The sequence below is a fragment of the Schistocerca gregaria genome, chromosome 6 (genome assembly GCF_023897955.1).
Source record: "Schistocerca gregaria isolate iqSchGreg1 chromosome 6, iqSchGreg1.2, whole genome shotgun sequence".
Lineage (NCBI taxonomy): Eukaryota > Metazoa > Arthropoda > Insecta > Orthoptera > Acrididae > Schistocerca > Schistocerca gregaria.
In genome coordinates, this window is record NC_064925.1 from 124,989,380 (window position 1) to 125,277,737 (window position 288,358).

The 288,358-nt window shown below is 41.5% G+C and overlaps 1 protein-coding gene across 4 annotated transcripts; it reads right to left on the bottom strand.

Moving 5' to 3' along the window:
* Positions 1 to 50,844: 50,844 nt before the first annotated feature.
* Positions 50,845 to 223,248, bottom strand: LOC126278013 (facilitated trehalose transporter Tret1-2 homolog). 4 transcript variants are annotated; one of them, XM_049977721.1, is made up of 5 exons: positions 93,292 to 93,564; positions 79,551 to 79,839; positions 72,372 to 72,651; positions 58,668 to 58,961; positions 50,845 to 52,664 (listed from the first exon to the last, which is right to left on the bottom strand). In XM_049977721.1, exons 1-5 carry the CDS (start codon positions 93,473 to 93,475, stop codon positions 52,164 to 52,166), a joined length of 1,548 nt encoding a protein of 515 aa, XP_049833678.1. In that variant the 5' UTR covers positions 93,476 to 93,564; the 3' UTR covers positions 50,845 to 52,163. The 4 variants fall into 4 exon arrangements, with proteins under 4 accessions (XP_049833678.1, XP_049833677.1, XP_049833676.1 ...); XM_049977720.1 differs by lacking the exons at positions 58,668 to 58,961; positions 72,372 to 72,651; positions 79,551 to 79,839; positions 93,292 to 93,564 and adding exons at positions 154,421 to 154,714; positions 179,896 to 180,175; positions 191,180 to 191,468; positions 223,000 to 223,186 and having other exon boundaries at positions 51,277 to 52,664; XM_049977719.1 differs by lacking the exons at positions 50,845 to 52,664; positions 58,668 to 58,961; positions 72,372 to 72,651; positions 79,551 to 79,839; positions 93,292 to 93,564 and adding exons at positions 145,258 to 145,920; positions 154,421 to 154,714; positions 179,896 to 180,175; positions 191,180 to 191,468; positions 223,000 to 223,248.
* Positions 223,249 to 288,358: the final 65,110 nt, after the last annotated feature.

Sequence of the window (288,358 nt, forward strand, 5' to 3'; positions counted from 1 at the left end):
TAGAGAGTTAATCAACTTTTCACTAGACTGATAATACACTAAAGGCGGCTGATAGGTGGCTAAACTATGTTCTTGTTGCAAACAATGGAAATAAGCACTACCTGTCTCTGGACTGTAATCAAAGCAAACGCTAGCATTACTGGCACTACAGCTGACTAAAGGGACTCTCTCTGACTGTATACAAAACAAACACGAAATCTATGGAACACTATTACTAGCACTCGAAAATTAAAGCTTCCTAAAAGCAAAAACATACGGAAGAAGAAGTGACAAGTAAGAAAAATACAGTTAATACTTAAATTAACGTAGATCGCTGCACAGCAGATGTGAAACAGACGGCCGTTACAACGACACTGGGCTCCTTGCAAGGCCCAAGAGAAATCAATATTTAAACGGAAAGACACCCTCCAAATGTCCTAATTATGTCGTGTGCTATCGAGAACTTGGTTGTATTTTAACGCGCAGAGCCCGTATATCTCGTTGGCCCGAGACGCCGACGACCAACGTCACATCATTGCTACGTCATCCCATGCGAGAAGGTGGCATGGTAATAATCTGTCGTCATTTCACGTAGTACCAGCAGCTGGCGCACCTTCCGTTGCGTGGCGGTGCTATTCACGATTGTGAAGACTGTGCAGCATGCACGTCTGTCTAGTGTGTGCTGTTTGAGGCATTACGTTGGTCAACAAATCCATGTGGGGTGGCGTAACGGCGTGAAATAAGTGCCGGTCAGGTTCTTTACAAGCAGAGTGCCCACAAATGCAGTGCATGATTAAGGTGAAATAGTGCGACGTTAAATGTTTCCACAACTGAATATTCCAAGTTCGCAGGTATTTATGTACAATCACGTATTTACAGTATATGAGTAAACTGCGTGTAAATTACCTATATCTCCTTCTCCTAGTTTATTTCTGAATTTACTGACGCTTAAAACTTATGCAATTAACTTTCAAAGATAATCCATCTTTTGTGTAAATTTTATACATGGCATGATTTCTCTTTATCATGACTACGTATATTTTGATACTGTACACAATTATAATACTGATTCGAGGATCGTTTTCCGTAAAACGTACATTCTCCTGAACATTATGACTTTTATTTCAAAAGTGAAAGAATAGGGTGGACACAACCGTCTCTGTCGTCAACCGTTGCACGCACACAGTTAATAATAACAAAGCGAAGTTCTATAAGTACATTTGGCATTCCAACTGACCATGCATAGCTGAATTGCATTGTGAGACCTAAAGACAGTCTGGTGTAGCATACATATCGATTGTTTTGAATGAAAATAAAGCGACTACATCTATGTACTGTACAATTCAATTTTCAACCTTAATGAATTTTGTTTACGAAGAAAATGAAGATTCTTTTGATGTAAAGTTTCTTAATTTTTCGAGATTTTGACGTTGTAATGCGCCAGTTTTTAAAATGTGGCGCCTTGTCACCCAGGAGCACATGCAACAGCCCTATCATTTAATGTCAAGCCGAATAACTGCTTGAATAAGGAACAAAAGTGGGCCAACGCTTTGTTGACTTTTCAGTTTGTGCTGCTACTCCTCCTGAACGAGTCAAGAATTTTTTTTCTGAAATTGTAATCATTTCTTTGTCTGTAAATGTGAATCACATCTACCGATTTCCGTCCCATACGGATATATCCTTCGTAGTGTGTGTTTTTTCCGTTCGTTCTTTTTTTTCATACAATAGAGGGGAAATCTGGAGAGGCTGAATAATCTACAGAAGGAACTAAAGCTCCGAAAGTGGTAGAGCTTTGCTAGTTCAGCAGTAAATCGACAGGTAGTGGCAGAAGTATAGGGGGTACTAGCTTAGCACTCGCTGCTTCACTCTGAGTCTGTGTCGTCTGAACAGACCCTTTTTCTGTTTTTGTTTAATCGAATTTTTACGTTGTTCATCAATTGCAACACCACAATCTTGTAACGCTAATTAAAGCCATAGAAGCTCGGTCTTTTCCGAATGTACTTCTGGCCAAAACGCAATTCTCGTAGTTGGAGTCAATGTATTTTGTTAATCATACCTTTTGCGTTTTTTGATGATATTCTCACAGAAACTTCCATTCCCGAATACTTATTTCTTTATATCAAAGAGAGAAATAAAATACCAACTTTCATAGATTTAGATTTAAAATATTTTTAATACAACGGAATACCTTCTTACATTCTTATAAATTTTTATTCCGTTTCACGCTCTTAGCTGTTGAATTCCTAAAAACAATGCAACACGTAATTTTTTTTCTAAAAAGGAAGCAATTATACAAATTTTCATAGATTTTGCTTTGAAAATGCTTTCATAATGAAATAATTTCATAAAACTTTTCATCCTCTGTTAAACTGTCACAGAGGCAGAATTCAAAAATCGTGAAACACTTACATTTTTTGTTTCAAATCAAGGAGTTAAATAAAAGTTTTCATAGATGTAGATTTAAAAATGCTTTAGTAATTCTGTAAGAATGATTTATGTTCAAAAAAACTTTCACTAACTGTTTTACTCCCTTAGTGGTTGAATTTCCGTAACTGGTGAAACATATTTTTTAAATTTAAGACTATGTAACCAAATACCAATTTTCGTAGTTCTAGCTTCAGAAATGCTTTAATAGCGACATATTTTCAAAAAAAGCTTTCATCTCCTAGTTCACTCCCTTAGGAGTGGAATTTCGAACAATCCGTTCTTAAACGATGCTTGCAGTATAAGATTCACGCTCTTTCCAAATTTGAATTTTGCATTCTATGTAGTTTCGGCTGGGCGATGATGAATCGCATAATCACTAAGGGCCTATCTCACATGCACGATGGTAGAATTTCGAAAAAAGTGAAACACGTATTTTTTTTCATTTCCAACACAGAAGCCAAATACCAGTTTTCATAAATTTAAAATGTTTTGAATGTGAAGTATTTTCATAAAACATTACACCCCCTGATAGAGGTTGATTATTCAAAAACGGTGAAATACGTATTTTTCTATTCCCATCCGAGAAAACAAATTAAAGTCTTCATGGATTTGGCTTCAAAATTGTTTCATAATGAAATATTTCATAAAAATATTCATCTCCCATTAAAACCCCGTTTTGGGCTGAATTTTAAAAAACAGTGAAACACGTATTATTTTACAAATATCCTTATAAGTTGGACAACCACAGCTACAGAACTTTTACGTAATGTGAAGGACAATCAAAGAATTAAAACCAAAGACGATAAAATAGTGAGTGATAGTCCAAATACGCTATAGCTCTTTATTGTGATTTCCCCTGCATGACAATCTGTTTTATCGTACCCTGGCGGTATACCTTCAGGTCGTATAAAACTAATGCTTCAGGTGGGACGACTTCCAAGGTGGGTGTCCGCATACAAAAGTGTGTCAATCCTAGGTAAGAGCATGGATGCACCAGCAGACGAGCATCCGATCCGTACCTTGCATGATCAGTAAAACATCTCAAACTCTGTCAGAAGACGAGTCCGGACGACGCACGACAATCCACATCTGATAGGACAGGATAAAACAATCGTCAAAATCCGCGGGGAATAAAAGAATTAAAAGCAGACAGTCCTTAGGAATCGTCAACATGCTAAAATATACACACATCAAAAAAAGTTTTCCATCGCCTCTGTTCCGAGAGTTCCGGAACCTGTACAGAAACATCTTTTCCGCCCTTTTTATTGCTCATGGATACCACACATTGCATGTTGTACCACCATAGAGCAAGACCTTTAGACGTGGTGGTCCAGATTGCTATACACACCGGTACATCTAATACCCAGTAACACTTCCTCATGCATTGATGCAAGTCGTGGCATATTATCGACAAGTTCATCGAGGCACTGTTCATCCAGATTGTCCCACTCGTCAAAGGCAATTCGGCGTAGATCCCTCAGTGTGGTTAGTGGGTCACATAAACAGCCCTTTTCAATCTATCCCAGGCATGGTCGCTAGGGTTCATGTCTGGAGCGATGTCGTTATCGTGAAGAAAGTCATTCACAAGATGTGCACGATGGCGGCGCGAATTGTCGTCCATGAAGATGATTGGCTATCTAATATGCTGCCGATATAGTTGCACTATCGGTCGGAAGATGGCATTAAAGTATCGTATAGCCGTTACGGCGCCTTCCATGACCACAGCGGTGTATATCGGCCCAACATGGATGTCACCCCAAAACAGCAGGGAACATCCACCTCGCTGCATTCGCTGGACAGTGTGTCTAAGGCGTTCAGCCTGGCCGGGTTGCTTCCAAACACGTCTCCGGAGATTGTCTGGTTGAAGGCATATGCGACACTCATGGGTGAAGAGAACGTCATGCCACTTCTGAGCGGTCTATTCGGCATGCTGTTGGGCCCATCTGTTCCGCGCTGCATGGTGTTGTGGCTGCAAAGATGGACTTCGCCATGGACGTCGGAAGGGACTGAAGTTGCGCATCATGCAGCCTATTGTGCACAGTTTGAGTCGTAGCAGGACGTCCTGTGGCTGCAGGAAAAGCATTGTTCAACATGGTGGCGTTGCTGTCAGGGTTCGTCCGAGCCATAATCCGTAGATAGCGGCCACAAACTGCAGTAGTAGCCATCGGGCGGCCTGAGAGAGGAATGTCATCGACAGTTCCTATCTCTCTGTATCACCTCCATGTCCGAACAACATCGCTTTGGCTCACTCCGAGACTCTCCTTGTTGAGAGCCCTTCCTGGCAGAATGTAACAATGTGGACGCAATCGAACAGCGGTATTGACCGTCTAGGCATGGTTGAACTACAGATAACACGGGACATGTACCCCCTTCCTGGTTGATCGACTGGAACTGATTGGCTGTCGGACCCTCTCCGTCAAATAGGCGCTGCTCGTGCATGGTTGTTTACATCTTTGGGAGGTTTTAGTGACATCTCTGAACAAGGGACTGCGTCTGTGATACAATATCCACAGTCAACGTCTTTCTTCAGGAGTTCGGGGAATCGGGATAATGGAAAACTTTTTTTGATGTGTGTATTAGCAGGCGTCAAATAGAAATGAACGTTACAGTACTCTGCTCACAATCACTCACTCACTCACTTAGTGTGGGTGGAGACCGGGGCATTACTACAATAAGCAGGTTCATATGGACGTAGATTTAGGAATTGTGGTTATCGCTTAAACAACCTGGTTTCGATTACATCAGTTTTATTTGTAACACCAGCTGGACATAGTAGTAAAACTGCTGAAAATAACGGTTTACTGAAATAAACGATTTTTGTTTCTATTATTTCTTGTCATCAACCTGGAAATCGAACAAGATTGAAAAATATTGACTCCCTCAGTTTCAAGGTACATGGAGTCAAAATATTAAATTAAATAGGAAATAAAAAAAAAATCTACTGAGTCCGTCCACCATTCGCTGCTTTTCTCGAAAAGTGATAAGTTTTTTAATAGTACAAAAAGCCACCATAATTCTGCCACTGATTCTAATTTTTAGAAACTATGCTCAAAAATCATGTTGCAGTTGAGGATCGTACCACGATTTGGGCATTACGAACAGTGTTGAAGGGTGAAAACTGTTGCTTATAAACATTAGTTTTCGTTTTAACCCACCCGGTTTCAAGGGCTACAAGTGGCTAAAGGTATGTTATGTAGCCACAGGCAACAGGTCAGCTTATTCATATCTTCATTGTAAAGTATAAATTAATTGTTAAGTTGTAAGTTTTGTCCTTTCACGACGTCGCAAGTTTTTTCTACTTCCTCGATTTTTTATCGTTTTAAAGCAAATGGAGCGCTGTAATTAATGGATACCGCCGTTCCTAAAATATTTCTAAACTACATATGGTGCCGTTCTGTAATACAACTAATTTCTGACGATGACAGCAAGAAATTACCTTATACAGCAGATGAGGCAACTCTCGCGCAGTGGATGTAGACGCGTCCCATTCAGCAGCTTATGCCACATGGTAAAATTACGATCTCAATACTGAACCAATTCTTGTTCCAGTTTTTTATAATAACGCAATATTCCAAAGCAATTGAAATTTTTCAAACAAAAATTACCCTTTTTTTTAAAATAAAGTTTACTTGCAAACCAAAAATTTTAGCACTGCTTCCATGTGTATCTCCGTTATTCGTAGAAAATAAAAATAAGCACCTGTTACAACGGCGACCAAAGTAATACAGGAAAATACTGGTTATTCAGAACTAAAATATCGGTATCGGTTTTACAGGGCCGGTTTTTCCCATCTCTATGTAGATTGGAGTAGTTGCGCATAAATTAAGAAGCTTGCACGGGATAGACTAGCATGTAGAGGTGCATTAAACCATTCTTCAGTCTATCCACCACAACACAGCCAGCATTACGACCACCATCAAAAACAGCAGTAACAATGGCTCACTTCAAAACATATAGCTGAACTATCATAAAAACTTTCAGAATCAGTTTCTGTGCAGAATGTAATGTAATATGCAGGGAAAGGTATCCTTTGATAACCCTAGTCAGCAAACTTTCAGCTAATTTTCATGTTTTCGGATGTGCTGACAACGAAAGTGTTAATGAAAATGCAAGATTAGCTCTCGTTTTGAAGTTCTGATAACTTTACGTTATTGCTCATGTAAGCTTATGAGTGTATTTACCTACCGGATGAAGGTCACTGTAAACTCAGTCGCTTCGCCCCGCGGTTGTAGATTTCTGCTAGTTATTTTCGTGACTAGTGATCAGCAGTAATCAGCTACCACTGGTGCACTCCACTTTCCATGGTTCTCACTCCCAAGCACGAAACATGCTGGTGGAAGCGTTCTCCTTGTTCGTCAGTAAGAGCACCACAGTTGTGTGGAAATAAGTTTAAATGGGAATCTAGGAGAGGTAACTTTAAGGGGATGTTGCACTCCAGTTTATTGTAGCAGTGCGGAAGGTTTGCCACAAGATCCTTATAGTTCTCTACCCTCTTATTTCCTAGAAAGTTTGTTAACACTTGAACAAAGGCATCCCAAGCTAACTTTTCATCACGTGTCAGGATGGTGTTGAAATGCTCATATTTGTACAGTTTGCTTATCTAGGGATTTGCGTATCTAGGGACCCACGAAAATCCTATCTTTTGTTTTCGCCTCACTAAGACGTTCACATGTTTCGCACAAATAGAACAATCTTTTCCCAGTTACATCGTAGCCTTAACGAAGTTTTCCATTCGACTCAATTTTATGTGGAGAAAACGCAGAATTATATTCTTGGATTCGACCAGTGCTTCGGGCACAGCATTGTGAGACCCTGGTTCAGGTGACTGGCGAATAGACCAATATTTCTTTTCGTAATAAAATACTTTGTCGCGGCTCTCTCAGAGGCACAGGAAGCAAGTGAATTTGGTGTAGCCATGTTGCAGGCCAAGTAATGTACCTATGACTTTCAGATACACGGAAATATGCCATTTAAACTTGTCACCGTTCAATCGCAATAACAGTTGTTTCGTGTCATCACATGTTTCTTTCATTTAAGGTACATACCCAATCGGAATCGATGGTAAAACTTACGCAATAGCACACAGTTGTGTCATACTTTAGGGAGTCAATGAAAACCTCCACTGATCACTTCTATCGTCACACCCATAGCTCCCATTAGCGCTTGTGTATCACTACAAAATAGCAAGTTCTTTTCACTTTAGAGAAATGGAAGGAATAGCATATGACGGTCACGGAGTGCAGCTACATTTACTGTCCTATCAAGGCAATGCCGTTGTTGTTGTATCGACACCAACAATTCAGCTTTGCCTTTCGGCAATTCGAGATTTATCACTAGGTCATTAAGTTAATTTGTGAATCTCTGTACACTCATCGTTACTGACAAAATCTGCATCATGCGAGGAATTAGGTCTTGAAGGTTATGGTGCGGTATTAGTTTCACTACCATCCTCGTCAATAACATGTAAGGTGGGACAGGAACAGGCAGTCCGTCTCCACGAGGAACTGCTTGCATGGCTGAGGTTGGTTGGTTGGTTGGTTTTGGGAAGGAGACCAGACAGCGTGGTCATCGGTCTCATCGTATTAGGGAAGCATGGGGAAGGAAGTCGGCCGTGTCCATTCAGAGGAACCATCCCGGCATTTACCTGGAGTGATTTAGGGAAATCACGGAAAACCTAAATCAGGATGGCCGGACGCAGGATTGAACCGTCGTAATCCCGAATGCGAGTCCAGTGTCTAACCACTGCGCCACCTCGCTCGGTCATGGCTGAGGGTATGTTAAGATATATACATGAAGGCTTTTTTTTGTTGTCGTACAAAAGTAATAATAATTCACATGGTTTGACGGTTCTTGCCAAATCATAGTAAACCCCATGAAAGATCTATTACGATACATCTACGAATGAAGGCTAGAGACACAAGATATGCAATATACACTACTGGCCATTAAAATTGCTACACCAAGTAGAAATGCAGATGGTACACGGGTATTCATTGCACAAATATATTACACTACAACTGACATGTGATTACATTTTCACGCAATCCAGGTGCATAGATCCTGAGAAATCAGTAGCCAGAACAACCACCTCTGGCCGTTATAACGGCCTTGATACGCCTGGGCATTGAGTCACACAGAGCTGGGATGGCGTGTACAGGTACAGCTGAACATGCAGCTTCAACACGATACCACAGTTCATCAGGAGTAGTGACTGGCGTATTGTGACGAGCCAGTTGCTCGGCCACCATTGGCCAGACGTTTCCAATTGGTGAGAGATCTGGAGAATGATCTGGCCAGGGCAGCTGACGAACATTTTCTGTATCCAGAAAGTCAGGTACAGGACCTGCAACAAGCGGTCGGGCATTATCCTGCTGAAATGTAGGGTGTCGTAGGGATCGAATGAAGGGTAGAGACACGGGTCGTAACACATCTGAAATGTAACGTCCACTGTTCAAAGTGCCGTCAATGCGAACAAGAGGTGACCGAGACGTGTAACCAATGGCACCCCATACCATCACGCCGGGTGATACGCCAGTATGGCGATGACGAGTACATGATTCCAATGTGCGTTCACCGCGATGTCGCCAAACTCGGATGGGAGCATCATGATGCTGTAAACAGAACCTGGATTCATCCGAAAAAATGACGTTTTACCATTCGTGCATCCAGGTTCGTCGTTGAGTACACAATCGCAGGCGCTCCTGTATGTGATGCAGCGTCAAGGGTAACCGCAGCCATGGTCTCCGAGCTGAGAGTCCATGCTGCTGCAAACGTCGTCGAACTGTTCGTGCAGATGGTTGTTGTCTTGCAAATCTCCCCATCTGTTCACTCAGGGATCGAGACGTGGCTGCACGATCCGTTACAGCCATACGGATAAGATGCCTGTCATCTCGACTGCTAGTGATACGAGGCCGTTGGGATCCAGCAAGGCCGTTCCGTAGTACACTCCTGAACCCACCGATTCCATATTGTGCTAACAGTCATCGGATCTCGACCAACGCGAGCAGCAACGTCGCGACACGGTAAACCGCAATCGCGATAAGCTACAATCCGACCTTTATCAAAGTCGGAAACGTGATGGTACGCATTTTCCTCCTTACACGAGGCATCACAACAACGTTTCACCAGGCAGCGCCGGTCAACTGCTGTTGGTGTATGAAAAATCGATTGGAAACTTTCCTCATGTGAGCACGTTGTAGATGTCGCCACCGGCGCCAATCTTGTTTGCATGCTCTGAAAACCTAATAATTTGGAAATCTCAGCATCTTCTTCCTGTCGGTTAAATTTCGCGTCTGTAGCACGTGATCTTCGTGGTGTAGCATTTTTAATGGCCAGTAGTGTACATGAGGAGTCCTGTGCTTGTCCTTGTCTCCGATTTCACAGCCGAAGTATAGTCTGTACTCCAACGTAATATATGGAGTTAATGGTCTCCTTTGCAATTTCAGTGTCCGAAAATGTAGCAAAAATTGGCAGCACTGTATACGCAATTGCGAAGCACATTTAACCACGAGAATTACAATAAGCACACGAACTAACTACACTCCAGTAAGACGTTCTTCCAGCACACGAACAGAACACAACTTTTAACAGTTTGAAACTTGCTCCATTCGTGCCTTCCTCTTCGCCTTCCCCTTGTTGATACAAGCCATGGGTAAAAATTGGTACAAAATATCGAAGCTATTGATGCCTGAAACTTCATTATGCTGTCTACCCTCAGCGGGATTTCTAAGCCTGTTTGGCAGTGGAGCGTAGTCGATATAATTAACAAATATTTATTTCAACCCATTTACATTTTCACTGTTGGCTAGTGTAATCAGTGATGGGATCCAACTCTTATTTCTATGCAACAAATGTAAGTTATCTGAGAAGAAAATGATGAAGCATTTAAGAACATCCAATTTTTAGGTCCTACGGAGCACCGTATTTGTTTATAACCAGGGAAATCGTTGGATTGCCACGTACGGTGGCCCGGATTCGATTCCCGGATGGGGTGGGAGATTTTCTCCTCTCAGGTACTGGATGCTGTGCTGTCATCATCATCATCATCATTTTATTCCCAGTGTCGACGCTCAGGTCGCTCAATGTGGCGTCGCACTGAGTAAGACTTGCTCTTGGCGGACGAATTTCCCGCCTGCGAACTCCCGCCCAGTGATGCCATACGCTCATTTCTTTTACCAGAGAAATATGAAAGTCTTTACATTGCTTGTTAGGCATCTATCGAAAAGTGGTTTCTCTTTACCGATGTGTGAATTTACTGTTTTAATGCTTAGTCAGTGGACACTTCAGTTGGCTCACTGAAAATTGCCATCTTCAATCATTCTAGCTCAATGAATGTCACTGTAAATTGTTGGAAAAGGATTTTCGTACCATGATAACATCAATGTTTAGGTGACTTACTATTACTTTTTATTGAAGCAAATGTCAAAATAATAGTGGAAATTGGAGAAATTGATGACGAACGGAGGAAATAGTATAAGTATTGGCCAAAGGTGCAGGAGGATCCTCGGTGCACTGATGCAAACTTTAGTAAAAGATACGCAGAGAGTTCACGGTCCCTGAATGAATGAGTCCTATAATAATACATTGACAAAAAAAGTGAATGACCCAGAAGGGAAGGAAGAATCTAAATGAAACTTAGTGGATAGTGAGGATGTATGATGTCACTGGAGTGACTACAAAATCGAGACAATTTAAGAAGAACTTGGTCGTATGAGCCCACTTGTCAATATGATTAATCGTTCTCGTCGTCCTTTTATTTTGCCTGCCTTTCATATAGGGGATACTGTCCTACATTTTAGAGACACAGTGCGGTTCCTAGGCCTAATTTTTGACTCTAGTTTGTCATGGCTGCAACACCTACGAGACTTGAAAGCCAGAACCCTGAAGGCACTGAACATCCTCAAGTACCTCAGCCACAGGGAGCGGGACAGGGCACGTCTCCTCCAGCTTCATCGGGCTTTTGTGCATTCACGGCTGGACTACGGGTGCACAGTGTATGGGTCCGCGAGGCTGTCTTATTTGCGGACCCTTGACGCTGTTCACCATGAAGGGATTCGACTGGCCACGGGTGCTTATCGGACCAGTCCCATACCCAGTCTCTGTGCTGTGGCTGGGGAACCGACACTTATCATCCAGTGGCAGCTCCTACTGGTGAGCCAGGCTTTTAAATTTCTTGCAGCTCCAATCTCGCCTGCTCACCATCTTGTTGCTCGTCCGCTTCTGGACCGCCTTTTTACCCACCGTCCCCCGGCTACGTTGTCGTTTGGGATCCGTGTGCAACGTCTGCTAGAGACCCTCGGTATGGAGTCTGTACGACCCCAAATCCAGGGTTTTAACCGCCTGCCATCCTGGTTACTGGAGAGGCCCTGAGTGAATTCAGATTTGGTGTGGTACAGGAAAGGTAGCACTCCTGCTTCCGTTTTTAATCGGGTCTTTTCCGCCGTTTTATCTGAGCACCGCGACCATGTAGCTGTTTTTACGGATGGGTCTAAGCAGGCTAACTCTGTTGGTTGCTCTGTCATCTTCCCGGTTAGTCTCCTCAAGGTCAGACTGCCTCCTGAATTTCCCATCTCTGACGCAGAATTATATGCCATCTTACGGGCACTGGAGCAGATGAGACTTTCTCCCAGCGTAAAATATCTCGTCTGTTCCGATTCTTTGAGCGCCCTTTACTCTCTCCAGCGTTTGTACTCAGCAGATAAAGGAACCCAGACTGTCTTCCTCCAACTACAGCGACTGGGGAAGCAGGTGTCTTTCTGCTGGGTACCAGGACACGCGGGAATTCTCGGGAATAAAAGGGCTGATCGAGCAGCCAAGGAGGCGTGTCGTGACCGTCAGGCTTTTCAGTGTGCAAACCCACTGCACGCCCTCACCTCACTGTTGAGGCATAAAGTCCTGTACGATGGGGACATGAGTGGCTAGAAGTGACCGACAACAACCTCCTTGTGATCAAGTCCACAACTCGGCCGTGGCGTACTTCCTTCCAGCCACGTCGACGGGCCGAGGTCATCGTTACTCGTCTTGGCATCGGCCACAGCCCTATGACGCATGGATTTTTACTCCGGCGAGAAGACCCTCCGATGTGTGGTGCTTGTGGCGTGCAGATCACGATGCACCACCTTTTATTGGACTGCATTCTATTCGCTGACCAGCGGGTTTGCCGGCGGATCTGCAGTCTATTTTATGCAATGCTCAAATGAATGTGGTTCGGGTTTTAAAGTTCTGTGAATTGTCCCACATTTTTAACAAGATTTTGGGGAGATATTTTTAATGTGTCAACGAGGTGTCTGGCTCACCCAAATTTGTTCGTAGGTGGTCAGCCAGTCTCATTTCCCTGTGCTGTTCTTTTTGCTCTTTTGGGGTTTGGTTTCCATCTTTTACTTTCTCCATTAGCCATCTTGCCTCCTCATTGGTTTTAATGCACGTGAGAGTACCTGTGCTATAGTCCTTGTGTGGTCGTTTCGTGTGCACGACAGTTTTCGTTCTTATCCACCTTTGTTTGTTTTCATCGATGTCAGGGCGCTGATAACCCCGCAGTTGGGCGCCCATACGTTCCCAAACCACACACACACACACACACACACACACACACACACACACTTGTCAATATGACGTTGCACCCCCTCTGGCCTGTATCCACGCGTTGATTCTGTTGGGAAGGGTATCATAATGCCTTTGTATCCTTTCTCAGGGAAAGCTGACCCGCAACTGGTGTAACTGCTCCTTGATTTCCTTTATACTGGGACTGGGATGGTGTTGACGTCCGAGATGACCCCATGAATGTTTTATTGGAGACAGATATGGGTATCTTGCTTGCTACTGGAGCATCTCTAACTCCCTCAGACAGGTGAATAGAGACACGTGCCATACGTGGTCGAGCCTTATCGTGCTAAAAATTAAACCTTGATACTGTCACTTAGAAGGAAACTTGAGGATATTGCATCAGAGTTCCCTCTGTCAATACCATGACTTAAAGTGATACCCAGTGGCTTCTCATGTAATGTCACCAGGAAAAACGACAGTGAGCTTATAGATGTCATTGGAAGAGTGGGACATCTCCCAAGCCAGAATACTCGCTAAGGCTACAAAATTCCGATTCATATCTGATCGCTTTGCGGTGTTATTCACGAACTGTCTATGCTATATGGTCTTAGCGCCACCTGAAACGCAGTCGTTCGTGTTGCGATAACGGCAGTTTACATAGGGAGCAGTATTTCTCTCTTCTAGAGGCTGCTAGTCTTTGATCAATCTACATTTGCATCTACATCCATAGTCTGCAAGCCACCTGACGGTGTGTGGCAAGGATACTTTGAGTACCTTTATCGGTTCTCCCCTCTATTCCAGTCTCGTATTGTCCGTTGAAAAGGAAGATTGTCGGTAACCCTCATTGTGGGCTCTAATCTCTCTGATTATATCCTCATGGTCTCTTCGCGAGATATACGTAGGAGGGAGCAATATACTGCTTGACTCCTCGGTGAAGGTATGTTATCGAAACTTCAACAAAAGCCCGTACCGAGCTACTGAGTGTCTCTCCTGCAGAATCTTCCACTGGAGTTTATCATCTCCCTAACTCTTTCGCGATTGCTAAATGATCCTGTAACGAAGCGCGCAGCTCTCCGTTGGATCTTCTCTATCTCTTCTATCAACCCTATCTGGTACGGATTCCACACTGGTGAGCAGTATTCAAGCAGTGGGCGAACAAGTGTACTGTAACCTACTTCTTTGTTTTCGGATTGCATTTCCTTAGGATTCTTCCAATGAATCTCAGTCTGGCATCCGATTTACCGACGATCAACTTCATATGATCATTCCATTTTAAATCGCTCCTAATGCCTACACCCAGATAATTCACAGAATTAGCTGCTTCCAGTTGCTGACCTGCTATATTGTAGATAAATGATAGAGGATCTTTCTTTCTATGTATTCGCAGCACATTGCACTTGTCAATATTGGGATTGAGTTGCCATTCCCTGCACAATGCGACAATTCGTTGCAGATCCTCCTGAATTTCAGTACAATTATCCATTGTTGCAACCTCTCGATATACCACAGAATCATCTGCAAAAAGCCTCAGTGAACTTCCGATGTTATACACCAAGTCATTTATGTATATTGTGAATAGGAACTGTCCTACGACACTCCCCTGCGGCACACCTGAAATCACACTTACTTCGGAAGACTTCTCTCCATTAAGAATGACATGCTGCGTTCTGTTATCTAGCAACTCTTCAATCCTATCACACAATTGGTCTGATGGTCCATACGCTCTTACTTTGTTCATTAAACGACTTTGGGTAACTGTATCGAACACCTTGCGGAAGTCAAGAAACACGGCATCTACCTGTGAACCCATGTCTATGGCCCTCTGAGTCTCGTGGACGAATAGCGCGAGCTGGGTTTCAAACGATCGTCATTTCCGAAACCCATGCTCATTCCTATAGAGTAGATTTCTAGTCTCTAGAAAAGTCATTATACTCGAACACAGTAAGCATTCGAAAATTCTACAACTGATCGACGTTAGACGTATTGGTCTATAGTTCTTCACATCTGTTCGACGTCCCTTCTTGAAAACGGGGATGACCTGTGCCCTTTTCCAATCCTTTAGAACGCTACTCTCTTCTAGAGACCTACGGTACACCGCTGCAAGAAGGGGGGCAAGTTCCGTAGCGTTTTTTTTTTTTTTTTTTTTTTTTTTTTGTCGTCCTTTCCTGTGCCAACCTCTTCATCTCAGAGTAGCACTTGCAACCTACGTCCTCAATTATTTGCTTGTTGTATTCCAATCTCTGTCTTCCTCTACAGTTTTTGCCCTCTACAGCTCCCTCTAGTACCATGGAAGTTATTCCCTCATGTCTTAGCAGATGTCCTATCATCCTGTCTCTTCTCCTTATCAGTGTAAAATCGAACTGGTATCCCATCAGGTCCAGCGGCCATTCCTCTTTTGAGCGAGTTTAATTGTTTCTCTATTCCTCTGTCGTCTATTGCGATATCTATTATTTTGTCATCTGTGCGACAATCTATAGAAGGAACTGCAGTGCATTCTTCCTCTGTGAAACAGCTTTGCAAAAAGACATTCAGTATTTCGGCCTTTAGTCTGTCATCCTCTGTTTCAGTACCATTTTGGTCACAGAGTGTCTGTACATTTTGATTTGATTCACCTACCGCTTTGACATAAGACGAAGTCCATACTCAGTATACAGTTTTTATCTGTGAAGAAGGTCCATATCAGCATACATCGGACTGCAGAATGAATATTCGTTCTGCAAACAGAATCTCTCAGGAAATCCATTACACATATCCCATGCACAGATATGAAGGCAGTACAATTCATCTGGGCACAATACGGCAATCCTCTCTTCTGGTGGTCAGACGTGGCCCAGTGGAGCCTTGACAACTACCCTCACTTTCCCATGTAGTCCACAAACTTAGACGTTGCGCGATTCTACAAGCCAGACAAATGGAGGCCCGCAATGAAGCTCCTTTCAAACTCAGAGCGAGTGCGAATAACGCTGTCTCACGCGAGTATGTATCTTCTGCGTGTCCTTCATAGTCATCATTCTACATCTGACGCTGTTCACGTCCTTTATATAACCAACATGAAAAACACTCATGCACTAAGATGTCTGTCCTAACTGTCACAGAGAAACGCAGCTATTAGCCATTCACATACCAATCGATGGTGTGTATGTGTACCAAGTTATGCTGACATTCGACCACGTCTTTCAGGAGCTTCACTTGTTTTGTCAGGCAACGTATTTAACACAGCTTTCAGAGACAGATACCAGACAAAGCGACGTAGCAGTAAGACGCAAACAGTGGAGGGGCCTTAATACCATTTTTAAACTCCCCAGAAATGCGGAGCACTTGCTTACTCAGACTTATAACACAATTCCGGTATCTTGGATTAGTACCAGCTATAACTCTCTGTGGGAAATTTCCATACCGTTGAGCTGTTCTTCCAAGTGTTAAGCCGTCTCTCTCAGAATTACGACATTAAACTTGCTGGCAGATTAAAAAAAAAGGCGTTCCGTTCCGAGAGTCTAACTTGGCACCCAAATCTTTTACAAGTAAGTGCTTTATCGAAAGGCAAAGGTTACGGATTCGAATCCTGGTCCGACACACAGTTTTCATCCGCAGGCAAGTTTCAAATCAGCTCTTCAACGCAGTTTCGTTTTTCACATCAGTACTAATCCCACAAAGATACGTTGAGTACTTCAGTGAAATATGGAATGTATGAATAGAGGTATTAGCAGAAATAGGGATGTGAGGGCAGGTGTTGAGTTATGTTTGGATAGTTAGATAGGCAGGGTGTTTGCTCACGTACGGCAAAGGCAGCAGATTAGAGTCCATGTTAAGGACACAGTTTTAATCCATCAAGAAGGTCCTTGTTAGTGCTTATCTGACTGCCGAATGAATATTCGTTCTGTAAAATTGTACTATCATTAGCAAATCTGAGAGATTCCGCTGTTTGTCATTGAATTTTAATTCCCTTTCAAAATTTCGACGTTTTCTTCCAAGAGTGGCCCAGACTATTACTAATGTCGTTATAGGCGCATCGTAGTCGGGAGATGAGGGCTAGGTCCAGGGCAGGCTGAAATATCCCATGGTCCAACCGGAATCCGATCCCACGGCCTGTCGGTGTCCTGGCACGTATTTTTCCACCAGACTCAATGTCTTCCAGGATAAGACACAGTGTATTGCCTGGCGTGTTCCTTCATTTCTCCCTAAATCAAACTGATATTCCCCGAGATTGGCTCCCACCAAAATTTCCATTCTTCTGATAAAATAGTGTTAGTATTTTCCAACCATGACTTACAAAACTGGTAAGTCGGTAATATGTATACTGTCGGCATTTGCTTTCTTTTCAATTGCAATTATCAGACTCTTCTGAATGAGGGTATTTCGCCATTCTCGTAACATGCATACTTCAGTCTCGTAGCTTGGATACCACTGTTTTGCAACCTGCATACGCGATGGAATAATTTTGCCAAAGAAGGCTTTTCCAAGGATCTCAATAATTCTGCGGTAATATCATCTACTCCAGGAACTGTGTTTCGGATTAGTTCGTACAGAGTTCTGTCAAATTATTCTTACAGTGTAAGATTTTCAAGTTTAATCTGTATCTCCTTCTTCTTTGCTTTGAATAATGTCATCTTTATTTCCTTTGTATAACACTTCTGTACATTTCTTCCGTCTTTTTTTATTAATGGCTTGCCACCTGAGCTTTTAATGAACATACAGCTGCTTATCTTTTTCGAGGATTCCTTATTTTTTCTACAGGTGTCATTTATCTTTCCCACAGTCAAGCATGCTTCTTCAGTTTTGTGTTCGTCGTCTAGTCATTTCTACTTTGCATCTTGCACTATCTGTCAGATTCTTCAGACGTTTGTGTTTTCTTTTGCTTTATTCATTTGCTACATTTTTATATTTTCTAATTTAGTCACTTAAATTCAATAACTCGTGTACTGTCCAAGGATTGCTAATGGGTTTTGTATTTCTGCCAATTTGATACTCTGCTACCGCAGTATTTCAAATCAGAAAGCTACCTTTTCGTATTATATTGTATTCCTTCCCACTGTTTTCAGCCGTTCGCTGCCTAATGTTCCGTTTCAATACTTCCAAAAACCTCTGGGAATATCAAAATCATCCAAATCTCATTCCTTAAACTCCTATATTTCTGCAATTTTTTCTGTTTTTAAACTGAACTCAGTAGCCAATAAATGACGGACACAGTCCAAATCTTACCAGTATATTTTTTAATCTTGAAAATTCTATCTCGAAATTGAAATTTATTATATTTGTACATATCCCAATTTCCAATGATTCAATTTGTGTCACGCCATTTATTCCTTAACAACCTTTGCTCTAATCTCTGAATACACTGATCGACTTAATTTACGGAGGCTGCCTCGGAGGGATACCTGCTTAGGTTCTTTGACGGATGAGTGGCCCGGCCTATGAGATGTTTAGAAGCGCAATTATTGGCCATCGTTTGCAAGTTTTGAAGGAGAATAATAACTGCGTCTGCTTCGTATTCGTTTCCTGGCTGTGGTAGAGATAAGATGTAATTTCTTAATTTCTTATTGTGTGAAATTAAGTGCTACTGAAAGTGGCTGTATCTATACATACTGAGGAAGAGAGAGAGAGGGAGAGAGAGGCTGGTGGGTTGCTGGATCAAATAACCTGATACAGTTCAGGTTGAGTATCCTCGGAGTTCCAGTTAGTTTACTTAACAATAACATGAAACATCAAAAACAACCATAAGCGATCTCTCTTAATTTTCCAGGTGGACATTTTAGGACAACAGTTTTCACGCTATTAACTTTTCGGATCTGGTAAACAGTAAGAATAATGAGGGCACAACCAATAACATAGGAATAACAACTGCAACTATTACGGTTCTAGGCTCTTAGTCCGGAACCGTGCGACTGCTACGGTCGTAGGTTCGAATCCTGCCTCGGAAATGGATGTGTGTGATGTCCTTAGGTTAGTTAGGTTTAAGTAGTTCTAAGTTCTAGGGGACTGATGACCACAGATGTTAAGTCCCATAGTGCTCAGAGCCATTTGAACCATTCTGCAACTATTATACACCTTTAAAGTCAATGGAATTAACAAACAGTAACTAAGCAGCTTCACGGGGACCAATGCGTTTAAATACAATTTTAAAAACAGTTACAGTTAGTAGCATGCCTTAGTCGACACCAAGAATAGCCTGCTTAGCTGGGTGGTAACGTGCTCGCCTCCCATGCAAGCGGGCCCGGGTTCGATTCCCGGTCGGGTTGGAAATTTTCTCCGCTCGGGGACTGGGTGTTGGTGGCGTAGACTGAAATAAGACTTGCACTCGCCGTCCGAACTTCCTCGGATGAGGCCTGCCGGACAACGATGACATACGCTCATTTCATTTCAGAGCAAAGTAAAAAAGGACCATTTGACAAATAGCAAAGTGAACGCAGCTGCCGATTAAATTACCAAAACAAAGAACATCAGAATTTGTCTATACTCGTGAGGCGTTTTAGATGAATTACCAAAGCTTACAAAGCTTTTTTTTCAATAGAAGTCTTTATGGAACAAGGCACTACAATGGGCTATCTTCTAATATTTTAAATTACTTAATGTCAAGGCCCATAAACAGTAAGAGGCTACCTCAAACACTCCGAAAGCCTTTAAGCTTTTAAATACTACAAACACGCAGCTTAAGACCTGAATTTAAAATAAACAAAATGATCAAACATGTAGTGTTCAATGAGTAAAAAAGTAAAGAGCACATCCTACCACAGTGCGAGGCCACAGAATCAAAATACCAGTTAACAGTGAAGTGGCACATGCGAAGTCGGAAGGCAGTTCTGTCAGTGCCGTCGGCCTGACGCAGTTTTATATACAATGCAAATACAAATAAAACAGATTACAGACAGACAGTGTTGAGAAGCCAATCCCTCGCAAAATTTGAGGTCGAACTTTATAAAGTTTAATGACCAAGCAACTTTATAAAGTTTAACGAGCAAACAACACGCTTCATTATTACAAGAACAAAGCACAACCAATGCGCCCACACAGGTCGGGACCACACAATACTGCAGTGCAATGAGTCTCCATAACTACGAGGTGCAGTCAAGTTCTAAGGCCTCCTCCGACATTTTTTTTCTAATTAACTACTCACTCGAAATCGATGAAACTGGCGTTAATTTTCGACGTAATCGCCATGCAGACGTACACATTTTTCACAACGCTGACGCCATGATTCCATGGCAGCGGCGAAGGCTTCTTTAGGAGTCTGTTTTGACCACTGGAAAATCGCTGAGGCAATAGCAGCACGGCTGGTGAATGTGCGGCCACAGAGAGAGTCTTTCATTGTTGGAAAAAGCCAAAAGTCACTAGGAGCCAGGTGAGTAGGGAGCATGATGAATCTCTTCAAAGTTGTTATCATGAAGAAACTGTTGCGTAGCGTTAGCTCGATGTGCGGGTGCGTTGTTTTGGTGAAACACCACACGCGCAGCCCCTCCCGGACGTTTTTGTTGCAGTGCAGGAAGCAATTTGTCCTTCAAAACATTTTCGTAGGATGCACCTGTTATCGCAGTGCCCTTTGGAACGCAGTGGGTAAGGATTACGCCCTCGCTGTCCTAGAACATGGACACCAATCTTTTTTTCAGCACTGTCGGTTACCCGAAATTTTTTTGGTGGCTGTGAATCTGTGTGCTTCCATTGAGCTGACTGGCGCTTTGTTTCTGGATTGAAAAATGGCATCCACGTCTCATCCATTGTCACAACCGACGAAAAGAAAGTTCCATTCATGCTGTCATTGCGCGTCAACATTGCTTGGCAACATGCCACACGGGCAGCCACGTGGTCGTGCGTCAGCATTCGTGGCACCCACCTGGATGAGGCTTATCGCATTTTCAAGTCGTCATGCAGGATTGTGTGCACTGAACCCACAGAAATGCCAACTCTGGGGAGGATCTGTTCAACAGTCATACGGCGATCCCCCAAAACAATTCTCTACACTTTCTCGATCATGTCATCAGACCGGCTTGTGTGAGCCCGAGGTTGTTTCGGTTTGTTGTCACACGATGTTCTGCCTTCATTAAACTGTCGCACCCACGAACTCACTTTCGACACATCCATAACTGCATCACTTCATGTCTCCTTCAACTGTCGATGAATTTCAATTGGTTTCACACCACGCAAATTCAGAAAACGAATGATTGCACGCTGTTCAAGTAAGGAAAACGTCGCCATTTAAAGTATTTAAAACAGTTCTGATGGGGCGACTCCCGCAAATATGATTCACTTGAACAGTTCAGATTCCTTATAAACTACAGTTATCTTGGAATTAGGATTAGTAAGTTGGTACTTCATCCAGCAAATACGTTTCATCTTCTATGATTATCAAAAGTTCGGTGTTAAACTGATCTTAATTTATGTCTCATGCAACTTTAATTGGAGTGGGTTATGTAAACTTCAATATGTTTGAGGCACATCAATAATCCAAAGTGATTTCTAATTTAATACCTTTACTTCAAATCCAGACCATTCATATAATTAAACGAAGTGCAACATTTGTCGTACATAGCTTTAAGTGACTATAAGGCCTTGCTCGAAAACTTTACGTAGAAGTAACTACACTAAATACTCTGCAGCTAATTAAACTAAAGTTTCAGTGTGCATCAGTTTTGATTGTAATGAATGTTCAGAGATAAGCCACTCTTTGAATTAGCAGGCTGCTTTCAGATGCAAGGTAGCTTGCGTCAAGAGTTTCAGGGCAATAGCTGTTTCATTGTCTTGTTATGTTTCGTAACAACGTTACAGTACCAGGTCGCAGTGAACTGTAGTAGAGCAATTCAGGTTGTGATGCGATAGATGTGCGTGTCTATTTCGAACCATTACTGACACTAGACAGATCTCGTCATAATGATATTTCCTCTGCAGTTTATTCACTTGTAAGGAAGGAATTTTTAATCAGGCCATTTCAAGTGAAACTTTGATCTCCAGTGCTTCTAGCGAAGTCATGTACAATTTTAATTATGCTGTATATAACCTGACTGTTCACTATAGAAGCTGTGTGTTATCAATGATTAAAGTACCGGTGCGAAATTCTACCAGGCGGCGTTCCCTTTCTTGTGTTCTCCCAATTCATAGTCTCCTACAATTTTTCTTCCCCTTTTTTTTTCCACCTAGCGAATTTTCATTCACCCACCACAGTCAAATTTTTGTCTCTCTTATCTAAGTAGTTTCTTTCACATAATGCTTTCTCTCATTCTCATCATCTAGGGAACTAGCATTCACGCAAAGTTCTGCTACTGTAGAGTGTGTTTGTTTTGTATCTGTGTTACTGTGTTAGCTACTATAAAGCGTTCACTATGTTTTCATTAAAGCTCATCCGCTTTCTTATATTCTCATTCATTGTAAGACCTACTCCTGAATTACTACTATTTCATTTTTTGTTGATCAGTCTGCACTCACCTAACAAAAAGTTGTAGTCTTACTGTCACCATACTTCACTATTCTCTCAATATCTCTCTCCAACTTATCGTTTATTTTTTTCTACTTCTGTCACACCTATACAGGATTAAAGACTCTAACATTCCATCCCACGACCCACAATATGCCATATACAATTTTGCCGACAATTTTCTGCTGAGTAGCCCCTCCTGGTTGTATGAATGGAGGACTTTTTTAATTCATCAGTCTTTTACCCAAGACATATTGTAGCACGACCGTGAAAATTCGCGTGGGAAGTTCGTTCTATCTGTAAAAGACAATAGGGTGCTATCTGTGTTGCAGTTCGACACTGGAGAACAGCGATGTTCAACACAAAATGCTTTCGACGCATCATGATATTAACTAGGCTACAGCAGAAGACGGTCCATGTGCTTGTCGGTATTGAAACAAGCTATCATCAGGTGTGACAGCAATGATCAATGGACAATAGGAACACTCCGCCAGATCAGATGACTAAAGCTCGGGTGCCACCACAACACAGTCGTGTTAGAACATACTGTCTTAAGGAGGGGTAGTGTCTTTGTTTAGCAATCAAAACGTGCTTGGTCCCGGGTTCGTTCACCGCCACAGCTTAAATTTTGACTAAAATCGCCAGGGATGGCTACCGAAGTCTTCTGGCATTAGAAATCACTCTCATGCAACCAAAGGCCTTGTCAACGAGGATGGAGGAGCTTACATAGATTCAGGACACCCTCTTGGAGTGGAAAACTGCCCGTAAAGACGAAATAATCATCAATGATCAACGGCATGACGATGCAGAAGACAGTGGAAACCACTGCGTTCAAGACACATAATGTCTGTACACGGGATATGTGCCTGTAATCGAAAAAGTGTCACGAAGATCTCTCCATTGGTAAAAGTATCCAGAATAATCCCCAATTCGTATTCCCCAAGGAGGAGGTGAATATGCCAAAAAGCTGAATAACCAACCAAGGAAAACATTCTATGAGTCGGGGCATGGAATGTCAGTAATCGGGAAGCCACAAAACCTGGAAAGGGAATTGTTAATGGTCAAACTAGATATGGCGGGGGTCAGTGAAGTGAAATGGAAAGAAGACGAGGATTTGTGATAGGGTAATATCAGCGGGAGTAGGTTTCTTTATCAGTAGGAAGGTGGGCAGAGAGTTCAGTGATAGGGTTTTTCTGAACAGAATCGACAGAAAACCAACGCAAAAAACGGTAGTTAGGTATACATGCCAACGTTGCAATCTGAAGATGAAGACATAGAGAAAGTATATGAGGATATTAAACATGTAATAAAGTACGTTAAGGGAGATGAAAAACAGTCATGGAGGACAGGAATGCGGTTGTAGTGTAAGATGTAAGGGTTACAGGAGAATACGCGTGTAGTAATAGGAATGAAACAGGAGAAAGATTAAATGAGTTCTGCAATAAATTTCAGCTGGTAACAGCAAATACTCTATTAAAGAATCACAAGAGGGGGGCGAACATTTGGAAATGGCCGGAAGATACGGGAAGATTTCAGTTAGATTACATCATGGTCAGGCAGAGATTCCGAAATCAGATACTGGATTATAAGGTGGAGCCGGGAGAAGATATAGATTCAGATCACAATTTAGTAATGAAGGGTAAATCAGGAAGAATTAATGCACAATGAAATTGGATACAGTAATAATAAGGAACGAAGAGATGCGCTTGATATTCTCTGAGGCTATGTACTCTGAGATAATTAATAGCTCAGTAAGCAGTTCAGCTGAAGAGGAAAGAACATCTCTAAAAAGGGCAGTCACAGAAATTGGAAAATACACGTCGTTACAAAGACGGTAACTGCGAAATAACCGTGGGTAACAGAAGATGAACTCCAGCTGAAGAAAGGAGAAAAATGTTTAGGGAAACTCAGGAATACATAAACAAAGTCACTTAGGATTGAAATAAATAGGAAGTGCAGGGAAGCTAAGGCGAAATGGTTGAAAAAACAGAAAAAGAAATGATTGTGGGAAGGTCGGACTCAGCATACAGAAAACACAAAACAGCCTTCGGTGAAATTAAAAGCAACGGTGGTAGCATTAAGATTGCAATGGGAATTCTACTGTCAAATGCAGACGAGAGTGGAGTACAATGAAGGCTTCTACAAGGGGGAAGACTTGTATGATGACGTGACAGAAGAAAAAGCAACCCCCACAGTAGAAGAGATAGGAGATCCAGTATTAGAATCAGGATTTAAAAGAGATTCGGAAGACTCAGGATCGAATAAGGCAGAAGGGATAGGTAATATTCCATCAGAATTTCTAAAATCGTTGGGAGGAATTTGCAAGGAAACGTCAATTCACATTGGTATGTAGAATGTATCAGACCGGCGATATACCATCCGACTTCCGGAAATACATCATGCAGTCCGTTCTGAAGATTGCAAGAGCTGATAAGAGGGAGAATTATTGCACGATCAGCTCAACATCTCATGAAGCGAAGTTGCTGACAAGAATAAAATAAGGAAGAATCGAAAAGAAAATGGAGGAAGTGTTAGACCATGATCAGTTTAGCTTGAGGAAAGGTAAGGACACCATACTCGTAGAACCAATTCTGACGTTGTGGTTAATAATGGGAGCAAGACTAAAGAAACATCAAGACAAGTTGAAGGACTTATCGACCTGGAAAAAGAGTTCGATAGTGTAAAACTGTGCAAGATTTTCGAAATTCTGAGAAAAATGGGGGTAAGCTGTAGGGAGAGGCGGATAATGTACAATATGCACAGGGGCCAAGAGGGATTAATAAGATTGGAAGAGCAAGAACGATGTGTTCAGATTAATAGGATGTAAGACGGTGATGTTATATTCCAGCCCTGCTGTTCAATCTGTGCATCGAAAAAGCAATGTCAGAAATAACACCAGGTTCAAGAGTGAAACTAAAATCCAAGGCTAAAGAATACCAACAATAAGATTCGCTAATGACGTTTCTATCCTCTGTGAAAGTGAAGAGGAATTACAGGATGTCCTGAATGGAATTAACAGTTTAATGAATACAGAATGTGGAGTGATGGTAAATCGACGAAAGACGAAAGTAATGCGAAGTAGCAGAAATGAGAACAGCGAGGAAATTAACATAAGATTGGTGATGAGGGAGCAGAGGAAGTTAAGGAATTCTGCCACCTAGGCAGCGAAATACCAATGACGGACTGAGCAAGGAGAATATAAAATGCAGACTCGCACTAGCAAAAAGAGCGTTTAAGGTCAAGAGAACTCTGCTGGTACCAAACATAGACATTAATGTGAGGAATAAATTTCTAAGAATGTACGTATGGGACACAGCGTTCTATGGTAGTGAAATATGGACTTGGGAAAACCGGAACAGAGGAGACGCGAAGCAATTGATATGTGATACTATAGGCGAATGTTGAAAATAGTTTGACTGATTAGGCAAGGAACGAGAAGATTCGGCACAAAGTGGGAGACGAAAGAAATTTATGGAAAAAATTCGTTACAACGCCAAAAATAACTTCCTCGGTTCTAGGGGGAGCTTAGAGGGTAAAAACTAAAAGGCAGATATTGACATACATCATGCACTAACTGAGGGCGTAGGTTCCAAGTGCTACGCTAAGGTAAAGAGTTTGTCACAGGAGAATAACTCATGGTAGGCCTCATCAAACTAGTCAGAGGACTGATGACTCAAAAGAAGAAGAAGAAAAAAAAAAAAAAAAGGAATGGTTACGTAAGAAATAATTGCCACAAGACGCCTGGAGTGGCGAAATTGTGCTGTGGGTTAACTCTCAATTTGGGAGAGATATGGTGACACTGCTTGCCTAGGTATGGTTTGATAAGCATGAAGATAAGTAGCAGGAGCAGGTGGGCCTTATCTTGCTGAAATGTAAACTGGCTAGCTTCCCATGAAGGGCAACAAAATGGGGCATAGAATATCGACGACGTAGCTCTGTGCTGTAATAGTTTCGTGAATGACCACCAAATGGGTCCTGCGGAGAAATGAGGCCTCGGAACATCACGCGGTACCGGCCGACCGCCGTGTCATCCTCAACAACAGATGTCACTGAATGCGGATGTCAGTTTTAGTGGCCAGAGTCGCTACTTCTTAATGTAGTAGCTCATCGACTGGCTTCGCAAGGGCTTAGTGCACTCGCCAGCAGGACTCAGTAGGTCGGACGGTCACCTATGCAAGCTTTAGTCACTTAACTTCGAAGATCTGACTGGAACAGGTGTCACTGCTGCAGCGAGGAAAGGAATATGTGGAAAACACGACAAGAAAATTGGACAGGATGACAGGAAATTGTTAAGACATCAGGAGATGAGTCCCATGGTACTAGGGAGAGCTGTAGAGGAAGATAGAAACCAGACTACATCCAGCAAACAATTGAGGACGTAGGTTGCAGGCTCTGCTCTGAAATGAAGAGTTTGGCACCGGACAGGAATTCGTGGCGCACCGCGTCGAACCAGTCAGAATGATGATGACTCAAACAAAAATCTATAATTTCTTATCACTATGCGAATAGGTCGCTCTATAAGTAATATAAATTCCCTTGGATATGCTAGTAATACTTCAGACATGCATTTCTAGTGAGCATGAATAACATTCCGTTGTATTTTTAATACATATCTTGATTATAATGCCTTTCAAACATGTTTTAAGGTTGTTCAAGACTGAAGCACATTGTTGATTTTTAACTTTAACATTCTTTATTTTGATGTTTTATACTCACAAGATTGTTAACAAGTAATGTAGTTCACATTAAAAAATGCACCCTCTGCTAGCGCAGAAGAAGAAGAACATTTTGGCGCGCGCCTCGATGTATACATCAGACTGCATTATTCTGGAAGCTTCCAGAAGCCGAAGTACATCACATAAGAACATTACAAAATTTACGATTTTTGGAACACTAATAAATTTAAACGAAATAATATTTTGTATCTGCAAAATTCTCAGAAATAAGAGGGAAACAAGTGGGATTTACACAGCTACAAAAATAAAATTAATAATTTTAAAATATGCCACATCACAAGGTTTGTTTATGTTCAGCTTTTACAAAATACTGAATTATTTATGAAACAGTTTAGTGTATTTTTGGGACATAATAATAGCTTTTTATTTCGTAAACAATAAATTTACCTGAAATATTACGTAATTAGATTTGAAAAATATTCGATATATATGGTATTTTTTATAGCTCGTATAAAGTGAAACCAAAGGATAATTCATTTTTATGACCAAAGACTTTTGCATTGAAAGACACAAATAATGTTCCTATATTTTGCGAAATTCTTTGGAAAAGTGTATAATTTTCATAAGAACTGTAGTTTTGTATGCTACTCCAGTAGACATGAATCCCATGTAAATGCAGTAAGAATGAACATTCTGAAAATAGAATAAGATCGCAATTTTTATTAAAGTGAAGATAGTGTCGAAAGCTATAGTGGCATAGGAATCTTATAATCTTGATTCGTTATAAAATACCAGCATTAAAAATGAATAGAAATGATGCTCTCATTATAAAATAGTAAGTTCCAAAGATTTTACGCAATTATCATAAATTAAGTATCATCAGACAATGCTTGGATAGCCCTATCAAAAGACAGAATCAGAGTTTTGCAATAATGTGAATGAAAAACCAGAAGGCTGGTTCGAATATCTAAGAGCTAATTGAGTTACATTAAAAAAATTAGTTACCTTGACAGCATGTGGTTGGATATCATACCAGCAACATTGAAATATCAGATTCCTCTTAGAGTTCAGTAATTAGTCATCCAAGTTGGATAAACATATGAAATTCCCATTCTGATTCTTATGTAATAATAATGTAATACAAATGATAGCAATAAGATTTAGTACAGAACACGCAATATTGGCAAGAGTTCGCAAAGAATTATTCGAGAGGAATCTCAATAAAAAGTGGTACGTTTTGTGATGACAGAGGTATCCATGCTTAAGCTGAAGGTGATGTTATTAATTATAGATGTGAGTTGCAAAAATAAAAATAAAAGCACTTTTGTAGTTGCGCACCGACACATTGTGGGATATACACTGCCTGACGAAAAAGTGAAGCATCCAGAAGGCATGGTTAGATGTCCATCATGTAACCCCATACACATGCATACCACTAGCGGGCATGTAAATGATTAGAACTGCAATTCTCTGTGACAAAACGGCCACCAGAGAACATTAGTTTACCAAAGAAAAAAATGGTGAAACAGCCTTATGTTTGCAGAAGTTATTTTATTCAGACGACTGGTTCCGGCTCTCATTAATGTTATCTTTAGGCTCCTATGATGCTGAAACTGGTATCTAAATGAAATAACTTCTGAAAACGTATTGTTGTTTTTCGAGTCGTCTTTGGTAAATATTTGGCCTGTCGCAGTTCCGTTTCCAAGATGGATCAACAAAAAACAGGGCATTAGTGTTGTTCATGTTTAGTATTGTTAGCAGGTTAGGTAGGATATGTAAGGTAGTGAACAGCGATAAATGTAGAGCAATCACTGTGAAGGATATGGAGATGTACCGTAGTCGACTGAGACAGCCATATTAGCACTCACGGACCATGAAACAGGTCTCATTGTGTGTCTCCATTTGGACTGCTGAGTGAATCGTTTTGGCGTTTCGATGAGACAGTGGCTGACGTCGTACTGGGTGGCAACGTGGGGGCACGCATACCCATCGTGGAGATTCCAGTCGCCCACGTCTGACCACAATATGAGAGGATCGCCATATTGTTCCCCAGGAATATCGTAACACCCTTACATCTGCATCTGCCATCCGAGAACAAGTACTGGACTCAATGCTAGAGTCCTTCCCATCTTCCACCATAGGCAACAGACCGACTGGAGAGTTACTGTCCCATGTGTGGGAAGCCAATTAACACCACAACACAAACAGTATTTGGACTGGTGCATGATGGCGTAGCATGGGCTGCTGATAAATGGCGTCGCATTGTGTTCAGTGTAGATTCATGGTTCTGCACTACCGTAGGTGAACATCGACATCCAGTGTTAAGGCGACCTGGGGAGAAGACCCGCCGCGCGGGTTTAGCCGAGCGGTCGTGGGCGCTGCATCATGGACTGTGCGGCTGGTTCCAGCGGAGGTTCGAGTACTCTCTCGGGCATGCGTGTGTGTGTATCTGTATGTTTGTACTTAGGATAATTTAGGTTAAGTAGTGTGTATGCTTAGGGACTGATGACCTCGGCAGTAAAGTCCCAGCCGGCCGCGGTGGTCTCCCGGTTCTAGGCGCTCAGTCCGGTACCGTGCGCCTGCTACGGTCGCAGGTTCGAATCCTGCCTCGGGCATGGATGTGTGTAATGTCCTTAGGTTAGTCAGGTTTAAGTAGTTCTAAGTTCTAGGGGACTGATGACCACAGCAGTTAAGTCCCATAGTGCTCAGAGCCATTTGAACCATTTAGTAAAGTCCCATAAGGTTTCACACACATTTGAACATTTGGAGAAGACCCATTCTTCTAAGGTTTTGGAGAGTCACAGTAGTGTTACTTCTGCCTTCATGGTGTGGGGAAGTATCGGGTATGTCATAAAGCCACTAGTATGCAGGGAACTCTTATGGCGCAACGCTAGGTAGCGGACATCCTGCTTCGTCATGTGCTATATCTTATGCATTAGTATTGTTGCGGCATTTTTCAGCATGGCAGGTGTCCCTGTGAACTGTCTGCGTTGTGGTGCTCCTGTGACTGACAATATGCCCAAATCTGTCTCTTGCAGACTATGTGTGGAAACAGCTTGGATGTAAACTCTGTTCCAATGGCAGTGTCTAGTCCGCCAAAGAGCAGTTTCTACAGTTGTGACCCGCTTCTCTCGAGAGGATACTTATCAACCGAATCCATGCATGTATCGAAGCCAGCAGGAGTGCATCGTCATATTGATAAGTGAGCTCATACTGCCATATTCTTAGTATACTTGACTCAACGTTTCAATCGTTAAAATAACTATACATACTCTCTCAGCCCATGTGGTTTCATTTAGTTTCCTCCTTCCATTTTGGGTGCATCAGTTTTATTGGCAGACAATGGAAATGGTTCCGGCCGTACCGGTCAGAGTTGTCAACGTGTAACGTCTCCTGGCAAAACACATATGTGGTAAACAAAGAGAAAAGAATAATTGGACTGGATGATTTTAATTGCGTGGATAATGACTATGTGAACTTTATTTAATAAAGAGAAACCATTGTGTGTTATGTTTTATACTTGTATAGAATTGTGTACCGATTTTTTTAAAGATAACATCTGTGTCGGCGAGTACTGAAACCACCACAGACAAACAAAGAAGAGAATATGTCACAACGAGTATAAATAGTAGTGACCTAGCATTAACTTCTCTGTCGTCTTCTTGGAGTTACGTGGGTAGGAAGAGCCTGTGACGCTATATTGTATGTTTGTGTAGCATTATTTTGTCAAGATTGGGAGAATGACGCCATTAGGTATTGATCTGTAAAGGTGTGTAAAAATTTGTTCTGTCTAAATGTTTAGTGAAAACTGGCATTATGATTTGTAATAAGCTTGCCTGGTATTTTATCCCATCCTTTTAAGACATTTATTCAAACTGCTTGAAATGAAACCAATCATGCCGCAAAGAAGCGGACAGGTAATAGTGAACTAAAATTATTTCTTTCAGCTTTTTGGATTTCAAGGCAGAGCAGCAGAGTTTATGATGTGTTTTACAGGTGACAGGGTTGACAGTGCAAATAGATAATTTACCTTCTTGACATAAAAGAAATCTTGCTGTGCGTGGTTCTGGTCTGGCAAACATTATGGTAAAAACATTTTTTTCTCTGATAATAGTCTCACGTTCTCGTGTTAGTCCCGGTACTTGCTGGTGTTTTACTGTTCACAAAAATCCATTGCATAATTTTGATGTTGAACGAACATTGCATACTGTAACATAAGTATTGATAACGAAATAATTTCCAGTAACCTTTTCAGTAACTGTAAAATAAGGAAGATATATTGAACTTTACAGCAAATTACAGCACGAAACAATGTTCCTTTTATAGGAAGCCAGAACTCGAATAATTTTTGAAAAGTAATGATCCAAAGAAAATCACAGCACAGCATCCTTAAAAAGTATTTCAGGGCTCTCTTCGTAGCAAATATATGTTATCCATTTATCAATATATTAGTTTTTACGTGAGCAATAACAAGAAAAGAGCGAAAAAATTTGTGTGTGTGAGGGGAGGAGCATGTGTGTACAGTCAGCGGAACTTTTCTTTTGCGTAGATTAACTGGCGCTTTGTGAAAGCGTATGAGAATTTTCGGATGCCGCCTCTTTGTGATATAAAAATTGTGTTGGGTACTCTAGACTTTTAGTAATACTTCGCAATAATTTGGCGGATTCTAAATATGAACTGCTGAGTGTTGCTCAAGATTTGGAAGTTTGCAAGGAGTCACATGCGTGTAGGACTAGGTTCGCAGACAGAATATTTTTCAGTGTGTATATAGCGGTCTTTGCATTTGAACCACTAAGGTCTCTGTCACTCTTAGAATTATTTTGTGGTTTACCACCAGATGTCTAATATTTGATTTATTATACAAAGTAAGGTATCATCAACTTGAGTGACTTGTTTATAAGCAGAAAGGTTGTTGACCTGCCGTCACAAGCGTGTTTAAGAAGCGGTTATGTGTAAAAAAATTTAACAATAACTTTTTTTTCGCTTTATTGAGTTTAGATTCCCGCCAAAGGCCAAAGGAATGGGCCTGCAGCAGCTTAGTGCGCCGCTCTTCAGCCTACAAAATTTGTTTTAAAAAATGATGTTAATAAATAAATAATAAAACCGGGCGATAAAATCGCTGACTGAAATGGTGAAATAGCGGAAAATTGATGAACTTATAAAACAAAGGGTTGGCGATGCTAATAAAATACACATGAGGCAGGGAGGTAAAATAATAGACAGAGAATTAAAAAACACGGCGACAGTCTGGTTTCTGTTCGCAAAGGACATAAAATTCGCACCCAGCGACAGCATGGTTTCTGTTTGCAACACGGGAAAAGATGAAATGACACTGAACATGCACGGGAACACTGAACTAAAATGTGACATACCACAGAAGAGAGCACGTGGGAGGAAACTAGACAGATGAGGGGAAGATAAAAAAGGGGGGAAGGTGAGGAAAAGCGAAGGGGGGAGGGGGGAAAGGAACCAATGGAGGATGAGGACCCATAAGAGGGATGGTGGGTGCTAGATGCGACAGGGAGTGGGGAAGGCAGAGGACGGGAATAGAAAGGGACTTGGGGTGGGGGTGGAGAAGGGAAGCAGGGAGATGTTACGCGGTGAGAAACACAGGATGGTAGGGGGGGAAGAGGGAGCCCAGGGAAAGGATGGAGGAAAGGAGGGCGGGGGTGAGGATCAGAGTTGGTAGGAGGGATAAATAGAGGGAGAGAGGGCATCGTCAGGGAGGGGGATAACGTTTCGAGGGCATAGATTTTTCTACATTCTTATTCCACGTGCAAGAACAGTCGCAAGCTTTCGGCATTGCTCTAACAGTTCCTCGTTCATAGAGATAAGAGGAATTGGTTACTTGGTGTTGGCAGAAAAATTATGACGCTTTTTACTGTTAGTTTTATAAATTTTCTCTCCGCCTGTCTTTACTTTCATTCGTTCTAACGTGATTTTTCCTTTGTTCCAGGTAAGTTCCGCACGGTGCCAAGAGATAGCGCTAGTGTGTAACCACTGCCCCTGTTGTAGAGTGGCGCAATTTATTGTGGCCTCATATCGGCGAACTGTAGACACCTTTCGCAGTGTAACAGGTCAGAGGAAGCTGACAAAAGCCGTCGCTGCAGAGACCTTGACGGAGGTGACGGCCTGTAGAGCAGGATGGCACCAACAGGTGGGTGTCCAGGCAGCCACACTTACAGAGTAAGGGGGCAGCAACGTCACTCGCCGTCTCGAGCGCGCACCACAGAGCACACAGCAGAGACAGAGCAGGGAAGTGGCAGTTTTGCATTTGTCTTGCAGCTGTTGACAGAAGCATGCTACAATGAGATAACCTCTGCTATGCGTTCATTCTTATTTCATTTATAAACTGCATTATGTGCAGTATTAATGGGTTCTGTTATGCCGTACACTAGCCGGCCCACTGCTGCGGTCGCAGGTTCGAATCCTGCCTCAGACATGGATGTGTGTGATGTCCTTAGGTTAGTTAGGCTTAAGTAGTTCTAAGTTCTAGGGGACTGATGACCACTGAAGTTAAGTCCCATAGTGCTCAGAGCCATTTGAACCATTTTTTTTTCTATGAGACATGATAATCATAGAAATCTTAGTTCACTTTATAACAGTGTAGATGTGAAGATTTACTCAAGTTCGTACAATCCATTTCCACGAGAATGTTGTGTGTATTTACAACTGTCTCTGACAATTACAGTATTGCTTGACGTTGACAAATTTACAAGACTACTCACTTGAAGTACAACAGACGTAATGTTGACAGTAATTCCTGCCTAAGATGTTACGGCGGAATGAAACATCTCCGTCGTTTCCAGGTCCCCGTTTAATACAATACAATATGTGTATGTAGAACCAATGTAAATAATGAATGCGAATCGTGGGTGTACGTGTGTTTGAGTGATTCCATATATTTTGGAGGCTGACTGAGATGTCGCAAATAAATTAAAAAATAAGGAAACCCACACATGATCTACACGATTATCTCCTGTTAAAAACACTCATTTGGTGAAGCCCAGCACACAACCTGATGCGTTGTTGAGCCTCTTTACCGCAATTCTTTGCGGTGGACTCCTCGTGGCAGATTACTTTGCCGTGCCGTGCAAATAATCGTGTCCACAACTAAGTTTAATAAAAGGAAAGCAGAAGGTGGAATTTGAGTCATATGCTGCACTGTTCAAAGACTGTCCTGTACTTAAACGAATCAGAGGCTCCAAACCACTTTTTTCGGAAATCGTTTTACTTGAAACATAAAAAATAAATCAGGACTTTTTCTGGATTCAAATGATTTTTTCCGCTATACAATTGTTATCAAACGATGGCAGAATAGTTATTGGTTAAGAATATTTGATTATTTCAGAATGTAAGTCTCAAAGTACAGCTTTATGATGAGGTGGTTATCTTTTATTTATCGCTCATTTACAATTGTCCACTGTTCGAAAAATTTGCATTTCCTGATTTCTCTGTAGACAAATCTCAAAATCTCGTCTATTTATTCATAAGGAATTTACGAATCCTATTCAATAAAAATTCGGAATAGGTATTAAAATCCATGGAGAAGAAATAAAAACTTTGAGGTTCGCCGATGACATTGTAATTCTGTCAGAGACAGCAAATGACTTGGAATAGCAGTTGGAATGGAATGGATTGCGTCTTGAAAGGAGGATATAAGATGAACATCAACAGAAGCAAAACTTGGATAATGGAATGTAGTCGAATTAAGTCGAGTTATGCTGAGGGAATTAGATTAGGAAATGAGACACTTAAAGTAGTAAAACAGTTTTGCTATTTGGGGAGCAAAATAACTGATGATGGCCGAAGTAGAGAGGATATAAAATGTAGACTGGCAATGGAAAGGAAAGCGTTTCTGAAGCAGAGAAATTTGCCAACATCGAGTATAGATTTAAGTGTCAGGAAGTCATTTCTGAAAGTGTTTGTATGGAGTGTAGCCATGTATGGAAGTGAAACATGGACGATAAGTAGTTTGGACGAGAAGAGAATAGAAACTTTCGAAATGTGGTGCTACAGAAGAATGTTGGATATTAGATGGGTAGATCACATAACTAATGAGGAAGTATTGAATAGGATTGGGGAGATGAGAAGTTTGTGGCACAACTTGACCAGAAGAAGGGATCGGTTGGTAGGACATGTACTGAGGCATCAAGGGATCACCAATTTAGTATTCGAGGGCAGTGTGGAGGGTAAAAATTGTAGAGGGAGACCAAGAAATGAATACACTAAGCAGATTCAGAAGGATGTAGGTTGCAGTAGCTACTGGGAGATGAATAATCTTGCATAAGATAGAGTGGCATGAAGAGCTGCATCAAACCAGTCTTAGAACTGAAGACCACAACAGCAACATTCAATAAGATTGTGGCCATGTTTTTATGGTCATTAAAATGCTTAAATCTCTTTCTCGCCAGTGGAAATTCATATATCAGTAGTCTGTATAATTTGAAAGTGTCCAAAAGAAATTATATATTTCACACCACCACACAGAGGATCGAATGTTTGACTCGAGAGAAGCAGAATGCTTTTTGATAGATGGCAGTGGCATCGTTTTCACATCTTAACTTTAACTCGTCGTAATTCAAACAGTTTGTATGAAATGCTTATAAATTAAATACAAAAATCTTCCTTGTAAACCAGTGTATTTATTAGTGAACACCATATCAAAGTACGTGAGACAATTTAGGAGATCTGCACGTAATCAGTAGCACCGTATCAACTAACTTAAATGTGAGTCCACGGGGTTTTCTTCCCAAGAGAATGTTATTATATGCATATAACTAACATGCTTGTTATCATGGGGGGTAGAGATACATTAACTAAGATTAGGTAAAGCTACATATTAGTTCTAAATTCTCAACATGATCATTTGTGGGCAGATGTAATATCTTACCCAGAATTTAATGTATAGGCTTGTTTCAGCTGTAAACCTTTCCGCAATGCGGAAACCTCTCTTGCAGCGACTGCCCGGAGGTCGCTGCATAGCATTTCCATTATGATAATGTGTAAGTGTGCGACGTACCTTATGGTCTTCATGCAAGTGGATATTGTCTCTTATGCACCAATGGATAATGTGTCTTTAACTGTCGTCTCAAGCCCAGGGTGGTAAACAGGCACTCCATATAGCTATAAATTTTGGCTCTGTTTCACAATTAATTAAAATACCACTGTGACATTACAAGAATACTCAGATTAATATAAATGACAAGTTTGAGATTTATCCTAAAATGATAACACAGCCCCTCCCTTTCTCATTCTATATTTTCATTTATCAAGGTTTTCAAGGTTCAAGTCATACACAACAAGAGGGTTTAATTACTTTAAACTCTCAACAAATTGATTAAAATTTACGCATTGAATTCGTGATTATTAAAACTTTATCTCTATATATGAAGTATTATGACAAATGAAACAATTAACCTGTATCAGTGATATTTACATCTATGTTGTCATAGCTGAGCAATGGGCTAAGTTGGTGGCGAATGAACTTTAACTTTTGAACTCATCAATGCAGTCATGCATTCAGTGCAGGCTATGTTAGTAATTAACTCTTGAATTTCGATATTCAAGGTGTACGCAGGTTTGAGTAAACAAAATCTCCACTCAACATTTAATTTCGCCTAACGTACGTTGGTACATTACCAACCGGGAACTGCGGCTGTGTTGTCTCCATGCTGGATCTGAAACGCTAATTCCCTACTCTGGCCTTGATTGAATTCAACGAGTCTTAACTTTCCTACATTATGTAGAGCATTAAATTTTCCCTAGTCGAAATTAATGGCTATTGCGCACTCGCTATGGGATGGAGCGACATGCACAAATCTCAGCCTCCAAACATTCCCGCAGGAATATGAACTACCGCTTTACGTGTGTGTGTTAATTTAATTCTCAAAATGCTTATATACGACGTTACTCTCCCCACCGCGATTCTACCATGTCACACACTATGCCTTCGGTCAACTGCTTCCTCGTTATACCTGAATTCCTATTTTTCTTGCCCGGGTCGTTAATGTAGTATCGCCACTTACCCATGTTCTCAGCTGTGTTTATTCTAAAAGGTATTGTACTGTACTCACCTTATTTCTTTCTGCGCTTCAGCTGGGCCTCCTATTCTTAATGTTAGTTGGGGTTTCCCAATGCTATTAGCCACATGCGCCTGTCTGCCTCCACACTGCGTTCACTTTATCTCATTTACGCATGTCGTTTACAAGGTACATATTGTTTTGTTATTCAGTACATGAGAGTGACATAATTACGTCGTGTTAACAATATAGAGTTATTTTCTGGGAATTTTATTCTCTATAGTATGTATGAAGCTTATGTAAGGTCCAAAAGATGCGGACACCTTACAAATCTGTCACTCCACATTGGATCTTATTTGTCTCTTCTGTCAATGCAACCTCGTGCAGACAGACGATGGACGCACCGCAGTTCACGACACTTAAGGGAGATCAAGACAATGTGTAGGCATTTTGTTCTCGGGTTATTACTGACAAAGGTTAGGGAATATACGTTTGTGACAGAGAAAAACAGTAGACGGCCATGAAAGCACATCTCACGTAAAGAGCTCGAAGACCTGAGAAAATTAGGACTCTTACGAAAGTATAAACTCGTTCTCTTCTCACTAAGGTGTCATCACTTGATGTCTAAGGCTATCGGTCAGAGTACTTTGTTTGTACCGAAATCCAAAAACATTAGAGGTTTACTGTCAGTTCTTCGAAAATGGGAATTACTGCTTAATACCGTGTCGGTATACAGTACAACGCCGATTTTGTGATACACAGGACGAGAATGCTGCTTATGGTATTGATATGTCTCGAATTTAACACACAAAATGCAGAAAACATTCTACCACTCAGCGTTTCACAATAAGGAGTGCAGTTTTCGAAATAAACGAACAATTCCACTGTTACTACGTAAGGTTTCGCGATCGTAATCATTATTTAGACGAGTCTGGTTAACAGAACCACAGGTCAAATTTGATGAACTGTTTGAAAGATTCTGATTTCATCTCTCTGTTCACATATAACGATGCGAGAATGCAGCACATCTACTCACTAACTCGAATCCCTAGAGAAGTGAAACAAAAATCGGACAACAGAAAGACTTCGAAGCAATGCGGAGCCAAAATAAGAGTTTGTAGTGGCGAAATAATTGCTCTGATTGGAATGAATCGCAAATGGGAGAAATCTTGTGGAAACATACGATGTTTGTTGCGTGCTTATAGATGTGTTTGCAGCAGACTGACGTAGCTAGGACTAGTGTGGAACTTTCAGCTTTCTAGTTGTGCTAGAAATGATGACACATTTATCACGATAATTCCATGCATAATACCGCCACGTGTCAGAACTGCATATGATCTGAAACCTGTATTGCTCTTTAGGAATACATGTCTTTCCACAGTCTGTAGAAGGATGGGGTAGTGGAAGAGACAGACAGTATCCAACACAGAGTGGGGGGTGGTCGTTACAGAAGCTCCCGTGGCATTCACTACAGGAGGTCTGGTGCATCATGCAGAGATTACTGTAGAAAAATCGTAGAGGTTACATTTTGGGCAAAGTATTACATCCTCCCACATATATCCCTCTAAATGATCATAATCAGAAATTAGAGCTAATATATAGGTTTACCTGGACCTAGGTTAATTACCCTCTATCACACACAGTAAGGTAGTAAGCTGATGTTATGCAAAGAAGATGTTATGCACCTAATTGTACTGTATGGAAAACTATATTCCACGTAAACGCATTTCAGTTCTTATGGTGGTCCTGATTATCTAACCAACAGCTTAAAGTGTACTTGTTACCATAAAATCTACACTGCCGGAGAAAATTAGTACACCCTTTTAGAGGTTTCCACTTCACTCAAAGTTTGTTCTTGCATTAGTGCATGCATATTGAGTACATGAAATAAAGTACTGGCCATTAAAATTGCTACACCAGCAAGAAATGCAGATGATATACGGGTATTCATTGGACAAATATATTATATTAAACTGACATGTGATTAAATTTTGACGCAATTTGGGTGCATAGTTCCTGAGATATCAGTACCCAGAACAACCACCTCTGGCCATAATAACGGCCTTGAAACGCCTGGGCATTGAGTCAAACAGAGCTTGGATGGCGTGTACAGGTACAGCTGCCCATACAGCTTCAACACGATACCACAGTTCATCAAGAGTAGTGACTGGCGAACTGTGACGAGCCAGCTGCTCGGCCACCATTGACCAGATGTTTTCAGTTGGTGAGAGATCTGGAGAATGTGCTGGCCAGGGCAGCAGTCGAACATTTTCTGTATCCAGAAAGGTCTGTACAGGACCTTCAACATGCGGTCGTGCATTATCCTGCTGAAATGTAGGGTTTCGCAGGAATTGAATGAAGGGTGGAGCCACGGGTCGTAACACAACTGAAGTGTAACGTCCAGTGTTAAAAGTGCCACCAATGCGAACAAGAAGTGACCGAGACGTGTATCCAATGGCACCCCATACCATCACTCCAGATGATACGCCAGTATGGCGATGACGAATACACGCTTCCAATGTGCGTTCACCTCGATGTCGCCAAACACGGATGAGACCATCATTATGCTGGATCCATCCGAAAAAATGGCGTTTTGTTATTCGTGCACCCAGGTTCGTCGGTGAGTATACCATCGCAGGCGTTCCTGTCTGTGATGCAGCATCCCCATCTGTTGACTCAGGGATCGAGACGTAGCTGCACGATCGTGTAGAGTCATGCGGATAAGATGCCTGTCATCTCTACTGCTAGTGATACGAGGCCGTGGGGATCCAGTATGGCGTTCCGTAGTACCCTCCTGAACCCAACGATTCCATATTCTGCTGACAGTCATTGGGTCTCGACCCCCGCGAGCAGCAATGTCGCGATACGATAAACCGCAGTCGCGGTAGGCTAGAATCCGATCTTTATCTAAGTCGGAAACGTGATGGTACGCATTCCTCCTCCTTAAACGAGGCATCAGAACAACGTTTCACCAGGAAACTCTGGTAAACTGCTGTTTGTGTCTGAGAAGTCGGTTGGAAACGTTCCCATGTCAGCACGTTGTAAGTGTCGCAACCGGCGCCAACATTGTGTGAATGTTCTGAAAAGCTAATCATTTGCATATCACAGCATCTTCTTCCTGTCGGTTAAATTTCGCGTCCTTAGCACGTCATCTTCTTGGTGTAGCAATTTTTATGGCCAGTAGTGTAATTACATTTGCAGATCAATAGCACAAGCGGTTCTGAGTTCGATCATACAGACGGCGAATGCTGTCGTGAGATATGTTATGCCACGCCAGGTCGACCTGTTCCCATAGTTGTGTAAGAGTTTTTGGTTGATGAACAGCACGAGTCACTTTTCCTCCCATCATATCCCACACTTGGTTGATTGCAGACAAGTCCGGAGAGTGTGCTGGCCAGAGAATCTGCTGCACGACTTGCAGAACACGTTGAGTTTCACGGGCAGTTTGTGGGTGATCGGTATTCTGTTGGAGCATCTTCTTGTATCATAAATGGCGAAAGAACAGGTCTAACAACATTTTGCACGTTCAGAGCGCTAGGTAGCGTCCCGTCCAGACACACCAAAGATGAGAGACTGTTGCAACTTATCGCACCCCAGACCAGTGTGTCTTGGACGAATGCATTCTCCGAGACAGCGCCAACATCGTACGTGCAAACGACCATGTGCAGGCAGAATCTGTTTTTATCGCTGAGCGTCACTCTATCAACCCATTGATTCTCTGACTGCACCAGTCGAGGCGTTCCCGTCGGTGCTGTGTAAAGAGTGGAAGACGGGCTAGAGGTCTGCGCGCGACTGTGAGGCCACTGCAGTTAACCGGTTCCTGCTGACGCGTGTCTGGGTTCATACGCAGTGGTAGCTTACGATCTGCCACTGCTGCCCTTACAATACGAAACTCCTGGCGACCGTCTGAGCTGCTTAGATGTCCTGAACCCCCTCTAAAGGTGTAACATGGTTCACATGATCACGTTGCACAACTGACACAGCACGTCCAACTTGCGCACAGTTCTGCAAAAGAACCACGCCCACCATGACGAACGCAACGATATCACACCTTTCAGACTCGTTCATTTGGCTGTAGGGAGTACGAGTGTGTTTCCGTTTCATGGTTGCCTGCTTACTTCACACGTTTCCACCACACTGAGCCTTCGGTCCGTGAACATTCCCTATTAAAGGGAAACGCTATCTGTTTGCGGGTGACGTTGAAACGTTACCAGCACGGTTACAAACCGCAGGTGGTATGTGCCGTCATCGATTCAGAATTGACGTATTTCCAGGTGTACTATTTTTTGCCGGTAGTGTGTGTAATGCAATCGACTGATTAGGAGACTGAAGTAATGAACATACGTGTAAAATTCGGGTTTAAGAATCACGTTGTTCTTAATGGGGAAGCAAACTAATGTTTTCTGTAAACACTGGATATCGTGCGAAAGACATGACGAGCAGTATATAAAGGGTGGTCTATTCATCGTGACAGGGCCAAGTATCTCACAAAATAACCTCAAACGAAAAAACTACAAAGAAAGAAACTCGTCTAGCTTGAAGGAGCAAACCAGATGGCGCTATGGTTGGCGACCTAGATGACGCTGCTATAGATCAAACGGATATCTACTGCACTTACAAAAATAAGGAACCCCCATTTTTTATTGCATGCTCGTGTAGTACATAAAGAAATATGAATGTTTTAGTTGGACCACTTTTTTCGCTTTGTGATAGATGGCGCTGTAATAGTCACAAACATATGGCTCACAGTTTTAGACAAACAATTGCTAACAGGTAGTTTTTTTAAATCAAAATACAGAACGCAGGTACGTTTGAACATTTTATTTCGGCTGCTCTAATGTGATACATGTACCTTTGCGAACTTGTCAATTCTGTGAACGCATGCTGTTACAGCGTGATTATCTGTAAATACCACATTAGTGCAATAAATGCTCAAAATGATGTCCGTCAACCTCAGTGCATATGCCAATACAGATAACGACATTCCTCTCAACAGCGAGTAATGTTCGCACATGCATTGACAATGCGCTGACGCACGTTGTCAGGCATTGTCGGTGGATCACGATAGCAAATATCCTTCAACTTTCCCCACAGAAAGAAATCTGGGGACGTCATATCCGGTGAACGTGCGGGCTTCGACGCCCAATCCACCTGTCACGAAATATGCTATTCAATACCGCTTCAACCTCACGCGAGATATGTGCCGGACATCCATCATGTTGCAAGTACATCGCCATTCTGTCATGCCGTGTAACATCTTGTAGTAACATCGGTAGAACATTACGTAGGAAATCAGCAAACATTGCACCATTTAAATTGCCATCGATAAAATGGGGGCCCATTATCCTTCCTCCTATAATGCCGCGCCATACATTAACCCGCCAAGGTTGCTGATGTTCTACTTGTCCCAGCCATCGTGGATTTTTCGTTGCCCAATAGTGCATATTATGTCGGTTTGCGTTACCGCTGTTGGTGAGTGACGGTTCGTCGCTAAATAGAACGCAGTGCAATAAATCTGTCATCGTCCCGTAATTTCTCTTGTGCCCAGTTTCAGAAATGTACACGACGTTCAAAGTCGTCGCCATGTAATTCCGGGTGCATAGAAATATGGTACGGGTGCAATAGATGTTGATGTAGCATTCTCAACACCGACGTTTTTGAGATTCCCGATTCTCGTGATATTTGTCTGCTACTGATGTGCGGATTACCCACAAAAGCAGCTAAAACACCTATTTGGGCATCATTATTTGTTGCAGGTCATGGTTGACGTTTCACATGTGGCTGAACACTTCCTGTTTCCTTAAATAAGGTAACTATCCGGCGAACGGTCCGGACACTTGGATGATGTCCAGGATACCGAGCAGCATGCACACCACACGCCCGTTGGGCATTTTGATCACAATAGCCATACATCAACACGATACCGACCATTTCCGCAATTGGAACACGGTCCATTTTAACACGGGTAATGTATCACGAAGCAAATACCATCCGCACTGGCGGAGTGTTACGTGAGACAACGTACTTACAAGTTTGTGACTATTACAGCGTCATCTATCACAAAGCGTAAAAAGTAGCCCAACTAAAACATTCATATTTCTTTACGTGCTACACGAATGGGGGTTCCTATTTTAAAAAACGCAGTTGATATCCATTAGACCTAAGGCAGCGCCATCTAGCGGGCCAACCATACCGCCCTCTGGTTTCTCCCTTCAAGCTACACACGTTTCATTCTTTGTAGTTTTCGTTTTATGCTTATTTCGTGAGATATATGGCCCGGTCAATATCAATGGGCCACCGTGTATTTGGGTCGACACCAACTATACAATTCTGAGAATTCTAAGTGTTGTGGTAATAAAATACCGTTTGATGGTGTCCGTATCTCTAAGGTACTATCAGCCCTGTGTGATAGGGATTCAGCACAATAGTAGCGGCTGGATGGTAATGCTCTGGTAATAAAATGTAGGACAGAAACGTGTGTAACAAGTGATCATGTTCCTACAGGGGCGTTTGCCGTGGCCAATGTGACGGCTGTGGCTATGTGGCATCCGGCATGTAGTGTGTTTGGCTCCGCGAGTTTGGAAGGAGTGTTTACGAGGCTGGTTTGGGTGGTAGGCTGGTCAGAGACTGTTTGATGACCTTATCAAAGTGACTGTATATTAAGGAGACAGTCATAACAGTCTTCAAAAGTGAAAAATTATGAAACCTTCACATATTATAGAGATAGTGTCATGTTTCTTCTCGGAAAACCATGGACGTGCCAGCATTTAAATGTCAGAGTGAAACATCTTGAGCTGTTTGTATGGCCTTCACACATATTGCTCCACGGTAGTGGCCGTGCGGTTCTAGGCGCTTCAGTCTGAAACCGCGCTACCGCAGGTTCGAATCCTACCTCTGCCAAGGAAGTGTGTGATGTTCTTAGGTTAGTTAGGTTTAAGTAGTTCTAAGTTCTAGGAGACTGAAGACCTCAGATGTTGCATTGCTGTTTTCAACGGATACTGATATGTACATAATGTGATTGTTCAGTCGAAAGAATATACTTCATATATAGTATGTGGATCTATACAACTTCCTGATTTTTTAAAAATGTCATTCTGTTATAAAATATGATTGTTCCGTGGGATTAGTGAGTAGTCTTGTCAATGGAATCACTACACTTTTACATTGGACGAATGTCCACTGTGATGCTATTTCAGCAGTAACTGGTTTATGTTGTTGTAATGTAGACTGACTCCTACGTAGCTGCAGAATATTTTATTTCACTTCTGCTGGTCGTATTTCATGCTTGTTGCGGCTGGTACGCCATTGTCAACAGTACTTATTGACGCAGCCTATCTGTTTCTCAGTACAGTTGTTCCCGCATGAAGTTTTTTGTAAACAATCCATTACACTTAAACGGGAAAAATAATGTACAAAATTAAAATACCATTAGCAAAAAATGGCATTCATTGCACCACAATAACGTTGTCTGTGGCACAAGCACCGTTCACAATGCTGCAGCCAAAGCTTTTGATCACTTACCCAGCGATAAATGCCTGACAGTCAGAAAAATAAAATTTGAAACCATATTAAAATCATTTCTCTTTAAGAACTTCTCCTATTCCTAGTCTGTCTGTTCCTAGTATATCTATTATTGTAATGTGTAAATGGTGATGGGTAGGAATTACTGACTAACGTCCTTCTGTCTTTAATTGAAAAACAATGGAAAACTAATAAATGGTCAGCATTGGGCCATGTTTACAAAAAAAAAGGTTGATATAAAATGACTCGTTTCACATCACTACGATTTATCTTGCAAATGATGCAAGGAGCATGAAACTAACAATTGTTATGTCATGAAGCACTTATACACTTTGGAAACCTCAAAATGAAATTCAAATGATCAAAGTAGACGTTAATTTCAGTTGTGATATAATTGGTTTTTGCTGAAAAACTGATAGTTACTGGCGACAAATATTGCGAGAGAAGAAGCAAAGAGGCTGCTGTTGGGAAGGTAGGCCTGCATGTTGCATAGGGAAGGCTATCATCGTTAAAAATGACAAGGGTACATGTTAAAGTAAAATATCCATTTTGTAGGGTCTAAGCGTTTGATATCGTTCCTTTGATCACATTTGTAATATTGCAAAATGCTGGAACATGTTTAAACATTTTGTCGTTGTTTTACCCTGTAGATTGCTATTGTTAGTCACACACTTAATGACACATCATACGTAAGATTTCAAAGTGATAATATGTGTAAACTACGAAACTAATTCACTGAAAATATTCATTATTCTTTTCCTTTTGGAGGCATACCTCTATGTAGTTCTCTTTCCTTTACATTTCAGTAATCGTTCACTTCGTTGACATGCACAAAATATGAGAGCGTGCCTTGCTTCTTTCCTCATTGCACATATTATGGGCTAGCAACGAACGCTTAGGTACGCTTTTTTTGCAAACTTCAACATCAGAAATGTTATTCAGATGACATGAAAGCCGAATATGTTACGAACAAGAAGCAGTACCAGTAAACAAACATATTGACAGCGGACTTCCACCTTCGTTTGCTTTCGATACAAATACAGTAAAAATGGAATGAAATTGATTACGAAAGCACGCTTTTCACATCACTTCCTTCTCTTCTTTGTTATTCGAAATATAGAACTTTGTACCGAAAATTTTTTCTACGCTTACCTTTTCCTTACTGTGCATTGTCTCCTACTAAATACTCTCCCCCACAACTGATACACCGCTCCCAACGCCGTTTTCACTTCCGGGAGCCGTCTTGATTCGCCCCTTGCCGGATCGAGCGAAGCGCCATCTTCGAATTTTCTTTTGTCTCACCACATTTCAGATTATTTCGTTATCAAATTTTCTCGCAGGCATCGCAACACATCCCGATAGTGCCATCCGTTAACAGTTTGTCCGTGTGGCACGAATTCATGATGAACTAATTCTTCAGAGTCAGAGAAAACTATCAGCATGGCTTTCACATTTGACCTGACCTGACCTGACCTGACGTGACGAGTAGTTTTTGGAGAACCTTTCCCGACCCATTTCGAAGATTGAACCCTGGTCTCAACACCATAATCGTAGACCCACGCAGCGTCACTCGTTATTATTCTCTTAAGGAACATCTAGTTCTCATTTGCACGTTCCAAAATCTGTTCAAAGACTGCGAGGCGACGGTCTTTCTGGTCTGGAGTCATAAGCCGTAGGACGAACTTGGCGGCAGCATGATGCATTCCAAGATGCTTTGTCAGGACTTCATACCGAGCGAGGTGGCACAGTGGTTAGCATACTGAACTCGCTTTAGAGGGGACGACGATTCAGACCGGTGCCCGGTCATCCTGATTTCGGTTTCCTGTGATTTCCCTAAATCGCTTCAGGAAAATGACTGGGTGGTTCCATTGAAAGGACACTGCCGACTTCGCTCTCCATCCTTCCCTAATCCGATAGGACCGACAACTTCGCTGTTTGGTCCCCTCACCCCGCATCAGCCAACCAACAAGGATTTTATGACAGGGTGGAACTGAAATGTTACATTGTTCTGCAGTTTCTCGGACAGTCAGTCTTCGATTGGAACTCTCAGTTTCGGCAGACGTCGATGGTTGTCCTGAACGAGGATCACTTTCACTTCCGTCCGGCCGTTTCGCAACCGTGTGAACCATTCGTAGCACCAAATATGGTTTAAGTCCTCATCACCGTAGGCTTCCTGCATCGACTGGTGTGCCTATGTGAAGGTTTTCTTGAGTTTCATGCAAAATTTAATGCAGACGCATTGCTACTCTAGCTTTTTATCTCGAAATTCGAAAACTGTGTAATACAACGTTCTATTCAATACAGCACTGAAAATTAACTAATAGTCATATAACAATGAAACTTTCGGCAGTTAACACATTAAACACAGCGTGTGGAGGGATGCCATCTGCATTTACTCGAAAACAACATTGGCGTGAAATTACGAATGTCCCGGAAATTTTTGAACAGATGAAAAACAAGATACGTTGACGAGATCGACTATGTCGTATTACTAAAGCAAATAGGCATTAAAGAACAAAAAAACGTTCGAAATTGCGTTCTGATAATATGTTGTTCATGTAAGCATTGTAAGTTTTAGAGTTTGAAATTGTTTTTGCGGCACACGACAGAAATTATGAACAAGAAACAAACGTAAACAGTAACCTGCTAATATTTTGATTTGTTTAAGATATCAGCAGGCCCCGCCCACTCTGGCTTCAAAACATTGTACAGCATCACTATATAGTGCCATCTCCTTTTTTTACCCCCATAAGTGAAAGGTTGTCTATTGTACTTCTGTGTCATGTGATTTTTGTTCGTTTTCTTTTTTTGACATTTGAATTAAGCATTCTAATTACTTTCTATGTTTCAAGTTAGTTTGCTCGTTGAGGAATTCATTGGTAAATCTATTCGTATGTGTGTAAGTTTCCATTTCTTCCAAAATGTTCCTACTAGGGCCGTTAGGTATTGTTTATAAAATTTTTAAACAATTTTTTATGTGCTTTGCAGTGTGGTTTGGCTCTTCTGGTATATGTAGAGGCCTGAGTGGTTGATTTTACTGTTTCTCGTATATTCTTTAAATCGAATTGTGAAGCTTCTTCCCAGTTGTCCAATATAAAACTTAGTGAAAACATTACATGAAATTTTGTAGTTGTCTGGCACAAAAAGTAAAAACGCTGTGCGCCACATTAACCTTTAAGACAATCGTTTGATTATTGTTATTCTAGAATTTAAGCACGAGAAATTTCCTATATTTGTATTCAACACTCTTTTAATCAAATTCTGAAGAATGACTCTTCGTATCACAAGTTGAAAATTTTGTTACTAAAATGAGGCATGTCTTTCGAATATTTCAACAGCCCTAAATGTCCTAAATCTGGTTATTCGCATCGAGAAGGACTATTAACAACTTAATTAAGTGATACAGTATTTTATACAGTACACAGTGTTATATAAAACAGCTGCAGATAATTGAGAAACTTTTTCACTCGTCCCCCCCCCCCCCCTCCCCTTTCCCAGCATCCGCGCCACCCAAATGAGTCTATCCTCGATCTCCCTGCATGTGTATATGGCCTAAGCGTATAGCTCTTTCTCTTGTAACATGCTGGAACAATTGGCCAACAGGAGAAGAGCTAATACACACATAAAGAGACGTTGATAACAGCGTAGGTAATCACTCAGTGTATGATGGCTATAAATTCAATTAAAATGTTGATACACGCGACTAAAATTCTGGGAACAATTTGTTTATGGTGTATGGTGGCCGCATGATCAGTGACTTCAGATATTACTCCACATTCTTATTAATGCACAGCTCATGACAATTCTTTATTTACGAATGTGTATCTAAATTTTCCACCAAACTTACTGTCCCTTCGATGTAGCTGGTCGATTATAAAAGTTCCATAAAAAAAAGGAACTGATCAGAAGAGTATTAACCTCTTCTGACGATAGCATGAAAGCCTCATGACTCGTCGCTTTGTTGCAGCCAACTCCTGCAAGCTGTTCACGCAGTTAACACTTGGGACGCAGGTCGACGCTCCTGAGGGAAGTAGCCACATCTGAGTGTGGATTGGACAGTAGAAGCGAAGGTGTCCACAATGAATGACGTACATTGCTGAAATTAACATCTGGGATGGAATGTCGACGATGCAAGAAGACGAAAGTACCACAAGTAAAATAATGAAGCAGTGTATTTGACAATCTCTCTGACAATGAATCAATCTGGTGAAACTGGTAGTAGTTTTATGTATTAACTATGGCGGGCCAACAACGTGAAAAATTATAATTACGCCTCGAAACAAGTGGCTGTAGGATTCTTCTTCCTACAAAATGTCATCCCACAACGAGCGACGCTCTCAACCAGAGCTCGCCTCCAACTGGAGGTGAAGGAAGACAATATTATTGACATGAGCCAAAAAGTATCCTTTCCAGCGTAGAAAATGGTGTAAGACACGATTTTAACATTAGAATTATGGGAATCAGTTATGAAGTGTAAATACTCTTTCACCAACATTTTGTTTTGCAGTGAACATATCATAAATAGTGTAATTAATTAACGGTACTGTGAGTGGCAGTTGCATGTGCATGAGATTCATACAGTAACACGATACATATCTCACAATGCTAACTATACCACAGTTGAATACAGTGGACAGAGCAATTATCTACGTATATACTGTAAGCTTCCTAAAAAAATTATCCAGGAACGAAATACCTATTATTCTTTATTCAAAAGTTTTCTCCTCCTGTATCGTCTGCTCTACGTAGATATCGTAATCAACTGCTGAACAATACCTGCTGTTTGTTGACACTCTGTTGTGCATATGAACAGTACCATGAAACAAAACTTTAAACTTTGTTGTATACTAAGTTTGAAATAACGAAAATTAATACATTTAAATTCCAAAAGTAAGTAATTGTGTACTCAGTGAAAACAATTTAACTGATACACAGTAGTGAAGTATATTATGAAAGTTACATGACATGACGTGCAGTTTCTGACTTGAAATGCCCACAAAACTAAAATATTGCTCTACTCAGAAGAAAACTAACTTCTGAGATTACCCACAGTGTTTACTGTAAATTAATCTGCTTGCACAGCACAATACTCGATGACTACAACTGCTTCCTCATAAGAATACAAAGTGAGATCTGCCCTTATGTAACTTACTTTGTGCTCACAAGAAAACCTCCCCATCGCACCCCCCTAAGAGATCTCGGTGGACAGCCCATCAAAAACTAAATACAAATTGAGTATGAAAACAGGAAGAAGCTGTACTGAACTATAACAAAAAAAGCAAAATAGGAACAGTGAACGGTCCAAGCTTAAGAAGTGCAGAAGAGAAGCGACGGTGTCAAGGTAAAGTAGTTGTGGTGTTGGACTGCAACGCTGGCGAGCCGTTTTCAAAGCTACCCTCTGCCTTTTCTTTCTTCTTTATTTAATTCCTTTTTCGCTGTTCGCTGTATTCAAATTTGCGTCTTTGTCGTGGTGCAACGTCCGTTTGCAACAGCGAGGTGTAAGGAAGAGACCGATAACGAAAGCTGATTCTGCACAACTACTCTATTACCAGCCAAAAGGAGGTGGAATGGAAACCGCAAACCTTTGATGACAAGACGACAAGTCAACCGAATCCTCCGACGGAGAACACGTCTGCTGTGTCACACACGTGTGTCACATGACATGACCTATCTTGTACGCCTGGTTGGTGAGTGAGATGTACCTCTTTGTCGGTTTTAGGTGTTCGTATGAATGTGATCTCTCCCAAGGAAATGATGAAAACATAATAGTTCGTCACATAAGCTGCAACTAACGAACGCAAAAGTTTCGCAATCACACAATTTCTCTGTGCTCTGTCAAAACATATGTTTTTAATGTTTTTGAAGTTGCATTCAGTTTTGGAAGTTTTGACTCTTGAATTCCTTTGTTGTGACATAGTTTTCGTCTGTTTATGTGTTGTTTTCATTTCTGTGAGACGTCTATGTGGCATCTCGCCTGCTCCCACAGTTCATCACCTTTACTTGTGAAGGTAATGCATTCTTACCATATGATTTATATTCCATAACCAATATATGGTATGAGAACTACCAAGACTTGAGAAACAAACATTTCAGTGACTTAACGGACTGAAAAAAAGATAAAAATAAAAATAAATGGCATTGGGTATTTACAACCCTGTTCCACCCCCTTTGCCTATGAACACCATGACCGTGACCACTTAACTATGAAATCATGGCTCTTACACACTTCTCCATTTTTTACTTCTTAAGCTTGGATCGTTTACTGTTTCTATTTTGCTTTTTTTTAATAATTCAGTACAACTTCCTCCTGTTTTCATGCTTCATCTGTGTACAGTTTCTGACGGGCTATCCATTGAGCCATCTTATCGCTTAATCTGAGGGGGGGGGGTGTTCCCTTGTCAGCATAGTGTTTTGTGTCTGGGGTACTGACGTTCTTGAAAGCAGATAGAAATCACCAGATGCAGCAGGTAAAGGAGAATAATCAGCTGACTACAAAATTTGTTTATACCTGTCAGAAACAATCTGTGGCTGCGTTAGGCGTAAGGTGCAATGCACACAAAACAAAATATTAAAACTTAAGTAAGAAAGATGGAGGAGGGTTTTCCTTTAAACAAAGTCGTTCTTTAAAATTAAACTCTAATTATTGTCAAAAATATTCTACAGCATTAGGAAACGCTAAGAATTATAAAATTCTCTTATTACTAAAAAATTATAGACATTTAAATTAATTCCACTACTTGTGACTTAATGTTAACAAAAGGCTCAAACAATACTAGTCATCAATATTAGCAGTTAGCTAAGGGACAAAAATTTCCTTCAATTCTTCTGACCAACATTTCATTCTTGCAGATGCATTGATTTCTTGAAAAATTCCTTCAAGGAATCTTCTTTATCAGCAGAATCAATAACAAATATTTAGAAACAAGATTTAATCTCCGCAGATAAGTATTACAGGTAGCCTTTCTCAAATATAAAGATATCAATTCTCCTTCTGTAAAAACTCACCTGCTCTTTACTATGTTCCAGTAAAGAATGCCCCAGCGTTGCACAACTGAGAGGCGAGCAAGAGAACGACATATAAACTTGGACACAGAGTCAAGGACCTTAATCACTACTTGTACAGCTTGGTCATTTATGTTTGTCCCAGAACACTCAAGGTGAATTATGTACAATGACAGAAAACATATGAAAATGTTGCGATAATAAAGCTTTTTCAGGTATGAAACATTCTGAGTATGCATACTGGAGTTCTCTACTTACCATAAGTCTTAAGTATATTTTCAGGTTTTCACTGGTGGGCAGTTAAATACAGACTTTGAAGAGGTACCTGGGAAGCAGAACTTGGGACGATATCGTATGCTGAGACCATTTCGTGTTTATATCAGTAGCTATATGAACAGCTTTGTCAAACCGATGGGTGAAGAACACAGTTCAGGACTATACGTCAAATCATTAGTCAAGAAGCATATTTCAGCTCATGAGGCAATGTAATGCAATGCTCCCCTAAATTTTAAAACTGCACACAGAGGATTAAACATTATGTAAATGGTGGGGTGACTCATTCACAGACGTTTGTGATGCATTTAGAGCACTTCATTAGGAGCTGCTAACAATGACGTCTTTTGAACCGTTGAGTTCCTTTAGGATGTCTTCTAGAGGTCGTCCCTTGGTTTCTGGCAGCAACCACCACCCAATGACAGCGCAGGTCAGACAGACAGCTGCGAAGAACCAGAAGCTACCATAAGCTCCCATTGCCTCTGACATGGCTGGATAAAGTTTGGTCATGATTGTCGCAGCGCCAATAATCACTGTGTACGTAGCTATGGCGGCCAGACCTCTGATCCTCGGAGCCACGATCTCCGAGAGCACCACGTATGGCAGTGAGTTCAGCCCAAAGGCCAGCATCAGGACGTATATCGAGAGACATGTGGCAGGCAGCCAGCCGACGGAAGACAGGTCCGTCTGCGTCTCTTGCTTGAGGTACATGTAGACCCCCATGACTGTGACAGAAGTCCCTACAACCCCATTAGAGAGGAACAGGAGGGGTCGTCGACCTAGGCGGTCCACCGCCACCACGGAAGCTGCAGTGCCAACTACCTGTTCCAACAAAAACAACAAGTAAAAAGTAAAGATTTACAAACATTTGTACAATATTTGTTTCCGAAATATTAGGGTACTGAGGGTGTGACTGTCTAGGTTATTTTAGAAATTGTGTATTATCATACAGGGTTAATACAATAAGTACACCAAACAACATATTTGTTGAAAATATTTTGTATATGCAGTGTTTGATATAGGGAACCGCTCCTCACACACAAAGAAAGAAAATATGTTGTGTGGACATGTGTCCGGAAATTCTTACTTTCCATGTTAGAGCTCATTTTATTACTTCTCTTCAAATCCCATTAATCATGGAATGGAAACACACAGCAACAGAACGTACCAGCGTTATTTCAAACACTTTGTTACAGGAAATATTCAAAATGTCCTCTGTTAGCGAGGATACATGCACCCTGGAGAATGGCGTATTGTATCACATCCGTCCACAATACGAGCATGAAGAGTCTCTACATTTGGTACCGGGGTTGCGTAGACAAGGTCTTTCAAATGCCCCCATAAATGAAAGTCAAGAGGGTTGAGGTCAGGAGAGCGTGGATGCCATGGAATTGATCCGCCTCTGCCAATACATCGGACACCGAATCTGTTGTTGAGGAGCATACGAACACTTCGACTGGAATGTGCAGGAGCTCCATCGTGCATGTTGTGTCGTACTTCTAAAGGCACATATTCTAGCAGCACAGGTAGAGTATCCCGCATGAAATCATGATAACGTGCTGCATTGAGCACAGGTGGAAGAACATGGTGCCCAATCAAGACATCACCAACAATGCCTGCCCAAACGTTCACAGAAAATCTGAGTTGATGACGTGATTGCACAATTGCGTGCGGATTCTCGTCAGCCCACAAATGTTGATTGTGAAAATTTACAATTTGATCACGTTGGAATGAAGCCTCATCCGTAAGGAGAACATTTACACTGAAATGAGGATTGACACATCGTTGGATGAACCATTCGCAGAAGTGTACCCGTGTAGGCCAATGAGCTGCTGATAGTGCCAGCATACGCTGTACATGGTACGGAAACAGATGGTTCTCCCGTAGCACTCTCCATACAGTGACTTGGTCAACTCTACCTTGTACAACAGCAACTTCTCTGACGCTGACATTAGGGTTATCGTCAAGTGCACGAAGAATTGCCTCGTCCATTGCAGGTGTCCTCGTCGTTCTAGGTCTTCCCCAGTCGTGAGTCATAGGCTGGAACGGTTCGTGCGCCCTAAAACGCCGATCAATTGCTTCGAACGTCTTCCTGTCGGGACAGCTTCGTTCTGGAAATCTGTCTCGATACAAACATACCGCGAAACGGCTATTGCCCCGTGCTAATCCATACATCAAATGGGCGTCTGCCAACTCCGCATTTGTAAACATTGCACTGACTGCAAAACCACGTTCGTGATAAACACTAACCTGTTGATGCTACGTACTGATGTGCTTGATGCTAGTTCTGTAGAGCAATGAGTCGCATGTCAACACAAGCACCGAAGTCGACATTACCTTCCTTCAATTGGGCCAACAGGCTGTGAATCGAGGAAGTACAGTACATACTGACGAAATTAATATCTACATCTACATCTACATCTACATCCATACTCCGCAAGCCACCTGACGGTGTGTGGCGGAGGGTCAATGAGTTCTAACATGGAAATTAATCGTTTCCGGACACTTGTCCACCTAACATCTTTTCTTTATTTGTGTGTGAGGAATGTTTCATGAAAGTTTGGCCGTACCTTTTTCTAACACCCTGTATATATGTATTATACTTATACTGCCACATAAAATAACATTATATAATCAAGCCAATTCAGCTGCCTACTTGATTATTGGATTCTTGCTCATTATCAGATGTACTGTTACAGTGCACATATACCCAAAATGTCATCTGTCTTAGAATATGAACAGTAAAATGTGTGACACAGCTGATAGTACGTAGTTTATTGCTTCTGTTGTCAGAATGTCTTATCTTGCAGGCACAAAAATTATGTAACAGGTAATATTCAAAATCCACTCACTTTATGATTAAAGCATTGAACTATATACAATTACAAAAATAAACTAAAATGTGCAGTCGATGCTTATATGTATATTGTACAATTTTAATTTGCTATTAACTCATGACTGTGCCTGTATAACCAGGTTAATCAACATGTCTTAACAAATTATGATTATGAGACAGGTATGTGCTTTCTCGCGTGCAAGACCAATCCATCTGTTACTCTAGTGAGGCACAATGATCAATTTAACTATTGACATATTCTGTTGCATACATAGAATACAACTTCATAGTCTGTTGAATACATTCATGTTCTAATTGCTGTTTATAATAACATAATTCATAAGTATAAGACAAAATTAGTCAATACCATGTTTTCAATGCGTATCAATCTCTATTTAGTACAAGTACATGGTCAATTGATTGTACTTCTACAGTTTAATTTTTAATTAAATGGGGGAACGTACATGGCCACACGTTCTAACATTATGTGTGGGTGGAGGGTAGTGTACACGCGTATGGCACTTTCACTTCATCTTCAACTTCTTGTACAGGGTGATTTTTCCCACCATGTACAAACTCTAGGGATCAATCGAGGAGAGGATACAGAACAAACAGTTCTAATCAGTTTATATCCGGAAAGTCTAAGTATTCTAGAGGTTATGATAACACAGCAATTTAGTTGATTAAAGAGTGTTCATATGAGTCGAGGTGTACCCTAAACTGTTTGTTAATCAGTCTCTTATCAGTGGTATACCTCCAGACTGGCTAAAATGTGCTGAAATTAAGCCTCTTTACAAGAAGGGAGAAGAACAGATACCGTCGAACTATCGACCAATTTCACTTTTTTCGCCTGAAAAGGAACTAAAAAATGTTGGAAATAAATCTCAGAGATAGAAGAAGAAAATTTGTTCGACTGTCATACCAGAGGAATACTCTAAAAAAACTTTTTTACCATTGAGAGAAAAAGGATTAATTTCGAGATTCTTTTATTACTTCTAGTATTAACTACCTTTTTGTTCTGATGTGCTGGCGTAAAGACGTACTGTATAGTTTCATATCTATGTGTGCGTTAAATGAAGGTGTTAAACGATGAAAAATGTGTTTCATAATTTCTGTCAAGATCAAGCCTAAATCCCATACCAGTGAAGTACAAATTATTCTATTAATTCGAGGAGTCGAATTTTAGATGGAGGCGACGAACTTTACGACGGCGCTGTTCAACAATAGAGGTACGTGATTGTGCTCACTAGTTTCCTTTGGTGGCCGCTAAGATTAATTTTGATGTGATTTTTGCCGAGACATTCAGAACCTGCAATCTTCCTTTTCGTAAAAAAAATAGGAGTCCGATTGGAAAAGAAATATTCTTAAATTTAAATAATTGATGTTCTTTTACCCAGGCCACGGGGAATGATAGAAAGTACGTGCCACTACCCAATTGTACGTTGGCAATCTCCGAGTGTGCTACGACGTAATTATTTTACACAAAAAAATTTACGATAGGTCTTTCTCATCAGATCGTAACCACTCGTACGCGAATGTACGTACCCTCTGAATGTGTCTAGTCAGTCTTGCGCATTGTTCAAAAGCATTTCTGTTAACATTCTGTGGATTGCATCTCCGGAATTAATTCTTGTTTATGCCGCAAATCGCACTTCACGCGAAGTATTTATCACGCACGTTTCGGGATCCATTTAATGTCAGAAAATTCCGAAGGACGGCTGACCAAGCAAACCGCTGCAATAATTTCATATCTCTACAACTGCAATAATAAAAAAAACAACATAAAAACAATAAAAGAGAGAGGGTACGTCACACGCCTTTCTCAAAATTATATGAAAAGATTGGGTTCAAGCGCCTTCTTAAGCATCTGACTGCAAATACTATATTGTCCAAGTAACAGTTTTGGTTCCTTAAGGACTTCGATGTTATGAATCCTATTTGCATGCAGAGTAAGAATGTACTTAACTCATTAGATAACAAATTAGAGGCTACTGACATTTTCTGTTAATTAACAAAAGCCTTTGACTCTGTGAATCGCAGCATTCTCTTAAGTAGATTGAAGGATTATCGTGTCACTGGAAATGCTGCTGAGTTTTTCAAGTCTCATCTAACTAACAGTAAACAAAAGGTGTCACTCCAAAATACTTTTGGAGTGAGCAATCAATCTCCATCTAATTGTAAAGTAATTACGTATGGTGTTCCTCAAGGTTCCATCTTGATCCGCTGCTTTTTCTTGTGTACAGTAATGGACTCTTATCTGTTACATTGCGATATAATAAGTTTGTTTTCTTAGCAGATGATACAAACATTTCAATAAATACCAAGTCATGTACAGATTTAGAAATGGATGCTAATCAAATTTCACTGACATTAATAAATGGATTAAAGCTCATTCACTCTCATTAAACTTTGAAATGAAGCACTATACGCAGTTGATAACCTGTGTGAGATATGCTTCCATCATGTGTACAACATACGAAGACATGCAGATAGAAGAGGCTGACAGTGTTAAATTTCTGGAATTACAACTCAACAAGAAATTCTGTTCGAAAGACATACCACAGAACTACTGAAGATCCTTAACAAGTTTGCATTTGAAATGTGTATTATATCAGTTGTAGGAAATGTAGATATCACAAAATCTTTAATACTTGGCTTACTTTCCGTTTACTAGGTCGTATGGGATCGTATTCTGGGGTAAATCGTGAAACGGAGCAAAAATTTTTAGAGTCTAAAAGCATGTAATAAGAATCATTTGAGACGTAAATTCGGGAATATAATGTAGAAACCTGTTCAAGGAATTCTTAGTATATTTATTCCTTAATGAAATTTGTTGTACATAACATGTCTCTGTTTCCAGCCAATGACTCAATTCTTAGTATCAATGCTAGGAACAAGTACATTCTACATAGAGACCTAAAATCACTTACCTTTGTCCAAAAAAGGGATCCAATATTCTGGAACACACATTTATAGTAAATTGTCAGAAACTATGAAAAACTTGGGTGCAGATAAAGCGCGGTTTAAACAGAGTTTGAATGACTTTTTGGTAATCATCCCTTTTACTCTACAAACGAATATCTTAGCAGGGACAATTCAGTAGAAATATCTTTTAGATTTCAGTTCTGAAAGCACTTAGTCACAACTGTCGAGATTAGGTATTCTGTGTCTGATAAATTTATCAAAAGTGCATAACTGTTTCATTGTGAGAGTGTATTAATTCTATGGACTCGCATTCGGGAGAACGATTCAATCCAGTCTCTGGCCATCCTGATTTAGATTTTCCGTGATTTCCCTAAATCGTTTCAGGAATATGCCGGGATGGTTTCTTTGAAAGGGTACGGCCGACTTCCTTCCCAATCCTTCCCTAGCCCGAGCTTGCGCTCCGTCTCTAAAGACCTCGTTGTCGACGGGACGTTAAACACTAACCACCACCACCAGTGTATTAATTCTATAAATATTACCAGTTCCATTTTACTGTACTGTATTCACAACTCTGACAATCTCCTAACAAACTGTCAGGAAAGTGAGTATTATATTAAAATGTTCTATGGTTTTTATGTTATACTTTCTGGCATTTTCCACACTCGCGAGAAGCACCTCATTTTTAGGTCTATGGAATAAAAACTGAACCTAATCTAATCTAACGTGAAAGTAGAGTGGAGTGATTTAAGTATGAAATGGATATAGGCATCTGGTATCCCATCCAGGAAAATATTTGTACACTGTAGAAGGCAGAATGGTTTCGGCACTCCAGTAGCGCGACTGGGATAGTTGACAAAATTTCGTCCCCAGGGTCTAACTTCACTACCTTCTCTGGTCTCGGCTATTGCAGAAGAATAGGGTGTCATTCCTGTACAGACATACAGATAGCTCAGTGAAAGTTTGAGCCGCCATAAAGGAGGACGGTGGACAAACCCTATACTAGCGTTCATAAATAGGTGCTCAGATACATTTGATCAGTTATTGTACTGAGGAACGTAACGCACCTGCAGGGCACCTAGGACGATTGTTGCCACCTCGGAAGGTACAGATCCTCCAGCCTCGTCGAACATCATGACGGCGTAGTTGAGTACAGCATAGGAGCCGCAGAACTGCAAGTTGGCCGCAAGGACGATGACGATAGCGAAGCCCTTCAGTGAGGCCCTGGAGCAGATCTCCCTGAGCGAGACGCGTCCAGCGCTGCCCTCCTTCGTGCCATCTGCAACCAGCGATGACCGTATGCGCTCCATCTCGCGCTCCACCTGCTCGTCTGAGATCCCACGGCGCAGCCACCTCAGTGCCTGTGACAAAGGACACACAGCCATTTCACAGAAAGTCCTAACAAACCGCCCCACTGACATTAGTGTGTGCGATGTTTTACCCTGTGCTTTTCACATACGATATCGTGAAATCCTTTGATCAACGCCGTCAGGAATATGCAGTATTTCTTGACTTACCAAGAGTAGTTTGATCTATACCACTTCAATTGCAAAAGTGCGATCATATGGCTTATCAAATAAAATTTGGATTGAGGATCTGAGACATTCTTGAATAAATGATTTACAGATATCTTGCCGCATGGTATTCAGATTCATCAACTGTTGTTTGATTATGTACACAGAATGCACTTTAACGTTAAGCTCACACCTGGGACGGAGAGGAAAGGTAAATTACCATTTTTAAATGTTTTCTTTGTGGACTTCCAGTTCACACTGTATACCAGAAGCCGATACATACTAATAAATATCTCGCCGCACAAAAGTTTCAAATTCCATCTCAAAAGAAAGAATTTTTAAACACGCTAATACGAAGAACTAAAGATATTTGTGACAAATGCCACCTGAATTCCGTGACCAGATAACTAAGAAATGTGTTTCTGGAAGAAAGAGGTTTTTTCCTTCGTCATCAATCTTCTGACTGATCTGACGTGGCACATCACGAATCCCCTTCCCGTCCCAACTTCTTCTCCAGAGAGTAGCAGTTGCAACCATCATCTTCAATTATTTGTTGGATACGCTCCAACACTTGTCGTAACACCCTATTCGATCTTATTTTCAGTGTATGATAAATGTTTCTTTTATCGCCGATTCTGTAGAGAAACTCATCATTTCTTAACATTTCACCAAATTTTGAAAATACTTCCATAATACATACTTCGATTCACATCCTTTCTTTTTTGCCACATCTTACTAGATGCGTACAAACTTATTATTCTGTGAGAGATAACAAGCCTGAGGGGCCACTCTCAGACAATGACACATTATTTGCGAGCTACAACTGGAGAAACTTTTCTGGAACAATCGAATAAGACTTTGATTTCAAAATAACATCCTGAAAGGAGTTTGGTCGAATGGTATATCCATGAATTGATTCGATTTATGTAGTCTTACTTAGCAGGAGACCATATGCAGACTAAGTGATCAGAATCTTTTGAACTCTTCGAGAGAGTAGTTAACGATTTGCTGCCAAACACAGCAACAGTTTAAAAACAGCTTGAGCTGCAGTTTGATGACTCAGAAGTTAATGAAGAGTGTAAACCCATTCCAGAACCAGTACGATATAACCAATCTTGTGCTGGTAACATCATACATGCATTGGTAAACGTATCCAAGAGAGAAAACCAAAGTAATTCCTATTTTTATAGAGAAGTTACTCATATCTGTGACTATAAAGGCGGTGACATAGTCCTGGTTTTCAGTCATACTAAATTTTTCCTAACAGCCGAGGAAACGAATAAGTGGGAATTTCTATGGCCTGCACCATGAAATCATATATATCCAGCATACATGACAATATTAACTCAGCTTTTCAAATTCAGGCAGAATAAGAGGGTTGTATCCACATCAGAAGATCCAGTTCTATAACAAGAAGTCAAATATAAAAGACTTGAGTCATGTCATCGTAAATAAACATTTGTTACGGACAAGAGTTGGTATGTTTAACTGTTCAGCATTGCTTTGCTTTTTATAATTGTATTAACACTTAAGGTGTTGTCTACATGTTTTTATATGAGTGATTTCTGATATTAGTTATGAAATTCATATGTTACTTAGTTGGAAATACATTTTTGTTGGTAACCTGTGCCGTAGTATTAAAATACAGGGGAGCGAGATAGTCACATTCTTAGTATTTTTTATGTGTGTGTAATGCCAATGAACATCAGTTATGGTTTATCTGCCAGTGATTTACTATCTTGCCCTGATCCGACGTTATTGGATCCTACTTTTCTTCTTGCAATATCGGGGATGTGCTAAATGCACGGTTTTTCCACGAAGGTCTGCCACTGACAATCTATAACAAAATGCTTAATCTTAGTCTTCCTATTGATTAATCAATACGCTATGTGCAAACAGGTTTGGCTGTGGGTTAATGGTTAGATTGCTGTATTCCAATTCAATCTGATTTCCTATGACAGCATTTAGTCAGATAAAGGGGTAATTTGTTATGGTTTTCGTTATGGATGGAATGTTTCTTGCGACAAACATATGTGACGGGCTGCGATTTTTACTTTATAAGTATTTATTTCAAGTATGCATATCATGCCATACAGGTTTGCATGTGTCAGTTTTGTCAGTATGAAGTGCTTGAAGCTTACCTTATATTGGACAATTTGTTTCGTCGTGTGGGGTTTGTGAAGTCAAGACTCACAGGAGGTTCACCCTTGGTAGTCAAGGCCAACAGTAAGTGTATAATTACTTTGTGAGTTGGGTGTTTCGGTGGAGTGTTCGCACTGTGTTTAACCAGCATTTAGCAGAAGAATGACTGCAAGAGGTGAGCTAGTAATTCAAGTTTTAATTATGAAGGTAAGAGTGACGCAGAAATATGCTGAACTCTCCGTGATTTCCGAAGCAGTCAAGGTGCTACATAAAATCAGTGGTTAAAAAGTAGTGTGTAGAATAATCTGTTCGATAAAGAAACTAAGTGCCTTATCGAACCGTTTCCATCCCCTTCTAACATTTATCATTATAAATAACATCTTCAGATGGTACTGATAGTTTAATTGTTTTATTTTCTACCATTTTGTACACAGGACAGCCACAGATAAAAGAGTACATCGTTGAAATGTAAGAATCTTCAGACAGTTTGTTACTAAAAAGATCTTACGAATTCGTGGGAGTCACAGTGAATGAAAACTCTTCAAGCCACTTGAACTGTTTTGTAGTCCTTCATTGGGTAAATGCCGTTTCGGGCCGTTACAGATGAATCCTGGGGCGATGCTGTTTTTTAGAACATTACTTTAAAAAAAAGGAAAAGTTTTTGGAAATTTTCTTAGAATATTTGTCAGACGTGCCTTAATTGTATAACTTTTTTCTACAGGATTAGCGCTCAAACAATCGAGAAGCTACAGAACGCACAGTTCAGTTGTAAACCGAAACTCTTAATCTATTATATCGTCTTGTCGAAAGTAGAACTGAAATTTAGCGCCAGTAGGTGAACGTCAAACTGGACACATGGCAACGGAGAACGTTAAATCGACATGACGTCATTGCCTGCAACTCTGGTTGGCCATCGTATCTTTTTAAGCAACTTCACTCAAAGCCTTGCCTCAGATTCAGGGAATTTAAAGACTTACCAGCATTGGTATACGAGACTGCAGTAAGTAAATTATATCGACATAGCATGACACTACTAAACTTCAATACGTGTCTTTGGCTTACTTGAATGTACCAGCATTCAACAATAATTTTTACTATGGTTGAAATGGCTGTGAGCACTATGGGACTTAACATCTGAGGTCATTAGTCTCCTAGAAGTTAGAGCTACTTAAACCTCACTAACCAAAGGACATCACACACATCCATGCCCGAGGCAGGATTCGAACCTGCGACCGTACAGCCACGCGGTTCCGGACTGAACCACCTAGAACCGCTAGGCCTTAACGGCCGGCAGTGGTTACTATCAACAACATTACTGTCAATAATTTAAAGGTGGTATCTGTTCTTTCGGACATCATGTATACATAGTTAAGTCTCACTAGCCATTTGGGGCGCACTTAAGAATAAAGTGCGGGACAATAAGTTGCGAATGTGGGTCTCAGGTGCAAGAACGCCTGCCATGTAAGCAGAAGATCCCTGGTTTGAGCCCCCTTCGGAGCACACACTTGCAACTGTCCCCGTTGATTTACATCAACACCTTTATGCTGCTAAGTGTATTCATTTCATTGTAATAAATATAACGCCCGCATCACAGAAGAATATATAAATGTACAATGTCTTGTATCGTGTTTGTGCATAAGTTGGTAGCGTTTTTTCCATAAGCTTAATTAAGGGAACAGATACATGCAACACTGGCTTTCGTCACCAGGAATATAGTCTGCTTCACTATTTACAACAGTCTGCCAAAACTGGCGTAACTTTTCAATTCCCGTACTGTAGAAATCACGCGCTTTTGGGGTGAAGAAAGATGTTCATTAGAGAGAGGAAAAGTAGAAAATCTGCGGGCGCAAACTAAGGTGAATAAGATGGTTGTCATTGTAACAGAATTTCGGCGCGCGTTATCGTGGAGTAGCATCACTTCAAGTAGGCTTCCCGGTCCTTGTTCTTGGATTGCGTCTGCAAAACGTCTCAGTTGTTGATAATAAATGTGAGCAGTTACGGTCACTCCCCAGGGAAGCAATCCGTAGTACACCACACAGTCGCTGTTCCACCAGATGCATAACGTTATCGTTTGTGGATACGTGCAGGGCTTTGTATTGGGAGTTTCTGCTTTGTGTGGCTTTTTTTTCGTTAGCATAAAGGTACTATTCCTCATGACCAGTAACGATACGGGATAGGAATGGTCGGTGGTGATGACGGGCCACATGCTGACGAGCAAGTAGAAATGCACATGTGGCGACCCACTGATTTCTGTGACTTTGGCTTAACGTGTGCTATACCCACATACCTGATTATTGACTCTACCCACTGCACGCAAATGTCGCGCAATGGTGATACTACAGTTCATCACTGAGCCGTGTATCGACTCGTGCTACACCTTGTGTTTAAATTGCATTGGTTTTCCTTTTCGTCCCCTGACATGTTTGTTTGGTATGTTGTCTGTCATTAAGCGGCTGCTTGGTTGCCTTTTTCCTCCGCAATCGATATCTGCGATTTGCTTCCGGGAAACTGCTACGGAGGAAGTGAGATCTTTCACCGGTGGTAACTTCGTGTGGTGGCGAGGAAGTACGGCCGTGCGCTCAGCAAGTCTGGTGGACACAGGAGGGCAGAGTGGCTCGCCAGACCTGGCCGGTTGTACCGAGTCGCCACGTGATGTATGTCGGTTGTGAGTAACGAGCGGGGCGAGTTGACGGAAGAGCTCCCCGCGGTTTGGTTGTATACAGAATCTCCCCACGAGTAGTTGCTGTTCATTTGACCTTGGTGGGACGTTAACAAGCTTCTTTAAGTCCTCCGTTTCAACACTGCAGTTTAAAATGGAGAGACCCAACATGAACGAGCGTCACTACCCGTCAACGTTGCAGAGAAGACGTGAACTCCGGTGACAGAGCGTGTTGTCGCGTGACCGTGGCGTGTTGGGTACACTGGCGACGCGTGCGCGGTCGGATGTGTGACTCCTTGCCATCGGGGGTCGCGTACTGCCTGTTCGAGCATAATTGCAAGTTAAGTTAGTGGAAGGTTTAATCATTAAGTAAGAAGTTTGCGTAACCAGTGTCTCTTCTGCCTTGTGGCCTCCGGCGATCGTGTTTCCTGTCCCCGGCACCGGTGTAACTGAAGACAGTGATTTTTCCTCCTCCTCTCGTTACTGCCCGATGGGAGGTGTAGTTTTGGCAGTTTAATTGTTTCGCTATTCTGTCGTGTGTTATGAGTAAATTCATGCTTCTTGGTGGTTGATCATGTGGTCGCTCATTCAGGACTGTGTGGTGTAATGGTTCCTTGCACGAGGTTAGGTCTAGTCCTGTCAGCAATTTAAGCCATCTTATAACAAGTTTTCGCTGTCTAAAGGTCGGTGCAGAGACCAGACTGAGAGTGGCAATTGTGTTTACGGCCGTATTTAAATTGGTCAGTATTCTGCCTAACCTGAGCATCCCTGAGTGGGTGATTTGTGGCCGCCTTACACGGGTCCGTCATATCTGTTATGTTCTAATGATATTCCAGGACACTTTTGCTTAAAAACTTTTTTAAATTCCTCCATTCCTTTATTGCCATTAATCGTGTGTTTGCTGGGACCTTTGATTTGTTTTTTAATGGTGATGTTCGTAGCTTCACTACCTCACCGTGATTTCTTAACAATGTGCTGTATTTACTTTAGTAGCCTGTTTACTAATGCTCTTTAAATTTTTTAAACTTTTGTATTGCTATAAATTACTTGATTGCCGTTAGCGACGTGTTTAAAAGGCTGTTTCAAGCCGTACGGCTAGTTTCTGTAAGATATGAATAAGACATTTGTGAAAATCTCAACTCGACAGTAAACTACTAGAAATTTGGCCCCGTTTCCCAACTTGTGGTGTGGCTTGTAGTAACCGTAACCACTGTGTGTGTCAATCACATTTGCCGGTTCTCGAGTACACTGATGTGGCTCATTGTGGATTAATACGTTCAAACTATCTTCATCACACGCTGAAGGTATTCCTCAACGTGGAAAGTTACTAATGTCAAAACGATCCTCCTTAAAACTAGAGAATTTTTTTCTTTCCGTTCACTGTCCAATGGTATAAACCTCATACCCAAACGTTCCTGGCTGCCTCCGCTGCTATCACCCCTCTACAGAACTCAAACAGACGAATTTGTCGGAAAGGTTCTATTTCTCCACTTAGCATTCCATTTTCTAGCGTCCACTGCTCTATTCCCTATCCCCATATCACAAAATGACAGTATGTAATCTCACATAAAAGTAGTGAGCTACACATTAAAAGTAACAATCGATAAATAAACCCAATTGGAATGGCAACAGGCAAAACAAAAACGCTACGAACTTGTGCAGCAACCTCATACAGGGTGTTTTTACACCATATACAAACTCTAAGAATTGATCGATGAGAGGATACGGAACAAAAATGTCTAATGAACTTACAACCGGAAATAGATGGTTTCCATGGTAGAGACCATTTATTTAGTCATACATTTTTTAAAAAGACTGCAGTCTAATACGCGCTATGGCATGCAGCCATAGTTGCAGTATGTGTTGAAAATTTTTTCCCATGTGCATGTCGCACGCATGTACGCGCTGTGGCATGTTCTGCTTCACACGTTCACATCGGAAGGCAACATGAATATTCTGCTCCAGTGTCTCCGCATCTGGAATGGCTTTGCATATATGATACTTTTCAGGTGATCCCATAAGCAGAAATCGCACGGGTTGAGATGCGGTAAACGAGTAAGCCATTCAACTGGACCCTCTCGTCCGTTCCATCAACCACGGAAGAAACGACTGAAATGCGTTCTGAAGTTAACGACGAATACGACTGAAACACCATCATGTAGCAGCCACATAACCCTTCGAATCATCAATGGCACTTCTTCCAGCAGGAGATGCGAAGTCATCCGCAAGAAACGCCGATATTTCCAGCCTCATAGGTGACGTGGAGGGAAGACAGGTTCCAAAATACGGTCGCCAATTATCCTAGCCCACAAATTCCGGCTGCACCGATGCTGATGATTCGCCATCATCATACATGGGGGTTCTACATACTGTCCCACTCTTGACTGTTATGAAACTTGAATATCCCACTCTGAATAAAGGTGATCTCATTTGTGAATAGGATGGAAGACACAAATCATGGTTGCCTGATGAAGAAACCAGTGACAAAACTTCTCCCGATGTGGTAAGTCAGTTGCTAGTTAGCCCTGCACGCGCTCTGAGCGACAAGGGTAGTAACAATTGTCATGGAGAATGTTCCACACGATCGTATTGGCTTAACCTTGTACTGACGGGCCAACTGCCTGGTATTGACACGGCGATCCCCTTCCACAGTGTTAATCACAGATTCCTGCAAGTCAGGTGTCCGGACATTTCTGGTACGCCCTTCATGATTGCTGTTTGACTTTCCGTAAGCAAACACCACGTCAGCAAGCTCTCGATTCGAAAACGGAACCATTGGGTACAACGTTGCATCAGATCCACTACGAAGGTGAGTTGGCAAGAGAAATTAATCGGACACAACATTACCAGGTACTGTGGCAGGAAAGGCATTAGGGCATGACGTATGAGGAACAGTACCACCCTCTAGGAGTAATCCATTCATAGTGTAACTGTGGCAGCATGGTACAGCGATTATTAAATCGCAGTATCTGTAACAAAGTACAATTGAATAAATGGTCTGTAGCATAGAAACAATGCAATTCCGGACATGCGTTCATGAGACCTTTTCTGTTCCGTATTCTCTCATGGATCAATCCCTAGAGTTTGTACACGGTGGGAAAAATCACCCTGTATATCTCAGTTAAAAAGTGTAAATATTGTAAATAAACTTATTAATGCCACCTTTCTGTAGATATCGGATTGTCTTAGATTGGCCACCTTAACTACCAACACATCAAAGTCAAGTTACAAGTTTAATATCTCCGGCACAGTAATACAAAATAATGTTAACAAATGAAACTAACAAGGAAATGTAGACAGAAACGGTTCCAGATAGAATAATTGGGGTGAAACTTAGGGTATCATTTTAATTTTGTGCCTCGAACGTAGCAAGATTCATATCGATACGTAATATTAAATACACTGTGTGATCAAAAGTATACGGACACCTGGCTGAAAATGACTTACAAGTTCGTGGCGCCCTCTATCGGTAATGGTGTAATTCAATATGCAATATGGTGTTGGCCCACACTTAGCCTTGATGACAGCTCTCACTCTCGCAAGCAGCGTACCGCAGGCTGGAAGGTTTCTTGCGGAATGGCAGCGAATTCTTCAGGGAGTGACCAACTGAGGAGAGCTATTGATGTCGGTCGGTGAGGCCTGGCACGAAGTCGGCGTTCCAAAACACCCCAAAGAAGTTCTATAGGACTCTGTGCAGGCCAGTCTATTACAGGGATGTTATTGTCATGTAACCACTCCGCCACAGAACGTGCATTATGAACAGGTGCTCCATCGTGTTGGAAGATGCAATCGCCATCCCCAAACTGCTCCTCAGCAGTGGAACGCAAGAAGGTACTTAAAACATCTATGTAGGCCTGTGCTGTGATAGCGCCACGCAAAACAACAAGGGGTGCAAGGCTCCTCCATGAAAAACACGACCACACCATAACACCATTGCCTACGAATTTTAATGTTGGCGCTACACACGCTGGCAGATGACGTTCACCCGGCATTCGCCATACCCACACACTGCCATCGGGTGCACCGTGATTCGTCACCCCACACGATGTTTTTCCACTGTTCAATCGTCCAATGTTTATGCCCTTACACCAAGCGAGGCGTCGTTTGGCATTTACCGGCGCGATGTGTAGCTTATGAGCAGCCGCTCAACCATGAAATCCAAGTTTTCACACCACCAGCCTAACTGTCACAGTACTTACCGTGGATCCTGATTCAGTTTAGAAATCCTGTGTGATAGTCTTGATAGATGTCTGCCTATTGCACATTACAACCCTCTTCAACTGTCGGTGGTCTCCGTCAGTCAACAGGCTGGGTCAGCCTGTACGCTTTTGTGCTGCACGTATTCCTTCACATTTCCACTCCACTATCACATCGGAAACAGTAGACCTAGGGACGTTTAGCAGTGTGGAAATCAGGCGTAGAGACGTATGACACAAGTGACACTCAATCATCTGACCACTTTCGAACTCATGGGTTCCGCGGGGCAACCCATTCTTATCTCAAAATGTTGTGAAACATTGTGAGGTGGCATGAGCCCCATCTCATATTTCTATCTCAGTCTGAGTAATTCGATCTTCCTCTCTAATTGCATGCGGTGAAAAGTTGCTATTCCTTCACACGCGGACTTCCCACGCTGCGTCTCTCGTCACCCGGATGGGCTAGAGGTTCCGTTACTTCGCAGAAACTTAGCGAAAACACTTTCTGGTGGGCTACCAGCGAGGCGTGGGAATGACTTGCGTACCCAGGCAGTCTTGGCGGGCAAATTCCCACGTTTTTCTGCAAAATCGTAACTATGATTGGCTTGCTCAGGGCATAACTCCGTGACGTAGCAAAATGAGCGCAGAAATTGGCGCCAAGAATCACCATTGGTGGAATGGTAGTGCTTCGGCAATAGAGTGGAATTTTCCACCGGTTTTCGAGTTGATGATTGGAACGTTTAACAACGGCCACTGTCGTGGGGGCTGGAATGTTCTGTGTTCGGTTTGTACGGGTGCTCTGGATAGCCTGCCTTCCGTTGCCTGCCTAATATACTTTTATTTAATTGTAACTATTTGACGAAGTTGCTGAAGTTTCGACTTTAATGTAACTTTCCGAGTACAGTTGGCAATTGAGCGTTCTGCGTACAAGAAGCCTTTGTTGTCTGTCTTGTGGAGTTTTGGCTAAAGTTGACTGTATCGGAGTTACTGTGTGACTTGGCTTGTTAAAATCAATCACTGTACCGTCAGTGATTGTGTAGCGAGTCTTCTTCGTAACTCTCAGAAGCGCATTTGTACTGCTAGGAAGTCTTTAGTTTGTAACAACCAGGCCAGGACAATTTGTTTCGGGCTATACTGGCGACATTATCATCAACACGATGGGACGTCGAAGCAACCAGCCATCGCCTCCGGTATGCCAGATAGTGTCCGTGCAGTTAAGAAGACAGCTTGGTAATGTACGTCCGCAGCACCAGCAAAGCAGGCAATTTTGCTATGTGATAATCCGAGCTCAGCAGAGCGCGCCTGTTTGTCTTTTCTAACTTTGATCTGTCTTGGGTGTTCATTGTCTGAGTTCTCACTGATGTGGCAGCAATTAATGCTAGGTTGGCTGTGTGTCTCTCTTATGACTTGAGTTGCAAGAAATTGGCTCCACATACCACATTGTCATAAATGTCACAATCTAGTTTAGGGGCAGCTTCACATTCACAGCGTTTATTTGAGTATCCAGTTTGAGCCAATTTGATGTATTGTAAATGTTTCAAGTGTTTTTGTTTATTATTTTGAGTTATAATAAATCATATTGTTATTAAGGACAGAACTTTCATTCTGTTAATCAGTAGAGCAACCATATCATTTCTCACTACGTTAATGAAACTTTCCTTTATTTAACTTATTTATCAAATGAAATTATTGCAGGTGCCAAACTCTTTTCTACTCCACTTGCAGGGTCGATTACAGTCAGTTCGCTTTTCTTTTTAATCCATGTGCAACAGCAAAAGTCGGAGTTAGAATAGGCGGGGGGGAGGTGGGGGGGGGGGGCTTAGAGCATCATTTACATATGTAGATTCTAGAAGAATTTAGTGTTAAATACGCTGCTAGCCCCGGCACCTCGCAACATTAACATAACTTGTACCAGTGAATGTTTTTCTGGCATTGTTTTTGTGAGAACACTACCAAACCTGCCAATATTTCACAATTGCTAAACGTGTAAAGGAATTGGCTATACGTCCTATTCTCCTTCTTCCTTCTCTCTCTGGCCATCTCTTCCTCTCCCCTATCATTGTTTATCTTCTGCTTGTCACCATTTCTCCGTCCAATACGTCCCCCACACTCTATCCATATTCTTCGTTCCCTCTCTAGGTCCATCTCCTCTCTCTGTTCATTTCCTCTCCCACCTGTCGCTGACCTTGAGCTTTGTTTTTTGTTATAGCCAACGATAACTTGATTAATAGAATTCGCTTAAAATATATGGGTGAATTGGATGGGAAGATTGGTATACGAGTAATGAGAGACTTGTTCTGGTGCTGAGTCTGCGAGGACAGTGGCTTCTATGAGAGTATTTCGTATAGTTTTAATTCCACAAAGTTTCACACAATTCAGATTCCATAGTAGTATTCTGATGATAAGCTGATAAGCCATAAATGTAACTTTCCTGTTCCCCGTCAAAACAGAGAGAGAGAGGAAGAAAACAAACCAAGACATAGTCGAGTATACAAATTTTGTTTAACACTAGATTGCTAAACCCGCGATTACAGGTAGCACAACTGCAGTTATACCACATCACAGTTCCTGCCAATTTGGTAGTCAGTATAGGGCGTAAAACAGGACATTTTGCACTTCTTTTGAATGTGACATTCTGGGGCATAAATTTTAAATGTGATCTCTCTTGAATAAAATATGAAATAGTAAAATTTACGATGTATTAGTAACAAAGTAATATACACCCCCATTAGTGTTTTATGGATACAATTGTATCTAAGGAGAAAAATTATAAGAAAGAAACAATTTGTCTAATGGGTTAAGTGCCATGGCCATGTTTTCGTAGTTGAAATTGACTGTGAGAATGAACGAATCTGTAAACTTTTACAGCACAGCATAGCACATGATTTTCTTCCTCGCACTCAGTTTTAATAGAATACGTGCACATAGTTGTTTAAAAAATTCATAGCCCTTGTCCATCTGAATATTTACTAGAGAATCGTGTAAGAATTTCAAGTAAGTCGGTCAAGAACTTGCCGAGATTTTTGCTAATCATTTTTCCCTTTATATAGGTTGTACCACGTGTAAGAGCAGATATGAGTGTTTCTACTGGTGGTTGAGGATGGTGAACTGAACAAGATTATATAAGCATTTATGTCATTTGAAGACTAATAATTATAGGTACTACAAGTTGAATGCTTTTAGCTCGGGTAGTAGCTCCACATACATGTGGCAAGAGCAAGCAATTAATGCTGATACCCTCTGGGCAGCAGTTCAGGCGCATGGATGCAAAACAGATCGTCTATACTCCCAGGTGTAGTTCAGTTGAAGTCCAGGTACGTCATGGAAAAAAAAAAACATCAGGTCGTCAAGTTTGTGATGTGTTTGTGGGAAGAAAGAGGAAAACCAAAAAACATCTGATGTGTGCACATATTGAGATACAACATATAATAATGTCTGTAATTGCACTTGTTTCACCCAGTGCCCATGTCCATCCAAACGTTTATTAGAGTACCGTGTAAAAATACAAGGGTACACAAGGCAGTAATTTCCGATCGGTCGTGATATGGACACCACAGTGAAAACCCGATGAAACTTTACACAGATGTGTTGGTTAGTGTCTCTAGTATGACCTGCGATCGCTTCGAGACGCTCTTTTCAGTTGTGAGTTCACTGTGAGCGAGGAAAGGTGCCTAGAACAACGATGTCTCCCGCCAAGTAGGAGGGCCCGCTGAGAGACCTCGCCTTAATGAATGCAGCCTATCTAACACAACTGCCACGCCCTTCCGTCTTCATGGCAATTCTGAGCCGAAGTCTGCAGGCTCAGTGAAGACGCTCCTGCAGCCTTTTCGATGGGAAGTGTTCGATCGCCCACAACACAGCCCTAATTGGCTCTTCCTGAGTATCATCTCTGTTCACATGAAACGTTGGGTACGAAGACAACACCTGGGCGCAGGCTACGCGCTATAGACGAGCGCAGAGAATTATCGGAAAGCACAGGCGGCTGCCTGACATGACGATGGTGTTTGGTTATTTGGTATAACCCTCCGACAAATATCGAAGTCGGAGCGGCGACTATGTAGAGAAGCATCTGGAAAGCGTAGCTAACTTTTGCAAATAAAATGTTTCTGATTTCACTGTGGTTTCCTAGCGACTGGTTACTAGCAACAAATTACTTTCTGGACAAACCTCGTGATTTTTGAGATTTTTGGTGACAACGGTAAACAACGACTTGTCTTTATATAGTGGAATAGATAAAGGCAATACTCAACCAGTTGTTACCTTTCTCGCCTGCTCATACTGATGAACGGTTGCCAGCCTATATGGCGTCTCAGGCATGAAGGCGAAACTGATGATGAAGATGACTGCAGGAGCGAGGTTCACGTACAGCACGCTGTAGTAAGGCAGGAAAGCGCCGATCACGTACGCGAACAGGATGCCGCTGTTGCACAGCAGGGGCAGCATGCAGCCCAGGCTGCCACGTACCTCGTCGCTGGCGGTCTCGCTGACGTACAGAGCCGTCAGCATCAGGGTGCCACCAACCTGCACACCGGCCAGCACCCTGCAAGCCGAGGAGATCAGGGAGATGCGAAGTACTTCCGTTACGGACATAAAGCCAAAACTTTCCAAGGATACCTGGGAAGCTTTGCCATAGAATTCGTGAAGCTATACCTGGCTCTGACTTACGATCTTCTATCTCTGTTACACTACTGGCCATTAAAATTGCTACACCAACAAGAAATGCAGATGATAAACGGGTATTCATTGGACAAATTTATTATACTAGAACTGACATATGATTACATTTTCACCCAATTTAGGGGCATTGATCCTGAGGAATCAGTAGCCAGAACAACCAACTCTGGCCGTAATAACGGCCTTGATACGCCTGGGCATTGAGTCAAACAGAGCTTTAATGGCATGTACTGGTACAGGTGCTCAAGCAACTTCAACACGATACCACAGTTCATCAAGAGTAGTGATGGCTTATAGTGACGAGCCAGTTGCTCGGCCACCATTGGCCAGACGTTTCCAATTGGGGAAAGATCTGGAGAATGTTCAGGCCAAGGCAGTAGTCGAACATTCTCTGTTTCCAGCAAGGCCCGTACAGGACTTGCAACATGCGGTCGTGCATTATCCTGCTGAAATGTAGGGTTTCGCAGGGATCGAATGAAGGGTAGAGCCACAGGTCGTAACACATCTGAAATTTAAAGTCCACCGTTCAAAGTGCCGCCAATGCGAACAAGAGGTGACCGAAACGTGTAACCAGTGGCACCCCATACCATCACACCGAGTGATACGCCAGTATGGCGATGACGAATACGCGCTTCCAATGTGTGTTCACCGCGATGTCGCCAAACACGTATGAGACCATCATGATGCTGTAAACAGAACCTGGATTCATTCGAAAAAATGAAGTTTTGCCATTCGTGCACTCAGGTTCGTCGTTGAGTACACCATCGCATGTGCTCATGTCTGTGATGCAGCGTCAAGGGTAACTACAGCAATGGCCTCCGAGCTGATTGTCTATGCCACTGCAAACGTCGTCGAACTGTTCGTGCAGGGATTGAGACGTGGCTGCACGATCCGTTATAGCCATGCGGATAAGATGCCTGTCATCTCGACTGTTAGTGATAAGAGGCTGTTGGGATCCAGCAAGGCGTTCCGTATTCCCCTCCTGAACCCACCGATTCCATTTCCGCTAACAGTCATTGGATCTCGACAAACGCGAGCAGCAATGTCGCGATACAATAAACCGCAATCGCGATAGGATACGATCCGACCTTTTTCAAAGTCTGAAACGTGATGGTACGCATTTCTCCTCCTTACACGAGGCATCACAACAACGTTTCACCAGGCAATGCCGGTCAACTGCTGTTTGTGTATGAGAAATCGGTTGGAAACTTTCCTCATGTCAGCACGTTGTAGGTGTCGGCACCGGCGCCACCCTTGTGTGCATGCTCTTGAAAGCTATTCATTTGCATATCACAGCATCTTCTTCCCGTCGGTTAAATTTCGCGTCTGTAGCACGTCATCTTCGTGGTGTAGCAACGTTAATGGCCAGTAGTGTATTTCTATGGGTACTTCACTTGGTGTCTACTGTAATCTGGCATGGCTGTGGAGAGTTTAATAAGCTCAGAACGCGATCGAAGAAAAACAGAAGAATGAAGAAATTAATGAGAAGTACCACGCAGAAAACGAATTAAAGGAAGTTTACTTCCTTGGAAGCAAAATGATGTATGCCGAGGTGAAAAAATTTATGAAATACCTCCCAGTATCGTGGCTTACCTAATTTTGTCCGGCGTAGTGCAGACAATCTATGCGTCATGGGCTTAACAAGTTGTTGGAAGTCTCCTGCAGAAATAATGAGCCACGCTGTCTGTATAGCCAACCATAATTGCGAAAGCATTTATGTGGTGCAATCTGATTGGCCAAATTATTTGCTCGAATTGTCCGGAATATTCTTCAAACTACTTGCGAACAAATGTGACCAAGTGACATGGCAGCTTATTATCCATAAAAATCCCATCGCTGTTTGGCTGTAAATTGTCTATAAGTAGCCGAACATAACTATTTCCAGTCACTTCAGTAGGACCAGAGGATCCAGTCAATTCCATATAAACACACGCCACTGCATTGTGGAGCCACCACCCCGTTGCACAATGCCTTGTTGACAACTTTGGTCCATGGTCTCTAGGATCGTACGCTACACAGCCCTACCATCAGCTCTTACCAGCTGAAACTGGAACTCACCTGACCAAGGCACGGTTGTCCAGCCGTCTAGGGTCCAGCCGATATGGTGACGAGACCAGGAGAGCTGCTGCAGCCAGCAAAGTCACCAGCATGAGTCTTCTGCTGCCGTAACCCATTAACGCCAAACTTCGCCTCACTGTCCTAACGGATACATTCGACGTACGTGCCACATTGATTTCTGCGGTTATTTCGCGCAGTATTGCGTTTCTATTAGCACTCATAATTCTACGCAGTCTCGGCCGTTGAGTTGTGCACGGTGATAGGTACTGATTGAAATTAGTCTGTGGATCTCAGAATATTGAATAGCCTAAGGATTTACGAAACGGAATGTAAACGGTACCAGCGCCAACTGTAAACGGGCATATCGCGATCCCATTAATTTTGCCACATCAGTGTATGATGAGGAAAGCGGGACTGGCTCACTTCTCTAAAAGCATCAAACATGGGTTTCAATTTGAGTATTAATATCTCTGAGAATGTAAAAAATAGGATCATGGTAAGTGAGAATTAGTTCCTTGTTCCATAGATTATATTCACTTAAAACCTGTCAACAGAACGAACATAGAACCCATGAGCAAAAAAGGCGATGGAACGTTTTTATAACGCTACATGCTAGCTGTTGGAGATTTTCGTCTGGAAAGACTGATATTTCTATTAAAAAATTCAGCTGTTATAGACAAGGAGTTGCTAAATAGAAGCATCCTTAATCTTTCTTTGAAGAAACTTCATCTGCCAGTCATTTTATTTCTCAGGGTAAATTATAAAGTAGTTATACAACTGCATCTTTCAACATTTTATGTAACAAAGTTAGATCATTAAAGCGTAATGCAGATTATTTTTCCTTCTAGTACTTTACTTGTGTATTCCTGTTACTGTCGGACAAATGGAGTGCATTTAAGACCATTTCATAAGTGAGCATTTGTACTAATTAATTAATATTAATATTAATGTGATTAATATTCACAACTGCTTAAATAGAAGCTTGAAAGATGTACTTGAGAAAACCCTACATATAATTCTAATAATTACAATTACTTTCTCTTGTACGATGAACAATTTTTTATGTAAGTAATTAAGTAATTATTCCAGAATATTATCGCATATGGCATCGGTGAATGAAAATCTACAAAACAATAACTTTTTGATTGCTCTATCTCCAGTTGACAATAATTCTTGTGGGAAAAATATACGAGTCTAAATGTCCTAGGAAATCCACTATATGGCTTTTTAAATTTATGTTTTCCTCAATATGCATACTAAATAAGTTATAACTACCTACCTAGCCCATTATTTATAGCAAAGGTAGGTTCGTAACGGGTGGGAGATTACTGACCGTACAAAACTCAACGAACTATTCCATTAAATTTCGGGAGTGCAGCCAAGTAAGTTCCACTCCATATAATATTTAGGCCCTATACCGCTCGGCAATCTATAGAATGAGCCGAAAGACTTTCAGCTCACTCTGGAGAAGGCCGAACGTTACTAGGCCGAAATAATAGAAGAAGTGGAATTTATTTGCCTGCACACCCGAAATTTAATGAAACAGTCATTGTAACGCGAAACTAGTAGATGGATGAGATGTGTTTTTCCATAGTTTAAACTTGGGACAGGGTAGCGTTGTGTTGGAGGCTTATTCGTAAGTAAAGATGCTAAAAATTACGTGGACTGATAAGAAATGAGGTCCTCCACGGAACGGCGAGGAAAGGAGTATGAAGAAAACGATAGCTAGAAGAATAGACATAGTATATAAAACAGAGCCATAGAAGGTAGAAACTGTTCTGGAACAAAGAGACTGGATTTCATTTTCCGTCGTTATTGATGCGGCCCCCACGAATTCCTCTCCAGTGCCAGCATTTTCCTGTCAGAGTACCAATTATAGCCTACGTCCTCAATTACATAGGTGTTCAAAATTAAAGCAACAAACCGCTATTTCCCCTATTGTGTCTTAATCACAGTATAATCATTCAAACTGTCAACAGATAACCGTATAAGTGTGTCCTGCGTGGACAATCAAGTCAGCGATGACGTCAGGAAACCTAGCAAACGCGTATTGTGTGCTTGGTAGTTCGACATTCACGATCGATGTGTACACAGTCACAGATGGTACTGTATGGCACAAAGAAGACGCCAGAGAAGACGCCTATTGCTGCCAGAGGTGCCGCAAAATTTCCTTTTGTTTCTTTAATTTTAGACACCAGTGTATTTGCGAGATGTATTCCAGTATGTGTCTTCCTCTACAGTTTTTACTCTATAGCTCTCTCTATTACCATGGAAGTTACTCCCTGATGTCTTAACGGATGTGTTATCATTCTTTCCGTTCCTCTTGTCGGTGTTTCTCATATATTCTTTTGCTTGGCTATTCTGCAGCGAACCACCTCATTCCTTACCTTCTGCGTCCACCTAATTTTCAAACATTTTTCTGTAATATCACATCTCAAATGCTTCTATTTTCTTCAGTTCCGGTTTACCAGCAATCCATCTTTCACAAACATACAATATTGTGCTGCAAGCGTACACACTCAGATATTTCTTACTCAAATGAAGGCCTGTCGTTGATACTAGTAGACTTGTCTTAGTCAGGAATGTCCTCTCTTCCAATCCTAGTCTGCGTTTTATGTCCTCATTGCTCAGTCTATCACGGGCTATTTTGTTGCGTAGATAGCAGAATTCCTTAACTTGATCTATTTGGTAATCACTAAACCTGATGTTAAGTTTATCCCTGTTCTCATTTCTGCTACTTTTCATTAGTTTGGTTTTCTTCAATTCACTCTCATCTATACTCTGTTTATTCCATTCAGCAGATCTTTTAATTCTTCTTCACTTTCACTGAGGATAGCAATCTCATCCGCGAATCTTATTATTGATGTACTTTCACCTTGAAGTTGCACATTTTCTTTATTTCCCTCGTTGCTTATTTTATGTGTAGATTGGCCAGTAGGAGCGAAAGAATACATAATTTTCTAGCATTCTTTTTAATCGAGCACTTCGTTCTCGGTCTCTCACTCTTATTGTTCGTCTTGGTTCTTGTAGATACTGTGTATTACCCGTCATTTCCTATAGCTTTCCACTATTTTTCTCAGAATTTTGACTTCTGTTGGTGCTGAGTCCGTTCCTCTGACAATCATTCCTCTGACGTTTCCTTACATTTTTCATGCAATCATTTCGCGGTAGCTTTCCTGCACGGCCTAACTATTTAATTCATAGCAGATTGTATTGCTGAATTTCCCTTTATATTAATTACTCTTCATTACCAAATTGCGATCTGAGCTATGTCTGCTCCTGGCTAAGCCTTACAATCCAATATCCGACTTGGGAGTCTCTGGCTGATCATTATGAAATCTGACTGGAATCTTCTCGTATTCGCCGACCTTTTCCAAATATCTTGTGATTTTTGAACAGAGTATTCGCTCTTATTAGCTGAAATTTATTGCAGAACTCAGTCTTTCTCCTCTCTTATTTATGCTACCAAGCCTGTATTATCCCATAACCCTTTCTTCTTCCCCTGCAACCACATTCCAGTCTCTATGACTATTCATTCCTACTTCCTCTTGGGACGTCGGCATGTACACATAAACTATTATTGTTGGTGTTGGTCTACTGTCGATTCTGATGCGGACAGCCGGCCGCGGTGGTCTAGCGGTTCTAGGCGCTCAGTCCGGAACCGCGCGACTGCTGGGGTCGCAGGTTCGAATCCTGCCTCGGGCATGGATGTGTGTGATGTCTTAGGTTAGTTAGGTTTAAGTAGTTCTAAGTTCTACGGAACTGAAGACCACAGATGTTAAGTCCCATAGTGCTCAGAGCCATTTGTGGACAACTTTATCACTGAACTGTTCACAGTAAGCCAGTCTCTGCCCTCCCTTCGTATTCATATCGAATCCTACTTCCGTTATACCACTTTCTGCTGTTCTTTATATTATGCTAGCCCTGCCTGACCAGAATTTTTTGACTCATTTCCATTTCATTTCACTGATCGCCACTATACCTAGTTTGAGCAATTGCGTTTCCCTATTAAAATTTCCTAGCTTCCCTGTCACGTTCAATCTTTGACATTCCAGGCCCGAGTTTGTACAACTACCCTTTCGTTGCTTATTCGCTGTTTTTCTCGTGATCACCTCCTTCTTGACAGTCCTCTGTAGGAAACGCGAATGAGGGACTTCCCCCGAATATTTTGCTAATGGAAAGATCATCTTAACGCTTTTGCTTTTTCAAGTACAGGGCACACGTTCTGTGGATGCACATCACATTTTTTTCTCTTTAATACAATGGTTTCCGTTGGCTTCTGCATTCTCATTGGCTTTTTAGGCAGTTTCCATCCTAAGGGCAAGAGAGTGCCCTAAACCTTTGCCCGCTCCTCCACCATCTTTGACAAGGCCTTTGGTAGTAAGAGGTTGTCTTCTTATGCCGGAAGTCTTCGGCCGTCATTACTGATGGTTTTTATTCCATATATAAGCAGTAGAGAGGTTCTAACCGAGGACCCAGAACGTTTAAATGATTAGTCAAAGACGCTACCCCTAGACCATAGGTGGAATATGCGCACAAGATTTTTGAGTGTGTACGTGCTATTCTGAGATGAAGAGAGTGACACAGAGAGCAAGTTTTAGCGGACTGCGGCTGCATCGAAAGAAAACACTGATGATCTTCCCACCCCCAAAAGAAGTACGTTGTCGTAATACAGTGAACACTGTCTCGAAAGACTATCACTCTTACCTTGCAATGTAGAGAGCTTCGATCGAAACAGAGAACATCTGGATGATCAGGCTAGCCAGCAACGGTGTTATTATGACGTATCCGAGCGTTTTGCGACCCACGTGTGCGCTGGCAACCGCAAACAGGGGAATGACGACGAGCGCGCTGAGTAGCAGGAGAGACGCCACCCAGGATGCCTCGTCCGCCGTCAGAGGCCGGTCTCTGAGGCCGCTCTCTGCAGATACCAGCTGCGGCAGTGCCATCGCCGGCCACACCATGGCTGAGCCCGAGGCGAACGTGTTCAGGTTCACTGAGCAGGCACAGAGTATAGTCAACAGACGCTTCGTTGAAATTGAAAGTAAAATCATAGACAGAGTGCAAGAGGAATTCTAATGTTAGAAGCAGAGGAGAGGGCGGATAGTTGAGAAGTGTACAGTTAGTCTCTACAAAGGCGAAGAATTGTCTGTTGTCGTGACAGAAGAAGAAATGAGAACCGATGTGGCGGCCATGAGGGATCCGGTATTAAGATGGCTTGGAGAAAATTTAAGCAGCATCTTAGGCTGCGGAGTGGAAGTGGATGAAGGTTGTGATGCCACACCATTTATTCACAGCTTTGTTACGGAACAAACACTACTATAGTCCAAATTTCAAGGCTAAGTTATATATTTTCATTTAAAAAACGCCTGTTTTATTATAAATTACTTACAAAAATTAAAAGAATATTTTTTTAAATCACGTTCACTTATTATAAATTTTTTTCTCACAAAGGTGAATGTAAGAAAAAAAATAAAATATTTCTTCCTTTTATAAAAGGTGCACTTAAGGAAAAAATCTTTCGATTAGTGGTTTATTTCCAAAAAGTTCTCTTATAGAATATTTCATTTTGTTTCTAGCATACATTACATGTGATTAAAAGTAGCTAGAATTAAAAATGGTTAAAAAAATAGAACATTTAAAAAGTAGTCAAAACTCGGTAGCTGAAAGTAAAGTGAAGTGATCTTACCTATTTTGATTGTACAAAAACAAGTGTATTTCGGATACTGACGGAAAGTGGCTATATTTTCGAAGTAGATCTAGAATATCCAAAAGAATTACGTAATTTACAAAATGTTTACCATTCTCTCCTGAAAATTAAATAGTACTTCACTATAAAAATTTTAAACAGTATCTGTCTCTAGGAATGAAAATAACAAAAATACATAAAATCTGATTGGTTGTAGAAATATATAGGTTTGAATACTCAAATGAGAATGCAATCGAAGTATTATTTTGAATAAGATTTCTACAATTTAGTAAATCCGTTTTTGGGAAGACAATGGGAAATATAAGAAACAGAGTGGATATAAAATTAGTGTCAGATGGACAAAGGTGCGATAAATTAATAGCTAAGCCAAACTGTACAGGAAGAATGATATGTAATGAAGATGTTGTTGCCAGTCATACCAATAAGAAAAAAAAACACATTTAATAAATCGAACTACGTTGGTATGAGTGTACACAATTTATCTAATAGAATAATGGAAGAGGAATATGAAGAAAATATTGAGTTATATTATCAAAATACGGAGAGTTATATCTACAATATAAAAACTTAATATTTCTATGAAGACATGAAATCGACGATTGATTACATTGATAGAGGTGGTTACCCAACAGATAATATTTATGCTATTCCACAAGTAAACAAGAAAGTTACAGGAAAAATGAAAGATGAATGCAATGGAAAAGTAATGGAAGAATTCTGTGGCTTCAGAGTAAAAACGTATGCTTATAAAGATGATGATAAGGTGTTAAGGAACCTCTTGTAAAAAATACAATAAGCGTAGAAGATTATAAAGACTGCTTGTTTAAGAATAGAGAAAAATACTCAATTACGAATTTGATAATTTGATTTCAAGTGAAAAAGATGGAATTTAGTCAGTCAAATAAAATACTTAAGTAGTCATGATGTCAACATATATGTTTTGGAAAATAAAATAGATACATTACTATATAGACATTACACAGTTGAAAAAACCTAAAATGGAATTTTCAAATAGCTGAAGAAGGGCAGATGGAATTGAGATATAAAGGATTGAAAAAACTTAAAAATAAAAAGAAAGGATTTCATGATCTGTAATTCACTCTCTGAATCCGATAAAAACTTTATATTTTCCTGTTAAAATTCATAATCTTTAAGTGGGCAATACCAAACTTCTATGGCAGTATAGCAACTTTACGGATAATATTTATATAAAAATACACTGAAACGATACGCCAATAAATTAAAAAAAACATTCATTCTGCATTAACAATAATTCATTTACTTCTATCCTTACATGCACCTTTTATAAAAAAAAATTACTTTTTTTCTTACATTTACCTCTTATGAGAAATGAAAATGTTCTTATAATAAGTGAGCATGACAAAAAAATATTCATTTTTGTTAATTTTTCTAACAAATTTTTAATACAATAGGCATTTTTAAAATGAAAATAAGTGAGTTAACCCAGAAATTTGCAGTATAAGAGGAGGAAAGTGCCGGTTTTGGATAACTGACCCAATTGACAGAACCAGCCCTTTCCTCCTACTGGGACTTTCATGGAGTATCAGCGACGACGAATGTAAACGTGAGTCAGACTGTGATCCGAACTCGGGATCTTCTACTTACTAGCTAGTTTCGTTAACTACTGAACGTCTTAGACTCAACGTTTATCACAACTGGACAGATTATCTCGCCACGTCTCCCATTCGTCCCACATTCCTCCGTAGCCCCACCTGTCACTGTGCTTGTCCTTCATTCTTGCTACTTTGAGATGCAGCAGGTCGAACGTAAGTGTGCATGTTCACTGTAGGTGGAGGATTCATTGCCCAATCAACTGTTTGGGGTGAGGGTGGGGTTAGAAAGGAAAGGAAATGAAAGGGACTGTTGATGAGTGAAAGAACAGACATCACACATTCATATAATTGATTTGCCTCACTGAGCAATGATTCCACCACGTTCAATGTCGATGTGCAATTAGATTAGACCACCTGAAGTAGCGAGCATGGAATACATGGACACGTATTGTGGATAAATGGCGCTAGGTGGGAATATGGATTGACCGAGTGGTGTGCTGAGATGCTCTGCCCAATTGCTATGCACATTGTATCTGCATGTTGCAGTGGTTGACAGTGGTTAATACAGCTGGATAATAAGCAGGAGATCCCAGGTTCAGATCCCAGTCAGTCACACATTTTCACTCAATGTTGCTGATTCCATCTAAAGCACCAAATGCACATGACATCAATAGTCCCTCTCCTTTACATTCTCCCACATCTATCTTCAGTTTACGTACTTTAGACAATATGTATCACAGCTGCAGATTCCATGTGGTGTCTATTCTTTCTGACATGAATGATATATTAGAAAATCTCATAATCCATAATTAAATTCTCGTTGAAAATACTACAAACCATCAATTACAGAATAAATGAACAAGTGAACACTAAAAGCCTGATGTAAGACACAATATAGACAATCGAAACTAAAATTTAAAGTACATAGAATACATCAAGAAGCATGAACATATGGTAAACACACAATCATGGGTTAAGACAATATTCTTGCAAGACTGCAAATACACTAGGTGTCATGTGACCTAATAGATTAGTATGAAATAGTAAGGTCATACAAAAAATCAACACAGCCAAACACTAAACAGGAACTGTAGTGTGTTACTTGATCAAAGTTTCACACATTCAGAAAAAATATTTTACCAAGCACTTGGTCAAAAAGGAGTGCATAAATGGCACCAAGGAACTGTTAGTTGCACATTGCAAGACATAAGAGCCTCACATGGGAGTGTTCTTGAGCAGTCTTGTGTACAAGGCACACAGCACTAGACACTGTCACATCCGTACATTCCAGATGCAGCCTTCTTGAGCATCAGAACAAAACTGGCCAGCCTGTTCTCCAAGTGCTTAACGTCAAAGGAATACATAACTGGCATCAAGGAACAGTCGAACTTTCAGCATGCTGGTTTAACTTGGGTCAACAACTTCTGTTAGTCAATAGAACGAAAAACCAGTACGAGATGCAAATTTTTACTTTTTATTCATTTGGTGATTAGTTTTGGGCCCAAAACTGGTCATCAAATGAATAAAAGTAAAAATTTTGCAACTTGGACTGGTTTTCAGGTCGATCAATTACAGATTGTAATACATGAGAGCTTCACATGAGACCTTTCTTTAGCACCTTATGTAGGAGGCAGCCAGCACTAGGCACTTCCACATCCGCACATTCCAGGTGTTGTCTTCCCAGGCATCACAACAAAGCGAATCTAGCCATTCAATAAATCTGCCCATTCACCCGCCGTACCTGCAGGTCCGAAACCCATCTGACTGTGGGCACAATGCTACTACTGTTTGGTGGACCCTAACTGCGCCCAGTTGTGTGGCAGTTATCAGCATGTCAAAATCGGAAGGGAAAAGGGTGAACTGTAGGGTGGCAGGTAGCAGTTTGGGTTAGCAGGTAGCATTGTGCCAGTGGAGCCGATCACTGGAGCCGATGCATCCAGATCATGGACCCTACCACTATAAAATCGTAAACACAAAGGCGAATGTGTCGGGGCAGACCTGCTCTGCACGGTAGATTGGAATAATGGTAGACCTGTGAATGAGTGGCTTCAGTGCTTCGTACATGACTCTCTCATATCATCAGCCATTAATCCTTAATCGACTCCACAGGCACATGCTTCAAACTGAGGTTATTCCATTGATCCGAACAAAATGACTTCCGCACACAGTGGACACTAGATAATTGATTCAGATTGGTGCTTGTGCATCTCTGCTCCAAAAACCACCCCTTTCTGGCAGGGTGAGGAAACTGCTGCAACCATTGTGCCACCCACTTAGCAGGCCAAAGATTGCCCTAGTTCGTGCTTTGAGGAAGGAATGTGTGATCCGAACCCAATACGCATCGGAGTTCGGTTTCGCCTTTTAGGGATACACGCATTTTATAAAAGTCCCAGAGGAAAGCACAATAAATATAAAAACCAAAACTACGCATCAGCCATGCCATAACCAAGTTTAAGTGAGAAATATAACATTCCCTTGCTGTTGTGATCTCCTTTAAAAGAACAATTCCAGGAACAACAAATTTAAGATTTTGGTAAGACTCCAAAAACTTTGGTAAGAGCTTCCCAATCAACTTCGCCCCTTCACTAACAATTCTGTCCAAATTTCTCTTGTGAATTTGTGCCCTATGATAAGCTATTCGATCATGTCCCTTATTACAGTGTTTAGCTTCCTGCCTATTGGCTGCTTGAGTGTTACTCCTGGCCCAACCCTACTTCTCATGAATGTGTTAAGGAGTTGCCCTGTTGGATAGTAATTCATCAGTGGACTGTGGCTAGTCAGGGACGAATGGACGATTTTGGCTGAAAGACAAATATAAATTTTGCTGGAGCGTCCTTACATGACTCTTGTGTGCCATGTTTGAACTACTGAAGACATGTGTCAACCACTCCAAGATCTCATCCCACCAGTTATGGTCGTCCTGATGGTACACGATTAACCAAGCCCAAAGTTTCCGATTAATGCTCTTAGCCGAAAAAGGTTTCAGATAATACCGAATGCAGACAGCTCTCCAAGGTTCCATCCACATTCTGTTTCCAGTCATGCATTCATATCGCTTCAAGAACTTGTTGACAATGCGTTTTTTTTTTCAGCACAATGCACCACATGTTGGGTTGCATTAGGCAGCCGTCGGCCGTGCCATCCCGGTATTTTCCAGGAGCGATTAGGGAAATCACGGAAAACCTAAATGAGGATGGCCAGACGCGGTACTGAACCGTCGTCCTCCCGAATGCGAGTCCAGTGTGCTAGCCACTGAGCCATCTCGCTCGGTACCATATGTATCTTTACGTTTATAGTGACATTAAACATTTTAGTATTCTGTAGCATGATGTGGTACTACATCGTTAGCGTATGACCTACTGGAAACATAAAACAATGTTATGCCTACTCTGCTGAAAACTCCAATGCCAGAAAGTCCGTAAAGAAATTGCAAGCAGCAGGATTGCATTATTGGAAACAGACTGTTGGATAGAAGCATGAAGAGCTGTGCTTTTTGCAGCGTTTCCAGTAGGTTCTATAATAACAATCTTGTGGTACATCATGATGCGATGTCCTGAAAAGTTATCTCAGAAAATACGATAGCTTGCTGGTGTATGGTTCAGATAGCTGGACAACTGCTAGATGTTCAGAGACTATCCCAAAAACTGACGCTGCTGCTGAAGTAGCTGAAACTGGCTAAATCACAAAGTTGTTTGACAAGCCTGTGACTGTCAATTTACTTCCTCCAGTGACCCAGAATTGTTGTTCTAAATTGAATTTATATTTTATTACCATTTTGATGAAATATTGTGAATGATTCTTACCTAACGTATGACAGTGAGGTAAAAATTTAAAGTATAGGACTGCTGGAAGGCAATTCAGCATATAAATGACCTTTACAATTCAACATATATAGATGACCGTTGCTCTTGTCTTTCGCTGAACGAAACGTTTGCCTCTCTCTTTGACAGCTGCAGCAACAGCAATGTGAGAGTACATGAAATGTATTCACAATTGTGATTATGGACTTCTATAGTTGGTATAATTGAATGACGACGATGAAAATTTCTGCCGGTCTGGAGCTCGGACACGAATTTCTCTCTTCTTATGAGCGGTCATGTTACCTTATGACTAGCCGATGACGACTCATGGCCACATTCAAACTTCCATATGTCGTCAACCATGTGTTTACAACCTCTACACGTACATCAGTTATGTGTATTCCCATACAAGGGAGACGTTATACTCGAAAGTCACTTGACCGGTGTCGGCTGATAAATATGATATTGCAGTCCGAAGCAACTTTGCACCATAATTCGGAATATCACAGGCACTGCCGTATCTTATCACAACGAGAGAGTATTCGCATCAGCGTCGTCTTACTAGATGTGTGCCATGTCAACAGTTTCTTGAAGTTAATACAGCTGTCGGCATAGATTCGAAACTCGCTGGAGTGCTGATTAACTTCATGCCAGTTTTTTCTTTCTTCCGTAACGCAGCTGATAACGGTCACAACGAAAGTCAGTAACAAAATCATAAGAACGACTCTAAAGCCCATGCTGCATTTGTTTCAGAATAAACAAACAGCATTTCATAATCAGCAGCCTTCTGCTCCAGTGTCACAACTTCCTAAAATTATTACTATATTTCTATTATTAATTCGTTAATATCAGCTCTTTGTCAGTCACAGCGCAGCTGGAATAATAGAAGCATTGTATCTTCACCACACAGAATAAAGGATTATTAAGAGATGCCCTAGCATCCCGAGTCATGCATGAGGTGGCAATTAATTTTGATAACATAGTTTCCAAAGACATAAATTTGGGATCTGTAGGGATCGGTCAAGCAATCTTTCTGATGCGAAAATACTGCAAGATCTCTATATTTTGCACATGGATGTGAGATTATATAAGTAGTTTTCGAATTCTCAAGGTAAATTTTGGCACCAGGCGTAGTTATGCGAGACTTCTAGGTGGCAGCTACCGGCATTGATAGCTGATTGGAAATTGTGGTTTCAGGAGTGAACTATGTGGACATTTAGAAGCTTGTGTTATGAATAGAATTCAACCTTTGACTAGCTTCTTGGAATTATGTCTTCGTTGAGCTTTTTGATGAAATTGCGGGGCTTTAGTTGGTGATTATGTGGAGACTAGCAGTGATCAATGTTTCCAGTTCAGTAGGACGAATTGTGAACACATCTGAAGACAATCAGACTGTTACGAAGATGAAGGTGGTATAGAACTGATCACTTGTTGATCCTCACCTGGCGAGTCAAGGTAAGGTTATTGAGCTTCCGTTAAACCATTTCGTTAGTACCAAAGTGGAGGAAGTTTGGTTTTCGGCCCAACAATAAATTTTTCTCACAATGGCATAGTTGCGCCGAGTAGTGACATAGCACGCCGCGTCATACTGGGATTGTGATGTTGATAGTAGTGGGTGATGGACACTCTCCATCAAGACTTTGAGTTACCAAAGTAAGTGACTGAAATAACTCGAAGAGACTTTCAGTGGCATATACTTAACATTAGTTCACCACGTAGGAGCGATTTTAACACGGAAATTCTTTTGAATGCTATGAATTTTGATTGACCCAGAAATTTTCAAATTATTTCATCAGATTCATTTAATGTAAAACCGTAACCTTTCCACATTTCAATTTCTGAACAGTTTTTCGTTATTCCACGGTGATCTCAAGAAAGAGGTGTGTAGTCTCAATGTCTATTTGTAGTTCAGGGCCTCCTCTAAATAGAGGCACAATTTTTTTTTCAGCTAAGCAAAAACGGATGAACTATAGTAACAGCAGCCAAGTTCATGGGCACGAGGCCTATCTTGGAAGTGTTATTAAACATTTACAGCAGTCCTATGAAATTAAACTATAATTACCGTTGTTCAGTGGATAAAATTTTGCTGCAGAATTTAATATAGTGGTGTGTTCTATCAATTACACCACATATATTAATTACACATCATTGTTTGATAGGAATAGGCGTCGTTTGTGTGAAACAATCGGGAACTAAACTATGAGCAAAATCCGTCAAATATGAGGCTCTGCATAGAAACTCTGTTCCATGTTCACCTCCCTCTTACTTTGGTTTCTCTATGTCTTTAGCTGACTGAAAATTTTAAAATCTCATCCGAGAAGCACTTTTCACGTTTATAGATAAGGCATCACTAGCAGTTATATTGTAATCATTGCAGTACATTATGCTTTGTGTTACTTTGGTTTTTGTAGACTGAATGACGGTTTTGCTTAAGGATGACATTTGTGAGGAATTGTTTGAACATCAGAAAATCTTCATTAAGTGAGCACAAATTATATTCTGGGACAAAAGGAAGCCAGTGAGCACAGTGCATGTATAGTGCAACTATTCTTAAAGATAGAAAAATGATCAATGACTTTTCCAATGACGTGGAATGTGTCACCATTCAAATGCCAGACGAGGGCCAAGTTTTTCTAGCCCACATCCAAAACTGGATTTAAAGGATGCCCTCAAAATGCTTGGGGGATTCTCCATTATGAAACTTCTGCTAGTGTTTCACTATTCCATCCTCATTTTTTTTATGTTTGCCATTGTTAAGTTTTGTGAATGAAAACATGGCACAAGTGGGCTGTAATCTGTATTATCGGCTCATATAAGCAATTTTAATGGTGAAGCGCAAAGCTTAAAAGATGTGTGTGAAAATTACCCATTGCTAAAATTGGCTAATCGCACAGATAATACACATATTACAGCCTACTGGTATCATATTCGTATTCTTGAAACACACTGAGATCTGGACTTGTACAAAAATAAATAAATAAATAAATAAAATAAAATAAAAAATAAACAAAAGTTGTTACGTACATATGTACTACGATCAAAATTAAGTATAGCATTATCTCTTTTATAACAACTTTTCCTGTACAAGAAAATGCTGTCAACGTCAGCTACAAAGGAAGAAAGCTGCAATTCGCATGAAAATGCTGTGAGATGAAGCGCCTCTTTGGATGCACTTGAATAACTTTCCTTGTGTCGTGACCACACGTTTTTATTTTCAAAAACGTCTTGCGCGTTTCGACTGCCGTTATTTTTACAGGCAGTGTTGTGTCAATCAAAATAATTGCTCATTACATACATTGTATCACGTCAACATTTTCAACTACTTCACGCTTGTCTCGTGATTGGAAATGTTGATATGATACAGTGTATTTAATGAGCAATTTTATAGGACTGACATAACACTAGCCGGCCTGAGTAGCCGTGCGGTTCTGGGCGCTCCAGTCTGGAGCCGAGCGACCGTTACGGTCGCATGTTCGAATCCTGCCTCGGGCATGGATGTGTGTGGTGTCCTTAGGTTAGTTAGGTTTAATTAGTTCTAAGTTCTAGGTGACTAATGACCTCAGAAGTTAAGTCGCATAATGCTCAGAGCCATTTGAACCATTTGACATAAGACTACCTTTGAAAAGGTGGAAAGTCGAAACGCGTAAGGTGCCTTTGGAAATAAAAGAAATGTGGTGAAGACATAAGAAGAGTTATTAAACGAAGAAAGCGCGAATGACCTGAGACATAATAGACACTCAAGAGGTCATTGGAAGGGAAATATGAACAGGCCAGTTTTTTGGTTACAGTACTCAAGTACGGACATAATATTTCAAGGCGCTTTGAATGAGACAGATCTTACACGGCAACGTAACTCGAACGTTCGGCAACTGATTTATATGGCTCGGGTAATGTATCCCGCCTGAGGCTATAAATTCTTCATCATTCTTTCGTTGTGATGGCATTTAGACACTGCTAACTGTCAATCTTCTGTTCCCTCTCTATCGCATTAGTGACACTTTCCTAATGAAGCTCATGTACATGAGATGTTGAAAAGTGTATAACTTCCGTTCATCAGCAGTTAGTACACTGTGAAATAACCAGTGGCCCTATTTTTGATTATGTTTCAGCAGAATCTACGTACTTGCCTTTTCGCTTTTTTCTTGGTAACGTTCCATTATATACAGGGCGTATATAAAGTCCGGGACGACTTTCAATTATTTACTGCACAACAACCAAACATTGTACAGATGTCATACATATTGCATTTTGAAGGGAAACTCCGAAAGTTTTTTTTACAAACATTCGATATAGGAACCATGAGTGACTCTGCAGACGTCAGTACGGTAATATGAATTCTTGCCATACCCGTCCCAGGATGGCATCGTCGACTGTGGCAATCGCTTCCTGTAATCTCTCATGGAGCTCTGCTACATCACGTGGTAGAGGCAGTACATGCACCAGATCGTTAATGTGTCCCCACAGAAAAAAGTCACAGGGAGTGAGATCTGATGATCGAGGAGGCCCTTTCATGAGACAGCTGTCCCCTTCTGTAGCACGTCCGATATATCGATGCGGCAGCTTCGTTTTCAGGTACCCACAAACTTCAAAAAGAAAATGTGGTGGAGCAACATCCTTCCGAAAAATAAACGGAGAGTCCGATTGCATTTGAAGCATCAGTCATTTCTGCAACATGTCCAAGCAGGAATACCCTGTGGCAGTGCTCTCAGTGAAGAAGAATGGCCCGTACAGTTTTCGACGTGACAAGGCACAATAAACATTTACCTTTGGGGAATCACGCTAAAATTCAGTGTATTCTTGTGGCTGCTTTGTACCCCAGATTCGACAGTATGCCTCTTCACTTTCCCATTAGTGTGAAGAGTAGCTTCGTTGCTAAAAATTAAGCGATCAACAATGCCATCCCCATCCTGATTCAATTGTTGCAAGTGTGAACAGAACTGAAAACACTTGTCTTTGTTGTCGTCATTGAGCTTCTGCACTAACTCCAATTTGAGTAGTTTCATAGACAGCTTCCTTCATAGGACTTTCCACAATGCCACTGGAGCCATTTCGAGTTCACGGGATGCCCGATGAACTGATTTCTTAAGACTCTTTATGAATGTCTCTCGTACGCGCTTCACATTCACTTCACTCACACTAAGACGCCCGCTTCTCTTCGTTGGGCACAAGCAACCCGTCGTAGCGAATTTGTTGTGCCAATGGTAAATGGTAAATGGCCTTCCTTGTTGGTGGCTTCTTACCGTACTTGGTTTTAAATTTCTGTTGAACAGCTGTAGCACACTTGTTTTTGTCGGAATCCCAAACACAGAAAGCTCGCTTCGCACCTGAATTCGCCATGTTTACGACTAACGCTGACAGTCGGCAAATTGCCAAACTTAGAGTGTTTCATTGTTCCTCTTGAAAATGACGTATGTATGCGTTCCTGAACTAAATGTACACTCTGTACATAATGTTCTGCACTGCCATCCCGGGGTTGGGGATTTTCCCTGCCCAGGGACTGGGTGTTTGTGTTTTCCTCATCATTTCATCACCTTCATCAACTTTCGTGACGGTTACTACATTGGAGTGTGAAAAAATTTGGACTTTGCAAAAACTGGGACTTTGAATGGGCGCTGATGACCGCGCTGTTGAGCGCCCCCACAAACTAATCATCATCATCAACCGTCATCCCGTATTCTGACGTAGTTTCTCATACTTCTTCCCGAAAGAACGTTTGTTGAGGTGAACGTCCCACCCGAGTCATTCGTCCCAACGAACAGTGTTTTATACCATTAGCTTGTAAGATGCAATGGAGTTGACTGAAATACAATCAGTAAACTAGGACAGCAATCCGAAAAGAGTACTTGTTGAAGATGCCCAATAGTGGGAGCTTCACTTTTCTGCTGTCTATTGAAACAGTGAAATTCAAATTGAGCGAGGTAATATCGGGGCATTTTTAAGATGCTATGACTACTAACCGTTTGAGTCTTTTAGTTAAGGCAGGAAATTTACAACTCGTTGATTAAAACAAACGATTAATTTGTCCCAAAAGCGATCTAAAATAACACTGAATTTGTGTTTAATTGAAATCAGTAGTGCCTGCAATAACCAGAGGGCAATAAAATAAAAACAATGAGATTTTTTATCAAGTGTCTCAGATGTGGATCAGCAGTTATTAAAGTTAGAAAAAGACATGTAACTGTGATTCATTCTCCATACATAGAAAAAGAAAGATAATGCACCACAGGTCAGTTATATAAATAATGGGTAATATAAAGTCCTCCACTAAACCGCCGTTGTACAAGAAACGCAGTTCTTACAGAAAATTGAGAACTGTTTGGCGAAGAACAAGGAGTATGATGTTCGTGGTCAATGCGGGAGAAAACAGGCAGCGAGGGAGAAGGAGAGGACGAAAAACGATAAAACAAAAAAAGTGTTACAAAACAGAGCATCGTGTATATTACGAAATATGAGAGATTTGTAGGTAGTGTTGTCTCCTGTTCGAACAAGTAGAAATCGTTATAACGTTAAGAATATGTCGAATTTCGTGCCAAGTGAGATACATGATAAGTCTCTTACGACAATGAAAGGATGTGGAAAGGTTTCTAAATTCTTAACCAGATGTTAACCTACGGAAAACGTTACAACGCAATACTGATGACCATAGCCAGCTTCTTAAGTAATTTTGTGGATCTAAAATCCAAAAGATATTCATTTTCATACTTGTGTCTCACAGAATACGTCCTGTATACACAAAGAGAGGCGACGGAAATAATTTTAGGTCCGTTTGACTTGTAACAGAAATGCTGCAAAGAATTAATTTGCTGATGCCCAGAGAAAAATTTTGTTTATCTTGCAAACACTGGTTTATTAAGTTTTGAGAAAGGGTTTGGCATAAGATCCTCCATACACTACAGGTATGTACATCGATTTCATAGAGGTCGTGAAGATCACGTTAGACTAGTAATGCATGACAATGAAGCAAGAATGTAATCACTGTTACCGTACTCCCACTGCGACATAATAAAAACACCGTCTGGGAATCAGTGTCTAGAGATTAACTGGGTATGAATGTAGCTGCAGATATAGTTACAGAAATTTGTGTTTTCAATATTGCAGTATCCTTTGACAAATTTTGCTCAATGTCTGCCAATAATTCCTGTACGACAGACCGATGGGGAACTTCCATAGCTCGTTTTCATCACGTAGTTCACAAGCTCCACAGGAACTTAAGAAAAACGTAAACAGCCAGCATCGCCCCCAGACCCCCCCCCTCCCCCCGACACACACACACACACACACACACACACACACACACACACACACACACACACATACGCACGCACAGCACCCAAGTTGAAATAACGATTTATTTTTAGCCTTACCGACAACAGCAGCAAGTAACTGAGGCCACGTAGCTGGCTTCATTTCGGCCAACTGCACCTCTTCAACCATTTCCCCATTGGTGGTAAGTCTGGTATGCGGCCATATGCCCGCAGTGTTCTTGAAGACACCTGCCACACTACAACCGTCAGCCACGCTGCACCGTCTGCTTGTGACGGCCTTCATTCCTGCACTTAACTGCCACAAGACGTCGTTGCTTAAGTACCTACGAATAATCCGCGAGATTATCCAGACGTGTCTGCGCAGGCGGCCGTATTTGCAAGGAACACGAGCACAGACTGGGAACATATTAACGTCTCCTCCACAGCTAAAACAAGCTAGCGGCGCAGCCTATGTGAGTAGCACGAATGTCATTCCTTATTGATTTACTCTTATTTTTCCCGTCATTCATAGAGCGCCATTTGACTCAACAATAAAGCAAGTCAATCAATGGAGATGTAATCCATGGAGAGCACGGCCCAATTTCCCAACTACAATTATTACGTGAGCGAAGGACATAGAGTGTGATCATCAAGTACAGCGCTGGACAACGTGGTTTCTGTGAAAGGAGCGTGTGAACACTGTAGATGAGAAAAAGCGCCGGGTTAAAACCATTACCGGTGTTTTAGTTCTTAATAAAGGATATTTTTCCGTATTTGTTTGGTCTTGGTTATAACAGCTAATTTTTATTTTTTACTAATAACCGATTAGAGACACCAAAATATCATTTAGCCGAAGCAGCAATGCTAAAATTTTTCGTTTTCAAATAAACCTTTTTAAAAAGGGAGTAATTTTTATTCGTAAAATTTACATTGGTTCGAAATATTGCGTTATTGCAGAAAGTGGGAAAAGCAGTCAGCGCTGTTTTAATAAAAATAGCTACAGAAACGAGCAACAAACAGATAGTATATGAAGCTGTACACCGTTGTTGAGACAATAATGTCCCTGCTGCCGTGTGGCGTGGCTTAAGGTACACGTGTATTTGACGTGTAGAAACTTTGCCTCCACATGTTCTGTAAGGTTTTTTCTCACTGTCGTCGCCGGATATTCGTTGTATTGCTAAAAGACACCAGCTCTAGCTAAGAAATATTTTTCAAATTTGGCGTAGCAAGCAAGTAAGGGCTTGATTTGCTCTAAAAGCTTAAATATTTCTCTGCCGTTTTTACGAAATAATAAAAGAGCAAGGAAATTGTTGTAAGAGTAATAAATTAAAAACTCAACAACACTTAACATTTAGCATACAATAAAAATAGAACGTAGCTGATCTTCTGACTGTGTCTATATAATACCTCTTTATCTGCTTGCAACCCTCGAAAACGGACAGATTAACACGAAAATAAGAGTTCTTGAGTCTCAGTTTCCACTCTTCACCATTAACTATTCGCAGTGCCAAAATAGTGGTACGATCCCACATTACAACGTGACATTTGAGCATAGTTTAATGATATTACAATCAATATGGGAATGCTGGTGTTTTTTCTGTAGTCTTCAACCACTTGCCACTTTTCGAGAAAAGCAGCGAAAGTAGGAAGGAGTAAATATACTTTTATTTGTCTACTTAATTTAATACTTTCATTTTGTATATCTTTATACTTATAGACTCAAAACTCTTCAATCTTTGTTCGATTTCTACGTTCATTGTAGGAAATAATAGGAATAAACAACCGTAAAACGATTATTTCAAACCGGTTATTTTGAGCGGTTTTAACAGTCAAGTTAAATGGCGTGGAAAAACCTGCTGTCTTTGGGATTTGAATTATTATATTCCTCTTGAAGTCTGAGGGAATTTCACCTGTCTCATACATCTTGCTCACCAGATGGTAGAGTTTTGTCAGGGCTGGCTCTCCCAAGGCTGTCAGTAGTTCTAATGGAATGTTGTCTACTTCCGGTGCCTTGTTTCGACTCAGGTCTTTCAGTGCTCTGTCAAATTCTTCAGGCAGTATCATATCTCCCATTTCATCTTCACCTCCTCTTCCACTTCCATAATATTGTCCTCAAGAACATCGCCCTTGTATACACATTCTATATACTCCTTCCACCTTTCTGCTTTCCCTTGTTTGCTGAGAACTGGGTTTCCATCTGCGCTCTTGATATTCATGCAAGTGGTTCTCTTTTCTCCAAAGGTCTCTTTAATTTTTCTCTAGGCAGTATCCATCTTACCCCTCGTGCGATAAACCTCTACATCCTTACATTTGTCTCTAGCCATCACTGCTTAGCCATTTTGCACTTCCTGTTGATCTCATTTTTGAGGCGTTTATATTCCTTTTTGCCTGCTTCACTTATTGCATTTTTGTATTTTCTCCTTTTGTCAATTAAATTCAGTATCTTAGAAGGTAACATGAAGATATGCCATCATAGTTCCCTCAGTCAGTACCAACCATGATCTACAGTGATACCCAGTGGCTTCTCACATCGTGACACCAGGAATACCGCCACTGAGCATATCTATATCACTGAAAGAGTGTGACACCCCCCCAGCCGGAATACTCGCTAACGTCGGTGCTCTTGGATACAACAGAATTCCGATTCGTATCTGAACGCTCTGCGGTGTTATTCAGCAGCAGTGCATGCTACCCGGTCTTAGCACCTCCTCAAACGCAGTCGTTTGTGTTGTGTCAATGGCAGTTTACGTATGGGGGGCTATTTCTCTCTTGTGGATGTTGTTAGTCTTTCATCAGGGCAGGATGAAACAAATCTCTCAGGAAATCCATTACACGTTCTCATTCACAGACTTGAAGGGAGTACAATCCATTTGGTGCACAATACGGCAATCCTCTCTTCTGGGGGTCATGCGTGTCCGGTGGAGCCTTGACTATTGCCCTAACGTTCCCATGTAGTCGACAAACTTAGACGTTGCTCTATTCTACTATCGAGCCAAATGGAGACCCGCAGTGAGGCTTCTTTCAAAATCAGTCAAGTGCGAACAATGCTGTCCCACTGTCTTACACGAGTATGCATCTTCTGCGTGTCCTCCAGAGTGATCATTCAATATCTGACGCTGTTCACTTCCTTTATATACCATACATGAAAAACACTCATGCACTGAGATGTCTGTCCGAACTGTCACAGAGAAATTCAGCAATAGTCATTCACATACCAATCGATAGTGTGTATGTGTACCGAGTTATACTGACATTCGACTACGTCTTTCAGGAGCTGCACTTGTTTGGTCAGGCAACGTATTTAACACAGCTTTCGGAGCGAGATACCAAACAAAGCGACGTTACAGTAAGACGCAACCAGTGGATTGACCTTAACACCATTTTTAAACTCCCCAGAAATGCGGTGAACTTGCTTACACAGACTTATCACACCATTCCGGCATCTTGGATTAGTACCAGCTGTGGGAATTTTGCATACTGTTCAACTGTTCTTCCAAGTGTTTAGCCGTCTCTCTCACAATTACGACATGAAACTTCCTAGAAGGTGAAAATAAGGCGTTCCGGACCGGGAGTCTATCTTGGCACTGCAATTTACATACGCGATGGAATAATTTTGCCAAAGAAGGCTTTTCCAAGGATATAAATAATTTTGGGGTAATATCATCTACTCCAAGAACTGTGTTTCGGATTAGTTCTTACAGAGTTCTGTCAAATTATTTTTACGGTGTAAGATGTTCAGTCTCATCTGTATCTCCTTCCTCTTTCCTTTGAGTAGCGTCATCTTTATTTCCTTTGTATAACACTTCTGTACATTTCTTCCGTCTTTTTTTAAATTAATGGCTTGCCACCAGAGCTTTTAATATACTCTACAGCTGCTTCTCTTTTCCAAGGATTCCTCATTTTTTGTATAGGTGCTATTTATCTTTCCTACTGTCAAGCATGCTTCTACAGTTTTGTGTTTGTCGTCTAGTCAGTTCTGCTATCTCATTTTGCACTATCTGTCATATGCTTTAGACGTTTGCATTGTCTTTTGCTTTTTTCATTTGCTGCATTTTATGTTTTCTCTTTGAGTCAGATAAATTGAGTAACTCGTGTATTGTCCAAGGTTTCCTAAAGAGTTTTGTATTTCTGAGAATTTGATACTCTGCCACCGCAGTATTTCATCTCTGAAAGCTACCTTTTCGTATTCTATTGTATCCCTTCCCAGAGTTTTTAGTTGTTCGCTGCCTAATGTTCCGTTTAAAACTTTGAATAACCTCTGGTTCTTTCAAATCATCCAAGTCCTATATCCTTAAATTCCTATCTTTCTGCAATTTTTTCTGTTTTTAATCTGAACTTGGCCAATAAATCACGGCCAGAGTCCAAATCTTACAAGCATATTTTTTAATCTTGAAAATTCTTTCTCGAAATTGAAAGTTATTGCATTTGTATGTGTCCCAGTTTCTATAGATTCACCTTGTGTCACGCCCTTCCTTCCTCAACAACCTTTGCTCTTGTCTCTGAATACACTGATCGACGTAATTTACGGAGGCTGCTACGGCGGTGTACCTGCTGAGGTTCTTCAATTGAAAGTTATTACATTTGTATGTGTCCCAGTTTCTATAGATTCACCTTGTGTCACGCCCTTCCTTCCTCAACAACCTTTGCTCTTGTCTCTGAATACACTGATCGACGTAATTTACGGAGACTGCTACGGCGGGGTACCTGCTGAGGTTCTTCGAGGGGTGAGTGGATCAGCCAGGGAGATGCTTAGACGCACAGTTATTGGCGATCATCTTCAAGTTTCGAAGTTGAATAATAAATGCGTCCGGTGCCTGGTCCTTTCGTGGCTGTGCTGGAAATAAGATGTAATTTCTTAATTTATTATTGTGTAAAGTGATGTGCTGTTGAATGTGGCTGCGTCTATATATATATATATATATATATATATATATATATATATATATATATATATAGAGAGAGAGAGAGAGAGAGAGAGAGAGGAGAGAGAGAGAGAGCGAGCGTGCTCAAACGGTCCGGCAGTAGGCTGGTGGGTTGCTGGATCAATTAACCTGATACAGTTCCAGTTATGTGTCCTCGGAGTTCCAGTTAGTTTATTTAACAATAACATGAATCATCAAAAGCAACCATAAGCGATCTCTCTTAATTTACAGGTGGACATTTTAGGACAACAGTTTACACGCTATTAACTTTTCGGATCTGGTAAACAGTAAGAATAATGAGGGCACAACCAATAACATATGAATAACAACTGCAACTATTATACTCCTTTTAAGTCAATAGAATTAACAAACAGTAACTTAGCAGCTTCACGGCGACCAATGCTTTTAAATACAGTTTTAAAAACAGCTACAGTTAGTAGCATGCCTTAGTCGACACCAAGAAGAGCCTGCTTAGGTGGGTGGTAACGTGCTCGCCTCCCACGCAAGCGGGCCCGGGTTCGATTCCCGGTCGGGTTGGAAATTTTCTCCGCTCGGTGACTGTGTGTTGGTGGTGTAGACTGAAATAAGACTTGCACTCGGCGGCCCAACTTCCCCGGATGGGGCCTGCCGGACAACGATGGCATACGCTCATTTCATTTCATTTCAGAGCAAAATAAAGAAAAAGGACCATTTGACAAACAGCCAAGTGAAGCAGCTGCCGATTAAATCCCCAAAACAAAGAACATCAGAATTTTTCTATACTCGTGAGGCGTTTTAGATGAATTACCAAAGCTTACAAAGTTGTTTTTTAATAGAAATCTTTATGGAACAAGGCACTACACTGGGCTGTCTTCTAATATTTTAAATTGCTTAATTTCAAGGCCCATAAACAGTAAGAGGCTACCTCAAACACTCCGAAAGTCTTTAAGCTTTTAAATACTACAAACACACAGCTTAAAACCTTAATTTAAAATAAACAAAATGATCAAACATGTAGTGTTCAGAGAATAAACAAGAGTACCATCGGGGTGAGAGGCCACAAGAATCAAAATACCAGTTAACACTGAAGTGGCACATGAGAACTCGGAAGGCAAGTAATAATATATGTGGGCAGACCTGTCAGTGCCGTCGGCCTCACGCAGTTTTATATACAATGCAAATACAAATAAAACAGATAACAGGCAGACAGTGTTCAGAAGCCAATCCTTCGCGAAATATGAGGTCGCACTTTATAAAGTTTAACGAGCAACCAACACGCTTCTTTATTACAAGTACAAAGCACAACCAATGCGCCCACACAGGTCGGGACCACGATTTTTTTTCTAATTAGCTACTCACCCGAAATCGATGAAACTGGCGTTACTTCTCGACGTAATCGCCCTGCAGTCGTACACATTTTTCACAACGCTGACGCCATGATTCCATGGCAGCCGCGAAGGCTTCTTTAGGAGTCTGTTTTGACCACTGGAAAATCGCTGAGGCAATAGCAGCACGGCTGTTGAATGTGCGGCCACAAAGAGTGTCTTTCAAATCCAAATCCAAAAGTCACTAGGAGCCAGCTCAGGTGAGTAGAGAGCATGAGGAATCACTTCAAAGTTGTTATCACGAAGAAACTGTTGCGTAACGTTAGCTCGATGTGCGGGTGCGTTGTCTTGGTGAAACAGCTCACGCGAAGGTCTTCCGGGACGTTTTTGTTGAAGTGCGGGAAGGAATTTGTTCTTCAAAACATTTTAGTAGGTTGCACCTGATACCGTAGTGCCCTTTGGAACGCAATGCGTAAGGAGTACGCCCTCGCTGTCCCAGAACATGGACACCATCATTTTTTCAGCACTGGCGGTAACCCGAAATTTTTTTGATGGCGGCGAATCTGTGTGCTTCCATTGAGCTGACTGGCGCTTTGTTTCTGGATTGAAAAATGGCATCCACGTCTCATCCATTGTCATAACCGACGAAAAGAAAGTCCCATTCACGCTGTCGTTGCGCGTCAACATTGCTCGGCAATATGCCACACGGGCAGCCACGTGGTCGTCTGTCAGCATTCGTGGCACCCACCTGGATGACACTTTTCGCATATTCAGGTCGTGATGCAGGATTGTGTGCACAGAACCCACAGAAATGCCAACTCTGGAGGCGATCTGTTCAACAGTTATTCGGCGATCCCCCAAAACAATTCTCTCCACTTTCTCGATCATGTCGTCAGACCGGCTTGTGCGAGCCCGAGGTTGTTTCGATTTGTTGTCACACGATGTTCTGCCTTCATTGAAGTGTCCCACCCACGAACGCACTTTCGACACATCAACAACTCCATCACCATATTTCTCCTTCAAATGTAGACGAATTTCAATTGGTTTCACACCACCCAAATTCAGAAAACGAATGATTGCACGCTGTTCAAGTAAGGAAAACGTCGCCATTTTAAGTATTTAAAACAGTTCTCATTCTCGCCGCTGGCGGTAAAATTCCATCTGCCGTACAGTGCTGCCATCTCTGGGACGTATTGACAATGAACGCGGCTTTATTTTAAAACAATGAGCGTGTTTCTATCTCTTTCCAGTCCGTAGAAAAAAAATCGGTGTCATAGAACTTGAATGCACCTCGTATTATGGTAGACCCTTACAGCAGACCACAGGGATTTTCCAAATATCTTCTCCCTCGCACCTGATGGCTGTAAAGCAGATACTCGCCGCAGTTTCCACGTTGTTCCTTCACGAAATTAAACCCACCACAAGCCCACTCTCCACCGGGAAAGGCAGCATATTCAGAGACTCGGACTCCAACCCGCCACTCGTCGTTGCCCAAACAGGAAGCAAACACCCTCTTCCAGAAGTTAGCTACCCCTTTAACGGTCAACGCGTCCACCTCGACGTTCCAGGTGGACGCAGCAGCTGAAACACCTGTCGCCCCTTACATGGAGCCATCAACAACATGTCGCCTGTAACTCACAGTACTGCAGTGCACACTCAGCTGAACACCCAGCCACAATCCATGCGTGAGCCTGAATCCTCGTGATGCGCTACGTCACTGCCCCCTAGTGTGAGTCCTGAGCTCCTGTTACATGACAATGGACCAAAGATGAATGTGTGTGATATAATAAAATGATGAATCTGGACAGAAGGTAACATTCATTACTAAATGCAGGGCAGCCATGTTGGCTTGCCGAAATTTATCTTTCCCATGTAGGGAATGTTCTAACAGGGCGACTCCCGCAAATACGATTCACTTGAACAGTTCGGATTCCTTATAAACTGCAGTTATCTTGGAATTAGGTCTAGTAAGTTGGTACTTCATCCATCAAATACGTTTCACCTTATATGATTATCAAAAGTTCTATGTTAAATTGATCTTAATTTATGTCTCATGCAACTCTAATTGGAGTGGGTTATGTAAACTTCAGTATGTTTGAGACACAACAATAATCCAAAGTGACCACTAATTTAATACCTTTACTGCAAATCCAGACCATTCATATAATTAAACGAAGTGCAACATTTGTCGTACATAGCTTTAAGTGACTATAAGGCCTTGCTCGAAAACTTTACGTAGAAGTAACTACACTAAATACTCTGCAGCTAATGAAACTAACGTTTCAGTCTGCATCAGTTTTGACTGTAATGAATGTTCAGAGATAAGCCACTCTTTGCATTAGCAGGCTGCTTTCAGATGTAAGGTAGCTTGCCTCAAGAGTTTCAGGGCAATAGCGGTTTCATTGTCTTGTTACGTTTCTTAACAACGTTACATTACCAGGTCACAGTGAACAGTAGTAGAGCAATTCAGGTTCTGAGGCGATAGATGTGCGTGTCTATTTCGAACCATTACTAACAGTAGACAGATCTCGTCATAATGATATTTCCTCTGCAGTTTATTCACTTGTAAGGAAGGAATTTTTAATCGGAACATTTCAAGTGAAACTTTGATCTTCACTGCTTCTAGCGAAGTCACGTACAATTTTAATAATGCTGTACAAAACCTGACTGTTCACTATAGAAGCTGTGTGTTATCAATGATTAAATTACCGGTGCAAAATTCTACCAGGCGGCGTTCCCTTTCTTGTGTTCTCCCAATTCATAGTCTCCTACAATTTTTGTTCCCCTTTTTTTCCACCTAGCGAGTTTTCAATCACCCACCACAGTCAATTTTTCGTCCCTATCATCTAAGTAGTTTCTTTCACATAATGCTTTCTCTCATTCTCATCATCTAGGGAACTAGCATTCACGCAAATTTCTGCTACTGTAGAGTGTGTTTGTTTTGTATCTGTGTTACTGTGTTACTACTATAAAGCGTTCACTATGTTTTCAATAAAGCTTATATTCTCATTCATTGTAAGACCTACGACTGAATTACTACTATTTCATTTTTTGTTGATCAGTCTGCACTCACCTAACAAAAAGTTGTAGTCTTACTGTCACCATACTTCACTATTCTCTCAATATCTCTCTTCAACTTATCGTTTATTTTTTTCTACTTCTGTCACACCTATACAGGATTAAAGACTCTAACATTCCATCCCTCGACCCACAATATGCCATATACAATTTTGCCGACAATTTTCTGCTGAGTAGCCCCTCCTGGTTTTATGAATGGAGGACTATTTTAATTCATCAGTCTTTTACCCAAGACATATTGTAACACGACCGTGAAAATGCGCGCGGGAAGCTTGTTGTATCTGTAAAAGACAATAGGGTGCTATCTGTGTTGCAGTTCGGCACTGGAGAACAGCGATGGTCAACACACAATGGTTTCGATGAATCATGATATAAACTAGGCTACAGCAGCAGACGGTCCATGTGCTTGTCGGTACTGAAACAAGCTATCATCAGGTGTGACAGCAATGATCAATGGACAATAGGAACACTCCGCCAGATCAGATGACTAAAGCTCGGGTGCCACCACAACACAGTCGTGTTAGAACATACTGTCTTAAGGAGAGGTAGTGCCTTTGTTTAGCAATCAAAACGTGCTTGGTACCGGGTTCGTTCACCGTCACAGCAAATACTCTATTAAAGAATCACAAGAGGGGGGCGAACATTTGGAAAATGCCAGCAGATACGGGAAGATTTCAGTTAGATTACATCATGGTCAGGCAGAGATTCCGAAATCAGATACTGGATTATAAGGCGGAGCCGGGAGAAGATATAGATTCAGATCACAATTTAGTAATGAAAAGTAAGTCAGGAAGAATTAATGCGCAAAGAAATGGGATACAGTAATAATAAGGAACGAAGAGATGCGCTTGATATTCTCTGAGGCTATGTACACTGAGATAAGTAATAGCTCAATAAGCAGTTCAGCTGAAGAGGAAAGAACATCTCAAAAAAGGGCAGTCACACAAGTTGGAAAATACACGTTGTTTCAAAGAGGGTAACTGTGAAAGAACCGTGGGTAGCAGAAGAAAGACTCCAGTTGAAGAAAGTACAAAAATGTTTAGGGAATCTCAGGAATACATAAACAAAGTCACTTAGGATTGCAATAAATAGGAAGTGCAGGGAAGCTAAGGCGAAATGATTAAAAAAAACGAAAAAGAAATGATTGTGGGAAGGACGGACTCAGCATACAGAAAACACAAAACAACCTTCGATGAAATTAAAAGCAACAGGGCATTAGTATTAAGAGTGCAATGGGAATTCTACTGTCAAATGCAGACGAGAGTGCAGATTGGTGGAAAGAGTACAATGAAGGCTTCTATAAGGGGGAAGACTTATACGGTGACGTGACAGAAGAAAAAGCAACCCTCACAGTACACGAGATAGGAGATGCAGTATTAGAATCAGGATTTAAAAGAGCTTCCGAAGACTCAGGATCGAATAAGGCAGAAGGGATAGGTAACATCCCATCAGAATTTCTAAAATCGTTGGGAGGAATTGGCAAGGAAACATCTATTCACGTTGGTATGTAGAATGTATCAGACCGGCGATATACCATCCGACTTTCGGAAAAACATCATCCACTCCGTTCCGAAGATTGCAAGAGCCGATAAGAGGGAGAATTATCGCACGATCAGCTCAACATCTCATGAAGCGAAGTTGCTGACAAGAATAAAATAAGGAAGAATCGAAAAGAAAATGGAGGAAGTGTTAGACCATGATCAGTTTAGCTTGAGGAAAGGTAAGGACACCATACTCGTAGAACCAGTTCTGATGTTGTGGTTGATGACGGAAGCAAGACTAAACAAACATCAAGACAAGTTCAAGGACTTATCGATCTGGAAAAAGCGTTCGATAGTGTAAAACTATACAATATTTTCGAAATTTTGAGAAAAATAGTGGTAAGCTGTAGGGAGAGGCGGGTAATGTACAGTAAGCACAGGAGCCAATAGGGATTAATAAGAGTGGAAGAGCAAGAACGAAGTGTTCAGATTAAAAAGGTGTAAGACGGTGATGTAATCTTCCACCCCTGCTGTTCAATCTGTGCATCGAAAAAGCAATGACAGAAATAATTCAAGGTTCAAGAGTGAAACTATAATTCAAGGCTAAAGAATACCAACAATAAGTTTCGCTAATGACGTTGCTATCCTCTGTGAAAGTGAAGAGGAATTACAGGATGTCCTGAATAGAATTAACAGTTTAATGAGTACAGAATGTGGAGTGATGGTAAATCGACGAAAGACGAAAGTAGTGCGAAGTAGCAGAAATGAGAACAGCGAGGAAATTAACATAAGATTGGTGATGAGGGAGCAGAGGAAGTTAAGGAATTCTGCCACCTAGGCAGCGAAATACCAATGACGGACTGAGCAAGGAGAATATAAAATGCAGACTCGCACTAGCAAAAAGAGCATTTAAGGTCAAGAGAACTCTACTAGTACCAAATGTTGTGGTTGGCAGGAGAGCCAACACCGTATGCTAAACGAGGCCGAAATGCACGCGTTTTAGCTCACGCAGGCTGGCCTGAGGTCTGGAACATGACAAGTGAATTAGAATGGAGAAAAACGGACGTAGCTGGTGGAATACTTAACTTTAATCCATTAACGATGAACGTCGCTCTTGACGTTACATATTTCACAATAACAATAGTACTGATAATGGCGTCTTGCTAGGTGGTAGCAAATAACGTAGCTGAAGGTTATGCTATCGTGTCGGCAATTGAGAGCGGAGATGTCAGTGAACCATCGCTAGAAAAGTCGGCTGTCCAACTGGAGCGAGTGCTACGAAGTCTCTCTAGACTTGCCGTGTGGCGGCGATCGGTCTGCAATTACTGACAGTGGCGACACGCGGGTAGGACGTATACTACCGGACCGCGGCCGATTTAAAGGCTACCACCTAGCAAGTGTGGTGTCTGGCGGTGACATAGACATTAATGTGAGGAATAAATTTCTAAGAATGTACGTATGGGACACAGCGTTATATGGTAGTGAAACATGGACTATGGGAAAACCGGAACAGAGGAGACGCGAAGCATTTGATATGTGATACTATAGGCGAATGTTGAAAATAGTTTGACTGAATAGGCAACGAATGAGAAGATTCGGCACAAATTGGGACACGAAAGACATTTATGGAAATGATCCGTTTCGACGCCAAGAATAACTGCCTAAAAGGCAGATACTGACATACATCCAGCACTAACTGAGGGCGTAGGTTCCAAGTGCTACGCTAAGGTAAAGAGTTTGTCACAGGAGAAGAATTCACGGTATGCCGCATCAAACTAGTCAGAGGACTGATGACTCAAAAACAAAAAAAAAAAAAAGAACGAAAGAAGAGATGGCTACGTAAGATGTAATTGCCACAAGTCGCCTGGAGTGGCAAAATTGTGCTGTGGGTCAACTCTCAATTTGGGAGAGATATGACGACACTGCTGGCCTAGGTAGCTTTTGAGAAGCATGAAGAGAAGTAGCAGGAGCAGGTGGGCTTTATCTTGTTGAAATATAAGCTGGCTAGCTTCCCATGAAGGACAACAAAACGTGGCATAGAATATCGACGACGTACCTCTTTGCTGTAAGAGTTCCGTGAAAGACCACCAGATGGGTCCTGTGGAGAAATGAGGCCTTGGAACCGACCGCCGCGTCATCCTCAATCAATAGACGTCACTGGATTCGGATGCGGTCGGGCATGTATTTAGGACACCTCTCTCCCGGTTTTCGTGGCCAGAATCGCTACTTCTTAATCTAGTAGCTGATCGACTGGCTTCACAAGGGCTTAGTGACCTTGCCAACAGAACTCAGTAGTTTTCCAAGCTTTAGTCAAACCCGACTGCACTTATGTTTGAGGACTTGACTGGAATCGGTGTCACTACTGCAGCGAGGCTGTTCGCAATTTTCAACTAGGCCCACATCCCAATCAAAGAAATAATTTACGTGATTCAAATTCTAAATTGAGAACATCACAGGAAAGTTTAAAATGGATCTGAACACTATGGGACTTAACTGCTGTGGTCATCAGTCCCCTAGAACTTAGAACTACTTAAACCTAACTATCCTGAGGACATCACACACATCCATGCCCAAGGCAGGATTCGAATCTGTGACCATAGCAGTCACGCGGTTCCGGACTGAAGTGCCTAGAACTCCTCGGCCATAGCGGCCGGCAGTTACCTTGACAGCAAGTGGTTGGATGTCATACTAGCTACATTGAGGTATCCGATTCCTCTCAGAGCTCAGTAATTAGTCATCCAAGTTGGATAAGCATATGAAATTCCCATTCGGATTCGTATGTAATAATAATGTAATAGATATGGTAGCAAAAATATCTAGTACAGAACAAGCAGTATTGGCAAGAGATTGCAAAGAATAATTCGAGAGGAATCTCAATAAAAAGTGGTACATTTTAAGATGACAGAGATATCAATGCTTAAGCTGAAAGTGATGTTATTAATTATAGATCTGAGTTGCACTAAGAAAAATAAAATCACTTTTGTATTTGCGGCACCAACAAATTGTGGATACACACTGCCAAAGAGAAAGTGGTGAAGCTTCCAGAAGGCATGGTTAGATGTCCATCATGTAACCCCATACACATGCATACCACTAGCGGGCATATAAATGATTAGAACTGCAATTCTCTGTGACAAAACGGCCACCAGAGAACATTGGTCCACCATAGAAAAAAAATTGGTGAAACAGCCTTATGTTTGCAGAAGTTATTTTATTCAGACGACTGGTTCCGGCTCTCATTAATGTTATCTTTAGGCTCCTATGATGCTGAAACTGGTATCTAAATGAAATAACTTCTGAAAACATTATGTTGTGTTTCGAGTCTTCTTTAGTAAATATTTGGCCTGTCGCAGTTCCGTTTCCAAGATGGATCAACAAAAAACAGGGCATGTTTAGTATTGTTAGCAGGTCAGCTAGGATATGTAAGGTAGTGAACAGCGATAGATGTAGAGCGATCACTGTGAAGGACATGGAGATGTACCGTGCTCGACTGAGACAGCCATATTAGCACTCACGGACCATGAAACAGGTGTCATTGTATGTCTCCGATTGGACTGCTGAGTGAATCGTTTTGGCTATTCGATGAGACAGTGGCTGACGTCGCACTGGGTGGCAACGTGGGGGCACGCATACCCATCGTGGAGATTCCAGTCGCCCACGTCTGACCACAATATGAGAGGATCGCCATATTGTTCCCCAGGAACATCGTAACACCTTTACATCTGCATCTGCCATCCGCGAACAAGTACTGGACTCAATGCTAGAGTCCCTCCCATCTTCCACCATAGGCAACAGACCGACTGGAGAGTTACTGTCCCATGTGTGGGAAGCCAATTAACACCACAACACAAACAGTATTTGGACTGGTGCATGATGGCGTAGCATGGACTGCTGATAAATGGCGTCGCATTGTGTTCAGTGTAGATTCATGGTTCTGCACTACCGTAGGTGAACATCGACATCCAGTGTTAAGGCGACCTGGGGAGAAGACCCGCCGCGCGGGTTTAGCCGAGCGGTCGAGGGCGCTGCATCATGGACTGTGCGGCTGGTTCCAGCGGAGGTTCGAGTCCTCTATCGGGCATGCGTGTGTGTGTATCTATGTGTTTGTACTTAGGATAATTTAGGTTAAGTAGTGTGTATGCTTAGGGACTGATGACCTTGGCAGTAAAGTCCCAGCCGGCCGCGGTGGTCTCCCGGTTCTAGGCGCACAGTCCGGTACCGTGCGCCTGCTACAGTCGCAGGTTCGAATCCTGCCTCGGGCATGGATGTGTGTGATGTCCTTAGGTTAGTCAGGTTTAAGTAGTTCTAAGTTCTAGGGGACTGATGACCACAGAAGTTAAGTCCCATAGTGCTCAGAGCCATTTGAACCATTTAGTAAAGTCCCATAAGGTTTCACACACATTTAAACATTTGGAGAAGACCCATTCTTCTAAGGTTTTGGAGAGGCACAGTAGTGTTACTTCTGCCTTCATGGTGTGGGGAAGTATCGGGTATGTCATGAAGCCACTAGTATGCAGGGAACTCTTATGGCGCAACGCTAGGTAGCGGATATCCTGCTTCGTCATGTGTTATGTCTCGTGCATTAGTATTGTTGCGGCATTTTTCAGCATGGCACGTGTCCCTGTGAACTGTCTACGTTGTGGTGCTCCTGTGACTGACAATATGCCCAAATCTGTCTCCTGCAGACTATGTGTGGAAACAGCTTGGATGTAAACTCTGTTCCAATGGCAGTGTCTAGTGTGCCAACGAGCAGTTTCTACAGTTGTGACCCGCTTCTCTAGAGAGGATACTTATCAACCGAATCTATGCATGTATCGAAGCCAGCAGGAGTGCATCGTCATATTGATAAGTGAGCTCATACTGCCATGTTCTTAGTATACTTGACTCAACGTTTCAATCGTTAAAATAACTATACATACTTTCTCAGCCCATGTGGTTTCATTTAGTTTCCTCCTTCCATTTTGGGTGCATCAGTTTTTTTGGCAGACAATGGAAATGGTTCCGGCCGTATCGGTCAGAGTTGTCAACGTGTAACGTCTCCTGGCAAAACACATATGTGAAAAAAAAGAGAAAAGTATAATTGTACTGGATGATTGTAGTTACGTGGAACTTTATGTAATAAAGAGAAACCATTGTGTGTCATGTTTCATACTTGTATAGAATTATGTAACAATTTTTTTAAGATAACATCTGTGTCGGTGAGTACTGAAACCGCCACAGACGATTCTTACTTAATATCAAACAAAAATGAGAATATGTCACAACGAGTATAAATAGTAGTGACCTAGCATTAATTTCTCTGTCGTCTTCTTGGAGTTACGTGGGTAGGAAAAGCCTGTGACGCTATATTGTTTGTGTAGCATTCTTTCGTCAAGATTGAGAGAAGGATGCCATTAGGCATTGATCTGTCAAGGTGTGTAAAAATTTAATCTGTCTAAATGTTTTGACTAGAGTTGGTTAGTGAAAACTTGCATTATGATTTGTAATAAGCTTGTCTGGTATTTCATCCCATCCTTTTAAGACATTTTCAGCTATTTAAAATATTATTCGTGGTGCAGAGCTCCGCTACGAACGAACGAGCCGGCACGTTCAAACTGCATTAAATGAAACCAAACATACCGCAAAGACACGGTCAGGTAATAGCGAACTAAAATTGTTTCTTAAGCTTTCGGGATTTCAAGGCACAGCAGCAGATTTTATGATGTGTTTTGCAGGTGGAGGCGAGTTAACAGTGGAAAAAGATAATTTACCTTCATGACATAAAAGAAATCTTGTTGTGCGTAGTTCTGGTCTGGCAAACATTATGGTAAAAACATTTTTTTCTCTGATAATAGTCTCACGTTCTCGTGTTAGCGTAGCACTTACTGGTATTTTACTGTTCACAAAAATTCATTGCAAAATTTTGATGTTGAACGAACATTGCGTACTGTAACCTAAGTATTGATGACGAAATAATTTTCAGTAACCTTTTCAGTAACTGTAAAGTAAGGAAGATATGTTGAACTTTATAGCAAATTACAGTAACGAAACAATGTTCCTTTTATAGAAACCCAGATCCAGAATAATTGTTGAAAATTAATAACCCAAAGAAAGTCAAGCACAGCATCCTTAGAAAGTATTTCAGAGCTCTCTTCGTAGCAATATATATTATCTCATCCATTTATCAATATATTAGTTGTTACGTGAGCAATAACAAGAAAACAGCGAAAAATTTTGGGTGTCTGAGGGGAGGAGTATGTGTGTACAGTCAGCGGAACTTTTCTTTTGCGTAGACTAACAGGCGCTTTGTGAAAGCGTCTGAAATTTTCGGATGCCACCTCTTCGTGGTATAAAAATTGTGTTGGGTACTCTAGACTTTTAGTAATACTTCGCAAGAATTTGGCGGATTTTAAATATGAACTGCTGAGTGTTGCTCAAGATTTGGAAGTTTCCAAGGAGTCACATGCGCGTAGGACTAGGTTCGCAGACAGAATATTTTTCAGTGTGTATATAGCGGTCTTTGCATTTGAACCACTAAGGTCTCTGTCACTCTTACTATTATTTTGTGGTTTACCACCAGATGTGTAATATTTGATTTATTATAAAAAGAAAGGGATCTTCAACTTGAGTGACTTGTTTATAAGCAGAAAGGTTGTTGACCTGCCGTCACAAGCGCGTTTAAGAAGCCATTATGTGTAAAAAAATTTAACAATAACGTTTTTTTCGCTTTATTGAGTTTAGGTTCCCCCAAAAGGGGATGGGCTGGCAGCAGCTTAGTGCGCGCGCCGCTCTTCAGCCTACAAAATCTCATTTTTTTAAAAAGAAGATAATAAATAATAAAAGCAGGCGATAAAATAGGTGACTCAAATGGTAAAATGGCGGAAAATTGTGGAACTTAAAGACATAAAACAAAGGGTTGGCGATGCTAATAAAGGACACAGGAGGCAGAGAGGTAAAATAATAGACAGAGAATTAAAAAACACGGCGACAGTCTGGTCTCTGTTCGCAAGATATATAAAAGTCACACCCAGCGGCAACATGATTTCTGTTTGCAACACTTTGGAAAGACGCACAACACTGAACACTCACTTGAACACTGCACTAAAAAGTGGCGCAAATTTGACACACCACAGCCGAGGGGAACCTGGACGGATGATGGGAGGAGGGGAATGCAAAAAGTCTTGTGGGGGGCAGGGGGGGGGAGGCAGAGAGAGGATAGACAGCGAAAAAACAGCATGGGAGGGTGGGAAGAGGCAGCCCGGGGAAAGGACAGAGGAAAGAAGGGGTAGGTGAGGATCAGAGTAGATAGGAGGGATAAATGGAGAGGGGGAGGGCATCATCTAGGGGGAAATAAGGTTTTTTTTCTTTATTGTAATTTTAATCACCTCATACAAGGCGGGCTGTCAGCAGCATATTACGCTGCTCTTCAGCCTAGAAATAACTTTTTTTTCTTTATTGTATTTCAATTCATCTTCAGGGTGGTCTGGCAGCAGCATATGCTCTGCTCTTCAGCCGAAAGAGATAGAACAAACAATAGAAGACAAACAAAAATAACAAAGGAGAGAATATGGTGAATATAGATATAAAAAAGGGGGAACATCATGAAAGGCAATAGACAAAAAACGGGGTGACTGTAAAAAGGAGACAAAAACTGTTTAAAAGTAGCACACACAAAAAGCCACACACTGCAACGATTAAAAGAACACAAGACACAGTATGACTGTAGCATAAAAGTATCGATAGATGGCGTGGCACATAACGTAACACTGACGGCGAACCTCAAGGCAGTACACAATTAAAATCACACCTCTTCATGCACAGGAGAAACAGCACTAAACACAACACTGATGTGGCACACTGAAGATGATCAAAACAGAGGATCTGCCAGGAGCTAGGAGATGAGGGAGACCTAAAGAAGGGAGGGAGGGGAAGAGATGGGTGAGATGAGCGGGAGGCGCGTTGAAGAGGGCCAGGTAGGGAGGGATGTGGGAAGGAAAGAGGCAAGTATGGGCTGCAGGGTCTCAGAGGAGAGGGGGATGGAGGAAAATCCGCTCTGGGAGCAGGAATGAAGAGGAAAAAGGGGTCAATGTGGAGGGGGGAGGGAATAAGCCTAGGATGTAGTTGGAAGGAAGGGTAGATGTCACGGCGAAGTTCGTCATCTGGGAAGGGGAGGGGTTGGAAATTGCCCTGATGAAGGAGATGAAGGGTGTGGAGGTGGAGAGAGGGAGGGATACAGCCATAGAGGCGCAGCAATAGGTGGGGGGAGGAGAAAAAGGAGGAAACCAGAGGTTGGGGGGATGAAGCATGCGGACAATGTAAAGGATGCAGAGATGTGGGAGGAACCGGAGGACATGGGGGAAGGGGATCAGTTCATACAGGAGCCATGTAGGGGAAGGAAGGCGGATATGAAAGGCAAGGCGGAGTGCTTGGCGTTCAAGGATTTGGAGGGTAAATACGTTTCGAGGGCATAGATTTTTCTACATTCTCATGCAAAGTGCAAGAACAGTCGCAAGCTTTCGGAATTGCTCTAAGAGTTACTCACTGACGAAGAAAATAGGAATTGGTTACTTGCTATTGGCAGACAAATTATGACTCTTTTTACTATTCGTTTTACTAAATGTTCTCCCATTCTCTCGTTACTTTCATTGGGGAGGAGGCTGAGCTGTAACATATAAAATGATGGAATTTTATCTTCAGGCCTGAAGATGACGAGTAGGAAACTTGTCGAAACGCTACCGCAGAACGACTCCTTGACTTACAATACGAGGGAGCTTCATCAATTTTGGATGAGACATGATAATCGAAATTCGTCGCGAATGCCTGCATTTCCATATAACATATAAATTTTAGTTCACTTTATTACAATGTAGATGTGAAGATTTACTTACGTTCGTAAAATCCTTTTCCACAAGAATGTTGTGTGTATTTACAACTGTCTCTGACAAAGTATCGCTTGACGTTGACAAATTTGCGAAACTACTCACTTGAAGAACAACAGACGTAAAGTTCACAGTAGTTCTTACCTAAGATATTTAATACTCTAGCGTCCGATTCCTCCCTCGGGCATGGGTGTGTGTGTTTGTCCTTAGGATAATTTAGGTTAAGTAGTGTGTAAGCTTAGGGACTGGTGGTTCAAATGGTTCAAATGGCTCTGAGCACTATGGGGCTTAACTTCTGAGATCATCAGTCCCCTAGATCTTAGAACTATTTAAACCTAACTAACCTAAGGACATCACACACACACACACACACACACACACACACACACACACACACACACACACACACACAGACCATCGATTGCGGTGGCAGAACAACACTGTAGGGACCGTGTCTACATCGGCGTTTCTCAGTAGTTGGTGTGACATGCAGCGACTATACTCTTCTGTGGTTTCGGTGAGAGGTGCCAGCCCTTCTTTTGCACCCTTTCCTTCGGAAGACACGACAGCTGCTGCTGAATCTGAATACCAATATATTTTTATAGACGCGGGTGGAATGGGGAGATTTAGGACGCAGTTTTTTCAAATTCAGTATTAAGGAAAAAGCTCACTGATGGGGCTCTAAATACCCCGGAAAGTAAACCACATCCCGGAAAACAGACTGGAACACGTAATGTTTTCATAGATTATGAGTCAGTTCCGTTATTAACCAACTTTATATGACGCAAATGTAAAGTCACTGATAATGAGAGAAATAGATCTTTAACTACGAAATTACTAGTGCCCGTCAGAAGTTGAGCGCGCATTTCGTATATTGAGTTCCATCTTTCGTATGTTCAGACGCCTCTCTGAATGTAGGCTGAAATCTGTGGCTACAGAGGTACCATAGAATTATTTCAGAATTCAAAATAATGTGTAAATACGTCATTTCTTTGAAGCGTACTAGATCACTGACTGTATCAACCAGGTTGCTTCCCTTTGTTGTTCTTTCCTTTTTCTTTTTTTCAAGAGAAAAGTTAAAGAAGTGTTTTAGTACAGTGGAAGGTTCTGTTGAGCAGCTGCCAACAGCTTTAAAAAAAAGACTGGCATTAATGCGATGAGCAAATTATATGGTTTCTGTTCAACAATGTTTATTCCGAAGATTCACTTGATACAATAAATAATAATTAATGTAATTTGTATAGCGCAGTTCCTTAACTATATTCGTCCATATTTCTTCCGTTAACGTATTCCTCATGCAATCCGGTGACTCGTAACATAAAGCACTGTGTTATCCCGAACTGACAGAATGAACCAGGTGTTCTATCATTAAATGCTTTTTTTATGTTAGCAACCGAAGTTAACTGTTGCGTTAGACTCACATGGTGCCACGGTAAGCTCTGTAGACGGAAAGCGCAGTCTGATGGGAATAGGTCCAAAAATAGAGAAGTCAAACATGGCTTTACATTTAGCCCGAATTTTGCCCTAAGCCCGGACTACGTAGTTTAAAGAGAAGTAGCCAGTTGGGTATTTTCAATCGTTTATTATTAATCACTTACAGTAACTTTATGTAATCAGCCTTAAACGTGCTTATATAAAATATTAATCGGTAAATAGATTAAATTAGCTAATTATCACAGCATCTAAGTGCTCAATCTTTTTAATTGTTAAGTATTATTCATAACTCAGTTTAATGTCAAAACAAACTAAAATTTCTTCATTAAACGAAATAAACAATTATCAGCTTTTCAGGGCAATAACATGAAAAGATGTTCAATGATGTTGGTTATTTCAGTTTGACGTATAAAAAAAATAATAGTAATCTGTAGTATTAATATCTCCCATTTTAACTCATTTTAAAAGTAACGTTATTTATCTTGGAAATAATTTACTTGAATTGTTGACAGGATACATATAAATTACACAGTACGAACAATAGCATCATCTTTCTGTTTCTAATTTACTGCGCTCCTTAGTCTGTTGAGTGTTTATAAAAGAGTACACACTCCACGTTGTAATTATGGCCTGGAACTACGAAATAATATCTTGCCAGTTTCAATAACTTTGCATAAAATTCTTCACGATGCTGCGATTTGAAATAAGGTGTCTGGTTTTCATGTGGACATAGCGGCTTCTCATAGGATGATCGGCACATTCCACTTTGGCTAAGTAATTGTGCGCATAGGCTCATTTGGTCTATGAATAAAAGCATAAAACACAGATGTGAGAGTAGCTTCGATTGGTACACATACATGTTTTTATGGTGTGCAGGGTGTACATAAAGTCCAAAACCCTTTCAATTGTTTATTGCGCAAGAACCAAACAATGTACAGATAACATACATATGTCATTATGGAGAGAACCCTGAAGGTTTTTTTTTTCATGTATACAACCAAAGTGTAGTTTAGTAATTGACCGATAGTCGGTCCTAGTCGCAAACATGGCGAGTTCAGGTGCAGAGCGAGCTTTCTTTGTGTTGGAGTTCAACAAAAACAAGTCTGCTACAGCTGTTCAACGGATATTTAGAACCAAGTACGGTAAGAAGCCACCAACAAGGAAGACCATTTACCACTGGCACATTAAATTCGTTACGATGGGTTGCTTGTGCCCGGCAAAGAGAAGCGGACGTCCCAGTGTGAGTGAAGTGAGTGTGGAACGCGTACGAGAGACATTCACAAGGACTCCAAAGAAATCGGTGCGTCGTGCAACCCGTGAACTCGAAATGGACCCAATGAGAGCGTGGAAAGTGCTGCGACAGAAGCTGTCGATGAAACCATTCAAGTTGGTGTTGGTGCAGAAGCTCCATGACGACGACCGAGACAGGCTTTTTGAGGTTTGTTCTGAGTGCCAACAACTGAATGGGAATGGGAATGGCATTGTCGATCGCTTAATTTTTAGAGACTAAGCACCTTTTCACACTAATGGGAAAGTGAACAAGCATCATTGTGGTATCTGGGGTACAAAGCACCCACACGAATGGATTGAATTTGAGCGTCATTCCCCAAAGGTAGATGTTTTTTTTGCCTAGTCACGTCGAAAACTGTACGGGCCATTCTTCTTCGCCGAGAGCACTGTCACTTGATATTCCTACTGGGAGATGTTGCAGCAATGGCTGGTGCCTCAAATGCGCCTGCCGGAGTGGGCGTGCGGTTCTAGGCGCTACAGTCTGGAACCGTGTGACCGCTACGGTCGCAGGTTCGAATCCTGCCTCGGGAATGGATGTGTGTGGTGTCCTTAGGTTATTTAGGTTTAAGTAGTTCTAAGTTCTAGGGGACTGATGACCGCAGCAGTTAAATGCAGTTAGTGCTCAGAGCCATTTGAACCATTTGAACCTCAAATGCAATTGGACTCTCCGTTCGTCTTTCAGCAGGATGGTGCTCCACCCCATTCTCATCGTGAAATTCATGGGTACCTGAAATGGCCTCCCTGATCACGAGATCTCTCTCCGTGTGACTTTTTTCTGTGGGGACACATTAAAGATCTTGTGTAGCAGAGCTCCGGGAGAAAAAATGCGGGAAGTGAGTGCCACAGTCGACGATACCATGCTGGGACGGGTATGACAAGAATTCGACTATCGTGTTGACATCTGCCAGTTCAGTCATGGTTTGCATATCGAATGTTTGTAAGAAAAAAAACTTTCAGAGTTTCTCTTCAAAATGCAATATGTATGACATCTGTACAGTGTTTAGTTCTTGTGTTCCCAGACCTGATTTACACCCTGTATTTTATTCCTCCTTATAAATATTGGCAATGGCCTTGACAGTGGTTGTTATCAGATCACTAATGTTATGCACTTTCGAGCTTGGATAGCAGTTGGATGGGTGACCATCAGGGTCTGTCGGCCGCTTTTGGTAAGTGGGATGCAAGCAGCCCTTGTCAGGCCAACTGAGGAGGTGATTGACTTATAAGTAGCGGCTCCGGTCACGAAAACTGACGACGGCTGAGAAAGAGGTGTGCTGACCCCAGGGCTCTCCATCTCTGCTCCTAGTGACGCCTGTCGGTTGAAAAGACATGCCGGTCGTTCGGACCGTTGGGCCTTCCGAGACCTGTTCGGAAGGATTTTCATAAATATTGCTCCAACTGAAAGAAGGGACCCCGTCGACGTCGATGTCATTAGCGACAGAGCACAAGCTCGGGATGTTTAAAGGAACGTCCATACCCTTTTAACAGAATATTCTGGCATACCCCTGGAGCGGATTAGGGAAATTAAGGAGATTTTAAATCCTGATGGCCGGACTCGGATTTGAACGGCCGTCCTCCCGAATGAGAGTCCAGAGAACTAATCACTGCGTCATATGCCTCATCTTCGCCCTTTACTTAAGTAGCTCGGAACAGGCCTCAGTTGTTGGTTGTTTACTTCATCCCTAAGAAGCCTAACAAATCTCGATCGGCAAGCTCATATATATAGTATTTGGCAGGACATGTCTGTAAAAACTAACCGTAGAATGACACAGGGTATCTGTGCTCTGAGAGTGCCAGAGGCCCTGCAAGTTTGACTGCCTGTATTGCGAATCTGATGGTTCACATGTCTACACCGTTTTGTAGGAATATTGTTTGGTCGTTGCTAATAGAATTGCTCTCATGTTAAGGCACCTACCTTCATGTCGGAGAAATGCGTACTGTTAAACACTGACCAGACCTGTTGCTGCTGTGGTAACCAGCGGTCACCTTCATTAACAACTGGAAAAGCTACCAAAGCAAAACGTACTTAGCCACCAAGTCGTTAGCCATAATATTAATGCACTAGTGATCTAGGGCATTAATCACCATTCATATAACTTCATGTATCACGATCATATGTTGGTGAGATAGCGAGCGCCTCTCTACGTCGGCTAACGGCAGCTGTCAGTACCGTATTTCGGAGATGAAGCTGAAGAAAAATGCCGGAACGACTATCGCGCACCATACGGCCTGCCAACCGGGACTGATGGTCTGGGGAGCCATTTCTCTTCATAACCGGTTCCCTTTGGTTGTCGTCCGAGACATCCTTACCCGACGGCGGTAAGTCGACGATATTCTAAGCTCCGTGTTTTTTTTTACCCTTCATTGCAGGCCATCATGGCATTACATTTCAGGAAGATAATGTCCGCCGACCGCGGCGAGGGTTTCTACTGTTTGTCTTCGTTCTTACCAAACCCTACCTTGACTACCAATGTCACCGGATATCTAAAAAATGGTTCAAATGTCTCTGAGCACTATGGGACTCAACTGCTGTGGTCATTAGTCCCCTAGAACTTAGAACTACTTAAACCTAACTAATCTAAGGACATCACGCACATCCATGCCCGAGGCAGGATACGAACCTGCGACCGTAGCAGTCGCACAGTTCCGGACTGCGCGCCTAGAACCGCGAGACCACCGCGGCCGGCGACGGATATCTCCTCAATTGCAAACGTGTGGAGCATTATGGGCAAGGCCCTCCTACCAGCTCGGGATTTTGACGACATTAAGTGCCACTTGGACGAAATTTGGCACCATGTACCTCAGGAGGACATCAAGTAACTCTATAAATCAAAGCCAAGCCGAATAACCGTATGCACAATGACCAGATGTTGTTTCCTGATATTGCAGTCATTGTCTGTACATCTAGTTTACACCTACTGGTTTCTGTCCCATTCGAACAATTTCCTATTGGTGCGTCGTCTTTATATACAGGGTGGTCCATTGACTGTGACCGGACCAAATACCTCACGAAATAAGCGTCAAACGAAAAAACTACAGAGAACGAAACTTGTGTAGCTTGAAGTGGGAAACCGGATGGCGCTATGGCTGGCGCGCTAGATGGGGCTGCCATAGGTCAAACGGATATCAGTTGCGTTTTTTAAAATAGAAACCCCCATTTTTTATTACATATTCGTGTAGTACGTAAAGAAATATGAATGTTTTAGTTGGACCCCTTTTCTCGCTTTGTGATATATTTCGCTGTAATAGTCACAGACATATGGCTCACAATTTTAGACGAACATTTGGTAACAGGTAGGTTTTTTAAACTAAAATGCAGAACGAAGGTACCCGTGAACATTTTATTTTGGTGGTTCCAATGTGATACATGTACTTTTGTGAACTTATTATTTCTGAGAACGCATGCTGTTACAGCGTGATTGCCTGTAAATACCACATTAATGCAATAAATGCTCAAAATGATGTCCGTCAACCTCAATTCATTTGGCAATACGATTAACGACATTCCTCTCACCTGCGAGTAGTCCGCCTTCCTTAATATTCGCACATACATTGACAATGCGCTGACGCATGTTGTCAGGCGTTGGCGGTGGATCACGATAGCAAATATCCTTCAACTTTCCCCACAGTAAGAAATCCTGGGACGTCAGATCCGTTGAACGTCGGGCCATGGTATGGTGCTTCGACGACCAATCCACCTGTCATGAAGTATGCTATTCAATTCCGCTTCAACCGCACGCGAGCTATGTGCCGGGCATCCATCATGTTGGAAGTATGTTGCCATTCTGTCATGCAGTGAAACATCTTGTAGTAACATCGGTAGAACATTACGTAGGAAATCAGCATACAGTGCATCATTTAGATGTCGTCTATAAAATGGGAGCGAATTATCCTTCCTTCCATAATGCCGCACCATACATTAACACGCCAAGGTCGCTGATGTTCCACCTGTCGCAGCCATCGTGGATTTTCCGTTGCCCAATAGTGCATATTATGCCGGTTTACGTTACCGCTGTTGGTGAATGATGCTTCGTCGCTAAATAGAACGCATGCAAAAAATCGGACATCGTCCCGTAATTTCTGTTGTGCCCTGTTGCAGAACTGTACACGACGTTCAAAGACGTCGCCATGCAATTCCTGGTGCATAGAAGTATGGTACCAGTGCAACGATATTGAGGGAGCATTCTCAACACCGACGTTTTTGAGATTCCCGATTCTCACGCAATTTGTGTGCTACTGATGCGCGGATTAGCTGCGACAGAAGCTAAAACACCTACTTGGGCATCATCATTTGTTTCAGATCGTGGTTGACGTTTCAAATTTTGCTGAACACTTCCTGTTTCCCTAAATAACGTAACTATCCGGTGAACGGTCTGGACACTTGGATGATGTCGTTCAGGATACCGAGCAGCATACATAGCACACGCCCATTGGGCATTTGAATCAAAACAGTCATACATTAACAAGATATCGACATTTTCCACAGTTGGTGAAAAGGTCCATTTGAACACGAGATTCCTTTTTTTTCCCCTTTATTGTTATTTTAAACCTGTTTACAGGCAGGCCGGCAGCAGCATACTACGCCGCTCTTCGGCTGCAGAGAAACATACAAGACAGAAATGATAACAATGTGAGATGAATAGATGGTGGACATATAAACGGAGACAAACACTTTTTAAAATACACGGAGCTGTTCACAGGCGTAGAGTCGAAGATAAAAATTGTTCAGGCACCGGGACACATACATAGAAGAAAATTGTCACACATGAACGTAGGTGCACAAAACGAATAACAATGAATCACTTAAGCACAGAAACACGAGGCAGTGATCTCTGGTGCGCGAATGTTCACTAACCGTGTACGAGTCCAGCGACCTGTCAAGAGAGAAGGAGGGGGGAGGGGTGGGAGAGGGAGAGAAGGAGAGGGGAGAAACGATGCCATGGGTAGGGCAGACAGGGGGAAGGGAGAAAGGGGGGGAGCCCAGGGGAAGAGGGGTGGAGAAAGGGGATGGGGGAAAAGCAAAGAGAAGGGAGGGAGGGTGCCAAGAGTAGAGGCCACAGGAAGTGGGGGCGGGTAGGATCAAAGTTGATAGGAGGGGTAGATGGAAGGGAGAAGGACATCATCAGGGAGGGGGAGCTGCCGGAAGCCACCTTGGGAGAGGGTAAGGAGGGTGGAGAGATGGAGACCGGGTGGGACGTGGGAATACAGGCGCGGCAGTGGGCGGGGTTGGGAGAGGATGGGCGAGACAAGCGGGTGAGGAGGGTCGAGTTTGCAGGAGGTGTACAGGATCCGTATCCTGTCAAGGAAAAGGAGGAGGTGGGGGAAAGGAACGAGATCGTACAGGATCCGCGTGTGGGAGGGGAACACGAGAAAAGTATCACGAGGCAAATAACGTCCGCACTGGCGAAATGTTATGTGATACCACGTACTTATACGTTTGTGACTATTACAGCGCCATCTATCACAAAGCGAAAAAAGTGGTCCAACTAAAACATTCATATTTCTTTAAGTGCTACATTAATATGTATTAAAAAATGGGGGTTCCTAATTCGAAACAAAAAACGCAGTTGATATCCGTTTGACTTATGGCAGCGCCATCTAGCAGGCACACCATAGCGCCATCTGGTTTCCCCCTTCAAGCTAGACGTGTTTCGTTCTTTGTAGTTTTTTCGTTTGATGCTTATTTCGTGAGATATTTGGCCCAGTCACTATCAATGGACCACAGTCACACATTTTTTTCTCCCTCTACCGGCAGCCGCAGCTAATCATACTGGTACAGTATCATCTGTAAGGCACATGTCGTGCGAATGCCAAACCGACCGTTGAATTTCTATCTCTCTTACATATATTCACTTTAATGATTTTCCAAGGTGAAGAGAATGCCATACCGACAGCTGAATTTCTATCACTGTGAAGGGTTACATGTGTTCACTTTAATAATTTCTCAAGGAGAAGCGAATGCCACACTCACAGTCGAATTTCTATTACTCTGACAGTTACATGTGTTCACTTAATGATTCTGCAAGGAGAAACATATACACCGTAACCACAACCAATTAAAGCATTCATAATTATTGACATTAACAGTTTGCCATGCCATTCACCTTAATTTATGCCCCTCCCCTAAGGCGATCGAGCAGCCTCCGACTTGCCCACGAATACCATCAGCCCAGTGTATATTACCACCACTGTCGTCTTCACAAGTCGCACCACCTCCCCGACGCTTTACGACCACAAACGTCAGAATGGCAGCACCTTCGTACACAGTTTTCTTCCTCGCGTTTTATTACAGGAGCATTGCTATCCGGAGACTAATATTGTAATGAATCCCTATCAGAAAGGAGTGATGCTTTTTTAGAGTGGAGAACATGAGAGAACAGTGCTCTATTGCCAGAACACTTAGAATGTGCAGCGATGTGTTGCTGGTGTCGCTCAACACTTCCTTGATGTGACGTTTAGTGTTGATAGAAAGCGTCTGTTCGTTTCCCTGTTACAAACAAAATAATTATTATGGCGAAGTTTTTCATGTCTACTCACTAGTACAATCTCCAATTTAGTCTAGTTTGACATATAGATTACTCGAGGCCGATCCCAGCTTTGTACGGGTCGCAATATGTACGGCCAGATGAGTGAAGTAGTTCATTTTGTTTCGTGGTCACGAATAAAATTCAGAGAGCAACATTAAGCAAGTGAATACAAACAATTTCATACTACCTACTTGATGTAAGCAGTTCACGCCAGGAAGGTTGTCTGGAGACATATTCCGTATAGACGTGGAGTTTGGAGCGACGTATCATGACAATGAAGGGAGTACATCGCGATGTAAGTAACACGTGTATGTGCCCGCCCGTCTAGCCACGCGGTCTAACGCGCTGCTTCCCGAGCGGGAGGCGTGCCGGTCCCCGGCACGAATCCGCCCTGCAGATTAGTGTCGAGTGTGGATGGTTTGTCAGGCGGTTTCCCATCTACCTCAGCGAATGCGGGCTTGTTCCTCTTATCCCATCTCAGTTACATTGTGTCGGCGATTGCTGAGCAAACACCGTTTCCACGTACGCGTACGCCATGATTACTCTACCACGCAAACATCTGGGGTTACACTCGTCTGGTATGAGACGTTTCCGTTGGGGGGACGGGGCTTAGCTGAGGACCGAACCGCAAAACAACCTTGGATTCGGTGTGGGGCGGCGGTGGGGTGGAAGGATTGGTGTGGCCTATTATGGGGTTGTGAACCATTGAGGGCTACAGCGGAACGAAGCCTCACCGTCGTTTCTATGTCCCCGGTTTAATACAACGTAACATAATACCATACGTGTATGCAAAACCAATGTAAATATTGTATGCGAATCGTGGGTGTACGTGCATGTGAGTGATTCCATACGTATTGGAAGCCGACTGAGATGTCACAAATAAAAGAAAAAATAAAAAAAACCACACATGATCTATCTTGTGTTAAAGACAGTCATTTGGTGAAGCTTAGCACGCAACGCGATGCGTTGTTGACGCTCTTTACCGTAATTCTTTGTGGTGGACGGCTCGTGGCAGACTACTTTTCCGTGCCTCGCTAATAATCGTGACCACATCTAAGTTTAATTCAAGGAAAGCAGAAGGAAAATTTGTGTCATATGCTGCGCTGTTGAAAGACCATCCTGTACATAAACGAAGCATAGTTGCCTAACCACTTTTTCGGAAAACGTTTCACTTGGAGCATATAAAATAAAACACGACGTTTTTGGGATTCAAATGTTTTTTCGCTATACAATTGTTCTCAAACGACGGCAGGATAATTATGCGTAAAAAAATTTGATTATTACAAAATGTAAGTCTCAAATTGCAGCTTTACGATGAGGTGGTTATCTTTTGGTTATCGCTCATATACACATGTCCGTTGTTCAAAAAATTTGCATTCAATTAAGAGTATGAATTGCTACTGATAACCCAAGGGAAGCAAAAATTGACAATCTGAAATTGTCGTCGTACTGCAAAATTCATTCCTCAACCACCTGTAGACAAATTTCGAAATCTCGTGTATTTATTCACAAGAAATTTACGCATCCCATTCAGTAAGATTGTGGCCATGTTTTTATGATCATTAAAATGCTTAAATCTCTTTCTCGCCAGTGGAGATTCGTATACTAGTCTTCTGCGTAATTTGAAAGTGTCCAAAGAAATGATACATTTCACACCACCACACAGAGGATCGTCTTCACATCTATGTTTGACTCGAGGCAAGCAGAAAGCTGTTTGCTATGTGGCAGTGGCGTCGTTTTCACGTTTTAACTTTAACTCATCGTAATTCAAACAGTTTGTACGAAATATTTATAAATTAGATACAAAAATATTCCTCGTAAATCAGTGAAAACCTTATCGAAGTCCGTAAGACAGTTCACGAGATCTGCACGTAATCGGTAGCATCATATCAACTAACTTAAATGTGAGTCCATTTGTTTCCAAGACAATGTTATTAGACGTATATAATCAACATGCTTCTTACTGTGGATGTTAGAGGATACATTACCTCAGGCTTAGGTAAACCTCCGTATTAGTTCTAATTTCGCAGCATAGTCATTTGTGGGAGGATATAATATCGTGCTCAGAATTTAATGTCTAGGATTTTTTCAGCGGTAAATCCTTCCGGAGCTCGCTATATAGTATTTCCGATCCGATAATGTGCTACTCCACGTTTGATCTTATTTCTCTCTTCTGTCAATTCAACCTTGTGCTGACAGACATAGACGCACCGCAGTTCATGACACTTAAGGAAGGGCAAAACAATACGCAGGCATTTAGTTCTCTGGTTATTACTGAAAAAAGTTAGGAAACATACATTTGTAACATAGCAAACTGTAGACAGCCATGAAAGCACATCTCACGTAAAGAGCTCAAAGACATGAGAAAATCAGTACTGGTACGAAAGTATAGACTCGTTCTCTTCTCACTAAGGTGTCATCACTTGATATCCAAGGCCATCGGTCAGAGTACTTTGTTTGTACCAAAATCCAAAACCATTTGAGGTTTACTGTCACTTCTTCGAAAATGGGAATGACTGCTTAATAACATGCCGGTATATAGTTTTGTGATACAGAGGACGTGAATGCTGCTGATGGTGTTGATATGTCTCGAATTTAAAACACAAAATGCAGAAACCATACCATCAGGTACAGCGTTTTACCGTAAGAATTGCAATTTTCGAAATAAACGAACGATTCCACTGTCGCTACTGAATATTACGTGATAGTAATCATTGTTTCCACGAGTTGGCATGACAGAGGCACATGTCAAATTTTAAGAACTGTTTGACAACCTTATAAGATCCTGATTTCATGCCTCTGTTCAGGCATAATGATGCGAGAGTGCATCACATCTAGTCACTGACTCGAAGCGCTAGAGCAGTGAAACAAAAATCGGACAACAGAGAGACGTCGAAGCAATTCGGAACCAAAATAAGAGAATTTAGTGGCGAAATCAATGCTCTGATTGCAATGAAAATGAGAGAATTCTTGTGGAAATATGCGAAGTTTGTTGCGTGCTTTTAGACGTGTATCCAGCAGACTGACATAGCTGGGAGTGGTGTGGAACTTTTAGCTTTCTATTTGTGACGGATTTGAGTTTGTGGTCGAAATGACGACAAACTTATCACGACAGTTCTATGCATAATACAGCCACGTGTCAGAACTACACATGTTCTGCTATGTATATTGCTCTCTAGGAATACATGTCTCTCCTCAGTCTGCACAAGAATGGGTTAATGGAAGAGACACACAATGTCCAACACAGAGTGGGATGTGGTCGTCACAGAAGCTCCAGTGGCATTCGTTACAAGAGAGGTCTGGTGCAACATGGAGAGATTACCGTAGAAAAATCCTAGAGGTTACATTTTGGGCAAGGTATTACATCCTGGCACAAATATCTCACGAAATGATCATAATCAGAAATTAGAGCTAGTAAGTTTACTTGGACCTAGGTTAATTACCCTCTATGACACACAGTAAGGTGCTAAGCAGATGTTATGCATAGATGATGTTATGCACCTAATTGCACTGTCTGGGAAACAACACACCACGTAAACACATTTAAGTTCTTATGGTGCTAATGATTATCTAAGTTATAACTTAAAGTGTATGCGTTACCATAAAATCTACCCTGCCAGAAAAAAATTTGTACACCCTTCTAGAGGTTTCCACTTCACTCACGGTTTGTTGTTTCAATAGTGCATATTGAGTACATGAAATACACTACTAGCCATTAAAATTGCTACACCAAGAAGAAATGCAGATGATAAACGGATATTCATTGGACAAATATATTATACTAGAACTGACATGTAATTCCATTTTCACGCAGTTTGGGTGCATAGATCCTTAGAAATCAGTACCCAGAACAACCACCTCTGGCCGTAATAACGGCCTTGGTACGCCTGGGCATTGAGTCAAACAGAGGTTGGATGGCGTGTACAGGTACAGCTGCCATGCAGCTTCAACACGATACTACAGTTCATCAAGAGTAGTGACTGGCGTATTTTGACGAGCCAGTTCCTCGGCGTCCATTGACCAGACGCTTTCAACTGGTGAGAGATCTGGAGAACGTGCTGACCAGGGCAGCAGTCGAACATTTTCTGTATCCAGAAAGGCCAGTACAGGACCTGCAACATGCGGAAGTGCATTGTCCTGCTGAAATGTAGCGTTTAGCAGGAACCGAATGAAGGGTGGAGCCACGGCTCGTAACACATCTGAAATTTAACGTTCACTGTTGAAAGTGCCGTCAATACGAAGAAGAGGTGACCGAGATGTGTAACCAAGGGCACCCCATACCATCACGCCGGAAGATACGCCAGTATGGCGATGACGAATACATGCTTCCAATGTGCGTTCACCGCGATGTCGCCAAACATGGATGTGACCATCATAATGCTGGAAACGGAACCTGGATTCATCCGAAAAAATGACGTTCGCCATTCGTGCAGCCTGGTTCGTCGTTGAATACACCATATCAGGCGTTCTTGTCTGTGATGCAGCGTCAAGGGTAACCGCAGCCATGGTCTACAATACGACCTTTGTCAAAGTCGGAAAACGTGATGGTACGCAATTCTCTTCCTTACACGAGGCATCACAACAACGTTTCACCAGGCAACGCCCGTCAACTGCGGTTAGAAATGTTCCTCGTGTCAGCACGTTGTAGATGTCGCCACCGGCGCCAACCTTGTGTGAATGTTCTGAATGCAGGCAGAATCGTTTTTCGTCGGTAAAGATCATGGAGCGCCACTCTATCAACCAACTGATTCCCTGACCGCACCAGTGAAGCCGTTCCCGTCGATGCTGTGGCGAGAGTGGCAGTCGGGATAAGGTCTGCGTGAGACTGTGGCGCCACTGCTATTAACCGGTCCGCAGCAGTCCGTGCCCGACACGTCTGAGCTCGTAAGCTCTCTTATCTGTGCTGTGGTAGCTTACGGTGTGCAACTTCTGCTCTTACAATACGTAACTCCTGGCGCCCGTCTGAGCTGCGTAGCTGTCATGAACCCCATCTACGGGTGTGAGATTGTTCACATGATCACGTTAAACAACTGACACTGCTCGTCCAACTTGTGTACAATTCTCCAAAAGAGCCACCCCCACCATTTCACCCTCTATCAGAATCGTTCATTTGGCTGTAGGGAGCACGAGTTGAGCCGTAGTAAAGCTAGCTTTCAAAAGCGCGCCGCAGTGCGTAGCGTGAAGCAGTCGCCCTCCGTTTTCTGGCGGTGGCGCCGTTGTCGCAGTTGACGGCTTCGGTGACTCCCTCTAACGGGAAAGGGGAAATGTGGGCTGTTCGCGTGGGTTTAAGAAGTGGTTGTATGGGCTCTCGTGGAGAGCTGGCAGTCGGGGCATCAAGAAGCGACTTCTCTGCCGGTGCTAGAGGGATAGCACCCAGATCGTGGCATCAACGTGGTGTGGGACGATAACTGCCTGTCGCGAAAGTAATCTTCCTGAGCGTCGGTCCGCAAGGGCCTATCTTACAGTTCGGCCTCATGCTGTCGACCGGCGAGGAGGTTCTGAAAATCGGCGCGCCTTCCTGCGTTCATTAAAACGGCTCGCAGCGGGCGGCTCGGCAGAGCATTTGGAGATGCTGCGTTGGTTCAGTCCTGGGAGTCGCAACGCACCAGAAGTTGAGTATTGATTGTTAACAGATTTTATGAAGTTTAACTGAATTCAATTTACTTATTCTGGTTAATTATTCCAGGTGTATATTTTGGGGGTTTCCCGCCATTCATTCTCGTCTGCCCACACGCGGGAAAGTGGTAATATTAGAAAGGGTGGTCCGTTTATCCCCTTTTGAGGACGAAAGAGTATTGCTAGACTCACGTGTAAAAGGTATTCTAAGAAAGAAGAAAAATTCCTTTTTGCCTCGTGGTAAAAACTAGTCAATAATATAACGAATTCCTGCTCATCTGGACGCTGTAACTTACGTAAATTTGTGTTTACGTATATTTGGCTATAATCAAGCGAGGTGGTTAATATACGCCGTAGTGGATTTTTTATATTGTTTCTAGTCAGCAAAAGCTGTTGTCTGTTTTTTGCAGTTCAATACCTTTCAAGGCTTTTACTCGACGTGCTTATGTGTTTTATACAGGTAGTTGGTTATTAATGTGTTTTCTTGCCATGAAAAAGTTGGACATTTCATTACGGGTAGAAATTGTTGCCTTGAAAGGAGAATGTTGTAAACGTTCGCAAGTCCTACCTTGCGAGCGTGTGTGTTTGTCCTAAGTTAACTGGCAGAAATTTGTAATATTTGTTTTTTTATGTATTTTGGAAATGTGAATGTTATTAACTGTGAGTGTCTCCCCCCCTCCCTCCCCAATGCGGTTATGTTGCAGACAAATTAGATTCTACGCCATTTAATGAGCCTGACTGAGGCTATTGTGGGCGGCCGTAGCTACGGCTGTTGTAATCAAATGGGAAATTCGTCTACCCAAAAGTGAAGTCATATATTCAAATGGTATTCATTTATTAATGGAGTGAAATTCGCCTGTAATTTACCAGAGCTTCAAATATCATAAAGCGTCGTGTTGTATGCGTTAAATTGCTTGCCTGTACTTGCCTTTCACCGGCGTGAGATATTTTATAATAATTTAATAATTTAAAAGTCCTTTTCTATCGTAAATTGCGAGTTATTCGTTAAATGATTGTTGGTTTTTTTTAAATATCATAGAGTCTTGCACCAAATTTGAATAAAGAGTGTTACTGAAAATTGTGTGTAATTTCACTAGTTATTCCTTGGCACCTACTTCCACTTTACATTTTGTGTATTAATCGTGATTAATAACCTTTGGTGAACCAGTAGTTATTTTACGGTTCACAAGTGTGTTTCCGTTGCATGACTGCCTGCTTGCTTCACACGTTTGCAATGAACTGAGCCTTCGGTCAGTTAGCATTCCCTTTTGGAGGGCACACACAGACGGCGCGCTTGCAGCTGTGCCCCCACGCTATCTGTTTCAGGACGACGTTGAAACATTACCAGCACAGTTACAAACCACTGATGACATATGCCGTCATGGAATCAAATTCGACGTCATCTTTCCAGGTGTACTATTTTTTGCCGGCAGTGTATATATTGCAGTTCACTAATTTGGAGACTAAAGTTATGAACAAACGTGTAGAATTCGGGTTTAAAAATCATTTTGTTCTTAACGGGGAAGCAAACTAATGTTTTCTGTAGACGCTGGATGTCGCATGAAAGACATGACGAGCAGTATATGTTTGGGTCGACACCAGCTACACAATTTTGTACATTCTAAGTGTTGTGGCAATAAAATACGGTTCAGATGTGTCATTCTCTCTAAGGTACTGTCAGTCCTACCTGATAGGGATTCAACACAATAGCAGTGGCTGGATGGTAATGCTCTGGTTATAAAATGTAGGACAGAAACGTGAGTACCAAGTGATCATGTTTCTAAAGGGGCGTTTGTCGTGGCCAGTATAACGGCTGTGGCTATACGACATCAGGCACGTGGTGTGTTTGTCCCTGCGATTCTGGCAGGAATGTATACTAGGCTGGTTTGTGTGGTAGGCTGGTCCGAGACTGCTTGATGACCTTAGCAAAGTGACTGTATATTAAGGAGATAGTCATAGCGGTCTGCTAAAGTGGAAAAACTGTGAAAAATCGTTCAAATGGCTTTGAGCACTATGGGACTTAACACCTGAGGTCATCAGTCAAATAGAACATAGAACTACTTAAACCTAACTAACCTAAGGTCATCACACACATCCATGCCCGAGGCGGGATTCGAACCTGCGACCGTAGCTGTCGCGCAGTTCCAGACTGTAGCGCCTAGAACCGATCGGCCACACCGGCCGGCGAAAAATTATGAAACTTTGACAAATTATAGAGATAGTGTCATGTTTCTTCTCGGAAAACCATTGATGAGCCAGCATTTAAATGTCAGGGTGAAATATGTTAAGCTGTTTGTATGGCATTCACACATATTACATTTTACGTGAGCGTGGTAGACAAGAGCGCACCTGCCGTAAGATACTGCCAGTACATACGGTTGCAGCTGAACGTGGAGGGTCAACGACGGGTGTGATGTTTTATCTTGGAATACAATCTCTAAGGTGCTCATGGTAGCATAACCACACGGCATTGGCGCCTTGACGGGTATGGCAATTGAAGCCGCTGTAAGGGCACTGAGACGGCAGGAAGAGTATGGGGGAGGGGGGGGGGGTTTAAGAGGAACGGAGAGACATAGATCTAAAGATAACCAGAAATAAACTTCAACACTAAGTAAGAAATAACCTTTATCACACGCAAAGTTCCATAACCTCTTGTGTGAGCGGTCGCCGTCGGGTGGGATTTCATTTTGCCTCGAGGTGCTGACTGGGATACACGCACACAGCCTTGACTGTACAGGACCCGCTGGCATGGTGCTACTCTTTCGAAGCCCTGTCATTCCAGCCTTAAATGTTCGCATTAAAAAGTTGTAATTGTTTACAAATAACATCCCAACATCCTCCTTTTCTTTTTACGCAACAGCTACATTACCTCTCTGTGTGTGACTACAAGGAGATCTGGTTGCACTGTCTACTTCCCATTTCGATCTGCTGCATTGTTGTTTTCAACATATACTTATATGTACGTATTGCGACTGTTCAGTGGAAAGAGTTTACTTGATATAATATGTGGAGCCATTCGACCTCTTGAGTTTTTAATGTCATTCTGTTACAAAGTCTTTCAGTGGCAGGAGTGTACTTCATGTGCTACGCTGGATTCGTGAGTAGGCTTGGAAACGGAATTACTGCACTTTTACATGGGACGAATGTCCACTATGATGCTAATTCAGCAGTAACTGCTTTATGCTATTGTAATATAGACTGATTCCTACTTAACTGCAGAATATTTCATTTAACTTCTGCTGATCGTATTTAATGCTTGTTTCGGCTAGTACGCCATTGTCAAGTGCACTTTGTGACGCTTACTTACACGTAGCCTAAGTGTGTATCATAGAAAGTTGTTTTGACATTTTTCCTTGTTTCTAGGAGGAGTGGCGTTCATTATACATCTTGGAGCTGAAGACAGTCTGGTGACAAGTTGTATGAATCATTTGGTTCCGTCTGTATAGTATACTAGATTTGAAAGATCAAATGACCCTGCTCCTACGGTGCTTCAGGTTAATAGAGTAAACCGTGTCTCTGATACTTGAGGTATTGTTTGCACCTCACAGATATATGAATTTTGTGGCTAATTGCAGTGCAAACGTCGAGGTAAAAAAAAAAAGGGAGTTTACATTATGTCACGAACTTCAAGCCGACGTTTGCGACCTTACGTAGCGCAAAACGTTGGGTTCACCGCATTCACGCATGGTTCACCGCGGGATTTATGCCCTGACGAGCTCGTTCCAAGTTTCGACAGTTGGGGATATCTATCGACTTTTGTGGTAGTATCCCAAATAATATATGATGCTTTGATTGCGTGGAGATGTTATTGTTTCATCAAAAATGTCAGCTTGCGTCGTTTACGAGAACACTAATCGATCCAATTGTAATACAAAGTCCAAAAGAATCACATTTTATTCGTAAGTGAAGCGTTCAAGCGATATTTTCTTTTGTATACATGAATTATGGTTGCCCTGTTTATTCTTATTCTTTTCAGTGTTTTTCACTGCCTTCCAAAACGCAAACGCTCCGACATCCGAGCCACATTGTATCATCGGTCTCGTCAACGCTCAACACACGGCTACGTGAACGCGTTGCTCCTTGGTGCAGCATCTCATGCCCTACATTTATTTCGCCGGTAATTATTCAATATTACCACTTCATCCCTTTAAAAATGATTCTGGCTAGAACAGACGGAGATAGCGGTGATGGGTGTCTGAGTTTTGTTTGTATGATTCTATAAACGTGTGTATTTGTGTGCTTTGCTTCCTCTCTGAAGAAGCTTTGGCCGAAAGCTTATGTGAACAGCCGGTCAGCAGTTAGGCGTGTGTTTAGCAGCCTATCTGTTTCACAGTATAGTTGTTCCCACATGAAGATTTATGTAACCAATCCATTACACTTCAACGGGAACAATAACGTACAAAATTTCAATACCATAAGCAAAAAATGGCATACATTACGCCACCTTAACGACGTCTGCGGCACAAGCAGGTTTCACAATGTTGCAACCAAAGCTTTTGATCACTTACCCAGTGATAAATTCCTGACAGTCACAAAATAAAATTTGAAACTATATTGAAAACATTTCTCTTTAAGAAATACTCCTATTCCTCAGAAGACTATCTATTACAGTATTTTAATGTGTAAATGGTGATAGATAGGAATTACAGGCGAACGTCTTTGTCTTTAATTGTAAAAGAAAGAAAAATTAATAAATGGTCAGCATGGAATAAATAAATGAAAGTAAAAAGTGGTGTTAATATAAAATGACTCGTTCCACATCTTTAAAATTTATCGTGCAGAAGATACAAGGAGCATGAAACTAATTATTGTTTGTCACGAAGCACTTACACACTGTGAAAACCTCAAAATGAAATTCAACGGACCAAAGTAGACGTATATTACAATTGTGATATGATTGGTTTTTGCTGAAAAACTGATAGTTCCTGGCAAAAAATATTACGAAAGAAGAAGCAAAGAGGCTGCTGTAAGAGAGGTAGGCCTGCACGGGGAAGGCTATCATCATTAAAAATGACTAGCATTCATGTTAAAGTACACTGTCCATTTTGTAAGGTCCAAGCGTTTGAGATCATTCCTTTGATCACATTTGTGGTATTGCGAAGTGCTGGAACACGTTTAAAAATTTTGTCGCTGTTTTACCCTGTAAATTGCTGTTGTTAGTCGCACACTGAATGACGCATCAGATGTAAGATTTCAAAATGAGAAGATGTGTAAACTACGAAACTAATCCACTTACAATAAAATAAGTATTCTTTTACGCTTGGAGGTATACCTCTGTCTAGTTCTCCTTCCTTTACATTAAGTAATTGCTGAGTATGATGACATGCACAGAATAAGAGAGCATGCCTTGCTTCTTTCCTTATTGCACACGTTATGAGCTAGCAAGCAATGGACACTTTTTTTTTTTTGTCATCAGTATACTGACTGGTTTGATGCGGCCTGCCACGAATTCCTTTCCTGTGCTAACCTCTTCATCTCAGAGTAGCACTTGCAACCTACCTTCTCAATTATTTGCTTGACGTATTCCAATCTCTGTCTTCCTCTACAGTTTTTGCCCTCTACAGCTCCCTCTAGTACCATGGAAGTCATTCCCTCATGTCTTAGCACATATCCTATCATCCTGTCCCTTCCTCTTATCAGTGTTTTCTACATATTCCTTCCCTCTCCGATTCTGCGTAGAACCTCCTCATTCCTTGCCTTATCAGTCCACATAATTTTCAACATTCGTCTATAGCATCACATCTCATATGCTTCGATACTCTTCTGTTCCGGTTTTCCCACAGTCCATGTTTCACTACCATATAATGCTGTACTCCAGACGTACATCCTCAGAAATTTCTTCCTCAAATTAAGGCCGGTATTTGATTTTAGTAGACTTCTGTAGGCCAGAAATGCCTTTTTTGCCATAGCAAGTCTGCTTTTGATGTCCTCCTTGCTCCGTCCGTAATTGGTTATTTTACTGCCTAGGTAGCAGAATTCCTTAACTTCATTGACTTCGTGACCATCAATCCTGATGTTAAGTTTCTCGCTGATGTCATTTCTACTACTTCTCATTACCTTCGTCTTTCTCCGATTTACTCTCAAACCATATTGGGTACTCATTAGACTGTTCATTCCGTTCAGCAGATCATTTAATTCTTCTTCACTTTCACGCAGGAGAGCAATGTCATCAGCGAATCGCATCATTGATATCATTTCACCTTGTACTTTAATTCCACTCCTGAACCTTTCTTTTATTTCCATCATTGCTTCCTCGATGTACAGATTGAAGAGTAGGGGCGAAAGGCTACAGCCTTGTCTTACTCCCTTCTTAATACGAGCACTTCGTTCTTGATCGTCCACTCTTATTATTCCCTCTTGGTTGTTGTACATATTGTGTATGACCCGTCTCTCCCTATAGCTTACCCCTACTTTTTTCAGAATCTTGAACAGCTTGCACCATTTTATATTGTCGAACGGATTTCCATGTCGACAAATCCTATTAACGTGTCTTGACTTTTCTTTAGCCTTGCTTCCATTATTAGCCGTAACGTCAGAATTACCTCTCTCGTGCCTTTACTTTTCCTAAAGCCAAACTGGTCGTCACCTAGCGCATTCTCAATTTTCTTTTCCATTCTTCTGTATATTATTCTTGTAAGCAGCTTCGATGCATGGGCTGTTAAGCTGATTATGCGATAATTCTCGCACTTGTCAGCTCTTGCCGTCTTCGGAATTGTGTGGATGATGCTTTTCCGAAAGTCAGATGGTGTGTCGCCAGACTCATATATTCTACACACCAACGTGAACAGTCGTTTTGTTGCAGCTTCCCCTACTGATTTTAGAAATTCTGATGGAATGTTATCTATCCCTTCTGCCTTATTTGACCGTAAGTCCTCCAAAGCTCTTTTAAATTCCGATTCTAATACTGGATCCCCTATCTCTTCTAAATCGACTCCTGTTTCTTCTTATATCACATCAGACAAATCTTCACCCTCATAGAGGCTTTCAATGTATTCTTTCCACCTATCTGCTCTCTCCTCTGCATTTAACAGTGGAATTCCCGTTGCACTCTTAATGTTACCACCGTTGCTTTTTATGTCACGAAAGGTTGTTTTGACTTTCCTATATACTGAGTCTGTCCTTCCGACAATCATATCTTTTTCGATGTCTTCACATTTTTCCTGCAGCCATTTCGTCTTAGCTTCCCTGCACTTTCTATTTATTTCATTCCTCAGCCACTTGTATTCCTGTATTCCTGATTTTCCCGGAACATGTTTGTACTTCCTCCTTTCATCAATCAACTGAAGTATTTCTTCTGTTACCCATGGTTTCTTCGCAGCTACCTTCTTTGTACCTATGTTTTCCTTCCCAACTTCTGAGATGGCCCTTTTTAGAGAAGTCCATTCCTCTTCAACTGTGTTGCCTACTACGCTATTCCTTATGGACACTTAGGGAAGTTTTTTTCAAACTTGAACATTAGAAATGTTGTGCATTTGAAACGAAATCCGAACATTTTACGAACAAGAAGCAATACCAGTAAACAAACAAGTATTGATTTCGGACTTCCAGCTACGTTTGCTTTCGATTCAAATACAGTAAAAATGGAGTGAAATTGATTACGAAAGCACGCTTTTCACATCACTTCCTTCTCTTCTTTGTTATTCTAGATATAGAACTTTGTCCACAAAGTTTTTTCTACGTTTACCTTTTCTTATTGTGTTCTGTCTCCTTCGATACTATCTCTTCTACAATTGATACATCGCTCCCAACATCGTTTCTACTTCCTGAAGCAGTCTTGATACGCCTCTTTCCTGGTCGCGCGAAGCGCCATCTTCCAGTTTTCTTTTATCTCGTCTATTGTTGCAAATCTTCGTCCTTTCAACGGGGTTTCCCACAGTGGAAATAAAAAGTGTCCGTAAGGGCCAGGTCTGGAGAGTACAGAGGATGACACTGCACAGTGATTTCGTTTTTTGTGCAATGGTCACACAGCAACAGGAATGAATGAGTGGGTGCGTTAGCATTATGCAAAAACCATGGATCGTCTCACCACATATCAGGCCGTTTGGTTCTCAAATTTTCTCGCAGGATCCCAAAACATCCCGGTTGTACCATCGGTTAACAATTTGTCCCTGTGGCACGAATTCTTGATGAACTAATCCATCAAAGTCAAAGAAAACTATCAGCTTGGCTTTGACATTTCACCTGACCTGACGTGCCCTGACGAACTGTATTTGGTCTTGGAGAACCTTTCACGACCTATTTCGAGTATAGAACCCTGGTCCCAACACCATAATCGTAGACCCACGCAGCGTCACTCGTTATTATTCTCTTAAGGAACATCTAGTTCTCATTTGCACGTTCCAAAAGCTGTTCAAAGATTGCGGGGCGACGGTCTTTCTGGTCTGGAGTCATAAGTCGTAGGACGAACTTGGCGGCAGCATGATGCATTCCAAGATGCTTTGTCAGGACTTCATTCCAAGCGAGGTGGCACAGTGGTTAGCAAACTGAACTCGCTTTAGAGGGGACGACGATTCAGACCGGTGTCCGGTCATCCTGATTTCGGTTTCCTGTGATTTCCCTAAATAGCGTCAGGTAAATGTCTGGATGGTTCCTTTGAAAGGTGACCGCCATCTTCCTTCCCCATCCTTCCCTTATCCGATGGAACCGATGACTTCGCTGTTTGGTCCCCTCACCCCACATCAGCCAACCAACAAGGATTTTATGACAGGGTGGAACTGAAATGTTACATTGCTCTGCAGTTTCTCGGACAGCCAGTCTTCGATTGGAACCCACAGTTTCGGCAGACGTCGACGGTTGTCCTGAACGAGGATCACTTTAACTTCCGTCCGGCCGTTTCGCAACCGTGTGAACCATTCGTAGCACTAAATATGGTTTAATTCCTCATCACCGTAGGCTTCCTGCATCGATTGGTGTACCTCTGCAAAGGTTTTCTTGAGTTTCATGCAAAATTTAATGCAGACGCATTGCTACTCTAGCTCTGTCATCTCGAAATTCAAAAACTATGTAACACAATGTTCTACTTAATACAGTACTATAAATTAACTAATAGACATATAACAATAAAACTTCCGGCACTTAACACATTAAACACAGGCGTGTCGACAGATGCCAACTCCATTTCCTGGAACGCAACATTGGTGTGAAATTACTAATGTCCCGGAAATTTTTGAACAAATAAAAAACTAGATACATTGACGAGATCTAATATGTCGTATTACTAGAGCAAATAGGCATTCAGAAACAGAATAACGTTCGAAATTGCGTCCTGGCTCTGAGAACTATTGGATTTAACATCAGAGGTCATCAGTCCCCTAGAACTTAGAAGTACTTAAACCGAACTAACCTAAGGACATCACACACACCCATGCCCGAGGCAGGATTCGAACCTGCAACCGTAGCAGTCGCGCAGTCCAGGACTGAAGAACCTAGAACCGCTCGGCCACACCAGACGGCTGAAATTGCGTTCTGGTACTATGTTATTCTTGTAAGCATTGTAATTTTTAGAGTTTGAAAAAATGTGTGGGAAATCTTATGGGACTTAACTGCTAAGGCCATCAGTTCCTAAGCTTACACACTACTTAACCTAAATTATCGTAAGGACAAACACACACATCCAAGCCCGAGGGAGGACTCGAGCCTCCGCCGGGTCTAGCCGCGAAGTCCATGACTGCAGCGCCTTAGAGTTTGAAATTGATGTTACGCCACACGACAGAAATTATGACCAAGAAGCAGTCGTAAACAGTAGCCTGCTAATATTATGAGTTGTTTAAGATATCAAAAGCCCCACCCACTCTGGCTTCAAATAATATTCAGCGTAAGTCTATAGCGCCATCTCCCTTCCTTTTTTACCTCTATGAAATGAAAGTTGTCTATTGCATGTCATGTGATTTTTGTTCATATTCCTTCTTTGAGATTTGAATAAAGCATTCTAATTACTTTCTATGTCTCAAGTCGGTTCGCTCGTTGAGGAAGTCATTGGTAAATCTATTCGTATGTGTGTGCGTTTCCATTTCTTCCAAAATGTACATATTAGGGCCTCTAGGTATAGTTCACATAATTTTTAAACCATTTTAAATGTGCTTTGCAGTGCAGTTTTGGCTCTTTCGGTATATGTAGAAGCTTGACCTTTTCTATTATGTTCTTTACATCGAATTGTGAAGCTTCCACGCAGTTGTCCAATACTAAACTTAGTGACAACGTTACATGAAATTGAGTAATCTCTGGCTCGCACAAAAAGTAGAAACGATGTGCGCCATGCCGGCCGCAGTGGCCGAGCGGTTCTAGGCACTGCAGTCTGGAACCGCGCGACCGCTTCGGTCGCAGGTTCGAATCCTGCCTCGGGCATGGATGTATGCGATGTCCTTAGGTTAGTTTGGTTTAAGTTGTTCTAAGTTCTATGGAACTGATGACCTCAGAAGTTAAGTCAGAAAGTGCTCAGAGCCATTTTTTTATGTGCGCCACATTCACCTTTATGACAATCTTTTGATTGCTGTTCTTCTAGAATTTAAGCGCGAGAAATTTCCGATATTTTTATTCAACACTCTTTTAGTGAAATTCTGAAGAATGACTGTTCATATATAAAGTTAAAAATGTTATTATTAAAATGACGCACGTCTTCCGAATTTTTCAACAGCTCTAAATGTCCTAAATCTGCATATTCGCAACGAGAAGGACTATTAACAGCTGAACTAAGTAGATACAGTATTTCTTACAATACACAGTATTATGTAAAACAGCTATAAATGATAGAAAAACTTTTTCGTTTGTCCCCTTCCAACCCCCGCACCACCCCAATATGTCCATCCTCTATCTCTCCCTGCATGTATATATCGCCTAAGCGTATCGACCCTTCACTTAGAAGATGCTCGTACAATTGGCCAACAGGAGTAGAGCTAATACACACATAAGGAGACGTTGATAACAGCTTAGGTAGTCACTCAGTTCATGGTGGGTATAAATTCAATTAAAAAGCTGATACATGCTACTACAAAGCTGGTAACAATTTGTTTATGGTGTATGGTGGCCGCATCCTCAGTGACTTCAGATATTACTTCACAGTCTTATTAGAGCACAGCTCATGACAATTATTTATATACCAATGTGTATCTAAATTTTCCCCCAAACTTACTGCCCCTTCGATGTAGCTGGTTTATTATAGAAGTCCCATAAAGAAAAGGAACCGACCAGAAGGGTATTAAGCTATTCTGACGATCGCATGAAAGCCTCATGTTTTGTCGCTCTGTTGCTGCCAACCCCTGCAGGCTGTTCACGTAATTAATGCGTGTGACGCAGGTAGACGCTCCTGAGGGAAGTAACCCTATCTCAGTGTGGATCGCACAGTAGCAGTGAAGGTGTCCACATTGAATTACGTACATTGCTAAAATTAACATTTGGGATAGATATCGAAGAGGCAAGTACCACAAGTAAAATAATGAAACAGCCTTATCTGACAATCTGTCTGACATTATGAACCAATGTGGTGCTAGTCGCAGTAGTTTTATGTATTAAGCAAGGGGGGGGGGGGGGGTCGAAAAATTATAATTACTGCTCAAATCAAGTGGCTGTGGGTTTCTCCTTCCCAAAAAATGTCATCCCACAAGGTGTGACTCTCTCAACCAGAGCTCACGTCGAACCTGGAAGTGAAGAAAGGCAATATTATTGACGTGATCCGAAAAGTATCCTTTCCAGCGTAGAAAATGGTTTAAGCCACGCTTTTAGCATACGAATTATGGAAATCAGTTATCAAGTGTAAATACCGTAGGTTATAGATTCTTTCACTAGCATTTTGTTTTGCAGCGGAAATATCATAAATAGTGCAAGTAATTAGCGGTACTGTGAGTGCCAGTTGGCCGTTCATGAGTTTCGTGCAGTAACAGTATTCATATCTCACTATGCTAACGATACCACAGTTGAAGACAGTGGATAGAGCATTTATCTACCTATATGCTGTAAGCTTCCTATAAAAATTATCTAAAAACGAAGTAAAGATTATTCTTTTTTCAAAAGTTTTCTCCTGCTGGAACGTGTGCTTTACGTAGACATCGTATTCAACTGGTGTACAACACTGGCTGTTCGTTGGCCCTCTGTTGTGCTTATGAACAGTTCCATGAAACAAAACTTTAAGCTTTGTTATATACTAAGTTTCAAATAACGAAAATTATTATATTTGAATGCCAAGAGTAAGTAATGGATCACTCAGTGAAAAACATTTAAGTGAAACTCAATAGTGAAGTATATTATGAAAGTTACATGATATGACGTGCAGTTTCTGAAAAATGTGGCTCTACGCAGAAGAAAAACAACTGCTGAGATTACCTGCAGTGTTTACTATAAATTAAACTGATAGCTCAGCACAACACTCGATAATTATGACTACAAACTGTTTCATCATAAGAATACAAAGTGAGATATGCCCTTATGTAAAAGTAACTTACTTTATGCTCACAATAAAACCTCCCCATCGCACCCCCCTCAGATTTAGAGGTAAGAGGTCTTGGCGGACAGCCCATCAAAAAGTAAATACAAATTGACCTTGAAAACAGGAAGAAGCTGTACTGAACTGTGACAAAAAAAGCAAAATATGAACAATGAACGGTCCAAGCTTAAGAAGTGCAGAAGAGAAGCGACGGTGTCAAGGTAAAGTGTTCCCCGTGCTGGACTGCAACGCTGGCGAGCCGTTTTCAAAGCTACCCTCTTTTTCGTGGTTCGCTGTATTCCTAACTTGTGTCAGTGCCGCGTTGTAACGTCCATTTGGGACAGGAAGAGATCGATAATGAAAGTTGAGTCTGCACAACTACTCTATTAGCAGCCAAAAGGAAGTGGCTTTCGAATGGAAACCGCAAACCATTGATGACAAGGCGACAAGTCACCGGAAACCTCCAACGGAAAATAAATCTGCTGTGTCACAGACGTGTGTCATATGACATGACCTAAGTTGGTGAGTGAGTATCAATGTGAATGTGATCTCTTCCAAGGAAATAATGAAAACCAGGTGATTTCTGGTCTGGAGAATACAGAGTCATTCACACCGGAACTGACCAAGATACACCGGGAATGGGAGGAGTTGGAATAATTTTGAGGAAAAACTATGGCTCACGTGTCAAGGGATATGTGCAATATAGCTCTCGAATAATACTAGTCAAACTTGAAACTAAACCAAAGGACACTTTGATAATACAAATATACATGCCAACATCCAAAGAAGAAGATGCAGTCATTGACGAAATATACGAAGAAATAAGTGATGCGATGAGAAATGTTAAGGGAGATGAAAACCTGATTGCCATGGGGGACTGGAACGCGATTGTGGGTGAAGACCCGGAGGAAGGAATTGTTGGCAGATATGGACTTGGAAGAAGAAATGAAAGAGGTGACCGACTGATCGAGTTCTGCTCAAAGCACCAATTAGTTGTTGCAAACACACTTTTCCAACACCACAAACGAAGAAGATATACATGGAAGGCCCCTGGAGACCTGAGGAGACAACAGATTGACTACATTCTAGTGAAAGCACGTTTTAGGAACCAGATAAAAGATTGCAGGAGCTACCCATCTGCAGACATAGGCAGTGATCATAACCTGGTCATGATGAAAAGTTCACTGAGATTCAAACGTTTGAAGAAGAAGCCAGTAAAACTTAAATGGGAACTAGAAAAACTGAAAACTGAGGGACTGGCAAAGCACTATGCTCATGAAACAGACAACCTAATTAAAAATTTTCAACATGGTGGAGTAAATGAAGACTGGAATCAGATTAAATCTGGTATATACAAAGCAGCAGAAAAGATAGTTGGAAGAACTGAACCCAAAAACAAGAGGAAATGGATTACAGCAGATATTATTAAGCTTATAGAAAACAGAAGATTATACAAAAATGCAACTGAGGAACAAGGAAAAGCTGAAAGACTAAGGAATTTAGTTAATAGAGAAGCTAGGAAAGCAAAAGAAAATTTTCTTGGAGAAATGTGCAGGAAAGTAGAAGAAAATATGCAAAACGGAAGAACTGATTTAGCCTACAGAACAGCAAATCAATTTTTTTTAACAAACGTAAAACAGTACTCTCAGGCACAATAGAAAATAAAGAGGAGAAAATGCTGTTTGGTGAAGACATGCTGAAGAGATGGAAAGAATACATAGAGGAGTTGTTTGCTGGAACACCTCTTTCGGAGGAAATAATAGGAAGAGAAGAGGAAGTAGACGAAGATGACAAGGGAGATGGCATTCTGCAAGAAGAATTTGACAGAGCTCTAAAATAACTACAGGACAACAAAGCAACGGGTATAGATGACATCCCTGCAGAACTAATAAAGAATGCTGGTGACGGCATGAAAATGATGCTGCTTAAACTTATTAGGTCCATCTATAATACAGGAGAGATACCGACAGACTTCCAGAAATGTATCATTGTTCCTATACCAAAGAAGGCAGCAGCTACAAAATGTGAACAGCACCGAACTCTTAGCCTAATATCACATGCATCAAAAATTCTCATAAAAATAGTTCTGAAGAGAATTGAAGAGAAGGTGGAGGATATGCTGAGTGAAGATCAGTTTGGTTTCAGAAGGGGATTGGGAACAAGAGAGGCGATTCTGGCACTAAGACTCATTATCGAAAAGCAATTACAGAAAAATAAACAAACTTATATTGCCTTTATAGACATGGAAAAGGCATTTGATAACGTTATCTGGCAAGAGATGTTCAGAGTGCTGAGGAAAATTGGAATAAAGTACAAAGACATCCGCGTGATACTCAGTTTCTATAAGAATGAGGTGGCAGTGATTAGGAACTGTCACCAGGAACAACAAGCAAATATTAGAAAAGGGGTAAGACAAGGATGTGCTCTGTCTCCTCTTATATTCAATGCTTACATCCAGGAAGCTATAGACCAAGTTCGAGAAACTACTGAGGTGGGGATCAAAATTAATGGGCAGAAGATAGACATGGTACGTTATGCAGATGATATTGCTATAGTCACGGAGACAGAAGAAGATCTAGAGGAAGTCCTCAGAACAACGGAAAAAATTCTATACAATCAGTATGGAATGAGAATAAACAAGAAAAAGACTAAAGTGATGGTATGCAGTACAGGAGCAGAATATGAACCTCCGAGAATTAGAATTGGAAGAGAGGAGCTGGAAGTGATACAGGAATTTACTTACCTGGGAAGCAAAATCACAAGGGATGGTAGAAGCCGGAAAGAAATTGCGACCAGAATACAAAAGGCCAAAATTGCATTTAATCGGAGAAGGAACTTACTCACCAGCAACAACATCAGTCTGAAAATAAGGAAACGCATCATGAAAGGTTTCGTTTGGAGTGTGGCCCTATATGGATGTGAAACTTGGACAGTTGGAAGAGCAGAGAGAAGACGGCTAGAGGCCCTGGAGATGTGGTGCTATAGAAGGATGATGAAGATCAGCTGGACAGACAAAGTAACAAATGAAGAGGTGCTTAGAAGAGTACAGGAAACCAGATCTCTGTGGAGGCACATCCAAACAAGAAGAGACAAACTTGTAGGGCACATCCTACGACACAACAATATCATTGGAACAATAGCAGAAGGAGTTATTGAGGGAAGGAATCGGCGGGGGCGACCAAGGATATCATACATGCAACAGATCATGAATGTCGTTGGATGTAACACATATGTGGAAATGAAGAGGAAAGCAGACAGAAGAGAGGAATGGCGCTCTGCTGCAAACCAACCTCAGGGTTGAACACTAAAAGAAGAACAATGGTTCAAATGGCTCTGAGCACTATGGGACTCAACTGCTGTGGTCATCAGTCCCCTAGAACTTAGAACTACTTAAACCTAACTAACCTAAGGACATCACACACATCCATGCCCGAGGCAGGATTCGAACCTGCGACCGTAGCAGTCTCACGGTTCCGGACTGCGCGCCTAGAACCGCGAGACCACCGCGGCCGGCTAAAAGAAGAATAGTTGGTTCTTAATGTGCAGCTAATGAAAGCAACAGTTCCGCCATCACACAGTTTCTCTGTGCTCTGTCAAAACATATGGTTTTAATATTTTTGAAATTGCATTCCGTGTTGGAAGTTTTGACTCTTGAATTCCTTTGTTGTGACATAGTTCACGTCCGTTTATGTGTTGTTTTCATTTGTGTGAGATGCCTATGTGGTCTATCGCTTGCTCCCACTGTACATCAGATTTACTTGTGACGGTAATGTATTCTTACCATGTGATTTATATTCTATAAACAATATATGGTGTGAGAACTACCAAGACTAGAGAAAGAGAACAAACATTTCAGTGAATGAACGGACTGGAAAAAAAAGGCACTGGGAATTTACAACCCGACTCGCCCGCTTTGCCTATGAACACCGTGACCGTAACCACTTAACTATGACATCATGGCTCTTACAAACTTCTCAGTTTTTTGCTTCTTAAGCTTGGATGACTCACTGTTTCTATTTAGCTTTTTTTTCATAATTCAGTAAAACCTCTTCCGTTTCTGACGGGCTATCCATTAAGCCATCTTATCGCTTAATCTGAGGGGGGGGGGGAGGTTCTCTTGTCAGCATATTGTTTTCTGTCTGTGGTGCTGACGTTCTTGAAAGCAGATAGAAATCACCAGATGCAGCAGGTAAAGAAAAAAAATCAGCTCACTGCAAAATTTGTTTATACCAGTCACAAACAATGTGTGGCTGGGTTCGGCGTAAGGTGCAATGCACACAAAACAAAATATTCAAAACTTTAGTAAGAAAGATGGAGGAGCGTTTTACTTTAAAGAATTTTGTTCTTGAAAAATTATACTCTAATTATTGTCAAAAATATTCTATAATATTAGGAAACGCTAAAAATTATAAAATTCTCTTATTACTAAAAAAATTATAGACATTTAAATTAATTGCACTACTTGTGACGTAATGTTAACAAAAGGCTCAAACAATACTAGTCATCAATATTAGCAGTTAGCTAAGGGACAAAGATTTCCTTCAATTCTTCTGACCAACATTTCATTCTTGCAGACGCATTGATTACTTGAAAAAATTCCTTCAACGAATCTTCTCTATCAGCAGAATCAAATAACAAATGCTTACAAATAAGTTTTAATCTCCGTAGCTAAGTATTCCATATAACCTTTCTCAGATACAAAGTTATCAATTCTCCTTCATTAAAACCTCAACTGCTCTTTACTATGTCCCAGTTAAGAATGCCCCACCGATGTACAACTGAGGAGGTGATAAGAGAACGACAGATAAACTTGAACACAGAGTCATAGACCTTATTCACTACTTGTACAGCGTGGTCACTTATGTTTGTCCCAGAACACTCAAGGTGAATTATTTACAATGGCAGAAAGCATATGAAAATCTTGCGGTACTAAAGCTTTTTCACGTATGAAACATTTGTAGTATGCATACTGGAGTGCTCTACTCACCATAAGTCTTAAGTATATTTTCAGATTTTCAGTGGTGAACAGTTTAGATGCAGACTTTGAAGAGGTATCTGGGAAGCAGAGCGTGGGACGATATCGTATGCTGAGACCATTTCGTCTTTATATCAGTAGCTATATGAACAGCTTTGTCAAACCGATGGGTGAAGAACACAGCTCAGGACCATATGTCAAATCTTTAGTCAAGAAGCATATTTCAGCTCGTGAGGCAATATAATAGTATAATGCTCCCCTACATTTTAAAACTGCACACAGGGGATTAAACATTATGAAAATGTAGGGTGACAGATTATCAGATATTTGTGATACATTTAGAGCACTTCATTGGGAGCTGCTAACAATGACGTCCTTTGAACCGTTGAGTTCCTTTAGGATGTCCTCTAGAGGTCGTCCCTTGGTTTCTGGCAGCAACCACCACCCAATGACAGCGCAGGTCAGACAGACAGCTGCGAAGAACCAGAAGCTACCATAAGCTCCCATTGCCTCTGACATCGCTGGATAAAGTTTGGTCATGATGGTCGCGGCGCCAGCGATCACTGTGTATGTAGCTATGGCGGCCAGACCTCTGATCCTCGGAGCGACAATCTCCAAGAGCACCACATGTGGCAGTGAGCTCAGCCCAAACGCCAGCATCAGGATGTATATCGAGAGACATGTGGCGGGCAGCCAGCCGACGGAAGACAGGTCCGTCTGCGTATCTTGCTTGAGGTACATGTAGACCCCCATCACTGTGACGGAAGTCCCGACAACCCCATTGGAGAGGAACAGGAGGGGTCGTCGACCTAGGCGGTCCACAGCCACCATGGAAGCTACAGTGCCAACTACCTGTTCCAACAAGTAAAAAGTAAAGATTTACAAACATTTGTACAATATTTCTTTCCGAAATATTAGGGTACTGAGGGCGTGACTGTCTAGGTTATTTTAGAAATTATGTATTAACATACAGGGTTAATAAAATACGTACACGAAACACCATATTTGTTGAAAATATTTTGTATATGCAGTGTTGGATGTTTATCAATGTTAAAAACTGCGTTTCCAATACAAATCTGTACCGGTTATTTTGTTTTTGACTGATTTTCGTCTGTTTCATACTATACATGAGACCTGTGCACAAAAGGGAACAAACTCTCCATGAAGTGTATGTTGTTGTTGTTGTTGTTGTGGTCTTCAGTCCTGAGACTGGTTTGATGCAGCTCTCCATGATACTCTATCCTGTGCAAGCCTCTTCATCTCCCAGTACCCACTGCAACCTACATCCTTTTGGTGAGTCACCTAAAATTACCGCTGGATATATTTCTTAAAACACATCAAATACTGATGAATCGATTCCACAGACCGAACGTGAGGATAGGGGCTAGTGTAATTGGTTAATACAAACCATAAAAAATGCACGGAACTATGTTTTTTTAACACAAAACTACGTTTTTTAAAAATGGAACCCCGTTAGTTTTCTTAGCATATCTGAACATACAAAGAAATACGTAATCAGTGCCGTTTGTTGCATTGTAAAATGTTAATTACATCTGGAGATATTGTAACCTAAAGTTGACGCTTGAGTACCACTCCTCCACTGTTCGATCGTGTGTATCGGAGATCACCGTATTACGAAGGGAATCAAAGGGAAAGGTGATGGTCCTTAGGTACAGAAGACAGTGGAACAGTACATTACGTCCACATGCTAACACATTTTTATTGGTTTTTTTCACTGACGCACATGTACATTACCATGAGGGGTGAGGTACACGTACACAAGTGTTTTCCGTCTTCAATTACGGAGTGGAATAGAGTGAGTCAATACATGTCAGGCCAATAGATGTTCAATGTGGTGGCCATCATTTGCTGCACACAATTTCAATCTCTGGCGTAATGAATGTCTTACACGCCGCAGTACATCTGGCGTAGTGTCGCCGCAGGCTGCCACAATACGTTGTTTCATATCCTCTGGGGTTGTAGGCACATCACGGTACACATTCTCCTTTAACATACCCCACAGAAAGAAGTCCAGAGGTGTAAGATCAGGAGATCGGGCTGGCCAATTTATGCGTCCTCCACGTCCTATGAAAGGCCCGTCGAACATACTGTCAAGGGTCAGCCTAGTATTAATTGCGGAATGTGCAGGTGCACCATCATGCTGATACCACATACGTCGACACGTTACCAGTGGGACATTTTCGAGAAACGTTGGCAGATCATTCTGTAGAAAGGCGATGTACGTTGCAGCTGTTTGGATCTCTGCAATGAAGTGAGGACCAATGAGGTGGTCGCCAATGATTCCGCGGTCGCTGTCGCTCTACCTGTCTGAGCCAGCGAGGATTGTCCACGGACCAGTAATGCATGTTCCATAGATTCACTGCCCCGTCGTTTGTGAAACCCGCTTCATCGGTAAACAGGTAGAACTGCAACGCATTCTCTGTTAATGCCATTGACAGAATTACACTCGATGATTAAAGTCATCACCATGTAATTGCTGATGTAGCAACACTTGAAACGGGTGAAAGCGGTAACGATGCAGTATGCGCATGACACTACTTTGACTCAGTCCACCGGCTCTCGCAATGTCGCGTGTACTCATGTGTGGGTTCATGGCAACAGCAGGTAACACACCAACTGCACCCGCTTCTCCTGTGACGGGTCTCTTACGAACCCGTTTGCGTGCTACGACCTTACCTGTTGCATACAGTTGGCGGTAGATGTTTTGCAATGTGCGGCACGTTGGATGCTCTCTGTCCGGGTACCGTTCTGCATACACCCTGCAGGCTTCAGCTGCATTTCGTCGACACTCGCAATAGATGAGTATCATCTCCGCCATTCCAGAGTTCGAATACACCATGGTCACAGTTCCTACAACACTACACTATCACAGACGTCTGGTAACACGGTGTACTACAGCTGGTCTGAGTACGGAGACAAATGCAGAATAACAATAGCAGCAAGCGCTACATGCGGACACTGCGACAGCTAGACCAAACCACAACAGAGCACTACAGCCACACCCGTAAACACGGTCGTCATCGTAAACATGTCTATGCAGATGCTGCTCGCCGACCGTAGCCCGTGTTTGTTATAACACCTAACTGAACGTCGGAGGTTTCAAGCGTCAACTTTAGGTTACAATATATCCGGATGTAATTAACATTTTACAATGCAACAAACGGAACTGATTACGTATTTGTTTATATGTTCAGATGTGCTAACAAAACTAACGTGGTTCCATTTAAAAAAACGTAGGTTTGTGTTAAAGAATATACTCCCTCGCATTTTTGTGTGGTTTGTATTAAACAGTTTCACTAGCCCCTCTCCTCACGATCGGTCTGTGGAATCGGTTCGTCAGTATTTGATGTGGTTTACGGAATATATCCAGCGGTAACGTTAGGTGACTCAGGAAATATTCCTCACACACAAAGAAATAAAATATGTTATGTGGACATGTGTCCGGAAACGCTTACTTTTCATGTTAGAGCTCATTTTATTACTTCTCTTCAAATCACATTAATCATGGAATGGAAACACACAGCAACAGAACGCACCAGCGTTACTTCAAACACTTTGTTACAGGAAATATTCAAAATGTCCTCCGTTAGCGAGGATACATGCACCCTGGAGAAGGGCGTATTGTATAACAGCCGTCCACAATACGAACACGAAGTCTCCACAAAAAATGGCTCTGAGCACTTTGGGACTTAACAGCTGTGGTCATCAGTCACCTAGAACTTAGAACTACTTAAATCTAACGAACCTAAGGACATCACACACATCCATGCCCGAGGAAGGATTCGAACCTACGACCGTAGCAGTCACACGGTTCCGGACTGCGCGCCTAGAACGAAGTCTCTACATTTGGTACCGGGGTTGCGTAGACAAGAGCTTTCAAATGCGCCCATAAATGAAAGTCAGGAGTGTTGAGGTCAGGAGGGCGTGGAGGCCATGGAATTTATCCGCCTCTACCAATCCATCGGTCACCGAATCTGTTGTTGAGAAGCGTACGAACATTTCAACTGAAATGTGCAGGAGCTCCATCGTGAATGATCCACATGTTGTGGCGTACTCGTAAAGGCACATGTTCTAGCAGGACAGGTGGAGTATCCCGTATGAAATAATGATAACATGCAGCATTGAGCGTAGGTGGAAGAACATGGGGCCCAATCAAGACATCTCCAACAATGCCTGCTGAAATGTTCACAGAAAATCTGTGTTGATGACGTGTTTGCACAATTGGGTGCGGATTCTTGTCAGCCCACAAATGTTGTTTGTGAAAACTTACAATTTGACCACGTTGGAATGAAGCCTCATCCGTAAAGAGTACATTTGCACTGAAATGAGGATTGACACATTGTTGGATGAACCATTCGCAGAAGTGTACCCGTGGAGGCCAATCACCTGCTGATAGTACCAGCATACGCTGTACATGGTACGGAAACAACTGGTTCTTCCGTAGCACTCTCCATACAGTGTCGTGGTCAACGTTACCTTGTACAGCAGCAAATTCTCTTGCGCTGACAGTAGGGTTATTGTCAACTGCACGATAAATTGTCTCGTCCATTGCAGGTGTTCTCGTCGTTCTAGGTCTTCCACAGTCGCAAGTCATAAGCTAGAATGTTCCGTGTTCCCTAAGACGCTGATCAATTGCTTCGAACGTCTTCCTGTAGGGACAGCTTCGTTCTGGAAATCTGTCTCGATACAAACGTACGTCGCCACGGCTATTGCCCCTTGCTAATCCATACATCAAATGGGCATCTGCCAACTCCGCATTTGTAAACGTTGCACTGACTGCAAAACCACGTTCGTGATGAACACTAACGTGTAGAAGCTACGTACTGATGTGCTTCATGCTAGTATTTTAGAGCAATGAGTCGCATGTCAACACAAGCACCGAAGTCGACATTACCTTCCTCCAATTGGGCCGACTGGCTGTGAATCGAGGAAGTACAGTACATACTGACGAAATTAAAATCTACATCTACATCTACATCCATACTCCGCAAGCCACCTGACGGTGTGTGGCGGAGGGTCAATGAGTTCTAACAAGGAAATTAATCGTTTCCGGACACTTGTCCACCTAACATCTTTTCATTATTTGTGTGTGAGGAATGTTTCCTGAAAGTTTGGCAGTACCTTTTTGTAACTCCCTGTATATATATATTATACTTATACTGCCACATAAATATAACAATATATAATCAAGCCTATTCAGCTGCCTACTTGATTATCGAATTCTTGCTCATACTGAGATGTACTGTTTGTGTGCACATATACCCAATATGTCATCTGTCTTAGAATATGAACATTAAAGTGTGTGACGCAGCTGATTGTACGTAGTTTATTGCTGCTGTTGTCGAAATGTCTTATCTTACAGGCATAAAAATTATGAAACAGTTAATATTCAAAATCCACTCACTTTATGATTACAGCATTGAACTATATACAATTACAATAATAAATTGAAATGTGCACTCGATGCATATATGTAAATCGTACAGTTTTAATTTGCTATTAACTGATGACAGTGGCTGTATAACCAGGTTAATCAACATGTCTTAACAAATTATGATTATGAGACAGTTATGTGCTTTCTCACGTGCAAGGCCATAACATCTGTTACTCTAGTGAGCCACAATGATCAATTTAACTATTGAAATATTCTGTTGCATATACAGAATACAACTTCATAGTCTGTTGAATCCATTCATATACTAATTGCTGTTTATAATAACATAATTCATAAATATAAAACAAAATTAGTCATTACCGTGTTTTCAATGCGTATCAATCTCTATCGAGTACAAGTACATGGTCAATTGATTGTACTACTACAGTTTAATTTTTAATTAAATGGGGGAACGCACATGGCCACACGTTCTAACATTATGTGTGGGTGGAGGGTAGTGTACACTCGCATGGCACTTTCACTTCATTTTCAACTTCTTATACAGGGTGATTTCTCCCACCATGTACAATCTCTAGGGATCGATCGACGAGAGGATACAGAACATACAGTTCTAATCAGTTTATATCCGGAAAGTCAAAGTATTCTAGAGCTTATGATAACACAGCAATTTAGTTAATTAAAGAGTGTTCATATGAGTCGAGGTGTACCTTAAACTGTTTGTTAATCAGTCTCTTATCAGTGGAATATTTTCAGACTGGCTAAAATGTGCTGAAATTAAGCCTCTTTACAAGAAGGAAGAAGAACAGATACCGTCGAACTATCGACCAATTTCGCTTTTTTCGTCTGAAAAGGAACTAAAAAATGTTGTAATTTAATCTCAGAGATACAAGAAGCAAATTTGTTCGACTGTCATACCAGAGGAATACTCTAAAAAACTTTTTTATCATTGAGAGACAAAGGACTAATTTCTTTTATAACTTCTGGTATTAACTAACATTTTGTTCTGATGTGCTTGGGTAAAGACGTACTGTATAGTTTCATATCTATGTGTGTGTTAAATGATGGTGTTTAATAATGGAAAATGTGTTTTAAAATTTCTGACAAAATAAAGCCTAAATTCCATGCCAATGGAGTACAAATTATTCTGTTAATTCGAGAAGGCGAATTTTAGATGGGGCGACGATCTTTACGACGGCGCTGCTCAACAATAGAGGTACGTGATTGTGCTCACTACTTTCCTTTGGTGGCCGCTAAGATTCATTTAGATGTGTTTTTGCCGAGACATTCAGAACCTGCAATCTTCCTTTTCGTATAAAAAATAGGAGTCCGATTGAAAAATAAATATTCTTAAATTTAAATAATCGCTATTCTTTTACCCAGGTCACAGGGGAATGATAGAAAGTACGTGCCTCTACCCTGATTGTACGTTGGCAATCTCCGAGTGTGCTACGACGTAATTATTTTACACAAAAAAATTTACGATAGGTCTTTCTCATCAGATCGCAACCACTCGTACGCGAATGTACGGACCCTCTGAATGTGTCTAGTGAGTCGTACGCATTGTTCAAAAGCTTTTCTGTTAACATTCTGTGGATTGCATCTCCGCAATTAATTTTTGTTTATGCCGCAAATCGCACTTCACGCGAAGTATTTATTACTCAAGTTTCGGGATCCATTTAATGTCAGAAAATTCAGAAGTACGACTGACCAAGCAAACCGATGCAATAATTTCATATCTCTACAACTACAATAACAAAAAAATCAGAGAGAAGGTACGTTACACTTCTTTCTGAAAATTATTTGAAAAGATTGGGTTCAAGCGCCTTCTTAAGCATCTGACTGCAAATACTATATTGTCCAAGTAACAGTTTTGGTTCCTTAAGGATTTCGATGTTATGAATCCTCTTTGCATGCAGAGTGAGAATGTACTTAATTCATTATATAACAAATTAGAGGCTACTGACATTTCCTGTTAAGTAACAAAAGCCTTTGACTCTGTGAATCACAGCATTCTCTTAAGTAGATTGAAGTATTATCGTGTCACTGGAAATGCTGCAGAGTTTTTCATTTCTCATCTAACTAACAGTAAACAAAAGGTGTCGTTCCAAAATACTTTTGGAGTGAGTAATCAATCTCCATCTAATTGTAAACTAATTACATATGGTGTTCCTCAAGGTTCCATCTTGATCCGCTGCTTTTTCCGGTGTACAGTAATGACCTCTTATCTGTTACATTGCGATATAATAAGTTTGTTTTGTTTGCAGATGATACAAACATTTCAATAAATACCAAGTCATGTACAGTATTAGAAATGGATGCTAATCAAATTTTCACCGACATTAATAATTGGATTAAAGCTCATTCACTCTCATTAAACTTTGAAATGAAGCACTATACGCAGTTGATAACCTGTGTGAGATATGCTTCCATCATGTGTACAACATACGAAGACATGCAAATGGAAGAGGCTGACAGTGTTAAATTTCTGGAATTAGAACTCAACAAGAAATTCTGTTGGAAAGACATACCACAGAACTACTGAAGAGCCTTAACAAGTTTGCATTTGTAATGTGAATGATATCAGTTCTAGGAAATGTAGATATAAAAAAATCTTGAATACTTGGCTTACTTTCCGTTTACTAGGTCGTATGGGATCGTATTCTGGGGTAAATCGTGAAACGTAGCAAAAATGGTTAGAGTGTAAAAGCGTGTAATAAGAATCATTTGAGGCTAAATTCGGGAATATAATGTAGAAACCTGTTCAAGGAATTCTTAGTATATTTATTCCTTAATGAAATTTGTAGTACATAACATGTCTCTGTTTCCAGCCAATAACTCAATTCCTAGTATCAATGCTAGGAATAAGTACAGTCTACAAAGAGACCTAAAATCACTTACCTTTGTCCAAAAAAGGGGTCCAATATTTTGGAACACACATTTATAATAAGTTGTCAGAAACTATTAAAAACTTGGGTTAAGATAAAGCGCAGTTTAAACAGAGTTTGAATGACTTTTTGGTAATCATCCCTTTTACTCTACAAATGAATATCTTAGCAGGGATCGTTCAGTAGAAATATCTTTTAAATTTCTGTCCTGACAGCATTTAGTCACAACTGTCAGGATTAGGTATTTTGTGTATGATAAATTTATCAAAAGTGCATAACTGTTTCTGTGTGAGAGTGTATTAATTCTATAAATATTACCACTTCCATTTTACTGTACTGTATTCACAATTCTGAGAATCTAACAAACTATCAGGGAAGTGAGTATTACATCAAAATGTTCTATGATTTTTATATTATACTTTGTGACATTTTCCACACTCACCACATTTTTAGGTGTATGGAATAAAAACTGAACCTAATCTAATCTAATGTGAAAGTAGAGTGGAGTGATTAAGTATGAAATAGATATGCGCATCTGGTGTCCCATGCAGGAAAATACTTGTATACTGTAGAAGGGAAAATAGTAGCGGCACTCCAGTAGCGCGACTGGGATAGTTGACAAAATTTCGCCCCCAGGGTCTAACTTCACTACCTTCTCTGGTCTTGGCGATTTCAGAAGTATAGCGGGCCATTCCTGTACAGATATTTAGATTCTTTAGTGTAAGTTTCAATCCGGCCAGAGTGGCCGAGCTGTTCTAGGCGCTTCATTCTGGAACCGCGCAACCGCTACGGTCGCAGGTTCGAATGCTGCCTCGGGCACGGGTGTGTGTGAAGTCCTTAGGTTAGTTAGGTTTAAGTAGTTCTAATTCGAGGGAACTGGTGACCTCAGATGTCCCATAGTGCTCAGAGCTATTTAAATCATTTTTTCGAAGTTTCACCAGCAATGTTCGAGCCGTCATAAAGGAGGACGGTGGACAAACCCTATACTAGCGTTCATTAATAGGTGCTCAGATAGATTTGATCAGTTATTGTACTGAGGAACGTAACGCACCTGCAGAGCGCCTAGTACGATTGTTGCCACCTCGGAAGGTACGGATCCTCCAGCCTCGTCGAACATCATGACGGCGTAGTTGAGTACAGCATAGGAGCCGCAGAACTGCAAGTTGGCCGCAAGGACGATGACGATAGCGAAGCCCTTCAGTGAGGCCCTGGAGCAGATCTCCCTGAGCGAGACGCGTCCAGCGCTGCCCTCCTTCGTGCCGTCTGCAACCAGCGATGACCGTATGCGCCCTATCTCGCGCTCCACCTGCTCGTCTGAGATCCCACGGCGCAGCCACCTCAGTGCCTGTGACAAAGGACACACGGCCATCTCACAGAAAGTCCTAACAAACCGCCCCACTGACATTACTGTGTGCGATGTTTTACCCTGTGCTTTTCATATACGATATCGTGAAATCCTTTGATCAACGCCGTCAGGCATATGCAGTATTCCTTGACTTACAAAGAGTAGCTTGACCTGTACCACGTCAACGCTTATTAACACAAGTGCGATCATATGGCTTATCAAACAAAATTTGGATTGAGGATCTGAGACATTCTTGAATAAATGCTTTACAGATTTTTACCGCATGGTTTTCAGATTCATCACCTGTTGTTTGATTATGTACACAGAATGCACTTTAACGTTAAGCTCACAACAGGGACGGAGAGGAAAGGTAAATTATCATTTTTAAATGTTTTCTTTGTGGACTTCCAGGCCACATTGTATACCACAAGCCGATAAATACTAATAAATATCTCGCCGCACAAAAGTTTCAAATTCCAAGAATTTTTAAACACGCTAATACAAAGAACTAAAGCTATTTGTGACAAATGCCACCTGAATTCCGTGACCAGATAACTAAGAAATGTGCTTCTGGAAGAAAGAGGTTTTATTCCTTCGTCGTCAGTCTTCTGACTGATCTGATGTGGCACATCACGAATCCCCTTCCCGTCCCAACTTCTTCTCCAGAGAGCAGCAGTTGCAGCTAACGTCTTCAAGTATTTGTTGGATGCGCTCCAACACTTGCCCTAACGCCCTACTCTTTCTTATTTTCAGTGTTTGATAAATGTTTCTTTCCTCGCCGATTCTGTAGAGAAACTCATAATTTCTTATCATTTCAGCAAATTTTGAAAATTCTTCCATAACACATACTTCGATTCACATCGTTTCCTTTTTTGCCACATCTTACTAGATGCATACAACCTTATTCTTCTGTGAGAGATAACAAGCCTGAGAGGCCACTCTCAGACAATGGACACATTATTTGCGAGCTACAACCGGAGAAACTTTTCTGGAGCAATCGAATAAGGCTTTGATTTCAAAATAACATCCTGAACGGAGTTTAGTCAAATGGTATATCAATGAATTGATTCGATTTATGTATTATGCAGACCAAGTGATCAGAATCTTTTGAACTCTTCGAGAGAGTAGTTAACGATTTGTTGCCAACCACAAAAACAGTTTAAAAACAACTTGAGCTACTGTTTGACGACTCAGAAGTTAATGAAGAGTGTAAATCCATTCCAGAACCAGTACGACATAACCAATCTTGTGCTGATATCATCATACATGCATTGGTAAACTTAGCCAAGAGAGAAAACCAAAGTAATTCCTATTTTTATAGAGAAGTTACTCATATCTGTGACTATAAAGGCGGTGATATAGTCCTGGTTTTCAATCATACTAAATTTTCACTAACAGCCGAGAAAACGAATAAGTGGGAATTTCTATGGCCTGCACCATGAAATCATATGCATCGAGCATACAGGACAGTATTAACTCAGCTTTTAAAGTTCAGGCAGAATAAGAGGGTTCTATCCACACCAGAAGATCCAGTTCTATAATAAGAAGTCAAATATAAAAGACTTGCGTCATGTTATCGTAAATAAACATTTGTTGTGGACGAGAGTTGGCATGTTTAACTGTTTAGCATTGCTTTGTTTTTATAATTGTATTAACACTTAAGGTGTTTTCTACATGTTAATATATGAGTGATTTCTGATATTAGTTATGAAAGTTATATGATACTTAGTTGGAAATACATTTTTGTTGGCAACCTGTACTGTAGTATTAAAATACAAGGGAGCGAGATAGTCACATTCCTAGTATTTGTTATGTGTGTGTAATGCCAATGAACATCAGTTATGGTTCATCTGCCAGTTATTTACTATCTTGCCCTGATCCGACGTTATTGGATCCTACTTTTCTTTTCGCAATATCGGGGATGTGCTAAATGCATGGTTTTTCCACGAAGGTCTGCCACTTACAACCTATAACAAAATACTTAATCTTGGTCTTCCTATTGCAAACAGGTTTGGCTGTAGGTTAATGGTTAGATTGTGTATTCCAATTCAATCTGATTTACTATGACAGCATTTAGTCAGATAAAGGGGTAATTTGTTATGCTTTTCGTTATGGATGGAATGTTTCTTGCGACAAACATATGTGATGGGCTGCGATTTTTACTTTATAAGTATTTATTTCAAGTATGCATATCACGCCGTACAGGATTGTATGTGTCAGTTATGCTGTCGGTATGAAGTGCTTGAAGCTTACACTATATTGGACAATTTGTTTCGTCGTGTGGGGTTTGTGAAGTCAAGACTCACAGGAGATTCGCCCTTGGTGGTCAAGGCCAACAATGTGTGTATAAATACTGTGTGAGTTGGGCGTTTCGGTGAAGTGTTCGCACTGTGTTTAACCAGCCACAGACAACCATTTAGCAGAAGAATGACTGCAAGAGGTGAGCTAGTAATTCAAATTTTAATTATGAAGGGAAGCTTGGTTCAAATGGCTCTGAGCACTAAGGGACTTAACTGCTGAGATCATCAGTCCCCTAGAACTTAGGACTACTTAAACCTAACTAACCTAAGGACATCACACACATCCATGCCCGAGGCAGGATTCGAACCTGCGACCGTAGCAGTCGCACGGTTCCGGACTGCGCGCCTAGAACCGCGAGACCACCGCGGCCGGCAATATGAAGGGAAGAGTGACGTAGAAATATGCTGAACTCTCCGTGATTTCCGAAGCAGTCAACGTGCTACATAAAATCAGCGATTAAAAAGTAGTGTGTAGACTAATCTTTTCGATAAAGAAACTAAGTGCCTTACCGAAACGTTTCCATCCCCTTGTAACATTTATCATTATAAATAACATCTTCAGATCGTACTGATAGTTTAATTGTTTTATTTTCTACCATTTTGTACACAGGGCAGCCACAGATAAAAGATTACGTCGTTAAAATGTAATAATCTTCAGACCATTTGTTACTAGAAAGAACTTACGAATTCGTGGAATTCACAGTGAATGAAAACTCTTCAAGCCGCTTGAACTGTTTTGTAGTCCTTCATTGGGTAAATGTCGTTTCGTGCCGTTACAGATGAATCCTGCAGCGATGCTGTTTTTTAGAACATTACTTTATAAAAAAAGGAAAAGTATTAGGAAATTTTCTTGAAATATTCGTCAGACGTGCCTTAACTGTAGAACTTTTTTCTACTCGCTCAAACAATCGAGACGCTACAGAACGCATACTTCTTAATCCATTATATCGTCTTGTCGAAAGTAGAACTGACATTTAGCGCCAGTAGGTGAACGTCAAATTGGACGCATGGCAACGGAAAATGCTAAATCCACATGACGTCCTTGCGTGCAACTCTGGTTTTCCAGTGTATCTCTTTAAGCAACTTCACACAAAGCCTTGCCTCACATTAAGTGAATTTAAAGACTTGTCAGCATTGGTACACGAGACTGCAGTAAGTAAATTATATCGACGTAGCATGACACTACTAAACTTAAATACGTGTCTTTGGCTTATTTGAGTGTACCAGCATTCAACAATAATTGTTACTATGGTTGAAATGGCTGTGAGCACTATGGGACTTAACATCTGACGTCATTAGTCTCCTAGAACTTAGAACTACTTAAACCTCACTAATCTAAGGACATCACACACACCCATGCCCGAGGCAGGAGTCGAACCTGCGACCCTACAGCCACACGGTTCCGGACTGAAGCGCCTAGAGCCGCTCGGCCACAGCGGCAGGCAATGGTTACTATCAAGAACATTACTGTCAAAAACTATATATATATATATATATATATTATCGTTTGTGGATACGTGCAGGGCTTTGTATTGGGAGTTGCTGCTTTGTGTGGCTTTTTTTCGTTAGCATAAAGGTACTATTCCTCATGACCAGTAACGATACGGGATAGGAATGGTCAGTGGTGATGACGGGCCACTTCCTGACGAGCAAGTAGAAGTGCACATGTGTCCACCCACTGATTTCTGTGACTTTGGCTTAGCGTGTGCTATACCCACATACCTGATTTTGACTCTACTCACTGCACGCAAATGTCGAACAATGGTGTTACTACAGTTCATCACCGAGCCGTGTATCGACTCGTCCTACACCTTGTGTTTCAATTGCATTGGTTTTCCTTTTCATCCCCTGACATGTTTGTTTGATATGTTGTCTGTCATTAAGCGGCTGTTTGGTTGCCTTTTTCCTCTGCTATCGATATCTGCGTTTTGCTTCCGGGAAACTGCTACGGAGGAAGTGAGATCTTTCACCGGTGGTAACTTCGTGTGGTGGCGAGGAAGTACGGCCGTGCGCTCAGGAAGTCTGTTGGACACGGGAGGGCAGTGTGGCTCGCCAGCGCGGACCAGAAGTGGTCGGTTGTACCGAGTCGCCACGCGATGTATGTCGGTTGTGAGTAACAAGCGGGGCAAGTTGACGGAAGAGCTCCCCGCGGGTTGGTTGTATACAGAATCTCCCCACGAGTAGTTGCTGTTCATTTGACCTTGGTGGCACGTTAACAAGCTTCTTTAAGTCCTCCGTTTCAACACTGCAGTTTAAAAAGGAGATACCCAACATGAACGAGCGTCACTACCAGTCAACGTTGCAAAGAAGACTTGAACTCCGGTGACAGAGTGTGTTGACGCGTGACCGTGGCGTGTTGGGTATACTGGCGACGCGTGCGCGCTCAGATGTGTGACTCCTTGCCATCGGGGGTCGCGTACTGCCTATTAGAGCATAATTGCAAGTTAAATTAGTGGAATGATGTATTTAAATTTCGGTCTGTTAATAATATAGTAATAGCTTCTGCTAAAAGTGAAAGAAGGAGGAGCAGGGCTGTAATAGCTACAGATCAAACAAATAAAGGTTTTGATCTAAAGTTATACTTTCTGATCGTATATTAATTGCTGTTGTAATGAAATTTACTGCACCAAGAATGGATGATACACCTGCTAAGTGTAGTGAAAAAATAGCTAGATCTACAGATGCACCCCTGTGTGCAATAGCTCCTGCTAGAGGAGGGTAAACTGTTCATCCTGTACCAGCACCATTATCTACAATAGAAGATGTAAGAAGAAGTGTTAGTGAAGGCGGTAGTAATCAAAAACTTATATTATTTATTCGTGGGAATGCTATTTCTGGTGCACCAATTATTAATGGAACAAGTCAATTACCAAATCCACGAATTATAATACTTATTACTATAAAGAAAATTATTACGAATGTGTGAGCTGTGATAATAACATTATAAATTTGGTCATCTCCAATTAGAGATCCGGGTTGATCACGTTCAGCATGAATAAGTGTTCTTATTGATGTTCCTACTATTCCTGCTCATGCTCCAAATAGAAAGTATAAAGTACCAATGTCCTTATGATTTGTTGAGAATAATCATTTTTGCGGTAAGATGGCTTAATTTTAGGTGGTAGACTGTAAATCTACTTATGAGATGTTTTCTCTCTTACCATATTTAAGTCTTATATTCAATTATGATTCTAGACTGCAATTCTAGAGGTGTAAAATTTTACAAAGGCCTAAAAGATCATTCCTTTAATTATAACTTTGAAGGTTATTAGTTTGATTAACTTAAGTCCTTAGTATAATGAAATTAAGGTTGATGTTGAAATCAATCCTATTGTTGAAATTATTGCTGTTATAGGAAGAATAATTCATGATTTTTGAGATTTTATCTTTATAGATCGTGAATTTTCTGTGTATGATATAATTAGAATCTAATATGTATGTAATAATAGAGTGTAATTGTAGTTAATACAACTATAATGGTTATAATAGTTGTTATATTGTTTTCTATTAAAGATTGTATTACAATTCATTTTGGTAGAAATTCAAGAAATGGTGGTAAACCACCTAAAGATAATAGAGTTAAGAATATTATGAATTTAATTTCGGTTTTTATATTTCTGGCTGAATAAATTTGGTTTATAAAAAATAAATTTATTTGCTTAAATAATAAGACTATAATTAATCTTAGTAGTGAATAAATAATAAATTACAGTTCTCAGATGGTTTCTCTGACTGTTAATGATCTAATTATTCACCCTAAATGTCTAATTGAAGAATATGCTAGAAGTTGTCGTAGAGATGTTTGATTCAAACCTCCTATTGCCCCAATAATAATTCTTAAGATGATAATTGTTCAAATGAAAGTTCTTAGTTGAATACAATAGGATAACACCATTATTGGGGCAATCTTTTGTCATGTTATTATGTTGTTGTTGTTGTCTTCAGTCCTGAGACTGGTTTGATGCAGCTCTCAATGCCACTCTATTCTGTGCAAGCTGCTTCATCTCCCAGTACCTACTGCAACCTACATCCTTCTGAATCTGCTTAGTGTACTCATCTTTCGCTCTCCCTCTACGATTTTTACCCTCCACACTGCCCTCCAATGCTAAATTTGTGATCCCTTGATGCCTCAAAACATGTCCTACCAACCGATCCCTTCTTCTAGTCAAGTTCTGCCACAAACTTCTCTTCTCCCCAATCCTATTCAATACCTCCTCATTAGTTATGTGATCTATCCACCTTATCTTCAGTATTCTTCTGTAGCACCACATTTCGAAAGCTTCTATTCTCTTCTTGTCCAAACTAGTTATCGTCCATGTTTCACTTCCATACATGGCTACACTCCAAACAAATACTTTCAGAAACGACTTCCTGATACATAAATCTATATTCGATGTTAACAAATTTCTCTTCTTCAGAAACGCTTTCCTTGCCATTCCCAGTTTACATTTTATATCCTCTATTTCGATCATCATCAGTTATTTTACTTCCTAAATAGCAAAACTCCTTTATTACTTTAAGTGTCTCATTTCCTAATCTAATTCCTACAGCATCACCCAACTTTATTCGACTACATTCCATTACCCTCGTTTTGCTTTTGTTGATGTTCATCTTATATCCTCCTTTCAAGACACTGTCCATTCCGTTCAACTGCTCTTCCAAGTCCTTTGCCGTCTCTGACAGAATTACAATGTCATCGGCGAACCTCAGAGTGTTTACTTCGTCTCCATGAATTTTAATACCTACTCCAAATTTTTCTTTTGTTTCCTTTACTGCTTGCTCAATATACAGATTGAATAACATCAGGGAGAGGCTACAACCCTGTCTCAGTCCTTTCCCAACCACTGCTTCCCTTTCATGCCCCTCGACTCTTATGACTGCCATCTGGTTTCCGTACAAATTGTAAATAGCCTTTCGCTCCCTGTATTTTACCCCTGCCACCTTTAGAATTTGAAAAAGTGTATTCCAGTCAACATTGTCAAAAGCTTTCACTAAGTCTACAAATGCTAGAAACGTAGGTTTGCCTTTTCTTCATCTTTCTTCTAAGATAAGTCGTAATGTCAGTGTTGCCTCACGTGTTCCAACATTTCGACGGAATCCAAACTGATCCTCCCTGAGGTCCGCATCTACCAGTTTTTCCATTCGTCTGTAATGAATTCGCGTTAGTATTTTGCAGCTGTGACTTATTAAACTGATAGTTCGGTAATTTTCACATCTGTCAGCACCTGCTTTCTTTGGGATTGGAATTATTATATTCTTCTTGAAGTCTGAGGGTATTTCGCCTGTCTCATACATCTTGCTCACCATCTGGTACAGTTTTGTCATGACTGGCTCTCCCAAGGCCGTCAGTAGTTCTAATGGAATGTTGTCTACTCCGGGGCCTCGTTTCGAGTCAGGTCTTTCACTGCTCTGTCAAACTCTTCACGCAGTATCGTATCTCCCATTTCGTCTTTATCTACATCCTCTTCCATTTCCATAATATTGTCCTTAAGTACATCGCCCTTGTATAAACCTACTATATACTCCTTCCTCCTTCTTTGCTTAGAACTGGGTTGCCATCTGAGCTCTTGATATTCATACATGTGGTTCTCTTCTCTCCAAAGGTCTCTTTAATTTTCCTGTACACAGTATCTATCTTACCCCTAGTGAGATAAGCTTCTACATCCTTACATTTGTCCTCTAGCCATCCCTGTTTAGCCATTTTGCACTTCCTGTCGATCTCATTTTTGAGACGTTTGTATTCCTTTTTGCCTGCTTCATTTACTGCATTTTTATATTTTCTCCTTTCATCATTTAATTTCAATATTTCTTCTGTTACCCAAGGATTTCTAGCAGCCCCCGTCTTTTTACCTACTTTATCCTCTGCTGCCATCACTACTTCATCCCTCAGAGCTACCCATTCTTCATCTTCTGTATTTCTTTCCCCTATTCCTGTCAATTGTTTCCTTATACTCTCCCTGAAACTCTGTACAACCTCTGGTTCTTTCAGTTTATCCAGGTCCAATCTCCTTAATTTCCCACATTTTTGCAGTTTCTTCAGTTTTAATCTACAGGTCATAACCAATTGATTGTGGTCAGAGTCGACATCTGCCCCCTGGAAATGTCTTACAACTTAAAACCTGGTTCCTAAATCTCTGTCTTACCATTATATAATCTATCTGTTACCTGTTAGTATCTCCAGGGTTCTTCCATGTATACAACCCTCTTTCATGATTCTTAAACCAAGTGTTAGCTATGATTAAGTTGTGCTCTGTGCAAAATTCTACTAGGCGGCCTCCTCTTTCATTTCTTAGCCCCAATCCATATTCACCTACTATGTTTCCTTCTTTCCCTTTCGTACACTCGAATTCCAGTCACCCATTACTATTAAATTTTCATCTCCCTTCACTATCTGAATAATTTCTTTTATTTCATCATACATTTCTTCAATTTCTTCATATCTGCAGCGCTAGTTGGCATATAAACTTGTACTACTGAAGTAGGTGTGGGCTTCGTATCTATCTTGGCCACAATAATGCGTTCACTATGCTGTTTGTAGTAGCTTACCCGTATTCCTATTTTCCTATTCATTATTAAACCTACTCCTGCATTACCCCTATTTGATTTTGTGTTTATAACCCTGTAGTCACCTGACCAGAAGTCTTGCTCCTCCTGCCACCGAACTTCACTAATTCCCACTATATCTAACTTTAACCAATCCATTTCCCTTTTTAAATTTTCTAACCTACCTGCCCGATTAAGGGATCTGACATTCCATGCTCCGATCTGTAGAACGTCAGTTTTCTTTCTCCTGATAACGACATCCTCTTGAGTTGTCCCCGCTGGGAGATTGGAATGGGGGACTATTTTACCTCCGGAATATTTTACCCAAGAGGACGCCATCATCATTTAATCATACAGTAAAGCTGCATGTCCTTGGGAAAAATTACAGCTGCAGTTTCCCCTTGCTTTCAGCTATCCTCAGTACCAGCACAGCAAGGCCGTTTTGGTTAATGTTGCAAGGCCAGATCAGTCAATCATCCAGACTGTTGCCCCTGCAACTGCTGAAAAGGCTGCTGCCCCTCTTCAGGAACCACACGTTTGTCTGGCATCTCAACAGATACCCCTCCATTGTGGTTGCACCTACGGGACGGCCATCTTTATCGCTGAGGCACGCAAGCCTCCCCACCAACGGCAAGGTCCATGGTTCATGGGGGGTCATGTTATTAATGTTAAACAATAATTTCATCTTGAGGCTCCTATAACTTCTGGAAATCAGAAATGAGAAGGTGCAGCTCCAATCTTTAATAATAGTCTCGATCTGATTATTATTGATAGGATAAATTCTGTTTCCCATCCTATTGGATATTTTATTTGAATCAGCAAAATTGAAAATAACAGTATTGTCGATGATATTGCTTGGACAATAAAATATTTAATTGATGATTCGTTTATTATTATATTTTTATTTCTTGTTAGGAGCGGAATAAATGAAAGTAAGTTGATTTCAAGTCCTATTCAAACCCCAAATCAGGAATTTGATGAAATGGGCAGGATCGTTCCTATCATTAATGTTGACAGGAAGAGAAGTTTTGTAGAGTTATTGGTCACTAAAAAGGAGAGGATTGATATCTCTATAAATGGGGTATGAGCCCATTGTATGATGCACGTTAGTTTTTGATCCTAAAGGAGGTAGTTTATATCTATCTTATGTATCTTTTAATGAAGGTAATTTTATTTACTTTATTTACCCTATCAAGGTAACCGTTTATTCATGCACTTCATTTATGTAATATATAAACGGAACGTTTTGTTTGAAATTTGGTATGTATTATTTTGTTTATTATGGATTAATTTATCCTGGTTCTTTTAATTTTATATATATATATATATATATATAAAATAAATAATTTATATTAATATATTACATTTAATTAAATTTAAATACCTATAAGTTAATTTTATTATTATTAAGTGATTATTTTCATACATTTCTTTCCCAAGGATTATAGCTACTTATGTTTTTAGCTTAAAATAGGTTATTATAATATAATATATATAACAATATGTAATTTAATATGTAATATTATTATAATTGGATATAATAAATAAAATGACTAATTTTAAATATAAAATATTATATTAATATAAATAATTATAGTAATTATAATAATATAATTAAAAGAATCTAGAGTTAGATTATTTAATTATTAAATATTTAATTTAACTTAGTATAAACTAAATTTCATATTACTACCATATTATATTAATATACAAAATTATATAATATATGTTTATTATATTATTTATCTTTCTTTATTATTAGTGAAAAGAAAGATTAAATAAGAAAGAATATAATACATTTATTGCTTTACATATTCCATATTAATCTTTAATTATATATAATAGAGAAGTTGTGGTCATACGGGGTGTGTTTCTTTTTTTGGTTAATGTTTGTGATTTTTTCTTTTTTTTCTTTAAATATTTATTTTTTCTTAATTTTATAAATTTTCTAATTTCTTATTTCTTATTCCTACAAGTTTTATTCTTACTTGTTTATTCACTTTTCTTTTGTATTATATGCAAGTTTTGTCAGACTAAGTGTTCTTTTTGCAGTAATTTGGTTCAATTATCAAGTGATTTTGGATTTAGCAATTGATAGTAGTATCAGCATAATTCGTGCCAGCAGCCGCAGTTATACGATTGAGACAAATAAATATTATTCGTTAAAACAGTTGTTTATATTATTAGGGATAAAATATAAATTTGTAAGGTGAAATGTTAAAATTTATTTGTGGCTCTTTTTATGAATCTGAGAAATTTAAATACTGAACTAAGTTTAGATACCCTATTATTTTAAATGTTAATTATATTTACCAGGGTACTATTAGTTAAGGTCTTTAAACCCTAAGAATTTGGCAGTATCTCATTCCATTCAAAGGAACCTACCCCGTGATTGATAATACACGATTTACACTACTTAATTTATTTGTTTGTATATCTCTGTTATCAGAGAATCTTTTTGAGCTATAAATCTCAAGATTATAAAATATTACAGGTCAAGGTGCAGCTTATAGTTAAGAGGAGTTAGGTTACAATAGATTTTTGTTTATAACAGATTTGATGGTGAAATACTGTTAATGAAGGTGGATTTGATAGAAATTAACTTATTTAATTTAACTGATATTGGCTCTGAGGTGTGTACACATCGTCCGTCGCTCTCATTATTGATTACTCTATCTTATTTTAAAGTAGCTTAAATTTAGATGAGATAAGTCGTAAAATAGTAGATGTACTGGAAAGTGTATCTAGGAAGAGGTTCAAGATATAACTTATTAGTAAAGTGTTTCTCTTACACTGAAAATTTTTCTGTGCAAATCAGGATATCTTGATTATTTATATTATTATATTTATTTTTTAAGTATTTAATTATTTAATATAAATAATTTTATTGAATTTTGTCTTAGTATATTTTATAGAATTGATTTTTTAAATTATAGTTTATTGGTAATGTAAGTGTTTTATGAAATATTATTTTCAATTTTTTTAAGTTGATTTTATTTATTGTACCTTTTGTATCAGGGTTTATCAAAATTTTAGTATTTATTTTACTTGTCTCGATTTGGGTTGATTTATAAATAATTTATAGTTAATGTATCATAATAATTATTAAATTATTTATAGAAATAAGATGTTAATCGTTTCCAAAGATATCTAGTTTCTTAAGAAAAAATTTAGTTTTTTGAAGTTATTTGTTTTTATTTAATTTTTTTAGTATAAATATTAACTTATTTATTCTTTAAGGGATAAGCTTTGAAGTTAATAACCTATAATTTATTTTATAAAAATTTAATAGTAAGCTTTAAACCAGCTATCTTTAAGATTACGTTTTAGTTAATTATTTATTATTTTTATTTTATAAATATGTTAGGTTTTTTATTAAGATTATTAATTTAATTTTAAAATTTTTGAAATAATGATAGGTTTAGTATATTTATTTGTATAAAATTTTTATCTTGTGAAATTATTATAAGGAACTAGGCAAAATTGATTTCTGCCTGTTTATCAAAAACATGTCCTCTTGAAAATACTTTGAGGTCTGGCATGCTCACTGAGCGGATTTTTAAAGAGCCGCTGTATTCTGACCGTGCAAAGGTAGCATAATCATTAGTCACTTAATTAGTAGCTGGAATGAATGGCTTGACGAGAAATCAACTGACTCTTAATAAATTTTTGAATTTAACTTTTGAGTCAAAAGGCTTAAATTCTTCTTTAGGACGAGAAGACCCTATAGAGCTTGACATTATACTTTTATATAGTTTTTTTGTTTGTCTTTCTATATTTAATGAAGATGTTTTGTTGGGGTGACATGAAGAATAAATAAACTCTTCATTATTATATCATTGATTTATGTTTGTTGTTTTGATCCATAATTTATGATCATAAGATTAAGAAACCTTAGGGATAACAGCGTAATTGTTTTTGAGACCTCATATCGACAAAGCAGATTGCGACCTCGATGTTGGATTAAGAAAAATTATGGGTGCAGGAGTCCAATGATTAGGTCTGTTCGACCTTTAAATTCTTACATGATCTGAGTTCAGACCGGAGTGAGCCAGGTCGGTTTCTATCCTAAGACTATTAATCCATATTAGTACGAAACGACCGTATGGTTGAAATGTTTTTGTTATATTGATTAATTTTAATTTATTTACTATTTTGACAGATTAATGTTTTGAATTTAGAATTCATTTATGTAGATTTTTTCTTCAAATAGTATTGATACTTTATGATTTATTTATATTTATTTTGAATTTTCTTTTATTAGTTATTTTTGTTTTAATTAGAGTTGTTTTTTTAAATTTGTTAGAGCGTAAGGTTTAAGGTAATATTCAGATTCGAAAGGGTCCAAATAAGGTAGGATTTGTTGGAATTTCACAACCATTTAGAGATGCTATTAAGGTAATTTGTAAGGAGGAGCCAATTCTTATTATATCTAATTACTTACTTTATTATTTTTCTCCTGTCTTTAATTTAATAATTTCTTTGGCTGTTTGAGTAATTTTTCCTTATTTGATTTATATATGTTCTTTTTCTTATGGATTTTTATTTTTTTATGTTGTACTAGATTAGGTGTTTATACCATTATGATTGCTGGTTGATCTTCTAATTCAAATTAATCATTATTGTGTTCTCTTCGTTCTGTTGCTCAAACAATTTCTTATGAAGTTAGTGTAGCTTTAATTTCATTATCTTTAATTATTTTAATTGGTAGTTTTAACATGTTTGATTTTATAAATTATCAGCTTTATTGTTGATTCATTATTATTTCTTTTCCTTTAGCTTTAGCTTGTTTTGCTTCTTGTTTAGCTGAAACTAATCGTACTCCTTTTGATTTTGCTGAGGGTTAGTTTCAGGATTTAATATTGAATATGGTGTGGGTGGTTTTACTTTAATTTTTTTTAGCTGAAATTACTAGAATTGTTTTTATAAGAATATTATTAGTTTTTATTATTTTAGGTGGTGATTTTTATTCTTTTATATTTTTTATTAAGCTTGCTATTATATCTTTTGGTTTTATTTGAGTTCGTGGGACATTACCACGATTTCGTTATGATAAATTAATGTAGTTAGTTTGAAAAAGTTTTTTACCTTTATCTCTAATTTTTTTATTTTCTTTGTTGGTTTAAAGATTTTATTTATCTAATTTATTTAGTGAAATTTTTTGAGAAAAGTTAATAGAAGAGTTAAACTTCTAAATTTATGTTTTCAAAACATATGCTTTTCCTAAGCTAATTAACTTATTATTCCTTAATTAATTTATCTTATGCATTTGCAACATTGACATCAATTAAGAAGTATGTAAAGTAGATAATTGTTAAGATTTGTCCTGTTATAATATAAGGTTCTTCAACAGGTCGTTTACCAATTCATGTTAATAAGCATACAACAACTTCTATAATTCAGAATAAAATTTGATTAATAGGATAAAATTGAATACAACGGAATGGTGTTTTATTGTAAAATGGTAAGATCATTAAGATTCTAATTGATAAGAATAATGCAATAACACCTCCTAACTTATTAGGAAGTGACCGAAAATTGCATATGCAAATAAGAAATATCATTCTGGTTGAATATGAACTGGTGTTACTAATAAGTTTGCTTAACCAGTGTCTCTTCTGCCTTGTGGCCTCTGGCGATCGGGTTTCCTGTCCCCGGCACCGGTGTAACTGAAGACAGTGATTTTTCCTCCTCCTCTCGTTACTGCCCGATGGGAGGTGTAGTTTTGGCAGTTTAATTGTTTCAATAGTCTATTGTGTGTTATGGGTAAATTCATCCTTCTTGTTGGTTGACAATGTGGTCGCTCATTCAGGATTAAGTGGTGTAATGTTTCCTTGCACAAGGTTAGGTCTAATTCTGTCAGCAAGGTAAGCCATTTTATTACAAGATTTCGCTGGCTGAAGGTCGGTGCAGTGACCAGCCTGAGAGTGGCAATTGTGTTTAGGGCGTATTTAAATTGGTCAGTATTCTGCCTAACCTGAGCATCCCTGAGTGGGTGATTTGTGGCCGCCTTACATGGGTCCGTCATATCTGTTAAGTTCTAATGATATTCCAGGACACTTTCGCTTAAAAACTTTTTTTAAAATTCCTCCATTCCTTTATTGCCATTAATCGTGTGTTTGCTGAGAGCTTTGGTTTTTTTTAATGGCGGTGTTGGTAGCTTCACTACCTCACCGTGATTTATTAACAAAGTTCTGTATTTACTTTAGTTGCCTGTTCACTAATGCTCTTTAAATTTTTTAAACTGTTGTATTGCTATAAATTACTTGATTTCCTTTAGCGGCGTATTTAAAAGGCTAGTTTCTGTAAGATATGAATAAAACATCAGTGAGTGAAAATTTCAACTCGACAGTAAACCATTAGAAATTTGGCCCCGTTTCCCAAATTGTGGTGTGGCTTGTAGTAACCGTAACCACTGTGTGTGTCAATCACATTTGCCAGTTCTCGAGTATACTGACATGGACCATTGTGGATTAATGCGTTCAAACTACCTTCATCACAGCCTGAAGGCCTTCCTCCTTTAAACTAGACAATTATTTTCTGGTTGTTCAATGTTCAATGGTATTATCCTCATACACGACACAAATGTTCCTAGCTGCCTCCGCTGCTATCACCCCTCTAATGAACTCAAACAGAAGAATTTGTCGGAAAGGTTTCTATTTTTTACTTAGCATTGCATTTCCTAGCGTCCACAGCTCTATTCACTATCTCCAAATGACAAAATGACAATATGTAAACTCACATAACAATATTGAACTACACATTAAATGTAACAATCGATAAATGAGCTCATAGCAGTCGGAATGGCAACAGGCAAAACAAAAATGCTACGAACCTGTGCACCAACCTCATACACGGCGCTTTGTTACACCGTGTACAAACTCTAGGAATTGATCGATGAGAGGATACTGAACAAAAAAGTCTAATGAACTTACATCCGGAAATTGATGGTTTCCGTGCTAGAGACCATTTATTCAGTCACATATTTTTACAGAGACTGCAGTCTAATACGCGCTGTACTATGCAGCCAGAGTTGCAGTGTGTGTTGAAATTTTTTTTCCATGTGCCTCGACGTATGCTTGTACGCGCTGTGGCATGTTCTGGATCACACGTTCACATTGGACAGGCAACATGAATATTCTGCTCCAGTGTCTCCACATCTGGAATCGGCTCTGTGTACACGATACTTTTGAGATGATCCCATAATCAGAAATGGCAAGGGTTGAAATGCGGTAAACGATTAAGCCATTCAACTGAACGCCCCTCGTGTGAAGGATGTCTGATTGGATGTCAAGTGAAATAAACTCATAAATAAATTTTAGTATGTGCACAGCTGTGTACGGGCTATTAAGCAACACCACCGCCAAAGTACTGTACAGGCTGTCGGTGGTTCGACAACAAGCTGGGAAGCAGAATTCCCCAGGAGGAAATGAGTACGCGTCGTACGAGTCCGTCTGCGTAGAAGCAGGTAGTCCGAAACCGCGTCAAGACGTGTACCGAAATGAACTCAGCTCACGGCAGGCGCACCCGGATAATGACGCAAGACAAGCAAACGGCACACGGCGGCTGAACTCAGCATTAGAAGTCGACCGGCCGCGTTGGCAGAGCGGTTCTAGCGGCTTCAGTCCGGAACCGCCGACTGCTACGGCCGCAGGTTGGAATACTGCCTCCGCATGGATGTGTGTGATGTCCTTAGGTTAGGTTTAAGTAGTTTCCAAGTTCTAGGGGACTGATGACCTCAGAAGTTAAGTCCCATAGTGCTCAGAGCCATTTGAACTGGACCGGCCGACTTAACTGCCTTCCTCAGGTAAACAATACTTACTTCAGCGCGTCTGCCCACACCACGCTTCGCGTGCACCCCACATTGCATTTGGCCTCACTGGTCCACTGTGCTTCTTACTCCAGCTCATCTGCATTCATCGCGATGTCTTCTGATGCGGCTCTAAATCTACAACTACATCTACATGATTACTCTGCAGTTCACAATTAAGTGCCTGACGGAGGGTTCATCGAACCGCCCTTAAGCTACTTCTCTACAATGCGCGGGAAAATCGAAGATTTAAGTCTTTCCGTGCGAGCTCTGATTCTTCTTATTTGATTTCGTCGATCATTTCTCCCTGTGTATGTAGGCGCTAAAAGAATATATTTTCGCACTCTGAGGAAGAAGTTGGCGATTTATATCTCTTTAGAATTTCTTTCCGCAGCGAAAAGAGCCTTTCTTTTAATGACTGCCACCCCAACTCGTGTATCATATCCGTGATACCGGCTCCTCTATTTCGCGATAATGTACACCGAGCTCCCCTCTTTATTGAACTTTTCCAATATCTTTCATCAATCCTCTCTGATACCGATCCCACTCCAGAAGTGGGCAGACAAGCTTAGTGTTCGCAGTCTGTTTAGTAAACTTGTGTTCTGCCAGTTAATGCAGTCTTCGGTTTGCTTTCCTCACAACATTAAATGATCGTTCCAATGTAAGTTATTCGTAATTGTAATCCCTAAGTATTTACCTGACTTTGCAGGCTTCAGATCAGCGTGATTTAATGTGTAATTTAATTTTAATGGATTTTGTTCAATGATCATGTGGATGACTTCACACTTTTTATGATTCTAATGCTACTTTTTTCACCATATCTTATCTAAAGCATATTGCAATTCGTTTTCATCATCTGATATCCGAAAAAAAATCTAAGAGGACTGCTCAGAGTGTCTGTTAAATTTATTTTATATCGCTTGTGCCTTTTCCCATGGTTAGTTATTACGAACTGTGATCTTTCTGACAGGAAATCTCGAGTCCAGTCACACAACCGAGACGACACTCCATAGGCACGCAATTAAATTAGAAGTCGCTTGTGAAGAACGGTGTCAAAAGCCTTCTGGAAGTTAAAAAGCATTAAATCAATTTGACGTCCCCTGTCGATAGCAGTCATTACTTTGTGAGAATAACGAATTAGCTGCAGTTCCCAAGAACGATATTTTCTGAATGTGATTGTCAATAAATCGTCTTCTTCGAGGTGATACACAATGTTCGAACGCAAAATACCTTGCAAAATCCTACCGCAGATCGACTTGAGTGATAATGTTCTGGATTACTCGTACTTCCTTTTCTGCTAATTGGTGTGACTTGTGCAACTTTCCAGTCTCTGGGTACGGATCTTTTACGAGCGAGCGGTTGAATATGATTTCTAAGAATGGAGATATGGTATCAGCACACTGTGAAAGGAACCTGACTAGTATGAATCTGGATCGGGAACCAAATAATTAAACAGCTCCATTCATCTCACTTAAATTCAGTCGTTATGTATACTCAAGGCTGTCGACACACGCGCCTTGCATTCAAACGTCAAAGTCAAGTATACCGAGAATCTAAAGCCATAGCGTGGAAGAAGCGTGTTGAGGGGGCTTTGCGAACATGGGAAGCAAATTCCTGGCGTGTCACGTACTTTCAACGTTCGTTGAAAAAAAGGCAAATGAGATGGAAGAACCCAACCTACGTCACAAGACGCCATCTCTCTCTGCTACGGAACCGGTAGACGCCATACGGGGTTTCATTTGAAGTTCATAGCTTATGAGTTTTATATGATTATTCGCCGTTTAAAACCATAAAAGATTGATACAGATGCGAAATTTAACCGACAGGATGAAGATGCTGTGATATGCAAATGATTACCTTTTCAGAGCATTCACACAAGGCCTGGTGAAACGTTGTTGTGATACCTCGTATAAGGAGGAGAAATGCGTACCACCACGTTTACCACTTTGATAAAGGTCGGATTGTAGCCTATCGCGATTGCGGTTTATCGTATCGCGACATTGCTGCTCGCGTTGGTCGAGATCCAATGACTGTAAGCAGAATATGGAATCGGTGGGTTCAAGAAGGTAATACGGAACGCCGTGCTGGAACCAACGGCTTTGTATCACTAGCAGTCGAGATGACAGGCATGTTATCCGCATGGCTGTAACGGATCATTCAGCCACGTCTCGAACCCTGAGTCAACATATGGGGACGTTTGCAAGACAATAACCATCTGCACGAACAGTTCGATGACGTTTGCAGCGGCATGGACTATCAACTCGGAGGCCATGGCTGCGGTTACCCTTAACGCTGCATCACAAACAGGAGCGCCTGCGATGGTGTACTCAATGACGAACCTGGGTCCACGAATGGCAAAACGTCATTTTTTCGCATGAATCCAGGTTCTTTTTACAGCATCATGATGGTCGCATCTGTGTTTGGCGACATCGCGGTGAACGCACATTGGAAGCGTGTATTCGTCATCGCTATACTGGCGTATCACCCAGCATGATGGTATGGGGTGCATTGGTTACACGTCTCGGTCACCACTTGTTCGCACTGACGGCACTTTGAACAGTGGACGTTACATTTCAGATGTGTTACGACCCGTGGCTCTACCCTTCATTCTATCCCTGTGAAACTCTTTATTTCTGCAGGATAATGCACGACCGCATGTTGCAGGCCCTGCACGGGCCTTTCTTGATACAGAACGTGTTCGACTGCTGTCCTGGCCAGCACATTCTCCAGATCTCTCACCAATTGAAAACGTCTGGTCAATAGTGGCCGAGCAACTGGCTCGTCACAATACGCCAGCCACTACTCTTGATGAACTGTGGTATCGTGTTGAAGCTGCATGGGCATCTCTACCTGTACACGCCATCCAATCTCGGTTTGTCTCAATGCCCAGGCGTATCAAGGCCGTTATTACGGACAGAGGTAGTTGTTCTGGGTACTGATTTCTCAGGATCTATGTACCCAAATTGCATGAAAATGTAATCAAAAGTCAGTTCTAGTATAATATATTTTTCCAATGTATACCCGTTTATCATCTGCATTTCTTCTTGGTGTAGCAATTTTAATGGCCAGTAGCGTAATATAATGGGAGGAAACGTCACATTGTCGGATAAAGAATTTTCGAATTTTGACTTGGATGTTATGGAATTATGGAGTTGTAAGGCACATTGAGCATCCATCAAAAACGCATTGTTCTGGTACAATTTGTTGTAATTATGTTTCTATTAATAACTTACTTATCATTCAAGGTTTCAGGAGACAGTAAGATGCAAACAACGGTCGCTGAAGTGCAATGTATAGATATGTAGTATTGTAAGGAACCACATGGTGTGCTTTTTGGCTCGTGTCTCTCAATTGTTTTTCACTCATCTTCGTTTTTTCTAATAGATCCTAATAAGTTATTACCAATTTACTGGAAGAATGTTCTATAACATTTGATATGACACATATAAGTGCGCACTGTCTGCGCAGTGAATTTGTTCTACTGGCTTTATCTATAAGATAACTTGCACTAATTGCAGTAACATTTTTTCGTTTTCTCGTTTCAAGTCTTGTATTACACGTTTTAAGTACTCTGCTACTGAACAGGAACAGCTATCAAGTAAGAATGATATTAGTGTATTAGTAAAAAGAGACAACAAGGAAATAACTTTTATCATAAATGGAGAACTGTTTTAAGTCTGTATCGAACCATTTGTGTTGGAGCTTTTATAAGTATACGTCCTTTTTGAGGCGACATCGTGCTTTCCTTTTTGCCTTATAACAAGTACAAGGATATTGACGTTTTTATTGATGTTTACTAAAGACAGACAAACATGACTAAAATATGAACGTGAGGTGGAAATGTGCTTTTTAAAATAGCAGATAATGAACTTTTACGCCCGTATGTACATAACCAACTGCGTGATTTGCGATCCGGATAGAGCTGACAAATGCCGCTGGAACGCGCTGCAGTCACATATATCACGTTAAGAGACACGAACCATCATCTCCACAAGTCGCATTGTTTCTGCACATTCATCAGCACGGTGGACTCGGAACGCTTATCGTTAACGTTTGAATGACTGTGTACCGAAGGCTTAAGAGGGAGCTAGTAACGGTTCGCCACCAAATCTGTTTCCTAGTGCTGATGCTTCCTCACACGCAGTAGGTAAAGCTCTGGCTATAATATTAGGGAACCACAGGTTGAAGCATCAGTGACAATTGAAGTTCGATTCAGGTCTGACAAGCTATCTGGTTAAACCGTCTCATTAAGATAGAAAATTCAATTTTAAGTCTCTGTTCCCCACAAATTTTCATGTGTGGAAAAAAAAATTCCAAGAATTTTTTTAAAGCATGCAAAAGTGTATTTGAAATGCAATATTTTGTGAAACATTGAGAGGTGGCATGAGCCCCATCTCATATTTCTATCTTTGTCTGAGTAATTCGATCTTCCTCTCTAACTGCATGCCGTGAAAAGTTGCTATTCCTTCACACGCAGGATTCCCACGCTGCGTCTCTCGTCACCCGGGTGGTCCAGTGGCAGGCAGGCTCTGCTGATCTTGAAACGGTTAAGCCGACGGGTGTGAGGGAGTCGAGTGAATGCTTTCCAGACGCCCAAATTGGCATAATAGCGGCGGAGACGCACCCGCAAGGCCTGAAGGGGCGGCTGGTCTAGAGGTTCCGTTACTTCGCAGAAACTTAGCGAAAACACTTTCTGGCGGGCTACCAGCGAGGCGTGGGAATGACTTGTGTACCCAGGCAGTCTTGGCGGGCAAATTCCCGCGTTTTTCTGCAAAATCGTAACTATGATTGGCTTGCTCAGGGCATAGCTCCGTGACGTAGCAAAATCAGCGCAGAAATTGGCGCCAAGCATATCCATTAGTGGAATGGTAGTGCTTCGGCAATAGAGTGGTTTTTTCCGCCGGTTTTCGAGTTGATGATTGGAACGTTTAACCACGGCCACTGTCGTGGGGGCGGGAATGTTCTCTGCTCGGTTTGTACGGGTGATCTTGTGGTAGTCGGCTCTCGCCTTTTCGTCGGAATAGGCTACAAGACTGAGCTCTCGCTGCTCTGGATAGCCTGCCTTCCGTTGGCTGCCTAATATGCTTTTATTTAATTGTAACTGTTTGACAAAGTTGCTGAAGTTTCGACTTCAATGTAACTTTCCGAGTATAGTTGGCAATTGAGCGTTCTGCATACAAGAAGCCTATGTTGTCTGTCTTGAGGAGTTTTGGCTAAAGTTGACTGTATCGGAGTTACTGTGTGACTTGGCTTGTTAAAATCAATCACTGTACCGTCAGTGATTGTGTGGCAAGTCTTCTTCGTCTCCCTCAGAAGCGCATTTGTATTGCTAGGAAGTCTTTAGTCTGTAACAACCAGGCCGGGACAATTTGTTTCGGTCTATACTCGCGACATTATCATCACCACGATGAGACGTCGAAGCAACCAGCCATCGCCTCCGGTATGCCAGATCGTGTCTGTGCAGTGAAGAAGATAGCTTGGTAATGAATGTCTGCAGCACCACCAAAGTAGGCAATTTTGCTATGTGACAATCCGAGCTCAGCAGAGCGCGGCTGTTTGTCTTTTATAACTTTGATCTGTCTTGGGTGTTCATTGTCTAAGGTCTCACTAATGTGGCAGTAATTAATGTTGGGTTGGCTGTGTGTCTCTCTTAAGACTTGAGTTGCAAGAAATTGGCTCCACATACCACTTCGTCATAAATATCACACTCTAGTTTAGGGACAGCTTCACCTTCACAGCATTTATTTGAGTATCCAGTTTGAACCAGTTTGATGTGTTGTAAATGTTTCATGTATTTTTGTTTATTATTTTGAGTTATAATAAATCATATTGTTATTTTGGACAGAAAATTCATTCTGTTAATCGGTAGAGCAACCCTATAATTTTTCACTATGTTAATGAAACTTTCCTTTATTTAACTTATTTATCAAATGAAATTATTGCAGGTGCCAAACTCTTTCCTACTCCACTTGCAGGGTCGATCACAGTCAGTTCGCTTTTCTTTTTAATCCATGTGCAACAGCAAAAGTCGGAGTTAGAATATGGGGAGGGGGGGGGCCTTAGAGCATCATTTACATTCGTAGATTGTAGAAGAATTTAGTGTTAAATACACTGCTAGCCCCGGCACCTCGCAACATTAACATAACTTGTACCAGTAAATGTTTTTCTGGCTTTTTTTTGTAAGAACACTACCAAACCTGCCAATGTTTCACAATTGCTAAACGTGTAAAGGAATTGGCTATACGTCCTATTCTCCTTCTTCCTTCTCTCTCTGTCCATGTCTTCCTCTCCCCTATCATTGTTTATCTTTTCCTCGTCACCATTTCTCCGTCCAATACCTACTCCACACTCTATCCATATTCTTCGTTCCCTCTCTAGGTCCATCTCCTCTGTCTATTCATTTCCTCTCCCACATATCGCTTACCATGAGCTTTGTTTTTTGTTGTAGCCAACGAAAACTTTATTAATGGAATTCGCTTAAACTATATGGGTGAATTGGTTGGGAAGATTGGTTTACGAGTAATGAGAGACTTGTCCTGCTGCTGAGTCTGTGAGGACAGAGGCTTCTATTAGAGTATTTCGTATAGTTTTAATCCGCAAAGTTTCACACAATTCAGATTCCATAGTAGTATTCTGATGATAAGCTGATAAGCCATAAATGTAACTTTCTTGTTCCCCGTCACAACAGACGGAGAGAGGAAGATAACAAACCAGCACACAGTCGAGTATACAAATTTCGTTTAACACTAGATTGCTAAACCCGCATTTACAGTTAGTACAACTGCAGTTATACCACATCACAGTTCCTGCCAATTTGGTAGTCAGTATAGGGCGTAAAACAGGACATTTTGCACTTCTTTTGTATGTGATATTCTAGTGCATAAATTTGAACAGTGATCTCTTTTGAATAAAATATGAAATAGTAAAATTTACGATGGTTTAGTAACAAAGTAATATACACCCCCATTAGTATTTTATGGTTACAATTGTATCTAAGAAGAACAATTATATGGAGGAAACAATTTGTTTAATGGGTTAAGTGCCATGGCCATGTTTTCGTAGTTGAAATTGACTGTGAGAATGAACGAATCTGTACACTTTTACAGCACAGCGTATCACATGATTTTCTTCCCCGCACTCAGTTGTAATAGGAAACATGCACATAGTTGCTTAAAAAATTAATCGCCCTTGTCCATCTGAATATTTACTAGAGAATCGTGTAAAAATTTGAAGTAAGTCGGTCAAGAACTTGCCGAAATTTTATCTAATCATGTTTCCCTTTATATTGGTTGTACCACGTGTAAGAGCAGATATGAGTGTTTCTACTGGTGATTGAGGATGGTGAACAGAACAAGATTATATAAGCATTGATGTCATTTGCAGACTAATAATAATAGCTACTACAAGTTGAATGATTTTAGCTCGGGTAGTAGCTCCACATACATGTGGCAAGAGCAAGCAATTAATGCTGATACCCTCTGGGCAGAAGTTCAGGCCTTGAACTGTGGGCGCATGGATACAAAACGGATTATCTATACTCCCAGGTGTGGTTCAGTTGAAGTGCAGGTACGTCATGGAAAAAAACATCAGGTCGTCAAGTTTGTTATGCGTTTGTGGGAAGAAAGAGGAAAACCAATAAACATCTGATGTGTGCACATATTAAGATACAACAAGTAAAGATGTCTGTAATTGCACTTGTTTCACCCAATGCCCATGTCCATCCAAATGTTCATTAGAGTACCGTGTAAAAATACGAGGGTTCACAAGGAAGTAATTTCCGATCGGTCGTGATACGGACACCACAGTGAAAACCCGATGAAGCTTTACACAGATGTGTTGGTTAGTGTCTCTAGTATGTCCGGCGATCGCTTCGAGACGCTCTTTTCAGTTGTGAGCGCACTGTGAGCGAGTAAAGGTGCCTAGAACAACGATATCTCCCGTCAAGTAGGAGGGCCCGCTGAGAGGCTCCGCCTTAATGAATGCAGCCTATCTAACACAGCTGCCACGCCCTTCCGTCTTCATGGCAATCCTGAGCCGCACTCTGCAGGGTCAGTGAAGACGCTGCTGCAGCCTTTTCGATGGGAAGTGTTCGATCACCCACAACACAGCCCTAATTGGCTCTTCCTGAGTATCATCTCTGTTCACATGAAACGTTGGGTACGAAGACAACACTTGGGCGCAGGCTACGCGCTATAGACCAGCGTAGAGAATTATCGGAAAGCACAGGCGGTTGCCTGACATGACGATGGTGTTGGGAATTTGGTATAACCCTCCGACAAATATCGAAGTCGGAGCGGTGACTATGTAGAGAAGAATCTGGAAAGCGTACCTAACTTTTGCAAATAAAATGTTTCTGATTTCACTGTGGTTTCCTAGCGACTGGTTACGAGCAACAAATTACGTTCTGGAGAAACCTCGTATGAAGTAAATTGGTCAGGCAATTTTCGAGATTTTTGGTGACAACGGTAAACAACGACTTGTCTTTATATAGTGGAATAGATAAAGGCAATCTTCAAAGCAGTTGTTACCTTTCTCGCCTGCTCATACTGATGAACGGTTGCCAGCCTATATGGCGTCTCAGGCATGAAGGCGAAACTGATGATGAAGATGACTGCAGTAGCGAGGTTCACGTACAGAACGGTGTAGTAAGGCAGGAAGGCACCGATCACGTACGCGAACAAGATGCCGCTGTTGCACTGCAGGGGCAGCATGCAGCCCAGGCTGCCACGTACCTCGTCGCTGGCGATCTCGCTGACGTACAGAGCCGTCAGCATCAGGGATCCACCAACCTGCACACCGGCCAGCACTCTGCAAGCCGAGGAGATCAGAGAGATGCGAAGTACTTCCGATACAGACTTAAAGCAAAACTTTACAAGGATACCTGGGAAGCTGTGCCATAGAATTCGTGAAGCTATACCTGGCCCTGACTTAGAATCTTTTGTTACACTACTGGCCATTAAAATTGCTACACCAAGAAGAAATGCAGATGATAAACGGGTATTCATTGGACAAATATATTATACTAGAACCGACATATGATTACATTTTCACAAAGTTTAGGGGCATTGATCCTGAGAAACCAGTAGCCAGAACAACCACCTCTGGCCGTAATAACGGCCTTCATACGCCTGGGCATTGAGTCAAACAGAGCTTGGCTGACATGTACTGGGACAGCTGCCCAAGCAGCTTCAACACGATACCATAGTTCATCGAGAGTAGTGATGGCGTATGGTGACGAGCCAGTTACTCGGCCACCATTGGCCAAACGTTCCCAAATGGTGGAAGATCTGGAGAATATGCAGGCCAGGTCAGCAGTCGAACATTCTCTGTTTCCAGCAAGGCCCGTATAGGACCTGCAACATGCGGTCTTGCATTATCCTGCTGAAATGTAGGGTTTGGCAGGGATCGAATGAAGGGTAGAGCCACGGGTCGTAACACATCTGAAATTTAAAGTCCATCGTTCAAAGTGCCACCAATGCGAACAAGAGGTGACCGAAACGTGTAACCATTGACACACCATAATAAATGGTCAGCATGGAACAAATAAATGAAAGTAAAAAGTGGTGTTAATATAAAATGACTCGTTCCACATCATTAAAATTTATCGTGCAAAAGATACAAGGAGCATGAAACTAACTATTGTTTGTCACGAAGCCCTTACTCATTGTGAAAACCTCAAAATGAAATTCAACGGACCAAAGTAGACGTTTATTACAATTGTGCTATGATCGGTTTTTGCTGCATAACTGATAGTTACTGGCGAAAAATATTACGAAAGAAGAAGCAAAGAGGCTGCTGTAAGAGAGGTAGGCCTGCACGATGCACGGGGAAGGCTATCATCGTTAAAAATGACTAGCATACATGTTAAAGTACACTGTCCATTTTGCAAGGTCCAAGCGTTTGAGATCATTCCTTTGATCACATTTGTAGTATTGCGAAGTGTTGGCACACGTTAAAAGTTTTGTCGCTGTTTTACCCTGTAAATTGCTGTTGTTAGTCGCACACTGAATGACTCATCATATGTAAGATTTCAAAGTGAGAAGATGTGTAAACTACGAAACTAATCCACTTACAATAAAATAAGTATTCTTTTACGCTTGGAGGTATACCTCTGTGTAGTTCTCTTTCCTTTACATTGAGTAATTGCTGAGTATGATGACATTCACAGAATAAGAGAGCATGCCTTGCTTCTTTCCTTATTGCACACGTTATTTAGTCACGTTTCTTGGTCATCAGTCTACTGACTGGTTTGATGCGGCCCGCCACGAATTCCTTTCCTGTGCTAACCTCTTCATCTCAGAGTAGCACTTGCAACCTACGTCCTCAATTATTTGCTTGACGTATTCCTATATCTGACTTCCTCTACAGTTTTTGCCCTCTACAGCTCCATCTAGTACCATGGAAGTCATTCCCTCATGTCTTAGCAGATGTCCTATCATCCTGTCCCTTCTCCTTATCAGTGTTTTCCACATATTCCTTTCCTCCGATTCTGCGTAGAACCTCCTCATTCCTTATCTTATCAGTCCACCTAATTTTCAACATTCATCTGTAGCATCACATCTCAAATGCTTCGATTCTCTTCTGTTGCGGTTTTCGCACAGTCCATGTTTCACTACCATACAGTGCTGTACTCCAGACGTACGTCCTCAGAAGTTTCTTCCTCAGATTAAGGCCGGTATTTGATATTAGAGGCCAGAAATGCCTTTTTTGCCATAGCGAGTCTGCTTTTGATGTCCTCCTTGCTCCGTCCGTCAGTGGTTATTTTACTGCCTAGGTAGCAGAATTCCTTAACTTCATTGACTTCGTGACCATCAATCCTGATGTTAAGTTTCTCGTTGTTCTCATTTCTACTACTTCTCATTACCTTCGTCTTTATCCGATTTACTCTCAAACCATACTGTATACTCATTAGACTGTTCATTCCGTTCAGCAGATCATTTAATTCTTCTTCACTTTTACTCAGGATAGCAATGTCATCAGCGAATCGTATCATTGATATCCTTTCACCGTGTATTTTAATTCCACTCCTGAACCTTTCTTTTATTTCCATCATTGCTTCCTCGATGTACAGATTGAAGAGTAGGGGCGAAAGGCTACAGCCTTGTCTTAGACCCTTCTTAATATGAGCATTTCGTTCTTGATCGTCCACTCTTATTATTCCTTCTTGGTTGTTGTACATATTGTATATGACCCGTCTGTCCCTATAGCTTACCCCTACTTTTTTCAGAATCTTGAACAGCTTGAACCATTTTATATTGTCGGACGCTTTTTCCAGGTCGACAAATCCTATGAACGTGTCTTGACTTTTCTTTAGCCTTGCTTCCATTATTAGCTGTAACGTCAGAATTGCCTCTCTCGTGCCTTTACTTTTCCAAAAGCCAAACTGATCGTCACCTAGCGCATTCTCAATTTTCTTTTCCATTCTTCTGTATATTATTCTTGTAAGCAGCTTCGATCTATGAGCTGTTAAGCTGATTGTGCGATAATTCTCACACTTGTCAGCTCTTGCCATCTTCGGAATTGTGTGGATGATGCTTTTCCGAAAGTCAGATGGTATGTCGCCAGACTCATATATTCTACACACCAACGTGAATAATCGTTTTGTTGCCACTTCCCCTAATGATTTTAGAAATTCTGATGGAATGTTATCTATCCCTTCTGCCTTATTTGACCGTAAGTCCTCCAAAGCTCTTTTAAATTCCGATTCTAATACTGGATCCCCTATCTCTTAGAAATCGACTCCTGTTTCTTCTTCTATCATATCAGACAAATCTTCACCATCATAGAGGCTTTCAATGTATTATTTCCACCTATCTGCTCTCTCCTCTGCATTTAACAGTGGAATTCCCGTTGCACTCTTAATGTTACCACAGTTGCTTTTAATGTTACCAAAGGTTGTTTTGACTTTCCTGTATGCTGAGTCTGTCCTTCTGACAATCATATCTTTTTCGATGTCTTCACATTTTTCCTGCAGCCATTTCGTCTTAACTTCCCTGCACTTCCTATTTATTTCATTCCTCAGCGACTTGTATTTCTGTATTCCTGATTTTCCCGGAACATGTTTGTACTTCCTCCTTTCATCAATCAACTTAAGTATTTCTTCTGTTGCCCATGGTTTCTTCACAGCTACCTTCTTTGTACCTATGTTTTCCATCCCAACTTCTGTGATGGCCCTTTTTAGAGAGGTCCATTCCTCTTCAACTGTGTTGCCTACTGCGCTATTCCTTATTGCTGTATCTATGGCGTTAGAGAACTTCAAATATATCTCGTTAGTCCTTAGAACTTCCGTGTCCCACTTCTTTGCGTATTGATTCTTCCTGACTAATGTCTTGAACTTCAGCCTACTCTTCATCACTACTGTATTGTGAGCTGAGTCTATATCTGCTCCTGGGTGAGCCTTACAATCCAGTATCTGATTTCGGAATCTCTGTCTGACCATAAAGTAATATAATTGAAATCTTCCCGTATCTCCCGGCCTTTTCCAAGTATACCTCCTCCTCTTGTGATTCTTGAACAGAGTATTCGCTATTATTAGCTGAAACTTGTTACAGAACTCAATTAGTCTTACTTCTCTTTCATTCCTTGTTCCAAGCCCATATTCTCCTGTAACGTTTTCTTCTACTCCTTCCCCTACAACTATATTCCAGTCGCCCATGACTATTAGATTTTCGATCCCCTTTACATACTGCATTACCCTTTCAATATCCTCATACACTTTCTCTACCTGTTCATCTTCAGCTTGCGACGTCGGCATGTATACCTGAACGATCGTTGTCGGTGTTGGTCTGCTGTCGATTCTGATAAGAACAACCCGGTCACTGAACTTGTCACAGTAACACACCCTCTGCCCTACCTTCCTATTCATAATGAATCCTACACCTGTTATACCATTTACTGCTTCTGTTGATATTACCCGATACTCATCTGACCAGAAATCCTTGTCTTCCTTCCACTTCATTTCACTGACCCCTACTATATCTGGATTCAGCCTTTGCATTTTCCTTTTCAGATTTTCTAGTTTCCCCACCACGTTCAAGTTTCTGACATTCCACGCCCCGACTCGTTGAACATTATCCTTTCGTTGATTATTCAATCTTTTTCTCATGGCAACCTCCCCCTTGGCAGTCCCCTCCCGGAGATCCGAATGGTGGACTATTACGGAATCTCTTGCCAATAGAGAGATCATCGTGAGACTTCTTCAACTACAGGCCACATGTCCTGTGGATAGACGTTACGTGTCTTTAATGCAGTGGTTTCTATTTCCTTCTGCATCCTCATATCGTTGATCATTGCTGATTCTTCCGCCTTTAGGGGCAATTTTCCACCCCTAGGACAAGAGAGTGCCCTGAACCTCTATCCGCTCCTCCGCCCTGTTTGACAAGGCCGTTGGCAGAATGAGGCTGACTTCTTATGCCGGAAGTCTTCGGTCGCCAATGCAGATTATTTATCAAAATTTAGGCAGTGGCGGGTATCGAACACGGGACCGAAGACGTTTTGATTATGAATCAAAGACGCTACCACTTTTTTCTTTTTTTTACATATGTATATATACTTAAAGCAACAGTTCTTCAAGGTACCAGTTAAACATTTACAAATGAGTGTCAGGTAAACAAATTATTAGAATAACATTAAATACAACAAAATATAACATCCTTTTTTTGTTCTTTTTTTTTAATAATAATTTGTATTGAAGAAACTAAAAGTACATATATATTCACTATGCAAGAGTGCTTCAAGGTACCATTCCATTTAAACATATACAAATGACTGTTAGTTAAGCAAATAAATAAATAAATACATTAAAAAAGAAAAAAAATTAAATACAACAAAGTATAACATATTCTGTCTTCTTGGTTTTTTTAAATTTTTTTTTCGATGCATGGGAACGTGGATAAGGGTGTTGCATCATGTGACATGTATGCATGGTACACCCCAGCTTTGAGGGGGGTCAAGGAAGACGCTGCGGAGATAACCGGCAAAAGTTTGTCGGTAAGATGGTTTTCGGGTGAGGGTGCTATGCGAGGTCACAACTTTGTACCAGAAGTCAAGGACTGTATGCGGACCATTTTGAAAGAGGTATTCTAAAGCCAGTCCTCGAAACCAGATGAGAGTATGGTGCTTAGCAAGAGGATAGTGAAATGTCTGGGGCAACAACAGGAAATCCGGGGTTACCGTCGTTGGCGTGGCACGGAGGTAAAAGCCCACGATTCGTTGGATGAGGAGCCATACGTTTTGTTTCAGGGGGCACGTAAGGCGGTGCTCGTCGGTGTCTTCGAGCTGACAGTCAGGGCAGAGTGGGGAGGTGGCCAGTCCTATGCGATAAAGTCGACTGTTAGTCGGGAACTTTCCATAAACTAAAACATACCAGAGTGAAGACACAGACGACGGTAAAAAGGGTGCATGCACACACACCCAAACCGTGCGCCAGTTAATGTCAGGATGCTGTAGCATCATGGGGTGGCAAGGGTTGGACAGCATAAACAAACGATAATAATCTTTTGTACGGGGAGGATGGGCGACTGGAAGATCGGCCCGAACGTAGCTGAGTTCTATGAAACAATTGGCGACGTGGTACAATAATGGAGAAATAGGTGCCACATTGATCGGTGGATCGAGAGAAGCTGGTCGGAGGATATCTAAGAGACTACGTGTTAAGGACGGAACCGTCCCCTGCCAGTGCCGCAACAGAGTGTGGACAAAGAGTGCAGAAGATCGTGCCCGCACGTTGACGAGTCCGAGGCCACCTTTTGAAGGAGGCAATGTTAAAGTGCTGTAGCGGACTTTGAAAAGTGCACCTGCTGACACGAAATATCCAAAGGCTGATTGGATGCGGCGGCCAAGGAGTAACGGCATTGGGAGGATCTGGGCGACGTGTACCAGTTTAGGGGCTATATACATGTTGACATAGGACACACGTTGGAGTTGGTTTAAGTTACGGTGCACTTGACCGCGGACATGGTGCCGAATCGACTGCAAAAGCCGCCGGTATGCCAGGGCCACTGTGCGGTGTGTGGAGCTCGTAAATTCGATACCCAGGTAACGAAGGGTGGTACTGACTGGGAGTGGGTTTGGCACCATAGCCGGGAGGCCGCGCCCAATGTGCATCATAGTCGATTTGCGGACATTAAGAATGCTACCAGAAAGACGTCCATACTGGTGGATCCATTGGAGGGCGTCATTGAGTTCCGTGGAGGAGCAGGTGAGAAAGAGGAGATCGTCCGCATAAGCCCTACAGTGAAAGGTGTAGTCACGCAAAGTGAGGCCCTGCAGTCTAGAGGTAAGTCCAGTGATGAGGGGCTCAAGTGCAATGGCATATAGTAAAGTAGACATAGGGCATCCTTGACGTACAGAGCGGCGTATAGGAATCGGTCCTACAAGCCTCCCATTGACTTGTACCATCGAGACGGCGGGAAGTAGTAACCGGCGAATGGCATCGACAAAAAGTAATGGGAACCCCATACGTGTCGCCACCATGAGGAGGAATGGGTGTCGAACGCGATCAAAGGCACTCGTGAAATCGACGGATACCACTGCTGCACGATGGCGACAAACCGACGCCAGTGCAATGAGGTCACGGCATTCTCCTAGGGCTGTTTGTAAGGTGGCCCCACAACCACGTGCAGTCTGCTCAGGTGAAAGGACCGTAGGTAAGACGGTGCGCATGCGCGCTGCTAAGAGGCGTGCATAGATTTTATAATCTGCATTCAGTAGTGTAAGGGGGCGATATGCAGAGACATGAGGCCCTCCCTTCGGTTTAGGCACAGGTAGAAGAATGCCAGTGACGAATTCAGGTGGAATTGGGAAGGATGGAGTAAAGAGTTCCTGAATCATTTCCGTCCAGCGAGGAAGCATCAACGTGGTGAACGCCCGGTAAAACTCCACTGGGAGACCATCTGGTCCTGGTGATTTGTTCTTGGCCCCTCTGTTGATCGCATCTACAACCTCTTCTGCAGTGATTGCAGACATCATGGACGTTGACTCCGCTACGGTGAGGGTCCGGTCAGGGGAAGGACGGAGATCATCAGGAATGGGCGTCGCCATCTGTTCATCATCATAAAATTGGCGATAATGTTCAGCAAAGGCAGACACCACCTCCGCCTGTGTTGTGTGGTGAACACCATCGGAGGTCTTGATGTGGGAGACGAAGAGTCGACGTCGACGACTATGGTCGGATGTGGCATGGATTGTGGATGGGGTTTCGTCGTGGAGGAGGTCTTGTCGCCGGGAACGCACCACGACACCATGCAGTCGTGCGCGTTGAAGAGAGAGGAGACGAGCTTTGGTACGTTGTCGTTCCCTATGGGTGTCAGGTGATGGGGGGAGCGCATCGAGCTCACGGAGGACGGCGTAGTAAAAATTTGTGGTGTCTCGATGCCATGCTGCTGCTTCCTTGCCACATTGTATGAAGGCCTTTCTGATCGCAGGTTACCACTAGACCAGTATGGCGATGACGAATACGCCCTTTCAATGTATGTTCACCGCGATGTTGCCAAACACGGATGCGACCATCATGATGCTGTAAACAGAACGTGGATTCATTCGAAAAATGACGTTTTGCATTCACGCGTTCGTCGTTGAGTACACCGTCGCAGGTGCTCCTGTCTGTGATGGAGCGTCAAGGGTAACCGCAGCAATGGTCTCCGAGCTGATTGTCGTTGCCGCTGCAAACGTCGTCGAACATTTCGTGCAGGGATTGAGACGTGGCTGCGCGATCCGTTACAGCCATACGGATAAGATGCCTGTCATCTCGACTGCTATGATACCAGGCCGTTAGGATCCATCAAGGCATTCCGTATTACTCTCCTCAACCCACCGATTCCATATTCCGCTAACAGTCATTGGATCTCGACCAACGCGAGCGTCAATGTCGCCATACGATAAACCGCAATCGCGATAGGATACGATCCGACCATTTCTTTTTTCGTCGTTCTTGATGCGCCCCCCACTCTTGTCAGAGTACCAATTATAGACTACGTCCTCAATTACATAGGTGTCCAAAATCAAAGCAACAAACCGCTATTTCCCCTATTGTGTCTAAATCACGGTATAATCATTCAAACTGTCAACAGATAACCGTATAAGTGTGTCCTGCTTGGACAATCAAGTCAGCGATGACGTCAGGGAACCTAGCAAACGCGTATTGTGTGCTTGGTAGTTCGACATTCACGATCGATGTGTACACAGTCACAGATGGTACTGTATGGCACAAAGAAGACGCCAGAGAAGACGCCTATTGCTGCCAGAGGTGCCGCAAAATTTCCTTTTGTTTCTTTAATTTTAGACACCAGTGTATTTGCGAGATGTATTCCAGCATGTGTCTTCCTCTACAGTTTTTACTCTATAGCTCTCTCTATTACCATGGAAGTTACTCGCTGATGTCTTAACGGATGTGTTATCATTCTTTCCGTTCCTCTTGTCGGTGTTTCCCATATATTCTTTTGCTTGGCTATTCTGCAGAGAACCACCTCATTCCTTACCTTATGAGTCCACCTAATTTTCAAACATTTTTCTGTAATATCACATCTCAAATGCTTCTATTTTCTTCAGTTCCGGTTTACCAGCAATCCATCTTTCACAAACATACAATATTGTGCTGCAAGCGTACACACTCAGAAATTTCTTACTCAAATGAAGGCCTGTCTATAATACTAGTAGACTTGTCTTAGTCAGGAATGTCCTCTCTGTCAATCCTAGTCTGCGTTTTATGTCCTCATTTCTCTGTTCATCACGGGTTATTTTGTTGCTAAGATAGCAGAATTCCTTAATTTGATCTATTTGGTAATCACTAAACCTGATGTTAAGTTTATCCCTGTTCTCATTTCTGCTACTTTTCATTAGTTTGGTTTTCTTCAATTTACTCTCATCTAAACTCTGTTTATTCCATTCAGCACATCTTTTACTTCTTCTTCGCTTTCACTGAGGATAGCAATCTCATCCGCGAATCTTATTATTGATGTCCTTTCACCTTGAAGTTTAATTCCACCCTTGCACGTTTTCTTTTTTTCCCTCGTTGCTTATTTTATGTGTAGATAGGCCAGTAGGAGCGAAAGATTACATAATTTTCTTGCATTCTTTTTAATCGAGCACTTCGTTCTCGGTCTCTCACTCTTATTGTTCGTCTTGGTTCTTGTAGATATTGTGTATTACCCGTCATTTCCTATAGCTTTCCACTAATTTTCTCAGAATTTTGACTTCTGTTGATGCTGAGTCCGTTCCTCTGACAATCATTCCTCTGACGTTTCCTTACATTTTTCATGCAATCATTTCGCCGTAGCGTTCCTGCACGGCCTAACTATTTAATTCATAGCAGACTTGTATTGCTGAATTTCCCTTTATATTAATTACTCTTCATTACCAAATTGCGATCTCAGCTATGTCTGCTCCTGGCTAAGCCTTACAATCCAATATCCGACTTGGGATTCTCTGGCTGATCATTATGAAATCTGACTGGAATCTTCCCGTATCCGCCGACCTTTTCCAAATATCTTGTGATTCTTCAGCAGAGTATTCGCTCTTATTAGCTGAAATTTATTGCAGAACTCAGTCTTTCTCCTCTCTTACTTATGCTACCAAGCCTGTATTATCCCATAACCCCTTCTTCTTCCCCTGCAACCACATTCCAGTCTCTATGACTATTCATCCCTACTTTCTCTTGGGACGTCGGCATGTACACATAAACTATTATTGTTGGTGTTGGTCTACTGTCGATTCTGATGTGGACAGCCGGCAGCGGTGGTCCAGCTGTTCTAGGCGCTCAGTCCGGAACCGCGCGACTGCTGGGGTCGCAGGTTCGAATCCTGCCTCGGTCATGGATGTGTGTGATGTCTTAGGTTAGTTAGGTTTCAGTAGTTCTAAGTTCTACGGAACTGAAGACCACAGATGTTAAGTCCCATAGTGCTCAGAGCCATTTGTGGACAACTTTATCACTGAACTGTTCACAGTAAGCCAGTCTCTGCCCTCCCTTCCTATTCATATCGAATCCTACTTCCGTTATAGCATTTTCTGCTGTTCTTTATATTATGCTAGCCCTGTCTGACCAGAATTCATTGACTCATTTCCATTTCACTTCACTGATCGCCACTATACCTAGTTTGAGCAATTGCGTTTCCCTATTAAAATTTCCTAGCTTCCCTGTCACGTTCAATCTTTGACATTCCAGGCCCGAATTTGTACAACTACCCTTTCGTTGCTTATTCACTGTTTTTCTCGTGATCACCTCCTTCTTCGCAGTCCTCTGTAGGAAACGCGAATGAGGGACTTCCCCCGAATATTTTGCTAATGGAAAGATCATCTCAACGCTTTTGCCTCTTCAAGTACAGGGCACACGTTCTGTGGATGCACATCACATTTTTTTTCTCTTTAATGCAATGGTTTCCGTTGGCTTCTGCATTCTCATTGGCTTTTTAGGCAGTTTCCATCCTAAGGGCAAGAGAGTGCCCGAAACCTTTGCCCGCTCCTCCACCATCTTTGACAAGGCCTTTGGTAGTAAGAGGTTGTCTTCTTATGCAGGAAGTCCTCGGCCGTCATTACTGATGGTTTTTATTCCACATATAAGCAGTAGAGAGGTTCTAACCGAGGACCCAGAACGTTTAAATGATTAGTCAAAGACGCTACCCCTAAACCATAGGTGGAATATGCGCACAAGATTTTTGAGTGTGTACGTGTTATGCGGAGATGAAGAGAGTGACACAGAGAGCAAGTTTTAGTGGACTGCGGCTGCATCGAAAGAAAACACTGATGATCTTCCCACCCCCAAAAGAAGTACGTTGTCGTAGTACAGTGAACACTGTCTCGAAAGACTATCACTCTTACCTTGCAATGTAGAGAGCTTCGATCGAAACAGAGAACATCTGGATGATCAGGCTAGCCAGCAACGGTGTAATTATGACGTATCCGAGCGTTTTGCGACCCAGGTGTGCGCTGACAACCGCAAACAGGGGAATGACGACGAGCGCGCTGAATAGCAGGAGAGACGCCACCCAGGATGCCTCATCCGCCGTCAGAGGCCGGTCTCTGAGGCCGCTCTCTGCAGATACCAGTTGCGGCAGCGCCATCGCCGGCCACGCAATGGCTGAGCCCGAGGCGAACATGTTCAGGTTCACTGAGCAGGCACAGAGTACAGTCAACAGACGCTTCCTTGAAATTGAAAGTAAAATCATAGACAATTAGAGTGCAAGAGGAATTCTAATGTTAGAAGCAGAGGAGAGGGCGGATAGTTGATAAGTGTACAGTTAATCTCTACAAAGGCGAAGAACTGTCTGTTGACGTGACAGAAGAAGAAATGAGATCCGATGTGGCGGCCATGAGGAATCCGGTATTAGGATGGCTTGGAGAAAATTTAAGCAGCATCTTAGGCTGTGGAGTGGAAGTGGCTGGTGGTTGTGAAGATGTAACTATGAGTTAACTGTTACACCATTTATTCACAGCTCTGTTACTGAACAAACACACTTACTAACTATTAATTAAATTGATTGGGAGATTTAAGATAGGAAAGAGAAGGGACTATTGAAGGCAGCTGCATCGGGACCAGTAAGAAGAAAGCGCTAGTTCTAGCTCACTTGGCTCACTCCTGGCGTCCTTTCCTCCTACTATAGTCCAATTATAAATTACTTACAAAATTTAAAAGAATATTTTATTTTAAATCACGTTCACTTATTATAATTTTTTTCTCACAAAAGGTGAACGTAACTTAAAAAATATTTCTTCCTTTTATAAAAGGTGCACTTAAGAAAAAAATCTTTCGTTTATTGGTTTATTTCCGAAAAGTTCTCTTATAGAATATTTCATTTTGTTTCTGGCGCACATTTTATTTTCAGCTTCCATTTATGGCGGAAAAAAAACTTAACATATGATTAAAAGTAGCTAGAATTAAAAAATGGTTAAAAAATAGAACATTTAAAAAGTAGTCAAAACTCGGTAGCTGAAAGTAAAGTGAAGTGATCTTCTTACCTATATGAATGGGGTGAACCAAATAATTTTGTGGCTATATTTTCGAAGTAGATCTAGAATATCCAAAAGAATTACGTAATTTACAAAAAGATTTACCATGTTCTCCTGAAAATAAAATAGTACTTCACTATAAAAATCTTAAACAGTATCTGTCTCTAGGAATGAAAATAACAAAAATACATAAACTCTTAAAATTTTCACAATCTGATTGGTTGAAGAAATATATAGGTTTGAATACTCAAATGAGAATGCAATCGAAGTATTATTTTGAATAAAATTTCTACAATTTAGTGAATCTGTTTTTGGGAAGACAATGGGAAGTATAACAAACAGAGTGGATATAAAATTAGTGTCAGATGGACAAAGGTGCGATAAATTAATAGCTAAGCTAAACTGTACAGGAAGTACGATATTTAATGAAGATCTTCTTGCCAGTCATACCAATAAGAAAAAACCACATTTAATAAACCGCACTACGTTGGTATGAGTGTACACAATTTATCTAATAGAATAATGAAACAGGAATATGAAGAAAATATTGAGTTATATTATCAAAATACGGAGAGCTATATCTACAATATAAAAACTTAATATTTCTATAAAGACATGAAATCGACGATTGATTACATTGATACAGGTGGTTACCCAACAGATAATATTCATGCTATTCCACAAGTAAACAAGAAAGTGTAAGAAAAAAGGAAAGACGAATGCAATGGAAAAGTAATGGAAGAATTCCGCGGCTTCAGAGTAAAAACGTATGCTTATAAAGTTGATGATAAGGTGTTAAGGAATCTGTTGTTAAAAATAAAATAACCTTAGAAGATTATAAAGATTGCTTGTTTAAGAATAGAGAACAATACGCAACTACGAATTTGATAATTTGATTTCAAGTGAAAAAGATGGAATTTAGTCAAATCAAATAAAAGACTTAAGTAGTCATGATGTCAAAATATATGTTATGGAAAATAAAATAGATACATTACCATACAGACATTACACATTGAAAAAATCTAATACGTTTTTAATATAAATGGAGACACTAATCAAGAAGCTCGACAATGCAAATGTTTCGAAACAGAGTAAAAAAATAAGTGAGTTAGAGATAAATGTTTTGTGTAACATTAGTGGTTGTGAATATTTGCCAGCCTCTGTGGCTGAGCGGTTCTAGGCCCTTCAGTCCAGAGCCACGCTACTGCTACAGTCACAGGTTCGAATTTTGCCTCGGGCATGGATGTGTGAGATGTCGTTAGATTACTTAGGTTAAAGTAGTTCTATGTCTAGGGGACTGATGACCTCAGATGTTAAGTCCCATAGTACTTAGAGCTGTTTGAACCATTTATGAACATTTGAATGCTAAATTTGGAGAAAAAAGTTGTGTGGAGATTGATAATGAGATTAAGATTATCTTAAGATAGGTATTCTAAGTTAGTGAATGGGATTTTCAAATGGCTGAAGAAGGGCAGATGGAATTGAGATATAAAGTATTGAAAAAACTTAAAAATAAAAATAAAGAATTTCATGATCTGTAATTTACTCTCTGAATCTGATAAAAGCTTTATATTTTCCTGTTAAAATTTATAATCTTTAAGTGGACAATACCAAACTTCTGAGGCAGTATAGCAACCTTATACATAATATTTATATAAAAATATGCCGAAACGATACGCCAGTAAATTAAAAAAATCATTCATTCTGCATTAACCATAATTCATTTACTTTTTTCCTTACATGCACCTTTTATAAAAACATTTTACTTTTTTCCTTACATTTACCTTTTATGAGAAAAGAAAATGTTCTTACATTAAGTGAGCAAGACAAGAAAAATATTCATTTTTGTTAATTTTTCTAAGAAATTTTTAATACAATAGGCATTATTAAAATGAAAATAAGTGAGTTAACCCTGAAATTTGCAGTATAAGAGGAGGAAAGTGCCGGTTTTGGATAACTGACCCAAGTGACAGAACCAGCCCTTTCCTCCTACTGGGACTTTCATGCAGGATCAGTGACAACGACTGCAAATGCGTGCCAGACTGTGGTCCGAACTCGGGATCTTCTGCTTACTAGCTAGTTTCGTTAACCACTGGACCTCTTAGACTCAACGTTTATCACAACTGAACAGATTATCTCGGCACGTCTCTCATTCGTCCCACATTCCTCCGTAGCCCCACCTGTCACTCTGCTTGTCCTTCATGCCTGCTACTTTGAGATGCAGAAGGTCGAACGTAAGTGTGCATGTTCACTGTAGGTGGGGTTAGAAAGGAAAGGAAATGAAAGGGACTGTTAATGAGTGAAAGAACAGACATCACACATTCATATAATTAATTTGCCTCACTGGGCAATGAATCCACCACGTTCAATGTCGATGTACATGTGCAATGAATCCACCACGTTCAATGTCGATGTACAATTACATTCGACCTCCCGAAGTAGCGAGCATGGAATACATGGACACGTATTGTGGATAAATGGCACTAGGTGGGAATATGGATTGACCGAGAGGTGTGCTGAGATGCTCTGCCCAATTGCGATGCACATTGTATCTGCATGTTGCAGTGGTTGACTGTGGTTAATACAGCTGGCTAATAAGCAGGAGATCCCAAGTTCAGATCCCAGTCAGTCACACATTTTCACTCAATGCTGCTGATTCCATCTAAAGAACAAAATGCACATGACAGCAGTAGTCCCCCTCCTTTACCTTCTCCCACATCTATCTTCAGTTTACGTACTTTACACAATATGTATCACAGCTGCAGATTCCATGTGGTGTCTATTCTTTCTGACATGATATATTGGAAAATCTCATAATCCATAATTAAATTCTCGTTGAAAATACTACAAGCCATCAATTACAGAATACATTAACAAGTGAACACTAAAAGCCTGATGTAAGACACAATATAGACAATCGAAACTAAAATTTAAAGTACATAGAATACTTCAAGAAGCATGAAAATATGGTAAACACACAATCCTGGGGTAAGACAATGTTCTTGCAAGACTGCAAATACACTAGGTGTCATTTGACCTAATAGAATAGTATCAGATAGTAAGCTCATACAACAAATCAACATAGCCGAACATTAAACAGGAACTGTAGTGTGTTACTTGATCGAAGTTTGACACCTTCAGAAAAAATATTTTACCAAGCACTTGGTCAAAAAGGAGTGAATAAATGGCATCAAGGAACTGTCAGTTGCACATTGCAAGACATAAGAGCCTCACATGGGAGTGTCCTTGAGCAGTCTTGTGTACAAGGCACACAGCACTAGACACTGTCACATCCGTACATTCCAGACGCAGCCTTCTTGAATATCAGAACAAAACTGGCCACCTCGTTCTCCAAGTGCTTAACGTGAAAGGAATGCATAACTGGCATCACGGAACAGACGAACTTTCAGCATGCTGGTTTAGCTTGGGTCAGCAACTTCTGTCAGTCAATTGAACGAAAAACAAGTCCGAGATGCAAATTTTTACTTTTTATTCATTTTGTGATTAATTTGGGCAAAAACTGGTCATCAAATGAATAAAAGTAAAAATTTGCAACTTGGACTGGTTTTCCAGTCTATCAATTACCCAGCTGACTGTGGGCACAATGCAACTGTTTGGTGGACCTTAGCTGCGCCCAGTTTGTGGCAGTTATCAGCATGTCAAAATCGGAAGGGAAAAGGGTGAAGTGTAGAGCGGCAGGTAGCAGTTTGGGCTAGCAGGTAGCATTGTGCCAGTGGAGCCGATCAGTGGAGCTGATGCATCCAGATGGTAGGGTCCATGATCGTAAACACAAAGGCGGATGTGTTGCGGCAGACCTGCTCTGCAGGGTGCGTTGGCCTACAGGTAGAGCTGTGAATGGGTGGCTTCAGTGCCTGGTGCCAGACTCTCTCATATCATCTGCCATTAATCCTCAATCGACTCCACAGGCACATACTTCAAACTGAGGATATTCCATCGATCACCAACAAATTGACTTCCGCACACAGTGGACACTAGCTAATTGATTCAGATTGGTGCTTGTGCATCTCTGCTCCAAAAACCACCCCTTTCTGGCAGGGTGAGGAAACTGCTGCAACCATTGTGCCACCCACTTAGAAGGCCAAAGAATGCCCTGCTTCATGCTTTGAAGAAGGAATGTCTGATCCGAACCAAATATGCACCGCAGTTTGGTTTCGCCTCTTAGGGATATACGCATTTTATAAAAGTCCCAGAGGAAAGCACAATAAATATAAAAACCAAAATTACGCATCAGCCATGCCATAACCAAGTTTAAGTGAGAAATATAACATTCCCTTGATGTTGTGACCTCCCTTAAGAGAACAATTCCAGGAGCAACAAATTTAAGATTTTGGTAAGACCCCAAAAACTGTGGTAAGAGCTTCCCAATCAACTTCGCCCCCACACTAACAATTCGGTCAAAATTTCTCTTGTGAATTTGTGCCCTATGATAAGCTATTCGATCAAGTCCCTTATTACAGTGTTTAGCTTCCTGCCTATTGGCTGCTTGAGTGTTTCTTCTGGCCCAACCCTACTTCTCATGAATGTGTTCAGGAGTTGCCCTGTTGGATAGTAATTCATCAGTGGACTGTGGCTAGTCAGGGACGAAGGGACGATTTTGGCTGAAAGACAAATAATAATTTTGCTGGAGTGTCCTTACATGACTCTTGTGTGCCATGTTTGAACTACTGAAGACATGTGTCAACCACTCCAAGATCTCATCCCACCAGTTTTGGTCGTCCTGATGGTACACGATTAACCAAGCCCAAAGTTTCCGATTAATGCTCGTACCCGAAAAAGGTTTCAGATAATACGGAATACAGGCAGCTCTCCAAACTTCTATCCACATTCTGTTTCCAGTCACGCGTTCACATCACTTCAAGAACTTGTTGACAATGCGTTTTTTTCCAGCAGAATGCGCCACATGTTGGGTTGGATTGGGCAGCCGTCGGCCTTGCCATTTCAAAGGAACCATCCCGTTATTTTCAGGAGCGATTTAGGGGAATCACGGAAAACCTAAATGAGGATGGCCGGACGTGGTATTGAACCGTCGCCCTCCCGAATGAGAGTCCATTGTGCTAGCCACTGCGCCATCTCGCTCAGTACCATATGAATTTTTACGTTTATAGTGACATTAAACATTTTAGTATTCTGTAGCATGATGTGGTACCGCATTGCTAGCGTATGGCCTACTGGAAACATAAAACAATGTTATGCCTACTCTGCTGAAAACTCCAATGCCAGCAAGTCCGTAAAAAAATTGCAAGCAGCAGGAATGCATTATTGGAAACAGACTGTTGGATAGAAGCATGAAGAGCTGTGCTTCTTGCAGCGTTTCCAGTAGGTTCTATAATAACAATCTTGTGGCACATCATGATGCGATGTCCTGAAAAGCTTATCTCAGAAAATACGATAGATTGCTGGTGTGTGGTTCAGATAGCTGGACAACTGCTAGATGTTCGGAGACCTTCCCAAAAACTGACGCTGCTGCTGAAGTAGCTGAAACTGGCTACATCACAAAGATGTTTGACAATTCTGTGACTGTCAATTTACTTCCTACAGTGACACAGAATTGTTGTTCTAAATTGAATTTATATTTTATTACCATTTTGATGAAATATTGTGAATGATTCTTACCTAACGTATGACAGTGAGGTAAAAATTTAAAGTTTAGGACTGCTGGAAGGCAATTCAGCATATAAATGACCTTTACAATTCAACATATAAATGACCGTTCCTCTTGTCTTTCGCTGAACGAAACGTTTGCCTCTCTCTTTGACAGCTGCAGCAACAGCAATGAGAGATTACATGAAATGTATTCACAATTGCGATTCTGGACTTCTATAGTTGGTGTAATTGAATGACGACGATGAAAATTTGTGCCGGGCTGGAGCTCGGACACGAATTTCTCTCTTCTTGCGAGCGGTCATATTACCTTATGACTAGCCGATGACGACTCATGGCCACATTCAAACTCCCATATGTCGTCAACCATGTGGTTACAACTTCTACGCGTACATCAGTTATGTATATTCCCATACAAGAGCGACGTTATACTTGAAAGTCGCTTGCCCGGTGTCGGCTGACAAATATGATATTGCAGTCCGAAGCAACTTTGCACCGTAATACGGAATATCACAGGCACTGCAGTATCTTATCACAACGAGAGTATTCGCATCAGCGTCGTATTACTAGATGTGTGCCATGTCAACAGTTAATACAGCTATCGGCATAGATTCGAAACTCGCTGGAGTGCTGATTTACTTCATGCCAGTTTTTTCTTCCTTCCGTAACGCAGCTGATAGCAGTCACTTCGAAAGTCAGCAACAAAATCATAAGAACGTCTCTAAAGTCCATGCTGCATTTGTTTCAGAACAAACAAACAGCATTTCATAATCAGCAGCCTTCTGCTCCAGTGTCACAACTTCCAAAAATTATTACTATATTTCTATTATTAATTCGTCAATATCAGCTCTTTGTCGGTCACAGTGCAGCTGGAATAATAGAAGCATTGTATCTTCCCCACACAGATTAAAGGATTATAAAGAGATGCCCTAGCATCCAGAGTAATGCATGAGGTGGTAATTAATTTTGATAGCATAGTAGTTTCCAAAGACATACATTTGGGATCTGTAGGAATTGGTCAAGCAATCTTTCTGAAGCGAAAATACTGCAAGATCTCAATATTTTGCAGATGGATGTGAGATTATATAAGTAGTTTTCGAATTCTGAAGGTAAATTTTGGCACCAGGCGTAGATATGCGAGACCTCTAGGTGGCAGCTACCGGCATTGATAGCTGATTGGAAATTGTGGTTTCAGGAGTGAACTATGTGGAGATTTAGAAGCTTGTGTTATGAATAGAATTCAACCTTTGACTTGCTTCTTGGAACTATGTCTTCGTTGAGATTTTTGATGAAATTGCGGGGCTTTAGTTGGGGATTATGTGGAGACTAGCAGTGATCAATGTTTCCAGTTCAGTAGGACGAATTGTGAACACATCTAAAGACATCAGACTGTTACGAAGATGGTGGTATAGATCTGATCACTTATTGATCCTCACCTGGAGAGTCAAGGTAAGGATATTGAGCTTCCGTTAAACCATTTCGTTAGTACCAAAGTGGAGGAAGTTTGATTTTCGGCCCAACAATAAATTTTTCTCACAATGGCATAGTTGCGCCGAGTAGTGACATAGCACGTCGCGTCCTACTGGGATTGTGATGTTGATAGTAGTGGGTGATGGACACTCTCCATCAGGACTTCGAGTTACCAAAGTAAGTGACTGAAATGACTCGAAGAGACTTTCAGTGGCATATACTTAACATTTGTTCACCACGTAGGAGCGATTTTAACACGGAAATTCTTTTGAATGCTATGAATTTTGATTCACCCAGAAAATTTCAGATTATTTCGTCAGATTCATTTAATGTAAAACAGTAACCTTTCCACATTTCAATTTCTGAACAGTTTTTCGTTATTCCACGGTGATCTCAAGAAATAGGTGTGTAGTCTCAATGTATATTTGTCGTTCAGGTTCTCCTGTGTTTAAGTGGCACAAATTTTTTTTAGCTAAGTAAAAACGGATGAACTATAGTATCAGCAGACAAGTTCATGGTCACGAGGCCTATGTTGGAAGTGTTAGTAACCATTTTCAGCAGTCTCATGAAATTAAACTACAATTACCATTGTTCAGTGAATAAAATATTGCTGCAGAATTTAATATAGTGGTGTGTTCTATCAATTGCACCACATATATTAATTACACACCATTGTTTGATAGGAATAGGCGTCATTTTTGTGAAACAACCGGGAACTAAACTATGAGCCAAATCCGTCAAATATGAGGCTCTGCGTAGAAACTCTGTTCCATGTTCACCTCCCACTTACTTTGGTTTCTCTATGTCCTTAGCTGCCTGAAAATTTAAAATTTCATCCCAGAAGCACTTTTCACGTTTATGGATAAGGCATCACTAGCAGTTATATTGTAATCATTGCAGTACATTATGATTTGTGTTACTTTGGTTTCTGTAGAGTGAATGACGGTTTTGCTTAAGGATGACATCTGTGAGGAATTGTATGACCATCAGAAAATCTTCATTAAGTGAGCACAAATTATATTCTGGGACAAAAGGAAGCCAGTGAGCACAGTGCATATATAGTGCAACTATTCGTAAAGATAGAAAAATGATCAATGACTTTTCCAATGACGTGGAATGTGTCACTATTCAAATGCCAGAAGAGGGCTAACTTCTTCTACCCCACATCCAAAACTGGATTTAAAGGGTGCCTTCAAAATGCTTGGGGGATTCTCCATTATGAAACTTCTGATAGTGTTTCACTATTCCATCCTCATTTACTTTTATGGTTGCAATTGTTAAGTTTTGGGAATGAAAACATGGCACAAGTGGGCTGTAATCTGTATTATCTGTTCATATAGGCAGTTTTAATGGTGCAGCGGAAAGCTTAAAAGATGTGTGTGAAAATTACCCATTGCTAAAATTGGCTAATCGCACAGATAATACACATATTACAGCCTACTGGTATCATATTCTAACTGACGAAACACACTGAGGATCTTGCCTTGTACAAAAATAAATAAATGAAATAAAATAAACAATAAACAAAAGCTGTTATGTACATATGTAATACCATCAAAATTAAGTATAGCATTATCTCTTAAAACAATTTTTCCTGTACAAGAAAATCCTGTGAACATCAGTTACATAGGAAGAAAGCTGCAATTCGCATGAAAATGCTGTGAGATGAAGCGCCTCTTTGGATGTATTTGAATAACTTTCCTTGTGTCGTGACCACACATTTTTATTTTCAAAAACATCTTGCGCGTTTCGACTGCCGTTATTTCTACAGGCAGTGTTATGTCAATCAAAATAATTGCTCATTACATACACTGTATCACGTCAACATTTTCAACTACTTCGCGCTTGTTTCGTGATTGGAAATGTTGATGTGATACAGTGTATTTAATGAGCAGTTTTATACGACTGACATAACATTAGCCGGCCTGAGTAGCCGTGTGGTTCTGGGCGCTCCAGTCTGGAGCCGAGCGACCGTTACGGTCGCAGGTTCGAATCCTGCATCGGGCATGGATGTGTGTGGTGTCCTTAGGTTAGTTAGGTTTAATTAGTTCTAAGTTCTAGGTGACTGATGACCTCAGAAGTTAAGTCGCATAATGCTCAGAGCCATTTGAACCATTTGACATAACACTACCTTTGAAAAGGTGGAAAGTCGAAACGCGTAAGGTGCCTTTGGAAATAAAAGAAATGTGGTGAAGACATAAGAAGAGTAATTAAAGGAAGAAAGCGCGAATGACCTGAGACATAATAGACTATCAAGAGGTCATTGGAAGGGAAATATGAACAGGCCAGTTTTTTGGTTACAGTACTCAAGTACGGTCATAATACACTCCTGGAAATTGAAATAAGAACACCGTGAATTCATTGTCCCAGGAAGGCGAAACTTTATTGACACATTCCTGGGGTCAGATACATCACATGATCACAATGACAGAACCACAGGCACATAGACACAGGCAACAGAGCTTGCACAATGTCGGCACTAGTACAGTGTATATCCACCTTTCGCAGCAATGCAGGCTGCTATTCTCCCATGGAGACGATCGTAGAGATGCTGGATGTAGTCCTGTGGAACGGCTTGCCATGCCATTTCCACCTGGCGCCTCAGTTTGACCAGCGTTCATGCTGGACGTGCAGACCGCATGAGACGACGCCTCATCCAGTCCCAAACATGCTCAATGGGGGACAGATCCGGAGATCTTGCTGGCCAGGGTAGTTGACTTACACCTTCTAGAGCACGTTGGGTGGCACGGGATACATGTGGACGTGCATTGTCCTGTTGGAACAGCAAGTTCCCTTGCCGGTCTAGGAATGGTAGAACGATGGGTTCAATGACGGTTTGGATGTACCGTGCACTATTCAGTGTCCCCTCGACGATCACCAGAGGTGTACGGCCAGTGTAGGAGATCGCTCCCCACACCATGATGCCGCGTGTTGGCCCTGTGTGCCTCGGCCGTATGCAGTCCTGATTGTGGCGCTCACCTGCACGGCGCCAAACACGCATACGACCATCATTGGCACCAAGGCAGAAGCGACTCTCATCGCTGAAGACGACACGTCTCCATTCGTCCCTCCATTCACGCCTGTCGCGACACCACTGGAGGCAGGCTGCACGATGTTGGGGCGTGAGCGGAAGACGGCCTAACGGTGTGCGGGACCGTAGCCCAGCTTCATGGAGAAGGTTGCGAATGGTTCGCGCCAATACCCCAGGAGCAACAGTGTCCCTAATTTGCTGGGAAGTGGCGGTGCGGTCCCCTATGGCACTGCGTAGGATCCTATGGTCTTGGCGTGCATCCGTGCGTTGCTGCGGTCCGGTCCCAGGTCGACGGGCACGTGCACTTTCCGCCGACCACTGGCGACAACATCGACGTACTGTGGAGACCTCACGCCCCACGTGTTGAGCAATTCGGCGGTACGTCCACCCGGCCTCCCGCATGCCCACTATACGCCCTCGCTCAAAGTCCGTCAACTGAACATACGGTTCACGTCCACGCTGTCGCGGCATGCTACCAGTGTTAAAGACTGCGATGGAGCTCCGTATGCTACGGCAAACTGGCTGACACTGACGGCGGCGGTGCACAAATGCTGCGCAGCTAGCGCCATTCGAAGGCCAATACCGCGGTTCCTGGTGTGTCCGCTGTGCCGTGCATGTGATCATTGCTTGTACAGCCCTCTCGCAGTGTCCGGGGCAAGTATGGTGGGTCTGACACACCGGTGTCAATGTGTTCTTTTTTCCATTTCCAGGAGTGTATTTCAGGGCGCATTGAATGAGCCGGATCTTACACGGCAATGTAACTCGAACGTTCGGCAACTGATTTATATGGCTCGGGTAATGTATCCCGCCTGAGGCAATAAATTCTTCATCATTCTTTCGTTGTGATGGCATTTACACACTGCAGTCTGTCAATCTTCTGTTCCCTCTCTATCGCATTAGTGACACCTTCCTAATGAAGCTCATGTACATGAGATGTTGAAAAGTGTATAACTTCCGTTCGTCAGCAGTTAGTACACTGTGAAATAACCAGTGGCCCTATTTTTGATTATGTTTCAGTAGAATCTACGTACTTGCCTTTTCGCTTTTTTTCTTGAGAACGTTCGATTATATACAGGGCGTAGATAAAGTCTGGGAACACTTTCAATTATTTACTGCACAACAACCAAACATTGTACAGATGTCATACATATTGCATTTTAAAGGGAAACTCCAAAAGTTTTTTTTACAACCATTCGATATACGAACCATGAGTGACTCGGCAGACGTCAGTACGGTAATATGAATTCTTGCCATACCCTTCCCAGCATGGCATCGTCGACTGTGGCAGTCGCTTCCCCTATTCTCTCACGGGCTCTGCTGCATCACGTGATAGAGGCAGTTCATACACCAGATCGTTAATGTGTCCCCACAGAAAAAAGTCACACGGAGTGAGATCTGATGATCGAGGAGGCTCTTTCATGATACACCTGACCCCTTCTGTAGCACGTCCGATCCATCGATGCGGCAGCTTCGTGTTCATGTACCCACGAACTTCACAATGAAAATGTGGTGGGGTCCCATCCTTCTGAAAGATAAACGGAGAGTCCGATTGCATTTGAGGCATCAGTCATGGCTGCAACATGTCCAAGTAGGAATACCCTGTGCAGTGCTCTCGGTGAAGAAGAATGGCCCGTACAATTTTTTACGTGACAAGGCACAATAAACATTTACCTTTGGCGAATCACGCTAAAATTCAGTGCATACGTGTGGCTGCTTTGTATCACAGATTCGACAATTATGCCTCTTCACTTTCCATTTAGTGTCAAGAGTAGCTTCGTTGCTAAAAATTAAGCGATCAACAAGTCCATCCCCATCCTGATTCAATTGTTGCAAGTGTGAACAGAACTCAAAACACTTGTCTTTGTTGTCGTCATTGAGCTTCTGCACTAACTCCAATTTGAGTAGTTTAATAGACAGCTTCCGTCAGAGGACTTTCCACAATGCCATTGGAGCTATTTCAAGTTCACGGGATGCCCGATGAACTGATTTCTTTAGACTCTTTATGGCTGTCTCTCGTACGCGATCCACATTCACTTCACTCACACTAAGACGCCCGCTTCTCTTTGTCGGGCACAAGCAACCCGTCGTAGCGAATTTGTAGTGCCAGTGGTAAATGGCCTTCCTTGTTGGTGGCTTCTTACCGTACTTGGTTCTAAATATCTGTTGAACAGCTGTAGCACACTTGTTTTTGTCGGAATCCCAAACACAGAAAGCTCGCTCCGCACCTGAATTCGCCATGTTTACGACTAACGCTGACTGCCGGCAAATTACCAAACTTACAGCGTGGCGGTATAAATAAAAACAAGAAGTTTCAGTGTTCCTCTTGAAAATGACGTATGTATGATATCCGTACAATGTTTTGTTCTTGCGCAATAAATAATTGGAAGCGTTCCTGGACTAAATGTACACTCTGTACATAATGTTCTGCACTGCCATCCCGGGATTGGGGGTTTTCCCTGCCAAGGGACTGGGTGTTTGTGTTGTCCTCATCATTTCATCACCTTCATGAACTTTTGTGACGGTACTATATTGGACTGTGAAAAAATTTGGACTTTGCAAAAAGTGGGACTTTGAATGGGCGCTGATGACCGCGCTGTTGAGCGCCCCCACAAACCAATCATCATCGTCATCATCAACCGTCATCCCGTATTCTGACGTAGTTTCTCATACTTCTTCCCTAAAGAACGTTTGTTGAGGTGAACGTCTCATCCAAGTCATTCGTCCCAACGAACAGTGTTTTATACCATTAGCGTGTAAGATGCAATGGAGTTGACTGAAATACAATCAGTACACTAGGACAGCAATCCGAAAAGAGTATTTGTTGAAGATGCCCAATAGTGGGAGCTTCACTTTTCTGCTGTCTATTCAAACAGTGATATTCAAATTGAGCGAGGTAATATCGGTGCATTTTTAATAGGCTATGACTACTAACGGTTTGAGTCTTTTAGTTAAGGCAGGAAATTTACAACTAGTTGATTAAAACAAACGATTAGTTTGTCCCAAAAGCGATCTAAAATAACACTGAATTTGTCTTTAATTGGAATCAGTAGCGCCTGCAATAACCAGAGGGCAATAAAATAAAAATAATGAGATTTTTTATCAAGTGTCTCAGATGTGGATCAGCAGTTATTAAAGTTAGACAAAGACATGTAACTGTGTTTCATTCTCCATACATAGAAAAAGAAAGATAATGCACCACAGGTCAATTATATAAATAATGGATAATATAAAGTCCTCCACTAAACCGCCGTTGTACAAGAAACGCAGTTCTTACAGAAAATTGAGAACTGTTAGTGACATGGCGGCTGCAGTGTAACACGTGTTAAGTTCGGCCCGCGAAATTTAGTCGAATTCGTAGGTGTTCTCGCAGGTGTTGTCTAGTACAAGTGGAAATCGTGTAAACAACAGTGTTCTGTGCAGTAGTGCTATTTTTTTCTGTGCTCCGCCAATATCTGCGAGAGAATGGTAAACAGAAGAGTCAACAGCAGCGCGTCCAGCAGCGGGAAAGCAGCAGGTGCGGCGGGCCTGCTCCTGGCGGAAGGTGCGGCCGCGGCTCCCGGTATAGCGGACCTGGTCCGCTCTGAGGTAAACGCTGCGCTTCGCGATAAAAACAATCTCGATCTGACAGCAGGCACCATATCAGATACTGTAACGGCAGCAGTATTGGCCAAAATGCGTGAAACTGTTGAGGCCAATACTGCCGAAATTACAGCACTAAAAAAGTCTGTGTCTGAATACGAGAAAAAGGCACGGGAGTTGGAAGTGAAACTATCTGCCGCCACAGACGAGATAGAACAGTACCAAAGGCGAAATAGTCTACGGCTGTTTGGAGTAGCAGAAAATAAAGAAGAAGACACGGACAACCTGCTTATACAGGTTGCGCGTGAAAAATTAGGCGTTGAAGTGACCAAGGCAGACATTGACAGGAGCCACCGGGTGGGACGAAAACTACCAGGTGCTACCAAATCTCGTCCAATAATAATTAAATTTGTGTCGTACCGAAAAAGGGCTGAGATCTTTACCCAGAAGAAGAAGTTAGCAAGGACAGGGCTTACAATAAGGGAAGATTTGACACACGAGCGGCTAAAGATTTTAAACAGTGCCATATCCCATTTCGGTCTTCAGAATGTGTGGACTCAGGATGGCAGAGTAATCATTAAGACTGCAGGTGGAAAGAAGACAGTCACAAACATGACAGAACTAAATAGTATTAAGTGAACCTACTCCAGCCAAAAGTCAAACTTAACACCATTTGCAAATTTTAACAGCCCTATACTCAGATATAGTCTTGTAATTGTATTAACTTTTTAATTATTTGTACCTTCAACTAATTGTTTTTGTAACTGTATTAACTTTTTACTATTTTTTGTGTCTTTAGCTGTAGCCATTGCTTAGTTATAGTTACTGCTAATACTTTTTTTCATTTTCTCAGTTTATTCTCTTCCATTCTGTAATAGTTCTATTGCAATTATTAGTCTCTCCTTTAGTTCATTAGTCAACCATCTCTTCGGTTTAAATTGCTCATAACAAAAATCACTATCAGTATCACTTTAGCAAATTTAAATCTAATTGTAGCTTCCTACGATAATCACTACCAGTATCAATCTAGTAAATTTCAATTTAATTCTAGCTTCCTACGATAAACTATTAAATATTAAGCTTACTTCTCTCTGCTGGCAGCATCGGCCTCTTAAATCACTCCCCTTTCCTTTATTTCCACCCTAAGCTGTTTCAAATACTCTAATTACATCTCTCCTCTTACGACATAGGATACTCAGTGACACACGGCCGTCACCATTTTGGTCATATTCTCCCTGCACCGAATACCACTAATCCATTTTCTATACTCCCGCAACCTCAGGAAATCTCTTGCAGTCGCCTTTCTTTCGGCACTCGCGGAGTCACAAACAGGGCGCGCAAAATCTCGGACACCCCTGTATTATGTCACTTGGCGGAACACCGGCCAGTGCCCCTCGCGGCAGGTAGTGCCTAACAAAGGGACAAACCAGTCTGCCACCCTACTCCAGGCTGCTCAGCGGAACGCGTCCGAGCTTTTAGCAGCGCACTGCAACATTCAGTCTTTATCTGCGCATTACGAAGAACTTAGCCTCCTCTTCAACCAACTAAACTACCACGTAATCCTCTTATCCGAAACATGGTTGAAACCACACATATCCTCTGCATCTATTCATCTCCCAGGGTACACATTTCTTAGGGCAGACAGATCAAAAAAGCGAGGTGGCGGGGTCGGCGCATATATACGAACAGATCTCAAAGCGAAAGTCTTATGTACGTCAAATCCTGCTGAAGAAAAAGAGGCTGAATTCATGTTCATTGAAATAAATATACAAATTCGGAAATTCTTGACTGGCGTCGTGTACAAGTCGCCAAAAATTAGCTCAATGAGTTCCTTCCAGTCGGAATTACATTCACTTCAGTGTCAATACGAACATGTCATCGTAATGGGTGACTTGAACATAGACCTGCTAAGAGACACTCCCTCCGCAATAAATCTAAGAAGATTGTTTAGTTGCAATAGCATGAACATTCTTCCATTACAACCTACACACCATACGTCGCACAGTCATACTCTTATAGACGTGATCGCAACGAAACAGACTGACAAAGTAAGAGATGTTGGTCAATCATCGGCCCCTGGCCTCTCAGCACACGATGTAATATTCCTGGCCTACTCTGTGCAGCCCCCAAGGACCAAATCGCGTTACATAACTTGTAGGAACATGAAACGTATTGACCTTGACGCTCTAACAGCCGATTGCTCAGAGATCTCATGGCATCAAATAATCAGAGAACCTACAATCGACGGCAAAATTAATGAACTTGGTGATAAACTCACTGCCCCCTATGACAAACATGCACCTGTGCGCACAGTCCATGTAAGAAAATCTCCTGCTCCATGGCTGACAGCTGAATTACGTCAAATGATGACTAATAGGGATACTGCCCACAGGCGTTTCAAGGCAGATCCGAAACCCGAGCGTTTCGAAGAATATAGAAAGCTACAGAACAGAGTGAAACAATGCATTCGCAATGCCAAAATCAGGCACGCTCGCTCCCTTGTATGCAGCGATCTGACACCCAACACTCTATGGAAGAATCTCCGTAGCTTGGGGGTCGGAAAGGCAAAATCGGAAACTACTTTTCAAGTGTCAGCTAACGAATTAAATGAATTCTTCTCTGCACCTCTGAATACCAGCACGGCTGATAATTACCGTCCACAAGAATCCCCAAACAGGATAACTAACAACGTTACCTTCCATATAAAACATGTAACAACAAATACGGCAAGAAAAGCAATTATGAGAATCTCTTCTGATGCAATAGGCAACGACAGTATCGGTATAACCATGATTAAGAATGTTGCCGATATCTTAGTACCTGTCTTAACTGACATATTTAATTTTTCCCTTGTGAACGGAATATACCCCGCTGCATGGAAAAGAAGCATAATTCGACCCATCCCTAAGATCGAAAACCCACAACTGCCTAGTGATTACCGACCAATTAGCATACTGCCTGCTGTTTCCAAAGCACTTGAATATATTGTTCATGACCAAATCACTGAACACTTGCATGAATTCAGTCTATATGACAAATTTCAATCCGGTTTCCGTAAACATCACAGCACAAACACTGCTCTAATTAAAGTAACTGATGACCTGAAATATGTCATCGACAATCGAAAGGCAACAATATTGACGCTACTGGACTTCAGCAAAGCTTTTGACACTGTTAACTTTGACATATTACTCAGAAAAATGCAACAGCTTAACCTCTCTGATAGTGCAATGAGATGGTTTGAAAGCTACTTAAAAGACAGACAGCAATGTGTTGTCTGCGCAAATGAAAAATCTTCCTGGAAACATGTTTCTTAGGGAGTGCCACAAGGATCAGTCTTAGGACCACTTTTGTTTTCTTTATATGTCAACGATATTTCGTCGGTCTTGTCCTCCTGTAAACATCATTTCTATACCGACGACCTCCAGCTCTACCTAAGCGTCAGACCTGAAGACGTGACATGGGCGAAAACCCTGGGGCTTAAATTAAATGCAAAAAAGACGCAAGTAATCTTAATAGCCCATCAGAAATTAATAAGTTCAGATTTCCGCGAACGGCTACCTCCTATTCTGCTCGAAGGTACTCCAATACCATATCAGAAAACAGTGAAGAACTTGGGTGTAACTTTGGACGAGCATCTCAACTGGGCGGAGAATACAGTCGCAGTGTGCCGAAAGACGTCTGCTTGTCTCTATGCTTCGGAACATATTCCCACAGGACTTGAAACGCCAGCTCGTGCAAGCACTCGTTCTACCGAACCTCCACTATTGTGATGTGATTCAACAAGGAATGAGTAGTGAAAACAAAAGACGGCTAGAGCTAACTATGAACGCCTGTGTGCGTTACACCTGCAACATTCGCCGATATGATCATGTTAGTGCTTCATACTCCGAGTTAGGGTGGCTGCGGCCGGACAAACTGCGTGACTACCACACTCTATGTCTACTTCACCGACTCCTCGTCGCGCAAGCACCCCAGTACCTAGCTTCAGAGATTAAAAACCTGTCATGCCATCATAATCGAAACACGAGGTCACTCTTATCTGGTATCCTAACTGTGCCCACTCACAAAACAAAAACTTTTGCAAACTTCTTCTCAGTTGCCGCTGTCCGCCTCTGGAACAAACTGCCCCTTACCTTGAGGAAAATTCAATCTACTGTTGCTTTTAAGAAGAAGTTGAAGCATTTCCTACTATCATCCGCATAAAATTCTCCACAAAATTAATGTGCAAGGCCAATCCTCTCATCTGTCAAATAGCAAAGCTAGCGACTTCTATCTTGCTCCTGAGATGCCTTCCACTTCATCTATCTCTGTTAGCCACACAGTCTTCTTTTCCTTTATATTTTCCTTAATCATGTTTCATCATGTCTCTCTATTCTTCTCCTCCCTTCACCATGAGTCTCCCTCATACTCCCTGCTGCCACCACTCCTACCTAAAATCTTTCTCTTCAATAATGTATTTTTCGAGGTGTACCTTTCTAATTGTTTATCTCACTTTTTGTATTAGATGTAGTTTAACATGCCTACTAAAACATATGACTGTAAAATAAGTAGAATGCCTGGTTAGATGTAAGAGAGGGCCCGATGGCCCTAATCTTGCCAGGTTAAATAAATAAATAAATAAATAAATAAAAACTGTTTGGCGAAGAACATGGAGTTTGACGTTCGTGGTCAATGCGGGAGAAAACAGAGAGCGAGGAAGAAGGAGAGGACGAAAAACGATAAACGAAAAAAAAAGTGTTACAAAACAGAGCATCGTGTATATTACGAAATATGAGAGATTTGTAGGTAGTGATGTCGCCTGCTCGAACAAGTAGAAATCGTTATAACGTTAAGAATATGTCGAGTTTCGTCCCAAGTGAGATACATGATAAGACTCTTACGACAATGAAAGGATGTGGAAAGGTTTCTAAATTCTTAACCAGACGTTAACCTACGGAATACGTTACAAGGCAATACTGCTGACCATAGCCAGCTTCTTAAGTAATTTCGTGGATCTAAAATCCAAAAGATATTCATTTTCATACTTTTGCCTCACAGAATACGTCCTGTATTTACAAAGAGAGGTGACGGAAATAATTTTAGGTCCGTTTGACTTGTAACAGAAATGCTGCAGAGAATTAATTTGCTGATGCCCAGAGAAACATTTTGTTTATCTCGCAAACACTGGTTTATTAAATGTTGAAAAGGGGTTTGGCATAAGGTCCTCCATATACTACAAGTATGTTCATCGATTTCATAGAGGTCGTGAAGATCACATTAGACTAGTAATGGATGACAATGAGCCAAGCATGTAATCACTGTTACCGTACTCCCTCTGTGACGTAAGAAAAACGCCGTCTGTGAAACAGTGTCTAGAGATTAACTGGGTACGAATGTAGCTGCAGATATAGTTACAGAAATTTGTGTTTTCAATATTGCAGTATCCATTGACAAATTTTGCTCAGTGTCTGCCAATAATTCATGTACGACAGACAGATGGGGAACATCCATAGCTCGTTTTCATCACGTAGTTCACAAGCTCCACAAGGATCATATTAATGTCTCCGCCACAGCTAAAACAAGCTAGCGGCGCAGCCTATGTAACACGAATGTCATTCCTTATTGATTTACTCTTTATTTTTCCCGTCATTCATAGAGCGCCATTTGACTCAACAATAAAGCAAGTCAATCATTCGAGATGTAATCCCTGGAGAGCACGGCCCAATTTCCCAACTACAATTATTACGTGAGCGAAGGACATAGAGTGTGATCATCAAGTACAGCGCTGGACAACGTAGTTTCTGTGAAAGGAGCGTGTGAACACTGTAGATGAGAAAAAGCGATCGGTTAAAACCATTACCGGTGTTTTAGTTCTCAATAAAGGATATTTTTCCGTATTTGTTTGGTCTTTGTTATAATAGCTAATTTTTATTTTTTACTAATAACCGATTAGACACACCGAAATATCATTTAGCCGAAGCAGCAACGCTAAAATGTTTCGTTTTCAAATAAACCTTTTTTAAAAAGGGAGTAATTTGTATTCGTAAAATTTACATTGGTTCGAAATATTGCGTTATTACAGAAAGTGGGAAAAGCAGTCAGTGCTGTTTTAATAAAAATGGCTACAGAAACGAGCAAGAAACACATAGTATACGAAGCCGTACAGCGTTGTTGAGACAGTAATGTCCCTGCTGCCGTGGGACGTGGCTTAAGGTACACGTGTATTTGACGTGTGCAAACTTTGCCTCCATATGTTCTGTAAGGTGTTTTCTCACTGTCGTTTCTGGATATTCGTTGTATTGCTGAAAGACACCAGCTCTAGCCAAGAAATATTTTTAAAATTTGGCGTAGCAAGGAAGTAAGGGCTTGATTTGCTCTAAAAATTTCAATACTTATCTGCCATTTCTACGAAATAATAAAAGAGCAAGGAAATTGTTGTAAGAGTAATAAATTAAAAACTCAACACCACTTCACATATAGCATACAATAAAAGTAGAACGTAGCTGATCTGCGGACTGTCTATATAATACGCCTTTATCATCTCGCAGCCCTCGAAAACGGACAGATTAACACGAAAATAAGAGTTCTTGAGCCTCAGTTTTCACTCTTCACCATTAACTATTCGCAGTGCCAAAATAGTGGTACGATCCCACATTACAGCGTGACGTTTCAGCATAGTTTAAAAAAATTACAATCAGTAGGGGAATACTGCTGTTTTTCCTGTGGTATTCAACCACTTACCACTTTTCGAGAAAAGCAGTGAACGTTGGAAGGAGTAAATTTTCTTTTATTTGTCTACTTAATTTAATACTTTCATTTTTTATATCTTGATACTTACAGACTCAAAGCTCTTCAATCTTTGTTCGATTTCTACGTTCATTGCAGGAAATAATAGGAATAAACAACCGAAAATCGATTATATCAAACCAGTTATTTTGAGCGGTTTTAACAGTCAGGTTAAAATGGCGTGGAAAAACCCGATATACCCTAAAAGAGGTTGTTCCAGCGAGAACCGCTATCCCTACTACATATAGAGGATATTCACAGGCAATTGACTGCAGTATGTGGAGAGTGTGCACCATCAAGAAAAGTACTGTTGCAACACGGCAACGCTTGTCCCCATTCTAGTCGGAAAACCACAGCTGTCGCTGGTGAAACTGGGTTTCTAGCTACATCCACGACCACCGTTTTCTGCCGATTTGGTCCCTGTAACTTATGTGGTTCAAATGGTTCAAATGGCTCTGAGCACTATGCGACTTAACTTCTGATGTCATCAGTCGCCTAGAACTTAGAACTAATTAAATCTTACTAACCTAAGGACATCACACACATCCATGTCCGAGGCAGGATTTGAATCTGCGACCGTAGCAGTCACGCGGTTCCAGACTGTAGCGCCTAGAACCGCACGGCCACTCCGGCCGGCTATCTTCTGTGGCTCCTCCTCAAACCACTTTCCTGCAGTCTGACATCCTCAGCAGGACAGCTGTTCCCAGTTACTGTAAGTCTCCGAAATAATGCACGCACATTATAGTCCCGAACAGATGGTAATCTGAAGGAGGGATGTCAGGAAAATAAGGTAGGTGTGGTAGTGTCTGGAGCCCTATCTCAGCGACGGCAGCCGTGGTTTTCCCACTCCCATCGGGTGGAACACTTTTCGTGACTGGGCACACACCCCACACACTGCCACGAATCGCTTGTGAATATCCGCATTGGGTACACCCTGCTTCCACAGAAACCACGTCGGCCGGTACTGTCCTTGATGATCACACCCCATCTTTTCCTCTCACTGAATGTCAGCAGCTGTAAAATTGCGCTGCACGGTGCAGGGATTACACTTCTAGTGACTAGCCTGTCACCTTCGGTAGAGCCGAAGTACTACGTGCAATTGTAGTGGTGAATCAAAATGCGCTCAATGAATGATGGGAAGAAATACCCTCTCATGCATCGCTTTCTCAAATAAGGACACATATTTCTGCTCACTTCTCTCGTCTTTGAAGTCTGTGGTGATTGTAAAAGCGCTGATATCTTATATGAGGAGTAATAATAGTTTCAAGAATGTCAGTAAGATGGCAGTACAAACAGTCCGTGCACTGGAAACTTAAGCCTAGTTTACACGAAGACACTGGCTTGACACGACTCGTCGAGTGTAACGAGTTGCACGCAAGTAGTTGCGTATATCTCTGTAGAAGCGGCACCATCAGTGTACACTTTAAGTTTCTTCGTTTTCTGAGTGCTGTAGTTGCGTGTAAAATGGAAGTTTTGGTAGCTCTACGAGCTGCATGAAATCTCTCCACAAGACAATGAGCATTAATACCTAAAAAGCGAACAATTTCCCATATATTATTTCAGTCAGTGTACGCTCTACCGACGTACCTAAACTCGATATTCATGCAGCTAGTGACGCCAAGTTGGAAAACGCCGTAAATGATTAGTTTCGTCAACGAGTTGCGCTAACGCTTTCATGCGCAGTCGTCGCTTATGCTGTTGTCGTGTAAACTAGGCTTCAGTTTGCTACTTCACACATTGTTGGTGTAGCCACAAAGCTGTGTTGTGGAAGTTTGTTATTGTGCTACAGGAAAAATACTGCTCTCTCGGAAGAGGTAAGTGCTCGAATACGTTTGTTGATACTTATTTTAGATTATTTGATATGTTTTTCAGACATCTGAATCGTACGTATAAATGTTGATTTTCGCGATAATGACTTGTGTCCTCATATGACTTTCCATTACTGTCATCAGTTTATTTAGAATTTTGATTTTCTTCCCCTTTACTTTGTAATATTGTATTTCATTGCTCTGTGTAGCACGTACCTACTTCTGATATATAGGGTGTTACAAAAACGTACGGCCAAACTTTCAGGAAACATTCCTCACACACAAATAAAGAAAAGATGTTATGTGGACATGTGTCCGGAACGCTTAATTTCCATGTTAGAGCTCATTTTAATTTCGTCAGTATGTACTGTACTTCCTCGATTCACCGCCAGTTGGCCCAATTGAAGGAAGGTATTGTTGACTTCGGTGCTTGTGTTGATGTGCGACTCATTGCTCTACAGTACTAGCATCAAGCACATCAGTACGTAGCATGAACAGGTTAGTGTTTATCACGAACGTGGTTTTGCAATCAGTGTATTGTTTACAAATGCGGAGTTTGCTGATGCCCATTTGATGTATGGATTAGCACGGGGCAATAGCCGTGGCTCGGTACGTTTGTATCGAGACAGATTTCCAGATCGAAGGTGTCCCGACAGGAAGACGTTCGAAGCAATTGATCGGCGTCTTAGGGAGCGCGGAACATTTCAGCCTATGACTCACGACTGGCGAAGACCTAGAATGACGAGGACACCTGCAATAGACGAGGCAATTCTTCGTGCAGTTGACGATAACCCTAATGTCAGCGTCAGTGAAGTTGATGTTTACAGGGTAACGTTGACCACGTCACTGTATGGCGAGTGCTACGGGAGAACCAGTCTTTCCGTACCAAATGGTTCAAATAGCTCTGAGCACTATGGGACTTAACATCTATGGTCATCAGTCCCCTAGAACTTAGAATTACTTAAACCTAACTAACATGACCCCATCAGGAATCGAACCCGGAACGCACGACCACGAGATGCGGGCTTTTCCGTACCATGTGCAGCATGTACAGGCAGTATCAGCAGCTGATTGGCCTCCACGGGTACACCTCTGTGAATGGTTCATCCAACAATGTGTCAATCCTCATTTCAGTGCAAATGTTCTCTTTACGGATGAGGCTTCATTCAACGTGATCAAATTGTAAAATTTCACAATCAACATGTGTGGGCTGACGAGAATCCGCATGCAATTGTGCAATCACGTCATCAACACAGATTTTCTGTGAACGTTTGGGCAAGCATTGTTATTGATGTCTTGAATGGGCCCCATATTCTTCCACCTATATGCTCAATGGAGCACGTTATCCTGATTTCATACGGGATACTCTACCTGTGCTGCTAGAACATGTGCCTTCACAAGTACGACACAATATGTGGTTCATGCACGACGGAGCTCCTTTACATTTCAGTAGAAGTTTTCATACGCATCTCAACAACAGAGTCGATGACCGATGCATTTTTAGAGGCGGACCAATTCCATGGCCTCCACGCTCTCCTGACCTCAACCCTCTTGACATTCATTTATGGGGGCATTTGAAAACTCTTGTCTACACAACCTCGGTACCAAATGTAGAGACTCTTCGTGCTAGAATTGTGGACGGCTGTGTTGCAATACGCCATTTACCTGGGCTGCATCAGCGCATCAGGGATTCCATGCGACGGAGGGTGGATGCATGTATCCTTGCTAACAGAGGACATTTTGAACATTTCCTGTAACAAAGTGAAGTCACGCTGGTACGTTCTGTTGCTGTATGTTTCCATTCTATGATTAATGTGATTTGAAGAGAAATAATAAAATGAGCTCTAACACGGAAAGTAAGCGTTTCCGGACAAATGTCCACATAACACATTTTCTTTCTTTGTGTGTGAGGAATGTTTCCTGAAAGTTTGCCCATACCTTTTTGTAACACCCTGTATACTAAATGTAGCTAGTGATTTGAGTCTCACCTCAGAAAAGTACTTTCTTATGCATACATAACGAATATTATTTGCATAGCTGTTTGCCTAAAGTAAGTCAGACTATGCTGTTCCTTTGGGATGAGAGATAGGCCGCATTCATCAGAGAAGATATTCGAGGACAATAGAATTCGTTCAAATGAAGAATAAATTGTGAAATTTCGCCAGGTTAGAAGTGAGGCGGCCGGAGTGGCCGTGCGGTTCTAGGCACTACAGTCTGGAACCGCGTGACTGCTACGGTCGCAGGTTCGAATCCTGCCTCGGGCATGGATATATGTGATGTCCTAAGGTTAGTTATGTTTAAGTAGTTCTAAGTTCTAGGGGACTGATGACCACAGCATTTAACTCCCATGGTGCTCAGAGCCATTTGAACCAACCAGGTTAGAAGTGATGCAGAAATTATACAAACACTTGAGGCTAAGTCACAAGATGACTTGTGTAGGAGAGATGACTCTGATAATGACCCATCATTTGAAATGGACCTCGTCACTGAAACTAGTAATATGTCTTCAGAAGCAAGAGAATGATATCCACAACAATGAAGCAAGTACAACAAATAACACTCAGGTTGAAACTGAAAAACGAAGACATCGTTCTGAGCCTGGAATGTCAACAAAACCTACTAAAAGGAATGTAGAGGACTTTGTACTCATAGCAGCCACAGCCATAATCTGCCATTTTGAAGATAAAACCCCTTCAGTTACTAGTATTTTATTTATAAGGACACCAAAAAAATTGCTATCTAAGAACGCTGTGTCATTCCATTCTGTTTTCGGATGAGAGCATAACTTGATTTTATTCTATCTGACGGTTCAGCTAAAATGCTGTGAAAACAGAAGTGCTTGTAAATAATGTACTTACAGTTGAAGCGGTTTTCTCTTCAAAATAAATGGAATGTAATTTGGTTCAGTGAATTAGACAATTGATTTACTACGCAACCATTTATTGGAAAAGCGAAAGTGTGCTATCGTGGATAATGTCCCCTTGATTTCTTTATGGAGTTGTTTCCAGAGAGCCTCATAAGTGAAATAGTTCAGCAGATCAACTTATATGCACACAAGAATGAAAAAGCATATTTCTCCACATATCTTTCTGAACTGAAAATTTCTTTAGAAATAACTCTGGTGATGATTTAGTTGCGATAATCGAGTGTACGCCAGTATTGGCCTAAGGTGACTGGCTTACGCATGAACATGGTTACAGAACATTTGAACAACTGCGTTTTTTCCCTGTATTTTAAAGACGTTTCTAGAATTCCTTAGGACAATACTGACAAAGCTACGAGATTACGCCCATTTTTGGATGCCCCGCATCATAGCTATCACAAGACTCTCGAACTTGAAGTATTTCACACTGTTGACGAAATAGTGATTCCATTCAAAGGGAGATCAGTACTGCAACAATACCTGCCAAAAAAGTCAATAAATGGGGCGGCGACATGAGAATGCGGGCAGGTGTGCCTGGTTAAGTATATTTCTTCGAACTGTTTCAAAGCGCTGCAGGAGGACGCAATGACATCTCCGAATGTGGGGTAACGGGAGATGATGTGCTTCGTCTGTGTCATGACATTCATGGAAAGAACCAAATGGTTTACGTTTATAATCTCTTCAGTAGCATTCCCTTGGTAGTAAAACTTAAAGAACTAAATATATGGTACGTTGGTACCATTCACAGAAACGGAGTGCAGGGAAGAGAAAGAAAACTGAAGTTGGGTAAATAATTACAGTGAAGCGACGTGGCATTTCTTCAGCAGTAGCTTCAACCCAAGGTCACAAGATGGACTGACAACTCACCTGTAACTATTGTATCATCATATGCTAGAAAAAAAACCTGAAGTGGCCGCTACAGGGTTACGTCGAAAGGAAAAGAAGTTTATAGAGATTAAAAGACCGCACTGTATTAGAATTTATAATAAGCGCAAGAGAGACGTTCACGTGATGGATTCTCTGGTTGTCCTCTACAGAAATGACATGGGACACCCTAGATGATATATTAGGATTTTCTGTCACATGTGAAATGTTGCTGCAGTAAATGCCTGGATACTCTGAAATCTCAGGCTGATGCTAAGTCTGTGAATTGTTTGAACATTGCATGGTCCATTATACAGTTTTATTTCTATACCTGCATACACCAAAATAAGTTTTGCATTACCACTGCTCCCATAACTGCTGAAGGTAGACGTTGACTGTGGATATTGCACAGGATGCTACGCTATCCTGTGCAAACTTCTTCATCCCCCACTACCGACTGCAGCCTACAGCCTTCTGAATCTGCTTAGCGTATTCATCTCTTGGTGTCCGTCTACGATTTTTACCCTCCACGCTGCCCTCCAGTACTAAATTGGTGATCCCTTAATGCCTCAGAACATGTTCTACCAACCGATCCCTTCTTCTAGTCAAGTTGTGCCACAAACTTCTCTTCTCCTCAATCCTATTCAATACTTCCTCATTAGTTATATTATCTACCCATCTAATCTTCAGCATTCTTCTGTAGCACCACATTTCGAAAGCTTCTATTTGCTTCTTGTCCAAACACCTCCATACACGGCTACGCTCCCTACAAATACTTTCGGAAACGACATTCTGACACAAATGTATGCTCGATGTTAACAAATTTTCTCTTCTTCAGAAACGCTTTCCTTGCCATTGCCAGTCTACATTTTATATCCTGTCTACTTCGTCCATCATCATTTATTTTGTTCCCCAAATAGCAAATCTCCTTTACAACTTTCCTAATCTAATTCCCTGAACATCGCCCGACTTAATTCGGCTACATTCCATTATCCCCGTTTTCCTTCTGTTGACGTTCATCTTATATTCTCCTTTCAAGACAGTATCCATACCGTTCAACTGCCCTTCTAAGTCCTTTGCTGTCTCTGACAGAATTACAATGTCATCGCCGAACCTCAAAGATTTTATTTCTTCTCCATGCACTTTAGTACCTGCTCCTAATTTTTCTTTTGTTTCCTTCACTGCTTGCTCAATATACAGATTGAATAGCATTGGAGAGAGGCTACAACCCTGTCTCACTCCCTTACCAATCACTGCTTCCCTTTCATGTCCCTTGACTCTTATAACTGCCATCTGCTTTCTGTACAAATTGTAAATAGCCATTCTCTCCCTGTATTTTACCCCTGTCACCTTCAGAATTTGAAAGAGGGTATTCCAGTCAACATTGTCAAAACTTTCTCTAAGTCTACAAATGCTAGAAACGTAGGTTTGCCTTTCCTTAATCTAGCTTGTAAGATAAGTCGTAGGGTCAGTCACTAAACCCGCCCAAAGATGTAAACAACCGTGCATGAGCAGCGCTTATTAGACGGAGGAGCTCCGACAGCCGGTCAGTTCAGCCATTCCACTAGGAAGTAGGTACACGGTTCGTGTTGTCTGTATTTCAACCTTGCCTAAACGGTCAATACCGTGTTTCGATCGCGTTTGCATTGTAACTTTGTGCCTGGAAGGTCTCTCAACAAGGGAAGTGTCCAGGCATCTTTGAGTGAACCAAAGCGATGTTGTCCGGACATGGAGGAGATACAGAGAGACGGGAACTGTCGATGACATGCCTTGCACTGGCTGCCCAAGGGCTACTACTGCAGTGGATTACAGCTGTCTATGTATTATGGCTCGGAGTAACACTGACTGCAACGCCACCATGTTGAAAAATGCTTTTCCTGCAGCCACAGGACGCCGCGTTACGAGTCCAGCTGTGCGCAATAGGCTGCGTGATGCGCAACTTCATTCCCGACGTCGATGGCGTGGTCCATCTTCACAACCACGACACCATGTAGCGCGGTACAGATGGGCCGAACAACATGCCGAATGCTCAGGATTGACATCACGTTCTTTTCACTAATGAGTGTCGCATATGCCTTCAACCAGACAATCGTCGGAGACGTGTTGGGAGGCATACCCGTCAGGCTGAACACCTTAGACACACTGGTCCGAATGTGCAGCAAGGTAGATGTTCCCTGCAGTTTTGGGGTGGCATCATGTTGGGCCGACGTACGCAGCGGTGGTCATGGAAGGCGCCGTACCGGCTGTACGATACGTGAATGCAACCCCCGACTGAATGCCATCCTTCTACCGATAGTAGAACTATATCGGCAGCATGTTGCCGACTCATTCGTCTTCATGGATGACAATTCGCGCCCACATCGTGCACATCTTATGAATGATTTCCTTCAGGATAATGACATCGTTCGCCTAGAGTGGCCAGCATGTTCTCGAGACATAAACCCTACCGAACATGCCTGGGATAGACTGGAAAGGGCTGTTTATGTGAGCCACCAACCACTGTGAGGCATCTACGCCGAATCGCCGTTGAGGAGTGGTACAATCTGGATCATCAGTGCCTTGAGGAACTTGTGGATAGTATGCCACGACGAATACAGGGATGCATCAGTAGAAGAGGAAGTGTTACTGGGTATTATAGGTACCGGAGTGTATAGCAATATGGACAACCACTTCAGAAGGTCTCGCTGTATGGTGGTACAACATGCAATGTGTGCTTTTCATGAGCAATAAAAAAGGCGAAATGATGTTTATGTTGATCTCTATTCAAATTTCCTGCACCTGTTCCGGTATTCTAGGAAACGAGGTGATGCAAAACATTTTTTGATGTGTGTACTTACAGTAATTGCACAAACTATCTTGATAGTAATCCAGCACACCTCTCTACGCATAGTGGATGAAATACTTTTGATTATTTAAACTCTACACGTTTCCCACACAGTCAGCAATGGCCGAGCGGTTCTAGGCGCTACAGTCAGCAACCGCTCGGGTTCGAATCCTGCTTCAGGCATGGATGTGTGTGATGTCCTTCGGTTAGTTAGGTTTAAGAAGTTCTAAGTTCTAGGGGACTGATGACCACAGCAGTTAAGTCCCATATTGTTTAGAACCATTTGAACCAAACCACTGAGTCAGAGTATGGTGGTTGGGAAGTGCGGGAAGGTGGATGGTTGTCCGTTGTGGAAAGACATGGGCTGCACATGTGAGAACGATAATCAAGATGGTACCCGTTGATAAGATTCCCATTACTACGATTTTGTGGAGGAACTACTGCGATACTATTGAACATGTTGAAACACTTGCTTTGCACCGATGTGCTTCTTCTATATTGCTATAGCATCGTCCAGCGAAATGGGTTAGGTGAGATACAAGGTATCGTGAGGGAAGGTCGTGGTGTCGGCTGGTAAAACTCCCAAAGGTTTGTCGGGCAATTTCAGTAGCCGATACGTTATGTTCAGGATTGTACCTCCTGTTACAGTTCCTGGAAATCAAAAATATAGCACCCAAATGTCAAACGTCGTCCCATTTATTAATATACCCGTGCCCTGACGCTGGAGGTACTCTGTGCTCTGTCCTTGGTCTTGAAAATCTGTCACACGATCCCCGACTCATATATTGACTATACTCAATGCAAACCCACTTTCTGGGAATAAGGCTGCGGTCGAAGGATGTCCCGTGCGAATACTTCTGATCATGTCCTTCCTAAAACAAATTTTATTTTACATGTCCCTACGGCAGTCTGGATCGTCCAGGATGGATGTTACAGAAAAACCATTAACTGTGCGTTACTCCCTTCTTCCAGTGTTCCATGTTGAGGATCTCAGTTGACGATATATCCCATATTCAATTGATTTCTCCATAAAATTAATAGAGACTCCTCTTTGCCCTGAATTTACTGTTGCAAATTAAAATCACTGTTACCCAGTTGTACCCACAATCATACGAGTAAATCTAATATTTTTATGGATATGAAATGTACCGGTAACATATCCTTAGTGGTAGGTAAAAGAAGAGAGTATATCGATTTATTGCTCGGTAAGCGGGAAGATGGAATCGGTCTTCAAAGGAGATAGCTTGTCATCTTTGTAGGATTCATAAATATTGTATTTTATCTATTATTACTTTTCTGTCGTGATTTCAAGTACCGACACGTTCTGTTACCATGGAAATTAACCCCTCAATTTGGTTCTACGGGCGTAGACGTTTAAGATAAACTTAACAAGAAAAACATCTTTCCGCATTGTACAGAGCTCAACAGAGTATGCAAGTAGCTACAGATATTAGCATGATGCTAAAGAATTTTGTGTTTTTCATGCTGCAGTATGTGTTGGCAAGAATTTTCTCCGTCATGCCAATTGCTGTTGTGCGAAAAAGCGACTGGCGACTTCCATAGCACGTGCTGACTGTTTGGTTCTGAAGTTCTGCAGCAACTAGAGACGATTGTAAATAATCTGCTCTTCGAGACTCGGTTCTATTTGTGGTTATTTTGCATGAGCAACTCCGCACCCCTTTCCCCCTCCCACACACACACACACACACACACACACACACACACATATATATATATATATATATATATATATATATATATATATATATATATATTCAAATAACGATTTATTTCTCGCCTTACCCACAATAGCAGCAAGTAACTGAGGCCACGTAGCTGGCTTCGCTTCGGCCAACTGCCCCTCTTCAACCATCTTCCCGTTGGTGATAGGTTTGGTATTGGGCCATGACGCTGCCGTGCTGTTGAAGACACCTGCCACTCCGCATCCGTCAGCCACACTCCACCGTTTGTTAGTGAATGTCTTCATTCCCGCATTTACCTGCAGTAAGACGTCGTTGCTTAAGTACCTGCGAAAAATCCGTGCGATTATCCACACGTGTCTGCTCAGGCGTCAGTGTTTGTATAAAACACGCTGGCAGAGCGAAGGACTGGGAGCTTATTAATACCTACACCAAAGCCTAAGGAGTGATGTGGCACAGACGATGCGAGAATCAGTTTTGTTGCTAACCACGGTTTCTTATTATGGAGTAGGTAGTGTAACGACAATCACGTGGTATAAATACATGGACGCCACACAAAAAGTATACAAAACAAGTAAATACATGAAAGTGCTGCTTTCGCAGATTTGCGTTTGACAATGTTACGAGATTTCTGATGTACACAAGTAATCTTTATCTTTTATAGTTGGCGGAAAATGACATCGACTTGGAGCGTTTACGGAACTGTACACTTTCCCCTGGGGGACTTGAAAGATCCTTCGGAAAGGGATTGAGTGACAAAACAGTTTGAACTTGATCAAGTACTATAAAGGTGACAGGGCCGCAAACAACTGTGCTACCTTCAGGAAATGAAGCCCCATAGATGTGTGGCCTAACTTACCAAGTGTGAGCAAATGATCCGCTCTGTCCGCTCTTGTGTTTGTTGTTATGTCGCGTCGTGTGTTCAATACTGCACATTCATCTTCGTCTGAACTTATCGGTACACAGCTGTATGTCATACGGCGCTTCATGTATTCAAGAGTTGTAGGAATTTCTTTGTAATCTCTTGTTTTAATTTTCGCAAATATAAAAATCTAGAAGTGGGCAGAACCGTTTTTTGTTTCCCCAGCGACGGATCTATCGATATCTCTTCTATTAGGAAGGTCTGTAATTATCGGTGTGAATTGGTGAGGAGATCCGTCACGATTGATTTTCCAGTAGAAATGTATAGGTCTGAGGGGTGTCTGTTTTGCTGAACATATTCCATGGAACAGACACCACTATACACTGGCAACGGTCGTCACAAACGAAAACCACATTCACACTCGCAACTGTCGTTAACATTTTCTAAAGCTGAAGAGATTCAGGGACAGGTTATGTCGTCGCTACAGCATTAGAGAACAACTTATGGCCTTCAAGCGTACCAGTACACACATCAATCGATCTGAGTTAAGTATTTACTTACTTTTGTTAAATACAGTACTACACTTCTTCAGACGCACTTGGGGCGTTGTTTTACTGTACTTGATCAAGTACCACATATCTTATGTTAAATGTTTCTTTTAAGGCTATTTACAGTGTTACAAAAGAAGACGATCCTATGTTCACCCACGACGGAATATTTTGTATATTCTGTGACTTTTTTTGTTGTTTACTGATAGGGGTATATACGAGTATTACTGCAGCTACTGCAGGTTCAGCCGTGTCCAGTATTTCTGTTGTGTTTCTGTCTCTTGCTGCTGTTTTTCGTTGGTGTGTCTTGTTCTTCGCAGCTCATATTCCTCAGATTTTGACACACTTTTGATAATCCTTTTTTGAAACTGTGATTGTTGCTTCCTGCGTGCATGTGGCGTAGCACTGCTGTAGCGAGTAGGTTCAATTGGCTCTGAGTGCTATGTGACTTAATATCTGAGGTAGGTCATCAGTCCCCTAGAACTTAGGACTACTTAAACCTAACTAACCTAAGGACGTCACACACATCCATGCCCGAGGCAGGATTCGAACCTGCGACCGTAGCAGGGGCGGGGTCCAGAACTGAAGCGCCTAGAACCGCTTGGCCACCGCGGCTGGCACATAGCGGCTGTTCACTCTCGCCAATTGCACACGGTTGTAATGTGTAAGTTTGAATAATATGTTATGGCTAATTATCCGCACTGTGCTCTCATGCTCAGTTGCAATGGAGGTAGGTGGTACCTGTCGTTATCCGTTAGCCAGTCTTGCTCGCGTTAAGACATGCTGTTTGAAAGTTACAGATTCAGGATAATTATTCGAGCCGCTTTCTGCCAGTCGTTAACTTTCGTTGTGAAACGAACAAAAGCTGTATTATTGCGTATGGGACGTTTCTAAAACAGAGTCTAGTTCAGCATGTCTGAAGTGATTAACAACTTTGTTAATAAATCGTATAGTCAGTGATCAACCTGTAACTGGTATAAATTGAGCCTTTCAGTGCCCGCTTTCTAAAAATTGTAAGCAATTTGAGATCTTTAGATGAAGAGCAGTAATGCAATATCTACTGAGATGACTCACCGTCAGGTGGTATTACACTAAATATGGAGACCGGTGGCGGGACACAGTATTCTGCAACTATCTTCGAATGCGGAGCTGCAGCGCCATCGTGGAACGTCCCCTTTGAAAATTTATGAATGACAGTGCTGGAAAAACTTATATGGTATTTGATTTTCAAACAGCTGAGTAATACACAACGTACCCAGACAGTTCTCTCTTTACTTATTCTGATCATCACTAAACTGACACACAATATTTTTAGCGCAACGCAGTCTGACTTTCTATAATGGCCCTAACAATAACCTACACCTTTCATGAATCACCTCACAAAAATCTTCGTTACTCGAACTACTGCAATACAGCGAGCGCCAATACTGTCAGCTAAACAAAAGATTCTAACTACTGAAGGCACTAACAACTGATAGGCATAGTTAGCAAATGAAAGATCTTGATAGAGGACAAACAATGTATTTACCTTAATACTGTTCAAAAGTGATAATAAGTTAATAATTTTGTGACATCCAATTAAACAAATTCCCTTTTTCTGACGGTCACACGTCCTGATCGTGCCCTCTCAAAACTCCTCCATCTCTCTCCCCACATCCACCACTACTGGCGGCTCACCTCCAACTGCGCAACGCTACGCGCTGTTCACATCCAACTGCCCAACACTACAGTAGCGAATATTCCAACAATGGGTCCAACCAGCCACAGACTGCACACAGCGCAGTTTGCGATTTTCATACAGAGCACTACATGACGTTACCAACATAAAAACCTTAACAGCCTACATACAAGAGTCTACGTATGGTCAGTAAATTTGAAATATTCAGCTGCACCTCAATTATCCAAGCAACGTTCGACAGGAAGAAAGATACAGACATTTAACTATTATTTCGGTTATTAACTGAGAGTGTAGTGTACATATTTGAATAACAATGTCTAATCAAAAATAGAAATGTGACATAATCAGTGAGGAAAAAAATGTCGTCCAGGAAAGTTTTGACGAGAATGTTATCAGTGAATCGTTACTGATCAGCAGACTCAAACTGCAGAGGCTACTGAAAATGAAAGTTAAATTTGAATGCAGTCATTTGATCGTGAGAGGCAAGAATAAATAACAGTCATGTTGATAATGAAAGAAGAGATGATAAATTAGTTCAGTATTTACGGGTGTGTAGGACATATTTGTCCAAAACACTATTTATCTATATCACTTCACGACCTCACAAAAATAACAGATTACCGAGAGTTGAGAACTGATTTGCAAAGCGAGCCTATGCGGTCGACGAATACGGAACAGTCTGAGAGGGAACTACAGTGCATTCTTCCTCTGTGAAACAGTTTTGGAAAAAGACATGCAGTATATAGGCCTTTAGTCTGTCGTCGTCTGTTTCAGTACGATTTCGGGCACAGAGTGTCTGGACATTTTGTTTTGATCCACCTACCGCTTTGACGTAAGACCCAAATTTCTTAGGATTTTCTGCCAAGTCAGTACAAAGAACTTTACTTTCGAATTCATTTAACGCCTCTTGCATAGGCCTCCTCACACTATATTTCTCTTCGCGTAATTTTTGTTTGTCTGCAAGGCTTTGGCTGTGTTTATGTGTGCTGTGAAGACCCCTTTGCTTCATCAGCAGTTTTCTAACTCTGCTGTACCACAGTGGCTCTTTCCCATCTCTTACGATCTTGCTTGGCACATACTCACCTAATGCATAGTGTACGACGGTTCTGAACTTTCTCCACTGATCCTCAACACTATCTGTACCTGAGGTAAAACTTTTGTGTTGAGCCATCAAGTACTCTGAAATCTGCTTGTTGTCACTTTCGCTAAACAGAAAAATGTTCCTACCTTTTTTAAATATTTCTATTTACGGCTGAAATCATCGATGTAGTAACCGCTTTACGATCGCTGATTCCCTGTTCAGCGTTAACTGTTTCAAATATTCTGGTCTGTTTGTCACCAGAAGATACATTGTGTAATCGCAACGAGTCGGTTCTCTGTTTAATTGCTCAAGGTAGTTTTCGGATAATTCACTTAAAAAAATTTCACTGGAATGCTTTGTCCCTGCCACCCGTTATAAACGTTTTAGTCTCCCAGTCTTTATCCGGCAAATTACAACCTCCATCCAGAACTATAACATGGTCGGGAAATCTACTCGACATATTTTACAAATATTCCTTCAGGTGCTCTGCCACAACAGCTGCTGAGCCATGGGTCTATAGAGACATCGACATACGATGTTTGAGCCTGCTTTAACCGTGACCTTCACCCAAATTGTTTCACATTTTGGATCTCCGTCAATTTCCTTCGATACTATTGTATTTTTTATCGCTATAAACACGCCTCCCCCTTCACTGTCTAGCCTGTCTCTGCGGTATAAATTCCAATCTGTGTTTAGAATTTCATTACTGTTTACATCTGGTTTCAGACAACTTTCTGTACCTAGTACTAGCGGCAGTTCTGGGACCTTTCTATAGACACTACTGCAGTGTACTATTAGCACATTAATATTGTTATTCCCTGTTGCGTTTTGGCTACTAATAGCTTGTCGCGTCTCAGGAGGCGTATTGTCGGGTCTAGGGAGGGAATTCTCTAACCTAAAAAAGCCCACATCTGCACTCCACACGTACACCGCTACCCTTGTAGCTGCTTCCTGCGTGTAGTGCACGCCTGACATATTCAGGGGTACCCTACATTTCTGCATCTGGTTTAAGCCTTCCACTCGGCTCCAAACCAGAGGACCGCGATCAGTTCTGGGAACGATACTACAAATAGTTAGCTCAGATTCCATCCCGAGAGAGAGGCTTTCCGCCTTCACCAACTCCGCCAACCGCCTGTATGAACTGAGGATGACCTCTGAACCCAGACGGCAAGACGGCAGGAGCAACAATTTGCAGTCGGGTGCACCCAGTGGTCTCTATCGCCGCCGGCAGGGCCTCCTCCACATCTGGGATGAGACCCCTGGCAAGCACACAGAGTGAACACTGACCTTCTTCCCCGACCTTTCCGCTATCTTCCTAAGGGGCTCCATCACCCGCCTAACGTTGGAGCTCCCAATCACTAATAAACTCCTCCCCCCTTGTGCCTGCTCGGAGCTTGTTGAAGGAGCGGCCACATGTCCACTCACAGGCAGAGCGGGCGGTGCCACACGTCCAACCTCCACATTGACCTTCCGCCTCCTGCGCCGCGAACGCCGTTGAACCCGCCACTTCCCTTGGGGAGAGCGTGGCCCAATCGCGCCCGGTACCCGCGAAGACGTCTCGACAACAGGAACCGTGGGCGAAGCATGTAACACCTGCGGTGTACCATGCGACGCACCAGACTCCCCACTGCCGCTGCACTCCGAGACAGCAGCCTGAAGACGGCTGACCGCAGCCATCAGCACGTTCAGCTGTTCGCGAACAGTGGCCACCTCTGCCTGCTGCCGTGCACAGCAGTCACACATCCTATCCATCCTAAGAAATCAATATACTGTAGAGAGTTAATCAACTTTTCACTAGACTGCTAATACACTAAAGGCGGCTGATAGGTGGCTAAACTATGTTCTTGTTTCAAATAATGGAAATAAGCACTACCTGTCTCTGGACTGTAATCAAAGCAAACGCTAGCATTACTGGCACTACAGCTGACTAAAGGGACTCTCTCTGACTGTATACAAAACAAACACGAAATCTATGGAACACTATTACTAGCACTCGAAAATTAAAGCTTCCTAAAAGCCAAAACATACGGAAGAAGAAGTGACAAGTAAGAAAAATACAGTTAATACTTAAATTAACGTAGATCGCTGCACAGCAGATGTGAAGCAGACGGCAGTTACTACGACACTGGGCTCCTTGCAAGGCCCAAGAGAAATCAATATTTAAACGGAAAGGCACCCTCCAAATGTCCTAATTATGTCGTGTGCTATCGAGAACTTGCTTGTATTTAAAGGCGCAGGGCCCGTAAATCTCGTTGGCCCCGAGAGGCCGCCGACCAACGTCACATCATTGCTACGTCATCCCATGCGAGAAGGTGGCATGGTAATAATCTGTCGTCATTTCACGTAGTACCAGCAGCTGGCGCACCTTTCGTTGCGTGGCGGTGCTATTCACGATTGTGAAGACTGTGCAGCATGCACGTCTGTCTAGTGTGTGTTTGAGGCATTATGTTGGTCAACAAATCCATGTGGGGTGGCGTAACGGCGTGAAATAAGTGCCGGTCAGGTTCTTTACAAGCAGAGTGCCCACAAATGCAGTGCATGATTAAGGTGAAATAGTGCGACGTTAAATGTTTCCACAACTGAATATTCAAAGTTCGCAGGTATTTATTTACAATCACGTATTTACAGTATATGAGTAAACTGCGTGTAAATTACCTATATCTCCTCCTTCTAGTTAATTTCTGAATTTACTGACGCTTAAAACTTATGCAATTAACTTTCAAAGATAATCCATCTTTTGTGTAAATTTTATACATGGCATGATTTCTCTTTATCATGACTACGTATATTTTGATACTGTACACAATTATAATACTTATTCGAGGATCGTTTTCCGTCAAACGTACATTCTCCTGAACATTATGAACAAAGAATAGGGTGGACACAACCATCTCTGTTGTCAACCGTTGACCGCAGACAGTTAATAATAACAAAGCGAAGTTCTATAAGTTACATTTGGCATTCCAACTGACCATGCATATCTAAATTGCATTGTGAGACCTAAAGACAGTCTGGTGTAGCATAGATATCGATTGTTTTGAATAAACATAAAGCGACTACATCTGTGTATTGTACAATTCAATTTGAACCGTTATGAATTTTATTTAGGAAGAAAATCAAGATTTTTTTGATGTAAAGTTTCTTAATTTCTCGAGATTTTGACGATCTAATGCGCCAGTTTTTAAAATGTGGCGCGTTGTCACCCAGGAGCACATGCAACAGCCCTATCATTCAATGTCAAGCCGAATAACTGCTTGAATAAGGAACAAAAGTGGGCCAACGCTTTGTTAACTTTTCAGTTTGTGCTGCTACTCCTCCTGAACGAGTCAAGAATTTTCTTCTGAAAGTGTAATCATTTCTTTGTCTGTAAATGTGCATCACATCTGCCGATTTGCGTCCCATACTGATAAATCCTTCGTGGTGTATGTTTTTTCCTTTCGTTCTTTATTTTCATACCCTAGAGGGGAAATGTGGAGAAGCTGAAGAATCTACAAAAGCAACTAAAGCTCCGAATGAGGTAGAGCTTTGCTAGTTCAGCAGTAAATCGACAGGTAGTGGCAGAAGTATAGAGGGAACTAGCTTAGCACTAGCTGCTTCACTCTGAGTCTGTGTCGTCTGAACAGACCCTTTTTTCGTTTATGTTTAATCGAATTTTTATGTTGTTTTTAAATTGCAACACCTCACTCTTTTAACGCTGATTAAAGCCATAGAAGCTCGGTCTTTTCCGAATGTACTTCTGGCCAAAACGCGATTCTCGTAGTTGGAGTCCATGTATTTTGTTAATCATACCTATTGCCTTTTTTGGTGATATTCTCACAGAAACTTCAATTCCCTAATACATATTTCTTTATATCAAAGCGAGAAATAAAATACCAACTCTCATAGAGTTAGATTTAAAATATTTTTAATACAACGGAGTACAGTCTTACATTCTTATAAATTTTTAGCCCGTTTCACGCTCTTAGCTGTTGAATTCCTAAAAACAATGCAACACGTAATTTTTTTCTAACAAGGAAGCAATTATACAAATTTTCATAGATTTAGCTTTGAAAATGCTTTCATAATGAAATAATTTCATAAAACTTTTCATCCTCTGTTGAACTGTCTCAGGAGGCACGTACATTTTTTGTTTCAAATCAAGGAGTTAAATAAAAGTTTTCATAGATGTAGCTTTAAAAAAGCTTTAGTAATTCTGTAAGAATGATTTATGTTCAAAAAAACTTTCACTAACTGTTTTACTCGCTTAGTGGTTGAATTTCCGTAACTGGTGAAACATATTTTTTAAATTTATGACTATGTAACCAAATACCAATTTTCGTAGTTCTAGCTCCAAAAATGCCATAATAGCGACATATTTTCAAAAAAAGCTTTCATCTCCTAGTTCACTCCCTTAGGAGTGGAATTTCGAACAATCCGTTCTTAAACGATGCCTGCAGTATAAGATTCACGCTCTTTCCAAATTTGAAGTTTGCATTCTATGTAGTTTCGGCTGGGCGATGATGAATCGCATAATCAGTAAGGGCCTATCTCACACGCACGAGGGTTGAATTTCGAAAAAAGTGAAACACGTATTTTTTTCATTTCCAACACAGAAGCCAAATACCAGTTTTCATAAATTTAACTTCAAAAATGTTTTGAATGTGAAGTATTTTCATAAAACATTACACCCCCTGATAGAAGTTGAATATTCAAAAACGGTGAAATACGTATTTTTGTATTTCCATCCGAGAAAACAAATTAAAGTCTTCATGGATTTGGCTTCAAAATTGTTTCATAATGAAATATTTCATAAAAATATTCATCTCCCATTAAAACCCCGTTCTGGGCTGAATTTTCAAAAACAGTGAAACACGTATTATTTTACAAATATCCTTATAAGTTGGACAATCACAGCTACAGAACTTTTACGTAATGTGAAGGACAATCAAAGAATTAAAACCAAAGACGATAAAATAGTGAGTGATAGTCCAAATCCGCCATAGCTCTTTATTGTGATTTCCCCTGTATGACAATCTATTTTATCATACCCTGGCGGTATACCTTCAGGTCGTATAAAACTAATGCTTCAGGTGGGGCGACTTCCAAGGTGGGTGTCCGCATACAAAAGTGTGTCAATCCCAGGTAAGAGCATGGATGCACCAGCAGACGAGCATCCGATCCGTACCTTGCATGATCAGTAAAATATCTCAATCTCTGTCAAAAGACGAGCCCGGACAACGCATGACAATCCACATCTGACAAGACAGGATAAAACAATCGTCAAAATCCGCGGGGAATCAAAGAATTAAAAGCATACATTCCTTGGGAATCGTCAACATGTTAAAATATACACACATCAAAAAAAGTTTCGCATTGCCTCGTTTCCGAGAGTTCCGGAACCTGTACAGAAACTGGAATAGAGATCAACATTCCCATCATTTCTGCCCTTTTTATTGATCATGAAAACCACACATTGCATGTTGAACCACCATACAGCAAGACCTTTAGACGTGGTGGTCCAGATTGCTATACACACCGGTACCTCTAATACCCAGTAACACTTCCTCATGCATTGATGCAAGCCGTGGCATATTATCGACAAGTTCATCGAGGCACTGTTCATCTAGATTGTCCCACTCGTCAAAGGCAATTCGGCGTAGATCCCTCGGTGTGGTTAGTGGGTCACATAAACAGTCCTTTTCAATCTATCACAGGCTAGGGTTCATGTCTGGAGCGATGTCGTCATCGTGAAGAAAGTCATTCACAAGATGTGCACTATGGCGGCGCGGATTGTCGTCCTTGAAGATGATTGGCTATCTAATATGCTGCCCATATGGTTGCACTATCGGTCAGAAGATGGAATTAACGTATCGTACAGCCTTTACGGCGCCTTCCATGACCACAGCGGTGTATGTCGGCCCAACATGTCACCCCAAAACAGCAGAGAACATCCACCTCGCTGCATTCGCTGGACAGTGTGTGTAAGGCGTTCAGCCTGACCGGGTTGCCTCCAAACACGTCTCCGGCGATTGTCTGGTTGAAGGCATATGCGACACTCATGGGTGAAGAGAACGTCATGCCACTCCTGAGCGGTCTATTCGGCATGTTGTTGTGCCCATCTGTTCCGCGCTGCATGGTGTTGTGGCTGCAAAGATGGACTTCGCCATGGTCGTCGGGAGGGACTGAAGTTGCGCATCATGCAGCCTATTGTGCACAATTTGAGTCGTAGCACAGCGTCCTGTGGCTGCAAGAAAAGCATTATTCAACATGGTGGCGTTGCTGTCAGGGTTCGTCCGAGCCATAATCTGTAGATAGCGGTCATAAACTGCAGTGGTAGCCATTGGGCGGCCTGAGAGAGGCATGTCATCGGCAGTTCCTATCTCTCTGTATCACCTCCATGTCCGAACAACATCGTTTTGGTGCACTCCGAGACACCTGGACACTTTCCTTGTTGAGAGCCCTTCCTGGCAGAAAGTAACAATGTGGATGCAATCGAACAGCGGTATTGACCGTCTAGACATGGTTGAACTACAGATAACACGAGCCATGTACCCACTTCCTGGTGGAACAACTGGAACTGATTGGCTGTCGGACCCTCTCCGTCAAATAGGCGCTGCTCGTGCATGGTTGTTTACATCTTTGGGCGGTTTTAGTGACATCTCTGAACAGTCAGAGGGACTGCGTCTGTGATACAATATCCACAGTCAACGTCTTTCTTCAGGAGTTCGGGGAACCGGGATAATGGAAAACTTTTTTTGATGTGTGTATTAGCAGGCGTCAAATAGAAATGAACGTTACAGTACTAGGCCCACAATCACTCACTCACTCACTTAGTGTGGGTGAAGACCAGGGCATAACTACAATAAGCAGGTTCATATGGAATTGTGGTTATCGCTTGTTTCTGTTATTTCTTGTCATCAACCTGGAAATCGAACAAGATTGAAAAATATCGACTCCCTCAGTTTCAAGGTACATGGAGTCAAAATATTAAATTAAATAGGCACATAAAAAAACCACTGAGTCCGTCCACCATTCGCTGCTTTTCTCGAAAAGTGTTAAGTTTTTTAATACTACAAAAAGCCACCATAATTCTGCTACTGATTCTAATTTTTTTGAAACTCTGCTCCAAAATCATGTTGCAGTTGAGGATCGTACCACGATTTGGGCCTTACGAACAGTCAGTGCTCAAGGGTGAAAACTGTTGTTTATAAACAATAGTTTTGGTTTTAATCCATCCGTTTTCAAGGGCTACATGTGGCTAAACGTATATTATGTAGCCCTCAGGCAACAGGTCAACTTATTCATATCTTTATCGTAAAGTATAAATGAATTGACAAGTTGTAAGTTTTCTCCTTATACGATGTCGTAAGGTTGTTCTGCTTTCTCCAGTTTTTATCGTTTTAAAGCAAATGGAGCGCTGTACTTAATGGAAACCGCCGCTCCTAAAATACTCCCAGACTACGTATGATGCCGTTCTGTAATACAACTAATTTCTGACGACGACAGCGAGAAACTACCATATACAACAGAAGAGGCAAGCCTCGCCTAGTGGATGTACACGCGTGCCATTCAGTATGCTGTGCCACATGGTAAAATTATGATCTCAGTAATACAGTACCTATTCTTATTCCAATTTTCTATAATAACGCAAAATTTCAAAGCAATGGAAATTTTACGAACAAAAATTACGGTTTTCTTAACGAAAGGTTTACATACAAACCAAAAATTTTTGCCCTGTTGCTATGGGTAGCTGATATTTCGGTTTTTTTACTCTGTTATTCGTATAAAATAAAAAAAGCACCTGTTACAACCGTTACCAAACTAATACTGGAAAATACTGGTTATTCAGAACTAAAATATTGGTATCGGCTTTGACGGGCCGGTTTTTCCCATCTATACCTAGATTGCAGTAGCTATTCATAAATTAAGAAGCCTGAACGTGATAGACTAGCATGTAGAAGTGCATTAAACCATTCTTCAGTCTAATAACCACAACACCACCAGCATCACCACCACCACCACCACCACCACCACCACCACCACCACCACCAAAAACAGTTCACTTATATATTTCGACGTGAGCCATTGTCACTGCTATCATATAAAGTTTCAAAATCAGATTCTGTGCAGAATGTAATGTAATATACAGGAAAAGGTATCCTACATCATATTTTGCTAACACTAGTCAATAAAATTTCAGGTAATCTTCATGTTTTCGGTTGTGCTGACAACGAAAGTGTAAATGAAATGCAAGATTAGCTCTCGTTTTGAAGTTCTGATAACTTTACGTTATTGCCTATGTAAGGGTATGAGTGTATTTACCTACCGGAAGAAGGTAACTGAAAACACAATCGCTTAGCCACGCGTTTCTAGTTTTCTGTTGGTTATTTCCATGATTAGTTTTTAGCAGTAATAGGCTTACACTGATGCACTACACTTTCCCTGGTTCTCACTCCCAAGCACGAAATTTTCTGGTGGAAGCGTTCTCCTTGTTCGTCAGTAACAGCACCACACTTGTGAGGAAATAAGTCTAAATGGGAATCTAGAAAACATAACTTTAAGGGGATGTTGCAGTTTATTGTAGCAGTGCGGAAGGTTTGCCACAAGGTCCTTATAGTTCCCTACCCTCTTATTTCCTAGAAAGTTTGGTGACACTTGAACAAAGGCATCCCAAGCTAACTTTTCAACACGTGTCAGATTGGTGTCGAAATGCTCATATTTGTACAGTTTGCTTATCTAGGGATTTGCGTATCTAGGGACCTATGAAAATCCTCTCTTTTGTTTTCGCCTCACTAAGGCGTGCACATTTTTCGCACAAATAGAACAATCCTTTCCCAGTTATGTCATAGCCTTAACGAAGTTTTCCATTCGACTCAATTTTATGTGGAGAAAACGCAGAATTATATTCTTGGATTCGACCAGTGCTTCGGGCACAACATTGTGAGATCCTGGTTCAGGTGACTGACGCCTAGACCAATATTTCTTTATTATAATGAAATACTTTGATGCGGCTCTCTCAGAGGCACAGGAAGCAACAGAATTTGGTGTAGCCATGTTGCAGGCCAAGTAATGTACCTATGACTTTCAGATACTCGGAAATATGCCATTGAAACTTGTCGCCGTTCAATCGCAATAACAGTTGTTTCGTGCCATCACATGTTTCTTTCATTTAAGGTGCATACCCAATCGGAATCGATGGCAAAACGTTGACATTACGCAATAGCACACAGTTGTGACTTACTTTGGAGGAGTCAATGAAAACCTCCACTGATCACTTCTATCGTCACGCCCAAAGCTCCCATTAGCGCTTGTACATCACTACAAAATGGCAAGTTCTTTTCACTTTGGAAAAATGGAAGGAATAGCATATGGCGGTCACAGAGTGCAGCTACATTTACCGTCCTATGAAAGCAAAGCCATTGTTGTACGGTTGACGCCAACAATTCGGCTTTGCCTTTCGGCAGTTCGAGATTTATCACTAGGTCATTAAGTTAATTTGTGAATCTCTGTACACTCATCGCTACTGACAAAATCTGCATCCTGTGAGGAAATAGGTCTTGAAGGTTATGGTGCGGTATTAGTTTCACTACCGTCCTCGTCAATAACATGTAAGGTGGGACAGGAACAGGCAGTCCGTCTCCACGAGGAACTGCTCGTATGGCTGAGGTTGGTTGGTTGGTTTGGGGAAGGAGACCAGACAGCGTGGTCATCGGTCTCATCGGATTAGGGAAGCATGGGGAAGGAAGTCGGCCGTGCCCTTTCAGAGGAACCATCCCGGCATTTACCTGGAGTGATTTAGGGAAATCACGGAAAACTTAAAACAGGATGGCCGGACGCAGGATTGAACCGTCGTCCTCCCGAATGCGAGTCCAGTGTCTAACCACTGCGCCACCTCGCTCGTTTATGGCTGAGGATATGTTAAGATATATACAGGAAGGCTTTTTTTGTTGCCATACAAAAGTAATAATAATTCACATGGTTTGACGGTTCTTGCCAAATCATAGTAAACCCCCTGGAAGATCTTCTACGATTCATCTATGAATGAAGGCTAGAGACACAAGATATGCAACATGCACTACTGGGCATTAAAGTTGCTACACCAAGAAGAAATGTAGATGGTACACGGGTATTCATTGGACAAATATATTACACTACAACTGACATGTGATTACATTTTCACGCAATCCAGGTGCATAGATCCTGAGAAATCAGTAGCCAGAACAACCACCTCTGTCCGTAATAACGGCCTTGATACGCCTGGGCATTGAGTCAAACAGACCTTGGATGGCGTGTACAGGTACAGCTGCACATGCAGCTTCAACACGATACCACAGTTCATCAAGAGTAGTTACTGGCGCATTGTGACGAGCCAGTTGCTCGGCCACCATTTACCAGACGTTTTCAATTGGTGAGAGATCTGGACAATGAGCTGGACAGGGCAGCTGTCGAACATTTTCTGTATCCAGAAAGGCAGGTACAGGACCTGCAACATGTGGTCGGGCATTGTGCTGATGAAATGTAGGGTTTCGTAGGGATCGAATGAAGGGTAGAGCCACGGGTCGTAACACATCTGAAATGTAACGTCCACTGTTCAAAGTGCCGTCAATGCGAACAAGAGGTGACCGAGACGTGTGACCAATGGCACCCCATACCATCACACCGGGTGATACGCCAGTATGGCGATGACGAGTACACGCCTCCAATGTGCGTTCACCGCGATGTCGCCAAACTCGGATGGGAGCATCATGATGCTGTAAACAGAACCTGGATTCATCCGATAAAATGACGTTTTGCCATTCATGCACCCAGCTTCGTCGTTGAGTACACCATCGCAGGCGCATCCTGTCTGTGATGCAGCGTCAACGGTAACCGCAGCCATGGTCTCCGAGCTGATAGTCCATGCTGCTGCAAACGTCGTCGAACTGTTCGTGCAGATGGTTGTTGTCTGGCAAATCTCCCCATCTGTTGACTCAGGGATCGAGACGTGGCTGCACGATCCGTTACAGCCATACGGATAAGATGCCTGTCATATCGACTGCTAGTGATACGAGGCCGTTGGGATACAGCAGGTCGTTCCGTAGTACCCTCCTGAACCCACCGATTCCATATTCTGCTAACAGTCATCGGATCTCGACCAACGCGAGGAGCAATGTCGCGACACGGTAAACCGCAATCGCGATAGGCTGCAATCCGACCTTTATCAAAGTCGGAAACGTGATGGTACGCATTTTCCGACTTACACGAGGCATCACAACAACGTTTCACCAGGCAACGCCGGTCAGCTGCTGTTGGTGTATGAGAACCGAATGGAAACTTTCCTCGTGTCAGCACGTTGTAGATGTCACCACCGGCGTCAATCTTGTGTGAATGCTCTGAAAACCTAATAATTTGCAAATCACAGCATCTTCTTCCTAAATTTCGCGTCTGTAGCACGTGATCTTCGTGGTGTAGCATTTTTAATGGCCAGTAGTGTACATGAGGAGTCCTGTGCTTGTCCTTGTCTCCGATTTCACAGCCGAAGTATAGTCTGTACTCCAACGTAATATATTGAATTAATGGCCTCCTTTGCAATTTCAGTGTCCACAAATGTAGCAGAAATTGTCAGCACTGTTTACGCAATTGCGAAGCACATTTAACCACGGGAATTACAATAAGCACACGAACTAACTACACTCCAGTAAGACGTTCTTCCAGCACACGAATAGAACACAACTTGTAACCCGTTTGAGACTTGCTCCACTCCTGCCTTCCTCTTCGCCTTCCCCTTGTTGATACAAGCCATGGGTAAAAATAGCTACAAAAGACCGAAGCTAATGATGTCTGAAACTTCATTATGCTGTCTACCATCAGCGGGATTTCTAAGCCTGTTCGTGAATGGAGCGCAGTCGATATAATTAACAAATATTTATTTCAGCCCAGTTACATTTTCACTGTTGGCTGGTGTAATCAGTGATGGGATCCAACTCTTATTTCTATGCAACAAATGTAAGTTATCTGAGAAGAAAATGATGAAGCATTTAAGAACATCCAATGTTTGATTCCTACTGAGCGCCATATTTGTTTGTAACCAGGGAAATCGTTGGAATGCCACGGAAGGGGGCCCGGGTTCGATCCCTGGCTGGGGTGGAAGATTTTCTCCGCTCAGTGACTGGGTGCTGTGCTGTCATCATCATCATCATCATTTCATTCCCATTGTCGACCCGCAAGTCGCCCAATGTGGCGTCGCACTCAGTAAGACTTGCTCTTGGTGGCCGAACTTCCCGCCTGCGAACTCCCGGCCACTGACGCCATACGCTCATTGCTGTTACCAGGGAAATGTGAAAGTCCTTACATTGCTTGTTAGGCCTCTATCGAAAAGTGGTTTCGCTTTACCGGTTTGAATCTACTGTTTCAATGCATAGTCAGTGTATACTTCAGCTGGCTCACTGAAAATCGCTATCTTCAATCGTTATCCGAAGCGTGTTTTTTTATGTAAGCACCGTTTTGAAATTAAAAAGACTTGCTAAGATATCTCAATCACTTTATTTTTAATAAAAGCCCGTACCTTAATCTACTTTTCTACATAATTTCCGTCAATATTGAGGCACTTGTCATAACGTTGTACCAGTTTTTGAATACCCTACTCATAGAAGTCTGCCGCCTGAGTTGTTAACCTCTTCATGACCACTGTTTTGACTTCGTCATAGTCTTGAAGACGCTGACAGCCCAGGTGTTTCTTCACGTGCAGGAACAGATGGTAGTCACTGGGCGCAACATCGGGGCTGTACGTAGGTTGATGTAGAGTTTCCCATCGAAAAGATTTGATGAGATCTTTGGTCTGATTTGCCACATGCCGACGGGCATTGTCTTGCAGCAAAACACAGCCCTTGCTGATTTTCCATGGACTGTTGCTTTGATTGTGGTGTGACGTAGGCCACCCATGTTTCACCGCCCGTAATAATTTGGCTTAAGAAATCATCAGCGTCGTTGTGGTACCGCTCAAGGAAAGTCAATGCACTGTCCAAACGTTTGGTTTTGTGCACATCCGTCAACATTTTCGGTACCCAACGCGCGAACAATTTTCGGCAATTCAAGTGCTCGGTCACAATGCCATACAAAACACTACGAGAAACATTAGGAAAGTCATCCCGCAAGATGAAATGGTAAAGCGTCTGTTTTCTCTCATCTTATTGTCCACTTCCTGCACCAAACTTTCATTAACGACCGAAGGACGCCCACTCCGTTGTTCATCATTCACATTTGTGCGGCCATCGTTAAGTGCTCTCACCCACTTTTTTACCAATCCATCATTAATAATATTTTCTTAGTAAACTACACAGATCTCATGATGAATATCGATCGCTTTTAGGCCTTTAGCACTAAGAAATCTTATAACAGCCCGTACTTCACAGTCGGCGGGACTCACGATTATCGGAGGCATCTTAAACACTCAGAACACAACGTAAACAAGGAATAAACAGAATGTAATGGTGTCAGTGCGTAGATTAAGGTACAGGCTTTCATGTAAAAATAAAATTATTGAGATACCTTAGCACCTCTTAATTTAATTTCAAAACGGTACTTACTTTAAAAACACGCCATGAATGTAACTGTAAATTGTTGGAAAAGTAATAGGATTGTCGTACCATGAGAACATCAATGTTCAGGTGACGTAGTATTATTTGTTATTGAAACAAATGTTAAAATAAAAGTGTAAATTGGAGAACTTGATGACGAACGGAGGAAATAGTATAAGTATTGACCAAAGGTACAAGAAGATCCTCGGTGGAATGACGAAACCTTAGTAGAAGATACACAGAGAATTCCCAGTCCCTGAAGAAATGAGTCCTATAACAATTCATTGACAGAAAACGTGAAGAACCCAGAAGGGGAGGATGAATCTAAATGAAACTTAACAGATAGTGAGGATATATGATGTCACTGGAGTGATTGTAAAATCGAGACAATTTAAGAAGAACTTGGTCGTATGAGCCCACTTGTCAGTATGACGTTGCACTCCCTCTGGCCTGTATCCACGCCAAGATTCTGTTGGGAATGGTGTCATCTTGCCTTTGGTTGCAGTCTCTAGGAAATCTGTCCTGCAACTGGTGTAACTGCTCCTTGATTTCCTTTATACGGGGACTGGTGTGCAGTTGACGTCAGAGATGATCCCACCAATGTTCTATTGGGGACAGATATGGGTATCTTGCTTGCTACTGGAGTATCTCTAACTCCCTCAGACAGGTGAATAGAGACACGTGCCATACGTGGTCGAGCCTTATCCTTTTAAGACTTTAAACCTTGATACTGTCACTTAGAAGGTTGTTGTTGTTGTGGTCGTCAGTCCTGAGACAGGTTTGATGCAGCTCTCCATGTTACGCCATCCTGTGCAAGCTTCTTCATCTCCCACTACCGACTGCAGCCTACATCCTTCTGAATCTGCTTAGTGTATTCATCTCTTGGTCTCCGTTTACGATTTTTACCCTCCACGCTGCCCTCCAGTACTAAATTGGTGATCCCTTGATGCCGCAGAACATGCCCTACCAACCGATCCCTTCTTCTGGTCAAGTTGTGCCACAAATTCCTCTTCTCCTCAATTCTATTCACTACATCCTCATTAGTTATGTGATCTACCCATCTGATCTTCAGCATTGTTCTGTAACACCACGTTTCGAAAGCTTCTGTTCTATTTTTGTCTGAACTATTTATCGTCCACGTTTCACTTCCACACATGGGTAAACACCATACAAATACATTCAGAAACGACTTTCTGACACTTAAATCTATACTCGATGTTAACAAGTTTCTCTTCTTCAGAAATGCTTTCCTTGCCTTTGCCAGTCTACATTTTATTTCCTCTCTACTTCGACCATCATCAGTTATTTTGCTCCCCAAATAGCAAAACTCCTTCACTACTGTAAGTGACTCATTTCCTAATCTAATTCCCTCAGCATCACCCGATTTAATTTGACTACATTCCATTATCCTCGTTTTGCTTTTGTTGATGTTCATCTTATATCCTCATTTTAAGACACTGTCCATTCCGTTCAACTCCTCTTCCAAGTCCTTTGCCGTCTCTGACAGAATTACAATGTCATCGGCGAACCTCAAAGTTTTTACTGCGTCTCCATGAATTTTAATACCTACTCCGAATTTTTCTTTTGTTTCCTATACTGCTTGCTCAATATACAGATTGAATATCATTGGGGAGAGGCTACAACCCTGTCTCACTCCCTTCCAAACCACTGCTTCCTTTTCATGTCCCTCGACTCTTATAACTGCCATCAGGTTTCTGTACAAACTGTAAATAGCCTTTCGCTCCCAGTATTTTACCCCTGCCATCATTATAATTTGAAAGAGAGTATTCCTTTCAACATTGTCAAAAGCTTTCTCTAAGTCTACAAATGCTAGAAACGTAGGTTTGCCTTTCCTTAATCTTTCTTCTAAGATAAGTCGTAGGGTCAGTATTGCCTCACGTGTGCCAACATTTCTACAGAATCTAAACTGATCTTCCCGAGGTCCGCATCTACCAGTTTTTCCATTCGTCTGTAATGAATTCGCGTTAGTATTTTGCAGCTGTGACTTATTAAACTGATAGTTCGGTAATTTTCACATCTGTCAGCACCTGCTTTCTTTGGGATTGGAATTATTATATTCTTCTTGAAGTCTGAGGGTATTTCGCCTGTCTCATACATCTTCCTCACCAGCTGGTAGAGTTTTGTCATGACTGGCTCTCCCAAGGCCGTCAGTAGTTCTAATGGAATGTTGTCTACTCCCGGTGCCCTGTTTCGACTCAGGTCTTTCAGTGCTCTGTCAAATTCTTCACGCAGTATCATATCTCCCTTTTCATCTTCATCTACCTCCTCTTCCATTTCCATAATATTGTCCTCAAGAACATCGCCCTTGTATAAACCCTATATATACTCCTTCGACCTTTCTGCTTTCCATTCTATGCTGAGAACTGGGTCTCCATCTGAGCTCTTGATATTCATGCAAGTGGTTCTCTTTTCTCCAAAGGTCTCTTTAATTTTCCTCTAGGCAGTATCCATCTTACCCCTCGTGAGATTTATATTTATTTATATTTATTTTTATTTTTATTTTTATTTTTATATTTATATTTATATTTCTTTAAGTACTACATGAATATGTATTAAAAATGGGGTTTCCTAATTTAAAAAAAACGCAGTTGATATCCGTTTGACCTATGGCAGCGCCATCTAGCAGGCACACCATAGCGCCATCTGGTTTCCCCCTTCAAGCTAGACGTGTTTCGTTCTTTGTAGTTTTTTCGTTTGATGCTTATTTCGTGAGATATTTGGCCCAGTCACTATCAATGGACCACAGTCACACATTTTTTTCTCCCTCTACCGGCAGCCGCAGCTAATCATACTGGTACAGTATCATCTGTAAGGCACATGTCGTGCGAATGCCAAACCGACCGTTGAATTTCTGTCTCTCTTACATATATTCACTTTAATGATTTTCCAAGGTGAAGAGAATGCCATACCGACAGCTGAATTTCTATCACTCTGAAGGGTTACATGTGTTCACTTTAATAATTTCTCAAGGAGAAGCGAATGCCACACTCACAGTCGAATTTCTATTACTCTGACAGTTACAAGTGTTCACTTAATGATTCTGCAAGGAGAAACATATACACCGTAACCACAACCAATTAAAGCATTCATAATTATTGACATTAACAGTTTGCCATGCCATTCACCTTAATTTATGCCCCTCCCCTAAGGCGATCGAGCAGCCTACGACTTGCCCGCGAATACCATCAGCCCAGTGTATATTACCACCACTGTCGTCTTGACAAGTAGCACCACCTCCCCGACGCTTTACGACCACAAACGTCAGAATGGCAGCACCTTCGTACACAGTTTTCTTCCTCGCGTTTCATTACAGGAGCATTGCTATCCGGAGACTAATATTGTAATGAATCCCTATCAGAAAGGAGTGATGCTTTTTTAGAGCTGAGAACATGAGAGAACAGTGCTCTATTGCCAGAACACGTAGAATGTGCAGCGATGTGTTGGTGGTGTCGCTCAACACTTCCTTGATGTGACGTTTAGTGTTGATAGAAAGCGTCTGTTCGTTTCCCTGTTACAAACAAAATAATAATTATGGCGAAGTTTGTCATGTCTACTCACTGGTACAATCTCCAATTTAGTCTAGTTTGACATATAGATTACTACAGGCCGATCCCAGCTTTGTACGGGTCGCAATATGTACGGCCAGATGACTGAAGTAGTTCATTTTGTTTCGTGGTCACGAATAAAATTCAGAGAGCAACATTAAGCAAGTGAATACGAACAATTTCATACTACCTACTTGATGTAAGCAGTTCACGCCAGGAAGGTTGTCTGGAGACACATTCCGTATAGACGTGGAGCTTGGAGCGACATATCACGACAATGAAGGGAGTACATCGCGATGTAAGTAACACGTGTATGTGCCCGCCCGTCTAGCCACGCGGTCTAACGCGCTGCTTCCCGAGCGGGATGCGTGCCGGTCCCCGGCACTAATCCGCCCTGCAGATTAGTTTCGAGTGTGGACGGTTTGTCAGGCGGTTTCCCATCTACCTCAGCGAATGCGGGCTTGTTCCTCTTATCCCGCCTCAGTTACATTGTGTCGGCGATTGCTGAGCAATCACCGTTTCCACGTACGCGTACGCCATGATTACTCTACCACGCAAACATCTGGGGTTACACTCGTCTGGTATGAGACGTTCCCGTTGGGGGGACGGGGCTTAGCTGAGGACCGAACCGCAAAACAACCATGGATTCGGTATGGGGCGGTGGTGGAGTGGATGGACTGGTTTGGCCTATTTAGGGGTTGTGAACCATTGAGCGCTACGGCGGAACGAAGCCTCACCGTCGTTTCTATGTCCCCGGTTTAATACAACGTAACATAATACCATACGTGTATGCAAAGCCAATGTAAATATTGTATGCAAATCGTGGGTGTACGTGCATGTCAGTGATTCCATACGTATTGGAGGCTGACTGAGATGTCACAAATAAAAGAAAAAATAAGAAAAACCACACATGATCTACACCATTATCTTGTATTAAAGACACTCATTTGGTGAAGCTTAGCACGCAACGCGATGCGTTGTTGAGGCTCTTTACCGTAATTCTTTGTGGTGGACTCCTCGTGGCAGACTACTTTTCCGTGCCTCGCTAATAATCGTGACCACATCTAAGTTTAATTCAAGGAAAGCAGAAGGAAAATTTGTGTCATATGCTACGCTGTTGAAAGACCATCCTGTACATAAACGAAGCATAGTTGCCTAACCACTTTTTCGGAAAACGTTTTACTTGAAGCATATAAAATAAAACACGACGTTTTTGGGATTCAAATGTTTTTTCGCTATACAATTGTTGTCAAACGACGGCAGGATAATTATGCGTAAAAAAATTTGATTATTACAAAATGTAAGTCTCAAATTGCAGCTTTACGATGAGGTGGTTATTTTTGGTTATCGCTCATATACACATGTCCGTTGTTCAAAAAATTTGCATTCAATGAAGAGTATGAATTGCTACTGATAACCCAAGGGAAGCAAAAATTGACAATCTGAAATTGTCGTCGTACTGCAAAATTCATTCGTCAACCACCTGTAGACAAATCTCCAAATCTCGTGTATTTATTCACAAGAAATTTGCGAATCCCATTCAGTAAGATGTTTTTATGAGCATTAAAATGCTTGAATCTCCTTCTCGCCAGTGGAGTTTCGTATACTAGTCTTCTGCGTAATTTGGAAGTGTCCAAAGAAATGATACATTTCACACCACCACACAGAGGATCGTCTTCACATCTATGTTTGACTCGAGTCAAGCAGAAAGCGGTTTGCTATGTGGCAGTGGCGTCGTTTTCACTTCTTAACTTTAACTCATCGTAATTCAAACAGTTTGTACGAAATATTTATAAATTAGATACAAAAATATTCATCGTAAATCAGTGGAAACCTTATCGAAGTCCGTAAGACAGTTCACGAGATCTGCACGTAATCGGTAGCATCATATCAACTAACTTAAATGTGAGTCCATGTGGTTTCCTTCCAAGACAATGTTATTAGATGCATATAATCAACATGCTTCTTACTGTGAGTGGTAGAGGGTACATTACCTCAGGCTTAGGTAAACCTCCGTATTAGTTCTAATTTTGCAGCATGGTCATTTGTGGGAGGATATAATATCGTGCTCAGAATTTAATGTCTAGGATTTTTTCAGCGGTAAATCTTTCCGGGGCTCGCTATATAGTATTTCCGATCCGTTATTGTGATACTCCACGTTTGATCTTATTTCTCTCTTCTGTCAATTCAACCTTGTGCTGACAGACATAGACGCACCGCAGTTCATGACACTTAAGGAAGTGCAAAACAATACGCAGGCATTTAGTTCTCGGGTTATTACTGACAAAAGTTAGGAAACATACATTTGTAACAGAGCAAACAGTAGACAGCCATGAAAGCACATCTCACGTAAAGAGCTCAAAGACATGAGAAAATCAGAACTGGTACGAAAGTATAGACTCGTTCTCTTCTCACTAAGGTGTCATCACTTGATATCCAAGGCCATCGGTCAGAGTACTTTGTTTGTACCAAAATCCAAAAACATATGAGGTTTACTGTCACTTCTTCGAAAATGGGAATGACTGCTTAATAACATGCCGGTATATAGTTTTGTGATACAGAGGACGTGAATGCTGCTGATGGTGTTGATATGTCTCGAATTTAAAACACAAAATGCAGAAACCATCTCATCAGGTACAGCGTTTTACAGTAAGAATTGCAGTTTTCGAAAAAAAACCAACGATTCCACTGTCGCTACTAAATATTTCGCGATAGTAATCATTGTTTCCACGAGTTGGCATGACAGAGGCACACGTCAAATTTTAACAACTGTTTGACAACCTTATAAGATCCTGATTTCATGCCTCTGTTCAGGCATAATGATGCGAGAATGCATCACATCTAGTCACTGACTCGAAGCGCTAGAGCAGTGAAAAAAAAATCGGACAACAGAGAGACGTCGAAGCAATTCGGAACCAAAATAAGAGAATTTAGTGGCGAAATCATTGCTCTGATTGCAATGAAAATGAGAAAATTCTTGTGGAAATATGCGACGTTTGTTGCGTGCTTGTAGACGTGAATCCAGCAGACTGACATAGCTGGGAGTGGTGTGGAACTTTTAGCTTTCTATTTGTGACGGATTTGAGTTTGTGGTCGAAATGACGACAAACTTATCACGACAATTCTATGCATAATACAGCCACGTGTCAGAACTACACATGTTCTGCTATGTGTATTGCTCTCTAGGAATACATGTCTCTCCTCAGTCTGCACAAGAATGGGTTAATGGAAGAGACACACAATGTCCAACACAGAGTGGGATGTGGTCGTCACAGAAGCTCCAGTGGCATTCGTTACAAGAGAGGTCTGGTGCAACATGGAGAGATTACCGTAGAAAATCCTAGAGGTTACATTTTGGGCAAGGTATTACATCCTGGCACAAATATCTCACGAAATGATCATAATCAGAAATTAGAGCTAGTAAGTTTACTTGGACCTAGGTTAATTACCCTCTATGACACACAGTAAGGTGGTAAGCAGATGTTATGCATAGATGATGTTATGCACCTAATTGCACTGTATAGGAAACAACACACCACGTAAACACATTTAAGTTCTTATGGTGCTACTGATTATCTAAGTTATAACTTAAAGTGTATGCGTTACCATAAAATCTACCCTGCCAGAAAAAAATTTGTACACCCTCCTAGAGGTTTCCACTTCACTCACGGTTTGTTGTTTCAATAGTGCATATTGAGTACATGAAATACACTACTAGCCATTAAAATTGCTACACCAAGAAGAAATGCAGATGATAAACGGATATCCATTGGACAAATATATTATACTAGAACTGAAATGTAATTCCATTTTCACGCAGTTTGGGTGCATAGATCCTTAGAAATCAGTACCCAGAACAACCACCTCTGGCCGTAATAACGGCCTTGGTACGCCTGGGCATTGAGTCAAACAGAGGTTGGATGGCGTGTACAGGTACAGCTGCCATGCAGCTTCAACACGATACTACAGTTCATCAAGAGTAGAGACTGGCGTATTTTAACGAGCCAGTTCCTCGGCCACCATTGACCAGACGCTTTCAATTGGTGAGAGATCTGGAGAACGTGCTGACCAGGGCAGCAGTCGAACATTTTCTGTATCCAGAAAGGCCCATACAGGACCTGCAACATGCGGTAGTGCATTATCCTGCTGAAATGTAGCGTTTAGCAGGAACCGAATGAAGGGTGGAGCCACGGCTCGTAACACATCTGAAATTTAACGTTCACTGTTGAAAGTGCCGTCAATACGAAGAAGAGGTGACCGAGATGGCACCCCATACCATCACGCCGGATGATACGCCAGTATGGCGATGACGAATACATGCTTCCAATGTGCGTTCACCGCGATGTCGCCAAACATGGATGTGACCATCATAATGCTGGAAACGGAACCTGGATTCATCCGAAAAAATGACGTTTGCCATTCGTGCAGCCTGGTTCGTCGTTGAATACACCATATCAGGCGTTCTTGCCTGTGATGCAGCGTCAAGGGTAACCGCAGCCATGGTCTACAATACGACCTTTGTCAAAGTCGGAAAACGTGATGGTACGCAATTCTCTTATCACAACAACGTTTCACCAGGCAACGCCGGTCAACTGCGGTTAGAAACGTTCCTCGTGTCAGCACGTTGTAGGTGTCGCCACCGGCGCCAACCTTGAATGTTCTGAAAAGCTAATCATTTGCATATCACAGCATCTTCTTCCTGTCGGTTAAATTTCGAGTCCTTAGCACGTCATCTTCGTGGTGTATCAATTTTAATGGCCAGTAGTGTAATTACATTTGCAGATCAATAGCGCAAGCGGTTGTGAGGTCGATCATACAGACGGCGAATTATGTCTTGAGATATGTTATGCCACGCCTGATCGACCTGTTCCCATAGTTGTGTAAGAGTTTTTGGTTGATCAACAGCACGAGTCACTTTTCCTCCCATCATATCCCACACTTGCTTGATTGCAGACGTCCGGAGATCGTGCTGGCCAGAGAAGCTGCTGCACGTCTTACAGAGCACGTTGAGTTTCACGGGCAGTTTGTGGGTGATCGTTATCCTGCTGGAGCATCTTCTTGTATCAAAAATGGCAAAAGAACAGATCTAACAACATTTTGCACGTACAGAGCGCTAATTAGCGTCCCCTCCAGAGACACCAAAGGTGAAAGACTGTTGCAACTTATCGCACCCCAGAGCAGTGTGTCTTGGATGAATGCCCTCTACTAGGCGGTTCTCACTAAGCCAACATCGTACGCGCAAACGACCATGACGTGCATGCAGGCAGAATCGTTTTTCGTCGGTAAAGATCATGGAGCGCCACTCTATCAACCAACTGATTCCCTGACCGCACCAGTCAAGCCGTTCCCGTCGATGCTGTGGAGAGAGTGGCAGTCGGGAAAGAGGTCTGCGTGCGACTGTGGCGCCACTGCTATTAACCGGTCCGCAGCAGTCTGTGCCCGACACGTCTGAGCTCGTAAGCTCTCTTATCTGTGCTGTGGTAGCTTACGGTGTGCAACTTCTGCTCTTACAATACGTAACTCCTGGCGCCCGTCTGAGCTGCGTAGCTGTCGTGAACCCCATCTACGGGTGTGAGATTGTTCACATGATCACGTTAAACAACTGACACTGCTCGTCCAACTTGTGTACAATTCTCCAAAAGAGCCACCCCCACCATTTCACCCTCTATCAGACCCGTTCATTTGGCTGCAGGGAGCACGAGTTGAGCCGTAGTAAAGCTAGCTTTCAAAAGCGCGCCGCAGTGCGTAGCGTGAAGCAGTCGCCCTCCGTTTTCTGGCGGTGGCGCCGTTGTCGCAGTTGACGGCTTCGGTGACTCCCTCTAACAGGAAAGGGGAAATGTGGGCTGTTTGCGTGGGTTTAAGAAGTGGTTGTACGGGCTCTCGTGGAGAGCTGGCAGTCGGGGCATCAAGAAGCGACTTCTCTGCCGGTGCTAGAGGGATAGCACCCAGATCGTGGCATCAGCGTAAGCGACGCGAGCTTCGTGGTATGGGGCGATAACTGCCTGTCGCGAAAGTAATCTTCCTGAGCGTCGGTCCGCAAGGGCCTAACTTACAGTTCGGCCTCATGCTGTCGACCGGCGAGGAGGTTCTGAAAATCGGCGCGCCTTCCTGCGTTCATTAAAACGGCTCGCAGTGGGCAGCTCGGCAGAGTATTTGGAGATGCTGCACCAGAAGTTGAGTATTGATTGTTAACAGATTTTATGAAGTTTAATTGAATTCAATTTACTTATTCTTGTTTATTATACCAGCTGTATATTTCGGGGGTTTACAGCTATTCATTCTCGTCTACCCACACGCAGGAATGTGGTAATATTAGAAAGGGTGGTCCGTTTGTCCCCTTTTGAGGACGAAAGAGGGGGGCGGAGGGTTCAGAGTAAATTTGTGGTTCGGATTGCTTCTCTCCCCTACCAGCTTACTTACGAGTTATTCGACTTTTAGCCTCTGCCATGTCTGTGAAATTCTAAGGCACCAATGACTGTACTGTTTAAAATGCATGGCACTAAGACGTGTTCCATTCTGTCGCCTGCCGTAACTAGTATTGCTAGACTCACGTGTGAAAGGTATTCTAAGAAAGAAGAAAAATTCCTTTTTGCCTCGTGGTAAGAACTAGTCAATAATATAACGAATTCCTGCTCATCTGGACGCTGTAACTTACGTAAATTTCTGTTTACGTATATTTGGCTATAATCAAGCGAGGTTGTTAATATACGCCGTAGTGGATTTTTTATATTGTTTCTAGTCAGGAAAACTGTTGTCTGTTTTTTGCAGTTCAATACCTTTCAAGGCTTTTACTCGACGTGCTTATGTGTTTTATACAGGTAGTTGGTTATTAATGTGTTTTCTTGCCAGGAAAAAGTTGGACATTTCATTAGGGGTAGAAATTGTTACCTTGAAAGGAGAATGTTGTAAACGTTCGCAAGTCCTACCTTGCGAGCGTGTGTGTTTGTCCTAAGTTAACTGGCAGAAATTTGTAATAATTGTTTTTTATGTATTTTGGAAATGTGAATGTTATTAGCTGTGAGTGTCTCGCACCCCCCCTCCTCCCATGCGGTTATGTTGCAGACAAATTAGATTCTACGCCATTTAATGAGCCTGACTGAGGCTATTGTGGGCGGCCGTAGATACGGCTGTTGTAATCAAATGGGAAATTCGTCTACCCAAAAGTGAAGTCATATATTCAAATTGTATTCATTTATTAATGGAGTGAAATTCGCCTGTAATTTACCAGAGCTTCATATATCATAAGGCGTCGTGTTGTATGCGTTAAATTGCTTGCCTGTACTTGCCTTTTACCAGCGTGAGATATTTTATAATAATTTAATAATTTAAAAGTCCTTTCCTATCGTAAATTGCGACTTATTCGTTAAATGATTGTTTTTTTTTTTAAATATCATAAAGTCTTGCACCAAATTTGAATAAAGAGTGTTACTGAAAACTGTGTGTAATTTCACTAGTTATTCCTTGGCACCTACTTCCACTTTACATTTTGTGTATTAATCGTGATTAATAACCTTTGGTGAACCAGTAGTTATTTTACGGTTCACAAGTGTGTTTCCGTTGCATGACTGCCTGCTTGCTTCACACGTTTGCAACGCACTTAGCCTTCGGCCAGTTAGCATTCCCTATTGGAGGGCACACACAGACGGCGCGCTGGTATCTGTGCCCCCGCCCTATCTGTTTCAGGGCGACGTTGAAACATTACCAGCACAGTTACAAACCACTGGTGGCATATGCCGTCATGGAATCCAAATCGACGTCATCTTTCCAGGTGTACTATTTTTTGCCGGCAGTGTATATATTGCAGTTCACTAATTTGGAGTAATGAACAGACGTGTAGAATTCGGGTTTAAAAATCATTTTGTTTTTAATGGGGAAGAAAACTAATGTTTTCTGTAGACACTGGAGGTCGCATGAAAGACATGACGAGCAGTATATGTTTGGGTCGACACCAGCTACACAATTTTGTACATTCTAAGTGTTGTGGCAATAAAATACGGTTCAGATGTGTCATTCTCTCTAAGGTACTGTCAGTCCTACCTGATAGGGATTCAACACAACAGCAGTGACTGGATGGTAATGCTCTGGTTATAAAATGTAGGACAGAAACGTGTGTACCAAGTGATCATGTTTCTAAAGGGGCGTTTGTCGTGGCCAGTATAACGGCTGTGGCTATACGACATCTGACACGTGGTGTGTTTGTCTCTGCGATTCTGACAGGAATGTATACTAGGCTGGTTTTTGTGCTAGGCTGGTCAGAGACTGCTTGATGATCTTAGCAGAGTGACTGTAAATGAAGGAGACAGCCATAGCGGTCTTCTAAAGTGGAAAAACTGTGAAAAATCTTTCAAATGGCTTTGAGCACTATGGGAGTTAACATCTGAGGTCATCAATCCAATAGAACATAGAACTACCTAAAGCTAACTAACCTAAGGTCATCACACACAAACATGCCCGAGGCGGGATTCGAACCTGCGACCGTAGCGGTCGCGCAGTTCCAGACTGAAACGCCTAGAACCGACCGGCCACACCGGCCGGTGAAAAATTATGAAACCTTGGCAAATTGTAGAGATAGTGTCATGTTTCTTCTCGAAAAATCATTGATGAGCCAGCATTTAAACGTCAGGGTGAAATATGTTAAGCTGTTTGTATGGCATTCACACATATTACATTTTACGTGAGCGTGGTAGACAAGAGCGCACCTGCCGAAAGATACTGCCAGCACATACGGTTGCAGCTGAGCGTGGAGGGTCAACGACGGATGAGATGTTTTATCTTGGAATACAATCTCTAAGGTGCTCATGGTAGCATAACCGCACGGCCCTTGGCGCCTTGACGGGGATGGCAATTGAAGCCGCTGTAAGGGCACTGAGACGGCAGGAAGAGTGGGGAGGGGTTTAAGGGGAACGGAGAGACACACACCTAAAGATAACCAGAAATAAACTTCAACACTAAGTAAGAAATAACCTTTATCACACGCAAAGTTCCATAACCTCTTGTGTGAGCGGTCGCCATCGGGTGGGATTTCATTTTGCCTCGAGGTGCTGACTGGGATACACGCACACAGCCTTGACTGTACAGGACCCGCTGGCATGGTGCTACTCTTTCGAAGCCCTGTCATTCCAGCCTTAAATGTTCGCATTAAAAAGTTGTAATTGTTTACAAATAACATCCCAACATCCTCCTTTTCTTTTTACGCAACAGCTACATTACCTCTCTGTATGTGACTACAAGGAGATCTGGTTGCACTGTCTACTTCCTATTTCGGTCTGCTGCATTGTTGTTTTCAACCTATACTGATATGTACGTATTGCGACTGTTCAGTGGAAAGAGTTTACTTGATATAATATGTGGAGCCATTCGACCTCTTGAGTTTTTAATGTCATTCTGTTACAAAGTCTGATTGTTCAGTGGCAGGAGTGTACTTAATGTGCTACGCTGGATTCGTGAGTAGGCTTGGAAACGGAATTACTGCACTTTTACATGGGACGAATGTCCACTATGATGCTAATTCAGCAGTAACTGTTTTATGCTATTGTAATATAGACTGATTCCTACTTAACTGCAGAATATTTCATTTAACTTCTGCTGACCGTATTTAATGCTTGTTTCGGCTAGTACGCCATTGTCAAGTGCACTTTGTGACGCTTACTTACACGTAGCCTAAGTGTGTATCATAGAGAGTTGTTTTGACATTTTTCCTTGTTTCTAGGAGGAGTGGCGTTCATTATACATCTTGGAGATGAAGACAGTCTGGTGACAAGTTGTATGAATCATTTGATTCCGTCTGTATAGAATACTAGATTTGACGGATCAAATGACCTTGCTCCTACGGTGCTTCAGGTTAACAGAGTAAACAGTATCACTGATACTGAGAGGTATTGTTTGCACCTCACAGATATTTGAATTTTGTGGCTAATTGCAGTGCAAACGTCGAGGTAAAAAAAAAAGGGAGTTTACATTATGTCACGAACTTGAAGCGACGTTTGCGACTTTACGTTGCGCAAAACGTTCGGTTCATCGCATTTACACCTCTATGGTTCACCGCGGTATTAATGCCCTGACGAGTTCTTTCCAAGTTTCGACAGTTGGGGATATCTATCGACTTTTCTGGTAGTATCCCAAACCATATATGATGCTTTGATTGCGTGGAGATGTTATTGTTTCATCAAAAATGTCAGCTTGCGTCGTCCAAAAGAATCACATTTTATTCGTAAGTGAAGCGTTCAAGCGATATTTTCTTTTGTATACATGAATTATGGTTGCCCTGTTTATTCTTATTCTTTTCAGTGTTTTTCACAGCCTTCCAAAACGCAAACGCTCCGACATCCGAGCCACATTGTATCATCGGTCTCGTCAACGCTCAACACACGGCTACGTGAACGCGTTGCTCGTTGGTGCAGCATCTCATGCACTACATTTCTTTCGCCGGTAATTATTCATTATTACCACCTCATCCCTCTTTAAAAATGATTCTGGCTAGAACAGACGGAGATAGCGGTAATGGGTGTCTGAGTTTTGTTTGTATGATTCTATGAACGTGTGTATTTGTGTGCTTTGCTTCCTCTCTGAAGAAGCTTTGGCCGAAAGCTTATGTGAACAGCCGGTCAGCTGCAAGCCGTGTGTTTAGCAGCCTATCTGTTTCACAGTATAGTTGTTCCCACATGAAATTTTATGTAACCAATCCATTACACTACAACGGGAACAATAACGTACAAAATTACAATACCATAAGCAAAAAATGGCATACATTATGCCACATTAACGTCGTCTGCGGCACAAGCAGGTTTCACAATGCTGCAACCAAAGCTTTTGATCACTTACCCAGTGATAAATGCCTGACATTCAGCAAAATAAAATTTGAAACTATATTGAAAACATTTCTCTTTAAGAAATACTCCTATTCCTCAGAAGACTATCTATTATAGTATTTTAATGTGTAAATGGTGATGGATAAGAATTACTGGCCAACGTCTTTCTGTATTTAATTGTTAAAGAAAGAAAAATTAATAAGTGGTCAGCACGGAATAAATAAATGAAAGTAAAAAGTGGTGTTAATATAAAATGACTCGTTCCACATCTTTAAAATTTATCGTGCAAAAGATACAAGGAGCACGGAACTAATTATTGTTTGTCACGAAGCACTTACACACTGTGAAAACCTCAAAATGAAATTCAACGGACCAAAGTAGACTATATTACAATTGTGATATGATTGGTTTTTGCTGAAAAACTGATACCTGGCGAAAAATATTACGAAAGAAGAAGCAAAGAGGCTGCTGTAAGAGAGGTAGGCCTGCACAGTTAAGGCTATCATCGTTAAAAATGACTAGCATTCATGTTAAAGTAAACTGTCCATTTTGCAAGGTCCAAGCGTTTGAGATCATTCCTTTGATCACATTTGTAGTATTGCGAAGTGCTGGAACACGTTTAAAAATTTTGTCGCTGTTTTACCCTGTAAATTGCTGTTGTTAGTCGCACACTGAATGACGCATCAGATGTAAGATTTCAAAGTGAGAAGGTGTGTAAACTACGAAACTAATCCACTTCCAATAAAATAAGTGTTCTTTTACGCTTGGAGGTATACCTATGTGTAGTTCTCCTTCCTTTACATTAAGTAATTGCTGAGTATGATGACATGCACAGAATAAGAGAGCATGCCTTGCTTCTTTCCTTATTGCACACGTTATGGGCTAGCAAGCAATGGACACTTTTTTTTTTGTCATCAGTATACTGACTGGTTTGATGCGGCCTGCCACGAATTCCTTTCCTGTGCTAACCTCTTCATCTCAGAGTAGCACTTGCAACCTACGTTCTCAATTATTTGCTTGACGTATTCCAATCTCTGTCTTACTCTACAGTTTTTGCTCTCTACAGCTCCCTCTAGTACCATGGAAGTCATTCCCTCATGTCTTAGCACATATCCTATCATCGTGTCCCTTTTCCTTATCAGTGTTTGGCACATATTCCTTCCCTCTCCGATTCTGCGTAGAACCTCCTCATTCCTTACCTTATCAGTCCACATAATTTTCAACATTCGCGTATAACACCACATCTCAAATGCTTCGATTCTCTTCTGTTCCGGTTTTCCCACAGTCCAAGTTTCACTACCATACAATGCTGTACTCCAGACAAACATCCTCAGAAATTTCTTCCTCAAATTAAGGCCGGTATTTGATATTAGTAGACTTCTCTTGGCCAGAAATGCCTTTTTTGCCATAGCAAGTCTGCTTTTGATGTCCTCCTTGCTCCGTCCGTCATTGGTTATTTTACTGCCTAGGTAGCAGAATTCCTTAACTTCATTGACTTCGTGACCATCAATTCTGATGTTAAGTTTCTCGCTGTTGTCATTTCTACTACTTCTCATTACCTTCGTCTTTCTCCGATTTACTCTAAAACCATACTGGGTACTCATTAGACTGTTCATTCCGTTCAGCAGATCATTTAATTCTTCTTCACTTTCACTCAGGAGAGCAATGTCATCAGCGAATCGTATCATTGATATCCTTTCACCTTGTACTTTAATTCCACTCCTGAACCTTTCTTTTATTTCCATCATTGCTTCCTCGATGTACAGATTGAAGAGTAGGGGCGAAAGGCTACAGCCTTGTCTTACTCACTTCTTAATACGAGCACTTCGTTCTTGATCGTCCACTCTTATTATTCCCTCTTGGTTGTTGTACATATTGTATATGACCCGTCTCTCCCTATAGCTTACCCCTACTTTTTTCAGAATCTTGAACAGCTTGAACCATTTTATATTGTCGAACGCTTTTTCCAGGTCGACAAATCCTATGAACGTGTCTTGACTTTTCTTTAGCCTTGCTTCCATTATTAGCCGTAACGTCAGAATTGCTTCTCTCGTGCCTTTACTTTTCCTAAAGCCAAACTGGTCGTCACCTAGCGCATTATCAATTTTCTTTTCCATTCTTCTGTATATTGTTCTTGTAAGCAGCTTCGATGCATGAGCTGTTAAGCTGATTGTGCGATAATTCTCGCACTTTTCAGCTCTTGCCGTCTTCGGAATTGTGTGGATGATGCTTTACCGAAAGTCAGATTGTATGTCACCAGACTCATATATTCTACACACCAAAGTGAATAGTCGTTTTGTTGCCACTTTCCCTAATGATTTTAGAAATTCTGATGGAATGTTATGTATCCCTTCTGCCTTATTTGACCGTAAGTGAAATTGATTACGAAAGCACGCTTTTCACATCACTTCCTTCTCTTCTTTGTTATTCTAGATATAGAACTTTGTCCACAAAGTTTTTTCTACGTTTACCTTTTCTTATTGTGTTCTGTCTCCTTCGATACTATCTCTTCTACAATTGATACATCGCTCCCAACATCGTTTCTACTTCCTGAAGCAGTCTTGATACGCCTCTTTCCTGGTCGCGCGAAGCGCCATCTTCCAGTTTTCTTTTATCTCGTCTATTGTTGCAAATCTTCGTCCTTTCAACGGGGTTTCCAACAGTGGAAATAAAAAGTGTCCGTAAGGGCCAGGTCTGGAGAGTACAGAGGATAACACGGCACAGTGATTTCGTTTTTTGTGCAATGGTCACAGAGCAACAGGAATGAATGAGTGGGTGCGCTAGCATGATGCAAAAACCATGGATCGTCTCAACAAATCTCAGGCCGTTTAGTTCTCAAATTTTCTCGCAGGATCCCAACACATCCCGGTTGTACCATCGGTTAACAGTTTGTCTCTGTGGCACGAATTCTTTATGAACTAATCCATCAAAGTCAAAGAAAACTATCAGCATGGATTTGACATTTGACCTGACCTGACGTGACCTGACGAGCTGTATTTGGTCTTGGAGAACCTTTCCCGACCTATTTCGGTATTGAACCCTGGTCTCAACACCATAGTCGTAGACCCACGCAGCGTCACTCGTTATTATTCTCTTAAGGAACATCTAGTTCTCATTTGCACGTTCCAAAAGCTGTTCAGAGATTGCGAGGCGACGGTCTTTCTGGTCTGGAGTCATAAGCCGTAGGACGAACTTGGCGGCAGCATGATGCATTCCAAGATGCTTTGTCAGGACTTCATACCGAGCGAGGTGGCACAGTGGTTAGCAAACTGAACTCGATTTAGAGGGGACGACGATTCAGACCGGTGTGCGGTCATCCTGATTTCGGTTTCCTGTGATTTCCCTAAATCGCGTCGGGTAAATGTCTGGATGGTTCCTTTGAAAGGTGACCGCCAATTTCCTTATCCGATGGAACCGATGACTTCGCTGTTTGGTCCCCTCACCCCACATCAGCCAACCAACAAGGATTTTATGACAGGGTGGAACTGAAATGTTACTTTGTTCTGCAGTTTCTTGGACAGTCAGTCTTCGATTGGAACCCACAGTTTCGGCAGACGTCGACGATTGTCGTGAACGAGGATCACTTTAACTTAAGTCCGGCCGTTTCGCAGCTGTGTGAACCATTCGTAGCACCAAATATGGTTTAAGTCCTCATCACCGTAGGCTTCCTGCATCGATTGGTGTACCTCTGTAAAGGTTTTCTTGAGTTTCATGAAAAATTTAATGCAGACGCATTGCTACTCTAGCTCTGTCATCTCGAAATTCGCAAACTGTGCAACACAATGTTCTACTTAATACAGTACTAAAAATTAACTAATAGACATATAACAATAAAACTTCCGTCAGTTAACACATTAAACACAGGCGTGACGACAGATGCCAACTCCATTTCCTGGAACGCAACATTGGCGTGAAATTACTAATGTCCTGGAAATTTTTGAACAGATAAAAAACTAGATACATTGACGATATCTAGTATATCGTATTACTAGAGCAAATAGGCATTCAGAAACAGAAAAACGTTCGAAATTGCGTTCTGGCTGAGATGGCTCTGAGCGCTATTGGATTTAACATCTGAGGTCATCAGTCCCCTAGAACTTAGAACTACTTAAACCTAAGTAACCTAAGGACATCACACACACTTATGCCCGAGGCAGGATTCGAACCTGCAACCGTAGCGGTCACGCTGTCCAGGACTGAAGAACCTAGAACCGCTCGGCCACACCAGTCGGCTGAAATTGCGTTCTGGTACTATGTTATTCTTGTAATTTTTAGAGTTTCAAAAAAAGTGTTCAAATGTGTGGGAAATCTTATGGGACTTAACTGCTAAGGCCATCAGTCCCTAAGCTTACACACTACTTAACCTAAATTATCGTAAGGACAAACACACACATCCAAGCCCGAGGGAGGGCTCGAGCCTCCGCCGGGTCTAGCCGCGAAGTCCATGACTGCAGCGCCTTAGAGTTTGAAATTTTGTTACGCCACACGACAGAAATTATGACCAAGAAGCAGTCGTAAACAGTAGCCTGCTAATATTATGAGTTGTTTAAGATATCAAAAGCCCCACCCATTCTGGCTTCAAATAATTGTACAGCGTAAGTCTATAGCGCCAACTCCCTTCCTTTTTTAACCTCAGTGAGTGAAAGGTTGTCTATTGTAGTTGTATGTCATGTGATTTTTGTTCATTTTCCTTCTTTGACATTTGAATAAAGCATTCTAATTACTTTCTATGTATCAAGTCGGTTCGCTCGTTGAGGAAGTATTTGGTAAATCTATTCGTATGTGTGTACGTTTCCATTTCTTCCAAAATTGTACATACTTGGGCCTCTAGGTATAGTTCACAGAATTTTTAAACTATTTTAAATGTGATTTGCAGTGCAGTTTTGGCTCTTTCGGTATATGTAGAAGCTTGACTGGTTGATTGTACCTTTTCTATTATGTTCTTTACATCGAATTGTGAAGCTTCCTCCCAGTTGTCCAATACTAAACTTAGTGAAAACGTTACATGAAATTCAGTAATCGTCTGGCTCGCACAAGAAGTAGAAACGGTGTGCGCCACGCCGGCCGGAGTGGCCGAGCGGTTCTAGGCACTGCAGTCTGGAATCGCGCGACCGCTACGGTCGCAGGTTCGAATCCTGCCTCGGGCATGGATGTGTGCGATGTCCTTAGGTTAGTTTGGTTTAAGTAGTTCTAAGTTCTAGGGGACTGATGACCTCAGAAGTCCTATAGTACTCAGAGCCATTTTTTTATGTGCGCCACATTCATCTTTATGACAATCTTTTGATTGCTGTTCTTCTAGTATTTAAGCGCGAGAAATTTCCGATATATGTATTAAACACTCTTTTAGTCAAATTCTGAAGAATTACTGTTCATATCTCAAGTTAAAAATTTTATTACTAAAATGAGGCACGTCTTTCGAATTTTTCAACAGCTCTAAATGTCATAAATCTGGTTATTCGCAACGAGAAGGACTATTAACAGCTGAAGTAAGTAGATCCAGTATTTCATACAGTACACAGTATTATATACAACAGCTATAGGTGATTGAAAAACTTTTTAGCTTGACCCCCTCCAATCCCCGCACCACCCCAATATGTCCATCCTCTATCTCTCCCTGCATGTATATATCGCCTAAGCGTATCGACCCTTCACTTAGAAGATGCTCGTACAATTGGCCAACAGGAGTAGAGCTAATACACACATAAGGAGACGTTGATAACAGCTTAGGTAGTCCCTCAGTTCATGGTGGGTATAAATTCAATTAAAAAGCTGATAAGTGCTACTACAGTGCTGGTAACAATTTGTTTATGGTGTATGGTGGCCGCATCCTCAGTGACTTCAGATATTACTTCACATTCTTATTAGTGCACAGCTCATCACAATTATTTATATACCAATGTGTATCTAAATTTTCCCCCAAACTTACTGCCCCTTCGATGTAGCTGGTTGATTATAGAAGACCCATAAAGAAAAGGAACTGACCAGAAGTGTATTAAGCTATTCTGACGATCGCATGAAAGCCTCATGTTTTCTCGCTCTGTTGCTGCCAACCCCTGCAGGCTGTTCACGTAATTAACGCGTGTGACTTAGGTAGACGCTCCTGAGGGAAGTAACCCTATCTCAGTGTGGATCGCACAGTAGCAGTGAAGGTGTCCACATTGAATGACGTACATTACTAAAATTAACATTTGGGATAGATATCGAAGATGCAAGAAGAGGCAAGTACCACAGGTAAAATATTGAAACAGCTGTATCTGACAATCTGTCTGACATTATGAACCAATGTGGTGCTAGTCGCAGTAGTTTTATGTATTAAGCAAGGGGGGGGGGGGGGGGGGGGGGGTCGAAAAATTATAATTACTGCTCAAACCAAGTTGCTGTGGGTTTCTCCTTCCCAAAAAATGTCATCCCACAAAAAGTGACGCCCTCAACCAGAGCTCGCGTCGAACCTGGGGGTGAAGAAAGGCAATATTATTGACATGAGCCGACAAGTATCCTTTCCAGCGTAGAAAATGGTTTAAGCCACGCTTTTAGCATACGAATTATGGAAATCAGTTATCAAGTGTAAATACCGTAGGTTACAGACTCACAAACATTTTGTTTTGCAGCGGAAATATCATAAATAGTGCAAGTAATTAGCGGTACTGTGAGTGCCAGTTGCCTGTGCACGAGATTCATGCAGTAACAGTATTCATATCTCACTATGCTAACGATACCACAGTTGAAGACAGTGGATAGAGCATTTATCTACCTATATGCTGTAAGCTTCCTATAAAAATTATCTAGAAACGAAATACAGATTATTCTTTTTTCAAAAGTTTTCTCCTGCTGTAACCTGTGCTCTACGTCTTTTTCCTTGTCATCAGTCTACTGACTGGTTTGATGCGGCCCGCCACGAATTCCTCTCCTGTGTTAACCTCTTCATCTCAGAGTAGCACTTGCAGCCTACGTCCTCAATTATTTGCTTGACGTATTCCAATCTCTGTCTTCCTCTACAGTTTTTGCCCTCTACAGCTCCCTCTAGTACCGTGGAAGTCATTCCATCATGTCTAAGCAGATGTCCTATCATCCTGTCCCTTCTCCATATCAGTGTTTTCCACATATTCCTTTCCTCTCCAATTCTGCTTAGAACCTCCTCATTCCTTATCTTATCAGTCCACATAATTTTCAACATTCGTCTATAGCACCACATCTCAAATGCTTCTATTCTCTTCTGTTCCGGTTTTCCAACAGTCCATGTTTCACTACCATACAATGCTGTACTCCAGACGTACATCATCAGAAATTTCTTCCTCTTGTGATTCTTGAACAGGGTATTCGCTATTACTAGCTGAAACTTGCTACAGAACTCAATTAGTCTTTCTCCTCTTTCATTCATTGTCCCAAGCCCATATTCTCCTGTAATCTTTTCTTCTACTCCTTCCCCTACAACTGCATTCCAGTCACCCATGACTATTAGATTTTCGTCCCACTTTACATACTGCATTACCCTTTCAATATCCTCATACACTTTCTCTATCTGTTCATCTTCAGCTTGCGACGTCGGTATGTATACCTGAACTATCGTTGTCGGTGTTGGTCTGCTGTCGATTCTGATGAGAACAACCCTATCACAGAACTGTTCACAGTAACACACCCTCTGCCCTACCTTGCTATTCATAACGAATCCTACACCTGTTATACTATTTTCTGCTGCTGTTCTTATTACCCGATACTCATCTGACCATAAATCCTTGTCTTCCTTCCACTTCACTTCACTGACCCAAACTATATCTAGATTGAGCCTTTGCATTTCCATTTTCAGATTTTCTGGTTACCCTACCACGCTCACGCTTCTGACATTCCACGCCCCGACTCGTAGAAGTTACACTTTCGTTGACTATTCAATCTTTTTCTCACGGTAACCTCCCCCTTGGCAGTCCCCTCCCGGAGATCCGAATGGGGGACTATTCCGGAATCTTTTGCCAATTGAGAGATCATCATGACATTTCTTCAATTACAGGCCACATGTCCTGTGGATACACGTTACTTGTCTTTAATGCAGTGGTAGACATCGTATTCAACTGCTGAACAATACTATCTGTTCGTTGCCCCTCTGTTGTGCTTATGAACAGTGCCATGAAACAAAACTTTAAGCTTTGTTATATACTAAGTTTCAAATAATGAAAATTAATATATTTGAATGCGAAGAGTAAGTAATTGATCACTCAGTGAAAAACATTTACGTGAAACTCAGTAGTGAAGTATATTATGAAAGTTACATGAAATGGCGTGCAGTTCTGAAAAATATCGCTCTACGCAGAAGAAAAACAACTGCTGAGATTACCCGCAGTGTTTACTGTAAACTAATCTGATAGCTCAGCACAACACTCGATAATACTGACTACAAACTGTTTCATCATAAGAATGCGAAGTGAGATCTGCCCTTATGTAAAAGTAACTTACTTTATTCTCACAATAAAACCTCCCCATCGCACCCCCCTCAGATTTAGAGGTAAGAGGTCTTGGTGGACAGCCCATCAAAAAGTAAATACAAATTGACCTTGAAAACAGGAAGAAGCTGTACTGAACTGTGACAAAAAAAGCAAAATATGAACAATGAACGGTCCAAGCTTAAGAAGTGCAGAAGAGAAGCGACAGTGTCAAGGTAAAGTGTTCCCCGTGCTGGACTGCAACGCTGGCGAGCCGTTTTCAAAGCTACCCTCTTTTTCGCGGTTCGCTGTATTCCTAACTTGTGTCAGTGCCGCGTTGTAACGTCCATTTGCGACAGGAAGAGATCGATAATGAAAGTTGAGTCTGCACAACTACTCTATTAGCAGCCAAAAGGAAGTGGCTTTCGAATGGAAACCGCTAACCTTTGATGACAAGGCGACAAGTCATCGGAAACCTCCACCGGAAAATAAGTCTGCTGTGTCACAGACTTGTGTCATACGACATGACCTAAGTTGGTGAGTGAGTATCAATGTGAATGTGATCTCTTCCAAGGAAATAATGAAAACATAATAGTTTTTCACACAATCTGCAGCTAATGAAAGCAACAGTTCCGACATCAAACAGTTTCTCTGTGCTCTGTCAAAACATATGTTTTTAATACTTTTGTAGTTGCATTGCGTTTTGGAAGTTATGACTCTTGAATTCCCTTGTTGTGACATAGTTCACGTCCGTTTATGTGTTGTTTTCATTTCTGTGAGACATCTATGTGGTCTCTCGCTTGCTCCCACTGTTCATCAGATTTACTTGTGACGGTAATGTATTCTTACCATGTGATTTATATTCTATAAAGAATATATGGTGTGAGAACTACCAAGACTAGAGAACGAGAACAAACATTTCAGTGAATGAACGGGCTGGAAAAAAAGGCACTGGGAATTTACAATCCGGCTCGCCCGCTTTGCATATGGACACCGTGACCGTAACCACTTAACTATGACATCATGGCTCTTACACATTTCTCCATTTTTTACTTCTTAATCATGGATCACTCACTGTTTCTATTTTGCTGTTTTTAATAATTCAGTACAACTTCCTCCTGTTTTCATACTTCATCTGTGTTCAGTTACTGACGAGCTATCCATTGAGCCATCTTACTGCTGAATGGGGAGGGGGGGGGGGAGGAGGTTCACTTGTCAGCATATTGTTTTGTGTCTGGGGTACTGACGTTCTTGAAAGTAGACAGAAATCACCAGATGCAGCAGGTAAAGGAAAAAAATCAGCACACTGCAAAATTTGTTTATACCAGTCAGAAACATTCTGTGGCTGGGTTCGGCGTAAGGTGCAGTGCACACAAAACAAAATATTCAAAACTTTAGTAAGAAAGATGGAGGAGGGTTTTACTTTAAAGAAAGTCGTTCTTTAAAATTAAACTCTAATTATTGTCAAAAATATTCTACAACATTAGGAAACGCTAAGAATTATAAAATTCTCTTATTACTAAAAAATTATAGACATTTAAATTAATTGCACTACTTGTGACGTAACGTTAACAAAAGGCTCAACCAATACTGGTCATCAATATTAGCAGTTAGCTAAGGGACAAAGATTTCCTTCACTTCTTCTGATCAACATTTCATTCTTGCAGGAATCTTATCTATCAGCAGAATCAGATAACAAATACTTACAAAAAAGTTTTAACCTCCGTAGCTAAGTATTCCATATAACCTTTCTCAGATACAAATTTATCAATTCTCCTTCATTAAAACCTCAACTGCTCTTTACTATGTTCCAGTTAAGAATGCCCCACCGATGTACAACTGAGGAGGTGAGCAAGAGAACGACAGATAAACTTAAACACAGAGTCTACGACCTTATTCACTTCTTGTACAGCGTGGTCATTTATGTTTGTCCCAGAACACTGAAGGTGAGTTATTTACAATGGCAGGAAGCATATGAAAATCTTGCGATACTAAAGCTTTTTCAGGTATAAAACATTCTGAGTATGCATACTGGAGTGCTCTACTCACCGTCAGTCTTAAGTATATTTTCAGATTTTCAGTGATGGACAGTTTAGATGCAGACTTTGAAGAGGTATCTGGGGAGTAGAACGTGGGACGATATCGTATGCTGAGACCATTTCGTGTTTATATCAGTAGCTATATGAACAGCTTTGTCAAACCGATGGGTGAAGAACCCAGCTCAGGACCATATGTCAAATCTTTAGTCAAGAAGCATTTTTCAGCTCGTGAGGCAATATAATAGTATAATGCTCCCCTACATTTTAAAACTGCACACAGGGGATTAAACATTATTTAGATGTAGGGTGACACATTCTCAGACATTTGTGATACATTTAGAGCTCTTCATTGGGAGCTGCTAACAATGACGTCCTTTGAACCGTTGAGTTCCCTTAGGATGTCCTCTAGAGGTCGTCCCTTGGTTTCTGGCAGCAACCACCATCCAATGAAAGCGCAGGTCAGACAGACAGCTGCGAAGAACCAGAAGCTACCATAAGCTCCCATTGCCTCTGACATCGCTGGATAAAGTTTGGTCATGATTGTCGCAGCGCCAAGGATCACTGTGTACGTAGCTATGGCGGCCAGACCTCTGATCCTCGGAGCCACAATCTCCAAGACCACCACATGTGGCAGTGAGTTCAGCCCAAACGCCAGCATCAGCACGTATATCGAGAGACATGTGGCGGGCAGCCAGCCGACGGAAGACAGGTCCGTCTGCGTCTCTTGCTTGAGGTACATGTAGACCCCCATGACTGTGACGGAAGTCCCGACAACCCCATTGGAGAGGAACAGGAGGGGTCGACGACCTAGGCGGTCCACCGCCACCACGGAAGCTGCAGTGCCAACTACCTGTTCCAACAAAAACAACAAGTAAAAAGTAAAGATTTACAAACATTTGTACAATATTTGTTTCCGATATATTAGGGTAATGAGGGTGTGACTGTCTAGGTTATCTTAGAAATTATGTACTAACATACAGGGTTAATAAAATAAGTACACGAAACACCATATTTGTTGAAAATATTTTGTATATGCAGTGTTGGATGTTTATCAATGTTAAAAACTGCGTTTCCAATACAAGTCTGTACCGGTTATTTAGTTTTTGACTGATTTTTGTCTGTTTTATACTATGCATGAGACCTGTGCACAAAAGGGAACAAACTCTCCATGAAGTGTATACAATGATTAAAACTCATAAAAAAGTTATTTCTACCATATATATTTATATATACAGGGTGAGTCACCTAAAATTACCGGTGGATATATTTCGTAAACCACATCAAATAGTGACGAATCGATTCCACAGACCGAACGTGAGGATAGGGGCTAGTGTAATTGGTTAATACAAACCATAAAAAAATGCACGGAAGTATGTTTTTTAACACAAAACTACGTTTTTTTAAAATGGAACCCCGTTAGTTTTCTTAGCACATCTGAACATATAAACAAATACGCAATCAGTGCCGTTTGTTGCATCGTGAAATGTTAATTACATCTGGAGGTATTGTAACCTAAAGTTGACGCTTGAGTACCACTCCTCCGCTGTTCTATCGTGTGTATCGGAGAGCACCGTATTACGTAGGCATTTAAAGGGAGCAGTGATGGACCTTAGGTACAGAAGAGACTGGAACAGCACATTACGTCCACATGCTAACACCTTTTTATTGGTCTTTTTCACTGACGCACATGTACATTACCATGAGAGGTGAGGTACACGTACACACATGTTTTTCGTTTCCAATTACGGAGTGGAATAGAGTGTGTCCCGACATATCAGGCCAAAACATGTTCAATGTGGTGGCCATCATTTGCTGCACACAATTTCAATCTCTGGCGTAATGAATGTCGTACTCGCCGCAGTAAATATGGTGTAATGTCGCCGCAGGCTGCCACAATACGTTGTTTCATATCCTTTGGGGTTGTAGGCACATCATGGTACACATTCTCCTTTAACACACCCCACAGAAAGAAGTCCAGAGGTGTAAGATCAAGAGAACGGGCTGGCTAATTTATGCGTCCTCCTCGTCCTATGAAACACCCGTCGAACATCCTGTCAAGGGTCAGCCTAGTATTAATTACGGAATGTGCAGGTGCACCATCATGCTGATACCACATACGTCGACACGTTACCAGTGGGACATTTTCGAGAAACGTTGGCAGATCATTCTGTAGAAACGCGATGTATATTGCAGCTGTTTGGGTCCCTGCAATGAAATGAGGACCAATGAGGTGGTCGCCAATGATTCCACACCATACATTCACAGTCCACGGTCGCTGTCGCTCTACCTGTCTGAGCACGCGAGGATTGTCCACGGACCAGAAATGCTGTAAGTAGGCTGTTTAAGTTTTCTTATTGGTAACGCCACATAGCGCTCGGTATGAAAAAATCACTGGCTGTGCCGTGTGCAGTCTGTGTTTAGTCTGCATTGTTGTCTGCCATTGTAGTGTTGGGCAGCGGCAGCTGGATGCTAACAGCGCGTAACGTTGCGCAGTTGGAGGTGAGCCGCCAGCAGTGGTGGACGTAGGGAGAGAGATGGCGGAGTTTTGAAATTTGTAAGAATTGGTGTCATGAACTGCTATATATATTATGACTATTAATGTAAATACATTGTTTGTTCTCTATTAAAATCTTTTATTTGCTAACTGTGCCTATCAGTAGTTAGTGACTTCCGTAGTTTGAATCTTTTAGTTAGCTGGCAGTAGTGGCGCTTGCTGTATTGCAGTAGTTCGAGTAAGGAAGATTTTTGTGAGGTAAGTGATTTGTGAAACATATAGATTAATGTTAGTCAGGGCCATTCGACTTGTTATATTATCCGCAAGCCTCTTCAGTGGTGATTGTGCGCCTGCACAGTCAAACAGATGGCTGCTGGCCATCTCTACAAGGACTACAGTGGGTCTACACCTTTGATGACCCACCAATACCATTATTTCTACAAGGACTGCAATGGGTCTGCACATCTAGTGGCCCACCAATACCGTAATCTCTACCAGGACTACAGTGGGTCTGCTCTGTGATGACCTACCTACCGATAGTCTTCAATGTCGACTGACTCTGTTGTGGCCCATTACCTGTCTGCATGTCAAGAGTCAGCACTGTCTTTCGTTGGAAGGACAGCACTACTTCTTCAAGACTGCATGGAAATCCACTACTTCCGTGTGCATTTTCTTTTACTGCTCAGTCTTTGAGAAAAACACTACTATTTTACTGTGATGAATGATCAGGACTGTCCTTATGGACTGTGAGAAAATTTTAGCTTCTGACCAACATTGTATCAATAAGTGTGTGTATTTGATATCTTTGTTATAGTAATTATGAAAAATTTTATCAAATCATTATTGGCCACTGCCCAAAACAATTTGTAAAAATTTTTTGTGGGGAGCATGGGGGCTATGTAAGTAGGCTGTTTAGGTTTTCTTATTGGTAACGCCACATAGCGCTCGGTATGAAAAAATCCCTGGCTGTGCCGTGTGCAGTCTGTGTTTAGTCTGCATTGTTGTCTGCCATTGTAGTGTTGGGCAGCGGCAGCTGGATGCTAACAGCGCGTAGCGTTGCGCAGTTGGAGGTGAGCCGCCAGCAGTGGTGGACGTGGGGAGAGAGATGGCGGAGTTTTGAAATTTGTAAGAATTGGTGTCATGAACTGCTATATATATTATGACTATTAAGGTAACTACATTGTTTGTTCTCTATTAAAATGTTTTATTTGCTAACTGTGCCTATGAGTAGTTAGTGACTTCCGTAGTTTGAATCTTTTAGTTAGCTGGCAGTAGTGGTGCTTGCTGTATTGCAGTAGTTCGAGTAACGAAGATTTTTGTGAGGTAAGTGATTTGTGAAACATATAGATTAATGTTAGTCAGGGCCATTCTGTTGTAGGGATTACTGAAAGTCAGATTGCGTTGCGCAAAAAAATATTGTGTGTCAGTTTAAGCACAGTCTTGTATAAATTTTTCTAAGGGGACGTTTCAATGCATATTCCGTAGATTCACTGCCATGTGGTTTGTGAAACCCGCTTCATCGGTAAACAGGTAGAACGGCAACGCATTCTCTGTTAATGCCCATTGATAGAATTGCACTCGATGATTAAAGTCATCACCATACATCCTGCAGGCTTCAGCTGCATTTCGTCGATACTCGCCATGGATGAGTATCATCTCCGCCTTTTCAGAGTTCGAATACACCATGGTCACAGTTCCTACAACACTACACTATCACAGACGTCTGGTAACACGGTGTACTACAGTTGGTCTGAGTACGGAGACAAATGCAGGATAACAATAGCAGCAAGCGCTACATGCGGACACTGCGACAGTTAGACCAAACCACAACAGTGCACTACAGCCACACCCGCAAACACGGTCGTCATCGTAAACATGTCTATGCAGATGCTGCTCGCCGACCGTAGCCCGTGTTTGTTATAACACCCAACTGAACGTCGGAGATTTCAAGCGTCAACTTTAGGTTACAATATATCCGGATGTAATTAACATTTTACAATGCAACAAACGGAACTGATTACGTATTTGTTTATATGTTCAGATGTGCTAACAAAACTAACGTGGTTCCATTTAAAAAAAACGTAGGTTTGTGTTAAAGAAAATACTTCCTCGCATTTTTGTGTGGTTTGTATTAAACAGTTTCACTAGCCCCTCTCCTCACGATCGGTCTGTGGAATCGGTTCGTCAGTCAGTATTTCCATGTTAGAGCTCATTTTATTACTGCTCTTCAAATCACATTAATCATGGAAAGGAAACACACAGCCACAGAACGTACCACCGTTACTTCAGGAAATATTCAAAATGTCCTCCGTTAGCGAGGATACATGCACCCTGGAGAATGGCGTATTGTATCACAGCCGTACACAATAAGAACACGAAGAGTCTCTACATTTGGTACCAGGGGTTGCGTAGACAAGAGCTTTCAAATGCCCCCATAAATGAAAGTCAAAATGGTTGAGTTCAGGAGGGCGTGGAGGCCTCTAACAATCCAGCGGTCACCTAATCTGTTGCTGAGAAGTGTACGAACACTTCGACTGAAATGTGCAGGAGCTCCATCATACATGAACCACATGTGGCGTACTTGTAAAGGCACATGTTCTAGCAGCACAGGTGGCGTATCCCGTATGAAATCATGATAACGTGCAGCATTGAGCGTAGGTGGAAGAACATGGTGCCCAATCAAGACATCACCAACAATGCCTGCCCAAACGTTCACAGAAAATCTGTGTTGATTACGTGATTGCACAATTGGGTGCGGGTTCTCGTAAGCCCACACATGTTGATTGTGAAAATTTACAAGTTGATCACGTTGGAATGAAGCCTCATCCGTAAAGAGAACATTTGCACTGAAATGAGGATTGACACATTGTTGGATGAACTATTCGCAGAAGTGTACACGTGGAGGCCAATGAGCTGTTGATAGTGCAAGCATACGCTGTACATTGTACGGAAACAACTGGTTCTCCCGTAGCATTCTCCATACAGTGACGTGGTCAACGTTACCTTGTACAGCAGAAAAGTCTCCGTCGCTGACATTAGGTTTATTGTCAACCGCACGAAGAATTGACTCGTTCATTGCAAGTGTTCTCGTCGGCGTTCTAGGTCTTCCCCAGTCGCGAGTCATCAGCTAGAATGTTCCGTGCTCCCTAAGACGCCGATCAATTCTTTCGATCGTCTTCCCGTCGGTACACCTTCGTTCTGGAAATCTGTCTCGATACAAACGTACGTCGCCACGGCTATTGCCCCGTGCTAGTCCATACATCAAATGGGCATCTGCCAGCTCCGCATTTGTAAACATTGCACTGCAAAACCACGTTCGTGATGAACACTAACGTGTAGAAGCTACGTACTGATGTGCTTGATGCTACTATTGCAGAGCAATGAGTCGCATGTCAACACAAGCACCGAAGTCGACATTACCTTCCTTCAATTGGGCTTACTGGCTGTGAATCGAGGAAGTACAGTACATACTTACGAAACTAAAATGAGCTCTAGAATGGAAATTAAGCGTTTCCGCACATTTGTCCACCTAATATCTTTTCTTTATTTGTGTGTGAGGAATGTTTCCTGAAAGTTTGGCCGAACCTTTTTGTAACTCCCTGTATATATGTATTATACTTATACTGCCACATAAATATAATAAATATAATCAAGCCTATTCAGCTGCCTCCTTGATTATTGAATTCTTGCTCATTCTGAGATGTACTGTTTCTGTGCACATATACCCAATATGTCATCTGTGTAGAATATGAACATTAAAGTGTGTGACACAGCTGATAGCACATAGTTTATTGCTGCTGTTGTCGAAATGTCTTATCTTACAGGCACAAAAATTATGAAACAGTTAATATTCAAAATCCACTCACTCTATGATTACAGCATTGAACTATATACAATTACAATACTAAATCAAAATGTGCACTCGATGCATATATGTAAATCGTACAATTTTAATTTGCTATTAACTGATGACAGTGGCTGTATAACCAGGTTAATCAACATCTCTTAACAAATTATGATTATGAGACAGGTATGTGCTTTCTCACGTGCAAGGCCATAACATCTGTTACTCTAGTGAGGCACAATGATCAATTTAACTATTGACATATTCTGTTGCATATGCAGAATACAACTTCATGCTCTGTTGAATACATTCATCTACTAATTGCTGTTTATAATAACATAATTCATAAATATAAAACAAAATTAGTCATTACTATGTTTTCAATGCGTATCAATCTCTATCTAGTACAATTACTTGATCAATTGATTGTACTTCTATAGTTTAATTCTTAATTAAATGGGGGAACGTACATGGCCACCCGTTCTAACATTATGTCTGGGTGGAGGGTAGTGTACACTCGTATGGCACTTTCACTTCATTTTCAACTTCTTATACAGGGTGATTTTTCCCACCATGTGCAAACTCTAGGAAACAGTTCTAATCAGTTTATATCCGGAAAGTCAAAGTATTCTAGTGGTTATGATAACATAGCAATTTAGTTAATTAAAGAGTGTTCATATGAGTCGAGGTATACCTTAAACTGTTTGTTAATCAGTCTCTTATCAGTGGAATATTTTCAGACAGGCTAAAATGTGCTGAAATTAAGCCTCTTTACAAGAAGGGAGAAGAACAGATACCGTCGAACTATCGACCAATTTCACTTTTTTCGCCTGAAAAGGAACTAAAAATGTTGTAATTTAATCTCAGAGGTACAACAAGAAAATTTGTTCGACTGTTATACCAGAGGAATAATCTAAAAAACTTTTTTATCATTGAGAGACAAAGGACTAATTTGTTTTATTACTTCTAGAATTAATTACCTTTTTGTTCTGATGTGCTGGCGTAAAGACGTACTGTATAGTTTCATATCTATGTGTGTGTTAAATGAAGGTGTTAAATGATGAAAAATGTGTTTTATAATTTCTGTCAAGATCAAGCCTAAATCCCATACCAAAGGAGTACAAATTATTCTGTTAATTCGAAAAGGCGAATTTTAGATGGAGGCGACGATCTTTACAAGGGCGCTGTTCAACAATAGAGGTACGTGATTCTGCTCACTACTTTCCTTTGGTGGTCGCTAAGATTAATTTCGATGTGTTTTTGCCGAGACATTCAGAACCTGCAATCTTCCTTTTCGTATAAAAAATAGGAGTCCGATTGAAAAATAAATATTCTTAAATTTAAATAATCGCTATTCTTTTACCCAGGTCACAGGGGAATGATAGAAAGTACGTGACTCTACCCTGATTGTACGTTCGCAATCTCCGACTGTGCTACGACGTAATTATTTTACACAAAAAAATTTTCGATAGGTCTTTCTCATCAGATCGCAACCACTCGTACGCGAATGTACGGACCCTCTGAATGTGTCTAGTCTGTCGTGCGCACTGTTCAAAAGCTTTTCTGTTAACATTCTGTGGATTGCATCTCTGCAATTAATTCTTGTTTATGCCGCAAATCGCACTTCACGTGAAGTATTTATTACGCAAGTTTCGGGCTCCATTTAATGCCAGAAAATTCCGAAGTACGGCTGACCAAGTAAACCGCTGCAATAATTTCATATCACTACAACTACCATAACAAAAAAAAAGTCAATAACAGAGAGAGGGTTCGTTACAAGCCTTTCTCAAAATTATTTGAAAAGATTGGGTTCAAGCGCCTTCTTAAGCATCTGACTGCAAATACTATATTGTCCAAGTAACAGTTTTGGTTCCTTAAGGATTTCGATGTTATGAATCCTATTTGCATGCAGAGTGAGAATGTACTTAATTCATTAGATAAGAAATGAGAGGCTACTGACATTTTCTGTTAAGTAACAAAAGCCATTGACTTTGTGAATCACATCATTCTCTTAAGTAGATTGAAGTATTATCGTGTCACTGGCAATGCTTCAGAGTTTTTCAGGTCTCATCTAACTAACAGTAACCAAAAGGTGTCGTTCCAAAATACTTTTGGAGTGAGCAACCAATCTCCATCCAATTGTAAACTAATTACATACGGTGTTCCTCAAGGTTCCATCTTGATCCGCTGCTTTTTCCTGTGTGCAGTAATGACCTCTTATCTGTTACATTGCGATATAATAAGTTTTTTTGTTTGCAGATGATACAAACATTTCAATAAATACCAAGTCATGTACAGATTTAGAAAAGGATGCTAATCAAATTTTCACTGACATTAATAAATGGATTAAAGCTCATTCACTCTCATTAAAATTTGAAATGAAGCACTATACGACGTTCATAACCTGTGCAAGATATGCTTCCATCATGTGTACAACATACGAAGACATGCAGATAGAAGGGGCTGACAGTGTTAAATTTCTGGAATTACAACTCAACAAGAAATTCTATTGGAAAGACATTCCACAGAACTACTGAAGAGCCTTAACAAGTTTGCATTTGTAATGTGAATGACATCAGTTGTAGGAAATGTAGATATAAAAAATCTTGAATACTTGGCTTACTTTCCGTTTACTAGGTCGTATGGGATCGTATTCTGGGGTAAATCGTAAAACGGAGCAAAAATGTTTAAAGTGTAAAAGCGCGTAATAAGAATCATTTGATGCGTAAATTCGGGAATATAATGTAGAAACCTGTTCAAGGAATTCTTAGTATATTTATTCCTTAATGAAATTTGTTGTACATAACATGTCTCTGTTTCCAGCCAATGACTCAATTCTTAGTATCAATGCTAGGAACAAGTACAGTCGACATAGAGACCTAAAATCACTTACATTTGTCCAAAAAAGGTGTCCAATGTTCTGGAACACACATTTACAGTAAATTGTCAGAAACTATTAAAAACTTGGGTTCAGATAATGCGCGATTTAAACAGAGTTTGAATGACTTTTTGATAATCATCCCTTTTACTCTACAAATGAATATCGTAGCAGGGACTATTCAGGATTAGGTATTTTGTGTATGATAAATTTATCAAAAGAGCATAATTGTTTCAGTCTCAGAGTGTATTAATTCTATAAATATTACCATTTCCATTTTATTGTACTGTATTCACAATTCTGACAATCTCCTAACAAACGATCAGGGAAGTGAGTATTATATTAAAATGTTATATGGTTTTTATGTTATACTTTCTGACATTTTCCACACTGATGTCATTTTTAGGTGTTTGGAATAAAAACTGAACCTAATGCAATCTAATGTTAAAGTAGAGTGGAGTGATTAAGTATGAAATAGATATGGGCATCTGGTATCCCATCCAGGAAAATAATTATATTTATTGACAGTAATGTTCTTGATAGTAACCATTGCCGGCCGCTGTGGCCGAGCTGTTCTAGGCGCTTCAGTCCGGAACCGCATGGCTGTACGGTCGCAAGTTCGAATGCTGCCTCGGGCACGGGTGTGTGTGATGTCCTTAGGTTATTTAGGTTTAAGTAGTTCGACGGAACTGATGACCTCTGATGTTAAGTCCCGTAGTGCTCAGAACCATTTGAACCATTTTTTTGGAAGTTTCACCAGCAATGTTCGAGCCGTCATAAAGGAGGACGGTGGACAAACCCTATACTAGCGTTCATTAATAGGTGCTCAGATAGATTTGATCAGTTATTGTACTGAGGAACGTAACGCACCTGCAGAGCGCCTAGAACGATTGTTGCCACCTCGGAAGGTACGGATCCTCCAGCCTCGTCGAACATCATGACGGCGTAGTTGAGTACAGCATAGGAGCCGCAGAACTGCAAGTTGGCCGCAAGGACGATGACGATAGCGAAGCCCTTCAGTGAGGTCCTGGAGCAGATCTCCCTGAGCGAGACGCGTCCAGCGCTGCCCTCCTTCGTGCCGTCTGCAACCAGCGATGACCGTATGCGCTCCATCTCGCGCTCCACCTGCTCGTCTGAGATCCCACGGCGCAGCCACCTCAGTGCCTGTGACAAAGGACACACGGCCATCTCACAGAAAGTCCTAACAAACCGCCCCACTGACATTACTGTGTGCGATGTTTTGCCCTGTGCTTTTCACATACGATATCGTGAAATCCTTTGATCAACGCCGTCAGGCATATGCAGTATTTCTTGACTTACCAAGAGTAGCTTGATCTGCACCACGTCAACGTTTATTAACACAAATGCGATCATATGGCTTATCAAACAAAATTTGGATTGAGGATCTGAGACATTCTAGAATAAATGCTTTACCGATATCTGTCCGCATGGTATTCAGATTCATCACCTCTTGTTTGATTATGTACACAGAATGCACTTTGACGTTAAGCTCACAACTGGGACGGAGAGGAAAGGTAAATTATCATTTTTAAACGTTTTCTTTGTGGTCTTCCAGGCCACACTGTATACCAGAAGCCGATACATACTAATAAATATCTCGCTGCGCGAAAGTTTCAAATTCTATCTCAAAAGAAAGAATTTTATAAACACGCTAATACAACGAACTAAAGCTATTTCTGACAAATGCCACCTGAATTCCGTGACCAGATAACTAAGAAATGTGTTTCTGGAAGAAAGAGGTTTTTTTCCTTCGTCGTGAGTCTTCTGGCTGATCTGATGTGGCACATCACGAATCCCCTTCCCGTCCTAACTTCTTCTCCAGAGAGCAGCAGTTGCAACCAACGTCTTCAATTATTTGTTGGATGCGCTCCAACAATTGCCCTAACACCCTATTCTTTCTTATTTTCAGTGTTTGATAAATGTTTCTCTCCTCGCCGGTTCTGTAGAGAAACTAATACTTTCTTATCATTTCACCAAATTGTGAACATACTTCCATAATACATACTTCGATTCACATCATTTCCTTTTTTCCCACACCTTACTAGATGTGTACAACCTTATTATTCTGAGAGAGATAACAAGTCTGAGGGGCCACTCTCAGACGATGGACACATTATTTGCGAGCTACAACTGGAGAAACTTTTCTGGAGCAATCGAATAAGACTTTGATTTCAAAATAACATCCTGAACGGAGTTCAGCCGAATGGTATATCAATCAATTGATTCGATTTGTGTATTCTTACTTAGCAGGAGAACATATGCAAGCTAAGTTATCAGAATCTTTTGAACTCTTCGAGAGAGTAGTTAACGATTTGCTGCCAAACAAAACAACAGTTTAAAAACAACTTGAGCTGCTGTTAGACGACTCAGAAGTTAATGAAGAGTGTAAATCCATTCCAGAACCAGTACGACATAACCAATCTTGTGCTGGTAACATCATACATGCATTGGTAAACTTAGCCAAGAGAGAAAACCAAAGTAATTCCTATTTTTATAGAGACGTTACTCATATCTGTGACCATAAAGGCCGTGATATAGTCCTGGATTTCAATCATACTAAATTTTTTCTAACAGCCGAGAAAACGAATAAGTGGGAATTTCTATGGCCTGCACCATGAAATCATATGTATACAGCATACAGGACAGTATTAACTCAGCTTTTAAAGTTCAGGCAGAATAAGAGGGTTGTATCCACACCAGAAGATCCAGTTCTATAACAAGAAGTCAAATATAAAAGACTTGCGTCATGTTATCGTAAATAAACATTTGTTGTTGACGAGAGTTGGCATGTTTAACTGTTTAGCATTGCTTTGCTTTTTATAACTGTATTAACACTTAAGGTGTTTTGTACATGTTAATATAAGAGTGATTTCTGATATTAGTTATGAAATTCATATGTTACTTAGTTGGAAATACATTTTTGTTGGCAAGCTGTGATGTAGTATTAAAATACAGGGGAGTGAGATAGTCACATTCCCAGTATTTGTTATTTGTGTGTAATGCCAATGAACATCAGTTATAGTTTATCTGCCAGGGATTTACTATCTTGCCCTGATCGGACGTTATTGGATCCTACTTTTCTTCTCGCAATTTCGGGGATGTGCTAAATGCACGGGTTTTCCACGAAGGACTCCAACTTACAACCTGTAACAAAATACTTAATCCTGGTCTTCCTATTGATTAATCAATACGCTCTGTGCAAACAGGTTTGGCTGTGGGTTAATGGTTAGATTGGTGTATTCCAATTCAATCTGATTTCCTATGACAGCATTTAGTCAGATAAAGGGGTAATTTGTTATGGTTTTCGTTATGGATGGAATGTTTCTTGCGACAAACATATGTGACGGGCTGCGATTTTTACTTTATAAGTATTTATTTCAAGTATGCATATCACGCCATACAGGATTGTATGTGTCAGTTATGCTGTCAGTATGAAGTGCTTGAAGCTTACCCTATATTGGACAATTTGTTTCGTCGTGTGGGGTTTGTGAAGTCAAGACTCACAGGAGATTCGCCCTTGGTGGTCAAGGCCAACAATGTGTGTATAAATACTGTGTGAGTTGGGCGTTTCGGTGGAGTGTTCGCACTGTGTTTAACCAGCTACAGTCAACCATTTAGCAGAAGAATGACTGCAAGAGGTGAGCTACTAATTCAAATTTTAATTATGAAGGGAAGAGTGACGTAGAAATATGCTGAACTCTCCGTGATTTCCGAAGCAGTCAACGTGCTACATAAAATCAGCGATTAAAAAGTAGTGTGTAGACTAATCTTTTCGATAAAGAAACTAAGTGCCTTATCGAAACGTTTCCATCCCCTTGTAACATTTATCAGTATAAATAACTTCTTCAGACCGTACTGATAGTTTAATTGTTTTATTTTCTACCATTTTGTACACAGGGCAGCTACAGATAAAAGAGTACATCGTTGAAATGTAAGAATCTTCAGACCGTTTGTTACTAAAAAGATATTACGAATTCGAGGAATTCACAGTGAATGAAAACTCTTCAAGCCGCTTGAACTATTTGTAGTCCTTCATTGGGTAAATGCCGTTTCGGGCCTTTACAGATGGGTCCTGGGGCGATGCAGTTTTTTAGAACATTACTTTATAAAAAAGGAAAAATTTAGGAAATTTTCTTAAAATATTTGTCAAACCTGCCTTAATTGTAGAACTTTTTTCTACAGGATTAGCGCCCAAACAATCGAGAAGCTAGAGAACGCATATTTCAGTTGTAAATCGAAACTCTTAATCCATTATATCCTCTTGTCGAAAGTAGAACTGACATTTAGCGCCAGTAGGTGAACGTCAAACTGGACACATGGCAACGGAGAACGTTAAATCGACATGACGTCATTGCCTGCAACTCTCGTTGGCCAGCGTATCTTTTTAAGTAACTTCACTCAAAGCCTTGCCTCAGATTCAGTGAATTTAAAGACTTATCAGCATTGGTACACAAGACTGCAATAAGTAAATTATATCGACATAGCATGACACTACTAAACTTCAATACGTGTCTTTGACTTACTTGAATGTATCAGCATTCAACAATAATTTTTACTATGGTTGAAATGGCTGTGAGCACTATGGGACTTAACATCTGAGGTCATTAGTCTCATAGAAGTTAGAACTACTTAAACCTCACTAATCAAAGGACATCACACACATCCATGCCCGAGGCAGGATTCGAACCTGCGACCGTACAGCCACGCGGTTCCGGACTGAACCGCCTAGAACCGCTAGGCCTTAACGGCCGGCAGTGGTTACTATCAACAACATTACTGTCAATAACTATATATATATATATATATATATATATATATATATATATATATATATATATATATATATATATATATATTAAAAACAAAGATTCCAAGACTTACCAAGCGGGAAAGCGCCGGCAGACAGGCACATGAACAAAACACACAAACACACACACAGAATTACGAGCTTTCGCAACTGGCAGTTGCTTCGTCAGGAAGGAAGGAAGGAGAGGGAAAAATGAAAGGATGTGGGTTTTAAGGGAGAGGGTAAGGAGTCATTCCAATCCCGGGAGCGGAAAGACTTCCCTTAGGGGAAAAAAAAGGACAGGTGTACACTCGCATACACACACACACACACACACAGCGGCTGCTTGGTGCAAGAACGTATGCCATGTAAGCAGGAGATCCCGGGTTCGAGTCCCGGTCGGAGCACACATTTGCAACTATCCCCGTTGACTTATAACAACACCTATATGCTGCTAAGGGTATTCATTTCATTGTAATAAATATAATGCCCGCATCACAAAAGAATATATACATGTACAATTTCTTGTATTGTGTTTGTGCATAAGTTGGTATGGTTTTATCCATAAGCTTAATAAACAGAACAGATACATGTAACACTGGCTTTCGTCATCAATAATATAATCTGCTTCACTATTTACAACAGTCTGCCAAAGATGGCGTAACTTTTCGATTCCCGTACAGTAGAAATTACGTGCTTTTGAGGTGAAGAACGCGTCGAGTCACGTTCGGGGCGCATTTTCATCCAAAAAGGACCTTGAAAGGTGTTCAATAGAGAGAGGAAAAGTAGAAAATCTGCGGGCGCAAGCTAAGGTGAATAAGATGGTTGTCATTCTAACTGAATTTCGGCGTGCGTTATCGTGGAGTAGCATCACTTCACGTAGGCTTCCCGGTCCTTGTTCTTGGATTGCGTCTGCAAAACGTCTCAGTTGTTGATAATAAATGTGAGCAGTTACGGTCAGTCCCCAGGGAAGCAATCCGTAGTACACCACACAGTCGCTGTTCCACCAGATGCATAACGTTATTGTTTGTGGATACGTGCAGGGCTTTGTATTGAGAATTGCTGCTTTGTGTGGATTTTTTTTCGTTAGCATAAAGGTACTATTCTTCATGACCAGTAATGATACGGGATAGGAATAGTCGGTGATCATGACGGGCCAAATGCTGACGAGCAAGTAGAAATGCACATGTGGCGACCCACTGATTTCTGTGACTTTGGCTTAGCGTGTGCTATACCCACATACCTGATTTTTGACTAAACTCACTGCACGCAAATGTCGCGAGATGGTGCTACTACAGTTCATCACTGAGCCGTATATCGACTCGTGCTATACCTTGTGTTTCAATTGCATTGATTTTCCTTTTCGTCCCCTGACATGTTTGTTTGATATGTTGTCTGTCATTAAGCGGCTGCTTGGTTGCCTTTTACCTCTGCTATCGATATCTGCGATTTGCTTCCGGGAAACTGCTACGGAGGAAGTGAGATCTTTCACCGGTGGTAACTTCGTGTGGTGGCGAGGAAGTACGGCCGTGCGCTCAGGAAGTCTGGTGGACACGGGAGGGCAGTGTGGCTCGCCAGCGCGGACCAGGCCTGGTCGGTTGTACCGAGTCGCCACGCGATGTATGTCGGTTGTGAGTAACGAGCGGGGCGAGTTGACGGAAGAGCTCCCCGTGGGTTGGTTGTATACAGAATCTCACCACGAGTAGTTGCTGTTCATTTGACCTTGGTGGCACGTTAACAAGCTTCTTTAAGTCCTCCGTTTCAACACTGCAGTTTAAAAAGGAGATACCCAACATGAAGGAGCGGTCACTACCCGTCAACGTTGCAGAGAAGACGTGAACCCGGGTGACAGAGCGTGTTGTCGCGTGACCGTGGCGTGTTGGGTACACTGGCGACGCGTGCGCGGTCGGATGTGTGACTCCCTGCCATCGGGGGTCGTGTACTGCCTGTTGGAGCATAATTGCAAGTTAAGTTAGTGGAAGGTTTAATCATTAAGTAAAAAGTTTGCGTAACCAGTGTCTCTTCTGCCTTGTGGCCTCCGGCGATCGGGTTTCCTGTCCCCGGCACCGGTGTAACTGAAGACAGTGATCATTCCTCCTCCTCTCGTTACTGCCCGATGGGAGGTGTAGTTTTGGCAGTATAATTATTTCGCTGTTCTGTGTTATGAGTAAATTCATGCTTCTTGTTGGTTGATCATGTGGTCGCTCATTCAGGACTAAGTGGTGTAATGTTTCCTTGCACGAGGTTATGTCTAATTCTGTCAGCAAGTTAAGCCATCTTATTACAAGTTTTCGCTGGCTGAAGATCGGTGCAGTGACCAGCCTGAGAGTGGCAATTGTGTTTAGGTCGTATTTAAATTGGTCAGTATTCTGCCTAACCTGAGCATCCCTGAGTGGGTGATTTGTGGCCGCCTTACACGGGTCCGTCATATCTGTTATGTTCTAATGATATTCCAGGACACTTTCGCTTAAAAACTTTTCTTTTAAATTCCTCCATCCTTTATTGCCTTTAATCGTGTGTTTGCTGAGACCTTTGATTTTTTTTAAATGGCGGTGTTGGTAGCTTCACTACCTCACCGTGATTTACTAACAAAGTTCTGTATTTCCTTTAGTAGCCTGTTTACTAATGCTCTTTAAATTTTTTAAACTTTTGTATTGCTATAAATTACTTGATTGCCGTTAGCGGTGTATTTAAAAGGCTCTTTATTGCCGCACGGCTAGTTTCTGTACGATATGAATAAAACATAAGTCAGTGAAAATCTCAACTCGACAGTAAACAACTAGAAATTTGGCCCCGTTTCCCAACTTGTGGTGTGGCTTGTAGTAACCGTAACCACTGTGTGTGTCAATCACATTTGCCAGTTCTCGAGTATACTGACGTGGACCATTGTGGATTAATACGTTCAAACTACCTTCATCACACCCTGAAGGTCTTCCTCCTTAAAACTAGACAATTATTTTCTGGTCGTTCGCTGTTCAATGGTATTATCCTCATACACGACGCAAATGTTCCTAGCTGCCTCCTCTGCTATCACCCCTCTATTGAACTAAAACAGAAGAATTTGTCGGAAAGGTTTCTATTTTCCACTTAGCATTGCATTTGCTAGCGTCCACAGCTCCATTCACTATCCCCAAATAACAAAATGACAATATGTAAACCCACGTAACAATATTGAACTACACATTAAAAGTAACAATCGATAAATAAACTCATAGCAATCAGAATGGCAACAGGCAAAACAAAAACTGGATTCCTCGCTACCTGACAGAAGACCATAAAGAGCAACCAAAGACGATCTGTACGGAATTGCTTGTGGGTTACTAGGCTAATACGGAACCATTTGGTACAACGCTGCCTCAGATTCAGTACGAAGGTGAGTTAGCAAAAGCAATTGATCTGACACAACATTACCAGTTACTGTGACAGGAAAGGCATTACAGCATGACGTCCACTAGTTGGGGTAGTCAAGGATGTATGCCCACTCGTTTGTTTACTACCTGACAGAAGACCATAAAGAGCCACCAAAGACGATCTGTACGGAATTGATTGTGGGTTACGAGGCTAATCGTAACAGTGTTATGATGAACATCGTCGCAGGCGATGAAACATGGCTTCGTCACTTCGAACCGGAAATTAAACGTCAATACGTGGTGTGGCGCCACACCACCTCTACTCTGAAGAAAAAGTTCAAAACCGCACACTCGGCAGGTATAGTCATGGGGACGGTGTTCTGCGACTCTGAAGGGGTTATTCTGTTTGATGTCCTCCCTCGTGGTGCAACGACCAGCTCAAGCTTATTTTGCTACCCTCAGGAAATGAAAGAAGCACCACAAAAGGGCAAACGAATTTCGCCTTCTAGGACTGTTGTTGCTCATCCACCCTACAGCACAGACCTTGCACCTCCCGACTCTTATCTGTTTGGCCCAGTGAAGGTGCACTTCGCAGGAAGCAGTACGTGGGCGATGGCAAAGTTATTGATGCAGCAACATTTTGGCTCTGGCGACTACCAGTAGAATGTTACCATGTGGTCGTATAAGTACTCCTAGTCATGTGGCATAAGGCCGTCTCATTGAAAGGAGATTATGTTGAAAAATAAGATTTTGTAGTTAAAAAATGGTTCAAATGGCTCTGAGCACTATGGGACAAAACAGCTGAGGTCATCAGTCCCATAGACTTAGAACTACTTAAACCTAACCAACCTAAGGACAGCACACACATCCATGTCCGAGGCAGGATTCGAACCTGCGACCGTAGCAGCAGCGTGGTCCCGGACTGAAGCGCCTAGAACCGCTCCGTCACAGCGGCCGGCTGCTTTTGTAGTCAGAAGAATGAGCAATACTACTACGTACCGGAATTCTTTCAGAAAAAAGTGCTGCATCACTTACTGAACGCCCCTCGTGTGAAGGATGTGTGATTGGATGTCAAGTGAAATAAACTCGTAAATAAATTTTAGTATGTGCACAGCTGTGTAAGGGCTATTAAGCAACACCATCGGCAAAGTACTGTACAGGCTGTCGGTGGTTCGACAACAAGCTTGGAAGCAGAATTCCCCAGGAGGAAACGAGTACGCGTCGTACGAGTCCGTCTGCGTAGAAGCAGGTAGTCCGAAACCGTGTCGAGACGTGTACGGAGATGAACTCAGCTCACGGCAGGCGCAACCGGATAACCGTGGCCGAGCGGTTATGGCGGCTTCAGTCCGGTACCGCGCGACTGCTACGGTCGCAGGTTGGAATACTGCCTCCGCATGGATGTGTGTGATGTCCTTAGGTTAGTTAGGTTTAAGTAGTTTCTAAGTTCTAGGGGACTGATGACCTCAGAAGTTAAGTCCCATAGTGCTCAGAGCCATTTGAACTGGACCGGCCGACTTAACTGCCTTCCTCAGGTAAACACTACTTACTTCAGCGCGTCTGCCCACACCACGCTTCGCGTGCACCCCACATTGCATTTGGCCTCAGTGGTCCGCTGTGCTTCTTACTCCAGCTCATCTGCATTCATCGCGATGTCTTCTGATGGGGCTCTAAATCTACGACTACATCTACATGATTACTCTGCAGTTCACAATTAAGTGCCTGACGGAGGGTTCATCGAACCGCCCTTAAGCTACTTCTCTACAATGCGCGGGAAAATCGAACATTTAAGTCTTTCCGTGCGAGCTCTGATTCTTCTTATTTGATTTCGTCGATCATTTCACCCTGTGTATGTGGGCGCTAAAAGAATGTACACCGAGCTCCCCTCTTTTTTGAACTTTTCCAATGTCTTTCATCAATCCTCTCTGATACCGATCCCACTCCAGAAGTGGGCAGACAAGCTTAGTCTTGGCAGTCTCTTTAGTAAACTTGTGTTCTGCCAGTTAATGGCAGTCTTCGGTTTGCTTTCCTCCCAACATTATATGATCGTTCCAATTTAAGTTATTCGTAATTGTAATCCCTAAGTATTTAGCTGACTTTACAGGCTTCAGATCAGCGTGATTTAATGTGTAATTGAAATTTAATGGATTTTGTTCAATGATCATGTGGATGACTTCACACTTTTTATGATTCTAATGCAACTTTTTTCACCATATCTTATCTAAAGCATATTGCAATTCGTTTTCATCATCTGATATCACGACATGACGGCAAATGATAGCATCATCCGAAAAAGATCTAAGAGGACTGCTCAGTGTGTCTGTTAAATTTATTTTATATCGCTTGTGCCTTTTCCCATGGTTAGTTATTACGAACCGTGATCTTTCTGACAGGAAATCGCGAGTCCAGTCACACAACCGAGACGACACTCCATAGGCACGCAATTAAATTAGAAGTCGCTTGTGAAGAACGGTGTCAAAAGCCTTCTGGAAGTTAAAAAACATTAAATCAATTTGACGTCCCCTGTCGATAGCACTCATTACTTTGTAGGAATAATGAATTAGCTGCATTTCCCAAGAACGATATTTTCTGAATGTGATTGTCAATAAACCGTCTTCTTCGAGGTGATTCACAATGTTCGAACGCAAAATACCTTGCAAAACCCTACCGCAGATCGACTTGAGTGATAAGGTTCTGTCATTCAGTGGATTACTCGTACTTCCTTTTCTGCTAATTGGTGTGACTTATGCAACTTTCCAGTCTCTGTGTACGGATCTTTTACGAGCGAGCGGTTGAATATGATATCTAAGAAGAGATATGGTATCAGCGCACTGTGAAAGGGACCTGACTAGTATGAATCTGGATTCGAAACCAAATAATTAAACAGCTCCATTCATCTCACTTAAATTCAGTCGTTATGTATACTCAAGGCTGTCGGCACACGCGCCTTGCATTCAAACGTCAAAGTCGAGTATGCCGAGAATCTAAAGCCATAGCGTGGAAGAAGCGTGTTGAGGGGGCTTTGCGAACATGGGAAGCAAATTCCTGGCGTGTCATGTACTTTCAACGTTCGTTGAAAAAAAAAGCCAATGAGATGGAAGAACCCAACCTACGTCACAAGACGCCATCTCTCTCTGCTACGGAACCGGCAGACGCCATACGGGGTTTCATTTGAAGTTCATAGCTGATGGGTTTTATATGATTATTTGCCGTTTAAAACCACCAGCAAATTGAGAATCTTTCGAAAACTGGTCATTAATTGTACGACTTATCGTACACTACTGGCCATAAAAGATTGCTACAGACGCGAAATTTAACCGACAGGAAGAAAATGCTGTGATATGCAAATGATTAGTTTTTCAAGCACTCACACAAGGTTGGGGCCAGTGACGACACCTACAATGTACTGATATGAGGAACGTTTATTCCAACCGATTTCTCATACACAAACAGCAGTTGACCGGCGTTCCTGGTGAAACGTTGTTGTGATACCTCGCATAAGGAGGAGAAATGCGTACCACCACGTTTACCACTTTGATAAAGGTCGGATTGTAGCCTATCGCGATTGCGGTTTATCGTATCGCGACATTGCTGCTCGCGTTGGTCGAGATCCAATGACTGTAAGCAGAATATGGAATCGGTGGGTTCAGGAGGGTAATACGGAACGCCGTGCGGGAACCTAACTGCTTTGTATCACTAGGAGTCGAGATGACAGTCATCTTATCCGCATGGCTGCAACGGATCGTGCAGACACGTCTCGGTTCTTCAGTCAACATATGGAGACGTTTGCAAGACAATAACCATCCGCACGAACGGTTCGATGACGTTTCCAGCAGCATGGACTATCAGATCGGAGGCCATGGCTGCGGTTACCCTTGACGCTGCATTACAAACAGGAGCGCGTGCGATGGTGTACTCAATGACGAACCTGGGTGCACGAATGGCAAAACGTCATTTCTTCGCATTAATCCGGGTTCTGTTTACAGCATCATGATGGTCGTATCTGTGTTTGGCGACATCGCGGTGGACGCACATTGGAAGCGTGTATTCGTCATCGCTATACTGGCGTATCACCCAGCATGATGGTATGGGGTGCATGGGTTACACGTCTCGGTCATCACTTGTTCGCACTGACGGCACTTTGAACAGTGGACGTTACATTTCAGATGTGTTACGACCCGTGGCTCTACCCTTCATTCTATCCCTGTGAAACCCTTTATTTCAGCAGGATAATGCACGACCGCATGTTGCTGGTCCTGCGCGGGCCTTTCTTGATACAGAAAATGTGCGACTGCTGTCCTGGCCAGCACATTCTCCAGATCTCTCACCAATTGAAAACGTCTGGTCAATGGTGGACGAGCAACTGGCTCGTCACAATACGCCAGCCACTACTCTTGATGAACTGTGGTATCGTGTTGAAGCTGCAGGGGCATCTCTACCTGTACACGCCATCCAATCTCGGTTTGTCTCAATACCCAGGCGTATCAAGGCCGTTATTACGGACAGAGGTGGTTGTTCTGGGTACTGATTTCTCAGGATCTATGTACCCAAATTGCATGAAAATGTAATCAAAAGTCAGTTCTAGTACAATATATTTTTCCAATGTATACCCGTTTATCATCTGCATTCCTTCTTGGTGTAGCAATTTTAATGGCCAATAGCGTAATAAATTGAGAGGAACAACGATGTCTCCCGCCAAGTAGGAGGGCCCGCTGAGAGGCTCCGCCTTAATGAATGCAGCCTATCTAACACAGCTGCCACGCCCTTCCGTCTTCATGGCAATCCTGAGCCACACTCTGCAGGGTCAGTGAAGACGCTCCTGCAGCCTTTTCGATGGGAAGTGTTCGATCACCCACAACACAGCCCTAATTGGCTCTTCCTGAGTATCATCTCTGTTCACATGAAACGTTGGGTACGAAGACAACACTTGGGTGCAGACTACGCGCTATAGACCAGTGTAGAGAATTATCGGAAAGCACAGGCGGCTGCCTGACATGACGATGGTGTTGAAAATTTGGTATACCCTCCGACAAATATCGAAGTAAATTGGTCAGGCAATTTTCGAGATTTTTGGTGACAACGGTAAACAACGACTTGTCTTTATATAGTGGAATAGATAAAGGCAATCCTCAACCAGTTGTTACCTCTCTTGCCTGCTCATACTGATGAACGGTTGCCAGCCTATATGGCGTCTCAGGCATGAAGGCGAAACTGATGATGAAGATGACTGCAGGAGCGAGGTTCACGTACAGCACGGTGTAGTAAGGCAGCAAGGCGCCGATCACGTACGCGAACAGGATGCCGCTGTTGCACAGCAGGGGCAGCATGCAGCCCAGGCTGCCACGTACCTCGTCGCTGGCGGTCTCGCTGACGTACAGAGTCGTCAGAAACAGGATGCCACCAACCTGGACACCGGCCAGCACCCTGCAAGCCGAGGAGATCAGGGAGATGCGAAGTACTTTCGATACGGACTTAAAGCCAAAACTTTAGAAGGGTACCTGGGAAGCTATGCCATAGAATTCGTGAAGCTATACCTGGCTCTGACTTAGGATCTTCTATCTCTG

Bases quoted from the DNA above. Each gene is read 5' to 3' on its own strand.
- LOC126278013 (XM_049977719.1), bottom strand. From the start codon at position 223,183: ATGAAGACATTCACTAACAAACGGTGGAGTGTGGCTGACGGATGCGGA. The intron at 180,176-191,179 runs GTAAGAGTGATA...CTCGGCTTGCAG, and splicing joins GAAGCTCTCTACATTGCAAG to AGTGCTGGCCGGTGTGCAGG. The intron at 145,921-154,420 runs GTGCGTTACGTT...TTGTTGGAACAG, and splicing joins TCGTACTAGGCGCTCTGCAG to GTAGTTGGCACTGTAGCTTC.